The sequence below is a fragment of the Onychostoma macrolepis genome, chromosome 19 (genome assembly GCF_012432095.1).
Source record: "Onychostoma macrolepis isolate SWU-2019 chromosome 19, ASM1243209v1, whole genome shotgun sequence".
Taxonomy (NCBI): Eukaryota; Metazoa; Chordata; class Actinopteri; order Cypriniformes; family Cyprinidae; genus Onychostoma; species Onychostoma macrolepis.
Window position 1 is genome coordinate 23,582,201 of NC_081173.1, and position 278,291 is coordinate 23,860,491.

Genomic DNA, 278,291 nt, shown 5'->3' on the forward strand with positions numbered 1-278,291 from the left:
ATACTTCACATTTGTCTGTTATGCAACGTGATACTTCTTCTGGTCTGTTATTGTTGGGAGAATGAACTGTATGTGCCTCATTTAGATTGAATACATGGTTCAAACTCAAACCAACAGTGACTCAAAAACGGATCTGGACACTCAAGAAGAGAAAGGTTTGAACGTTATTGTATTTGATCATAAAATGGTGTTTAATTTAATAAAAGATAAAAAATATACATTCATAAAGGAGTTTTAATGTAAATAAAATATATTAATAAATAAATTATAAGTAAATAGTATATACGTGTTTAAGTATTTGGGAGTATGTAAGTATTTTATATAAGTATTTTAGGACAATGGCTATGAAAAATAAAACAATGTCTAAATAGCTATTTGGCTATCAGTTAACATTTTCCAATAGCATGTACAGCCAAAGTTGTGTCAGGCAAAAAGGAAATTTGTGAGTTATTACATTTTGATTACAAAGATTACAAAGACAAACATTATTTTCCCTTTAGAATAACATGCACTGATGAATCATACACAATAAAACTAGGAATGTGTATCGATAATGTAAATAGCATCAATTCTGATTCTATGTCGACTTGAATTGACATTCAGTAAAACTTCAAGCACACCAAACGTCTGAATGGCCTAAAATGTCTAAAAATGTCTGAGTAGTGTGCTGCCAACATAAGAACAAAAAGAAATCCTATCTGGAGTGCCAGCTGCCAAACTTTCTCTAGAGCCTTGTTAAAATAAATACGAATGTAAAAAAGACAGAAAAATGAGTGGAAGTGTCGAGTAATGACTGAAATCTTTAGCTCCTCGGAAGGTATGTACGTCAGTGAATGTAAACCTTATTGTTTAAGCTAATTAGCTCACTGTTTCAGTAACACGTGCCAGCAAGGTGTGTTTGTCAAAGAGTCCAAGACCGTGGAACACTTCCAGATTTCTTTCCCCGTGACCCAGAAGTCAATATCCAAATATGCCTTTATTAGGACAGAAACCAGTAGAGACCATCTAAGAGTATGTAGAAGATAATACATCCTATAAAATGGATAAATTCAGTTTGTGTTCACCGCAAGAGTTTGTGTTACACGTTTGACCCAGTAGCTTATTGAACTGCCCGATCAAAATCTTGGTAGTGTTTATGGTTTTGGCTTGAGTGACTCATTTTCACCTCTTAATCTAAATCTTTGTTTTATTTTTTTCAAAATTGCATAATGAATGGTTGAACAGATGTCTGAAATCGGCAGCTCTGTAAGAAAATTGGCTCAGTAGTTTGGTCTGTGCTTTTAAAAGTTGTATCGTGGTTGATTTCTTCTGAAATTTATGGCAAGCATAGCTTGAAATTCGATCACATTTCATTGTCTGAACAAGAATTTATGTGCAATCCATCAAACAGAGCTAAAATCTAGATGCAGCGGCCTCCGACTCCATCCTGAGAAGCTGCGTGACAGTCTTTGTTGTTTAAATGGCTTGATAATAATTACGGGGTTTATGTATTCATATTTCTGATATTTTTGGACTGGTATAGTATATCTCTGGGTTTGGCTTTGTGTCTTTGAAATAGGATAACCCATTCAGCAGTGAAAATGGAGCTTTTTTTATATATATTTTTTTATAAATATATCGATATATTTGCTTGCTCTCAATCCCCAGTGAATTAAAAAACCCTAAGAAATCCAGGTTTTGCTCAGTACTCACAAAGACAGATTACACATGAGGCCATCATAACGTTATTTTCTTTGTTTTAGGAACCACATCTTGCTGGAAGTGTACCATGTTTACTCAGGGTTCACTGAGCCGTCTGCTTTTAAGGCCAAATGTGGTCAAAAAGCTGATTTCCCAATTTCTCAAGCTATCTCGACTTGATCTAAAATCAAGGTCAAGTGACATTTAGTTGCTACATTAGGCTTTAACACTGAGGAACTAAAATAATTCTTGTCGCACAAAGTTTTAAGCTGATTTCAATTGATTATTCAAATGGCAATTCATGCAGCAAAAATGATTCAGAAATGGTGGTAAAGTCTTAACATTATACATTTTTAATAATGTTTTATCATACATGGATTTGTTATATGCTTAAAAATACATATATGAATCATATATGGATAATATCCATATATGATTCATATATGTATTTTTAAGCATATATATCCATTGGATATATATGCTTAAAAATACATATAAATACATACCTTCATAATGAGCTCTTTTTCGCTGCCTCCACATTAATGTCATCATTCTTTTCTGTACAGAGTTTCTCCAACCCCTGTTCATGTTGGATAACAGTATGAGACATATGCTGTCTGAAGAAGACTTGTGTCATATTTCTCTCCACATGATGCCCATGCTGCGTCCAGACAAGTAGCTGCTGTTCTCCAACCTGCTTCCTCCACCGATGACTGAATATGAGAATAAGCAAATGTGATATTAGACAAAACACGTACATGAACAGACTATATTGATTTCAACATATACTTCATGTTATATTATGTGGCTTTCATCCAAGCTTCCTGTTGTGATTGTATAGCCATTAAAATCATTATAAATGAAGTGTGTTATCATCTAATGAATGCTCAGCTTTTACAGCACATTTTATCAGATGAGTAACAGAAATGGGATACAAAGCCACAGTATTTGCCCCAACTTGCGCAAGTATAAAACATACTAAGCATATTTCAAAGTCGCGTGTGTGTAAATGCAGACCCTCTCACAACGTGTATTTGTAGCTCAAGGACAAAAGCTTAACTAACATATTTATCATAAGCACAGAAACAGATGTACAGGACCAACTTAATGCATTATCTTGAAAATAGAAAAATGCCGAAGTAACATTCTCAATCTTCAGGACACTTTAAAAAGCTGATAAGAGAGGACCGACATTTTTTCCAGATGTGAGATGAATAATATGCAGGAAGGAGGGAGAGATCTTGAACTCTTGTTTTTTTAGTCTCTTTGACACTGCAGTTAAAGTTCATTCAATTCAAGTGCAGCTCATTTTTAAAATTAAAAAAAATTGTGGAATTACATTCCGCCCGTTAGCACAGAAAACTATTTTGACTCGTCCGTTCAGTTTGTAAAGTCAAAATTGCATTTGCAGTAATACAATTTAAAATGAGAAATTAGTTATAAATTATATTAATATAATTAAAATTTACAAAAATTATATTAGTTATTATTTAGTCAATAGTCATATAATCAAATTTTTCCTACCTTTTTATTTATTTATTTTTACAAACTTTTCTGCTATCTGTATCTAAACAGAGGTCCTTTTTCCGTATCATACTGAGCTCTTTGTCTCCAGACATAATTTTTCATACGGCTCCTGTTGTTGTTCTTTTGTCGCTCATTTGACTGACTCTTTGTGGTTTCTCTTTAGCAATAATGACTATTTAAAGCAAAAGTCCTCTAGTGAAGTGCCACTTATTCCCTTTAAACTCCCTAAACTCTTGAGAGGAGGTCAAACGGTTAAGAGAGGGGCTGATTTACAGTCGGAGGGTCAAAGCTCTGAAAACACACGGTCAGGGTGTGAGCTGCGAAACCAGTCTGCAGTGTGACAGCTGCTTTTACGGTCACAGCCATAAAAAGAGGAAAAAAAGAAAAGAAAAGAAAGGCCTCTGGAGATGAGCAGGAGGAAGGGAGGAACAATAGTGTGTAGGAGACAGAGACAGACACAGAGAGACGGAGAGAGAGAAAAAAGAGAGAGCTTTAGGGAAGGTAAACGAAGAACTGAGGCTGAAAGAAACGAAGAGAGAGAGCGAGAGAATGAGATGCTGCCATACAGAAAGAGATGGAGACAATGATAGGTAAATAAAACGAAAGAAGGTGTGAAAGAAAAGGTCATGCTGGAATATACTGTACATGAGGAGGGTATAAAATACAACCTGAAAAAAGTTTATTTTTTCCTTTACTTAACTATTGGACCTAACTATTGGTCCACAAAAAAGAGGTGCTTAACTCTCAGAATGTGTTGAGATAAACCATTTTTTCTTTTTATCCTATTCATTTTCTGTGACATTTGCAAATGTTGCAACTCAAAGTCAGTTTTTTTGTGAATTTGTCATTTTCTACACCTAAAAAAAGAAAAACTTCTAAATAAATAAATAAATAAAACAAAACTAATAAAATTGAAATGAAAGATACAAAATTCATATTCATATATATATATATATATATATATATATATATATATATATATATATATATATATATATATGAATATATATGAACGCAAAAAGTAAAAAATTAACTTATTTCAAAAAGTGAAACTTTCATATATTCTAGATTCATTACATGTAAAAAAATGTTTGTTTTAAATTTGAAGATTAGAGCTTACAGCTCATGGAAGTCAAAAATCAGTATCTCAAAATATTAGAATATTTACATTTTAGTTTCATTAAATGACCATCCCTACAGTATAAATTCCGGGTATCTCTTGTTCTTTGAAACCACAATAATGGGGAAGACTGCTGACTTGGCAATGGTCCAGAAGACAATCATTGACACCCTCCACAAAGAGGGTAAGTCACAGAAGGTCATTACTAAAAGGGGTGGCTGTTCACAGAGTGCTGTATCAAAGCATATTAAATGCAAAGTTGACTGGAAGGAAGAATTTGGGTAGGAAAAGGTGCACAAGCAACAGGGATGACCGCAAGCTTGAGAATACAGTCAAGCAAAGCTGATTCAAACACTTGTGAGAGCTTCACAAGGAGAGAACTGAAGCTGGAGTCAGTGCATCAAGAGTCACCACGCTCAGACGTCTTCAGGAAAAGGGCTACCATGCCACTTTTGAAACAGAAACAACGTCAAACGCATCCTAAGTGGCCTAAGGAGAAAAAGAACTGGACTGTTGCTCAGTGGTCCAAAGTCCTCTTTTCAGATAAAAGTAAATTTTGCATTTCATTTGGAAATCAAGGTCTGGAGTCTGGAGGAAGACTGGAGAGGCACAGAATCCAAGCTGCTTAAAGTCCAGTGTGAAGTTTCCGAAGTCAGTGATGATTTGGGGTGCCGTGACGTCTGCTGGTGTTGGTCCATTGAGTTTTATCAAGTCCAAAGTCGATGCAGCCGTCTACCAGGAGATTTTGGAGCACTTTATGCTTCCATCTGCTGACAAGCTTTATGGAGATGTTGATTTCCTTTTCCAGCAGGACTTCAGCACCTGCCCACACTGCCAAAAGCACTTCCAAGTGGTTTGCTGACTGTGATACTACTGTGCTTGATTGGCCAGCCAACATGCCTGACCTGAACCCCATATGGAATCTATGTGATATTTTCAAGAGAAAGATGAGAAACAGTCGATGCAACAATACAGACGAGCTGAAGACTCAATAGTGCCTCAGCAGTGCCACAGGCTGAACGCTTCTATGCCACACCTCACTGATGCTGGAGTTTGTGCTAAACGAGCCCCGACCAAGTATTGAGTGCATACAGGGCTGGATTTACACATAGGCATTCTAGGCATGTGCTCTGTGCTTGCACGTCCTGGGGGGGCCCAAACACAATGAAGAGATATATAATATTTTTGTTATACTAGTATGGGCTATCTACAACAATAAAAGAGCCCTGCTAAAAAAAACAATAGAAGCCCAATAGAAACCATCACAGAAATTCCAATGGTTTCCATTAAAATACCATTATAAACCATTAGCTTTTTCCAGTAAAACCATTACAAAATTCCTTTTTGTAGTGTGTTTTGGGCATTTTTCCAATAGGATTTAACATCCCACAAAATAGAATCCATCACATACCAGTAGACACCATTATAGTTTCCATTAAAACCAATACAATTTCCATTATAACCATTAAAACCATTACATGTTCTGTTGTGTTTTGGGCAGGGTTCTATTGTTTTTATTTTCAGCAGGGAGCCAAAACCGCAGAAGACACTGAGCAAAATATAACAAACAATAGGGTAAAACATGACAAACTATTTCCATGTTTTCCACTTTTTTTATGTATGGAAATCACGATTTCTCCCGTTCTCTGTCACAGACTTACACAGTAAAGACACGCACTCGCGCACACACTCGGAGACGCGAACAGAGGCTTGTTGCCAGAGCTGCCCCGCGAATTTATCAGTAAAATAGTCTCGCAGCTGAAAAGATACATGACATTTCTCAGTAGCGAGGTTCTTGAAGCAGTTTAACTTAAAGATTTGCGATCACCGGTAGTAGAGACACTGCTGAACACTGCCGAGAGACTCACAGACTCAGGTATTCACACACGCTTAATCTCTCTCTCTCTTTCTCTCTGTCTCTCTAATAACTGCGTTAAACTGCATATCACTGGCTCAAGACCCTGTTATTAGCTCTAAAATAACGTTTTGGAAATTGCAATGGAAGGTTTATGAAGTGCGCAAGAAATTAGTTCAACACACACGAGATTTCAGGACGGAAACATGACAAATGTCTTTAAATAAAAATAATCTGAACAATGTCTTGATGCGTGGTTGTGACTCCAGGTCATTAAAATTATTAGAAAAATAACGCACTCCCGAAGTGGTAATGTGGCCACGATGCTGGAGCCTTTATGGAACGTCTTTCTCCATTCTCAAACAAATTAAGACATTCGATTTTTATTGACCGACGATAGAAAACACTGTAATGGTTTCCACTGATTACAAAATATTTTTGTTTGCTGGAGTGGTATTATTATATAGCCTAGTCCTATTAATAAGGAAAGGGGACCCAAAATATTGTTTTGCCTATGTCACCATAAGAGGTAAATCCGGCCCTGAGTGCATAAATGAACATACTTTAAAGAACTTGAACTTTTCTGTTTTGCAAATACTTTTTTTTTTTTTTTTGATAGATCTTAGGAAATATTCTAAATATTTTGAGAGACTGGATTTTTGACTTTCATGAACTGTAAGCTCTAATCATCAAAATAAAAATTAAAAAACATTTAAAATGAATCTAGAATATATGAAAGTTTCACTTTTTGAAATGTTACGAAAAAAAAAAAACTTTTTCACAATATTCAATTTTTTTGAGATGCACCTATATATATATATATATACAGTGGGGCAAAAAAGTATTTAGTCAGCCACCAATTGTACAAGTTCTCCCGCTTAAAAAGATGAGAGAGGCCTGTAATTTTCATCATAGGTATACCTCAACTATGAGAGACAAAATGAGAAAAAAATCCAGAAAATCACATTGTAGCATTTTTAAAGAATTTATTTGCAAATTATGGTGGAAAATAAGTATTTGGTCAATAACAAAATTTCATCTCAATACTTTGTTATATACCCTTTGTTGGCAAAGACAGAGGTCAAATGTTTTCTGTAAGTCTTCACAAGGTTTTCACACACTGTTGCTGGTATTTTGGCCCATTCCTCCATGCAGATCTCCTCTAGAGCAGTAATGTTTTGCCACTCCAGGACCTTGAAATGCTTCTTACGAAGCCACTCCTTCGTTGCCCGGGCGGTGTGTTTGGGATCATTGTCATGCTGAAAGACCCAGCCACGTTTCATCTTCAATGCCCTTGCTGATGGAAGGAGGTTTTCACTCAAAATCTCATGATACATGGCCCCCTTCATTCTTTCGTTTACACGGATCAGTCGTCCTGGTCCCTTTGCAGAAAAACAGCCCCAAAGCATGATGTTTCCACCCCCATGCTTCACAGTAGGTATGGTGTTATTTGGATGCAACTCAGCATTCTTTCTCCTCCAAACACGACAAGTTGAGTTTTTACCAAAAAGTTCTATTTTGGTTTCATCTGACCATATGACATTCTCCCAATCCTCTTCTGGATCATCCAAATGCTCTCTAGCAAACTTCAGACGGGCCGGACATGTACTGGCTTAAGCAGGGGACACGCCTGGCACTGCAGGATTTGAGGCCTTTGTTACTTTGGTCCCAGCTCTCTGCAGGTCATTCACTAGGTCCCCCCGTGTGGTTCTGGGATTTTTGCTCACAGTTCTTGTGATCATTTTGACCCCACGGTGTGAGATCTTGCGTGGAGCCCCAGATCGAGGGAGATTATCAGTGGTCTTGTATGTCTTCCATTTTCTAATAATTGCTCCCACAGTTGATTTCTTCACACCAAGCTGCTTACCTATTGCAGATTCAGTCTTCCCAGCCTGGTGCAGGTCTACAATTTTGTTTCTGGTGTCCTTTGACAGCTCTTTGGTCTTGGCCATAGTGGAGTTTGGAGTTGGACTGTTTGAGGTTGTGGACAGGTGTCTTTGGTAACACTTTACAATAAGGTGTCATTTGTTAACATTAGTTAATGTATTAACTAACATGAACAAACAATGAACAATGCATTTATTACACTATTTATTCATCTTTGTTAATGTTAGTTAATGAAAATACAATTGTTCATTGTTTATTCATGTTAGTTCACAGTGCATTAACTAATGTTAACAAACACAACTTGTGATTTTAATTATGCATTAGTAAATGCTGAAATTAACATTAACTAAGATTAATAAATGCTGTAGAAGTATTGTTCATTCTTAGTTCATGTTTACTAATGTTGTTAACTAATGTTAACTAATGAACCTTATTGTAAAGTGTTACCGTGTCTTTTATACTGATAACGAGTTCAAACAGATGCCATTAATACAGGTAACGAGTGGAGGACAGAGGAGCCTCTTAAAGAAGAAGTTACAGGTCTGTGAGAGCCAGAAATCTTGCTTGTTTGTAGGTGACCAAATACTTATTTTACCGAGGAATTTACCAATTAATTCTTTAAAAATCCTACAATGTGATTTTCTGGATTTTTTTTCTCATTTTGTCTCTCATAGTTGAGGTATACCTATGATGAAAATTACAGGCCTCTCATCTTTTTAAGTGGGAGAACTTGCACAATTGGTGGCTGACTAAATACTTTTTTGCCCCACTGTATGTATGTGTGTGTGTGTATATTATATATATATATATATACTTTTGAGCTTGAAGCATACAGTCAACACAACTTTTTTTTTTTTAAAGACAGGAATGAAATGAATGAGATCTTTTAAAATGGAAGCTAATAACAGAAGAGGTGTGTGTATGTTTACTGAGCCGTCTGGCAAAAGCCCAAGTTTAGGCAGAATACAAAGGGAAGAGTCACACCTGTGCGTTATCCTCCTGAAACACACACACATGGTCAAACTGATGCCTCTGACCTCCGACCATTGTGATCTTTTCCTGTCACCGGTGAAACATAAACCCTGAGAGACAAAATACTTCATCCTATTGACACACAAACTGGACAATATGTGCTTTCGCTCGGCTTGGGAACGATCATCCCATTGTCCTAAATGAGCTCATATAGTTCTGGTCCATGATGCTGTGTAATCAAAAAATACAATATAGTAAGAATCACAGTTAGCAAAAGGAAGGAATATCAATACAACATTGTTTTGCATGCACTAAATAAATGCAAACAGGACAGCTGTGTGAATGTCACAAGAAATGACATCACACATCTCTGTAAAAAACACAAGGTTGGCGACAATCGCATTTTCCAAAAATATCATTTATTTTCACATAAGAATCTTCACATTAACTGTTTTGTTTTTGTTTTTTTATCAAAGGTCTCTTTTTATATAATCTTCTTTATATACATAATATACATTTTACACAATAAATGTACAAAATAAGAATATGAGAATGGAAAAAGGAAAACAAAAGTCAAAAAATGAATGGGAGTGATCTAACGTTAGTCATGTACAGCTGCATCAGTCGTACTAACAACTGCCCGGAATTGAGCTTAAACAGCTACATCATGTCAGAGTCAGTGTATGTGCTGTTTTGTTCATAGTGCTTTAGCGGATTAGTGTTATAAACGTGTGTCCTTCTCAAATTGTAAACCAGGTCCAGTTTCCCCACACAAACAGTTCTTGGTAGTATATAGTATATGTATATTAAAAACAAAAATAGCAGACTTATATTGTAGTAACAGACTGATATATCAGGCAGGTCAATTTATCAGCAGATATTTGGCCATTTTGAGATTCATCAGTCAATAACAGTGGCTTATTTTGAGATTTTTAATTAAATAGGTAAAAATAAGTGTTATAAATAAATCATTTGCTATTATTAAATTGCATTATATACTGTGCATATATATTGCAATTTAACGATTTTAAATGTCTTATTTTCTAGCATTAATTTGTGTGTTTTGTAAATTTTTTTATTTCATATTTGTTGGCTTCCAGTTGTCCATTTGTGATGTGTAAGTGGTGTGTGTGTGTGTGTGTCATTGATTGTGCTTGGCAGGTTAAATGCTGATGGTGCTCATCTGACCCACCGTCCCAGGACAGACCATCACGTCTCCTCTGTGAACACACACACACATTTGAGAGGCAGTGTGTGTTTCTGGACATACCAACATTTCCTTTTTTTGCCAGCATTTCTTCCTGTCTTTCATCTACATACACATGAATCCAACGAGTTTCTCCTCTCTCACGTCTCATTCCCTCTCTCTCTAGCACACAGTAAACATTTTTGCTCACTATATACAGTAATTTGTTCTGCAGCACACCTAATAATTTACTCTCTAAACAATGAATGTACAAAAACAACACAGCATTTGTGAATGGAAGTGTGTCAGTGGGTTTGGTAAACAGTATCGGATGCCCCCATTTTCCACTGACAGGGTGCCGGCGCTCAATCTGACATACACTATTCATTTCCTCAGACGTCCCGTCACAGGAACCAGCATCATTTCAGTGGAAAAGGGGTTTGTTTGTGTTCTGTGCTGCATTTCCAGGTACAGCACACAGTCTTGTAAAATCATGAGAAAATCGTGAGAATAAAACCCACTGAGCTGATGCTACATAAATTAATACGAAACTCAATTATTTCTCTGGATCAACAAAACATGAGAAAACAATAAAAGGTTTGATCGCTCTGCTCCTTCATGAGAAGCTTTGTGGTCTTTGGCTCATTCTTGGCTTGTGTCCCCTCATTATGACACTCGAATAAAGGGGTTGTCCATAATTGAAGTATGTGCTAATTCAAAATCTGCATTACTGTTTCAGTTTGTTCTTATCCAGGTTTTTTTAGTCCGGCGTTTATATGAGGAACAAAAAATGGAAAAGGGAAAAAAAAAAATTCCCTTTGCATGAACATTATTTCCAGAAAAATACTGACGTCTCGCGTTGTTTCTTTAGAAGTGTCCAAAGTTCAAAGCCCTCTTCATTCCAGTTACGCTTCTCCACCGGCACCAGCGGTGTGAGCGAGCTCCACTTCCTGTACGCACCTCCCAATGGCCAGCACTGGGATGTAAAGAGCTACCCCTGTGTGCTTCCATCAACACAGGCTGCCGTCATTATAGTCTTTTGTAAGTGTAATTTAGTCCAATGTTCATCTCACTGTAAGACCAGCAATAATAAAATGGGGAGTAGAGTTGTGAGAACAGTCCAGGATGCTATTGAAATGGCGGAGTTTGTCCGCATGCTTTTCTGTACTTCAGGAAGAGCCACAACAGGATCATCTGTAACAGGGAACCAATAAATATTTAGTTTTTTAGTAGTTGTAGATGGTATACCAATATAAGGCCAGAGACTCTATGCATTTATCATGCATACTAACAGTGTTTAGTTTTTCATTTTACCGAAATATATATATATATATATTATATATTTATGATGTTACAAACATTTATATTTTAAATGAATGCTGTTCTTTTAAATTATATATAGTTTAATAATTTTATAAAACTGTGTATACATTAACACGCCACTATTTAAAAGTTTGGAATAATTAATTTTTTTAAAATATTTTTGAAAGAGGTCTCTTATGCCGACCAAGGCTGCATTTATTTAATCAAAAATACAGTAAAAACTCAATTGGTGTGACCGTACCTGCTGGTAACCGATTAGACGGTGTGTGAGCTCCTCCCCCTGCGCCCACCTTGGCTCCGCCTCCTGTGCTGACCCTGGCTTCTTGAGAACCTGAATGGAAACAAACACCAGTGAATGCACGGATCAATTGAAATGTGCAGTTTTAAGATCTGCTAATTCAGCTACACACCACCAGGGCAGCGATTACTTACCATCATTGGCAACTACGTCCACTCTGAGTCTCAGACACTCCTGTCCGTGGTGGTGTAGTGGTTTGGCTGTGAGGCAAAAAAAGAAAACCATCAGGTTTGAGGGAGATAAAAGGATAACGGAGAGAGGTAAATGAGTAAATGAGTAGCAGTCACGTTAATTAGAAAGAAGGTTAATAGTGTTTGACGTGTAGTGGCTAATCCACTTCTCTTTAGCAGCCATCTGGACCTGTGACCTGTGTCTGATCTTTTTTATTACAGTGGTGGAACTGTACTCGAATTCTTAAGGCGCTCACTACCACTAGAGTTCACAGTGTGTCACCGACTACGACAGTGAAAATTGGATTTAGTTCTGCTGTATTTGCATTTGACTAACTGTCATTGATCTTTCCACACTGTCAAAACAGACCTAATGCATTTTTATCCATGAAACACTCCACCTTTGACTGCACAATGTTTGCACAATTAGCTTTTTTAGCAGCACGCTTTCCTAGAAGGGTCTAAATTGGGTTGTCGAATTTCGCCATTGTTAATTCTAGACCTCCATATTCCAGTCCACATGCTGGCTGAATTGCGCTCCTTGTGTTTCCGACTCCCCAAGGATAGCCTATGGGGATGCCAGAAAGACACGTAGCGGTTTTGCTGCCAGTTTAGCAGTCCACAACATGAATTGAAATGTATTCATTACTGTGGTGCTAAAGGAGGGCTCAAATATGACTCACAGACTTAGCATTCAGCGCATGGTTTGTGGGGCAATAAATCTATAATGGGTTTTCGGATGTTCAAAAGCATTTCCACCCCTAACCATTCTTCAAAACGATCCACCATAAATGTTACATTCATAGCTTAAGTGCAAGCTGACTTTTGTAAGGCCTGTACTCACAGATGTAGTAGTAGCTCTCGCCCTGTCGGAACTCTTTCCCCAGAGTGAATGGTGTGAAGCGCTGGAACTTCTCGGAGAACTTCTCGGGTGCGTGTGGGGCGAAAGGGTGGCCGCATTCCCAGCGCATCTGGTCGTAGGATTGTGGGCGGCAGGAGTCGTAGTCTTCACGTTCTACCATGTAGAGCACATAGCGCTCGGCATCCTGTGATGGCACTTCGCCCAGTGGGTAGTGAGGGCAAACGATGTCCAGGTAGTCGTTCAGGCGTACCTCAACTGCATAGTTGTCCCATCTGAACCTGAAAGAATGAGTGAATACTTTGTATAAAAATACAGATAATGCAAAATAACCCATAAAAAACAAAAATTTTTGAGATAAGACTATCTAGCACTAGAGATCTGCAGAAAACGAGAAAAACTTCACCGATGTCTGTCCCATCGGTGACAAGAATTCTTAATTTAGAGTACTTTCACGGAACGTCTGACTTGAATGCCAAGCCTGATGCAATCACATTTTCAATTGCCCTCGCATTGATCTACAATACCATCTCAAAGACGACCAGACGGCAAATCACAATGGGACGGCGGCGGGGAAGAAAAGACAAAAAAATTCGAACAATGGAAAGACAGATGAGTATGTTGATTTCTTTGTAGAAGAAGAGCCCAGACAGATGCATGAATATAGATTATTCTGAACAGCGGTCCACTGATCGAACCACACGCTGTCCGAAGTCAGAGAATAGGTCAGAGTTGACAGGAACATGGACGTGTTGGCTTGAATGTGCGCGACGTATTGATCTCGCTTGCCTCGTGAGAGCAGAGTCTTATTTACGCAAAGACATTAGCAATCTGTCAGGTTGCATCACCAGTTGATGACTATTGACTATCTGCAGAAACACGCTCACACTCACAAACACAAATGGAGAAATAAATCTGCGTTTCGTCAACACTCCCTTACTCATTACAGATAAACACACGCACTCCGGTTGACGGAGTCATACACACCCTGTCTACGCCACACTTCTCCCTTTCATTTGACACACGGAGGGAGGCGACGGAGACAGTCTGCCTGTCTGCTCCTCTCCACGCCCTCCCTCTCTCCAGCATTTGCTTCATTCTTGGTTCTGCTCCTGTAGCTCTTCTGGCAGTATGCTATCTCTGTTTATGTGCTACCCACTGATAGAAGAATGCCAGAGGTAGAAAGAATGCCCTCGCTTATTTATTCATCCATCCATCATCGGATGCCACTTTAGCTTCCATATGTTCATTTCTGAGCTCGGCTCAGGTTCAGACTTTTTCATTATAAGCTCAATATCAGGCAAGTCTAAAATCAGCTATAAAAACTTTTTGGGCTCCCCGGGTGTAACTTTTTGGATGGTGATCAGGTTTGTGCTGTAAAAATGTTTTTCTTTTTTGAAATTTGCTATTAAAGGTCAAGTTTTATTAGTGATCCTTGTTAATGCTTGCTAGCCCTTAAAGTTGCGATTAAACGGATGTAGTGAGCGATAATTTTTTTCATTTTGCGATACTTGGTTCAATTCTTTGGGTGTTGTCACAAGCTTGCATTCGATTAAAAAAAAAAAATGGGTTTAAGAATTCTGGCATATGTCATCAGTGAGGAGTCTGACGTTTCACCAGTTGAGATGTTTCGATTCAAGATTGTAACATGCATTGTTGAATTGTTCACAATAAGATCAATAACATGCATTTACAAAAATAATTGTGATTGATACCTCAAATTGTGTGGCTTCTAAACGTAAAACATCTAGAGTTTCAATTTCTACCTGGAAACGTTGCAATTACTTATAATAAAGGAGTAAACCAAGGAGCCATATCTAGAATATCATAAAGACTTGTGGATGGACTCTCTTCACTTGGAGTAGTAAGTAAACATTAACAAATGCCATTGTAGCCGTCTAGAAGACCCTAGCAACCACTTAGCAACAGTCTGGCACCCACCCAGAACACCCTAGCTTTATGGTAGTGGGTCTTGCTCAAGCAATCACCACTCAGATTTTCTTTAGAAAGTGTAATACTCTTGCTAATTGAGTAAAGTATCAGTTGACCCTGAAATATTGGAACACAAACCTCTCAAGGGCCTAAATGAGCGTCATAGACACTAACTGGGATCCTCATAACTTCTGGAGAATTTCAGCTTTCCTCCCTGTCTGCTGGAAACAGCAGTAGAGTTATTTCCCAGAGTGGGTGTTTCTGTCGGTGTGTGACAACATCCACACGTCTGTTCGATGATCAAAGTCTCCAAAGTCTGTCTCGCTCTCTCTTTTTCTTGTTTGTTGATGGGGGGGGACCCCTTGGTCTTAGGACAGACGATCTGGCTCCAGACCTCTTCTAGTCTTACACACACAGCCCTTTTAATTGGCCTGCTGCTTTCACTCACTGCTGATCCAAACACACACACAGAGCTACATATAAAGCCAAACTTAGCACTCCCAGTCACACACTTCAATTCTCTGGAGGCCGTGAACGGGAGTCACACACTGATGCATCTTTGTTTGATGAATGAAGCAAATATACCTCACCACCAATAATAATTTACATGTCTCACATTCTTTAACTGCTGTCACCAGATGCTTGGGAGCAGTCATCTGGCACACCAGCACACACACACCCCGTTAAAGCCCTGATTAAAATCTGTTTGTGGTATGGCCCCAATGTGTTCATCAAAAGGGGGTCGGGAGGGGGGGCAATTAAAACACAAAGACTGGAATTAAAGTGGTCCCAGAGGGGGGCAATTATGCTGCTCCCCCCTCAGCCCCTGGGGGCTGGGAGTCAGTGGGGAGGGTGGGAGAAAGCAGTGGGGGATGGACCCCGTCTCAATACAGGGGTCAGCGGGTGCTCACCGCGCCAGTGTCCTTTCAAATGCTACAGTTACTTTATCAATGCCTTTATTCATACAGTATGCCAATTGCTCATTCTTGCATCATTCATCACACATACTGGGCCAAACTTCATCTTGAGCATCCATAGATGAACCTAAATCATTTATGCTTTGTGTTTTGTCCTCTGATTTTTAGTTCCAGGCTTCAGACGAGGCTCCATAATGGTGTTAAGGTTTAACAAAGGGACAGCTGAAATATTAAAAATGTTCTCTTCGTTTTAGTTTTAATCTCGCAGATGACTATGCTTTATTATTATTATTATCTATGCTTTATTATTATTATCTATGCTTTATTATTATTATATTTTTTAGTATTAGTATTATAATTTTAGTAGTATTACTATATTGTCAAAGCAGTGATAAATTGATAAAATAAGAGATAATACTGAAAATGGAATAAACAAGCAGTAGGCTAATAACAAACAAAATAATCCCCCCAATATAAAAAAAAGAAAAAAAGAAAAAGAAAAGAAAAAAAGAAATAAGTAGTCATGCAGTATATAATATCAAAATAAACATAAGACTAAATTACACCTCAGTTCCATCCTTATCTTTTTCATTTGAGTAAAGAAAAACGAGTATGACTGATCTCTGTGCTTGATTTATGAACTTTGAAACCTGGCATGAAGATGAAGAATACGGGTGCTTGTGAGTCACGTCCGCGCTTACTGTAAAATCTGAATAGCTGAAGTTTTTTTCACGCTGAACTCTTCCTGTAAATATCAGTGGAATGCTCAGTAGGAAGAATTGACTTAATGCCAAATGGGCGACTGGGTTAATCTCAGGTCTCTTAATCTTTAATTCAAAGTTTTGCTTCTGTTGTTCTTTTTTAGCCCCTCTAAGTCTGTCTATCAATTGGTCTCTCCTCCCTCTCCCTCTCTCATTTCAACACTCTATCGCTTGCTGGAATGTCGGAGCTCAGAGAAAGGGGGGATGATCAGTGGGGGGTGAGGAAATACTCGGAGTCAGCAGCGCAGACACACACTTACACACAGATGCAGGGAAGTTGGTTAATACTCTAGAAAAAGTTTACATTCTTCTCACATTCACCTGTTTAAAAGGGAAGGTCTGAGGTATTTAAACGCCCGCCCACCCACCCACAAACACACACACACACACACACACACACACACACACACACGCTCACACCAACAATAGGTCCGCCAACATCCCTGTCATTCGATCTGTGATCTTTTGTAGCTTTCAGCACCTGATACTACAGTCTAAACGGTAATTAATGAAATTCTGACCCCGGATCTGTTCAAATATCCATCCTTCACTCTCGTCCGCACACCTGCGTTCGCTGGTTAAAACGACTATGTCATTAGCCCCTGTCGTTTTAATTCAGAGCTAATGTAGGCGGCGTTGTTCCGGGTGACTGGTTCGGAATGCAGTGTGGCAGGATCATTGGGTGCTCTGTGCTCCGGGATTACCCGGCCTAGGTTGCTGAGGGGCCAGGGGCCTCATTCAGTTTAATACAAGCAGAAAGAGAGAGAGATGAGGGGCCCATAGCAAGCTCTTTTATTGTTCTGAAACACAGTTGGAGCGTTACAGTGGAGTGGTTCGGTTGGAAATGCAACAAAGGCTGGCGGGAGACAGAAAGAGAGCGATAGAAGGAAAAAGGGAAAGGAACCGGTGAGGTGGTTCAGTTTGGAAAGGAAGATTTTGCCTATATTTTCACACACACACAAAAAAACTTTTGTACTGTGCAGGTGTAAGAGAGATAAAGAATGCGAAGAATGGAAAAAAGCGAGGAATCCTTTGATAAACCAGAACGGGCCGCTCTTGCGCTTGTCCTCGCCCTGACTCGGACCAGACCCGCTCTTTCATCTTTTCTTCAATCCATCCATCTCTGTCCACTCGCTCGGTTCGTCTCTCAGCACTCAATAAGCCTGTTTGATCCCCCATTCATTCTCCCAGTAGCCCCACCCCCAGGCATTCTCAACCAATCAGAGAGCAGTTCGCTGGAATTCGAGGCATGTTGGTTAGTGACCTATGCTTGTGGACACTAACTCTGGCCCTTGCGACTGCCATGACAACCAAATCTGACCGGTTCCCCCATTTGTGACAATATTCCACACCAGGGTTTTTCAATCTATCTTGCTTACATACATCTTATGCCCATCAATCTTTTTCTTTCCCTTCAAATCGCTCAATCTTTTGTCTCTCAGCACCATTGATCAAGTTGTCAGATTTGCTTTCTCAAATGACTGAACTCTTTCCTCTTTTGTGAAGAAATGGTAGTGTGTGATAAAGATCTACTCAGAAATGCAATGTTTGTGTCCCTTAAATTTTCGTTAAACCAAGACCATCTAAGCTGTGTATAATATCAAGAGCTACATTTTTAAACTCATAATTCGTACAGCGTCTTAAAAGCTGACTTAGGAATTAATTCAGCCATCTAATTCCTTATTTGTCCAATCTGTCAAACTAATTACAGACCCGACCGGTCAACTGCACCAGGTGAAAAACAAGTGCACTTCCATAATGTAGCCTACTTAAAGTGCTCTATTTTCGCGCACTACTTTTGTACTTATTATACTAAAAATGATCTTTTAGTACTTCTTAAGACAAACTTAAGATCATCTAAGTGTACTCAACTGTGCTATTTTGAGACACCATGAATATGAACTAAAATGCGCATTTAACATACTATCTTTGTATTTAAAAAATGTATTTAGTTACCACTTTTAGTACACTAGAACCCATCTTTCATTCACTAGTACAACTCAAGTGTACTACAAGTGGTAGCTAAATATAACAATTAATTTGAAATAATCCAATAAATTTATTAAATAATTCTTACTGTTTGGGATTTAAGACAAGTCTGGGGCTGTCCTAAATTTAAGAAGTTATTTACGACGATTTTTAAGAAGATTCTTTTCAAGAATTTGAATTCTTCTTAAGTTTTGTATTTTGTAAGTTTTGAAAATATTCTTAACTTTTTTCTTCAGTTAAAAAATAAGAAGAAAATGGCAGTTAAGAAGAAATTTCTTCTTAAGAATGTTTTGTGAATCCGGCCCTAGTCCATTCAAGAACAGTACAAACAACGAGAGTGCGGAGACAAAACCACATGGGGTTGAGACTGTGACAACAAGATCCTAAGACAACAAATACACTCACACAAACTTAACAGCACATCCCTGACAAATACTTAGCGTGTGATTGTAAAGCGCTGTTAAATACCTGTTAAAAGATTGATCTGTGTTGTCAAATATAAGAGGAACTGATTAAACATCACAGATGTTAAAAATGAGGTGAAAGGGGGGAAAAGGAATGAAGGAACAATTCTGGGAATTCTGATGGAGTTGAAGACAGCGATATGATAAAAAAGAAATACAGATAAAACAGAAACTGGATTACTGAAGGTGTAATGAACAAATCATGTTTGAAACAAGGTGCGTGAGAAAGCAACGAGTGACAAATGCGAGACGGGTGCATAGGTACGTGTTTATTCCCCTATAACTGTAGACAAAACGATCGCTTTCTCAAGCCCTTTAACTCGTGTGAATAATAATTTACAGAGCATGTGTGCGTACGAGGAAGTGTGTGTATCTGAGACTTGTGTAAGAAGTGGGCCGCTTGCGTGCGCAAGTGTGTGAGAAAGGTATTGTTTATTGTACGCGCAGGATGTGCCGTTTTCCCGGGAAAACACTTGGCCAGGAAACTCACGCTTGACGAGGGAAAAGGCCGTCTCCTCAACCTTTGGCCAGAGTTCACTTTCTCACTCATGTCTGGAAATCGCAATATAGTAAATCTCTCAGGATTCAAATAATATCACACATTTCACACATTATATAAAGAAAACACTTCTGGCCGATAGGGACTGCATGTAGGAGCTTAAATGAATGAGGACTGCTGGAGAAGATTATCTTGGGTCAGCAATCGGCGAAAAAGAGCCAAATTCAATTCACAAGACGAAAGATTAAGAGTTGATTACAATCTGGAAAAGGGATGGAGGCAATGAAGAAGTCAATTCTGTGGAATAGGTTTATATATCTTAAAAATGTCTTAAAGAGATAGTCGTTTCCAAAAACATACGACTTCCGCTCATCTTCGAAACACAAATGAAGATATTTTTAATGGAATACGAGAGATTTCTGTCCTTCCATTTAGGAAGTCAAATTACTGAACATTTTAAAGGCTTCAAAAAGTTCATAAGAACTAAACAATTACTCAAGCTGTTTATTTTGAGTGCTTTATGTGATGAACAGATTTAATTTAGGCTTTTATTCACACATAAACATTGATTGACGAACATACATAGAGTTCATCAAATATGGCACTTGCTTGATCTTCATTTCTGTTTCAAAGATGAATGGAAGTCTTATGAATTCAGAACGACATGAGGCCAATTTTCATATTTGGGTGAACTAACCCTTTAAATGGAAATGTGTACTAAACCAGCTGAAAAACAAACTCTCAATGGGCGGGAATCTGTAGAGCTTTGTGAATGACGGCCATTTGAATTATGCAGATATCACCAGAATTCAGATTCAGGGAATGGACGGAATAGGTATGGAGAAGGTGAAAGGGAGGAGAAAAGGGGAGCAAGACAAGCTCTGGTGATAATGGCTGCCAAACCTGATAAAGAAAAGCAAGAAAGAAAATTCAACACCTCTTTTTCTTCCTTCTTTCACAGAGGGAAAGGAAATAAGGACAGGAACTGAATAAAAGGATGAAAAGCGCTGGCGTGTATGGCTGAGATAAAAGGTAGAGGGAACGAGGGAGAAGCCAGACGGGAGACCGGGAGAGAGGTGGGCTCGAGTGGCGGCCTCCCTATTTGAAGACCACTAGAGAGAGTGACAGACTACAGAGAGTGAATGGCACTTCATCACTCACTCTCTCACTGTCAGCGAACACGCACACACACAGATCTGATGAGTTTAATGCTAAGTGACATGTAGACAAAAGCAAAATGGCACTTTATCACCGGTTTCTATCTCCACTTCTCCTCTCCGCTCACATTTACAGACACGCACAGTGACAGACACACCGCATGAATGCCACTTCATTTCGGCTGTGAACTCTGGCCTGCAATTGGTCACACTAGCCCCTGGTTTTGTTCCACTGCAGATCTGCTGTGGGAGCGTGCTAATTTGGCTGGAACGTATAACAAAAAAGCACTTAGCTGGCAAAACCCCACAAGCAAAAAAAGCCCTGTTCCATGGAAGAAAAAAAAAAAAAGAAATTCACCAGTGAATGGGACATTTTGGGTAGAAAACCAAGAAAGCCCCATTTCTGGCTGAATTAAACCATGTAAAAGGCCTTTTTGCAGGGTGAAACAGTAACACAATGGGGTGATCGCGGACAAGCGGAGAAGAAACAAAAATGTGAGGAGGTCGGAGAGTTTTGGGGTACTGATGGGATAGGGGCAGAGCAACACGATTGAGGGAAAGAGTTAAAGAAAAAGGAGCAGAGGAGAGGTTGAACTTTGTGCCAGTTAACCATGCAGTACGGGGCACACAGCCAGAGGAAAGGGAGGAGGTTTGGGAAGGACAGGTAGGAGAGAGAAGCCAAAGAAAGAGAAGAAAGATACAGAAAGAGAAGAAATCTCTATAAGCCTTTGAGTGCTGATAAAATAACAACAGCAACAATTACAGAAAAGATTTAGAATCCATAAGTGATATTAAAAGATTAGTTCACCCAAGTTCAGTCATCATTTACTCACTCTCATGTTGTTCCAAAACCAAAACACTTTTTTTTCCCTTATGTGGAACATAAAAGGAGAAATAGTACATGCTGCTCTTTGCTGTATAATTATAATAAATGTTGGCTTTCGAAAAGCATAAATAAAAGATAATAAAACTGATTCATATGTGCTATATTCCAAATTTCCTGACTTTCATGCAGTGGCTCGAGCGACAAACCAGATCATAGAGTCGGTAAGTATGAGATTTATGAACAAATCAGTCAGACCAGTTTTCTGAACTGGATTAAACAATACATTGAAAAAGTTCCACTTGAATTATTCGTTCATGAATTGGACTTTGTGTGTGTCTCATGAACTTTCATGAAAAGAAAGCTAGGGAGGATGTCAACATTTTCAGTGAATAATGACTCAGTCTGTTCCTCACACAAAACTATCGTGTGAATTCAGAAATCCTGGAATATAGTTGTTTGGAGCTCTTTTATGATATGTTAATGGTGCACTGCTTTTTTTCGCTTTCTAGTTTCAACAACATGAGAGTGAATAAATAATTTACTTTTTAATTTTAGGTAAACTGTTACTAGTGGTACTTCCAAATGGTTAAACATGAGAAAAACACTCTCTATGGGAGTGAATAGAGAATTTTAGTTAATAAATATACGAGTGAGTCAGTAAATCATAAACAAGGGTTGGATTACAACTGCTCACCAGGACACTCCTTAATGAGCTCACACCTTCCAGTTGATCAACTATTGACTGAGTAACACTACAACACATGTGTTTCAGCAAGCAGCTGCAAGCACAACAAGAACACGCACCAACAAATTCAAACACGCACACTTACACGACCTGACTCAGAATCATCTCTCATGCTGAAAAAAAAACAAAAAAAACAAGCTCAGCTGCAGTGGTCTGTCGACCCTGAAGTCAACCTTCCCTCAAGACTTATACACACCTACACACACACACACACAGTCGACCATGTGTCTCAGAGAGATCAATGCATAAATGGAACCTCATTATTACACTTCATGGACTATATTTCATTTGTGAAAATAATTAAAAGAAAGAAATGCAGACAGAACTGCAGAAAGAAAGAACGAAAGACGTGCAGGAAAATGCAAAACTAAATGAAAAAAATGCAGAAAGAAAGAAGTGCAAAAAGTATTGTGCAAAGAAAGAAAGAAGTGCAGGAAAATACAGAAATAAATGCAGAAATGCAGAAAGAAAGAAGTGCAGGAAAAAATCGTCTCCCCAGCCCCTCTAGTATTTCTATGAAAACAGGATTAGATCACACACAGAGAGAGAAAGAGAGAGAGAGAGAGAGATAGATAGAAAGTGGGAAAGATTAAGATATGGAATAAAAATAGCAAGTATGTGGATTACACAGGCGATAAAATGATCGCTGTTGTTTGGACTTTGACGTAATCATTACATCTGCTGGAGCAAACACTTTTTGTTTTAAGAAGAGTTGATGCATTAAATGTGTGTGTGCTCTATTTCAGCAGTTTTCATTTTGTTGTCAGTGTTTCTCTGCTAATTCAGTCTCACTGCCTTTGGGGTCTTGTAAATTTTAACACCAATTGTTCAGAGATGACAAAATTACTGCTGTAACTTAGTATGATCCTATCTTGTATTTGTCAGGTTTAGCTTTCATACATTTGATTCATTTGAACGAATCAGTTCATTTCAGTGAACCGGTTCAAATATGTTTTTTTTTTTTTCATTATTTTATTAAAATAGGCCTATTTATTGTATTATCACTCAAAACTATTCTCAGAAGTCCACACACAGAACTTTTTTTTTTTTTCAGTTAAATACTCCTATATTTAGTTAGCTACATGCCCTACAGTTTATGTTTTGCTATATAACATTTCCCACATGCTCGAAAAAATAATTGTACTTTGTACCACCTTACATAGCAACCCTGAAACAAAGTTCCTCCTTTCAGTCAATCGCAAGCGCTCGGTGAGTCGGTTCAACAGAATCATTATAAAGATCCAGAATTAATTCATTCGCGTCTGCTCTGCGCGTTTCAGTCGGAAAAGTCACTCAACACCTATTTCAACACCTCACTGACTCATAGGCTAAACGTCAAAAGAGCAAAACGGCCCTGTCAATTTCCACGTATTTTTCTGTTCAGCCCTTGTTTTCCCAGCATGAATTAAAAGCACCATATGGCAGGACCGCTGTTGAGCTTACATTATATTAATATGCTCATAGCTATAACTACTACTATTACTGTTTAGATAGGTACGAGAACGAGCATGGTCAACACACACCCAGAGAGCATCATTCTTCTTAAGAGGCAGATTTGCGCATCACATGTACAAATACAGGTAAACAAACATTCAGTGATGGGTAGTGGACAGATTATGACGCAATAAGAGTGTCTGAATTATGCAATCTGTTACAGGTAAAGATGTAACTACATCACAACGTCAAAACGCATCCCCAATTTAAACTAGCACGCATCTCCAACTCCGACCATAAAATAACACCCGCATAAGATGCAAAGAAACATTCACACAAAGAGAAAAAAGTAGCAATAATTTACTACTTCAACCATGAAAAAAGTTATATGACGCTTGAATTCGCAAAAAAAAAAAAAAAGAGGAAAAAAAAGAAAAAAAAAGTTATTAATAACTAGCAGCGTTTCAGCGTAAAGTAAATTCTATTATAATCATTATCACAATATTAAATTTAAAGGACAAGAAAAGAATGGTAAAATGTAATAAATAATTGACTTACTTAGGGTTGGTATTATTCCAGAAAACAGTGTGTCTCTCAGCAGAGGCGAGCAAAGCGCAGATACTCGCTGCGATGTGTAAAAGCCACATCAGATCCATTATAGAGTCTCTGTGATTCAATCCAAATGAAGAAATTAACCAGCTATAGGTGAAGTTTCTTCTAAAGCCCTGTTTCCGTACAGCCGTGTAGCTCTAAGCTGTTTTGAGTAGGTAATATGCTGTTAGTACTAAGCGCTACAAAGATTGACAATAAATCAAGAGATCCGTGTCTGTTATCTTTCTGGTCAGTACTGAATGAAACTTTCTTCGCGTCGCATTTTGGTTTTGTTGAAAGACCTCCGCACAAGCCACGCCCCAACGCTCCTTCAGCCAATCAGCACACAGGCGTCCTTCCCCACAGCGGAGAAGCAGTCGATCGCCCTCTACAGATGTATTGCAGTTCATACTGAGGTTGGGGAATTGATTGTTATCATATTTTCCGAATAAACTGCGAATAGCAACTATTCTTAGAAATCCGACATGGTTATGGAACATCATATGATTAAAAATAAACGTTTTGTATCGATTCCCTCCCGGCCAGTTAAAGGACATCGCGTTGTGATTGGATTATACGAGCGAACTGAAGTGTTAAAGGTTTCGTAAAAGGCCCCCTTTAACACTAAGGGTATAAATGCTTTCATCTTCTCCAATCAACAACGTTTTTTAAAAAATAAAGAACAAAGCCATTGACACTTTCACACAGACTTGAAATGCAAGTTAGACTTTGGTCAATCCAATTTGGTCTATCTTCATTTGTTCTCTGTAGTTTATAAAACTGATAGGCTATTTGATGAATCAGCTTAATAGGCTACACACAATTGATTAACCTCCCACAGAGAAAAGTCAAAATGACATGCTGATCTAGCATATCTAGTGATTAGCATATAGCCTACTTTCAGAATACTGAATTTGATGAAGAAGTTCTTCTTAAACGTGGAAGTACATTTTTACATACATGCAGGTCATCTTGGTGTTAAAAACAATGAGTATTCAAATATCCAAGACATGCTGCTTTTTGCATACTATAGCTATAAGTATGCATAATCTGATTCAGAGATAATGTAATGTAATAAAACCCTGCTGTTTGCTGTCCGTGCTTATTTAGGAAATCATTTTTATTCTAGTAAATGTCTAGTGTGCATCTCACATCTTCAATCTAGTCCCACTTGCTCACTATCACACATACACACTCTTGACTGTGTATTGCACAATACACGCTGTCTGTTGACAGATTCAAGAAGAGCCAGCAGGCATTTTAGCACTCTTGTCAAAACAGCAGTTACTTCTGCTGAATGCTAATGCATAATTCAAGCACCTCTCATGGAGCAAATTGTGGGGCTCAAGTCTCCTCCATCTCTCCTTTTAATAATGAGACAAACCCAACATATACTCAACCCACCAACAAATAGAAATATTTCAAAAGATCATTGGTAACTTTATTAAACTTAGGCAACATCTTTAATCTTTTAATTTCGATACTGGTAAGCTTTTCTAAAACCTTTAGATTTTTTTTCAGGTTCAGTTTGTAATACTGTGTCAATACGTCAAAGGTATAGTTCAAATGTACAATTTTTACATCTTGCTCTTATAACCTAACCAATAAACTTGTGTAAACCCCTTCAGTCACGTGTCAGTGTTTCTTTCACTGCTCCTTCTTTCTTTACTTTTTAATGTGTACTCTTAAATCGTGATTTATGGTGTCAGCTCCTTTTCAAGCCTCCTCTTTAGTTTTATAAAACTTTGCCTCTAATCGGACTTGATTTGACAGTGTTGTAGATCTGTATAATTTATTTAAAAATTAAAAAAAAAAATGGTAAAACAAATACATAAACCTAGAAACAAATGGTCATTGTTCATATTCACAATATTTTAGTTTTGCATGCAATCTTAAATTTTATTTTGACATCTATAATTTCTATTTGTTTTACTTTATGATATAATAAAAATTCCAGAATCATAGACTCATTTGTGTATTGCATAAACACATTCTAGCTTTCCTCACCGCTCGGAAACAGCTGCATGATGCATATCCATCAGGATCTCGTTGGATTGTCGTACCACCTTTAGCCTTCTAGTTCAATCCGGTTTGGTCCTGAAAGTAAGGTATGGGATGTCTGCAACAGCTGTATGTCCTAACAGGTAAGCCAGACAGGACAGGTAAGGAAGCAATAACTATCTATTCATCAAAACAGACAGCGACTTCCTCATGAGCATTCAATATTGCACAACATAAAGCAAATGAATCAGGTTCCTGATGTCAACCCAATAATTATTCAGTGTTTGTTTATGGGAATCTATCAAGGCCTGGGCTTTGGTTTATGGTGTACAGCAAATGTATTTGCTCTGTTTCAAAGCCTAGTGAGCAGCGTGCAGGATGTACTTTAAGGCTTAATACTTTGTATAATTAACTAACTTGATATATATAGTATATATATCAATATATTAATATATATCAACCCTTATAAAGGCAGTTATTAAAAACAATAGTTTCTGTGTTCTTTGCTAGAGGAGTGCTTTTTGTGAGACATTTGTCCTGCTCTTTGTCCTGTAAGGCATTCCAGATCGGTCATTTATGAGGTTAAGATGCTGGCTCTATAAGCATTTCACTAGGTTTTGGAACGGAGCCACTGTAAGCTTGCTGTAACGTGTTTATTTCTTGGGTCTTGTCCTGGTCTTGGCATCATAAAGTTGAACTTTTCTGAAAATGTTACAGGGAACTGATTTTCCTTTCCTTTTCTTCATCTTCCTTCTTTTTGTTATACACACTGCTCACATTTATCAAAGACAGACAGAGGGGATAGACTGCTGAAACAATGCTGTGGCAGTCGTACCACAAATGATATAGTTGGATGCTGGCACAATTTTTTTTTTTAAGCATGGATGACATCAGAGTCTATATTGCATATTTACATTGTTACATGAAGATGATGTGAATAGATATTCACTCCATATACACCCTGTGTGTACATATAAAACTGTAATATACATATATAACTGTAATATAGACATATACAGAAAGGAAATATACTCTAGGGAGAAATGTTATAGAACCTTATTCTTGATACCAAGGTTTTGTTTCCAAGAGACAGATTCCTGGACTATAAAAGGTATTCAGAGGAGAATCGATGTCAACAGTGACCTTTAGCCATGGGCAAAGTTTAATCTGTGAATGGAGAACTTTTATAAGTTGTCACAATGTACTATATCTTTTTCCAAGCTGACAAAGTTACTTGTACAGAAATACCTGTATAAAAGTTTCCTTAAACAAAATCTTTTTTTTTGGCATTAAAGTGAGCACCTTTTTCTCTCCCCCACAAAAAGCAGAAGAGACCACTGAAGCTTGACCTCTTTTCAGAACAGCTAAATAAAAATACAAATAGACAGGTTTCGCCCACATTAAGTTAAACACAGTGAGTGCCTAGACAGCTTCTGCTGGAATCGTCTTTTGTCTGACATATGTGATATAAGAGTCTTAAGCCGAGGCGGCCAGATATCCGGAGGCATGGGCATTGGTTGGACAGTGTAGCATTAAATCCAGGAATGGATACTAATGAGGCTAATTTAAACCTTGCCCATAGATGAACTTCTGTGGCATGATCTGTAGCTGTAATCCTCCAAAACAGATATACTTTACACGTTTTAAAGAGACAGTTCACCCAAAAATAAAAATCATTTACTTCTCGTTTCTTTTGTTGAACACAAAAGCCACCCTGGTTTGCAGTGACATGAAAGTGATGACACAAATAATGGCAGAATTGTCATTCTGTTAAAGAGAACTCGAGCCTTATTTTGTGCCAGTGGACAGCATTACACAATCTTTTCTTTGGCTATTCTTTTGTTTCTTGCAATCCTGATAATCCATGCCAGGTACTTTCAGATATCTCATGCATGTTTAGCTCTGGCCAGAAGAGTTGCTATTTGCTGGACAGTTTTGTCATTTCTCAAAAGACCATTGTTTTATTCTGATTTTGTATGGTTTTATTTCATGCAAACGACACCCAGATTGTATCTCTTTTAGTCATAGACTTTAACATTTCCCAACATCCTCTTCTCCCTATAAGGAAACAAATGACTTATGCTCTTATAAGCTGCCATGATTGACTGCTGTAGTATTTCTAATATGTTGTAATACATAATAATATTGCAATATTTCTAAAATATTCTAATATATAATAATCTAATATTTCAACAAGCAAAAAAGCAAAATTGTATCAAAATACATCAATCCAACCAAATATCATCCTTTTAAATGTACATATAGATTACTGTAATTTTAGTATTATTTACATAATAGTATTTAATATTTTGAATGATATCTAAGTATATATCTAAGCTTTATATATCTAAGTTTTAATTATGTTTTATAAGTTTTAATATCCATCCATCCATCCATCCATTATTTTAATTGCTTAAATTTTAAAAATTAAAAGACGGACGGACAGAGATAGATAGATAGATAGATAGATAGACAGACAGACAGACAGACGGATAGATGGACGGACGGACATACATACAGATAGATAGACAGACAGATAGATAGACTGATAACCCTGATGATGGCATGTCTGCTAAAACACATTAGTTAAAATTCTCCAATCCACGAATGTTCATGGTTTTACCTTCTATTTGTTGCATTAATGTAACCAAGTATTTTTTTCTTCAATCTCAAAAATCAAAACAAAAAAACAACCCAATAGCCTGCAGTGCACAGGATGACATTCTCAAGAAGAGAAGTCATCTAAACGCATTGATTCAACCCACAAAATGTGACCACAAGAGCTCATGGCTTTTAACTAAACCCATGTGCAATTAGTCTCTTACATAGTGACATTTTTTTTTTTTCATTGAACTGTGAATGTAATTTTGGTCAAATGTAATTCAGAAAAAATATCACACAACCACAGCTAATTTCTGTTGCTTCTGGAAAAAAACAGTCAATACTTCAGCGATCTTGCTGATAACAGCATTAAAGTAAAACACAGAGGAAGCGGCCGAGGAAGCGGTGTATTATGCAGTGGTCTTTGTGGACACATAAAGAACCCACGCTCGTTGTGTTTCACAGACAAATTAAACAGAGGCCAGACCACCCGGACAGATACACAGCAAGCTAGCTTCCCAATACCAGCAGCCTGTCTAAAATTATAGCAGCTCCTGAGCCCCGCTGCAGCATGTGCGCACACACACACACACACACACACACACGGTCTTACATGTCTCCCAGCACCAGGGGCCAGATGTCAGAGATAAGTGGGTATGTTCCTCACTGTACGCTCCACATATGCCTAAACTTGGTGTCCTCATTAACCCAAACACACCATCCACACTCTCTGTACAACCACGCAGGGCTGTCTAAACCTGTCAGAACCTTCATCCTCACACAGAGGCAAGAAACTGTCACTATTTTCAGGGCAGCATGAGCTGCATCATTATGAAATACAAACCTTTACTGACATGAATTTCATATAGTGTGATTGTAAAAAACTTCCCTGTTCAAACTACTATATTAAATATATGTGAAATTTTGTTTCAAATTATTAATGATGAATTAATACTAATATAAATTAAGAAATTAATGCTATTCAGAAAGGATGGATTAAATTGATCAGTGTCGGTAAAGATTCATGTTTTAAGTGCTGTTCATCTGAACTTTCTGTTCATCAAAACACACACACGCGCACACGCACACGCACACACAGAGAATGTGTTTTTCTAGTTATATCTCAAACAATCTCTGATAAAGTGTCACTTTAACGGGTTCTTGTGACAGTTTTATTGTTTCGCAGACTTATGTTATTGGACAGAGGCAATACTCTGAGACAGCTTTGGGTGTTTTTTAAGCTCTAAAAAGTGATTTCATTTCTCCATGGATGTACAAACAAGCTGTTTGTAAGCAAGAACTTAAGTCATTTAGAGCAATTCGAGGTAGTTTGGGGACAGAACCACAAACTTCCACCACTGACACAGGATCTGTACTGTAATTAGGTGTAAGACAAATCGCATTTGACAGCACTTCCCTCAAAAATTGTAAGAATGATGTCATGATGGAATCATGAGGCATGTTTCTGTTGTGAGGACAACCAAACTGTACTGATGTTACCATATTGAAAACCATATGTTACCATATGTTACCTTATTTAAAAGTGAAAAAAAAAAAAAACCATGAAATTTCATGCTTGTATAGGCCTCATGTAGTATGAATACTTCTATAATATACAACCTGGATAGGTGGATGGATGCATAGATGGATGGATGGATGAATGGATGGATGCATGGATCGATGAATGGATAGATGTATGGATGAATAGATGCATGGATGGACGAATGGATAGATGTATGGATGAATGGATGGATGCATGGATGGATGAATGGATGAATGGATGAATGGATGGATGGTTGGATGGATGGATGGATGGATGGATGGATGAATGGATGGATTGATGGATGGATGGATGAATGGATGCACGGTGGATAGATAGATGGATGGATGCATGGATGAATGGATGGACAGATGGATGGAAGAATGGCTGGACAGTTGGATGCATGGATGGATGGATGGATGGATGAATGAATCGATGGATGAATGGATGAACATATGGATGGATGGATGGACAGATGGGTGGATAAGCAGATAGAAAGACAGACGGACAGACAGACAAATGCACAGATAAATAGATAGATAGATGGATAGATAGATAGATGGACAGACAGAACAAGGATGAAACAGCAGATACCTAAAAAAAAAAAAAAAAAACAAGAACAATAGAGGCACCTCAGGAACCTAATACTCTGGGCTCTTTGTTGATCCTAAGGTGGAGCAAAGTTTGAAGAACCTTTCTGTTTAGGAGAGGACACACAAGAGAATTCCTCAACAAAGGCACTTGACTCGCATTGCCAGCCAGGTCAAATAAAGCGGGTAAATATACACTTGAGAGGTCAGTCCAGTTGTTGTTTTACAGTGTGTGTGTGGTCTAGCCTCCATTATGTCGTGATAAACTGATGGCTGTTGCTCTGCTGGGTTCTAGTGTGTGCTAATAAAAAGCACTTTAATGGACATCACCCCTCCTTTCCACCTCTGCGTCCATTCATTTCCCATCCATACTGGCACACTTCTGCATTCACTGCTCCTTACTACTCAAGAGAATGAGAGAATACATTTTACTGCCTCAATCCATCACACACCCGGTCAACCCCCCCATCTGCCACACTTCTGCTGATCACAAAATGAACCATACTGTCCTCTCCTCCTACTACTTTCTAATATCACACAGCATTAACCTCTGATAAAGTATAACAAGATAGAAATGGCTAGATGGACACAGAGGGGCTTCTGACAACTGAAATTCCCTTTAATAAAATCTTTCAAAAAGTGTAGATTAGCAGAAAATTTTATAAGTGTTCAGCACCATGGCAAGGGATGATAGATAGATAGATAGATAGATATATAGATAGATAGACAGATCGATAGATAGATAGATAGATAGACAATGTAATTTCAGATTTTGTGATTTATTATTTTAGTTTGAGCATTTCTTCATTAACTAAAAGTAGGTGAACACTTCAAGACAGAATGTAAAAATCAATTTTACAGCCTTCCTCTTGTATATGCAAATTTTTACTTTGGACCGGAAAAAGGGAAAGATAATTGCACCAGCATCTCCAGCGGCACACTCCACACTTTCTCCATCTTTCTTATTACTTAAGAGGAAACGTTTGCATATTACTGCTCTTCAGAGCCCCTGCTGTGGCACTTCTGCAATTACCTCTGTCTACTTTTCTTTTGATTAATAAAAACGGTACAAATTATGTTCTAACAAATGGAATAGTTTTACAATGAGATTTTACATAAAATAGCTCAAATTAGAAGAATAACAGATTTTTAAAGAAACATAAATATTAGCATGTGGAAATTGAAGTGAAAACTCAGAACTTCTACAAAGACATGGTTTTCAAAAGTGTACCTGATCCTCTTTGTTTGCAGTTTTTCTTGTCTCTTCCATGGAATACAGATGTTCACATTTCCTAAGCAAGAAAACAAAAATGTATTATTAATGCATACTATTGCATTTTTAAAATATACAATTATGTTTAAAAATGACCAACGAGCAATGCATTATTACAATTCTTTGAGGTATGAAGATATGACAACATTCATTTTCTCAATTTTATGTAAAAAAAAAAAAAAAAAGAAAATCTGTGAACAACAGCATGTAATTAACCTAATAAATATAGAGCAAAAGTCAAATTACAATGAGATTTTACATCAATAGCTCAAGCTTTCTTTTTTTTTATTATCATATGGCAATTTTACCATAGTAAATATATAGTTCGATATAGTTAAAAAGTTAAATTACAAAGAAATTTGACATAAAATAGCTCAAATAACTAGAATAACAACATATAACAAAAGTAGCATTGTATTAGAAGAGTGCAATTTGATGAGAAAATCTAATGTGGGTTATGTGGGTTAAAAATAGCATATTATTGATTTCTTCAGCAAATGCCTTTTTAATTCCAACAATTTGTTATAGTCTTTTCTGAAATCCTAAAAAGCAAAGGGGAATATTATGTTGCCATATGGCTGCACCGTACCATATAGTGGGTTAAAGAAAAGAAACAGAGGAAAGGGAGTTTTATTGCTTCTTTTCTTCCTTGACAGCCCAAACCCATGTTGCAATAGCTTTTACCTCTCGGTCTATTTCTCTCATCTCTCCTCTATCTGTATTTTTCTTCTTCTCTAGCTGTCAGCAATGATACGGATTTAAAAAATAACAAAAAATTGCCAGACCCATCCCCCCAAAATTCAACACTTCCTTACATTTCTAAACCTCAAGCATTAAGTCCATCTACACTGGAAAATGAATCCTATCAGGATCATTACAAACTCCGATCCGCCGCCGTTTTTCACAATGACACCCATTGAAATGACCTTATAAAGAATGGCACATTCTATTTTCCACCTTCAACACATCACTTAAAAGTTGGAGATCAATTTTACAGCTTCCTTCTTTCCATCTGCCCCTTCATACCCTTTCACTCATCTACTCTTTGTAAAGAGGCAGAAAATCCATTTTAAAGGTCTTCCCTAAAATGACCGTCCCTTTCACAGAGCCTTTAAAGAGGGAAGAGAATCGATTTAGAAACTCCACCTCTCCTCCAACCATGGCACATGTCAAACTTCTGCCCTTCTCTGGTCTAGATTTTTTTTTTTTTTTTTACACTTTAACTTTACAATCCCACTTCAACCAAGAAACAAGAGGCACAAGCCCAACATCCATCACTATTGTTTCATCCCTCCACCTCAAGAAAAGCTTCAGAGAGATCAATAAAATCCTCTCAATGGTCATTCACAGACACAGACACAGACTCCCACACACCATTGCAATCTGCTGTGGTACAAGACCATCAGTAAAACACCCGCACAACATTACCATACAGGTGCTCTGTGCACACTTTCCTCTGATCTGTTCAGTGTTTTGGAGAATTGGGGTCATTGTTTTAAAGAAGAGCTTTTGAAGGTTGCTAAGACAATTCAACACCTTGTTCATTCGGTATTTCAGCAGCACCTGTCACACCACTGTGGAAGAGAATTTGCCATTCATCCTGTATGTTTATACAGTCACCTTCTGCATTTCAAACGTTTTTTTGCAGATAATACAATGGTAAATATTTCAGGGCTACCTGAGACAAAAAATAAAATTAAAAATTAAACCATGATTAGAAAAATCTAGTCAACTTGCAACAAAAAATGAATACATCTGACAATAAAAATCTAGTCACCATTAGCAAAAGTTGGTAATACCTGATGTGCATCTGTAATCGGTTGCATGCTGTTAGAGCGCAGAAAACAAACACAGTATGAGTGAGCTGTTTCCAGAATATCCAATTCTTTTGAATGAGTCAGTCAAAAAGATTTGGGAAACCCGCTCCTGAATTAGTTGTTTAAATCAGACACACTTTAGGAGTGAATTTAGTGTGATTCAGTGTGAGTCCAGTGAGTCCCTCTTTAGTGTGAATCGAACCAGAAAATATAAGAAAAATCCCTTAAGTCATGGTGCTTGATAAAACACACGTGAAAAAACAAAAAAACATGATCTGACCTGAAAGAAACTTGCAATGTTGTTATAAGTAATTAAAAATCTTAAAACAAAACTGAAATTAAAAAAAGAACATTTGTAACAAACAAACAAAAAACTGAAAACAAAAAACAAAACAAAACAAATTAAGTATTGAAATAAATACGTTTAATTATTAAAACAAAATAAACAAACTGAAAAAAGAGAAAATTTGCAACAAATAAATAAATAAACAAAAACAAATCTGAAAACAAAACAAAACCTAAACAAATTAAGTACCGAAATAAATAAGTATTAAAATTACTAAAAAGCAAAAACTAATTAAAATGACAAAAGCACATACTAAATTACTAAAACTTAAACTAAAATTGAAAAAATAATTCAAAATAATAACAAATACTATAAAATACTAAAAAAAGGGATATTTGGGTTCATTACATAATTTTTTTTAAATAATTCATTATTATTATTATTATTATTTTAAATCTGTCCTTTGGCACTGTTTGCATGTCTATGTATGTATATTGTTTCATATGTAAAACAATGCCAAAAAAGTGCTTCAAAACTGATTGACAGTTGATTGACAAAACTGCTTCTTCTAATGACAGTTGTGGCTAATAGTCAGTTACCTCTTTATTTACAGTGGTAACAATATCTGTACTACCTATAATATTTTTATGGTTACCATGGAAAATTTTTTAGGGTTGGATAGCTAACAAAAATACTATATGATATGATTTCAAGGCACCTTTCAGCTAAGTATGCCTCACAGCACTGCAAAACATATGAAGTTTCATAAGCCATACACAGTTGCACCTTAATTATCAGAGTGAGACCCGATGCACAGATCCCATCTATCCATCTTTATCTCTGGCCTGGAGGAACTCAAGTCTAGATATGTCTACCAGCGAACGCAAACAGTTAAGATTTCACGTGCAATATAGACTCACGTCAACCATATAAACCTGCTGAATGTATGGTCTGTGTGCAAAATTTTTCTTGAGGTTTGTTGGTTTACTGCCTGAACTGGTAGCTTCAGAATACTGGGGAACGGTGGAGAAAGGGATTGTGTGTGTGTGGCTGTTTCTCAGAGATGGAGGCAGATTCTCAGAGACCACAAGCCCTAAACATATCTGCAGGCCAGATGCTAACCACTCCATCTTTCCCTCCTCTCTTTCTCTCTATTGAGGCATTTCTGTGAATGCTGTTCATTAACTGCATCATAGTACTCCCACATACTAAGGCAACTGTAATGTAAAAGGCTGGCGTGAGTGTTATATACATCCGCCGTGATGATTAATTTTTCATCCCATGCGTAAAGCTCTTCAGTATCGCGATGTTGGATGGCTTGTCTGAATAGCTAGTGAATATGATTAAGTGTGTGGTTTGACTGTGTGCATTCAGGAAATGACACAGTCGGTTTCTAATTAGCATTGTGCACAGAAGAGCTGTGATGCTGCACATTTCCACTCCATCCACAACCCTTTTGCTGAATTAGGATGTCACTGGTTTGGAAAGGAAAGTCTCCCAGCATCCCTCATCCAAAGGTACAGTATGTGTGGATATAAGTGAATTTATGAGTCCATACCACCCACACACAATACAGTGGAATAGAATTTCCTGCGACTGGGGAATGGAGAGTGTTGGAGAGAACAGAGAGAAGGAATCTGTGAAGATATAGTTTCAGGCTAACTGCTCTCCATGCCAGCAGAGCCCACTGCCTGCTGTTTCCATGGTGCACAGAATATCATCAACCTTTTATTGATATGAACCTGCACACAATAAAACACCTTCCACCTCACAGATGTACAAAAACACATTTTTTTTTAATATTGCCAAGACAGTTTGGCATATATTAGAGTACTTATGATTCAGTCATCCTTGCATAATACAAAAACATTAAAGCTGTCAATGACATAAAATAAGACCAGTTCCTAAAGAAATTATAAGTAATATAACTATTACTATTACTATATAATAACTATATATATATAAAGTTGATATTACTGATTAAGTAATTGATATTGATATTATTAATTAAGTTGATATTACTGTTTATTAAGAAAAAGGATTTGGTGCATTTTCACTCCAAAATTTGTAAAAAAACAAAACAAACAAAAAAAATTTGCTAGTTAATTTCATAAATAATTACAAAGAAACAGCAAGTAACACATTGAAACGGAACATGAAATTGTGAAGCAGAAAGACTGAAATACTGAAATTCTTGTAAAATGTACTCCAATCTGTTTTATTTACTTATTTAATTAATTAAAAAAATATTTATTATTTGATTTTTTTATAATATTGAAATATTTTTTTACAGTTTAGTGTGCATATTCATACACAATAAAATATGATAAAATTATAATATATGTGTGCATGTATGTATGTATACACACACACGTTTGTTTGTGTGAAAAGTGTGGACATCCCATAGGCGTAATGGTTTTTATACTGTACAAACTGTATGTGCTATTGCCCTAAACCAACCTTACACCTAACCCTACCCCTTACAGAAAACATTCTGCTATTTCAGATTTTCAATACACTCCATTCTGTGTGATTTATAAGCATTTTGAAAAGTGGGGACATGGAGCAATGTCCTGAAAAGTCACCTTCACCTTGTAATACCTATGTCATACCTTTGTCATTATACAAATCTATGTCCTGACTTTTCATAAAAACGCACACACACACACACACACACACACACACACACACACATTCAGTCACTTTTGCATAAGAAAAACATTACATAATAACATAAACCATATTTCATTGATGCAGTCTACTGTTGGCCTTCTCATTAAAATATTGTCAACTGCGTTTCACTGTTTACAATAAATACCCCTATTCTAAAAGTACTCCTTAGTAACAAGTACCTTTATTAGGATAGGACAGTTTACATATATTGACAGGAAGTATGAGAGAGACAGAGGGAATAGGATTAGGAAAGGAACGCGACCAGGACTCGAACACGAGTCGCCAAAATCGCAATGACGCTATATGTTGACGCACTGTCCACAAAGCTATCAGCGCTAACACAAGTACTTTATTTTTGTTAAAAGTCTATTGTGGGCTTGAATTTAAAATAAATTTGTCATTAAAGGGGTCATTGGATGCCCATTTTCCACAAGTTGATATGATTCTTTATGGTCTTAATGAAAAGTCTATAACATACTTTGGTTAAAATTTCTCAATGGTAGTGTAAAAAACACCTTCTTTACCCTGTCAAAATCAGCTCTGTTTTCAGCAAGCTGTTTTTTAGTTCATGTTGCTTTAAATGCTAATGAGCTCTGCTCGCCCCGCCCCTCTCTTCCGTGGGGTGACGAGCAGTACTGTTTACTTTAGCCGTGAAACTGGCTAACTAGCACGTTATTAGGAAAGGCAATTTGCAAAGATTCATAAAAACCCGATATATTCGCTTGAATGATTCGCGAGACCATAGACGCATTTAGGAAGATCGGGATCGGCACATTCCCATCAAAAACTAAAGTAACGTTAATCCTCTGCGTCTTCAGCGGCTCAGATATCGGGAGTAAATGACAACTGCTTTATTCATTATTACATCCAACAACAAAACACTTCAATCGCTCAATTTATGTTCAAACAACTTGAAAAGTGAATTTTGCATCCGATGACCCCTTTAAGAAAGCCTTTTCAGTCGTTTAATGATAAATCTGATTCTGGGTTATGGGATTGTGTGTCATAACTTGTGTCACACATTAACATCAGTCATCCTAAACAGCTCTGATTTCTTTGCTGCATACAAAGTAGTATGTTCCTCAAAATAATCCAGGCCTACACATATGCAAGCACACACTCAAATACTGCTGCGTCGGAGGGAACTTTCCCGCGACTCCACCATTTTGGCTTTCCTGCTCTGCGTTTTTGTAGAAAGCCCAGCGGACCTCTGCATTTAAAGTACTGCCCACAGAGTCAGTCAGCAGACGGCCAACCGCACAGCCAACACACAGGCCTGCTTCTGCACGCACAACCGTTCACCACCTGCACTCCATACTTGCAGTACCTATGAGTATTACACAGAACAGGAAAATCCAGCCACCTTCATCCACACCTGCACAGTACAGAACAATCATCTAGTGTGTCTGAAAACAACATAACCCAGAGGAAGATTTATTGCTCACAATTAGTACATACGGACTTCATTTCATTATCAACACTGTCTCAGATGTTTCCCCTGACATTAGTAGATCTGCACTTCCTGAAAGAATTTGCAGTATTTGCAAGACAGAATGCATGAATGAATGAATAAATAAATAAATAAATAAATTCACTCTAATATTAATACTTATATTCAGCAAGGATGCATGAAATTATGAAAGCCTGTTTCCACCACTGAATAAAACAAAATAAAAATAAAATAAAGAAGGTAATTGCAACATTTTATCTCACAATTCAGACTTTTATTTTACAATTCCAAATTTACATCTCACAATTCTGAGTTTGTACTGCAATTCTGTTTTGCCACATAATAAATACTAAAAAAGGTTGTGACATATTATCTTACAATTTAGACCTTTACTCTCAGAATTGCAATTGTGCAATTGTGTGTTATAAATAATTGTGTTTTTTTTTAAATCTTTCAATTGTAAATTTTTAATCTCACAATTATGATTTTAGATATTGCAATTCTAAGAAAAAAGTCTGAATCATGAGAATAAAAGTTGCAATTGAAAACAGGCTTCCACGTTAAACTGGTCAAAAAAGGATTCTGAAAAAAAAAATTACCTTAATAAGCAGCACAAATGTTTTAAATATAGTTTTTTTTTTTTTTTTATTCTATTGCTCAGAGGTTGATTTTGCAAACTTTGTGTCAGATGTTTCTCCTTAAATGCTTTTGGAGGAATGAGACATTTGTTTAGATTATTTGGCCATGGAAGAATTTGATGAGAAATCTTCGAGATCTCTGATGTTTGATTACAGACTTTTGTGTCTTAGCAAATCTGAGCACAGTTTGAGATCTTTTCTGAAACTCGAGTGGAAACACATGAGAATACTGAAGCCTTCATCTCATGAGAAATATCAGAGAAGCAGGAGACTTTGGCAAAACATTTGCTTTCCTTTCAGTCTCATTGCAAAAGTTAACTCGTTTGTGATTTTCTCTCTTAAAACAAAACCATCACACTTTAAATATAATAAAGAATGATGTTTTCTACATTATTAGTACATCGTTCTCTCTAGAAATCAGTGAAACATAACAAGGCATCAGACCACGCTGAAAGAAATATCGCCTGCCTACAGGGAGAAATTCTGCCTGGAAGCAGGACCAGAGCAAGTTTGGCCTTGTGACATGATAACTGCAGTCAGGAATGAAGGTGAGACATCTGATTCCAGATCAGGCCTTTGGGACACCCTTAGGGTCAGTTGTAGTCAAGCTGAACAGACTCGGGGGTCTCAGTGGGGATTCGAGGCCTCACTCTTACACCTTAGAACACTTAGTTTTAATTACTGCTGCTAAACACTCTCAGCTGTCACACACACTCAAACACAGACGTATACTTCAACACAAAAGACGCACATTTTTGCAGTAAGACGAGTCTAAAACAGCAGCGATCTGACATGAAAGTAAGCAGCACTGGAATCTTGTCGCATAAACATGAAACTTTTTATCTGCAATTCTGACTTTTTGTCTTGTAATTGACAGAAAAAAGACAGTATACAAAATAGTACCTTGCAAATCTAAGAACAAGTCTAAATTGGAAGATATAAACTCACAATTATGAGGAAAAGGAGAGAATTGTGAGATACAGAATGTATAATTCTGAGAACAAAATAAATAAAAATTAAGAGATAAACCCAGAATTCAGATTTTTTTCCCCTCGCAATTCTGAGTTTACATCTCGTAAATATGATTTTTTGTTTCCATTATGGAATAATATCTCGCAATTCTAAAAATATAACAAATATATTTTGCAAATTTGCAAGAAAAAAGTCAGAATTGTGAGATACAAACCCTGCAAGAAAAAAAAACTTTCAAGATACAAACTTATAACTGTCAGTCCTCTGTCGTGTGTGTCATGTGTTCCTGCCTCTTGTGTCCTTATTTGGTTTGTTTCCTGTCCTTGTTTAAGGTGATCATTAGTTAAGTCTTGTCCAGCCGTGTTTGATTATGTCTATGATTAACCTGTGTATTTAGTTCCTGACTGTTCAGTTAGTTTTCGTGTGGTCTACTCGTTATTCCCGGTGTTCCTGTCTGTGTGTCAGCCTTGCCTTGTCTTGCCCTGCCTTGTTTGGATTTATTAAAGACTATTATTTTGAGTTCTCCTCGTTCCTCCCTGCTGTGTGCACCGTGACAATAACTTATCTGAGATATAAACTTAGAATATATGAATAAACCTCAAAATAAAATTGAGTTTATAACCCTCAATTGTAACTTCTAATATTGCTTTTCTGAAAAAATCTCAGATTTGTGAGAAATAAAGTCATAATTGTGGGAAATAAACTCATAATTGTGAGGAAAAAAGTCAGAATTGCAAGATTTAAACCCAGAATCTCGTGGAAAAAAAATTGTGAAATATAAACCCAGAATGGCAAAAAACTGAATTGTGAAATTAAAAGTCACTATTACCTTTATTATTATTTGTTATATCCCACAGTGGAAACAATCTATCATATGGATGTAAATTATCACTGAGCAAAGCAAATCTGAAAAACATTTGAACTGGATAAAGAGATGGAAACATTCATTCTTACTGGAAAATTGAATTTCTGATGTGCAAACAAAAGCGAACACAATGGATACATGCACACACACACACACACACACACACACATGGGCCAAGTATGTCCTCATCCCATTTCAGCAAACACAAGAATATGTGTGTGAGTTTGTCCTCTCAGACGAGACCACAGTCTTGCACAGTTTCCAAGCTCAGTGTCTCCATAGTGTCAGCACGGTCAAATCTCTCTCTCACCATAGCCTTTTTTCTCTTACTCCATGTCTCTTTCATTTTTCAATCTCTCTTTTTTTGGCTCTGTCTATTTCCAATCTGTCTTTTCTCTTCATAATTTATTCCAGCTCTGCCGTTTCTACTGATTAGCCAAAGACCATATTAAATCAGAAATGGAGGGGAACATAACTGGTCTTCATTCAGAAAATTCCTCGAACTATCAAGTCTATACCCCACAGGTTTAAGGTCAGATTGTGGAAAACTAAATTCTGTGTTGTCAAGATAATTTTATTGCATAATTATCAATGAAATTTCCAGTAAATTGGTCAATAATGTGATACACACTATATATATATATATATATATATATATATATATATATATATATATACAGTATATATATATATTTATTTATTTATATGTTTAAAGTTGAACACAACTCTTCTGGTGGTAATAACTTGATGTAAAATATTTCTATCTAATAATAATATTAGCTCTAATTTAAAAACGGAAATTCTTTAAAAAAGTGGTTTGGAATTTAATTACTATTATTATAATTTTTTAAAAACCACAGAAGCAGTTTTTTTTTTTTTTTTAAATAATAGTAATTCAATATAACATTTCAATATAGTTATTTCAAAATGTATTTATAACTTAAACTATTTTAACACTTAAGCCCCGTTCACACCGCCAGCGACACACAGCGACAGAGCGACATGATCCCATTCATTTTTAATGGAGAGCTGGCGACTTCCGGCGACAAGAGCGATAATGACCGTTGGCGACGGAATGTGGGCGTGTCAAGCGACGTGGGTCAAGCACAAAAGAATTCTTCAACTTTATGCAAATAAGCAGCGAATTTCGCGAGCGACAACCAATGTTATATAATTTTTTATTAGGCTCCTATGTTTATGTTCAGTGAATGCAGTTTTTTTCGCCCTTTTTATTTTTTTTTACAAACTGTATAAAACCAGCATGAATATAAATCATCTTGATTCAACAACCTTGTCATTGATTCATACACAGGTTTTATGGTTACATCTACATGTGTGTTCATCAAAACCAGCACACTCTAGTTTTGTCATGTCACATCTTATCTTATCACTCACTTACAGTTTAGACAAGGTCTAAGCTTACAGTCTGAACTTCTGGCAGATGTTCCTTGAATCATGGACCCTGCAAAAATGCTGCCCATTATAAAGGCAAAAATAACATTAGCGTGAGTCTGCCAGCTCGTCATTGAACTGAGATGATGCACTCTCCATTTCCACAAGCCATTAACCACATACCATTTTCAAACCACATCAGACTTTATTGATATTACAGAGAATCCTCGAAAAGAGATGACCTGGCTAAATGCATTTTATGGGCTGGACGGGGCTGAGTGGAAACCCAGGAAACCGATTGATTGCTAACACTTTGTTTAGGGGCAGCGCTTGATGTTTTTCCGGATTCACTATGACTCGGTCCAGTGCTGTTTTAGAGGCATTTCCACAGGACTGACCTCATAGCGGGGAACACAGACAGGGCAAAGAGGAGCACGAGGCACTGAACCACAAAACCACGACCATCAACTGCTATCAGAAAACTGAGGGCAAAATCAGGCCAATCTTCTCTTTTCTATGATGTGCTGAAATGAGACTTTAATGCACTGCATTTACACTACCAGTCAAACAGTCTGGCCAAACATACTTAGTTTTGTATTTTTGCACTATTAGTATAATAGTAACGGCATGAAATAGCACAAATACAATACAAACTTTATTTCTATAGCACATAAAACCAACATGAATTGCTTGAAAAAAGCACTTTAGCCTTAGCCTTAGCAATCAAACCACTGAACTTAACAGCGCTTTTACAGTCTATGCAAAAGGATTTGGATCGTTATTAAATGACAAGCAGTAGCATTAAATGACAATTCTGTGTAAAACACCTTAATCCTGCTTCAGCATAACAGTCAATAGAGGGTCTTTGTGGCATATTTCCAACAGGTATCAACATGTCAGCAGGTTTAATCCTCTGAATCAACAGTCCTGAGACAGTGTTGTTTAAAAAAGAATTACGAACGAATAATAGTTTGGGGAATGAAAATCCTTGTGCAAACACAAACCAGAGTTGAGAGTGAGGAAATGCATGAAAGAAAGAGAGGCAAGAATGAAGAACATGTTACATAATTCATTATTCATACACAATTTGAACACTCAATCATTCAAAGCTGGAGAAAGTTCTGTGTGCTCACAGTATGAATAGTACAGCGGCCTCAAATAATATTTGGATACTTAAGCTACACTTGAAAATGTCTGAGTGCCACTGCATCAAAGAATACAATGTCAAACAAAGTGCAATTTAATTCATATATAGCACAAGCACACTTTTCAAGCAAAATTATGAGTATGACAGAAGTAATTGCACACCTTCTGGTTGACGCATTAAGGTGCGCTCACACTTTTGTCACTCAAACAAATGCAAGCACAAGGTTTTTATCTTCTGCTGCATACCAAAGTTCAAGTTTGGTGACCTAAGAATTTGTACAGTGAGAAGCAGTTTGACCAACAGATAATCTAAACATCACAAACTGAGCTCCTGAAATGTATGATTTTTAAAAAACAGACATCATGTTGCCAATATTTATTGCAGGGTCCAAACTAATTCTCTATGCTCAAAGGCAACTGGTGTAATATTTTGTTATTTAATACAGTGACAGCCACACATTTACAAGTGCCCAGATACTTTTGGGGCCAATTTATGTATTAAAGGTCTGGCCACATAAGAATTATTTCATTTATTTTTACCTTTAATATAATAACTTTTATTTAGGTACTTGTTTTATTGGAGCATGAGATTACAAAAAGACACATTCCTTTCCCAAATGTTATAAAGAATATACTACCATTCAAAAGTTTGGGGTCAGTAAGATTTTTTTTTTCTTTTTTTTCAAAGAATTTGATAATTATTCAGCTAAGCTGCTTTATAAAATCTATTTCAAATAAATGCTGCTTTTTAAACTTTCCGTTTCCTCCAAAATATTAAGCAGCGCTGTTTTAATAATAATAAGAAATGTTTCTTAAACAGCAAATCAGAATGATTTCTGAAGGATCATGTGACACTGAAAATACAGTTTTGACATCACAGAAATAAATTACATTTTAAAACATTATAAAATGTAAAATATGTATTTTAACTGCAATATTATTTGAATAATATTTCAGAGTTTTACTATTTTTGATAAAATGCATCTTTAGTGAGCATTTTCCTTATATATTTATATGGAAATATTATACAAATAGTATCAAAATACGAATACTAAATCCTGCCTATACTAAAACAACCACATCAGTGTGTTTTAGTAGTGTTTATTCTGCTTGTAACCTCTGCTTTATATACAGCGGTAAGAAGCACAATAATGAAGGAGATAATGTGGTTTTCTGAGCTGGGGAGTTGAAACCTGAGCTATAATAAAAGAAAAGAACAAAACAACCTCTGTCAAAATATTGACAAAGCAGAGAATGGCAAAGTGATGAAATGCTGTAATCTTGCTGTCACTCAAGTAAGTAGAAAACATCCTGAGATGTAGAAAAACACATTGTATCTCTGTCAATCTTTGTCTTACCCGTTTGTGAAGGCAGAGCACAATGGCATCAGATGAAAGTGTGGAGCTGGTCTTGACAGGTTGGGCTGGTGTTCAGAGAACCGGAGGCCTTTAGGCCCCGAACACATGCTGGAAAACACTTCAACACGAATCATATCAAACCCAGGCTGCTGTGCACATTCAGACCCACAGCGGTCACACCGATTTTCTTGTTTGGCTTGCTCAGGTTGTCAGGAGAAATCTTGAGACAACAGAGGTCAAGAGAGATGCTGGAAAGGAAAGAGTCAACAAAGGGATTTGGAAAAACTAGATCAAATGAAATGTACAAGCAATATTACTATGTAAAACAAAGAAAAACAAACTGTTTCTTAAATAGGAAAGAGATTTTTAAGGGAGAAAAAAAAGTTATTAAAAGTACATGAGTTAAATTTTGTGATATAAAACTGAATGAAACACTGAATATTTTATTCCAGCTTTTACAGTGTTAAAATAGACTATTTTCTACCAAAGAAAAAAGCCTGTAGCCTGTACCCATCCCCACTTCTTGCTGTATTTGAAAATCTGCACATTTTATACACAAATAATGTTTATTAACACATAAATCCACTTTATCAAACAGGAAAAAGCACTCATTAGAACAGAATATGTATATTTTTAATAAATAAATAGAATATTTTATATAACATTTAAGATGATTTGAAATGGTTAAAAGTGGAATTACCTTCAATTTTAAAAATGATCAAAAATACAGCATCACGTCAGTGACTTGTATAATCTAATCTTTGCATGAACCCATCATTCATGTTGAGACTGTAGCAGTACAGGGCCTCAGTTCCTCATGAGAATGACCCGAGGGTAGTTAATCAAGCACTAGTTCATATTGCAAACAGCTGACCCCTGATTTCTACTTGACCCATTTTCTTCATGGCCTGATTCCTGAAGAGGCCAAAGGCATTTGCCCAGCGGACACTCACAAAGCTTCATTTCACAGAATCTGTCAGTTTTAATGTCCAAAAGAGCATTCAAATAAACAGAGTATGTGTTTAATTTGTTGCTCGGGCTTTTGGGGGTTGTTTAACAAAATAAGAAACTATCTATGAGCACATTTGTTTCAGATTTAGGTGCACCGAGAAAATTATATATATGAAAAGACGAGGTCTTGTGGGTTCAGATTCTTAAAATCTATTTGATTCAACCTTACATATTGCAACATTGCATTTTAAGCCTCGCCTATTATATTGGAATATATTGCAGTACAGTATAGTACAACATTAATGTATTTCTATCATGACAACTCTCAGAAGATTTCAGCATGGTAATGTACATGAAAACGTTAATGTATTTGGTCTTGGCGGAATAGATCTGCTATGCTGCTACTGTTGGATATTGCTGTGGTTGTAGATTATTGCTGCTGCTGCAATGCAAGTACAGGAACTTGCTACTGCCAATGCATAAGGTGATACAATACTGTGAGTATTTAAGACATACTGCTGCTGCACAAATAGCATATAAAATAACTCATAGCAGAGCTATACAGGTGGAGCTGGGGAAGGTGGAGGGTTTCAGAGGAACTGCAAAATGCTCAAGTAGATGCTAACCAGCCATTTAAATGTAAAGCAGTAAGCTCATTGGCTGCATATGCAATGTGAACCAATCAGCTTGTGCCAAGTCATTTAACGCTGTGAATATCATCAGTAACGTTAAGAACCTATCAGCCTGCGCAATCTAGAGTTTCATGAAAGAACTTAGCATTTATATAATTTATGCATTGCAATGCCATGAAAATAATCATTATTGATGTAAAATAATTGATTTGAATTTGCCTTGGGTTGAAGTTAACTAAATATTGTATTTTTGTATATTTTCTCAAAAATAAAATATTTATACATGATCTTTAGGCTAAACTATTTCAATTCCAAGTAAAATCAGGAAAAGCATGTTGATGTAATCCAGCCAATCATAGGGATAAGCAAAGGTAAACAGCCTTCCCCTTTGTCCCCATAGTAACGTCCAAGTCTGAATATGAGCTATATGAGCTTTAATTCATGCAGAAAGCCAAGCAGTCCACAGACAGTCTACCGCAGTTGTCATACATTTTGCGAACACATGATGTTATGAGAGGAAAAGCAAATGCAATCAGACTGCATGGTTTTCAGGAATCCCCTCGCAAATAACAGCCGTCTCGGATGAATTGCTGCTATACGTTTGTTAGTTATCCCATTATTTTCACATCGGTCATTCTCCGGCTCTCTGGAATTTGCATGGGATTTTTGGAAAAGTACATCTCTATTAAAAAAGACCGTTTGTTTGCGTGCTCAGGCTTAGCAATAGACACAGCAGAGATCATAGTGGGTGTCAGTGGTTTTCTTGAATGCGATTCAAACATTACAGAGGAACCAGAGAGTCCAGCGGTGGTTTTACATGCACGTATAGGTCTGAACGAGATTTAGACTTGAACGAAGCATCTGTTTTCCTTTCACATAGACGGAGAGGTCATGCGAATGAATCCTGACTGCAATCTTCAAGCATTTCTAAAGTGTCAGGAGAAGTTAGCTGGTTCGACCTGAACGCCATCTGGATATGGAAATTTCTTTTTTGAGTGTGTAATTCAGTAACCTAATACAAAAAGACTGTTTTGCTCTGGACCCGGTTCCCACTGTTTTGGACTGGCACACAAGCTGATCTTCTGAAATCCACCTCCATGAGAGACGGAGGTCGGATCTCTTAGACATTGCCTTGCCTTTGGTTATGGTGTGAACCAAACAGGGTGAGTGCTGTGAAAACGCAACTTAACAGAGCAATGAATTTATAAAATCATCACCTTCCTTACCTATAAGCGTGATGTTTTTGCACCATGCCAGCTTTAATCTACATCATCATACTGGACTCTGGATATGAGAAGTGGCACTGCGAGTAGAAAGAGATTAAGATTGCTTAGAAAGTGAAATGCAACCAGATGGAACAAGTTTCAGTCCAAAAGGAGTGAATTTAGGTGAGAAATGATTGCCAGACTGGTGCAAAGTATAAATTCACACCCGAGCTGTTGAGGAGGTTCTTTTAACAGTGAATTCATTGTATTCCATGCATGCAAAGAATAATGTAACATGTCACATCAAAGACTATTTTAGCTCAGGTCAAATATCATAAATCAAGCATGAAAGCAAACACGAAAGGGTTTGTGCAAGTGTTGCAATAACTAAATGGAATTGAAATTGGATGGTATTTTTGAGAAGTGAGGCGCAGAGATTGTTATATACAAAAATAAACTATATGAGACACCTGGTATATCAATTCTGTTTAAATGAATATTTATGCTTCATCACTTTTCTAAATGAATAAGCTATAAAAATATCTCATGATATTGCTGTTTAATAATGCTTGATAATCTTAAAGAAGAAAACAAATCTGAAATCATTCATCAGAAAAAAGACAAATAAATAAATAAATAAAAGAATAGCCCTATGGCTTTCAGCAAGGCTTGCCATTTAATTCTGGAAATAGGAGTCAGAAGTATATGTTTTTGTAGCGCTCCAGTAGTACTCCGTCAATGTTTAATGGCGAGGGTGGTTATGTACTGTACGCACTACAGTTGGTTGTATGGTTGTATAAGAGTTGACTGACAGGCAACATGTCCCAGACCACATTCCTGAACACATCTGAGAACTCACAAACATGCCTAAGAAAATCTTGATATTCTTGACAGCAGAATTCCAGGTAGAACATTAGTAGCTTTGTGCTCTTCCCGGGAGTTTCCTAGAAACTCATATCTAGATGATGACATACTAAACAACCCAAGATGCATTACTGACTACAAAGATGTTCAACCATCTCAGAGAAAGTAAAAGCTACTAATGCTGCCAAAAAGCTGAATAAAACGTTTCTTTTGTGTCTTGCATATATATAACTGTGTGAATGTCGGGAAAAACAATAATTAAGTCAAAGAAACATGTCTGTTCACCTAAACTGTGAGAAACTGGTCTTCTTCAAAAGCACTGAAACAGTCCTGATGCTTCAGGACTGTGATATTTACCCATGACATGAAATATAGATCAAATCCAGGGTTTATTTCAAACACCCGCTAACACAGCGTGAGTTTTATATGGCCTCTCAAGTCTAAATAGTTTTGCTTTTAATTCAAATGTCACTTATACTAACATTAACAGCGGGTAGAACAAATATTTTAGTAGTAGAAATATTTTACTGATCAATATTTTCATATATAAATAATTTGCTTCAGCTCTAGAACAATGTCAATAAAATATAGTACCATTCTGGTAACATAATATTTGTGTTCTTTATTTGTGTTATAAGAAAATCTTTATAAACTTTATAAAGTATTTATTGCTTTATTTATGTCAATTATTTTGATAAATAATATATACAATTATATATAATAAATTAGGGTTTATAATTTGCACACACACACACACACATATTTGTATATATCATCAATATAATATATATATATATACATAGACAGTATATAAATTAATTATATATTTATATTTTAAAATGTTAATCATATTAATGTTTTATAACATTAATTAATAAATTATTAAAATACGTATTATACATATAAATAAAATATAAATGTAAATACATTAAGCATAATTTATAAAGATAATAGAAAAACACATAAATAAAGATGATGTATCCAAAATAGCATAACCCTATCTTTAAAATCTGACTGATTGACAGGAACATGTCCTTAAGGAAAAGTTGTACGTGCTAAAACACTGAAAGTCTTCCTTTATTACGAACATAATGTCAAAACACAAACATTATTTAACCTCTACATCTCAAGCTACAATAGAAATCACACTTTTAAAACGCAGGTTTGTCAGAATGTCATTAGATGTCCCGCTCATCTTATCAGGGTCAATTTCTGTGTTTTTCCCGTGACCCGTGATCTTGCATGTGTGTGTGTGTGACTTGCGTGCTGATGAAGAGTTTATGTTATAGCGTGTCTCCTCCCCTCTCGTTTACCGGCTATTCTGGGGAGTTCCAAATTACAGTCTGTCAGTGTGTGGTTGGGATGTGTGGTTCTCAATCACTGTTTTTCTCCTCCATACAGTTTTCCCCTTTTTTCCTTCGTTCTCCTCTCCCCCAGTCTCACAGGGGTTTCCTCCAACCTTTACCCCACTCATCTGCACATCCAAACCACTCTTATTTCCTTTTTCCATATCACACTTTACATTCTAAAATGTTTTGTCTTCCACTTCCACTCTGTATCCAGATTCATTAAATGTTCCAAACTTTCCTTAATTACTATCTTAACTCTACGAGTTCCGCAGTCCATTCACAAACACGACCACAAGGGCATGTGTTTGTGTTCGAACATCATGTTTTGAGGAACAGTGTATATACATGCACATAACTAAAAACAATTATTTCACTCACAATATTACATGCAAATGGCACTTTTATGACCTGTGTTTTGGTCATCAGTTCACACACATTTTTGTACTATGGTGTGAATGCCATTCTTGGACACAGGAAGTGCTCACGGTTCCCTCAGTGTTCCCACATGATCCATAACTATAGTGCGTGCACTGCAAACTGGCAGGATGGAAGTACAACTTAAAGTCACTCAGAGTGAGCCAGCCCATTTCCTGTTGACATGTTATGGAAAGAAATACGCAAGTGAGTAGTACAGTGCGGCCCAGTCTGTTAGGCTACGTTAACACTGTCAGTTCTTGGGATTGACAACCGCATTTATTTACAGGTGTGAAGGCACATTCACACGGCAATTTATAGTAGCGTCTCGAATACTGTCTGTATGAATGCGCAACAATAGTCAAGCCCACATGCAAGAGCGATATCCAAAATATTGATGTTCATAAAAAGTCTTATCATTGTTTGACTCAACAAGAGTCCAATCGAGCCACGTGTTCATTCGTCAAATCTTCATTTAAGAGCGGAGCATTTGAGAAGCGCATAGAACACAAAACTGAAAGGAGCAGCTCTGGAGGGGAACATTGACAGGATCTAAAACCTTCAAATGACACACGGCTCATAACTGCATCTATTTAAGTTACGGAAACCACACGTGAAAACCCTTAAAACAGACAGTGTGTGAATGCAACCGTATTAAGGACTCAAATACAGCACTGAAAACCATATTCTGCTGTTGTGGGAATGTGGCCTAAGCATTTTAAATACTAATATATATTTAGGTTGTGAGAAAGGGGCGAGGGTCTTGTGATATCATGATTACTGTACTTGCAGTAACATATTCAGACTTGTGTTTTGTGGTGTTTATAGTCTCTATAGCTTGCACTTCCTGTCACTGTATGCATATTTTTCTGTCAAATTGTCACGGTGCAATATTACAATGTCTGGAGGTGAGTTCTTTAAAATCGGCCATCAAGCAATTAAAGACAGTAGACTAGCAACCTCTTAGCAATGCCTTCGCAACCATTCAGGACTCTCTAATAACCACAGAGCAAAACCCTGGCAACAAAATGTAACACTGTAGCACTGTGGTGAGTTTTAAACAGGCAGCACTCATTTTCTTTTTCTAAAAAAAATCTTGCTTCGAGATTATAATTAAAATATGTTGGCGAGTTCGATGCCTTTTCTCCACTATCTGGTCAAATTCATCATTTTTATAATAAATTCAAATAACCAAATAAAAATACCTTCTGCCTGCGCACATGCTTCTGTTTTAATGCTGTGCAGCAGATCTTGTGTTTTTGGCAATGCTTTGTATTAAATTATGCCTCAGCCAGGAGTTTTAACATGGTTTTAAAATTTGTGGCCATGCACAGACTAAAACCTCGTCTTAGCTCTCAGAGCGTCCAAGTGTACATGCACCCACACACACACACACACACACTTGAGTTGTGCTGTATGGATGGGCGAGCAGTTGAGAGAATGGAGCTCGAGGGCCAAACCCAGAGGAAGTGGCAGAGCTAAACTCTGTGTATTCAACACACATCCAAACATACATACGTAGTGTCTCTTTTCGGGATGTAGTTGGCCTGCCAGTGCTCCCTCGCACCACACAGAGACATGTTTGCTCCAGTGCCATGGTTACTGGCACAAATAAATAATCTGTATGCAGTGCAAGTGTCATCTGAAGAGGTCGACATGGAGAGCGGTTACTCAGTGGTGCCAAAATACTCATTAAAAATCTCCCACAATCCAAACTATTTCTTTTGACTTTGGAAGGTCTTTGGCTTTTGACTTCTCTTGGTCATCTCTGATGAATTAAAAAAAAAAAAAACCTTTTAAATTAGAGAGTAACATAAATCTGGAAGTAAAATGACTAATTGCTAGAATATGATTATAAGGTAAAATGTTTCACGTTTCTCATGCATGAATATCACGTTGTGTCCTCTGCCTTGAGGGTATTTTTGATAAAATGTTGAGTACTCCCAAACTGCTGAGGTCATGGCCTGTTCTCTGAGTATAATCACAAAAGAAGCGCACACATACACTGAATAAAATGTAACTACTTTAACTAAGACACAGGAAAAAGTTTCATGCAAGAGCAATCAACTGAAAACCACTGGCAAATGTTCCATATTAATCTCCCAAGATCTTAAACTCAACGGAGAACATTCCATTTTATTTCATCAATAGGCAATTAAAAGTAACTAATAAGTAGCTTATTATTTTAAATAGAAAAAGGGGTAGAATACGTTTAAACTTCCGCTCAGCAATTAATCAGCATAGAGGCCATAATATAAAACTCCTTGTACATTTGAAATAAAAGAGTTCATTTTAATATTGCTAATGATCACAAAGCTCCTTCAAAAGTCCAATCAAACCATTTATGGAAACTAACATGCCAAAATGATTCATTCAGATGCTGTAAAAACAATGACATCACAATTACAATGAACCTGGAGTTCAATTGTTCTAATATGCAGAGCTTAGCAGTTATACAGGAAATGTATATATATATATATATATATACACTGTATATCAAAATGCAATTTATTCCTGTGATGCAAAGTTGAATATTCAGCATCTCTCTTCAGTGTCAAATGATCCTCCAAAAATCATTCTAATATGCTTATTTGCATACATTATTATTGTTGAAAACAGTTGTGCTGCTTAATATTTTTTGTGGAAACCATCAAATCATTTTTCAGGATTCTTTGCTGAATAGAAAGAACAGCATTTATTTGAAATATAATTATTTTGCTTTTGGACAACTTAATGCATGCTTTCTGAATAAAAGTATTAAAAAAATACTCCAGATGTATAATGCTGCAGTGTATCTATGCACTACAAGTACCTGGAAGACACTTTTGTTGCACTCAGCAGTCATAGAGAAGATTTTAAATCCCTCAATTGGAAAACAACGTTCACAACCTGTAATTAAAAATGAACATTAGTGTTTCGTTAGAGATGACATTACCCATCTAAAATGTATTAGTGCATAGTGTATTAGTACATCATTTGGGACACAACTGCTATTTTGTCTGTTTATTTTAACATCCTGGACATTTGGCAGGCTAAATTAGCAATTAGCACATTGTGTGTGTCAGCAGCTAAAATATGAACAATACTTTGTTAGAAGAGGGCTGAACGGTCACAGCGGAAGAGGAGTTGTGAGGCTGGATGATGGGTTTGTTTGGTGCTTTGGCTCTTTCATTGAAAGCAGTAGGCGGGTCACATGGGTGGCCAAAGGACAAACAGCTGGAGAGAGAGACACACAGGAAGACTGATAGAGAAAAAGAGATGTGAATTTTTTCATTTCTATACAAATATCAATGTTTTATTATACTATTTAGTATTTATTTAATTTATCCCTTAACAGTCCAGTTATATATATATATATATATATATATACATTTAACAGTGTCTCACATCCTCTCTCTCTTTCTTTGTTTTCCTCTGTGAATAGAGTCTCTATGAATGTAGCAGAATAAAGGGGGTCCAGTGTGAACAATACAACCCAGAGCAGCCTCACCATCTTAGGTCCAGAAACAGCACAATAAGAACAAAAGGCTACAGAGTACAGGCCTTACAGAGAGCCACTTCCCCTGCTCTCTTTCTCTTGTTTCATATATGTGTGTGTGAGTGAATCAGTGGTCCTGTGCTAGACTCTCCACTGCTATTATGTCCTTCCTGGAGGATTGTCAGATGTGACATTTATTCAGTTCCTTTGCACCATTGAAACTAAAAGTTTCTTTTGTGCTGAAACCTCTAGATAATTCCTGTTAATGCCGACTGTCATAAGCGTTCCATTGAAGAAACCTCTTTCAAAGCTCAGGAGACTTAATGGAGTTCTCAGTTGTGTCATTTATCCCTCATATTTGGTTGATGATGACTTTACTGTGTTTATATAAATAATAATAATAGCAGTTTTAGCAAAATTAATCTTTCCCCCCCTCTTATTTTTGTAACATGTTCCTCATAACTAGTAAAATATTTATCCACCCGTACATCTATCCGTAAATCCATCCATCCATCCATCCATCCGTACATCCACCCATACTCCATCCATACATCCACCCGTACATCTATCCATACATCCACCCGTAAATCCATCCATCCTTACATCCATCCGTACATTATTCTGACTGGATCTTATCCCAGAATGTCCCTCCATAACATTTTAGTCCTGTTTTTATTTAATTGATGAAAATGTCAATAGATTTTCATCATTAAAAACAATCGTTTTCTCGTTTTCAACTGTGAAAAAAATGTTGTTGATGAAAATTATGACAAAGATTATTTGTCAACGAAATTAACACTGCCATCCATCCATCCATCCATCCATCATTGATCCAGATGTCCATCCATCCATCCATTCATCACTGATCCAGATGTCCATCCATCCATCCATCCATCCATCCATCATTGATCCAGATGTCCATCCATCCATCCATCCATTCATCACTGATCCAGATGTCCATCCATCCATCCATCCATCCATCATTGATCCAGATGTCCATCCATCCATCCATCCATCCTGATGTCCATTCATCCATCCTGATACGTCCATATTAAACATGTTCTTTGAAAGGGCAAACAAAAACATGATGTTCTCAGATTTTTCTCCTAAAATTCCTACGTTTAAAACATATATTCCTAAAATTTAAAATAGACACAAATGAGACAATTGTTGTCATACAGTAAGAATATAATGCTATAAAATTAAAGTGGGCATTCAGATCATTTGGTCTTTTCAAAGTTCATGTTGAAATCTCTGACTTTTGGTTGCAGACTTTGGTTATCTTGGTAAATCTTAGCACTGTTTGAGACATTTTAGATCTTTCACACCATTCATATCTTGTGCAACTTAGACTGCAGATATCTGCATAATTACAGTAAAAGTTTTTTTCAAAAGACAAACGTTCCTGTGATTTACATCAAAAAACTTAAAATGCTTGTTTTAATATTAAGCATCTGCTGAACACTATAAATTTGGAATTGTTTTCAAGTCTGAGCTGAGAAATGTTGATTTTGTCACTCCAGACTTATAACCGTTATGGGGCCTGAGTAGAAAATGGACAGCTTCCCATAATGCCATGGTTCAGTCTCAGTGTGCTAACATCCTCCTTCTGGGATGTTGAGAAACACCACTGTGTCCTTGACAAAAGATCTCAATCCCGCAGGGATGATGAAAAATGACTGAATCTGTTGGTCCAACTCTGTATACTTATCCTAAAAAAAAAAAAAAACACTCAAGTGTTTGACGTAGACGGATCATCAGCATTTACCAGACTCATTCCCAAAATGCAATTGCATCAGCGCAGCATAATTGTGATTAAACTCAGTTACTATTTCCTGCTCCTCCCGAGATTTTCCATAGAACACCCTAGAGAGGATATAAACAATCAGCGTCAGATCCACCCTCATAAAATCATTAATTCAAGTGCTAGGCTGGATGCTAATCCTCATCCAGTGTGGTTTAAACATCTGGTGTGATGAGCTAACTGCTAAATCTCCCTCCAGAGGGCCTTTGGACTTAAGAAAGGTTTAAGAGCTGGATGCTAGCCTTGACTTTCACTACCTCGAGTTTGTCTAGAAACTGTCTCGGTAGATCTTTTAGATCAAGAAAATCCAGATGCTAACGGTGCTATAAAATATTTTAAGAGACATCAAGGAAAACAGAGCAGAATGCAACTGTATCTTATTGCCTTGAAGGTCATGCAGCACAGTACGAATGCAGGATTTCTGGGAAAGATCAACACATGTATACTTGCTTATTAGGTTTTGATCTATCTCAGGAGTGAGATCAAACGCCTCAGATATACTGCACATACCTTCAAGAGTGGCCAACGTGCTAACATAACGGTACATTTGACAATTGCTAGCAAAGAAATAGACCCCCAAGCCGTTTGGGTAAAAATAATGGCTAACAAAGCTTGATACTTCAAAAGTAAAAGCAGGGTTTTACCACTGCCAAATGTCTGACTCACTCAAACAACCAAGAAATGCCTCTTTTGGCCTCAACTTCTATGGCAACCTCTTTTTTAATATGCTTCAAAATTTTTGGACTGCACTTTTATATCCCAGGGGTTGATGTTTTTTTATTTTTATCATGCTTCATAATTTATTTATTATATTTTCTAATTCCTTTTTAATTATTTTAATACTTTCCCTTTTAAAATATAAAAGATAATATATTTAATATAACACACATACATATATATATATATATATATATATATATATATATATATATATATATATATATATACACACACACACACACACACACACACACAGAGTCATACATTTTATTGTTAAATGTCATTTCCATCAAAGAATGTAGAATATAAAGAATTCCAATTATGGCATTAACAGGACAAAGGAGTCAGCAATTTTAGTGTTTAATGCCATTTTCTAATGTGAAAAAACAATAATCATTTGATATGGAAATAACAGTTATGACTTTCAGAAAAAAATGTTTTAAAAAAGTGTGTAAGAGCATTTATTTTTCTAAAAGGCCATACAGTATAGCCATACAGTTGAAAAGACCTATATATAATATAATCAAATTGTACATCAATATAATTCTTCTGCAAATCTGCTTTTATAACATCATTGCTCTTTTTATCATTTCATATCTATTTTAGAGCATATTTATGGCACAGATTCATGGGAATTAATACTTTGTTCCCTTTGCTGAATCTCAGTGCTTAGTGTTTCGTAATAGGTGCGCATGTGTGGGTGTGCGCATGTGCGTCTGTGAAAAATTATGCCATCGTATTCTCTCACAATATGAGTGTTTCATAACCAGTGTGTATTATAGAGCTCCTCCGGTTGCTCATTACACTGTCGAACAGTGCCAGGGTTAATGATCTGGGGAAGGACAATCACTTATGGCAGAGAGAGCCAAACGAGGTCTGCTAATCGCACCGCTCCAAACTAATCTCCTATTTTTAAAGCACCATATTTCCGTCCCCGCAGGCAGAACTTTGAGCATAAAAGGCAGGGAATGAGATTGCCAAAGAGCCGATGCCATTATCAGTAATCATTGCCTCAGGTAGACGAGAAAGGTGGGTGACAAGGTACGGCCTGTGTTTGAAAAACTCAAGTGATCACATATTGTGTTCAATTAGAGAGGCTAACTGAAGACATCTGCAGGACTTTGCGAAATCTCCTGGTAATGACCCTGAATTTAAAGGATCAGATATACAAAAGAAAATGAGTAGCTAGGAATCTGTGTCTGGAGAGATGTCAGTTCTGTAAATGGATGCTGAATTTCCAGTCCTTACTTGCGATATCTCTCTCTTTTCAGGTAAAAAAATAAGCATAACAGAATTATATACTATTTAACAACAACAAAAATGTATTATAACAAACTGAATATATATATATGTATGTATGTACATATAAGTACATATGTATATATATATATATATATATATATATACAGTTGTGCTCAAAATTATTCATACCCTTGGTAAATATGATCAAAGAAGGCTGTGAAAATAAGTCTGCATTGTTTATCCATTTGATCTTTCATTTAAAAATTAAAAAAAAGTCTAACCTTTAATTGAAGTAAAAAAGTGAAAGTGGGGGAAAATCACATTAGGAAATAAATATTTTTTTCTCTAGTACACAATGGCCTCAATTATTGGTACCTCTAGAAATTCTTATGATTGAAATATCTCTGAAGTATATTCCCATTCATAATTGCATTTTTTATCACACCAGGGTGACTAGGAACATGAAATTATCCAGCCATGGCTTCCTGTTTCACAGGATTATGAATATGAGGGAAAACAAAGCCCAAATTCCCTTAATCATTGATCACAATTAGTAAAATCAAAGAATGCATTTCTGTTGTGCAGCAAAAGATTGTTAAGTTTCACAAATTAGAAAGTGGCTGTAAGAAAAGAGCTAAAGCATTAAAAATTCCCATTTCCACCATCAGGGCAATAATTAAAAATTTCAACTGCCTGGAAGAGGACGTGAGTCTATTTTGTCTTAAAGCAAGGTGAGGAGGATAGTTTGAGTGGCCAAAGATGCTCCAATGATCACAGCTGAAGAATTGCAGAAAACAGTTGAGTCTTGGGGTCAGAAAGCCTCAAAAAAAATGTTTTTATCAAACAGCACATACATCACCACATGCTGTTCAGGAGGGTTTCAAGAAAAATTAAAAGTCATTTAAAACTGACTGTCCATGCTAGAAATCTTACAATGGGCCGTGGTTGGATCTTCCAACAGGACAATGATCCACAAACAAACATCAAAATCAAAACAAAAATGGGTCACTGAGCACAAAACCAAGCTTCTGCTGGCCATTCCAGTCCTCTGACCTGAACCCTGTAGAAAATGAGTGGTGAACTGAAGAGAAGAAGCACCAACATGGAGCTGGGAATCTAAAGGGTCTGGAGTGATTCTGGATGAAGGAATGGTCTCTGATCTCTTGTCAGATGTTCTCCAAACTTGTCAAGAATTATAGGTGAAGACTCAGAGCTGATATCTTGGAAAAAGGAGGTTGCAAAAAGTATTGGATAAAAGGGTATGATTAATTGTGGCCAATGTGTATTAGAGAAAAAAAATATTTCATAATGAGATTTCTCTCCCATTTTAAATTCTTATTTTCCAATGAAAGGCTACATTTTTGTAAAAAACAAAAAGAAAAAAAAAATCAAAAGGATTAATGATACAGATTTATTTTCACAGCCTTCTTTGATCATATTTACCAAGGGTATGAATAATTTTGAGCACAACTGTATAAATAAATAAATAAATAAATAAATATATATATATATATATATATATCAGTGCATGCTAGGCCATCTTTAGTGTCACGACAAAAGAAATCATAATTGTGAGTTTGCAGTCAGAATGTGATGAGATGAGATGTGAAGGCTGCATGAATACCAGCATACAGCACAATTAGTGTAGTCTGATTCATCAACAAATGACCTAAGATTCACAAGCTACCTGATTACATCAGTTTGATGAATCCTATATTGAATGAACTCACAGAGCGTCAAAACGATTACAAAAACCACCCAGAACACCTTAAAAAACAGTTTAATTAAAATTAAACTGAAATAAAATATAAATCGAAATAATTGCACTAAATGAAAATAACAGATATTGCTAAAAATACTGAAATAATATAAGTTTAATTTAAAGTACTAATATTACTAAAACTGAATTAAAATAAATTAAAAATACGAAATATGAAAAAAATACATATACAGTATATAAATATATACAGCTCATCTTGATTTAGTTTTGTAATTCTTCTAATATGTATGTATGTACGTACAGTATATACAGTGGGTACGGAAAGTATTCAGACCCCCTTAAATTTTTCACTCTTTGTTATATTGCAGCCATTTGCTAAAATCATTTAAGTTACTTAGGATCATGTGATATTTCAGTTTTTCTTTTTTAATAAATCTGCAAAAATGTCAACAGTTCTGTGTTTTTCTGTCAATATGGGGTGCTGTGTGTACATTGAGGAAAAAAAATGAACTTAAATGATTTTAGCAAATGGCTGCAATATAACAAAGAGTGAAAAATTTAAGGGGGTCTGAATACTTTCCGTACCCACTGTATGTATATATATATATATATATATATATATATATATATTAGTGGTGGCATAGATTAATTTTTTAATCTAGATTAATCTCACTGTAATCTTGGAATTAATCTAGATTAATCTAGATTAAAATGGCTCATTTGAATTCTGCCAAGTAGATAAGTAAACAACTAGCAGTCATCAAGAATTTAATATTGATAATAACATTGAAGACATTGTATGATTATTCCTTAAAGATAAGGTTTTAATAGTTTTAGTAGTAGTAGTCTATTACGTTCTGCCCAATGTCTTCAAGTGAAACCGAACTTTTATTTTGACGGGTTGCCGTGAGGATAGTTTTTCTCAAATGAAACGCTCGAATGCTCATGAAGTGACTCTCAGAGCAGTTCTGGAGATGTTGTTCATGTATTTATGTCCTCATTTAGTGAGACGACAGACGTTAATATCGCCGCAAGCGTCACGCGGTCTTCTGTACGAGTAGTGAACAAACCCGTGCGTCTGCGCCATACATTAACACAGAGACACGCAGAAGTCATATTTAAATAGACGTTTTGCTGCTTAATATTTACAAATAGGTGTGGGAGTGTGTTCACTTGTGTGTGCGCTTACGTTTGTTTGTGTGTGTGTGTGTGTGTGTGTGTGCGTGTGTGTGCGAACCGAGGCGGAACTCCGCTGTGCGCGCGATACAGAGAGCGCGACCATGTAAGGTAGAGACAAATGACTTGCCGATTTCCATTGGGAAGCTTCTTAAAAATAAATTTTCCCTGAAGCAAACCCGGCGGCTTCATAGCTGCATCCATGTTAGCACGCATACACACAGGTTCGAAGACTAGTTCTCGCCCCCTACAGTGCAATTAAGTTTTAATGTAGTTTTAATTTAGTGATTTTAACTTTTAGTTTAGTGATTGTTAATGCTTTAAAGAGCCAATGTTAGATTGTAAAGTTCTAATGCTATCTGTTCTAACTATTAAAGGCACAGCTGTTATAAAACCAGAGAGAAAGGCTGCATGGCTATCAGGCCCGGATTAACACAGTGTAGTGCCCTAGGGTGAGCACATTTGAAGTGAATGAAGTTGAATGACTACTATCACATAGAATTTAGGATGGATAGTATGCACATTGGGACGCAGGCACTGTCTTTATGAATGGATAATTGAATCACTGACTCTAGATTCATTTAAAAACGCAGGTTCATTCATAAACGAAACAACGCTGTATTTGAATGGAGATGCGCAGCGGCTCAGCTGTGACTGTTTGAAACTATTTTCCTTTACGAAATAGAGCAAAATCGGGAAATATTGTTAAATTCATACAATGTACATCACTTTATATAACTTATTGTTTGTTGAACTGTTGTATTAATTTGATATCACATTTGCAAACTCCCCTATAATCTTTAAAAGCTGTCACAGTTCATCGCAATCTCACAAAGCTCCATAATAATCAATGAAGCGCTCTACACTGCACAACGAATCTCTTATTTACACCCTGTCTACACTTTGTTTGTTATAACGAGAGGATTTGTGAGCTTGCATAACTCAGCAATGAACAAAAGTATTTTGAGCAGTGAGTGGATTCTGATTAACATTGCATTCAAGAAATTAATGTCTGCGACACATTACTCACTGCTGCACAAACACGCAAGTAGAAATCTTTGAAGCTCCCCTGAGCGCAAACACAAATGCTGATCGGGTATGTTTTGATAGTTGCACGCAGTACTTTTCAGTCGCATTGTAGAGCCCTGGCCATGTGCCCTGATATTTTCTCATTTTTTAATTTACATTTAGCCCAACTGCTACGCTGATGCTGCCTATCCATTATGAATTGAATATTATAAATTGGCGGGCTCGACTCTGACTGGGGGAGGGCGCAATTACACTGTGGCCTGACCCAATCGCAGTTCTATATGCATGCATATATTTTATATTCTCTCTGTATACATTGGATCATTAACTGTTTATTTTCTATGCATCTGCAACTCTTCCAGCAAAATAATATATACAAAACATTAAAAATATTTTAAAGGTCTAGTTATTTTCTTAATCACTTGGTGCCCCCTTATTGGCTGGTGCCCCAGGGCACTCGCCCAATCCCGTCTATGGATAACTCGGCCCTGATGGCTATGATAGTAAGTGAGAGAGTCAGTGGTAATATCAGTGCATTCCTATCGGTCAGTGTTAGAGGAGCTCAGCTTAGCCTGACAGTTAGCCTGCCCTGAACCAGGTTAGCTTTCCAGCATAAGTAGCCACAGTGACTGAGGTTGATCTTTGTTAAATTTGCTTTATGGAACTAAATCATTTGTCAATGAGTCAGACTAAGTGAAACTAAGCGACTAAGCGTTAGAAGTCTGAAGACACAAGTTAATTTATGATTTGCTGTCTGTCTGAACCATAGAAATAAAACAATCATATTTTTTCCATTGCATCGTCTTGCATCAAATCACATTGTGTTGAATCAAATCGAAATCGAATCGCACTGCATCGTAACAGGGGTGAATCGTATCGTATCGCATCGCATCGCATCGCTAGCTGCTTCATATGTATCTTCAGTGTATCGTATCGTTGGCTATGCATGGAGATGCATATTGCATCGGCCTCAGTTATGGAGATGCACATCCCTAATACACACACACTTGAAAAATTAAAATAAATTGAAATGAAAACTGAAAACAATAACAAAAAATAAAAAAATAGATAAACTGAAAGTTTTGCATGGATAAGTATTACTCTCATTTTCTTAAATAAATAAAAAACTACTTTTATTATTTAGTCTTAAATGTCATTTGAAAATTTTAGTGCACAAAAATATCAAGATTGTAACTGTATATTCTGTATTCATGTATATATACTGCACATATTGTCACTGAATATTCACTGTTGCATTCTGGATTTCGAATCCTTCAGCGGTGATGTTGTGCTTTACTGTGTGGTTAGATGTACAATCTGTAATTGTCTGTGTATGTGTAACAGTTCATTAGTGGAACTCTGCCCATAAAATGTGTTTGCACTAACAACACTCCTATGGTGACTTCAAATGTACATTTAAACCATATTAAAACAAAGCCTTTTCTGATCAAGATAAAGCAACCATAGAGTATATCATCTTAATTCTCCTCTCATGGGAGGAAGTGATGCTATTAACATGAGGACATTTATGGATTACCATGTTCTAATAGCATATTTTATAACAGCGACTCAAACCAAAAATAATGCCAGTGACCTCAGCCAACAATCACATTAGAATGAACACTGACTGCAATAGTCGATTGGGACTAACTCGTGTGGCAGGGAACAAAAAGACAACCAGAAGAAAACATAAACAGACTGTGATGATCCTCTTTGGACAACCTTAAACGTCCTCAATCTAAATCCTTGACTCTATTTATGCTTATATGTTCAGACAATGGCATTATGATAATCCATAAAAAAGCATTTTGTTATACAAAAGGACCAAGCCACACTGTTTACTAATACCTCTTTGGTTCAGATACCTCAAATAAACTTGGTTTGTGAACATTCACACTTTCAGTCATTAGGATCGAATGGTAAATATCTCATAAGTGTTTATTTGCCATTTAAGAGACTTCATTATACTTGCAATAAAGAAATGGCAGGGACAGTCAGCAGTTTGGACTGAGTACTATCAGCACTCTCTGTGTTTGCCAGGAATTAGGAGTCTCGTTCTAGTGTTCTTGGTCCTTAGATCTCTCAAGACCACATAAATGTGGCTTTGGTCTGGATCTGGGTCTTGGATAATGGTTTTACACAAGACCGCAGTGTATTTCAGGCATTTTGGTGCAGTATCTTATCACAGGGGAAAGAGCCAAGTTGATTTTATATGCTTCAATGCTTTAAATGTAATTGAAAATTAAGTTTCACAAAATTAACCACAATGTCTATAGTCAAACTAATAAGTACAACAGTGGCAAAAATCACAGATTTTTTTTCGGTCTGTTCAGAGATGATGCTAATAATATTATTAATTAGGGCATATATGTGCATTTATTTATTGATTTGTTTGTTTGTTCAAAAGATGATAGATTTGTGCAATAGTTTGTGAATTGTGTACCTTTTTTTAAAATATGAAACAGTCGAGTAGTAAAATGATTTTTTTTTTTTTTTTTGGTATAATTAAACTTTTTTTTTTTGGGATAATTTTGAGTTCAGTTGCAAGTTTGGTTGGTTTATTTAAAAACAAAAAAGAATAAAATAATAATAACACTTCATCTCTGATGTGGCATGGAACAATTATATATAAAAAAAATAAAATAATATACGACAAATTCAGGTAGACACTGCAGATTCAGGGTAACACAGACAAAAAGACAGCAATGTGCCTAAAATCCCAGAGTACAGATTAAGTCTAGTTTGAGACTATGATTTTCATCCAGACCAAAGATGATTACAATTAATAAACAAAGTCAAAAATGTCCTGCCAGATCGGAATTGCCAGACCTACAGAGCTAGTTGGGTTGTCTGCAACAATAGGTGCAAATTAAATGTGAGCAACTAAACAACCCATTACACTTACACTACTTACATTGACACGTTACTAAAACTCATCACACATCACCTAAAAAAAAAAAACAGTCAAAACATATTTGTGAAATACTGATACTTGATCTGCACAGTATGTTTGCTTTTCAATCTGACTGGAATTTATGGCAGATAACTTTCCACACTTTTGACGTAAAGTACTTTAATTTGGCTTGCCCTGAAGGGGATAATTTTACAAATCACTGACATTCTTTTTCTTTTTTCCCCCTTCATTTCCAAGTGCTTTTCTTTCTTTCTGACCTGTCCCATTCACAGTCTGTAACATTTTTTTTTTTTGTCACAACCCTACATAAGTAGTTTGTTTTAGTTGACAAAAGCTGCTAAAGTATGCCTTCCAATATTTTTCTTAAACTATCCTGATAACACTGATTGCATTTAAAATTTTCACTTATTTGTTTCTATAAAAACAAAATATAACTTATTTTTTAATATAAATATTTATTGAAATCAAAAATTTGATTATATGTGTTACCTACAAAATGAACTGAAGGGACCACCAGGCAATGAGACATAAGGTAATTTCAGGAGATGTTTACATTATGAGAATATATGAGCATATGAATGTATGAGCTCTCAGCCTCTTATTCAATCAGTGCCAAACATTCCTCTTTAATAGTCCTGTGCTGTGCTTTCCCTTTTTCTGTCTGTCATTCTGGATTATGTGTAAAGCATTATTCTCAAAAGCATTACCCTGATCAGAAATTCTACATCAGTTTGTCTTTATTGACAGATGGAATGGCCTGCATCTATTGGTTTACCTATATATTCCATATTCAATGGCACACAGACCTCCGTTTCATAACCGAGGTCATATATAACTCTACTTTCCATATTTGATGGCACTTACTATTCTGCTGTGCTTCAAACCATTATGTGTCCTCCTGGGTTGATCCGTAAATGAGAGTTCATGGATTAAATGAGGCCTTTAACGAATATTAAACCTTTACAATATGCATATTTCTAAAGTGGATTAGCTTTGTTGAGATTATGACGTAGTGCATGTTGTAAAGTCCAGAACTGCTCTTCAGAGGGCAGATGGTTTGCTGTTAGTGGCCACAGTACAGTTTATATTGGGTAAACGGTTTATCCCTATCTGACCTTTTAGAATAATTTGTTGAAATAATAATTGAGCGGCTTGTGAAACATTCTGCTCTTAAAATCATTCTTTGTATCCTGACAGCATTGGTTTCTGTGTTTTTAGTCTAGTGTGACACAAAGGGCCTTATACAACATTTGAACAATGCTGGCGTTTTTGACTTGATCCTATGCAGTGCGGATGTCAATCTGTTTGTGTTAGCTTAGTCAATAATCCTGAAAGCTTTTTGCCGATACATTTTTAGTATTTCTCCTGGCATAACCGCTAGATTACTATTAAGTACACGACTTTGCATTTGATTTGTGCTGGATGTTCACCATATTATTGGGGATTTTCCAGGTAACCCAAATCAACTCAGGGTCAGTTAAGTTCTGATCTATAAAGGCAGTTAGGGACATTCGGTTAGTTTCTGCGGGTTTTGCTAGGTGGATTTAAGACTATTTTAAATACCTTTTTAAGACCAATTAAAGAAAACGTAACAAATAAATTAAAAATTAAATCGAGATGCAAAAGTGACATGTCATGTGTCTTGTATTCTGAGAATTTTTTTTCAAATGAAGTGAATTTATGATTAAAAATGTTAAATATAAACAGATACTTGTTCTTCAAATATAAACTCACTTAATTTTGTTCAAATTCTCCAAAAAAATTTTTTTTTTTGGATTTAAGGATGCATTTGCACTGGAAAAAAGACAATAATATTGACAGATATTATTATTATTTTATTTTTATTTTTTTTTGCAGTGCATGCCACATTTAATGACTTTATTGATTCAAGAATTTCTACTCCGATTTAAGACTTTTTAAGGTTTTAATTCGAGGAATGGAAAACAAAGACTTTGAAGACTGCTGCGATGATAAAATAAAAAAAAACAAAAAAAACATGTTACACAAAATGTGGCATTTGAACATATTTGTTGAGAGTTGACAAAGATTGTATACATTTTACACTTCATACAGTGGGGTCTAAAATGTCTGACCACAATGAAACCTGGAAATAAAAAAGTTTTGACTTTGAAAAAGATCAAATTAAAATCTCCAGAGCTCACATCTCTTTATTAGTTTGTCCATTATAGCCAAACATTGTTTTCGTGTCAAATATGCCCTACACTAGGGCTGGACAATTAATCGAAAAATAATCAAAAACCAAAATTAAGAACCTCTAATGTAATTTTCCCATGTCGGTTTCCCAGGTTCGTTTTTTAATCCTGTTAACACTTTCCCCCGGGTTGCCAGGTCCGCAGCAGGTTTTGCAGCAGCAGCCCTTTAAAAACATGTCATGTGACTCCGTCCAGTCAGTGGCATTGGAAGCAATATAGGAAAACTCAAACACAGAGTCATCTAAGCAACAGGAGCAGCATAAAAATATGCTTTTTACATATTTGTAATGTGAAAAACTGAACGTTTTCATTACCAGAAATGTGTGCTTTGATTCCAGTTGTCATAGGTCATATCATCCAGCCAACACCATTTGAAAAGGAGTTATCAGTACACAAGCTACTGTCACCAGTGACAACGGTAAACAATCAAACATAACAAGCAGGTTGAGGTGATTTGAATCATGTCAACCATAACGGCAGTTCAGCATAAAAGGAGCGCTAATGTTCCAGTAAGGAATCTTTACTGACTGCCAGACAACCAGCACAGACTAGTATTTCCCACCTGAACACCACCAACCCTGGACTGTACCTCAACTTGCCAACACCATTTGCTCACCATGTGCACAAGAAATGTCCCTCAGGACTAATTTAATCAGCTATTTTGTCTACATCTGTTTTTTCTCACCACCACAGCCATCAAAGGATGTCCTTCACACAGCAGAAAGTCAGAAGAAACAATTCCTTCACACACACACAAGCAACTGGTTTTGTTTGCCTCTTCAAAGTTACAGTCATTTTCCCTCCCTTCATTTGGAGCAGTAATGAGAGTGCTAAATCGGGATGAATTCGTTTGAGCTTCTTCCACAGAATAGGCTGTGATGCCGTTGTCCAGTGCACACACGGCAGGGCGTCTCTCCGGGATGCAAACTAATGACTGTCTTTTTGCGATCAATTAAACCACTGCTTTACCTAAAAGCTCCAGGGGTGCCGGCCCGATTGTAGTTAGCCGGAAAATCTGCTGAACATCTCCAGTCCTCAAGGATAAGGATTACACTGCCTGTGGCTCTTTGTGTGTGTGCTAGAATGAGTGCTGGGGAGTAACCAACCTAAAGCAACAACGTTACCAACTTGATGGGATAGTCAACACCAAAATTAATATTCTGCTGTCATTTATTTACCCTCATGCCATTCTAAACTTGTATGCCTTTCTTGATAACCAGAATGTTTGTAACCAAACATATTTTCTTCCTATTGAATTCAACAAAATACAACAAAAATACAATTTAAGTCAATGGGAACCAAAACTGTGCAATTTCAAAATATCTTCTTTTGTGATAGAAAAAACAAAGTCATACAGGTCTACAACAACATGAGGTTGAGCAAATGATGACAATTTTCATTTTTGGGTGGACTATCCCTTTAACTTCATTCATAAGTAATATAAAGGTGCATTAGCGAAATTTCAGCCAAAAAAATATCTATTGTCATTAATACAGCGATGTATGAAGCACAGCTCACACAGAAGTAGCTCTCAAAACGAGCAGCTTGAAGAAAAAATGTCACCTACATCTTGGATGGTCTAGGGGCGAGTAAATTATCACCAAATTATATATTTTTTTCAGGTAAACTATTCCTTTAGGTAAGAGCGTAGAACAAAAAACTGCTAATTGCTACAATTCTTTTTTTATTTATTTTTTTTAACAAGCAACTTTTTATTAGTAGCTTATGCACTTTATTTAAGAGTGCCCTCTTAAATAAAGTGCATAAGCTACTAATAAAAAGCCATTTGTATCTTAAATGTGAGAGTCTTCTGGTGTCATTCACTTCCAGTTATTTTAGATGTACAAAAACAGACCATTATGCTGCTAGATATTGCAAACTGTTATTTATGATCATATTATTTTAATTTCTTATCACAACAAAAAACATACTGGTTTGCAGCACAAAGATTTTTGCCGTTTACTGCACTTTGTTATTAGTACCTAATGAACTGTAAGTCTCACACATTCACAAAAAATAGCATGCTTCCACGTTGCAAAATAAGGTGGGTATTTTTGCTGGTTTTTCTAAATGTCAGTGTTACTACTTTAAATTATAACTATATTTTAGCTTGACAAGCTGTAGTTTTGAAGTAGCTCCCCAACACTGGTTAGCCTGTGTGCTTAGAGAGCAAAATGTGGACACATGTTTACAGGGGTATGTGGGTTTCCAGAGGCTTGTGTGTGTGTGTGTGTTTACTGGGGTGTGTACATGTTTGTGTGTTTATAGCGGTGTGTGTGAGCATGTGGGTGTGGATCGTTTTGTGTAAATTCAGCCCCAGCTGTTGAGCGCAGTGCAGATGCGGAAACAAAAATAGGGGATTACAACTAAATATAGGGTAAAAGATGGAGAGAGAAGGAGAGCAGGGTGAAAACAGAAGAGAAGAGGGATGGAGAGAGAAGAAGGGATGACTAAAAAAGAACAAGACACTGAAGGATGGTAACATTAGGAAAACCAAAGGGATGAAAAGGATTAACAGCAGAACGAGGATTAACAGACGTTTAAGGGATAGAGAATGAAGAAGAATGACAAGATGAAATGAGACAGAAAGGGTAAAAGGAATTCTTAAGCACTAAGCAAACAAAATGGATATTAACATTTACTGAGAAGGACCGTCAGATTAAGAGAGCGATGACAAGCACTAAAAAAAGATCAAAGTTTACAAGAGGCAGTGCAGTGCAAGAACGTCCTTTTGATGGATTATTTTCCGTGATTACGCAAGAGATGCTACTCTACAGTTTTTCGTGAAACAAGGCTTTGCAGAAGCCCAGATATAATGTTGTAGCATCTTATTCTTCACAAATATATGCTTTGTAGAGGAAATGGAGGCGTTTAGCAGACTGGTGTAGAGCTTCTCTCTAATTTATGGCCAAATGAAAATGTAGAGTGCAAAGATGGTCTGTATAATGTATAGTATAGTATAGTAACCACAGCCATTTTTTTTTTTTTGAAAAACTCGTATACTTGTGTATTTTGGGATCAAGGAAACCAGACCCTATTTGAAGCTTTTGTAAACAGAACTGCAAAAAATTCATTTTTTACATTTTCTGGAGAAAATCTAAACTTACAACAGTTTTCAAGGAAACCTGAGAAGGTTCTGTCCCTCCTTAAACAATCCAAGTAATCAAAACTTTAAAGGCCATCAAGATGCTGTAAAATGAAACCATATGAATCAATCAGTTTAAGTAGGGTAAACACACAAGCTCAAATGTGCGTAACATATATTATGTGCTCTATATGTATGCATGCCAATCATCATTTATAAATGAATAAAATTCTAAATGAAATCTGTTCATCATATAAAGTCTTTCTGCACAAGACACCACAATGATGCATTGTGGAAACGTTTTTCCTTTGCATTTTTTAAAAAGTTTTGCGTATAGACGGCAACATTGTCAAAACGACTCATGTTCTCAAGGACAGCAAAAACCACTAAAACACCGTATTTTTCATGCCAGGCCAGAAGTTGGTGATGTCACTTTGTATAGAAACTCGCGCATACCTTTACATTAAAGCGAATAACGTCTACCAAATTTCTACCAAATTCGCATTTTTGTAGTTTACATGTAGACAATACTGATACTGTTCTCATTCGCATTCCTATTACTGTTTTCTTTTTTCTCGCTCCGTTTCATTTCTCTCTCGCTCCGTTTTTCACGAGTTCATTAAACAACAGAGGTAAGTGAATCATTCTTCACGGTGAGTAATGGTTTCTTCTCCTGCTATTGTTGTTTGCACCGCTTGCCACATGTATAGTTTCTCTCTCTCTGTCGGCGATGAGGGATTCACATGTGATAAATGCAGGGAAATAGTTAGGCTGACAGAGAAGATTTTAGAACTAGAGACACGCATCCAAACTTTAGTTGAGGATAGTAAGAATGTGAGGGCTGTAGATACTGCTTTGGATGCAACTAGCTCAGGGAGTCCTGTGGCACCACCCACCCTCCTCCTATATATTACAGAGAAACAAATGATAAAGCTTGGCTTACTGAATATCAGGTCCCTACGAAAGCGCTTTTTATAAATGATGTGATCACTGTTCATAACCTAGATTTGCTCTGTTTGACAGAAACCTGGCTAAAACCAGATGAATATATTATTTTAAACGAGTCTACCCCCAAGATTACTGTTATAAAAATGAACCGCATCCAAAAGGTAAAGGGGGAGGTCTTGCTACAATTTATAACAATATTCTCAGTATTTCTCAGAGGGCAGGCTTTAAGTATATCTCCTTTGAAGTAATGCTGCTTCATATAACATTATCTAGAGAAACAAGTGTTAATGATAAATCCCCTGTGATGTTTGTATTGGCTACTGTATACAGGCCACCAGGGCACCATTCAGACTTTATTAAAGAATTTGCAGATTTTTTATCAGAGTGTTAATGCTGGCTGCAGATAAAGTCTTAATCATTGGTTATTATCCACGTTGATAATGAAAAAGATGCATTAGGATCAGCATTCATAGACATTCTGAACTCTATTGGGGTTAGACAACATGTCTCAGGATCTACTCATTGTCGAAATCATACTCTAGATTTAATATTGTCGCATGGAATTTATGTTAATGGTATTGGAATTCTGCAGCAAAGTGATGATATCTCAGATCATTATCTAGTCTTGTGTAAACTCCATATAGCTAAAACTGTAAATTCTGAGTAGTATGGTAGAACAGTATGGTAGAACCATCACTTCTACCACAAAAGACTGCTTTGTAATTAATCTTCCTGATTTATCTCAATTCCTCAGCATATCCAACAGCACAAAAAACTTGATGATGTAACAGAAACTATGGACTCTCTCTTTTCTAGCACTTTAGATACGGTTGCTCCTTTACATTTAAGGAAGATTAAGGAAAAGAGTCCAACACTGTGGTATAATGAGCACACTCGCGCCCTAAAGAGAGCAGCCCGGAAAATGGAGCGCAGCTGGAGGAAAACAAAACTAGAGGTATTTCGTATTGCTTGGTGGGAAAGTACTACTACTGTCCTACAGAAAAGCATTAAAAACGGCTAGATCTGATTACTTTTCGTCTCTTTTAGAAGAAAACAAACATAACCCCAGGTATTTATTCAATACAGTGGCTAAATTAACAAAAAATAAAGCATCAGCAGGTGTTGACATTTCCCAACAGCACAGCATTAATTACTTTATGAACTATTTTACTTCCAAGATCGATACTATTAGAGATAAAATTGTAACCATGCAGCCGTCAGCTACAGTATTGCATCAGATAGTGCACTATAGATCCCCTGAGGAACAATTCCACTCATTCTCTACTATAGGATAGGAAGAATTGTATAAACTTGTTAAATCATCTAAACCAACAACATGTATGTTAGATCCTTTTCCAGCTAAACTACTAAAAGAGGTGCTTCCAGAAGTCATAGATCCTCCACTAATTTGTCATTGTCATTAGGATATGTCCCCAAAACCTTCAAATTGGCTGTTATTAAGCCTCTCATTAAAAAACCACAACTTGACCCCAAAGATCTAGTTAAATTACAGACCGATCTCGAATCTCCCTTTTCTGTCAAAGATACTAGAAAAGGTAGTATCCTCACAATTATACTCCTTCTTAGAGAAAAAGGGTATCTGTGAGGATTTCCAGTCAAGATTTAGACCGTTTCATAGTACTGAGACTGCTCTCATTAGAGTTACAAATGACCTGCTCTTATCATCTGATCGTGGCTGTATCTCTATTAGTGCTACTGGATCTTAGCGCTGCATTCGACACTATCAACCACAACATTCTTTTGAAGAGACTAGAAAACTTTGTTGGCATTAGTGGAAGTATATTAGCATTGTTCAAATCGTATTTATCTGACCATCAATTTGCAGCAGTGAATGAAGAGGTATCTTATCGATCACAAGTACAGTATGGAGTACCTCAAGGCTCAGTACTAGGGCCATTACTTTTCACGCTTTACATGTTACCCTTAGGAAATATCATCAGGAAACACGGTGTTAGCTATCACTGTTATGCGGATGATACTCAGCTCTATATTTCTTCGCGGCTCGGCAAAACACATCAAATTGAGAAACTAACGGAATGCATAGTCTATATAAAAAACTGGATGACGAGTAATTTCTTACTGCTAAATTCTGAAAAAACAGAGGTGTTAATTATCGGACCTAAAACCCCAACATGTAATAACTTAGAACACTGTCTAACACTTGATGGCTGCTCTGTAAATTCTTGGTCATCAGTTAGGAACCTAGGTGTGCTATTTGATAGCAATCTTTCCTTTGACAGCCACGTTTCTAGCATTTGTAAAACTGCATTTTTTCATCTTAAAAATATATCTAAATTGAGTCCTATGCTCTCAAAGTCAAATGCAGAAATGTTAATTCATGCATTTATGACCTCAAGGTTAGATTATGGTAATGCTTTATTGGGTGGTTCTTCTGCACGCTTAATAAACAAACTCCAGATGGTCCAAAATGCAGCAGCTAGAGTTCTTACTAGAACCAGGAAGTATGACCACATTAGCCCAGTTCTGTCAACACTGCACTGGCTCCCTGTTAAACATCGTATAGATTTTAAAATCTTGTTAATTACTTATAAAGCCCTGAATGGTTTAGCTCCTCAGTACTTGAGCGAGCTCTTATCGCATTATAGTCCTCAAGTCCCCTAGGTCAACCAGAACCCGGGAACACTTCCCATAACACCCGATGTACTTGTTACATCATAAGAAGAATGGCATCTACGCTAATATTAGTCTGTTTCTTTCTTATTCCGAGATCACCGTAGCCATACGATCCAGACTGTATCCAGATCAGATGGTTACTGCAGTCACCCAGATTCAGTCCGTATCCAGATCAAATGGTGGATCAGCACCTAGACATGACCTCTACAGCCCTGAACGTCAGCAGAGATCAGGACACCTAGATGAGCCCCAGAGACAGATCCCCAGTGAAGACCTTGTCACCTAGATGGCCAACGGGACAAGACCTCGGGAACCAGATGAGTCCTTTACAAAATCTGACTTTGCTGCAGTTGGAATTGAACTGCTAGTTCGTCTGGTCAGAGGAGAACTGGCCCCCCGACTGAGCCTGGTTTCTCCCATAGTTTTTTTCTCCATTCTGTCACCGATGGAGTTTTGGTTCCTTGCCGCTGTCGCCTCTGGCTTGCTTAGTTGGGGACACTTAATTTCCAGCAATATCGTCGACTTGATCATTTTACATTATTGACACTATTTTCCTATTTTGATATTGGAAAGTTGCTTTGACACAATCTGTATTGTTAAAAGCGCTATATAAATAAAGGTGACTTGACTTGACTTCAAAAACATACACTTAGAAACACGTTTTCAAAGTTTTAAGCCCCCCAAAACCATTGTCATGTAAATGAATGGCCAAAACGCACAAAGTTTTCATTTTAGTTGAAAATGGTGTTGTGTAAATGGCACACAACACCATTAGTTTTACAATGACTTTATGACCTTTTTGGATCTTCACAGTTTTGATTACCTGGACTTTCAATAGATGGACAGAAAACTCTCAGATTTCTTTAAAAAATATTTAATTTTTTGTTTTGAAGATGAACAAAAGTTTTAGAGAGTTTGGAGTGACATGAAGATGAGTAACTGATGTCAGAATTGTGTGGGTTTCTGGGTAAACTAACCTTTAAAGAACAATAAGCCATAAGAAAATAATGAAAAATGTGACACACACCCAAAGTAAAATTAGCAAAATTATGGACAAAATCAGTTATTTTGATCACAAAGGTATCGCTCATGTTCATAGCACAAACATATCAAAGTTTAATACTAAGTTGTAAAAAGGTAGACTGTTTCCTCTCTGCACTCTCTGTCTTTTCTTGCAGTAAATTTAGCTCAGTCTCTCATCATAGAAGTTCATTTCTTTTGTTTCTCATGCTTGTCAGCTTGCTGGGCCATGCGAATCACAGAGGCCTGGCTGGGCCCCAAATTAGCGCTTGCTGAAAAACCCTTGAGGAACCAGGAGCTTCACGCTGCTCCCGCTCATGCACGCTGACACTTTCCCCACCTCCAGCCGTGCTGCTTTTCAAAAACAAAGACTCTAATTGCGGGATGTGTTTCGACCGGTCTGCGCGCCAGCAGCGACTCAACCTCATAGCGGCCAGCAGCAATTTTGGACTTTGCGACTTGAATTGAAGTAGTTTGTGGTGTGGCCAAGTAACTGAGAAGTAAATTAGTCAGAACCGAGCTAGTTCCACCTCAGATAAATTTGGATCACCCGTGTTTAACCTGTTTAGTTTATGAGAACGATGTGCACGAACAGTCCAAGAAATAAATACATACGCACAGCATCCAAAAGTCTGAGACCACCGATAAACATCTGTCTTTTGCAAAACCTGATGATCATGTTTTCCTGCATCCAAGAAAAAGCATCCAAGTGTGCTAATTTCTTATTGTCACATTTTTCTTTGTTTAAAAAAATTCTTCAAAATCCTAATACACAATCACAATTTAAAATTTAAAAATCCCAGATTTTTAATGTGGTCTCAGACTTTTGAACCCCACTAAGTAACATACTAAGTGCTTGAAAGTGAAATATTAAATGCACAAACATTATTCCCCTGAGAAAGTTCCAGTAAGATTATCTCATACTGACATGCTCAATGTTATCAGTCCTTTTACACGTTTTGTTATACGTCTTTATTATCCAACACCCTGTCTGACTGATCTTGCAACACAGGCCCAAACCTGCTGGCCTGAAACAATTCTCTGAGTGTGTGTTCAGTTCAGTTTTAACTGCACTGTGAAACTTTCATGATAAGCCTTTGTGTTTCCATCCTGCCAGTCGGCTCTGGTTTGGCATTTCTTCTCTTTTGTTAACTTACTTTACAAGAATTGCCAAGTAGCTCATGCTATTGAATAGGGGATATTTCACCTTCCAGTATAGAGACATCTTAATCCCTTTCTCAGTTTCACTCTGGTCACATAATCGTGATTGAAAGAAAGCTTCCCATGAGCCATCTGAAATATGACAACAACAACAAACAAAGAATAAGGTTCTTCTTTACTTAAAATATTCATGGATCTGCATCTCTCACCTCTGAGCTGTGGGGGAAGGTGAAGATGCAAAAATAGATGAATATAAATCACAGATTTCATCTCTAGAACAAATGTTCACTCCACATATAGGAACAGTATGTGATATTCAGTGTCCACCGGTTTCAAACAATACTTGTTCAAAAAATGCATACTAAAAATGTTGCTTGCTCACTTTAAAAATACTAAGTGACACATAGTCACAATATACGGTTTGATCAAAATATCTGAGACCAATTTTTTATTCAATAAAATTTTAATTATTTTAAAAAGGCTTACAGTAGTTGTCCCACTTTTGCTTTATTGACAGCAAGCGGTTTCTTTGTTTTCATTTTTTTTTCAATCCCTAAAACTCTAGGATTAAATCAGATGTTCAGTGTGGTCTCAGACCTTTGGACGCCACTGTATATCTGGCATTTCATGTCTATGAGTGCTTACCAAGTATGAGATATATGTCAAGCAACTTAAATAAATGTAAAGAAGATTTTTTGCGGTGGGTCATGCGGTCATCCACTATCTACGGCAAATAAATACATGGAAATTAAATCACAAGCAGCTGATGCGTTTCGAGTTGGTTTGTACTCTTAAGCTTATTGCATAATACACATCGTTGAAAAGCATTTGGACAGCGGTTTATATAACAGCCGTTGCCGAGGGCTTTTGAGTGGGAGACTGTGTATGATATGGCGCCCCCTGTGGGCAAAAGGACTGACCTGAATTTAATCAGTAAACACACACTGGAAACATATAATGTGGAATAAGATAGCAGCTCCATATTACATGTGTTAAAACATTTTACTTTTTTTGTTCAATAGATTATCGTACAGAAACTCATACATTAACCTATGGAAAAGTTCAATTTCAAATCTGCAAGCTGGAAACTTCAATATCCTGTGCGAAATAGATTTTTTTTCAATAATATAAGCCTAATAAAGAATTCCTCTGCATGAATTATTCGGGAGGAATTTCATGACCGACACTCTCAAGAACAGCTTTAAACATCAATATTTGTACTGTGTAATAGATCTATTCTATCACACATATACAGTAGCCTTTCTGATGACGTTAAATAGTAGATTGCACCAGAAAAGAAATCTAAAAATCTAGTCAAAAATCTTTTAACTCTAGAAATAAATTAATCAGAGCTGACTGTGAATAGAGCATTTCTATGATGGCATTAGCAGCAGAAAACTATTTCGCTGCATAGAGTAGACGTACAAGACTATAATGGCCTTTGCTAGAGTGCTGGCTGTTGAATGGCCTTACATACAGGCTAAGACATGTATTCTGATACAATCCTCCTTCAGTGTAAGACTGAGGGTTTTTCGTTTCTTTTATCGTCTAGCAGAAGCAAATCAGAGTGTCAGATTAAGTCAGATTTCTTGGACAAGTAATAGCACACATCTTCAATATGCTGCTCAGTTTAAAAAAACCTAATACTTTAGGTCATTTAAAAAAAAAAAAAACCCTAACGCTAAGAGCAAGCTTTTAAAAACATTTTAACAAACAGCAAGACTTTTATATAATCAATTTATGATCGGGTTGTTGCTCAAATGATTGCTTATTAAACTGGAAAATGTTAAACTCACATCGGATTTTGGGAATAGAGTATATTGAATTAATGCATCCAATCATATTTCTTTTTAATACTTTTTGATAACTGCTTACTCATTTAAAACCACATCTGGTGAAAATGACAGAAACTATTTCTGTTTCATCTTAACTATAATTACATTAAACACTCAGATGTCTGTCTGAGCAGCACTGGTATATTTGCTAAACAAAATAAATGCAATATAGCTAGATCTGAATGAATGGGATCATCTATGCCATCGTTATATATACATATCACCAAAACCTACTGTAAAACAGCTCTATGTTAAAGCATTTAGGCACTATAGACGTGACATAAAGCTGCTTTGAAACGATTTGTATAATGAAAAGTGCTATACAAATGCATTTGACTTGACTTGTGTTTCCAGATTTCCAGATTTTAAGGGCTGGTAGCTCATAAAGAGCACAATAACTTTGCTTTGACACAATTCACATTCTAATCTCATAATAGAAATTTTCTTTAAAAGCCAAAAACAACTTACAAGACTCGTTCCACATAATTGTTGTAACTAAGGCTCATTCCCAAAATCACCCATCAACACACTTCCATTAAAAAAAAAAAGAAAAAAGAAAACGGATTGTTTTTACAAGGAAACATCTGAGTGTAATTTGATGACCTGAATACATTTCTGTGAAGTTCTGAGGAAACGAGAGAGAGAGAATGAAAGTAACAGCAGGAGAGTGATAAAAAAAGATTTAGAGTTGATGAGAAAAAGAAGACAAACAGATCAGGATGCAACAGAGGGAGGGAAAGAGACAGAGAGAAAAAGAGAAATAAAGAGACAGATCATGAGATCTGGCAAGCTTCTGGGCTGCATCTGTATCTGTGACGAGTCCAGACGGTGTAGCTAGACTGGGGAATCACCCGACCACACACACACACACACACACACACACACACAGATGGTTTATCTCTGCACTAATGATGCTGAAAATGTCAAATGAACCCAAAGTGACTGCTAAACAAAACGTCCCACTTCCAATTGATGACTTTGTCTTCTTTCAATCAAACTAACTGTTCAGCGGTGATATGAGAACACTAAACAATCATGCAGTAGTACATTAAGGGTGTATTCACATCAGGACAGTCCGCTAGTTCACTTGCTTTGGTCCGGACCAAATACAATGTTGATTTTTTGGTTTTGTTTGGTGCGGTTCGCTTTCACACTGCCCTTTTTGCAAGTGAACCAGAAACTGTAAACAAAACCACACGTGTGCTTAAGGTCATCCATTCATTGGTTTATCCATTCAACATTAAGATCAATTCAAAAAATCTTTCCCTCCGCTGAAACTTTTTGGGTGACCTGTTGCTTTAAGGATGATTTGATTTACAATGCGATCAAAACTTCTACCAGACCACAAATCAGACCACATACCGTAATTCTAGAAGTGATTCATATTGTGTTCCTGAAGTGGCGCTCTCAGGCATTGATCTGGGAGGGGTGTCATCTTTAAGCTTATAATGAGTGGGGCAGGGAGGAGTGCTGGAACACCTGATCCTGGACTGCAGTTTGGAGCCAAGTGTCAGCCAGAGGGAATTTAATACTGACACTTTCAGACGGAGTGATCTAGGAGAGACAGAATGGGGTTTATCTTCACCTTAGGAACATGCCAGCAGCCACATTCAAACAGATTTACACCGTACAGCTTCAATAAGTGATTTATATTCTCACAGAGAACTGCTTAAGATTGGATTTGGATTTTCAGAAAATGTGTTCACTCTAAATCCATTCTGTAGGTTGTTTCGGTGAAGTCAAATTCCACAAGACGTCTTCATGAGGACACTAGTCAATTAGCATGCAATATGAACACTTTGAAACTTGTCGTGACCCCTCGCTGCCAAAAATCAGGCCACACAAATGATTAGCTAAGACTCTGAGTCAGGCTTAGCTCTTTCTGAATACAACAATAGGACAATAATGGAGGGAATTAGCAAGTTAGCATTAAGCTCTGAAAAAATACCTAACAGGTTGCCTTTAAAAACAACAATAAAGTTCAACTCTTTGTTCCCTAAACCTTGTCTTAATGAAAATGGTTGGCAAAGCAAATCTAGCATTATGGTTTTATCTTAGCTCACTACACAATAGTGCCAATATTGCCAACAATCATTGTGGTACCATGTCATTAGCATTTAACATGAACTGACAAACAAAGCATTGCCAAAGTCCATATGGGCAAAATATGGCAGCCATCTTGGTGTAATTAGGGCTGCTGCTCCAAACTGGACCTTGCTCCATATCTAAATGAACAACAGGATCCCTGTTATTGGCCATTGGTAGTTGCACCATCTGTCCAAGTGATACAGTCTGCAGCAAGCGATACAATGGTGACATTGTACCATTTAATGTCAGACATAATTAGTATTATTGTTGTTAATGGTACAAGATAATTGGGAGTTGGAGGCCACAGATGAACCTGACACCCTCTGGTGGTGCACCACAGGCTAATGAAGCTCTCCGTGCCCGGGACCGATGCCAGGCCAAAGACTGAGATCATCAGCTCATTCATGGCTGCTGATTGCACAACCAGACTTTTAGTTTGAGGAGTGAAGTTTTGAAGGGTATTGCAATGCACTACTGAAAATTAATGGTAAACTAAATTGAATGGGTGAAAAAAATGACAATTCTGTCATTATTGACTCACCCTCTTGTTGTTCCAAACCCATTTGCTGTTTTGTTTTTTTTCCCCCAGTGGACCACAAAATGAGAATCTTCACACAGTTCTTTTCTAAACATGAAAAAAGGTGTGTTGACAAAAATCAATGCCAAATGCCTCACTTCTCTCATATTTCCATGTGCACCTGATATTTGATTCGACAGCTACAGTAGATGGATTTCGACTTAAATTCTGATCTATTCCTAACAAATAGCTATCACGTGACTTTGAATGAGTTGCGTGGAATATTTTTATAATGGTGCATTTTAGAGTTTCACATTTCCATATTCACATTCATTTGATGGAAACTGGCCAGGATATGCTGCAAAAATTCATTTTGTGCTCCACAAAAACATAATTACAGCATACGCAGAGGATGAGTACCGGCAAATAATGTCAGAATTTCACTATTCCTTTAACACTTTATGCACTCTTTACAGTAGAATTGATTGATGGTGTAAATGGTAATGTATTAAACTGTTTAATCATTATACCTGTATTCTACATTTTATTTATAATTTACAAATTACATAAAAAGCAACATTTTCTTTCATATAGCTTGAAACTAAAATATTAAAAATTTATATTTATGAAATTTATTAAATCTGAATATAAAAATACGAATATATATATATATATATATATAAATTATAAAATTGAACAAACATTTAATATTAAAAATATTAATTTCAAGTGTTTAGTCAGTGAAAATCGTTCCCTCTGCAACTTATCCTTTCATATATTTCGACTTTTTATTCTTACCATTTAATGAATTCCTGCTAACTCTTCAAGACAAAGCACTCACAATGACGAGAAGCCACCACAATCTGGGAGGTCGAGGAGCAGCATATGTGTCGCCTGAAGGAAGTTAGCTGTGAGCTCCTTTACACAAGTTGCTTAAAGGCAGATCCACACTAATTGCAAATACTCAACATTCAACACCCTTGTGTGTTAGTATATTACTTAGAAGTTACTTTTATCTATCGACAATAATGTAGTGCTCCTCGCTTAACGCATTTCACCATGATTTTCCCTCAACATCAGCGCTAAGAAATGCTATTACACAGATTCTGTCTGGTCATGCTTACAGGCCTCAGAACAGGCATCTCATCAATATTACAACTATTAGCGTGATGGACAAATTGGATTATCTACACAAATGCACTGCCAATAATGGCTTCTATGAAATGTGCAACCATGTTATTAGTTAGAATGGTTAATTGCACAATTACTATGTGCAGCCGAGTTGGATCAAAACGGGCATGTTTGATGTGAGATTTAATCTTGCTTACCCTTGAATCTCGAGGGTCTTGATTATCTTCGCTTGTATGTGGAGTGTCCTTGGAACTGAACAACACTTAACAGAAGAGACAGAGAGCGACATAAAAAAAAAGAGAATAAAAGACAGATGTGCACAAACATGTTTTGCTCCGAGGCATTTTCTCCTTAGATGGAAGGGCCGAAATTGAGAAGAACAACTGCATCTTCCCAGGATTGTCAGTGAAGTGTTTTATGTTGTGTTTGTGACTATGTGTGTGTTCTCTAATGATGGGCACCTTGAAGGTTTTTATTTGTGTGTCGTAAGAAAAGTAGCATTCGTAGGTGCAGGAGTTTCTGAGGTCAGATTCTCATCAGGAACCTTTTACCTGAGGAGACAGACGAGTGTTTGGTCTAGCTGAATGTGAATGAGTACGTCTGGGTGTGAAACAAGAGCAGATTAAATAACAGACAGAGACAGAAAGTGCAGAACACAGATGGAGAGATAAAAACGAGACAGATGTACCTTCTAGAAACAGACTCAGTTGTGAGGACTAAATTCTAATTAAAGTAAAAGCTTGCACAAGAAACATCTTACATAATTGCCATTCTACCAATAAAAGTAACTAATTATGCTAAAAAATTACTTTGAACAACAAGCACCGTTACCTTTTCCTCTTTTAGAAGAATTTTTTTTTTTTTATTGGAAATAGAAAAATTTTATATTTATGTTACCTTATTTTATATCTCAGTATATACAATTTTATATTATTTGAAAATTGTATAGCCGTCACTACAGATCAGATTCAGTCCAAGTTGTCACTCAGGTAGCAAATGTGGATTGACAACCAGCGTACCGGTAAAAAAGGAGTGGCTACAAATATTAATGAAACAAAACTCTAAAAGCGCAAACAAAATATTTGGACGAGTCAGTCAGTGCATACTCATTTACACAAAACATCATGTCAGAATCATGTCATGCCGATTACAATTCAGAAATTCTCTGCAGGCAACCTGCAGACAATAAGAAAAACAGTACGACTCTTAAAATAAGAATGGTTTATTAAGTTTCATTCTGGTAATTGTCATTCATGATTCGTTTACATGTTTGTAATCATTCTAAGGTAAACACGATTGGAATTGTTGTTTCCAACAATGATAAATGCCTTCGTTCTCGCCTGCCCCATTCTCACCAGCCGAAACTCTCAGGCAAGCTTGAGTATTTAAATCCTACAAATGTGTATCTAAATGCATATGAAAATGCCAAAACGCGCACGCTTTCATACGATCCCCTGTAAAGTGCACACTCATAAGACACATACGCAGACACATTTACATAGACATTCACTCTTGACATTGTCTGCAGCGGTCTGAGGAATGCTTATTCATTCCATTACTGCACTGAAGCCCCGCCCCTTTCGAGAACCCCCTCCCTAAACACCCTCCCAGCCCCGCCCACCAATATAGACTACAACAATCTCACACTGTCCTACAATAATAACTCTCCTTATGAAGATAATGCACCTATTTCAACTGAGAGGATTTTTTTTTTTTTTTGTAACTACTCTATGAGTTGTGACTCAATTTGCTGGCACATGAACAGAAATAAAGGCAATGAAACGAAGAAAAACAAACTAAATAATTTGGCATTAGCAAAGATGAGGAAAGATCCCTCAAGAAAGCAGACAAAAACTCACAAAGTTTCAAAAAAGGATCAAATGATCAATAAATAACTCAATAAATTAAGTATATAAAGTAACATACTCAAAGAGCAGTTAAATATGTATCGTACGGTAAAAACTAATTCTGCATCGCAATTCTTTGATATAAAACAGTGAATTGCAGTTTACGACTCGACCGCTCTTACAAAAATGGCCACTATGCTAATCAGTGGCAATCCAGTACCTTCCCATGATGACACGTACGTACTATAGCAAATAGATATCTATCTATCATCTACCGTTCATTCGGTCCGATTCTCTTTCGTTATGCGCGCTGCTTGATGACCAAACTTTTTCGGTCACACAATGTACAAAAGTGATGGTCTCTGACCGATAATGTGCCTCTAGTTTCCAAGTTCAGCAATGGAACTAGAAAACTAGATGGAAAGCGTTCGCATTACAGCTCGCAGACGAGTCTCCAGCCTGGCAACTAGCAGAAACAGCAGCTGTGCCTTTCTGTGATCGATTCATAAGCCTAACACCTGAACTTAGTGACTGGCAAATGAGTTTTATTGATCTCTGCTGCAGCACTATCAATGACTGACACATATCGCAGTCACATAGGTATGGGTTGTGACAGAATGTTAAGACAGGATCAAAGGTCTCCAATACTCCTCGAGTCCCTCAGCTGAGATCCAGCGGTCAAAGCACTGGCCACTGTGATGCTCTTCATATCCATTTGAGCTCGTGTCAATCCCAAAATGTCCACCTCAAGAGCTGTCCCAGTCTGGATAGGTTCATTGAAGATGAGAACAGACATAGCTAGAGGTAGAGACCTCACTGTCTAACCGGATTCGCTTATTTTTTGTTTGAGAAGAGTGGACGTTCCATCACAAAGGCAAATTCTGAAATCGATGCATGTCATCCTTATTCGTAAGGTCCAAAATTGTGGAGACAAAGGCCACTATTTGGGTGCGGTAGATCTACAATTAGCTCCCACGTTTAGGGCTCGACTAGTGGTTAATCTGTTCTGATTGGATAATCTCCCGCCCAGGATGAACGAAAGGCGATCTTTTTCTCGGAGCGCTCGGGACTGCTGGCTCAGAAATGTCAGAGAGAGGGAGAGACGGTTGCTAGGACACGAGGAGAGCAGCGAGGAGAAGCGTCGCCACAGTGATTAACAGTCGGTCTCCAGACGGACTGCTGCCGCTGACGCTCTTCTCCAGTTTAGGGATCTCAGGGTTAAACTCATCTGAGAGAGAGAAAGAGAGATCAAAGAAAGGAAGGAAGAAAGAAGGAAAGAAGTTAGTGAGCATCTAAATCCAATATTATACTGATAAAAAGTCTATAAATCTATATAAGTTGCCTCAGAGTAAAAAAAGTTAATACATTAACTGCAGCTGTTTATTTATATTTCCATCATGTTAGGCTAATCATATCAGCATGTTATTCAAGAGAAAGGTTGGAAGTTATTGAAAAAAAAGAGTGAGGGAATGAGAATGTGATGGGAACATCACTCTAGGCTGGAATCAAACCTGCATACCTCACATGAGCACCATGGCTCAGTGTCAAGAACACATGCATTTACCATTAAGCAACAGCAACCAAAGGAAAAAAAGTTGTACCTTAAAGTTAGACATTGACATAGATGCTAAATTATTACCTACTAAACATCAGCAAACGACAAAAGGGAGCAGGGGAAATAATGATTCCTCTTTGAGTAATGTCATTACGTACAGCCTTCTCCAAATATAAGAAAGATAAAACTCATCCATTCATTTTCTGTATTATTACTGGCCCCAAAGCTCTATAACATTCTACAAGGGTTATTGATGATGAAAATAATCATTTAGAAAGAGAGAGACAGAGAAAGGAGGAAATAAAAGCAGCAGCGAGGAGGAGAGATAGCCAGAGAGAAATCTTATCTATTAAAACAGGAGATATAATTGTAGAGAGAAGACTGGGAAGGATATCAGACAGAAATAAACAAAGAATGGGTGACATTTCTTATCTGCAGCAGCCATGCTGGATGTTGATAAAGGACGCTTGAGCAGTTAGAGGTTAAACAGCCTGCTGTGATAGCAGACGTGAGTGAACATAGACACACAGCTCAATGGACGTATCAGTGGAGCCGTGTCAACACATCATGGAAATGTCTGCAATTTATTATTGTTGATGCTCGCAGGTAAAAATCTGACTGGACTGGTTCTGCTCTCTGTGTGACAATGTAGGACGTGTTCCTGGATCAACATCTTTTGGTGGGCCTGGAACAACATTCCTGTCAAACCAATATAGTCTTATACCACTAGTTTTGCTTAAGGACACAGATTTACTGTCCTACTTTTATCGGGATAGGACAGGTTATGTTAATTCAGCAGACAATGGCTGATGGATTGACTAGTTTAAATGTTCTGTAAAAAGGTTTACATTTTTACTGTATTTTTAATGAATTATTCTGCCAACCCCAGCTGCCAGTTTTATTTTGTAAAAGCAACAGTATTTATTTAAGTATATGAATTTCATGTGAAAAACTGCAATATTGCTAAATAAAATAAAACAGCACGTTCTAAGCATTTGAAAGAACTGTCACTACATAAAATACATCAAATAAAATAAATATATTTCAGTAGCCAGTTTTCCTCATTTTTGTGCAAATCTTATGATATTGCATACAAAAATGCTGGATGGACACCAATATGCTTTTTTCCCATTGTTTTTTTAAACTTCCATGACCACACAACAATATGCATAATCAATAATGTGGCATGGGCTGTATAAGAAAATGTGCTATTTTATCAATAAAATAGCAGAATTGGGCTCACAACAAAATAGACTAAAACCTCTACTGGATCCATGGTCTGATTCCACACACTAGGGCATCTTCTTTTTCTTGGACATGTCCTGGCAAGGATTTCTAAATTGTCTAAAATGTCTGGGTTTTGCCTTTGTTTTGCTATTGTTTTCATACTTGCTGAAGGTAATGACTGAAAAGTCGTTTGAGAAATAGCGTGCAGACATTGTACATAATTGACCAATGGAGGTGTGCAAGAAGGTGTGATCTACAAAGAACGACCAAAGCAATGCAAATTCATGCACATATAATGTATGAGGACTGTAGAGAGCATATCAATAAAAAAACAAAGCCAAAACCCATACATTTTCGGCAATTTAGAAATCCCAATCAGGACATGTCTGGGAAAAAGAAGCTGTATGGTCACCTAACCACTCGCCAATCATTTATAGATATGTCTACAGTAGCCTTTTAACCAAATAAAGAGGAAAAAGCAAAAACATTCTTTAACTTTTAGTTGTTTCACCTTTTTGGCTGAAACTAGCACAGAACTTCTTTCCCTGTGACTTGACAAGCTGAAATAAGAAACATCAGGTCTCCTGGGTCTAAGGCTGTGTTAAACTTTGGAAGTCTTTTCAGAATAGTGATTAGCCATTGCTTTTTTGACATCCTTAAACCTATCTTATCATATCTGTTTCATCAAGGATAATCCCTGACTGGAACGCACTATATAATGTGCGCTACGCACAGACTTAAGCAGAATGAATGTTTTAATGCTGCGTCAGCACATTATGGAGCTGTTGACAGAAAACAAAGTAAAACTTACTCTCAAGACTGCTACACATGCCATTTTTTATTTTATTTTTTATAATAGGGTGGTTGACCTGTCAGCAATGTATTTTTTTATTATACGGTTTGGGAAAGCTAACAGGATGTTGACAGCTTTAGAAGTACAGTAGGAGGGTCTGCGTACAAACAGAGGGTCATTTGTTCATGTGGTTTATGTGTTTCATAAATGGATACAAGAGTAAGTTTCCATTTGAATGGCCTGTGCATTACACGCTCACACACACACGCACATTTGTTTTTGTGAAAAGTGTGGACATCCCATAGGCATAATGGTTTTTATACTGTACAAACTGTATGTGCTATTGCCCTAAACCAACCTTACACCTAACCCTACCCCTTACAGGAAACATTCTGCTATTTCAGATTTTCAATACACTCCATTCTGTGTGATTTATAAGTGTTTTGAAAGTGGGGACATGGGGCAATGTCCTGAAAAGTCACCTTCTCCTTGTAATACCTATGTCATACCTTTGTCATTATACAAATTTATGTCCTCATTTGTCACAAAAACACACGCGCACACACACACACACACACACACACACACACACACACACACACACACACACACACACACACACACACACACACACACACAGACAGACCTACTGCTAGAGTGCTTTTGGATGCCTAGGGCGGTGTAAAGTGCCAGCTATTTGTTTTGTTATGTGTTTTAGCAAGGGCATGTGGGCGTTGAGCCAAGCTGTGCATCCCGCACTGTGTCCGGATGATCGTTCCTGTGAACCTGATGTGAACTTGGGTTTCTGGGTATTCGCTGGACGTACATTTCAGATGCATTCATAATGCGTCTCACTGCACATTTACAGCTCGATTTCTCAGAATAAAAATAATATTTGAGTGAGCATGAGGAAGCAAAAATTGAGCGAATGAATAAATGCATTCATTTGTTATTGGCCATCCCCTAGTCACAGGACGTTATCTGGCCTAATGGTCATCCTGGTTTTTATGGGGAATTTCAGATTATCACGAGGCAGATTAAAATGGGAAACAGCCATATATCTGAGAGCAAATTAACATTTGTGTTACATACTTTTATAAAGCCAATGTGTGTGCAGGCTTCACGTGTTTGTGTGTGTTCACTTACCAATGTCATGCAGTTTGGGTCTGACAGTGTAGTCAGGTGGACTCTGGTTTGAGTCGTCATCTGCATTAGAGACTGGAGCAGAGAAAACACATGATCTGAGTGTTGACAGTGGCCCCAAAGACTATTTGGACACTTAAGGTATTTTTCACCCCAAAATGAAAATTTGCTTAACATTTACTCAACCTCGTAGCCTGGTAATACCAAACTCTGCTACTTCGCTTTGCTTCATAGACAGAGTCTGGAAGGGCATAATTGACAAGCGTTTACTTTCTCGTGGGCGGGCGCTTGTCTGAAGTTTAAAATCATTGGTGTACCCGTAAGCCAATCACATAACGGTTGGTTATGACGTATGTTATTCGCCGGCTCAGCCGCCTCGAACTTCCGCTGTAAACACAGGTATGCGGCGAAAACAAAACCATCGAGCAAAATACCGGAGTGAAGATGGCTGTGAACGACTTTTGCAGATTATGTGAAGTAAATCTACGCATCCACAATTATCGCCTTGCCGAACTTTGGCCTCCCCAGTTTCTTGCTGACGATCGGTAACAGTTGATAAATTAAACTTTTCCCAAAACCTGTTGGGAGTAGGGCCACAACATCACCTCCATTGAAAATGTGAACCAAACACTCTTCTTGTTCGGGCTTCAGTTGGCAAATGCCTGGAATATTCTCCACAACAGAGCAAATAGCATCTCGTGTCTCCATGTCTGCTGTCGTTTTAGATTTCCCTCACCTAAACTACAATCTTAAATTCGGCGCTTAGCGTCTATGTCACGGCTCTCAGCCCGCCCTCTGTTCGTTGACTGGCCCGGCTGCTGCGGAGCCGGAGATAAACTGGGAGATGGTCTGCTATATCAAACTGAGTACAGAAGCGAAATGAAATTGAGCAGAAGTATGAAGTCTGATGTAGTCAGGCTATCAACCTCGGGCCATTCAAGATATACATGAGTTTGTTTCTTCATCAGAACAGATTTGGATAAATGTATCATTACATCAATTTTCGCTATTAATTAACTATTAACTGCGACTTTTGCCTCAATAAATTCCTAATTACTGCTTAGTAAGGCAGTTGTTAAGTTTTGGTATTGGGATGTAGAATATGGTCATGCAGAATATGTGCTTTATAAGTACTTATAAATAGCCAATATGCATGCTAATAAGCAACTAGTTAGTGTGAATTGGTCCCTATAATAAAGTGTTACCAATTTAAATTTTTGGATGAACAATTCTTTTAAAAATGAATGAATGTCCTCGTATTAAATAACAAAACAACAACAATAAAATCATGGTAAATTGCAGAAGCTCGAACAAGTGACGCGTAAACTCTGTATTAAGATAATAAATTAGATGCACTTTGCATTAAAAAAGCATGTCTAAGAATTTTTCTTAGTATTATAAATAAATAAATACATTTATGAATATTTGTGAAACTCATATAGAGGGAATTAGGGTAAATATTTTTTTTGAACTTTCAGTCTATGCATTATTTGCATTTTTCCATGTATAGTGTTGTTATAATACTACTCCCCCTACATAGCATGCTTTTGTTTATTGCAAAATGCATATATTTAGTGCCTTATTATCGAGTTTACATTTTTAAATTGAATTTACATTTTCTTGCTATCCCTTATTTATACACTCACTCATTCAAACTTGAAATGATAATTATGTACAGTATGTAAACACAAAGCATTTACAAACACACACACGCACATAACTGAGAATTATCAGTGATTAATATAAATAAACTTGTGTTGAAGAGATGAATGAGTTATGATATCAAAGAAAAAGAGAGCAAAGAGTGAGAAAAGAAACTGAAAGAGAGAGCAGGGGATGAGAGGAGCTCTCCACACATGGCTGTGATCAAAGAAGCCACAGAACGCGTTCAAGCATTAAGTTCTGAAAATAGTTTGCTCACACACAAACACACATTAAACCCATCATCATGACCTTCACTTGTGGTTTGCATGCTTTTTGTTTCTATGTGTGTGTGTGATGTTGCTCACCTGTAGAACAGCAGACAAACACCCGCAGTCTTAAACAGCTGTGTCCGTGGTGATGGATTGGTGTAGCTGCAACAACACACGACAGCACAAACATTAACCTGCTGCCACCTACTGGACAATGACATGCACTGACATCACTTTTAGGATCTGGATGTAACACTAACTTACTACATACTACCTCAAGTTGTTCCAACCTGTACGAGTTTTGTTCTTTTGTTGAACCCAAAAGAAGATATTTTAAAGAATGTTGTTAACCAATCCATTGACTTCAATAGTATTTTTCCCTACTATAGAAGTCGATGGCTACCAGATAAAAAAGTTAGGCACAACTTCAGTGTAAATGATGACAAAATGATGGCAAATTGAGGGTAAATGATGACAGAAATATTTTGTGACCATTTCCGTCCCTACTCTGACCATTAGAATTAAATAAGTTGTTTTTGCTACTATAACTTTAAATCTTCCTTACATAAATGAGCACAGAATAACTAACTTTGCATATGAAACGAGTAGCAACCTGGTTTAAAGTGTCTCAACGCTTCATTTCAAAAGAGCAAAGCAAATGATATAGTCCCTTTAAGGTATCCAAGGCAAAGCTCCTTCTGCTGAGATGATAAAAAAAAAAAAAAAAACACTAAATAAATAACATTGATCTAAACAGATACGGTGTACGTTTATTAAATTATCCATTTCCACAAGCTTCAGATACCATCTGTGATTGATGAATTGGCCCCAAACGAACTCCCCTGAGCTCAGACAAAGATAACGTTTCCTGTTTTCAGGTTGATAAACATATGGGCCATGTTATCATAGAAATGTTTGAGTGCGATACCATTTTTCAGTACCAAATAGTTGTCATGCTATCGCTAATAACCTGCCTACGGATCACACTAATGAAGACGACTATTAGCATTAGGTGGGACATGCATCAGAAAATCATCATTAGCAATGCTCTATTAACACTCGGTTTATAGCCTGCATTAAAAAAGTTTTCAATCAAAACGGGGTGCGCTCTAATTGGTAGCAATTGACCCAAATGCCAGAAAGACTGATGATCGGCGGCCGCCCATAACGTCCGTATCCCGATAACAAGCTCCTCTGAATGACGAAGCCGTTCCTTTTTCACCAACAAGGCAGTTTTGAGTGCAAATGGACTGCTGGGAGAGATGCATTTGAGCCTGTCCTCAGGAGCTTTCTTTTATTCTCAGTTGTGATTTGGTAAAATTAATGAAACATGGTTGTGTTTGAAATAACTCGCCGCCTTGCTTCAGACCACCGCTTCGTAACAATAAAGCCTTTTAAAGACGATCACCAGGGTCGCAAATTGTTTTCTTCACAAGTTTCTTTTGTTAACCGCATCTGTATGACTTATCTGTAACCCTGCACATAATGATGCTCACGCGGAAAGTTCTCACTTCTTTTATTCCAAACTCAAAAAAACTCCACGACAGGAAGGGCCATGATTGGCTCGGCGCTACAATCGCCACATCATGAAAGGGAGGATCCTGCCAAGGCACTTCTGCTAACAATGTCCCCTTGAACAAAGCACTAAACCTCCATCTGCTCAGCAGAATGCCTTTCCCTGTGTAATAACCTTTTCTGTCAGTGGAGTTTAGATAAAGTAAGCTTACTGCAACCTAGAACTTGCCGGCTAAAGAACACTTTAAAGGATTATTATGTTAAATACAAGTTAAGCTCTATGGACAGCATCTGTGGCATGCTGTCAATAACCACAGAAATAATTTCGACTTGCACCTGTTTGTTGACAGAAATCCATTTGTAATTGTGCAACGTTTGCCCTAGATACTTCCATTGTTAGCTTGTTTTTACAAACTCAGGAGCAAGTCTGAAGTATTTTCTGTGGTAGCGTGCCACCAGCTTTTCATCCTACATACTCTTATGCAAATATTGGGATGCTGCATAAACAATTGTGAATGGAGACATTAAGATTATCTCCTCTTTTCTTCTATTTGCAGAATGTGCACACAAATGTACACAGACTTGCTCGAGTATAAACTTTTATTTAATTCGAAAACAATCCTCATAAACTTAATAAATAAATAAATTCCCCAATAAATTCCCCAATGTGTGTCAAAAATAAAAATGAGACTGAGTCATGTGACTGATTAATTTACTCATATTTGGCTAGTTTCACCTTCCAGAATGTTCTAGCATGCTGCTGTTTAAGGCATGAAGCATCTGCCGAAGATTGCTAGCAAAAATATAATTCTTCAATGTGTGATTTATTACGTTTAATAAAAATGGCTTCCCCACTGGCTCTAATTTACATTTCTATTTTGAGCAAATTTCCCCAAAATGGATGATTTTTCTTCTTTTGAAGGCAATGGAAAAGTTTAACTTAGTTGTAATCAAAAGTTGAACTTAGTTATTTTAGTATTTGACTGGTCATGTGAACATACTAGCAGGATTATTATTATAATTATTAACTGAAATAAAATAAACGTTAACTGAAATGAAATAAAATGTTAAAAACAAACTTATTTTACTTCAGCTAGTTGTCAAAGCAACATTAAGTTGATGCACTAAAATAACAGTAACTGAAATAAAAATGAATAAAAACAATAACTAAAAAAAGACAAAAACACACTAAAACAAAAATTTTAATATAAATGGAAAATATAAAAAATAAAAACATTCTAAATACTAAAAAATAATAAAACGGCTTATATCAGGCAACTGATAAGACTTGTGAGCGTACATGATTTTAAACTTTTTTTTTTTTTTATTATTATTCCTTTTCTTAATAAATAGAACCTTAATACACAAGTGAACTTTTTGAGGTTTGTGACTCCTAAAAACTAAACAGACAAAATAACAAAACTGTAAAAAATAATGTAAGAAAGTGACAAATACTCACATATATAGTAGTACTCATGACCCACGTTGAATTCATAGCCTAGTGAGAAGGCGCTATAACGCTGGAATTTCTCCGAGAACTTAATTGGCGCGTGGGGGGCGTGCGGCCGGTTGCACTCCCAGCGTTTGAAGCCCATCTGCGGGTCGCAGGTGCGATAGCCTCGGTAACTGACCATGTAGAGAACGTACTGCTCAGCCACGCCGCGCTCTAGCGCCCCCCGCTGACTCTGGTTGTAGTGTGGGCAGTAGATGTCCAGGTAGTCGTTAACACTGACCTGTACGGTGTAGCCCTCTCTCCGCAAGCTGAAAGAAAGAGAGAGGAAGGAAGGGGAAAAGAGAAAAACACAAAATTTTGTTATAAGACTACAGTGTCTTTGCTATTCGAGTGGCATCAGTGTCATATTCTTTGGATTTTCTTATGGACAGATAGGAAAATGGAAGAATAGGGAAGATTTATCTCAGTGACCTTTTTAAAACATATAAGTCCTGCTTGAACGGAAAAGCAGTTATATTTCAATGCTTTGCCACAGCACATTAAACCGGATCATTTTTCATGCTTAATGCGTGCGAGGCACTGATCAAACAACAGGGGGCAGTGTTTCATTTCACAGCGGCCCTTCTCATTTGACTCTTTTTGTCTCGCACAAGCTCACACAGAAAAAAACGTGCTAATACACACACTCGCGCGCTTCTAGGTCAGGTCCCGCAGGAGATTATTATTCAATTACAAAACGAGGATCAGAAATGTCACCCACTCCTTCTCCGTTCCTCTTCCGCTAACCCCTTTCTCCTCGGTTTCTGTGTCTTTCTTCACACTTCCTTTCTCTCTTTTTTTTTTTTTTTTTTACACACTTTCTGTACTACTACACATGCGAGCTGTTTTTTTGCTTTCTAAAATGCGCATTATTCACGTGTCCTCTTTATAGCTCCGCTCCTCCTCTTTTACTCACCATATCTGCTTTCTTTTTTCCTACAGCTTTTTCCCCTCTTTTTTTAATCAGTGTCTTTCTTAGCCTTTTATCAATACACAACAGATGGCAATCACATCCTTGATTAGGGCTTTCTCTCTCTCGATCTCACACACGCAGACTGAATGAAAGATTTTTGTCATGCAGTGTGTTTTGGGGAGGGATGCTTCAAAGCTGCTATATTTAGGGAGAGGGAGCAGGCAAGGAGTGGAAAAGAGAAAGATAAAGGGAGAAGATGAAAGAGTGAGGAAAGATGAAATGAGAGTGCAGAAAAACAAAGGATGAGATGGGTACAGAGAGGCACAGAATTGGGACGCTGATGTACTTGACACCCCTGAAGATGATGTTGTTGGGAGAGGGTGTGTGTGTGTGTGTGTTGGTTAGATTTTATCTACACTGCAGGGACCAAATGTCCCCAAAAGGGGAATAAAGACTAAAATGTCAGTGTGAGCACCAGCCAATAGCTCCCATGAGGAAAATCGCTTAATAAAGATTCTAAAATAACGTCCCAGGATGCATCTCATAGGGTTGGTGGACTGAATGTCTAGACAAAGACACTCACATTTAGAAAAATACCTTTGATTTGTTGAACATGACATAATTCCAAACCTTCATTTGTTATTTCATAGCTGCAATTACTTTATTATGATTCTAAAATGTGAAAAATTGCCATGATAAAGATTAAAAATGAATGAGCAGATGTGTCTACACTTCTGACTGGTAGGTTTGACCGAAGTTGAGGCTATTTTGCTAGCTTCCACTGAATTGCACTTCTCTCCAAATATCTGCCGTCTAATGACATGTCATCAAACTCAAAAACATAAAAGGCAGCAAGTGTTTCTGATTGGCCAAAAACGTTTGGTTATTCACTTGACTCGTTATTTTGCCAAGTCTAGAGCTGTTACAGAAATAAGTGCGATTTCTTAGGACATCTATATCAGTAATATTTGTCAGGTTATAATACAATTACTTGTGGTACATAAAAAAAAGCAAATAAAAACATCTTTTAAACATACATACATAAATACACATACATATATACACTAGGGCTGTGCAATTAATCGAAATCGTCATAAAATCACGATTTGAGCTTGCGTGATTTCTAAATCGCTTTATAGCACGATTTTATAGCGTCCCCGACCACCGAACCAATCAGAATGTAACGCGAGAACAGTATGGAGTCAATTTAATGCCGCATATATATGCAAAAGAAAATAAAGTTTTGCAAAAGAAAATAAGTTTTGCAAAGAAAAATAAAGAATTGCAAAAGAAAATGAAGTATTGCAAAAAGAAAATAAGTTTTGCAAATAAAAATAAAGAATTGCAAAATAGATAAATAAAACAGAGCAAAAGCAATGATTTTGCAATACATATTTTCCATGGCCATATCTACTAATTTATTTGCAATGCAGCTTTTATTTTGCGTTTCAGTCAAGTTTGAGCTTTTGCGCTTCACGTTTCTGCGCGTCTCACTTTGTGGCGCTGTTTTGACATGGGGTGGAGTCAGGGACGGGGCGTGTCCAACAGGCCTGGGCATGCCTCCCTGGAAGTGACGTCATCGGCCCGAGACGCAGATCACAGCTGATCCAGGCACCGTCATTGAGCAGAGGCATGCGCGCGGATCGTTTCCTTTTATTCACTAGCTTTAAAACATGCATGCTTTCGTTTTATTAACAAATGTATATGTGTATTAGCAGCGTTTGCTCAAGTTAAAGAAGTTGTTAATATGAACATCTGCTGTTTATTTCTCTCAATGTGTGCACACTTTTATAGCATTAAAATGTGTATTGTTTCATTTGGTTAACTAAATGTGCATTAATAGTGCTTGTTTAAAATCTCTTAATCTGTGCACAGCGCTCTTTGTTTACATTAGTTCAGAGTTACTGCTAGTTTTAATGTAAAAGAATGCAATTAACTTCACAAACTATACATCATTAAAAAGGGTCTAAGACTCGAGCTTCATATCCATCTCGACTTCGTTTTTCATTTACATAACTCCTGGCATAAATTAAGAAATGACCAGCACTGGAAGTTTAAAAAAAGATTAAAAAGTCTTTTTGGTTTAGTTTTGTCGTGGCCACGAGATATTAAGTCGTGGGAACGTGATAATACTGTATGTCGTGGCCATGAGTTTAATCATGCATAAACAAACCCGCATGACCATAGCAACCTGGGATTATCAGAGACTGATCAAATATATTTATCCATCCCACAGTCCGTTGATCGTGTCTTTTTATGTAATATATGTGTATATTAGGCTATTATTATTATTATTATTATTATACAGCCCTGAACGTTAAGAGATCGAAATGAAGGGAAAATAAATCAAATACATAACAACGAATATAAAAATATTACCAATACTAATAAAATACATGGACTTACAAGACTTGTGGGATGGATAAAAATGTTTTCTTGTCGGCCTATTTTATTATACTTTATGTAACATTTATTCATAATAAACTTAATTCGAATGTTGTCTACAACAACTTCTTTAACTTGAGCAAACGCTGCTAATACACATATACATTTGTTAATAAAACGAAAGCATGCATGTTTTAAAGCTAGTGAATAAAAGGAAACGATCCGCGCGCATGCCTCTGCTCAATGACGTGCCTGGATCAGCTGTGATCTGCGTCTCGGGCCGATGACGTCACTTCCAGGGAGGCATGCCCAGGCCTGTTGGACACGCCCCCGTCCCCTGACTCCACCCCCATGTCAAAACAGCGCCACAAAGTGAGACGCGCAGAAACGTGAAGCGCAAAAGCTCAAACTTGACTGAAACGCAAAATAAAAGCTGCATTGCAAATAAATTAGTAGATATGGCCATGGAAAATATGTATTGCAAAATCATTGCTTTTGCTCTGTTTTATTTATCTATTTTGCAATTCTTTATTTTTCTTTGCAAAACTTATTTTCTTTTGCATATATATGCGGCATTAAATTGACTCCATAGAACAGAACAGACCGGGCATACAGACACACGTAATGCCATACTCAGTCTGTGGTGTGTATGCGGTGTGTATTTTTTCGGCGCCCATGTTAACGGTTGAAAGCGTTCACTCTGTACACTGTTGCGGTCCGACAGTGCACTCTAGGAGCGGTGCGTCTGCAGCAGTGCAAAGATCATTTCCGCACAGAGTCTACTTTTGCTGTGCTGCACGCGCTGAATTAAAGTGACAGCGATTGTTCGCGGTAAAAATGAACATGGATTGATATGAAAATGTAGTAATTACACCATAAATGCATATAATTAAAGTCTACTGTTTCACAGTAAACACATGGCTTTTTGGCTAGATTTAAAACAAGCAAAAGTGCACTTTTAGATAAACGAGGCAATAATAGATGCCACTCCTGGAGGTAGGAAAACAAAGTTATATTTATTGAGTTTAAACGTGAATAAGTCTGAAAGATTGTATTATTGTACTGTGATAAAAGAGAATTACAATGCTGAAAAGCATTTTCAGTTGAAACGTTTGCATGTGAAATCAAAATAATGGATAAATGTTTGCCATATGTCTGTTCTAAAGACATTTTGTTACACCTTTACTTAGTGATTATTTTCCCTTATGTCTGTTCTAGATACGTTACAGCTTTTTGATGAAGTTCTAATTGGTTTTCTTTTGGAAATGTTTCAAATTCACACTGAATGCATTTATGACTGTAAACATGTCTGTGTGTGTCAAAATCGTGATTAAATTCCAAATCGCAAAATTCATCAAAGAAATCGCGATAGGTTTTTTGTCCATATCGCACAACCCTAATATACACACACACACACACACACACACATACACACACATACTGTATATATATATATATATATATATATATCAGTGGGGATTTCTTTAAGACTGCAAGGGAAGCTCGGCTTCCCCTATAATGTCAAAAAATTAATGGTCAAATATGTACTATTGTGTTAACATTTTATTGACTAAAAATGTTTTAGAACACGTTCATCTCGAAGACAAGTTCGTTCAGAATCAGCTACATATAGCAGGTCGGCTGACTCGATTTCCTTCTCATACACTCCCGTAGCGTCAGTGCATTTCTCTGTTGAAGCCGAGCGTCCATTGACTTCAATGGGGCTGATTTGAACAGTTTTTTTCAGTGCTTCCAAACTAGACGGTCATTGGATAAATGCTGCGATTATGTCCCGCCCCCGGACGCTCAGCGTCTCTGGGGGTGAATGGAGGAGTGGGCTGGCCTGGACTCCGGGCTTCTGCGTGATGATTGGAGGGTCTGCATCTCCTTTTGATTGACAGCGATTTTGTACTATAAAAAGTCGCTGACACTGAAGCCATTGGAGCTCAGTCCCATCGCGGCTTTGCACTTGGTTCTTATCAATCATTATATATATTTTTTTATTCATTTATAATGTTATGTTTTAATATACATGCTGCTAACTCGGAAATTTCAAGATATGCGAGCAAAAAATGCTCCTGATACTTTGGCAATACGACACGAGCAAGAGTGCTGTTTTTGTTTCGTGTCTGTGTTCGAATCCAAATCCGCGTTGATTTGGGCGAATCACTGATTCACTGAGCCATTCATAAAAACAGTCATTTGATTCGCTCCTGAAGGATTCAGCCGTTTTGAAAGAATCATTTGAATGACTCAGTGATTCAGTCACGAACTTCTGCCACCTGCTGGCCGTTTTTATGTTTCCCGTCTAAAAGTAGGCATATTACATTATTTTCCAACATATTTCTATATTCAGAATTTATTATTTAAAACATTAATCTCATAACATTATTTATGCAATTATAAATACAGTCTAAATGAATAAATGCCACATCTAAATGTCACTTCATGCAGCTTCTGTGCAGTGCTAAGATGAGTTTGGTTTAGATCATTTCATGGATAACAATAGCTAGTCATTCATTCACATTAAGTATTCAGAGAATAATATTGTCTGTTTTCACTTACAACTATTTATTTATTAAATTTTGATTCATTTTGTAGAATTGAATTATAAATTAAGCTGGTATAGTATCGTAAGACATTTTTATGGTATCATGACAACCCTATTATAGGCTTACACCACATTCCCTGTTTCAGTTTAACCTAATTCCCACACTTCCTCCGTCAAGTTTTTTTTTTAGATTGTTTGTTCATTCATTCATACAATAGTCTAGGCTAGCGTCACTGGAAAAGACGCCTAGTTGGTACGAAAGGGTCACAGTGCATTTTCTTGAAAAGGAACGTAGGGCAGGATTTACATATAAATAAATGGACGATTTTTATGATGTAGGCCGAAAATGAGCTTCCCCTCTTTGAAAGACCAGCAGCCGCCACTAGGGGTGTAACTGTCACGAATCTGGTCTGCATCATTCACCACCAGAGGTCACTCACTCACCACATTGACTTTCACACCACACATCACAATGGACTACGTTTCCCATCAGCCATCTCACCAATCACACGCTCACCTGATCACATGCACACAGCTGTAACAATCACACTCTCTACTTAAACCCTGGACTTTCCTTCCGTCACTGCCGAGTATTGTATGCGTTATCGCTGCCCTACAGAGCCCCGCTAGTTTTCCTAGTCTTGCCTTGCCTTGCCTAGCCTTTGTTGGATTGTGTTTTCCCCTGCCTGGACTATCGCTGACGTTTTGGACTACCTCTCCTGTCTCGCCCCTTTGGATACTGTTCGCCGATCATGGACCCACGCTTGTCTTAGTTTACTCTTTGTCTCGCCCATGTTATACCTGTCTGCCATTGTTCGACCCTGCCTGTTATGACCACGCCTCTCTTCAATAAAAGTCTGCATATGGATCCGCACATCTCTCGTCTCGTCAGCTCCGTAACAGTAACGGTACATGTAGCCTAAATTTTCAGTTTGGTATGACTTATTTGGGTCTTTTGGTTCGGTATGCATGTGTACCGAACAAATCGTTCCATTTTTTCAGGAAATTCAGACCATAAAGTAGACCGCGAGTAGGCTACAGGATGGGAGGAAAAAAAAACCTGAAAAAAAAAAAAAAAATTGCAAATTTTTTTTTATCACTAAACTACTGTCATAAAAAGTTATAGTTTTGTATATACATAACTCCTGAATAAAAATTAAAATGTGTTTGGACTGATTTTTAAAAAAAAAGAGTTTTGAACAAATTTTATTGGTTTGTCGATAGTGAGCGCAAATGCAGGTGATAAGCGGTTTTATTAAGCGAGTCATTGAGTCATTCATTCAAACGATTCGTTCAAACGGCCGATTCATCAAGAATGAGACAGATGTTTGTGCATGGGTCATTGAATCTTTGACTCAACTGATTCGTTAAAAACAATGAATCATTCAAAACACGATTGAGTGTTGCTGTGAGATGCGCTATGCTGTGATCTTTGTTTGGATTTATCGGATCTATTTTCGCTGTTAAAATAGACAAAAACAGTCATTATTTCGTCTAAAATGTAAGTGACTTAATATTATTAACTTGTTTGTTGAACTGTCATATGAAATCAGTGTCACATTTTCAATCGTGAGGTGATGGTAAATTTAGTGATGGTCAATTGTCAGCTCTCTTGGTCGTCAGGTCGTGTGATGTATGTTGCTGAACTGTATTCAAATGTTATAAATATAAAAACACCACATTTTGAAATTTAACTGCAGTATGTCAATTTAGTTTATTTGTGTGTGCTGGGCTCATAGACTTTAGAAAACGGCGCTCATTTGTTTGATTTCTCCTCGAGAAGCTGCGCAAGCCTATTCGTATTCGTTTTTTCATATTCGTCATTTGGTGGCTCTCAATTGTCAAAAACACCCCTCAAAATATTTGCTACGGATGCGAAAAATCCTGTAAATTTAGCAGTGTTAATAACAGAAAACGGAATGAAAATAAGTAAAAAACAAACAAAAATTACAGTGGCATTCACTATAAAACTGAAACTAGCAGCGTGGTAGTTACAGTGCCCGTGAGCAGGAGGCAACACTGGCATTTCTTCTCCTGGAAAGTGGGTTGTTGTCCCCCTCCGTACAGATCACGTTCCGGTAGAATCCCCCTCGGTCGCGATCGCGTTATACTGTTTCAGCTATTAAAATAGTTCAGTTTTGTATTTAATGGCGAATTTTCGAAATTTCTTTTCGTTTTTTTTATTAAGTTAATTTAGAAAAACGTTTGGAGCATTTTTTTGTTCGTTAGATAAGTTTATTCTTTCTTAAAATAACGACCAAGTAGCCAGCGGCAGACCGGCAGGCTGATCATAGCCATGTTTGATCAATTTAGCCTTCTCAAATCATCACGACTTGCCTAAAATACGATCTATAGATATACTAAAACAGTTCAAGCATATAACAATGTTTAAACGTTAAACCTAGATAAATGTGCGCTGCATCCAGTAGTTTGTGCGGAGAGTCGAAGCTAAAGCGCAGGACGTGGAGGCGCCAGCGCAATCAATTGCATTTTTTTCAATGAAAACAACTTACGCCATAATTTTTGCTCATAAAGGTAAGAGTAATACATCATTCGGAATTGTAAAGGGTCTACTTTTATTTGTGTGCACTCACAATATTAAAAAAACCTTTTATAAAATAAATAAAACAATGATGCGCCGTCTCGTCTTGAACAGGAGCGCTTCACAAAAATGAACTGAAAGTCAGCGAATACATGCCTCACAGACACGATAAATATATCTATAGAAAGCTTTAAATTACAACTTAACGAAATAAATCAAATCGATAACAAAAACTCTTTCATTATAATCAGTGAAGATGCACTTCTCTCTAAAGGCGCGTCTAATGAGGAGATGTCGAGTCAGGATCATCATCTTCATCTTTGCGACACTGACACAGAAAACACTAGTTTATTAGTAAATAATTCAAATATCTCCTTACTATTTCCCCCTGACACATTCATGGTAATTACGTTTGCTGGGGCTTTGTAGCAAGCTTCAGCGTATTGCATGTATTTGAACGCAGAACTCTTCATCTGCGCTGACGGCGCTCTCTGCTGCTTCGGGACTCTAAACACCGTCGAGCCGCTCTTCACGGTCACTGCACAGTCTCGTGTTGTTTCCACCAGCGCGGCAATTTTTTTCATCACTAATTGATGGATGTCTAAAATATAAAAATAAAGAGAAGCCTAAAACAGGCCCGGCCCGCGTCTGAACTATGCCGTGAAAATTGGCCCGATCGAAGCCCAGGGAATGCAGGGCTCTAGCGTTCCCCTCGGTAGAAATCACGTTTCCCCCTGACATTGCATCAAATTAACTATTTTGGACCAACTGCCTCACGGGCCGGATGAAATCTCCCGGCGGGCCGGATGTGGCCTGCGGGCTGTAGTTTGCCCACCTCTGCTTGAGCTCCTGCCCTCTTTCGTCATTCTGGGCAGCATTGATGCAGGAATATCCTGAACTCTGTGACGTCGCCTTGAAGATTCTCCTTCCTTTCGCGTCGACATATTTATGTGAGGCAGGATTCTCAATAATGACTGCACTCAAAAGGAAATACCGCAATCGTGCACAAATCGAGGATGATTTGAGGCTATGTTTATCTAACATTGAGCCAAGAATTGAGGATCTTTGCAAGGCAAAGCAGGCTCAGGTCTCACATTAACATTAACATCACCTACCTGCAAGCTTTACTTTACCTTGCAGTGATGTCTTAATTTTTTAATTTATGTTTAAATAAATCTTTTATAAAACATATATGACAGCCACTCTGTAAATTATTATATTTCAACAACAAATAGAAATTGTTTAATTTAGAAGTTAATTTAAAAACATGTTTGCATACATTATTATTTTTTTTAATTTGAGTGTTGATTATTATAGTTAAAAATAAATAGTAATTGAACTTAAGTTTGGGCTCTGTTGTTAATTGTAACCTTATAGTAATTGTAAAAGTGCTCCCCCTATAGTTTAGGGCAGAAGCTGAGATAGATTTTTATCCCTCAGAAAATTGTAATTATAATTGAATTTATTTAAAGAAAGAGCAGTTTGTTCAGCAAAGCATTGTTTAATAAAAATTAATTTCCTCCTGCTGTACTGAAACCATATCGAACTGTGACGTCAAAACCATATAAAAATACTGTATAAAAACAAAAGCCTATAAGATGTCTGCAAAATCTGTATACTGGTCATTTTTCTTAAAACACGATTATTCTCTATGAAAACTGAAGCATTAAAAATGACAAAAAGCACCATAAAACTATCATCATAAAGGTTCATATGAGTCTAGTGCGTTGTTAACAGCAGTGACTGGATGAGCGAGAACTCAAGAACCGGATCAGCCGATTCATTGAAAATAATAAATTTGAGTCACCACTTCTTTCAAAAACTCACATGAACACTTACAGGAGAGCCAAGAAAGATGTCAAGATTTCAATACAACAATTTAAATTTGCCTGTTCCTCACACAAAGCTGTTCTAAAACTACAGAACACTTGTACAAGTCCACTTTTATGTTACTTTCCTATCCATTTTGAAGCTTGAAAGCTTCAGTTCCCTGTAATTACATGAAAGAGCGACCAGCACAATTCTTTAAAATTGTTGAATCTTCTTCTTTTGTTGTATGGAAGAAAAAGAAGTGTTCCAAATAGGTTTGGAACAACATGAAGGTGAGCAAATGACAGAATTTTCATCTTTGGGTGAACTATCCATTTACATATGTGTGTGTTGTGCAGTTCCTGCAATAAAATTAACCTCATGTGCATGTGTTCCTGAAGAAGTACAATACATTACAGTATCATTGTGTCTCACATCAGTGTGTGTTTATGCTCTTCAGTGTAGGCTACATGCACTACAGGTGAAGTTTTACGCAACTATATGTCTGCTCCATGACACCCACACAAGAGAGAGAGAGAGAGAGAGAGAGAGAGAGAGAGAGAGAGAGAGAGAGAGAGAAAGAGAGAGATGGAGCGCTCTCCAGGGATGTGCACATGTATTGAAGTGTGAAAACGGAGTAATGGTTTTCCCTCTTCCTCTCTTTTCTCACTTTCCCATTCTGCTGTCTCATCATCATTCTCTTTTCAGTGGGAAGGAAAACCTTGTTAGTTAGAAGGCAAAGCGTGAGGGAGGGAAAGATAGAGAGAGGCGGTAGATGAGGAATAAAAGTGATAGATAGAAGCAACGTATCCAGCTAATAATCGTCTGAGGATACAATAAACAGCCGTCAGCATAATATGCTCCAGGGCCAAAATCTTCACACTAACCACTAAAGTAAATCTTCAATTTACACACTTTATTCACTGAGAAACGTAACAGATATATTCAAGTGGCATGACTTTTTTTTTTCTTTTTTAATTGTTGGACTTTTTTTGTTCCTCTTTTATCCTTTCTTTTCTTTTCTTTTTTTTTTTTTTACTTTTCATTGTTTTCTAACACGATAAAATAAAATAAAATAAAATAAAATAAAGTAAAATAAAATAAAATAAAATAAAATAAAATAAAATAAAATAAAATAAAATAAAATAAAATAAAATAAAATAAAATAAAATAAAATAAAATAAAATAAAATAAAATAAAATAAAATAAAATAGTACAATTCCTGGTCATATTATTTTATGTCTTTTTTATTTTATTTTTTAAAGATACAGTACAATGACATAAGTAGAATAACAGAAAACTATTAGGAAGAATTGGAAAAATATATATTGCTGGCTTAACTCAAAACTGCATTAGCATCAATGGTTCAATGTACCCTGCTGTATGTCTGTTAAATTACACTGCGGTTCACTTGCCTGACAAACAAGTATACCACATACTATTACATGCTATACAACTACCAATTACAGTACATACATGCTTCATACAGCTGAATGATTAGCACCTTGCCAACATTTAAAACTGCATTAACCACATCTAACAGCCTTTTAACAGCTCTATAAAAGTTGATAACGCTCAGATATCCATCCCGAACTATTTCGTTTAGCCCATGCCAAGCTCCACACATCATTATATGTTTTTATCACACGACTGCAGCTCTGTGCACAGTTTGCTTCTGAGCTTTAAACATTGCAAAAATGGTATCTGACGCAGTCTTGGCTGGCTATTACTGTGATGGATTCCCTGTAAAAGGTTAAAGCTATAACACAGAAAATTCACTCCCGGGGGCAATCCGCGAATGATTCACATGGGTGGATAGAGAGACAGCGTGAAAGAGACAGTGAGATACAGAGAGAGAGAGAGATATTCTCAAGTATCTACCGTACATAATCTAAAGAATCCAAAAAAAGACTTACATCTTCAGTGATAATGGCTGAAACTTGAGAACCGCCTCTTTCTGCTAAAACACTTTGGGTATAAAGCCAAACACTCTGTTCAAATTTGCTTTTAACTGTACCTAAATGTGTTTCTAAGTGTCGGCGTTCACACTTACAACGATCTGTAGCAACAAAGTGGCCCTAAGTCTGGTGATCTGAGTGATAACAGCATTGTCAATTCAGTGTCGTTGATTTGAACTGTGTTTAACTATATGCAAATGAGTAGTGATGCAATGCAGTTACTACCAATGGTAGAAAAAAAAAAACAACAACTTGTGACTACCAATGAGAAATTAAAAGTAATTACAAGCAATTAGACACTGATAATTGGTTCAACAAATATTTGTACCGATACTTTCAACTGTATTCAACTAAATCAGTTCTTTAATATCAGGTCTACCAATATATAGCAGTGTCTCTAAAGAACAGTGCCTAATAATGCCATAAAACAGCAATGCATTCAACAAAAAACAATGTTTATTGTTTGCTAAATTACTTATTTTTACAGCCTTTCATTTTCAAGTGAGAATTCCATTGCAATTCAAGATTAATAGTTTAATAAAGCCAAATAAATAAATAAATTAATAAATACATTTGTTCCCATTTAGATCACAAAGCTTATAATAGTGAATAATATAATAGTATAAACATAATAGTGATAATAGTAAACAAATAAAGAGTATTACACAACAAACTTTTTCATGAATGTTTTAAATAATAGTAAACATAATCATGGTTATTATTACTATTATTATTACTTTAAAAAACTATTTTTCTTTTATCTGTATTAGAAATTTCCTTGTTCTGTCTTTACCAGTATAACAATGCCTAGAAGATGCCTAGAAGCATATAACTTGGGTTTGATTCATATTCATTTGGTTTATGAAACAATATCATTATGCACTGCTGCAAATGTATAAATGGCATAAACATGTTTTCCCTCCGGAATGTTAAGTTTTGGAAGCATTTGTTGTTCAAATGGAAAAAACATCTTCACATCTGCTAAAATAAAAACAATAAATCAAATATTTATAGAAATACATCCTATTTGTGAGGACAACCAACAATACTGCGACCTCACGATAAAGTCACTGTCATTGTGATTGGCCCTTTCTTTCAAATGAACCCAATGCTTTTCCTCAGAACATTGTCAGATGATTGGAATATCAAGGATGTTCTTTTGTTCTGCATTAACAATGCTCCTCTTCAGCAGGTTAAAGATTGTCTGTTGACACTCTATCTAGACTGCATTCACACATTATTCAGAAGACCGGGCTTGAGAGAACTGAAATAGAGGCTCATACTAGTGCTCACATTGGCCACTTAAATAAGTGAATAAGTATAGTTTCCCGATAATACCACCCACACTCAACAGACTGAGAGTGTATGTGACCTTTTCATGTTTGTTTGTGTGGACGATGGCTCGGGTTTCTAATCTCGACACGTTTCGTTCTAAAGAAACGGATGTAAAGCTTTTCATAGAGGCCATGGAAATAAACATCTCCCACCCTCAACCGCTTCACTTTTTTTCCTCTTAGAGAGACTGAAAAGATCTGTGTGCTCAGAGACGGCTTTTCAATAGGATGCATTTCGCTTCATATTCAGCTGATATTGTATCTTGTATTTATTTTTAAAAAGGACGTAAAGCATCTTATGCTGAGCGGTGGATTTGTATGAAGAATGGGAAAAGAAATCTTGTATAAGCATATACTGTATAAACAAGTAACAAACATCTTATGCACACATAAATCAATATAATACCAATTCTTGTAGACTAGAGATGTCATTATGAGAACAATTACATGCTAATCAATTGTATCAAACATTTATAAGTTTGTAAATTATTCATGCTTGAGAGACGTCTCATACCCAGCTGAGCTCTTACAGTAGCGCACATACACGCGTCGCTCTCCAAGAGCTTTATTTGGCAGACAAATTACAGTAGACCCACTTGTGTCTGTTCAAAGAGCATAGAGTGAGCAGCGCTGTCTTTGAAGTGAACAATGCGATGGGGAGCCGCCACTCTCTTCAGGAAGTCTGACACACGGAGGTGTTAGCTCTCACTCTCCTCTCCTCTTCTAGAGTGAGAGAGGAGGGGATAGAGAGACTGCCTGATTCAGATGTTAAAGACAAAGCATTATGATGATGCTAACGTCTGCACCCTGACGTTATGTGATGTGATTAAGGATACACTAATGTTAAAATGTTATTTTCATACTATGGCTGATAACTGCTGATATGACTGATTGTATGCTAAAATTCTATACTATTTTGGAACTTTATATCGAACGTTATCGGAATCAGCCGATAAAGGCTTGAAAATTTTTTTTTGTCGATATGCCTTGCCGATATGACGAATAACTCACATGTGCTCAGAGTGTGCTAGAAATAAGATCACATCAGCAGTGTGGTCATTCTGGAAGCTAACTTTTTCCGGAATGATGATTAGATTTACTGTTTTGGATCACCGCATTTAATTTTAGAACGTACAGAATGACGCGTCCAGTGTGCAAGAGAGTCAACAGTTACTACTGTGTGCAGCAGCAGAAGCGGCAGCCTGCCCCAGGTAAGAATGCCCATCCCTTTAAGGCGTTATATTTACTTAGGGGGCACTATTGGCCTACTTGTAATAAAATAAAAGTAAAGTACACAAATAACATTAAGATACTTTTGTTTCTGAATAAATAAAGCAGCAACTGATATAAAAAAAGAAAATAAAAATCAGGAGTCTGTTTTGATTTACAGGTCGGAAGCTATAAAGTATATGAATAAAATCACAAACATGACACTTGTAAATTAAATAATTTAATGTATACTGATTAAAAATTAAATTTAATAATGTTTATTAGTTCTAACAAGCACGTTTTTGCACAAAACTAACCAAAATATATATATATTTTTATAATATTACAGAATATAATAATATATAATATAATATAATAATATAATTTTAATTATTTATTTATTTCTGCACAGGAGAGACTTAGTGTTGTTTTAAAAGAAAAGGACAGAAATATCGGGATCGGTTATCGGCAAAATTAAAATATTGGCATATCGGATATTGGCAAAAATCTAATATTGTGCATCTCTATTAAAAATAAAACACTAAAAACAAAAATCAATCATTTTAAATGCTACAAGGCATCACAGCATTATAATGTAAAGTATGAAAATCAGATATTAATTTTGAAATTTGCTGAAATTACATTAAATTAAATTGCTACTATTTTTTTTTATGTACATATTTATAGATTTAAAGACTACATAAGCATTCGATGCAGGGAAAATTAGCAAGCATAATTAAATGTCCAATATTGACAGATATTTCCAATATAGACAATAAATCAAAAACAAAACCTCTAATATTAGCTAATAACCATTATCATATCAATATATTGTGCATCCATAGTGAATGTCAAAGTCACATAGGAAATTGTTAGTCATATTTTACCCCAAAAGAAAAAGAATTCCCATATAAATAAATGAATAAACAAATAAATGAATGAATTAAACAGGGAAATGAGGAAAATTACAAAAGACAATATAATCTCTTATTTTTTTCTTCTGATTATGTGACCTGGATTTGTTTTTGTGAGATTCCACAGTAAAATTAATAGTTGAATTTCATACTCATTTCATAGTGAGCGGCATGTCCTCATGAAATATTAGGCCTTGGTGGTCACGTGGGAGAAGAAGATTTGAATCTGACCTGCGTTGTGATCTGACTCTATTCCCCCCTAATTTTTTTTCCTATATCTGCACCTCTTTAAGTCAATAAGTGGGAAAAACCCAAAAACCTGTTTAAAAATTCAGCTTAATGATGCTAGCGGCACAGAAATTACACACTTGACCTTTTAGAAAGTGTTTAAAACTACAGATTAACATGATTTAAATTAATGCAAAGTAATTCACACATATCTAATGTGCTTATCCGTGGTAAATGTCTTTGTTCATGCACACACACACAAACCCGCTCTTCCACGAATGGGTGCATCATTGTAAGGCCTCTATCCCCCATGAATATTTGATTGTATCATAAAAATAACCAACCTTTTAAAATAACTGTTCAAACACCCCTGAGCTAGAGCAACCAACCAGAAAGCTCGTGTAATTATTTACACTTTGTACACAATAACAAAGGCGCATGCGTACGCACACACACATGGATCTGATGATGCTGTGGTGCGAGTCAGACGGAGCCGGAGCGCGAGTGCATGAGGGCAGGACACAGCAGCTGCCGCTGCACCAAATAAATTAAAAATTTACAACCATCTCCGACTCTCTCTCTCTCTGTCTGTCGTCACCTCCCTCTCTCTCAGCTCTGGAGAGAATGTACATCTAACTTATATAACTCCCATTACATCAAACTGTCTCCCAAAGGCATTCTGGGAATAGAGGTGGGATCTGTCTGCTGGAAAGATGGTGCTATCAGGTTCACATCAAATAAGGCCCCCATCAGAAGGTCAGTGTCCTTCATCAAGTGAGCGGAGAGGGGGAGAAGCTATTTGTCTTAATGGCTCTTCAGAGGTAAGAAATGTCAGAGGGTGCAACTGTTCCTCTTAGTTTCCAGCTAAACTGGTAATGGCACTGTAAATTAGCCAGGGTTTGAAAGCTAGACACCTACAACTTTGAAATTACGGGGTGTTTTTGGCTAGTTTGTAACTAGGACGGCTTGAGATGCGAGGCTTCTGAAGACCCTGTGAAATCAAGTGAGAGCTTCGTAGCTTGATTGCAATGTTGGGAGTTAAATGCGAATCCTGTCCTATTATTGCAGATTCCTTTGGACGTATTGGGACCCCATCCAGGGATGCTTTGTTTTACATATCCCTGAGGATTCATTGGCTCTCTCTGTATGCTAACGAAGCTGTGGCATAACTAGGTTTCAAGTGTGTGTTAGAAAAGACCATGGAGAGACAAATGCGGTTAAGTATGTGCGCTTTAGATTTAAAGGATTAAGTTTAGATTTAGGAAAGTTTAGAAATTTATTTCTAACATTATTTCTTGCAATTGCAACAGTATCTCTCATAAATGCAATTTTATTTCCCAAAATTATGACATTCCCATAGTTTCAACACAGTAATTATTAATTATTAAAATTAATAATTTATACACTACAATTCAATTGTTTGAAGTCATTTTCTTGATGTTTTTGAAAGAAGTCTCTTATGCTCATCAAGGCTGCATTTATTTGATCAAAAATATTGTAAAAACAGAAACATTGTGAAATATTACAATTCTAAAACATTTACAAATGGCTGTGCTGGTTAATATTTTTACGGAAAAAGTGATTCTTTTTTTCAGGATTCTTTGATGAATAGAAAGTTACCAAGAACAGAATTTATTTGAAATAGATTTTGTTTTGCAACAATGTACTCATCACTGTGATTTTGATCAATTTAATGCTTGCTTAGTGAATTAAAATATACATTTTCTAAAAAGTAGTGTATATACATAATATTTATACCTCACAATTGCAATTTTATTTCTTTTAAATTTCATCAATATATATATATATCTTACACAATGTGACTTTATTTTATATTTTAAACTCTCACAATCACTATTATTCTATTTATTTTCCTCTCTACATTCAAAAAAGTGACAAGATTTTAGAATAAAACCCTTCTGCAAGAATTTGCATTTGACATGCAAGCCTCATTTCTGTGAGAACAAAACTGAAGAAACAAAAGCAAACAGAAGACTGGCAGAATCCCTTCGAATCACATTTGTGATGATTAATGTAACATACTGCTTTCCTGTGTCGATGTGTGTGAGTGGGAGCCGACAGTGAATCCTTGTCTGGTGTGCTGTCATCCACCCACATCCTAAGGGGAACCTCAGGGGCCGGAGCGTTACTTGCCAGGAGCATTAGTGCTAGGATTTTGCAATGAATCAAGCTACTAAACCATAAATGGCCCATAAATTCAGCGACTACTGAAAGTAAACCTTGTCGCTCGCATGGGTCGTTATATACGAGCAGCTGCTGCAATGCGCAATATGTTTGTTTGCTCGTGGCAAATGACTGCCGCCCCCTGAGCGCATACGTTCACATCAAACAGCAGCCTCTGTGCACGCTGGGCGTTTGGGATATATTTGGATGACAATTACAGTTTGAGAAAGCACACGTGCACCTGTGTGTATAGACATTTATATATACACGCACACCCTAGGATTCAACAAATGGGTTATTAGTTCAGGAGCCAATAGAAACCCCAAAGCAATTCGAGTTCAGTGTCTGCCCAAGGGCTAATCAGCGAGTAACTCCTTGCTTGAGACCCTTGAGAAGCTCACGAGCGTTTGAGTGAAGAACTGCGAGCCACAGGGTTATAATCACACGGGTGACACTCCACACAGAAACACATGTAATCCGGGTGCTTTGTGTTTGTATGGCTACTTCTGAAGCACTGTATCAGGCAGGAAGACATAAATCAAGGCGCTAGTGGGTTGTTGAGTTAGTGTTGTGCTGGGTTTGGTGTCTTCATAAAAAAAAACCCTCATCTGTCTGCTTAGCTCCACTGTCGGGATCTTGCTTTGGGTGTCTGTGTAAGTATAAGATCATCTGCTTGAATTGAAACAAATAGTTCAACTCAAAAATTTTGAGTCGTGTCATCATTTACTCACCCTCATGTGGTTCCAAACCTGTATGACTTTTGTTCTTTTGTGGAAGGTCAAAGACAGCAGACGAGGGAAAACATATTTGCGTACCAAGAAGTGAAGTCATAAAGGTTTGGAACCACATGAGAGGGAGTATGTGATTACAGTGTTCATTTTTGGGTGAACTGTCCCTTTAAGAAATACATGTACATTAGATGTGTTTGTTACTTAGTGCCACAGTATAAACTATAAATACATAAAGAAATTAAAAGAAGAATGTTGCAGATTTTTAGATGCGTTGCACAAATACACTTTCTGCGAGTTTCTTTGTTTTGCCTACCACAGCTGTTTCTTCCCCCTTTTCACTTTTGCACAAAAGAAAAAATGATAATTCTCACATGTGCTACACACACACACAATGTGTGAAAGCATCGTTAGCTCATCTAATCAGTGTTAATTACTCTACTTACCGACAGTCCCACCTGTCAAACAATAGTCTTGTTCAAAAACCTAATGAGCTGCCTACCTAGACAACATCATAGTGCTCACGACGTAAAGGCTGTTCCAAATGCCTTTTAAATGGCACCATCTAAGACAGTGGTGCTCAACTGCTTTTGACATCCAAAATAGTTAAACTATGGCTTTTGGGTTTCGGGTTCAATTCCTTTCCTCATTTGGTTACTTTCACTTTGTCTCTACTGTACTGTCAAAAGGCAAAAATGCAGAAATATTTATAAAACGCAAAAGAAAAAAAATTATATGTTCTTCAGGCTTTAGAATATTTTATAGTTTACATTGGTTCCACTAATATACCTGTTGCTGTTTTGACTGACCATAACCCACTTACTGTTTTGTCCTGTATGTACAACATGAACCAGTGTCTCATGCATTGGTCGCTGATTGTGCACAATTATAACCTAGAGATGATTCATAAGGAAGGTGCAGAAAGCATTGTGGCTAATGGGGCCCTGATGCCCCCTTTTTTTGGGCCAGAATGCAAGGCAGCATCATGTCCATATCCATTCTTGATAGATGAAACAACCCCAAAATGCACTGCAAGTTTAATGGAAAATTTGTGAATTTGAAAAGTGAATGTAAAATACTACTACTACTACTACTAAATTAATGAATTAAGTAAATATCAAAACTATGACAAAAAAATGGATTTTCACTTCACATTTATGTTTATAAGAGTATCATGTTGTTAGCTACAGCTACTGCACAGCAGTATTTAACCAATATAAAACAAATGGAATAAATAGTGAGTCGAGTCTCCATTGTGCTTTATGCGAGGAGCGCTATTTGTGTGCTGACTTGCTGCCTATGTAGAGCGTTCCAATTCAGTCACTTATGAGCATGCCCTTATGGAATCTAAACACACAGAACCCAGCAGAAATAGAACAGCCATCATTTACGCAATGGAATATTTAGTATAATTATGCTATACCTTCGTCTGCTGATAAGAATGAAGTGCAACTGGCTTCATTTAACATTCTAATATGATAAAATCCCATTTTCCCAAGAAAAAAAAAACAAAACAGAAAATACAGCAGATACTTATGAGATATCATTTTAGGTGGATGCTTCCCTAAAAGACAGCTACTTATGTACTAGATAGCAGACAGCAAGGTAGCTCACTAGGATTTGGAACAGAGCTAATGAAACCAAGTTAAAGAAAGACTCCTTCTGTGAGAGGTGTGTTGTGTTTGCCTCTGGCTACACTGATATATACATAGGTGTTCGTTCCAGCCACAGGAAGCTGTTTTTTTTTTTTTTTCTTGAGCGTTTGTATATTTCTGTGAGTTGGCATGCAGGTTAACCTTTCCAGTTCTCTCACTTTATGTGTGTGTGTGAGCCTGCAGTCGACACTCAATCTGTGGGACCTGCAGAATGTGAAATAGTCATCTAAAAATACCCAGACTGCCCAGTGTGCACTGAGGCTACTATGGTTTGATGTGCCTAATCTCCCTTTCCTAACTCCGCTATACTGTTTCTCAAAGAGAGAGAGATAGAGAGAGGCGCTGACCCGGCCCAACACAGCCATCTCATTACACCGGGGAATACGGGACACAGCGGAGGGACAGGGTGAGAGAGAGAAAGTGACAAAGAGAGATACAGGAACACAGGGAAACTGCAACTGGGAAAAGACAGAAGGGGGAAGATGAAGGGATTCAGGGATAAGCCCAGGGATGGATGGAAATGAGGAAGTCAGAGGTAAAAAAATAAAAATAAATAAATAAATAAAAAAACAGCTGTGTGTGTCCAGATATGTGAAAGGTGAAGAAAGAGAAAAAGGAGGAAAGTGAAAGATAATGGTCCTATTTAGACATGAATACTGTTTAAACACAGCAGAGCTGCAGGAACAGGAAAGGGAATTTCAGAAAAGATTCATTTTATTAAACATATAATGCAAAAATGTATAAATATATTACTAGTTTCAGATACTACAAATTTTCTTTCTAAAGAACACTTTGAATTTGATGAAACAATAATAAAAAAAGAAAAACAAGAAAATTTTTAATAATATATAATTAAAAAAATTAATAATAACAAATTGTGTCATTTCCACAAAAATAAAATAATAATAATAATAAATAAATAAATAAATATAAATATAAATATATATATATATATATATATATATATATATTTTTTTTTTTTTTTTTATTATTTTATTTATTTTATTTTTTTTTTTTCAGTGGAAATTACTTATTTTTCTTTTCTCCATTATTCATTGCAGAATAGAGAGTTTGGTAACACTTAAAGCCTTTACATGAAAAGGATTTTAATTATTATTAATTATGCCTTATAATGCATTGTATAATCTCATGATAATGGTTATAATACAGTACTTATCTATTCATTGGCATACCTTTAGAAAGCATAATGCATTATTAAAACACAAGACAAACCTTCAAATATTATAATGCATTTTAACTTTGGTTACAATAATTTATGGAAAGAACAGCATCACAATGCACATTATGAATACCTTCATAATGCACTATACATAAAGGCTTTAAGTAAAATGTTACTAAACCAGGGGTACACATAAGTTTTTCAGCCTGGTTCTCATATGAGTACCTGGAGATTTGGTTTGGTCCTCACACGGGCTATGGCATGTAGTGTGACCCATAAAATATAACTCTAAAAAAGTGTATTAATAATAGTGATAAAAATATTATTGCACTTTATTTCGTTTTTTTTTTTAAACTAAAAATAATAAACTAAATCAAGTGTGATAATACTATTTTATTTTATTTTTAAAAAAAGGGAGTATTACATACAAATGCAATTATTTTATAGTAAACTTAAAAATAAAATGCTAATATTTTTATTATTATCATTATTTTAATTTTAATTTCATCATTTTCAAACGTAAAATCAGCGAGCTTTTATTTTGGCAGGTTGCTGGCAGGTAAGTATTATCAAAGACAATAGAATACCCTATTATGCGCTTCCGGGTTTAGCGCTGCTGATGGAAGAGTGTCAGTGAATGAAATGTCACAGTTTTGCTTTGAAAACGGCAGCGGGTAGCCTAGATTATGCTTTCAGTTTGAATAGAAATCTTATACAGTACAGTTTGTCGATCTAAAATGGTAATTGTGCATTAACAGCTGTCAACCATGTCGGTACGCAAATGCGCTGTCAGAACTTATTTACACAGCGCATTTTTAATTTTGGTCGCGCATGCGGACCTGCGGACCACTTATGTACACCCCTGTACTAAACAGTATTTCTTTAAAATAGTATCAATTTAAGGCATCCTTCCTCAATAAGCGTATTGAAGTACTGAACTGTAACCAGGAAAAGTGTCACATAAGAGAAGGCAATGCTTCTTTCAAAGGGTCAGTGTTCAATGATGTTCAGAAATGGTCCACAAAGTAGCTTAGTCATACAGGTGGAAACGGTCGGACTCAACATTTTAAGATCCGAGAACTCATTCACTCAGACGTCAGCGCTTTCGCCCACGATTCAATATAAACCAAAAGCCTGTCAGAGAGCTGGTTTTGAGGGTGAACACACTTCTTGTAAATAAAAGCTGCACCTCTCCTGTCAGGGAGCAGCTTTACAACGACCACTTTGCTTGTATAAATGCCGCATTGGCACATCAATGGTCTGTTGGACATGGAGACATGGCAGAAAGAGGAAAAGTGAGGGTGAGGGTGGTTTTAACTTAGCAGAGACAACAAAAGAGACAAAACTCTGCAGAAGAGTGAAGCGAGCAAGGATGAGAAGAAGAAAACACAAAAACGATGAAGACCAAGAGAGCGAGGGTGACGAGGTGAATGTTAATAATGAACATGTGTGCCATGTCATGGCCATGACCTTCACCAAGAGAGATCCTACCAGCATGGTGAGATCTTCACTGCTGGTGTATGGAGCGATTAGTATTGCAGAGAGGGATAAAGAAAGAAGATGAAAGGAGCGAGAGGCAAAGAAACCAGATCTACTCCTGTATGCAGTAAGGTGTATGAAGTCTAAAGGAGACTGTCTGGGCACTGATGCGTGCAGAGTCACCCCCTGTTTGAGGTTACGTGTCTTACGTTAGATAACACCCATCCATTTTAATGCATGTGAGGGAGGGAAGGAGAGCTCTGAGCCTGTAAATTGAAACATTAAAACTGAAACGCAGTGAAATGTAACACACTAAATGCTGCGAGCTGTACAGCATGTAATTTCTCTCCAGTGCCACGCTGCTTTCTTGCTCACAGACTTAATTGGTCAAGATCAGCCTTATGACACTTCATGTTTCAAACTGTTTATGGTCCAAAAGTCACACTCGATGAGCACCATACGTGAATGGAAATTGACTGGGGAATAAATAAAGCAATTTCCAGCCAGATGGAATATAAAAATAATGGCTTAAATATATATATATATATATATTTTAAATCTGACATTAACTTTGACAAATCACAACAAATATACAAATGCAAACGAAGGTGATTGACATCCATCTTAAAACTAATTTTATCATAGTTTAGCCAAGTACAGAAAAAGTAATCAGAGCATGTTGTCACAAAAAGTCAATGTGTGCTTAATGAACTGCATATTTTCCAAGGAAAAAATTATAAAACATATAGGTGGAAATGAAGCCCATTTTTACCTCAAAATGCAAACAATAAATGCCCATATTTCAAGTTCTCTCATAACTCTAACATATTGTATTTGTGTGTGTGTAATTAGTAATTTATGTATGGCTGCCAACTGCAACTTTTTTTAGTTTACATATATACAGTATATCAGAGATGCCTGTTAGTAACCTCAGGGTCTTCACAGCAACCCGTCAAAATAAAAGTTTGGTTTAACTTAAAGAATCTGTGACAGAAATATTACTTATTGTAATGATACTAATATTATACAATTATTATCAAAACATTATTTTTAAAGGAATATTTACCAGAAAAGTATTCACCAGAATTTATTTAGCAGAAAAATGTAAATACACAACACAGAATTTCTGGAAAGAAATAAATAATAATAAAGTACTATTTTTTTTTTTTCTAAAATCAATTAATTAGAGATGCTTTTGATTAGTAATATTTAATGAAACCATTAAAATGGAACACAGAAAATTAATGGAAACAGAATTTGGTAACATTAAAACTGAATTTGAGAAAAAAAAAAAACATTTATTTTTTTTCATCTCAACTTTTAATAAATTGCTGTATGTACGTTTCATGATTTCAATTAATTAGACAGGCCATTTGATGAATAACATTTCATTTAACCATTAAAACAGAGAAATTAAAATGGAAAAAATGGAATCCAGAAAAAATTTAAACAGAAAAAAAGGAATTTGGAAAAAGTAAAGCTGAATTTTAGAAAAAATAAAAAAGATTTCATAGGGCCCTATAAATATATTGTATATATATTATAATACAGCATTAATTTATACCTGACAATTGCAACACTTTTGAATGGCAACTATTTATTTTTAACACTGAGACAAAAATAGGCTTCTATACTGTAATATCTGATTTTTGTAACCAAAAATTTGCGCTATGTTATATATCTGTCCTGAAAAACATTCATTGGAAAAAAGGGGGGCAACTTGCCCCAGTCTCCCCAATAAAGGACAATTTGAGGTTAAATCATTCAAAAACACTTTGGTATAATCAGAAAAGGCGTGATTTGGATGGATATGGTGGCGATCTGGAGTCCATGCTGAACTGTACTCGGTCTTGGCCGACCTTGCTCAAACCTAGTTCTCACTTCCAAGTCAGTCTGAGGATTAAAAAAAGGACTGAATCCATGAAGGGAGGTGATGGCAATTTGCATTTTCCAGGTGTGCAGAGACGATTGGAAATGATTGTTTGCTAATTTAGATGAGGAAAGCAGTGGTTCAGCGTCTGGGGTTGCTTGTGATGAGCTGAGTGAATGGGAGCAGCTGCCCAGGCGAGCGGACGTCATCTGTGCCAGCGGACGCGCTAACGCCAGGTTTTTACAGAGCTTCATGACCGAGTGATTGTGAGGACAGAACATTGACTCAAAGTCGCTACAGTTTTTAGAAACCCGATTTTCAAGTGCTTCTATCCATTTATGTCCCAAACTGGCATTCCAGATATAAAACATCTGTTATGAATAGTCACAAAAACTTGCGATTTGTCGATAGGCCTTAGCAGTACCTCTTCTTCCAAGCAGTGGAATAGTGCACTAAAACTGAAATATGCTTTGCATTCCCTAATGTACCATAATACATGTCACAGAGGGTGTATGTTTGTTATTGTTTTCATCAACTGTGAATGGCTTTTTAATGCAACAATTTTTTCTTGCACTCCAAGCCTTATTACTGAGTATTACCTCAACAGAAAAGCAGGCATCATGTAATTTATTAAGGTGAGTGCCCCTCTTTTCTGAAACAAATTGAGAGTAATGTAAACCAGCGCTTTATTTAATTGCTTTGTGCTGGGTGCCGGTATCTGTATTTGAGCTCCATCGACTGCAGGAAAATTACTAGAACGTTTCTATATTATTATATTTAAAGCAATAGTTCATCTTAAAATGAAAATTCAACCATTATTTACTCACCCTCATGTTATTCCAAAACTGTAAGACTTTCCTCTGCAGAATGAAAATGAGATAATTTGAACAACCTTCACGCAGGTCTTTTCAATATAACAACAATTCATAGCTATCATGGCTGTTAATTTCTAAAAACTATTAGAAATACTATATTCCTTTATGCCCCTTTGAAGTCATGATGAAAAGACTTTAGTTGAAGTAATTATTCCAGTGAGGTCAACAGGTTCATCATGAAAAGAACCAGTTCAAAATAATGATTCACTCACTGATCCAGTTCTTGAGTTCGACTCATTGACTCAATTACAGTGGTATTTAGTTAATTAGTCACAATTTTGGTCTGTCCCTCACACAAAGACTTATATTTTAGAGCATGAGTCTCACTTTGGTGTCTTGTCATTGCTATTCTTAAAAAAATGATCCTGTAGTGATACACAGAAAGAACAACAACATACAGGTTTGGAACTACAAGTGAGTAAATAATCACTGAATCTTCTACTTCTTTTTGGTAAACTATTCCTTTACACGTGACACTTGAAAGACACCCACACTCTCTCTCAGCACCTAATTCATGGGTCATTGCTGGCTCAGTGTTTGACAGCTGTCACCCTTCCCTTCAGGTGCATCATAACGCTCCAGTGGACGAGAGAGAGAGAGAGAGAGAGAGAGAGAGAGAGAGAGAGAATGACAGGGATATGGCAAAAAGAAGGATGCAGAGAGGTGTGCATGTGCAGCTGGAGGGATGAAGATAGAGGAGGAGGAGGTGGAGAGAGAGGAGAGATCCCGGGCCTCTCTGTCACTCTGTGCGGTCATCTTTCCACCCTCTTGTTTTCTTCATCCTTCCATCCTGTGCCAGTAACCTTCACCGGGAGGCCACAGCAGAGATGATGAATGGAATCAGAGACAGGAGAGAGGACAAAGATTAGGGTGAGAGAGACAGATGAAAAATGACAAACTCATGGGGAGGAAAACAGAAAGAGAGAGAGAACAAGAAAGAGCAGGATAAAGCTAAACATAGGGTTCAAAATAAACACTTTTTTGCAAACAAAATGAATTTAAAAAGTATTTAAACTATCTATCTATCTATTCAGAATTTGCTTTTATATATATTGTTATACATAGAATATTTCAAGTCGTTTCTCATTTCAAAACACATATGTTGTATTTTCAGTCTCTTTTCATGTTGTATTAATAAATTTCATTCCCAATTTATTTATTTCATACATTTCATTAGGCTTGTATTTATTGAATGCAACATTTCATTATGTATTCAATTATTTTGTGTAATACTGAATTGTTTTATATTGTGTGCTTTATTTTATTTCACAGTGCATTTCATTTAATATTTTAAATATTAAAATATTTAAGTCTCATTATATATTTATTTTAGTCTGCTAAATCACTATGTGTCTGTGTGTGTGTGTGTGTGTGTGTATATATATGTGACCCTGGACCACAAAACCAGTCTTAAGTCGCTGGGGTATATTTGTAACAATAGCCAAAAATACACTGTATGGGTCAAAATTATAGATTTTTCTTTTATACCAAAAATCATTAGGATATTAAGTAAAGATCATATTCCATGAAGATATTTTGTAAATTTACTACTGTAAATATATCAAAACGTCGTTTTTGATTAGTAATATGAATTGCTAAGAGTTCATTTGGACAACTTTAAAGGCGATTTTCTCAATATTTAGATTTTTTTGCACCCTCAGATTTTCTGTATTTCGGCCAATTCAATAACAATTGAAAGCTTATTTATTCAGCTTTCAGATGATGTATAAATCTCAATTTTGAAAAATGTACCCTGGATCAATTTTGTGATCCAGGGTCACATATACTCATATATATATATATATATATATATACACAGTGGGTACGGAAAGTATTCAGACCCCCTTAAATTTTTCACTCTTTGTTATATTGCAGCCATTTGCTAAAATCATTCAAGTTCATTTTTTTCCCTCAATGTACACACAGCACCCCATATTGACAGAAAAACACAGAATTGTTGACATTTTTGCAGATTTATTAAAAAAGAAAAACTGAAATATCACATGGTCCTAAGTATTCAGACCCTTTGCTGTGACACTCATATATTTAACTCAGGTGCTGTCCATTTCTTCTGATCATCCTTGAGATGGTTCTACACCTTCATTTGAGTCCAGCTGTGTTTGATTATACTGATTGGACTTGATTAGGAAAGCCACACACCTGTCTATATAAGACCTTACAGCTCACAGTGCATGTCAGAGCAAATGAGAATCATGAGGTCAAAGGAACTGCCTGAAGAGCTCAGAGACAGAATTGTGGCAAGGCACAGATCTGGCCAAGGTTACAAAAAAATTTCTGCTGCACTTAAGGTTCCTAAGAGCACAGTGGCCTCCATAATCCTTAAATGGAAGACGTTTGGGACGACCAGAACCCTTCCTAGAGCTGGCCGTCCGGCCAAACTGAGCTATCGGGGGAGAAGAGCCTTGGTGAGAGAGGTAAAGAAAAACCCAAAGATCACTGTGGCTGAGCTCCAGAGATGCAGTCGGGAGATGGGAGAAAGTTGTAGAAAGTCAACCATCACTGCAGCCCTCCACCAGTTGGGGCTTTATGGCAGAGTGGCACGACGGAAGCCTCTCCTCAGTGCAAGACAAATGAAAGCCCGCATGGAGTTTGCTAAAAAACACCTGAATAAGATTCTCTGGTCTGATGAGACCAAGATATACATTTTTGGCCTTAATTCTAAGCGGTATATGTGGAGAAAACCAGGCACTGCTCATCACCTGTCCAATACAGTCCCAACAGTGAAGCATGGTGGTGGCAGCATCATGCTGTGGGGGTGTTTTTCAGCTGCAGGGACAGGACGACTGGTTGCAATCGAGGGAAAGATGAATGCGGCCAAGTACAGGGATATCCTGGACGAAAACCTTCTCCAGAGTGCTCAGGACCTCAGACTGGGCCGAGGGTTTACCTTCCAACAAGACAATGACCCTAAGCACACAGCTAAAATAACGAAGGAGTGGCTTCACAACAACTCTGTGACTGTTCTTGAATGGCCCAGCCAGAGCCCTGACTTAAACCCAATTGAGCATCTCTGGAGAGACCTAAAAATGGCTGTCCAACAACGTTTACCATCCAACCTGACAGAACTGGAGAGGATCTGCAGGAGGAATGGCAGAGGATCCCCAAATCCAGGTGTGAAAAACTTGTTGCATCTTTCCCAAAAAGACTCATGGCTGTATTAGATCAAAAGGGTGCTTCTACTAAATACTGAGCAAAGGGTTTGAATACTTAGGACCATGTGATATTTCAGTTTTTCTTTTTAATAAATCTGCAAAAATGTCAACAATTCTGTGTTTTTCTGTCAATATGGGGTGCTGTGTGTACATTAATGATGAAAATAAAAATGAACTTAAATGATTTTAGCAAATGGCTGCAATATAATAAAGAGTGAAAAATTTAAGGGGGTCTAAATACTTTCCGTACCCACTGTATATATTAGTGCTGTCAATCGATTAAAAAATTTAATTGCGTTAATCACAGTCACGGGTTGTGATTAATCATGATTAATCGCAAATTTATAATGTGTTGAAAAAGAAATGCATGACAAACTAGTTTAAGGAAACAGAACCTTTCACACTTCCGCCAGGTATGAGACATAATCCTTATTATTCTTTTATCATTATTCTTTTGTTTTTATTCAGCCATTATACTGGCAATAAAACGTTTACCAAGCCACATCGCTTCAATCCCAGTATACATTTACCCAACTATTATCAAAAGTATTTCTAAATAAATACAAAAAACATTTTCTTGCGACCTTATGAAATATTATGACAAAATGCATTAGGAAGAAGGGTTACACTTTATATTAGGTGGCCTTAACTACTATGTACTTACATAAAAAAATAAGTACAATGTACTTATTGTGTTCATATTGTATTGCAAAACACATTTGCTGCTATTGAGGTGGGATATGGGTAAGGTTAGGGAAAGGTTTGGTGGTATGGGTAGATTTAAGTGTGGGTTAAGGTGTAAGGGATGGGTTGACAGTGTAATTATAAATGTAATTACAGAAATTAATTACAGATGTAAGTACATATAGGTATTTTAAAAAATATAAGTACAATGTAAAAACATGCACGTACACAATATGTGCATTGTATCAAATGATTAATTTAAATGTAAGTACATAGTAGTTAAGGCCACCTAATATAAAGTGGGACCGGAAGAAGAATTGGACCTGTTCTGCAGCTGCATTAGAGCTAATATTAGCATCATGCTTCATAAAACAATTTATGAGATTAAGGGTGAATCCCATTTCTCTGTCTTACCCCTTCCCCTTAGTTTTGCGCATTCACGTGAGAGTAAGGGCTATCCCAATTCTCGTTTTGATCGAGGTGTAGGGCTAAGGGGAAGTGGTAGATACCCCTTAAAACCAAGCATTTTTGCGAGCTTACTTGAAACCAAGGGGTACCCAGAACACACTGCGCAACCGGCAACAATGGCGGCCAGATCATCAAGTATTGAAGTATTTTCGGCTTAAATAATTTATTTAAAAATTACGACAGTCTTGTTTTGTGCTCTAGACAGTCCTGTACATATATATTTGCAACCATGTTCTTAATTGAAACGTTTAAAAAAAAAAAAAAATCGCTAGTTTGCTACGCTATCGTTACATTGCTGATTTGCACAACAGTCCTGCAGACTAGCCTTGAATGGACTCCATGCATGTCTACAGTTTTAACAAGTTTGTAAAATGATCCAAAGTTTGTGATCAACACTTGTCGGCTCTGGTGACGTAGCAGCCAGCTAGCGACGGTGTATGATGACATATTTCGAGGGACAAGGGCTAAGACAGAGAAATGGGATTCACCCTAATAGTACACTTTTACTCAGAACTCACTTCAAACCACCATCGAGTGTTTGTAATAACTTCCTTTTGCGATCAAATGTGGAATTTGGTTGTTTACTGTCGTTAAAATATGCTATTTATAGCCTTTTATATCGCTGCACAAATTAGCATTTCAGATGTACACATTCAATCTCAAGAAAATCACATACAGACCATATCCTATCGTAATCATGTGTTTATTATCTTATATAATCTATAGTGGCTGTTGTCATGTTTATTTCTGCTGTGTAAAAGCCTTAACGTGCTCTGCTGAAACTCACGTTGTTTGATGTTACAACCGCCTCTCCGTTCTTAAGTTGCCATGGATACATTTCAAGTATAATACACATTAGTAAAATGATCTATTTTCATTTTTATTTGTCTATATACACTTTGAGCGGCCGCGGTACATTAAAAAAGTAGCCCAAAAAACTGCAGCCCATGGCTCTGTAATTTTTTCCCGCTGTACCCTCATCACACAATGATAGATAACCTTCCGCGCTGCGATGACGGGAAGAAGTTGGGGTCAAACCTTATCAAACGATTAATCTGTGTTAAAAAAATATTGTTTTGATTAATCGCATGCGTTAACGTTGACACCCCTAATATATATATATATTACATAAAAAAGTATTTAGTAGCAAAAAAGTATTTAGTCAGCCACCAATTGTGCAAGTTCTGCCACTTAAAAATATGAGAGAGGCCTGTAATTTTCATCATAGGTATACCTCAACTATGAGAGACAAAATGAGAAAAAAAAAATCCAGAAAATCACATTGTAGGATTTTTAAAGAATTTATTTGCAAATTATGGTGGAAAATAAGTATTTGGTCAATAACAAAATTTCATCTCAATACTTTGTTATATACCCTTTGTTGGCAATGACAGAGGTCAAACGTTTTCTGTAAGTCTTGACAAGGTTTTCACACACTGTTGCTGGTATTTTGGCCCATTCCTCCATGCAGATCTCCTCTAGAGCAGTAATGTTTTGGGGCTGTCGCTGGGCAACACGGACTTTCAACTCCTCCAAAGATTTTCGATGGGGTTGAGATCTGAGACTGGCTAGGCCACTCCAGGACCTTGAAATGCTTCTTACGAAGCCACTCCTTCGTTGCCGGGCGGTGTGTTTGGGATCATTGTCATGCTGAAAGACCCAGCCACGTTTCATCTTCAATGCCCTTGCTGATGGAAGGAGGTTTTCACTCAAAATCTCACGATACATGGCCCCATTCATTCTTTTTCGTTTACACGGATCAGTCGTCCTGGTCCCTTTGCAGAAAAACAGCCCCAAAGCATGATGTTTCCACCCCCATGCTTCACAGTAGGTATGGTGTTCTTTGGATGCAACTCAGCATTCTTTCTCCTCCAAACACGACAATTTGAGTTTTTACCAAAAAGTTCTATTTTGGTTTCATCTGACCATATGACATTCTCCCAATCCTCTTCTGGATCATCCAAATGCTCTCTAGCAAACTTCAGACGGGCCCGGACATGTACTGGCTTAAGCAGGGGGACACGTCTGGCACTGCAGGATTTGAGGCCTTTGTTACTTTGGTCCCAGCTCTCTGCAGGTCATTCACTAGGTCCCCCCGTGTGGTTCTGGGATTTTTGCTCACAGTTCTTGTGATCAGTTTGACCCCACGGGGTGAGATCTTGCGTGGAGCCCCAGATTGAGGGAGCTTATCAGTGGTCTTGTATGACTTCCATTTTCTAATAATTGCTCCCACAGTTGATTTCTTCACACCAAGCTGCTTACCTATTGCAGATTCAGTCTTCCCAGCCTGGTGCAGGTGTCCTTTGTTTCTGGTGTCCTTTGACAACTCTTTGGTCTTGGCCATGGTGGAGTTTGGAGTTGGACTGTTTGAGGTTGTGGACAGGTGTCTTTTATACTGATAACGAGTTCAAACAGATGCCATTAATACAGGTAACGAGTGGAGGACAGAGGAGCCTCTTAAAGAAGAAGTTACAGGTTTGTGAGAGACAGAAATTTTGCTTGTTTGTAGGTGACCAAATACTTATTTTACCGAGGAATTTACCAATTAATTCTTTAAAAATCCTACAATGTGATTTTCTGGATTTTTTTTTCTCATTTTGTCTCTCATAGTTGAGGTACACCTATGATGAAAATTACAGGCCTCTCTCATCTTTTTAAGTGGGAGAACTTGCACAATTGGTGGCTGACTAAATACTTTTTTGCCCCACTGTATATAAATAATTTTATTATATATGAATGTGTATATATATTCATTGTAATGAAGACAAAATAAAAATGTATGTAAAATATAATTTTTATATTTATGTGATTATTATTATTTTTATTTCAACTCTCTATAGGCCAGGGGTGGGGAACGTTGATCCTGGAGGGCCACTCTCCTGCAGAGTTTAGCTCCAACCCTTGGGGACAACAGCCCTCCAGGATCAACGTTCCCCACCCCTGCTATAGGCCAAGGTGGAAAAAAGCCAATTTTGGAGCCCAACTGAACAAGACGAGAGCAGGTAAAGTTGAAAAAAGAGCATCAGATATAGAGAGAGAGACAAGATAAATATGGGAAAAGAGTATAAGGTGTAATGAGATGGGAAGAGCGGGTGAGAGGGCAGAGGGTGAAAGAGAAGATATAGAGGGAGAGAGAGTGAAGGTGACTGTGAGACACTGAAGGGTGATTCTCCATGAGCCTGGTGGACGTTTGATGATGACCAACACCCAGATAATAACACTCACACACACAGCATGCCCTCTGTATTTCTGCTTCCTCACACAGAGAACAATTTTGGTTTTAAAGGAATAGTTCACCTCAAAATGAAATCTCTGTCGATCCTAACCCACACGACTTTCTGCTGTAGAGCACAAAAGATGATGTTAGGCAGAATATTCATGCAGCTTTCTTTTCATACAATGAAAAGTGAGCCAAGTCAGGCACTGTCAAGTGACAAAAAAGCACTATACCATTTTCCACACTCTATCCAATGGCTCTAATTATTGGCTCACCTTTAATGCGTTCTCCCTTTTCTTTTAAGGGTTATATTTCACCCCTTAAAAAAAACATGAAACATTTTTTAGGACCATTCAGATTTTATCTTCATTAAAAATTTGCAAGTAAATGCAATAAAATTCACAAAAAAAGAATGATCTGATTAAAACAAAACTTACATTTAAATATTAGTAAAAATATTTAAAAAAAAAAAAAAAGTACTACACATTGTGGTTCCCTTAATATTAGACTTCAGATGTAGATTTTCATGACTATTTTCCACATTCTATTCTATTTAATCATAAATCTGTCTTTCCAACTCTCTCTTTACTTCTGCATGTAAATGAATCCTGTTATGACTGGCTAAACTCCATGTCCTGGCATAGCTCTTATTGTTGTTCATCAGGGTCAGCCAAGTGGTGGAATACTGAATAAGTGTCGATGTGTAAATGTGGGCAGTATGATAATGTGTTTACAGTTCTGATGCCAATACCTTGCCAATTTCTGAATGAGTTGTTTCTTTAGTCATTCATCAAGCTCACGTACAAACCCTACACACAAAGGGCACACATTAAAGTGCTGTTGTTTTGCCAGCTTTAGTTCATTATAAAAACCTTTATGCATGAGTTCTTCACAGCGCTGTCAACTTTAATCTCGCACTTCACACATTTAAATTTCGTATAGTTCTTATATAGTCAAACTCTTGCAATTAGCCAGAGACTGCATGCCAAAAAGTAGTAAACTGCATATTCCCAACAGAAATGGGCAAAACGGTTGCCAAATTCACTCCAGCACTCCCAGAAAACCACACATCGAAATAATTCTCAAAGCAAGGGCCTGTGCCTTCAGTCTTCCGTCCCCCTCTCTCGCTCTGCACAGACGAGTGGAATGACAGACAGAGAAAGGCAGCAGGCCTCCTCCCCAGAGAGAGGGAACGCATTCATCCGTACTGATCTTAAAACAACAGCCTCCTCCTCTTCTCCCTCTCCTTTTCACCCTTCGCTCTCTTCCTCCTTCCCTTGACAACACACCCTCTCCCTCTCTCTTACATGATTGGTTCGCCCTCCATGCGTTTCCCTTTTTCTCCCCACCAGCCCGTGTATCGCCCGTGTCTTTCACCTCATGTTCCGCTCCTCGTTTCATTCTTTCTCTTCATCCATGCTGACTTGTATTCTGTGCCATTTCCTCCCTCCACCAATCCTTTCCAGCTGCTTCTCTGGATTTCTGCTAAGCTCTTCCTGCTGTCCTCTCACCTTGAATCAATTGTTGCTTTTCTAAATCATTTAATTGGATTGCATGAACTGTATTAAATCATACTGTATAAATCACAAAGGGCTCATACATAACTACGCATCCATATATTACAAACAATGTCAAACTAACTTCTTGTCATAATTCCTGTCAAATGCTAGTGAACTGGTCATAAATATTTAATGCTGTCTATTTTGCAACATTTCATTAAAACATTTTTGTATCAGTGACAATGACATTGTTTAGCTGCTTTTCCCAGTGAATCTTAGAAAACATGTCAAGAACTTTTTCTGACACAAAAATTGCTTAAAGAAGCCCATTTTTAGGGCCATTCAGATTTTGTTTTCATGAAAAAAGTTATTGCAATGTATTAAAATAAAATACAACATGATATATGTTGCACTTTAATATATGATTAATTAAAAATGAGCAATTTGATTGTTCTACAGTATAATTAGAATAATTGTTGAGAAACAGACAATTTAAGACCATTTATGCAATATATAATTTCTTGTTTCTTGGAGGGTGGAGGGACAGGGCTTTCAATATAACCCTCAAATATGACCACGACATTTTCTTGACCAGTTTCGTGAGATTTACCCAGCAAACAGTGCATGTCATTGTCATTCAAGGCAGCATGCATTAGCCAGTCTCTCACCACCTGTTATAAAACATTGAAAATGATTGTCATTTTGTTCCTCATGTGTTCATTATGTTGGAAATGTGTCTCCAAATGGATTTCTGCAGTTATGACATTTAAAAATGCATTTCCTAGTTACATTTATGATGGGTAAATTTTCAACTGAAGTGAAAGTCACTGAGCTTTAGTTTTTTTTGCATTGGGATTTAAAGCCTACATTATGCTGGAACCTTGTATCGCTGCTAGTTCCTGCCTCTATTTAATTACTTTTAGTAGTAAAAATGTTTAACATTCAACAAGTAAAAACTAGCTTTAGTAAGTGTTATTTTCAGACCCTTTTTGAAAAAGAATGTGAACGAACAGCAGGAAGCGAGAGTTTCATGAAAGTACGTTTTGGTGTACATGAAACAGTGTGGATGTGTGTTTGATACAGTATGTTCATGCACGGCAAGAAATAATTTTTAAGTCTGCCAAGTCTAAATATTATTAAAAGTTTATAATAAACTTCCCTTTTCTGCTAAGTCCCCTCTGCGGATTGTCTTAGAGCGCTCTCGTCTTATCTGTCTCCATAATTCATATGGGAAATTTTCAAAAATCATGCCTATTTTTAACTTACGAAACAAGGAGGAACTAAATCAAGTGGGGCTTTTAGTAGCTTTTAAGTCCAAGGCCAGAATTAACTAGAAAAGGTAGTGGAAAAAACAATTATAACAGAAATTCTGACAGAAATTTACACATTAAAACATGCCCATGGGCTGATATGGTGGACAGTGGCATCCATGCTGAAGGCTACAAAAATGAGCCTAGATAAACTCTACAAAAAGCAATCAGAAGATAAAGAGATTGAACCGGAGGTGGCGATGGAGGAAGCGCACATCTGCGTGCTCCGGGTCTGCCGAAAATGAACAAAAGATTAGCTAATTTACATGAGCAACCCCATGGCTTTAGAGACCATGGCGTTTGAGGTTTTCAGAACAAGTGTGCAAATTGAGCAGCTGTGAGGTTTTGCAGCAACTGTCTACGTGAGAATCTGGGGGTGACACAGGCAAGATATGATTGATGTGAAAGCAGGCAGGGTTTTTGCCGCTGCTCTCTCTGAATATTTAATTAAAACCCCACATACAAAAGCAAGATGATGTCAAAGGTGTGCTTCTGTTTTCTGCTTCCTTTGAACCCCGCTTGGTTTGCCAGTTCTCTCTTTTTCCTCCTTCACTCCATAGCCCTCCCTCCCCTGTCTTTTGCTTTTTTCTCTACCGATTTCTCTCCGATCAAACTCAATCAGCGGCCTGCATGCTCCACGCCGGCTGTTATTGTAGCTTGCAGGTGCGATGGAACCCCCGCTCAGTGGGCCTGACCTCCTCTGCGTTCTCCTCCACTCTTCTAGAGCCAAATAAAGACATTTTCTTTCCTTCTCTCCTCGTCTGCTCTCATGCTTTCATTCTATCCGGCCCTTCCAACACCAGACAACCATGTCACGTCGCTAACATGCTGCGGACAAGACCCCGAAATGATTTTGTGCCGCACCGCAAGTGTGCTATATACAAGTGGAAAGTAAACTCCATCAAAAAACATCCTGTAATGAATAGATGCCTCCAGCTGGGGTAAAAACCAGAGATGTGAAAACCAAAAAGAATACAGCATGCAGGTGTAGCTTTTGTTCAACACAGCAAATATAAAAATGCAGTGAGGAGACAAAAATTAAATACATTAACAACAATAATATTTTCTTCACTACACTGTGGCAATATTCTCATCACACAATCTGCTGTTTTTATATTTATTTACTTTTCACCTGAATATTTTGGGAAAAACATGACTTAAATTTAGGCATAACATACTATTATGTCAATGCACATTATTTCTATAAAAAAAAACAAAAAAAAACAAAAAAAAAAAAAAAAAAAAAAAACTATATATAATAATTGCACGAACCAACTTCCATATATACAGCAGAGAATTCATGTTTTCAAATTCATGTTTATTATTGTCATACTGTACATCTTGGATAACTCCAAAATGGGACAAATGGCACATAAAAACAAAACCATCTGTAGTTGGTCACTTTAAATGTCTGTTCCTGTCTAAGTGGCTTGTTCCTGGCCACAATAAGCTGTAATGAAAACCAAATTGTATGCCATTTGGTCAAATGTCTAATTCTCATCGATAGTAAGATCACTTCAAAGGGTTGCTCCTAAGGCATTTCCAACCTTTTCCCTCTGTACAGATTCATGATTTGTAAAATCTCTGCCTTATCCCTTCCAATTTCTCTACTAACAAATTCAGTGTTATTCTTTGGTGTAATACTAATATTCTCCCTCGCACACACTCTTCCCTGAAGACACCTCTTCTCCAGATGCACATTGACCCTGCTGCTCTGGGGCTGGTAGGAGGGCTTGTTCCTCAGAGTCGCTCCACTGAACATGACTGACATAAACCACAAAGACTGTAGGAAGGAGACGAGCGGGAGAGAGAGAGAGAGAGAGAGAGAGAGAGAGAGACAGAACAAGCGAGACCTGAGATATTAAATGCTGTAGTTGTGAGAGAGAGCTAGAGCAGAGTGGGTGTAATTTATGATCAATAGCATTCCTCAAATTCCATTCTAATTAGAGCTCTATTTACAGTGCTGCTGATTCTTACAGCGGTACGAGTGAAATATGCCATAAACAACACACAGGTCATTACAACTGCACACAAACACATACACACCTCATTGACAGAGATATTAGATACCCATATAAACACTATAGACACTTAGCAAGACAAATATAAAGTGAGAAAGAGATAGATGGAATGATAGAAAGAATGATACACAGAACAATACAACAACGGATAGACAGACAAGATAGAACAATTTATAGAATGAGACAAATAGATGGAACTAGAGAACGACAAATGGATAGACAAAATGATACACAGAATGAGAGAACAACAAAGAAGGACAGTGATCGATAGAAAGAACAATAGATAGACAGAAAGAATGAATGAATGAAAGAACAACAAAAACAGACAGAATGACTGATAGAACAATGATAATATGACAGACAGAACAATAGATAGATAGAATGAGAGAATGACAAATAGAATGATGGATTCATAGAAGGATAGACAGAAGGATAGATAGGATGAGAAAACGATAAAGGAAAGAACAATAATACAATAGAACAAAAGATAGACAGCCAGAATGACAGAACAATAGATAGATAGAACGATAGATAGATATAGAATAAGAAAACAACAAATAGAGAGAGAATGAATGATAGGATAGACAGAATGAGAGAATGACAGAAGGAAAGAACAATAATATGACAAAATGATCAATAAATAGAACGATAGAATGACAGATAGACAGATAGAACAAGAAAACAAAAAATAGAGAGAGAATGATTAGAAGGATAGATAGAACAAGAGAATGACAGAAGGATAGAACAATGATATGACAACGATCAATAAATAGAACGATAGATAGAATGAAAGATAGATGTTCTCAATTAATGCACCCTTAATGGGGACAAAAAATTTATTGGCTGAACCTAATGCCGAGTTCACACTGCACGATTTTCAAACTCGTCGGATCGCTGTTGTTTTCACACTGCGTGACTATCTGGGGAAGCATTCAGTCGCTGCTGTGTTCACATTGCACGATGGATCGGCGACAGGGGCTTTCACATTGCACGATTTCACAATAGGAAGAATTGCCGACAACTCTGTCTGATCCGCAAACTACGTTTCACAACAAAACACACGCAAGGAGTGATACGCGAGAACCTGCGTGCGTCAGCCCGTTGTTCTCGAGCTAGACTGGAAGTAGCTATTAAAACAATATAGCCCGCAAATGGTCTGTGCACTGATTTCCAGCTACAAAAACAAAAACATTTTTGTCGGCGATTCTCTCTGATCGCGTCTTTGGTAATTCACACTGCGCGATTGTCACTCGCGTGAACGAGCTCTGATTTGCCTCCGATGTGGGGCATTTGTCGGCGATTTATCAAAACCTGTCGGCGAGTGAAAAATCGGGCTAAAATCGTGCAGTGTGAACTCGGCATAACAGACATGACAATGTATGAATTAAACTGACAATGTCGTGTGTGTGTGTGTGTGTGTGTGTGTGTGAGTGAGAGAGAGAGAGAGAGAGAGGTGGAGAGATGGTGAAATCCACCTTGTCAATGCTGCAGTGTAAGTTTATTACAGTAAGATTAAAGGCGGTTCAGGAGGCTAATGCCTGCTAATACATCAGCGCTGTTTTAGCACAACCCAACACTCTCCCAGTCAATACAGAGCCTGAGAAATGGAGAGAGGGCAGCCAACCACAACCACAGACGCAGGCAAAGGAGAAAGAAAGGTGTGAGAGCACTTGGAAAAAAATAGGTAGAGCACTGCGTAGTATGGCACAGTACAGTAGTGTATAGGAGCTGACTGTCAAGCTCCAAAAAACACAAGAAATATCATAAAAATATGACATGCGCTATACTATTTCTACAGCCATGTGATAGCTTTATGCGAGGAGCAGACAACAGTCGACCACATTATATCTTCCGCTCCGCCATTCAAATCTAGCACATTAATTATAAATGCCAGAGCGTCTTTGTTTACATAAGCGAAGCACATTGATCGTTCTAGACACTATATCAGGAGAAGAAGAGACAGTACAAAGTACTTGTAAGTTTGAATATGAAAAACTGAAAGAGATTTAAAAGTGAATCGGACATTTATAGACATACCCCAATTTCTTATGAACATATCTGCTAAATGATTGTGTAGTATACTATAGTATAGCATAGAAAAGTGCATAGTATCTACTGAATATAGTCAACTTCATTCATTCCTGTCAAGAACCAAATTGTACTCATAAAATGACTACAAATACAACTCTTAAGGCTCAGTTTTAAACACGGCCGAGAATCAAGTACACATTGTTGCATACTAATAAGACATTAATGGAGTTTGTTCATTTCCACAGTGCAAAGCCCGTAGAGCCCGAGCGGTGTATTGAATCCGGATAGGAAATGGGAGCCAGTTCCAGCTGGCTGGACACAGTTGAGTTCTGTATTGATTTTCAGGGGGAGTTTGAAGCCCTCAGACACCCCGCACAGTAATCCTGGCTCAGGAAAGCATCTACCATCAGTGGGCCACTGAAGTGTGTGTGCGCGCACGGGGCCCGTGGGATCTCTGACCGCAAACATGGGGAGCTCACTCACCATCTGCATGGGTTGCTGGGAAGATTTCTCCGCTTTCTGTCAAAAATGTTCCGCACAAATTGAATAGTCCAGTTACAATGTTTCCCGCTCTGCTCCCTGGATACTGGGAAGCAAGCACTAAGAATCATTCAGCCAAAAGCCCTATTTGGATGGGATTAGTTTTCAGAACTCATGTCTGTAAAGCAATAGTTACTGCTGACATATGTTTAATGTCAATTCATACAGGACAAGCAATGCGTGTAGAAAATCAAAACTACTGCACACAAAATGTATTTAGCTGTGGCAATTAGTTATGCAGGAAATATCAAATCAATACTGTATCTAGGGAGATTGATTTGAAATTGATTAGAACTTCAAGCAAAAAGTAACAGAATTATTGATATTAGTAATATTATATGTCACTTAAATGACGAACAATCGGTTTAGGAGCTTTGCCAGTTTTTCTAGTATGCAATTACAAACATTTCCATTGTTTTTAGTCTCTTTTTATTTTCCGGAAAAACTGTTCTGAATCACTTTAGTTTTTCCCCTTCACAATGAATGTTTGTGTGACATTTATTTAGCTAAATCTAACAAAAATGCCACTAATAATGCCCAAGTCTTTTCTAAATCTGTGTCACTCTTTGATATGCTATTGGTCATATCAAAGCACTATTTTTTTCATGTTTTTTTCTAGTTCAGCAACTTTTAAATCAACTGAGGTTCAAAGTCATACACTGTGCACCATCTTTTCAATAATAATAAAAAAACACTTCACATCCAAGTATAAATCATTTAATGAAAATTCTGTCTTAATTTACTGACTCTTATGTTGTTTAACCTATATGACTGACTTTATTGTGTTTAGCACAAAGGCCCGGTTTCATAGACAGGGCTTAGCCTAAACCAGGATTAGGCCATAGTTCAATTAAGACATTTGAGTAATTTTTATAAACATGCTTTAGAAAAAAGCATTACTGGTGTGCATCTTAAGACAAAACAAAGGCACTGACATGTTTTAAGATCAGTTAGTGCAAGTTTATTTCAGTTGAAACTGCTCAGATTTAAATTTTAGTCTAAAACTAGTCTTAAACCTTAAGCTTAAGCCGGGGGAAAAAGTTTTAATTGTTTACCGAACAACACTGGACCACACCGACTTCCATTCTATAGACAAAAATGATTGAGACATTTTTCAAAATATCGTCTTTTGTGTCCTGATGTTTTGGAATGACATAAGGGAAATTTAATTTTTGGGTGTACTATCCCTTTTAAGTCCAAACGTGAAACGCATTCTCTCATCTTTCCATTTTCTGGCGTCAATTCAGATATGATTACTATTATCTTTTCAGGTCATTTTATAGGAGGACAAAACATCTTGAAAATCACTGACATGGTCAATTTGACCAGAAAAGCTCTGATAATTATTGCATTACCCCGTGTTCTATAAAACTAATCCGGTCCGAATAAGACTGAAGATCATTTTCAGCTTAATTTGAGCTTTTAGCTAAAGCTTTAAAGTGATGAAGAGCTGCCTGAGATGATGACAGACGTGACCTGTGAAAGGATTGACAAGAAATAAAAGAACAAACCGCAGACTTTTCTTAGCCACGATCATCACTGCATCACTGAGTTAGCAAACAGACAGAAATGGGTCATTGTAATGTACTTTATCAAGAGACTCTGCTGCTCCAGGCGGCTCCTTCTTTCCCTCTCTATTTTCTGCAGCTGATTTTAGTACATTTGTTTTCATTTGAAAGCACAACCACTTAATATCAATGATCATTAAGGTAAAGCTAAGAACACATCTTTGAGTGTTGCTAATATGAAGCAGTGTGAACAGAAAAGGCCTTTTTCTTAGACAGAGGGCGGCCTAATACAATCTTGGTTTTATCTTGATGTAAAGATACGCAGTAGACCCAAAGAGCACCAAATATAATTCTTCCAAGAAGAGCCCTGCGGGGATACTTTCTCAGCATATAGTTCAAACCCATGCTTTCTGCCGAGGTTTTTTCACCCTCTCAGTGTCATAACTGCACTGCACTATTCCTGCACTGGTTTGGCTTCACTTCCCACACAGAACATGCTCTCACACTTAATTTGTTTTGCAATAATTTAGGCTTGTATATGAATGCTCCAAACAAACTTGGAGTTTGTGCCCTTCTTGATAAAATAAAATAAAAAACGTATAGTTTTATCTAATGGTATGATTCAGAGAACAAGGAGTCCTGTGATCAAAACCCAGGTATTTTTTAATTTATTTTTTTAAGGACATAAAATAGATTAAATACATAAAAATAAAAAAATAAAGTAAAATAGGTCAAAAGGTCAAAATGTGCTGCATCTGCTGCATGGTGCAATTAACATTACCGTATATTTTTCCTTTTGGCTTCAAGCTGGTGAGGAGAAAGCAATGAAGACAGAAGATCTAGCACAGGGTTGCACAGAAAAAGGACACATTTCATGTTCAGCAATTCACCTCTACTTTAAAAAATAAATAAATACAAATAAAAAAATACTACTACTACTAATAGTAAAATCATATGGATGATAACATCCTGTGAAAAACATAATGCATCGATTAAATATCCCATTCACAAAAGTCTTGCTGACTGAATAAAGCATACTGATTTTGTCATTATCTTCAGTACTATAAAAAATATTTGGGGACACCACAAGTCTATTATTTTTTATGGACGCCCCTCCAGGGATCTTTTTGAATTCTTTAAAATGATACATGTAGACTAAGATTCAGATTCACAGCACTTAGGTGTTTGTTATTCCTTTGTACTCTATCTGTCTTCGTTCACCCGTTGTTTCAATTTTCCGCCTCTTTAGTTTAAGATCACCCCCTACACTCTAAATTAAATCTATTTCATTTGAATCCAAATTGTTTCATTCGGCATGACAATGAATTTCTTTCTTTTCGTTGGCAAGCCGTGAACACAAACAAACAAATTGAGCAAGGAAACAACGAGTGAGAACAATAAGTGGTAATTATGAGGAATAATTACGCAGCTAATCCGATGAATAAGTGTATGACAATTAGCGTGGGGAGATGAATGGCTGCGTTGAGTTAGCGTCGTGCGGCCCCGCTGTGAGGTAGGTCATGACAGGTGGCTGGTGAAACAGGCCTGTCATTACAGCACACCTCCGTACCTCTCTCGGGAGGGGGCAGATTACCGGTGGAATCACACGACATTTGTTCGCAGTGTGAAAACAGCTAGCAGCGAACAGGTTAGCGGCGCTTCGGTCTGGGAACGTGTGACTGAGCACGGAAAAAAGCAGGTTTTCGTGCATGTTAATGATGAGGGTATCCACTTCCAGCCAAGAGAGATCCACATCAATATGGATGATCCATATGGTTCCAACTATATCAACAACAACATGAACTTAATTTGTGAAAATAACTACTGACAACGAGGCATATTTCATTAAACTATCAGTGTCAATGCCTGTTTTTTACTTTACAACCAAGCCACAAAAACAAACAATCAGGGTGTGAGGCTCAGGGAAATATCAACGTAGCTACGCCACCAAAGACATAAAATCTCACCGAACGCCCACTGTGTCCTGTAAACAAATGAGTGAATTTATTGCACACTCTGCCAAAGACAAATTATACGAAAACAAAGCTTGCCATGGGAAAAGACAGTTAACTTTATCAGACCGCTAAAATAAGCAAAACATCACCACACAAAGGTGGTGAGCAGATGGGTGGTTTGAGTGCTACGTAATACATCAAGCTACTTCACAGAGCAGCACTAAAATGCACAATAAAGCCACTTTGGCAATGTTCTTACCCTCGACAAGCCAGCGAACTCTAGCTATCTTACTAGTCTCAAGGGCCTCTGGTGCAGTTTAACCACTGTTAACCATGCTAGCGCAAACACAAGTCTCAAATGAATCTTAGAAATTTATTTTTGTTGTTAACGTTAAGACTTTATTCTTCCTCTTGTGTCTTGTATAGATGTAGGGCAACTGCAAGCAGGAAGATAAAATGTTGCCGGCTCCCCTGCCATCCTGAGCACAAATGGCTCTATGCTTCCTTTAGTGCCTCTAAAAAGACAAGAGGCAGCGCTCCAGTAGGTTGGCAGACCTTTGTGTTGTGTCAGCCAATGAGGGTGAGATGCAAAATGCTATAGGTGACAAAATTTTTGCCAAAGCTAGGGGTTGCCAATTGCATGCAATGATTATGCCAACAGGGAAAACCCTGTGTCCCCTGTAGTCAGATCAATGTCAGAAATGCAGAGGAAAGGATATCCAGTTGGCGTTAGATTAATGTTGCCTTCTTGGAAGTTGCTGCTTAGAGTTCAAAAATTGTTTGCAATGTTCAAGAGACTAGTAACTACTGCCAATATGGCTTATTAAACTACACTGCCAGTGTCTACATACTTCTTTATGTAGCTAAATGAGTAGTATCTTCATTTTAGAAATGAAAAATGAAACAGCGAAAAGCTTGTGAAGTGACTCTCAGAGTTCAATGTGGACTAACCTCATATATCGATATACAGGTGCATCTCAATAAATTAGAATGTCGTGGAAAAGTTCATTTATTTCAGTAATTCAACTCGAATTGTGAAACTCATGTATTAAATAAATTCAGTGCACACAGACTGAAGTAGTTTAAGTCTTTGGTTCTTTTAATTGTGATGATTTTGGCTCACATTTAACAAAAACCCACCAATTCACTATCTCAACAAATTAGAATATGGTGACATGCCAATCAGCTAATCAACTCAAAACACCTGCAAAGGTTTCCTGAGCCTTCAAAATGGTCTCTCAGTTTGGTTCATTAGGCTACACAATCATTAGGAAGACTGCTGATCTGACAGTTGTTCAGAAGACAATCATTGACACCCTTCACAAGGAGGGTAAGCCACAAACATTCATTGCCAAAGAAGCTGGCTGTTCACAGAGTGCTGTATCCAAGTATGTTAACAGAAAGTTGAGTGGAAGGGAAAAAGTGTGGAAGAAAAAGATGCACAACCAACCGAGAGAACTGTAGCCTTATGAGGATTGTCAAGCAAAATCCATTCAAGAATTTGGGTGAATTTCACAAGGAATGGACTGAGGCTGGGGTCAAGGCATGAAGTGCCACCACACACAGACGTGTCAAGGAATTTGGCTACAGTTGTCGTATTCCTCTTGTTAAGCCACTCCTGAACCACAGACAACGTCAGAGGCGCCTTACCTGGGCTAAAGAGAAGAAGAACTGGACTGTTTCCCAGTGGTCCAAAGTCCAGGTCAGCTTTTTAAAGATGCTGATTTCATTTTCCAGCAGGATTTGGCACCTGCCCACACTGCCAAAAGCACCAAAAGTTGGTTAAATGACCATGGTGTTGGTGTGCTTGACTGGCCAGCAAACTCACCAGACCTGAACCCCATAGAGAATCAGTGGGGTATTGTCAAGAGGAAAATGAGAAACAAGAGACCAAAAAATGCAGATGAGCTGAAGGCCACTGTCAAAGAAACCTGGGCTTCCATACCACCTCAGCAGTGCCACAAACTGATCACCTCCATGCCACGCCGAATTGAGGCAGTAATTAAAGCAAAAGGAGCCCCTACCAAGTATTGACTACATATACAGTAAATGAACATACTTTCCAAAAGGCCAACAATTCGCTAAAAATGTTTTTTTTATTGGTCTTATGAAGTATTATAATTTGTTGAGATAGTGAATTGGTGGGTTTTTGTTAAATGTGAGCCAAAATAATCACAATTAAAAGTACCAAAGACTTAAACTACTTCAGTCTGTGTGCATTGAATTTATTTAATACACGAGTTTCACAATTTGAGTTGAATTACTGAAATAAATGAACTTTTCCACGACATTCTAATTTATTGAGATGCACCTGTATATCGAGACAGAAACTGCATTCATTCACAGACACACAGACTTATTAGTGACATGTACTGACTGGCTGTTGTCATGTTTATTTCCACTGAGTGATAGACTGATTCATTCATACAGAGCAAAAATGCCCAGAGCTCATCAACATTCATTTTATTTTGATCTTAATGTGATATAAATTTATTGGCCAACCCTAGTGCAAGTACCAGTGGTAGTAAGTTTCCATTTCTCAAGTGGGAAATGGGACTAAACTTTGAAAGTTTCTGTTGGCATTCAGATTTTCGTAAGATTAACCCTTACCACGCCATTTATGGAATTTTCCAGCTTTCCGTGCTTTCACTGGTGTATAGTAGGAGGTACTATTATGCATCTTCTGAAAGAGTATTGAACTTCTGGATCAAAACACGGCGAAGCAGCAGCAGAAACAGGCGATCACGTATGTAAGCAGATGCATATGTAGAATAACATTATCATCAAGCATTAAACAGCATATAAATCAAAACGGATTTATATGAAACTGATCTGGTGTTGATGGAAGTGATAGACTCCATCTATGTTTTGATCATCGTTCTGAATCTGATCGAGATGTAGTCTTTTACAAATACATGCTTTTCTCAGATTTTGTTCAAAATGTTCTATTTTACATGAAACTTACCTACATTTTTTTGTTTAAAAGCAGAGGCCATGTTCTTTGTTTTGACATATTGCATGTTCAGATATTCATACAACAAAATATTCTGGGTATCATTAAACTTTTGTGAAAATGATCAAAAATGCTGATGGTGGCTGCCAACTTAAAAAAATAAATAAATTAAAAAAAAAAAAAAAGACACGCTGGTGGGGAAAGAGTTAATTATTCAAAGTGTTTGACCGGTGCCAATAGCCTTGTGGGCAGCACGCTGACATACAGTGCCGCTGCGCTACGGGTGCAAGTTCGAATCCCAACTTGAGGACCTTTCCCGATCCCGCCCTCCTCTCTCTCTCTCCCACTTCACCTCCTATCAGCTCTCATCTGTCCTATCATAATAAAGGAAAGTGCAGAAAATGCCAAAAATAAATCTTAAAAAAAAAAAAAAAAAAAACCTCATCATTGTAAAACAAAAGATATCATGATGAAATGTGCTGAGCACGCTTTTCCATGCACTTGCACTGAAAGAGGACCGGATATTTCAAGCTATAAAAGGAGCTAAAAGCATCAGATAAGTATCATAAAAGTGGACCATACAATTTGCAGACTACATTCAAAGTCTTTTGAAGTCAATAGGTCCAAATTTAAGTACATGTACATTGACTATTTTGAAAAAGAATGTCAATCAAATGGGTTTAGAACATAATGAGGGATATATTATATATGTTGATTGTTAGCTGCCAACATTGTCCTGCTATCTTGAATATCAAGGTTAACAGGGTTAATTGGTTCTACTGAATCCTACAAATTTGGTCACACTGTGTTAGATTGAAGTGTTGGGTCCACTGGGTCATTGTTTTTTTGGCACTGACTAGCTACTTTCATGGCCGTCAATTAGATACCGTTAAAGATGCAGAGATTGTATGGACTATTACCAGTCCATGCCTCTCAAATGTGCTATGCTATGCTCTACCAGAGTGTGTAATTAGAGGAAGCGCTCCAGTCCACAGATTTTTCTTTCCTAGACGCACAGCCAGCCGCTCAGCATGTTGTCGGTTTATTCATACAGGAATTAAGCAAGGCTGTTTTTTTTACTACTCCTCAGCTTGCCTTGTACTCTGCATGGACATGCATTACAATTCTTGCTTCTAACCACCTCTTTCCTCTGCCGCTATAGCCATGATTCTTTGATCACTGAATAGCCCCGTGATGGGTACATTTCACAGCTGGCTCGATTCTTAATTCTGCCATAATTCTTTCAGTAATGTTGTTGTTTTGGTTGATCAACCCTCTCTGGAGTTTCTCTAATAAGCAGTCAATATTCTGCCTTAAAATACAGATTATCTCAAACTAGCATGAAAAAGAAACTGCCTGCTTAATACAAATATCCTCATGGGCCAATGGCACACATTAGGTCTCATTCACTAACCGTGTGAATGCACATACTTGGAAGCATAATCTGTGTGCACAAATTTTTACAGTTTAACTGAAATATTTTGTTCAAAATTCTGGATAAAATTTAAAGACAACTCAAACCACATGTATGCAAAAAGGTCTAAAAGGTCTAAAGGTCTTGTATACAGATTCAGTTATATGCTGTATTATTATTATTATTATTTTATAAATACACACATGCATACACACATAATATAAATCCAGACTCATCAACATTAGACAAATTTTTTTGCACAAAGAAATTTATCTACACCACTTGCAAATGTGTCAATTTATGTGAGAATGTTTCTGAGAACAAAAGTAAGAGCACATGCATACACTAATTAGTGAATGAAACCCAATGGCTTTAGGATTTCTTAATTTCCACTTGCAAACAGGGGAAGGTGCTAATCAGAAGGCTGACAGTCTGATTCCCCAGCAACCCTTGACCATTTTGCCCTTGAACACCCCAGGACGCACCAAAAGGACCGCAATAAGTATATGGTAAGCCACTTTGGATAAAATCCATCTATCAGACACAGTCTACTTAACTCTGTATGCTATAAAGAAAGTCGACTACAGTTCTTATTAAGGATGTCACAAGAACCGGCACTTAAGTACCAAGTGGGTTTTTTCAGTGGTATCAAGACTCATATAGAACCTTGTGCATTTTTCAGTTATTGGTATCAAATAGTATAAAAAAAACCCATAAGACAGTTTAAAAAAAAAAAAAAAAAATCAGTCTGTATAAGTGCTTTCACACCGTGTAGCTCTAGGAACTTAATTCTAGGAACTAGCCAGCAGGGTAGTTACTAGATAACCAATTTCTCCCTCAGGCCATTTTCCTGGTTGCATTCGCACCGGCAGCAGGAACTCTGAAGTGGCAGTCTGTGACATCTTTATTCGCGGCATTTACAAACATCAACAACCGGTGAATGGAGGAAGCAGTGATTGGAGCTGTTTTTGTTGTATGTCGTGGGTTTCATGATAATGGAGATGGATTGAAACGCGATCGAAAGAGCATGAAAATCTGACTAAATCTCCTATGACAACTTGCAGTGTTACATATCAATGGAGGCTGAGAAAAGAACACTGCAGACAACTGGTAAATGCCGTTATCACTGTTTTCCATGTTCATGGAGTAAATATTTTTACATGGCTTTTTAAAAATGCCGGGTAGCTGGTGTTTCGTATGAGTTTGGCCAATCAGCGTACACTCACATCACTAGTAGTTCCTATAGAACTGTTTTAGACCCTACTCTGAAGTAGCAGCTAATTTAGTTCCCCCAAACAGAGTTCCTAGAACTAAATACGTTCCTATTGTAGTTCCTGTGGTGCAAACAGGGCAAAAAGTGGGAACTTCCGCCGATAGTTCTAGGACCTATGAAAAGATTCCTCCGCCTGCCTTATGTGAATAGCCTTAATCCACTTAATCTATGAATCAAATATTAAAATCTTGAATGCTGCTGAAAAATAGGTTCTATACATGCAATATGTTTGCCTTACATTATGATCATTCACTTAATCATCGTCAGCCAATATAGACATATTTATTCAAATCAACTGAATCAATAGCCAGCGCAGTACCAACATGTACAAACCTAATAGCCTATAATAAACAGATTTCCTCAAATAAAAGTTGGTTAACATAAGCCAGCATGTCAAGGTATTACTGTTTTTTATCATGGCAACTGCTTACACATCTGGTTCTCAATGCACTTATCGTGTTTGAAAACTCAATGCACACATGACAGATGGAAAACAATCGCAAGAAAAACCCACAATTATATATCATTTAAGGTTATGCCATGGTTTGTCTGAATACTCGATTCTGATTGGCTGGCAGGTGTTGATTAAATTCGTTGAACTGCACAGGTAGTTCCAGGTCAGTTTAATCACGCTCTATATTAATGCGCTTCCTATAAACATTGGTAACCATAGTAACATACAGTTACAGTTGAATAGTAATACAGACAAAAATAACCGCCATTTTTATCGTTCCGGTCAAATATTGCAGCGCAAATATTATTAACATCTTTAATATGTGAATGCTGGCAAATGACCATGGCATAAACGGGATAATCAACAGCTAGCTGTGCATTAAACGATTTGAATGCACTCCGCTACGCGTCGGGCGGTTCTTCGCCTCCACGTCGTGCATTGAAATAGTTTAATGCACAGCTAGCCGTTGATTATCCCTTACGTATTCTATTCATTAGGTTATTTATATAGGATGTGTCACTGTCATTCATAACATTTCTATTTAAAACCAGTATAAAATTGAATACGTTTTCACACACAAGCAAGCTTAATTGTTATATGCCAGTTTGACACTCTGCCCACACTCACCTCGCTTGCCTTTTGACACCAGATACACACTTTTCAAAATAATGTACACAGCTTTATGAAGCAAAACAAACTTGCAAAAATAGAAAATGTGATGTAGGCTAAACATCTATTATTTCCCATCATTTAGTGGAGTAGTTTTGCAAATCCCTAGTATCAACTACTGTAATATTCATACTGTGAGAACCCCAGCTACAATTAAGCATTTGACAGCAGCTTTCATGCAAAATGACTTCCTGTGCATTTGGGAGAAACATTTTGTAAGCGAATTGAACCCATGACCTTGTCGTCCTACGCATAGGAGTCAACTTCTTCAACGTGAACTTGTAACAAAGTTATAATAGTGAATATGGATGATGATACGTTCAGCAAATAGTTTGGATCCCCTTGGTGCACATTTCCTTACTTTGAGAGCAGTCTTGGCATATTGCGGGAGCTAGAATAGGGAAAATGAATGTAATTACAGTTAAACTGCGGCGCCCCACTATTCCAAAAGCGCCGTGAGCAGCTAAAATTATTCTAGGCGGCCCGAAGCATCGCGGACGCTGTGGCGTGAGTTATTGTTGCAGTGTCACTCAGGCCCGCGGAACGCCGATGGGATCGCAGGGGTGAGCGTTCTTATTCAAGCGAGCTCCGTCTGCTCTCTGCTCATGTCCGCCTTTGAGTCATGAAGAAAGCCCCCCACCCCCACCTGACGTCCTCCCATCAGCAATTCCGGCCACTTTTCCTCACACAGTAAGAGCCTGGGCTTTATTAGCATGGCGATGGTGCCCCTGGGCCCTGGCGCTTTTAGAGAAACGGTGGGCAGCGCTAATTCAATTCCGCTCCATTCAGCACTAATAGCTGCCACTGTTTGGAAGGAGTTGAAGAGAAAGAGAGGGATATGAGGGAGGGAGAGAGGTTATTATAGCATGCCAGATAATGCATCTTGTACTTTCACAGCCACGATCTCACCTTTCGTTCTCCCTGCTTGACTGTGTCACTATCGGAGACTTTCAGCCTTCATCCGTGAAACTGTAATTGTCCTTCATTTGCTACATTTTTTTGCCTATATATATATATATGACTTAACACAGCAAAAAAAGAAGAAGAAGAAGAAAAAAAAAAAAAAATCGGAACACCAAAATAACTTACCTAACAAATCAGGCAGTGAATAAACCAATTATGGAAGCAAACCAAGAAAATGGCCTTCCAGACTTATTTTAGCATCTCACCTATCGCAAGTTTGCTTTATGATGCTTTCAGTGAGCTGCTTGGTTTAGAGATAATGATAAATTTTAATAAAACCAGTCATTATCAAGTTTTAAGTGCAAAGTCCCATCTACAGAGTATTTTCTGGAGGTGGATTCAGTTTTATTGTGCAAAGGCGGTGAGGCATATTACAATGCATAATATAGTGCATTTGTTATGCTAGATGCAATGTTCTTCCCTTTGTTATGAGAGAGCTCTCAAATGGCTTTCTTGTGGGCAGGGAGGCTTTTAAAACATTAATCAAAAAGCATCAAGCATAAGGTTAGGATAAAGTCACTGGAAGGCAGAGCGGAGCATTTCAAGTGTTACGATTAGCTTTGCAAATGTCTCGTCTGTTCAATTGAGTCTTTTAGCTCTCCATCTCTTCCACAATCATAAATGAGTCTGGAATAGTCAATCATCAAAATGTTCCAACTCTCAAACACTAACTCTTCACCTCTCTTTCCTGACTTTTTCCTTCTTTTATTGTGTCTAAATATTCTTAATTCTGAAAAGTATGAAATACAAAACTGTTTTTTTTTTAAATGGAACAGTTTATAGAAACTTTAGACGATACACACACACACACACACACACATATACAGGTGCATCTCAATAAATTAGAATGTCGTGGAAAAGTCAACTCAATTCAACTCAAATTGTGAAACTTGTGTATTAAATAAATTCAATGTACACAGACTGAAATAGTTTAAGTCTTTGGTTCTTTTAATTGTGATGATTTTGGCTCACATTTAACAAAAACCCACCAATTCACTATCTCAACAAATTAGAATATGGTGACATGCCAATCAGCTAATCAACTCAAAACACCTGCAAAGGTTTCCTGAGCCTTCAAAATGGTCTCTCAGTTTGGTTCACTAGGCTACACAATCATGGGGAAGACTGCTGATCTGACAGTTGTTCAGAAGAAGGGTAAGCCACAAACATTCATTGCCAAAGAAGCTGGCTGTTCACAGAGTGCTGTATCCAAGCATGTTAACAGAAAGTTGAGTGAAAGGAAAAAGTGTGGAAGAAAAAGATGCACAACCAACCGAGAGAACCGCAGCCTTATGAGGATTGTCAAGTAAAATCGATTCAAGAATTTGGGTGAATTTCACAAGGAATGGACTGAGGCTGGGGTCAAGGCATGAAGTGCCACCACACACAGACGTGTCAAGGAATTTGGCTACAGTTGTCATATTCCTCTTGTTAAGCCACTCCTGAACCACAGACAACGTCAGAGGCGCCTTACCTGGGCTAAGGAGAAGAAGAACTGGACTGTTGCCCAGTGGTCCAAAGTCCAGGTCAGCTTTTTAAAGATGCTGATTTCATTTTCCAGCAGGATTTGGCACCTGCCCACACTGCCAAAAGCACCAAAAGTTGGTTAAATGACCATGGTGTTGGTGTGCTTGACTGGCCAGCAAACTCACCAGACCTGAACCCCATAGAGAATCAGTGGGGTATTGTCAAGAGGAAAATGAGAAACAAGAGACCAAAAAATGCAGATGAGCTGAAGGCCATTGTCAAAGAAACCTGGGCTTCCATACCACCTCAGCAGTGCCACAAACTGATCACCTCCATGCCACGCCGAATTGAGGCAGTAATTAAAGCAAAAGGAGCCCCTACCAAGTATTGAGTACATACACAGTAAATGAACATACTTTCCAGAAGGCCAACAATTCACTAAAAATGTGTTTTTTTATTGGTCTTATGAAGTATTCTAATTTATTGAGATAGTGAATTGGTGGGTTTTTGTTAAATGTGAGCCAAAATCATCACAATTAAAAGAACCAAAGGCTTAAACTACTTCAGTCTGTGTGCATTGAATTTATTTAATACACGAGTTTCACAATTTGACTAATTCACTAATTTACTGAGATGCACCTGTGTGTGTGTGTGTGTGTGTGTGTGTGTGTGTGTGTGATATATATATATATATATATATACACACATACATACATACATACATATACACACACACAAAAATCTAAAACAAAGTTTGCATATGTGCTTTTTGGTCATGCTTTTATGGTTCATATAGTATAATATAGTGAGAATATGGAGCTCACACTCAAGAAGGAAAAAAATACCTACATTTTATTCAGATGCCAAACTCAACAAAAATATGCAATTTGGTGCAGTTGCTGATATTTTATGGCCAAAAAGTAAGAAAGTAAAGTTCTTTCTAATGGTACAGAAGACTACTAAAATGCATATAAATATAATGTTGTCACTCTATAGGGCTTTTACACTGCACTTAACGCTGCACTGTAAAAAAAGAAAAAATAACATAAAAAATGGCCAAATGACTCCCAAACAAAAACTGTAAAATTTAAGTAAAATATCGTAATTGAAACAAGGAAAAAATCAGTTTTTTTTTCCCCCTGTAAAACCTTTAATGAAAATTTCTGTAAAATGATCCCTTTAGCACTTTATTTCAGTTAAGGTATTTTACTGTCATTTTACGGTTTTTGTTTGGCAGCCATAGCTGCCAATCATTTGACCTTTTTTTTTTTACAATTAATTTTTTTTTTACAGTGTGGGTTATTGTCGTTCTAAGACTACTTTTAACCCCAGCTAAAAAGGAACATTTCACACTTGTAATTTAGAAGCAGGTTAGCGCCACTTTTTACCGTTATGGTTTTGGGATCAAAGGATGCTTTTAGAATGATGCTAAAAGGCCTTTTACTTAATAAAAAAAAAAAAAAAAAAGTATAAACCATCAATCAGATTACAGAAGGTGTACAAAAGATTTTTCAAGATTTGATCTCGTTTATAATTCAGAGGCCTTGCAAATCAAATGTGATAAAGTAGGCTTTACAGGGTTAATTTTTACCTACAATAGTTCAAGCATCGTAACATGTTGATTGTTTCTAAATGGTACATTCAATATTAGCCAAAATACTGAGATGAACATGATATTTGTGTCTGTCTGTATGAAAGCTGTATGACTTTCTTCTTGGGAAGAAAAATAATTTTTTTTTGTCACAAAAATAAAAATAAAGCCATACGGGTGTGGAATGACATGAAGGCGAGGAAATGATGACTGAATTTTCACATATGGGTGAACTGTTCCTTGGAAACCCTCAAATAATTTTCATGGTAGAAGAGCTACAAGTCTCTCTCTCTCTCATTACGAGATCTTGTCAAATCAGAAAGTTTTTATTTTTATTTTTTATCTGATTAGTGTCTGACTGTGGTCAGGCATGCGGTCATCTTGCTGTCTGTCTTCAGACTTGTGAAAGTGTCCTTGGTGGCAGCTCGCATGCTGTGTGGTTACAGCCTTCTCTTCCATCACTATGTCCCCATCAACCCTCATTACTACACTACCTGGATTTCTAGGACAGATGCCATGTTTACTGAAGGTTGCCAGGTGTACTCTAGGTGTCATCTTCCTTATCCACTTCAACTTGGTGTTGCACCTTTTTATGCTTCCTCTTTTTTGACATCTCTCAAATGTTATGAGTATAGATTACGGTTTGGATTAGTTTCTTAGCAGTTTAACTCTTTTTAAGCTTGTTAAATACTACAAAAGTATCAACCTATTTATGTTTCTGCAGTTAAGAAGCTTTTATTCAAGGAAGCTTACGACCCATATACAGAATAAATGAATTATGCAATCATGCTGTTAGGATTATTTTTACCTCTCAATTCCAGCTGAAAAGCACTGCAACTCTATAGACCGGAGAAGAAAAGTTTAGAAATACAAGTAAACAAAGAGTAGCATTCTGCACATGACCTGTGCTGTGGCAAACAGCAAATGTCTAATCCAATCAATTAATTAACTAATCCTCTTAATCTTATTATTCTTATTTATGCTCTCACAGCCCATTGACTTTCAGGGAGATAAATAAATGCAGCTTAATTCAACCGGGATTTCATTTTCCTATTCTTCCGTTTATCAAGGAAAGTCGATCTGGCTAGTCTACAGTAGCCTATAATATAGAGCAAATCTCACCCCAAATAAATAAATAAATAAATAAATAAATAAATACAAATAAAAAAAATACACTGACATTATACAGTTTTTTTCTATTGATATTTACGCAGGGGCACAGTTTTCACATGTGCCTGTATTGGTGCAGATATAAAAATAAAGAGCTCATACATGCTCTACATATATGTTAATGAATCAATAATGTCAATGCACCCACAACGCACCCAAGATATTGAGCTTTGGCCTTCACCACTCTTTGTCTACTTAACAACCTGTCCATCAAATCTCCAGCAAGGTCTCAGCTCACCCGTCCTCGAGAATATTGAGGAATATCAATCACGCCAGATCAGCACATACTCCTCTCTGGATAGTTCACATGAAGACCAGGACAGAGCACAACCAATCAATCTGGGGACCACTGGATGGGGCCAAATTGTGACGTAATGTGCAGATGGCACACTAACACAACCCAGCCAGACGCGGCTGTTTTGGGATGAGGACCCTCCTTCGGTACTTATCCTCTCCGTCACAGCAAAGATGGCCGTCCGTGTCTGTGCCTGACTGTAATTTGGAATTAATGGGATGGTAAAACTTTTAATTCAAAAGCGCTGCCTTGGGGACAAAAGCATTTGCATACAAATGAACACAATTTCCTGTTTGTTCCGTATGCAAATGCAGGAAAGGAGATGCTTAACGAGTATGAGAGTGTGTTTATGTATGTGCGGGGGGCGGTGCTTGGCAGCTCAAGCTGAGCGGCATGCGAACACTGCACCAGACACCCAACTGAGCACTTCAAAAAACAAAAAGAAAGCGAGTCTGAGCTATCAGGCCAGGGCAGGAGGTGAGCCGAGCTCATCCCTGAAGAGATGCGGATCCTAGGGGAGAACTTTTTACCGGTGACCTTTCCCTCTGCTGCTCACACCTGAACACAACAGGAGGGAAGGCTGTTTGTGCTTCCATCCCATCTTGAATACAATTATAGACCGTGACTCTGGGGTGGCGCGGTGGAAGTCAATGGTGCCAACCCAAGGGTAGAGGACGCAGTGTCAAATCGCTCTATAAGAAATCAAAACATTAAGCGGCAGCATTAATATTCCTGTATCATTAGCGGTTTGGTGTTGAAGTTTGCCCTTCTCCAAGCATTTGTGGGTCTGTCCTCCTTCCAACAACCTCAGAAGACTGCAATGAAATCAATCACAACACAAGTGGCTCTTCCTTCAATTGAAGTTGTCTACAAAAACAACTAACAAAAAATAAATATATATATATATATATATATATATATATATATATATATATATATATATATACACACACACACACACACACACACACAGTGGGTACAGAAAGTATTCAGACCCCCTTAAATTTTTCACTCTTTGTTATATTGCAGCCATTTTTCTAAAATCATTTAAGTTCTTTTTTTCCCCTCAATGTACACACAGCACCCCATATTGACAGAAAAACACAGAATTGTTGACATTTTTGCAGATTTATTAAAAAAGAAAAACTTAAATATCACATGGTCCTAAGTATTCAGACCCTTTGCTCAGTATTTAGTAGAAGCACCCTTTTGATCTAATACAGCCATGAGTCTTTTTGGGAAAGATGCAACAAGTTTTTCACACCTGTATTTGGGGATCCTCTGCCATTCCTCCTGCAGATCCTCTCCAGTTCTGTCAGGTTGGATGGTAAACGTTGGTGGACAGAAATTTTTAGGTCTCTCCAGAGATGCTCAATTGGGTTTAAGTCAGGGCTCTGGCTGGGCCATTCAAGAACAGTCACAGAGTTGTTGTGAAGCCACTCCTTCGTTATTTTAGCTGTGTGCTCAGGGTCATTGTCTTGTTGGAAGGTAAACCTTCGGCCCAGTCTGAGGTCCTGAGCACTCTGGAGAAGGTTTTCGTCCAGGATATCCCTGTACTTGGCCGCATTCATCTTTCCCTCGATTGCAACCAGTCGTCCTGTCCCTGCAGCTGAAAAACACCCCACAGCATGATGCTGCCACCACCATGCTTCACTGTTGGGACTGTATTGGACAGGTGATGAGCAGTGCCTGGTTTTCCACACATACCGCTTAGAATTAAGGCCAAAAGTTCTATCTTGGTCTCATCAGACCAGAGAATCTTATTTCTCACCATCTTGGAGTCCTCCATGCGGGCTTTCATGTGTCTTGCACTGAGGAGAGGCTTCCGTCGTGCCACTCTGCCATAAAGCCCCGACTGGTGGAGGGCTGCAGTGATGGTTGACTTTCTACAACTTTCTCCCATCTCCCGACTGCATCTCTGGAGCTCAGCCACAGTGATCTTTGGGTTCTTCTTTACCTCTCTCACCAAGGCTCTTTTCCCCCGATAGCTCAGTTTGGCCGGACGGCCAGCTCTAGGAAGGGTTCTGGTCGTCCCAAACGTCTTCCATTTAAGGATTATGGAGGCCACTGTGCTCTTAGGAACCTTAAGTGCAGCAGAAATTTTTTTGTAACCTTGGCCAGATCTGTGCCTTGCCACAATTCTGTCTCTGAGCTCTTCAGGCAGTTCCTTTGACCTCATGATTCTCATTTGCTCTGACATGCACTGTGAGCTGTAAGGTCTTATATAGACAGGTGTGTGGCTTTCCTAATCAAGTCCAATCAGTATAATCAAACACAGCTGGACTCAAATGAAGGTGTAGAACCATCTCAAGGATGATCAGAAGAAATGGACAGCACCTGAGTTAAATATATGAGTGTCACAGCAAAGGGTCTGAATACTTAGGACCATGTGATATTTCAGTTTTTCGTTTTTAATAAATCTGCAAAAATGTCAACAATTCTGTGTTTTTCTGTCAATATGGGGTGCTGTGTGTACATTAATGAGGAAAAAAAATGAACAAATGATTTTAGCAAATGGCTGCAATATAACAAAGAGTGAAAAATGTAAGGGGGTCTGAATACTTTCTGTACCTACTGTATAGGCTTTAAAAGAATTGCTGCTCAAGAAACATTTCTTATTTTTATCAATGATGAAAACAGTCATGTTGCTTATTTTATTTATTTTTTGGCAACCAAGATACAAGATGCAATTAAGCACTCTGAATGTGCCGTGTGTCATTTTCTTCAAGAGAGAGGACCTGAGGGACCACGAGAACTGAACACTTTTAAAAGACTGAGCCCTTAACTTAATACACGGAAGGGAACTGACTCTGAATTTACAGTAAAATTTATGCTTGCTTTCCGACAGAAGGGCACAGACCCAATTAAGTATATACAGACACACAATGAACAAGAACTGAAGGGTTCACCAAACTATTGCCATTTTAAAAGAGTTTCCTCAAATTCCATACAAGTTGCAAGTTTATTACATATCGCTCTACAAATCATGTCATCTTTCCATTGTTTTGTGGTCTGGTTTAATCACCACAAGACTACATAAAGTCCATACTACATCCATAAATACAGATGGCACTAAAAGAAGAACTCTCTAAACTGCTTACACTCATATCGCAGATACTCTAATTAAGTCCAGTGTGGTTACATTGGTCTGTCATGATTGATGATCTCACAGAATTGAGGACGAGCCGAAATATGATCTCAACATTCAGCCATTTAAAGGAACAGTTCACCCAGAAATCATTTTCTCACCCTCACATTGCTTTAAACCCATACGAACCCTATGAATTTTATGGTCGACAGAAGGAAATTATACATTTAGAGAGTGAGTAAACGCAAACAACTTTTATTTTAGAGGGAAATGTCCCTTTAAATCACTCAACCTTCATTAATGAGACACCCTGTCCAGAAACCATAAAGGTGACGCTGCACTTTTAGTAGAGACAGAAAGCAAGGGAAAGATGTGCCACCAGGGAGCCATATTTCAAACAGCGATGCAGTTTCTCCTTTGAGAAGCTCACAGGCCCTCCGTAACTCGCCACAACCGTTAGCAATACCTCACACACAAACGTGTCTCTTCTTTCTGTGCTCAATTACAAAGGCTTGTATTCGCCGCCTGTAATGAAAGACGAGCCGCTCCTTTGTCTTCTCGCTGCCAGTTTGGCCGATAATTCAATCGTTTCATTATTTAAATAATCGAGTGTTTGTGTCAACATAGAAATCGTGCTCGTCTCTCTCTTTTTGCATAATCACCCGCTGTGTTTAGATGTGCTAACTCAGGCGAAGAGAGTCAGGCGATAACACGCTTTATCATTCCCATGCTCCTTCTCTCTACAAAATTAAAGGGTTAGCACAGACTTTTCTTTCTCTTTTTTTTTTTTTTTTTTGCTGGAATAGCCAAAGTGGGAGATTGGATATTGCTTGCTAAGTGAATTAGGCTAATTTTCACTCAGAACTAAAAAAAGAAAGACAATTACAGAGGTCATTTCCTGGCTGCTCCTGCCATTCATATTTCAATCATACAACTCACAATGCTTCTACGTCCTCCTCTCAAGCTCAGCTCTGTCCAACTACCTCATTCATTACATCTGAAAAAGATGCCTAAGTCTCAGAGTATTTCTTTGGTGCTTTGATTTCTTCAACAATAACGAAGAAAAGACAGAAAAGATCCATCAAGAAGATAAATCTCTCCAGGAAACCAATAATGCGCTAACAATATTTCTTGACAAAAAAAGTAAAACATTTTGATTCAATCCAGTTAAAGTATACTGGGACTGGCCTGACTGAGATAAACTGGACCATGTTTGATAAATGCATCAAATTTATCATACATGTCAAACATGACAGTTCAGTATGTACCTTGGTTTTGACTTATTCGTTATGGTTTCATATGGTCCGGTATGGTTTTTGGTAAAACTAAACATAAAATTGCTTTTTATTTTTATTAAATTGGTTTTCTGAAAAAATTGCTCTTTCGTTAAATGAATTCAATTATAATTAAATTTGTCCTAGGTATAAAAATCAACCTCAGCTTATGCTCTAAACTATAGGGATCCCTTTTACATTACTATAAAGTTACAATTAACCACAGAGCCCAAACTTAAATTTAGTTACTATTTATTTTTAAATATAATAAATCAACCCTCAACTTAAAAAAAAATTGTGTGCAAATATGTAAATTGCACATAATGCTAATTTTAAATTAGGCTAACTTCTAAATTCCAAATTTCTATTTGTTGAAACACTGATTGAGGGATTAAATGAGATATTCATTCTTGTTTATTTTGCGTTAAAACTAGTAGTAAAGAGATCAAGCTCATGCTCTGGGCTGCCGTTTGAATTGAGACGTTTATATTTATACATCCATCTGTCGCGCCACATCAAAGAGCACCAAAACGGCATTTATTATTTGAATTTCCTGAAAAAAAGGTCATAATTTGTAAGATGAGACTTTGTTTCTTATCAAAATAATATATAAAACTGGAAGTTTCCAATGAAGTTCCACTCATGCAGTGGTTAAAACAATGTTGTATTTATTCGGTACACATGCCGAAAGACCCGTACCAAAAATTTTTGGTATGAATACCTGTACCATTAAACCCCTATACTGTATATAGAATCTATTATAAATAATTGTACTTTTAATAGTTGTTTTTTAAGTACATTTGTCAAAAAATTGTCAAAAACTGTACCTAAAAAAAACAACCGTAAACGAACAGTGATAGAACCACACACCAATCCGTAATCTCAGCCAGTCCCCGTGGCAAACTGAACCAGAAAGCCCATGCGGAGGAGTCTGCGGTTACCGTGCGGATCACATTGCGTATTCACCTCCTGAAACACAAGGCCTGATTAAATCTATACTTAATTGGATCAAATCTAGTCGTGATGGAGCGTTCCCCCTTGCGTTTAACCTGCGGTCCTCTGTCAAGTGGGGAGTGGGAGGTTGAGTAAGACTGGGGAATTAAGAGCTGGAAATGAATACCAATGATAGCTAATGCTAATCACCCCACTTCATAGGTCAGGACCACACGTGCCAGATCTAGGTAAGGAAGAGGTGCAAGGAGAAAGAACTGCAGAGGTCCTGCTGGATTTACACCTACTCATGCATTAGTATATTGCGAGGTACAATCTGCTTGCAATATGCTATCTGCAGGGGGAGATGAATGAGCTTGCAGGTTGATGAAATACTCAAGCTATGGGTTGTAATTCTTCACCTCTGTGCTCTGCTGCAGGTGCAGAAGCCTTATGTAAAAGTGGGTTTAGACTTGAGCTGTGGCCTAGAGGTTAGCGCACATGCTCACATACATTGGCAGGACAGGTTTGAATGCGACTTGGACTTTTCCTGTTTTCCTGTTCTGTCCTCACTCTACTGTCCACAGTATGTTTCCATCACCTTGTTTTTATGTGCATTTTGAAGCATTGCATCAGAAATGAGTGATGGCAATGCCAAATTTTGAAAAGAAAAAAAAAAATTGCAACAAAGTTTATATACCTGCTTGAGGTAGTTTTTGACTTGTGCAAAGAGTTAATGCAAATAATAGGGGATGGAAGGGCATTTGCAGAATAAATTCGGATGTAGTGAATATTAAACCCACGTGACTAAACAGCTGTTTCCACTGATGGTGTCTTCCAGGATTCTCCCTAACTGTTGGTTAGTAGGTTATCAATACCATCCACTCAAACAACTTGATGGAAACATTAAATTCACTTTTTTTTTTTTTGTCTTTGTGATCTTTGAAAAGACTCACTTCATGTTTGGATGGAAACCTAAAGAGGGCAAAAAGGCCAACAAAGTAGTTCTAGATGTTACCTTAAAATCCCACTGAATATTTACCTAAAGTATATTCATAAATTATACTGTGACTTTAGTTGTATTTAATTAACTGTGCAGCCCCATTTCTTTATTTTAATTTTATATTCAATTTAATGAATTACTAGCTTTTCATCAACTCGTGAACCCCCATTTGGGAAACCTTGCTTTAAGGAAACAACCTAAAAATTCTTACTTATTAGTTGCCTTTGCATACTGTTTTATATTAAGTCAGGAAAAATATTTGATCATTTACCCAATAATTCACCCCAAAAATTTAATTGTAATCACTTAATTACTCTTATGTCATTCCAAACAAGCACTTTTTTAACCAGATGAAAATGTTTACATGATACATTTTAAAAAGAAAAATATTTCTTCAGTGCATCTGTAATTAACTTGTAAAAGTACAAGTTATTTTATTTAGTGGTTGTTAAGATTCGATTCAATTTCTGATTCGATTCAATTCAATATCGGTTATTCTGGATGTATATGAGGTACAGTACATGCCAATCTTTCAAGGAAAAAAAAATACCTCAACTAATGCTGTAAAATATATATGAAATATATACATCAGTTTGTACTACATTACTATAAGATGGAAGAAGAGTACAAGCGGTTACACTGACATCTTTCTGAAGTTGAAACTATACTCTGTACAGTAAGCTGTACTCTTTCTTTTAACATGCCTTTGGATATTTATTCATGTTTATTATTAAAGCAGAGGAGATGATCAGTTAACGTGCAATAATCAGTTCACTCCACATTAAACAGTGCCAAAACGGCATTTATTGTTTGAATACTGTAATAAAATGGTAAGAATTTGAAATCTGAGACTATTTAAAAAGTAACAAAGCACAAAGCTTATTGCGACCTTTTGGAAGCGATGTTCATTAACTGAAACTGATCGATATTGTTTCATAAAAATGAGAATCAATTAAAATCGAGAAATCTCTCTCTCTCTCTCTCTCTATATATATATATATTTTTTTTTTTTTTTTTTTTTAAACCAAGCGCCTTTTGTGTTCCACTGAATAAAGAAAGTCAGGTTTGAAACAACCTGAGGATGAATAAAAGATGACAAAATTGTAATTTCTTATTGAACTAAAACCTTAAATGCAAGGATTAGTGTACTTTCTTATCTGTAAAACCATTTCAGCACTGTTCACCTGACTGTCACAGAAAACCATCTCTGGTAGCGGCACTGTGTGGGGTGAGAGGTGCATTGTGGTTTGTTGGTATCAAGTCTCCTTTTCCCGACACTCATCCACTCAGCCAATCACCAGTCTATCCAGACACTCTCAACAGGAGTGCAATGATTAAAGGCGTGATTGTTAACAGGGTTACCCTGTGGGTCAGTGGAAAGCTGGATAAATCATTTAGTAACCCGGCGGCTTACCGAATCCTGCTAAAGGTTGTTTAGAAACGTGCATCTTGGAGCCATCAAGTGCCCGAGACTAAACCTCGTCGGTATCTGTTGGTATTGACTTTATTTTCTAAATGGCACTGTTGCTCTGGGCTGTAAAATCAGAGCAGACAATGAGCTAATGCTAACCTCCCCTGTGTGGCGCGAGAGCTAAAGAGCAAACCTGCGCTGCCTGCGAAATTAACCAAAACGCCGCACTCATAAATTATCCATGAGACGACTGACTGCTGATGAGATGTCTAATGAGGGGAGAGGGTGGGGCTGCTGACAACAGTTCATTTCGTGTTGGGTTTAAAAAGTGAGACTACGCAGGCAATCTGTGCAATGGGAATGCTAATATCTCTCCATCACTCATACTGCACTGTCATTATCCACATGCTAGAAATCAGTGGAAAATAATGCAATTCTGACACAAACAGGGATTTCTGCAAACTCCAGTCATTCAGAAGTAATTAGGAATTTGCCTACACAAAATACAGCCAAACGGGAGCCAATTAGTTAATAAAATCAGCCAATTAAAGCATAATGCCTCAGGTTATCACATTTTAAATGGATAATAGCTGCACCTTTGTGTAGTTAAGAGCTTTGGACAGTAATGTGGAGAAATGCAAAAATCATGTAGAGTTGACAAAAAGAAACTTTGGATTGCCTGGGAGAAAACGTCCAGAATTTTGTGGAACTGATTTAAATATGGTAAAATGTTTTCAGATGAACTGAGATTAGTTGACAGAGGGCAGCACTAAATTTCTCCATTCACAAACAAGATGGTGTGATGGCACGTCCACTGCAAATTCCTATTGTTCTCCTTCTGCTTGAGAACGAAATACAGAAGAGCAATCAAATCACTTCGCGAGAAAAGCATTTTGTGGATATCCAGTATTGTTCTTTCTTTAGCTGTCTAAGGTTTTAATGCCCTTAAATTAAATATTGTAGCTTTTTTTAAATCGCTAGGGTGTTGGCTCAAAATTGACATGAAGAACAATTGCTAATATTGTAGCTATCAGCAACCAAGTCAGAGGCATTTTAACTAGTTAAAAATACTGAATTGAATTCTTCTTTAAACATAAGCTATTGCTGACAGCTAAAAGAATTAGTACCATATAAAGGAGAAACGATTCCCATTTAAAGTAATAAAACATTAATTAAAAATAAAAACTGCCATAATGACAACATCATCCTTTCAAGAGCGCAATCAATCACTCTCAAAAAGGCTTCAAGAACAAATTAGTGTTCGTTTAACATGATGTTTTGTCATGTTTCTCAAAAGGGATTTAAAATGTCAACTCCATTAACATTACTTCTAATTGATAATATAAAAAAAGGTCTACGTGTGGAAATATCAGAATTAAATTCCCTAACAAGCACCTTGTAGTTTTACAACCTTGAGCACAAGGCTTGTAATGCCAAATAAAACCATCAACCCCGAAAGCTGTCTGAAGGCATAATTATTTCCCAACATAAATTGAAATTTATGAGATGTCACAATGCAATTTAGTAAAACATAAGTGTTAAACACATAGCATTTTATTCTTACAAAAACATCATTTATAAATCATCTTAACCATTGGGCTGTGCTGAAAATCCTTTACCTAATTTGGTGTTCCCGGTCAAAAAATGACTTAAAAATTGATTGTAAATCTGTCATTATGCTACATCACCACCACATCGTAGATTCAATCTTTTTTGTCAACTTGTTTTTTTTTTTTAAAAAGCACAGGTTTTGTATTTTGTTTTGAACTGACTGACTGCAGGCATCATTAACTATGTTTACATGCGCACAAATAATGTGATTATTTAAAATAATCAGAGTAAGGACTTAATCGCATTATGAAGTTTACATGTCAAGAGCAAAGCTCTTACTCCTGTTTACATGCAATTTCCATTATTCTTATTATTCGCTAAGAATTGTGGTTAATTTTTTTACTGCCATTATTCACATACCCCACTGCACAGCACAAATGATGGACTCAGAAAGAGCAGGTGTGTTACTGGCCGCTGTTTTAATTTATTTACATCTAATGCAAAACTTTTGTATGGTTGTATTCCACGTTTTGCAGCGCCATAGAAATGTGATGGCAATTTGTTTGCCTACGCTGCCGTCATGTTCTACTCCCCGTTTCTGGATTTCTGGATGAGGGTAAGGAACAGAGACTGGTGGCAGCGAGTGTTTTCCCCAGAAATGCGATGCTTTCTTCCCCTCCATCGTTTCTAACGTATTATTACAGGTGTGTGGCACACTTTGGTCAGAGCGGCAATACTGCGATTAAGGTGTTTACATGCCTGTATATTTCGATTAAAATCGGCATACACCACCTATGTTAATACGATTATGCTTGCTGTGATTATGAGCTTAAATCACATTATTTAGGTTACATGAGGTAAAGTTTAATCGCAATATTGCCAAAATCTCATAATAATCGCATTAAGAGGGTCCATGTAAACGCACTCAATGATCTGAACTTATGCTTCTTAGTTTTTAAGTGAAAAAAACATTATTTGTTGATAATTTTGGCAATGTTCACTCCAAAACTGAGGTGCATAAGCTCAGATCAATGAGGCCTATGATCAATCAGGTCTAAAGCCTTCTATAGACTGCACAATGTTAGCAATCCTATAAGATCATTGCAAATCACACACATGCAACATGGATCTAATAAACTTGGGTACGACATGCATGTAGACTGTACGATGATGACACCTATTTACTCGTACGCTATACGTTACTATAAAAAAATAAAACATCATCAGCATGCACTAGCAATAAACAAAAAGATCATGATGAATTGCACTTTCGCAGTTGTAGTTTTTATGTTTTGAAAAAAAGTGGAAGCGGTGAAAGAAGAAGGGATAAGAGCTTGAGGTAAGCAGTTTTATGTTTTAGTGTCTTGTCGCGTTGATTTCATGTCATTTTTATTGGCTGGTCAGTAAACGTGGGTTATAGCAGCAAGGACACTGTGCTATGATCATGCTGAATTTCTGACACTGTCAGAAAAGTATCGTAAGCTATCTTTGGTCACAAGACCATGACAACGGCCGTCTTTGAACCTCTCTCACTGTACAACACCGATTAGGAGTCACGTTCACAGAAATCGCCACGATTGATGCCAATCATTCGTCTGGGATAGCCGTTAATTGTGCAGTGTCTCTCGAGCTTGAAAATAAATACAAACCCTGTGCTAATTGAAAGAAAACAAGTTGATAAAGAGATTTAATTTAATGTTTGGTAATAATATAGCACAATATTTTTTTAGGACAGTCATTTTTGACCAGGAACACCACAAGTGTAATGAGGCGGCGGGGTGGTGGGATCCTAAAAAAGTACAATAACTAAATTTTGTTCAGTTGTTCAGTTGCAATAACACAACTAGGATTTTTGGGAAGAAAAAATTATGATAACAAAACTGTAAAATGCATTTTCTAGAATGCCCCAATGTTGAATTTCAGGAATACAATCCACGTAGGCCTACTGATGATTCATAGCTTGAGATAATATTGACGTTTTATTGTTGAGATCTCCTCAGTATTCTTTCCAACAGTCTTTTTTTTTTTTTTTTTTAAGTTTAGTATTCCCCATGATGTGATATCCACGTTCCCCTCCTGTTCCATTATTCTATATTTGCTTTATTCCCTCTCTCCTCTATGGATATAACCTTAGCTGTCATTGTCCATTCACACAGCTCTATATGAACAACGGGACACATTCTGTCTCTTCTTACAATCATGAACATCTAAAAATCTCCTTTTTCTAACCCCTCCTCTTTCTCTCTCCCTCGCCTCCTATTTCTCCTGCTTGTCTTCTTTATTCTGTCTGTAAGCTGAATGTGCCTGTGACAGGTCTTGTCAGAGATTTCACAATCCTGACATAGCGTTAACTTGGAAAGCACCTGTAAGAATAGATGTGTGCGTATGTCATAACAAAATTGCGTTTGAGCAGGTTTGCATGATGGAAGCGTAACAGGCTATAGACAACCATCAAGACTTGATTACAATGATCCACAATCAGCTAAGGGCACCTAGAGTTTTAGATGCTGATGAATTCAGATTGAAGACTACTGCAGTAGCGATGCAACTAAAATATTCCATAATTGTGCATTAGGCAGAGTACACTTTATCGTTAAATGTGTGTGTGTGTGTGCTCATGATTTATTCTACAATGTGAATCTGGCAGGTCTGTCTCTGAATGCATGAGGATAGGTGGCCCTTGTTGTCTGAGTACCTCTCAGTGTGTGTGTGTGTGTGTGTGTGTGTGTGTGTGTGTGTGTGTGTTGTGGATGTCTTGAGGGAGAAATGCTCGTGGCCTATGAAGAATCTCAACTGTCTGACACAACATTAATATTCTCAGTGCCTGCGTTGTCTCTTTCCCTCCCCGCTCTGTCTGTCTCTCCATCAATCTTTGTATCTCCCCTCTATCCCTCTTATCGGAAATCCTACCACCTCCTGCCTCTCATTATTTAAAAAAATGTGTTTATAGCTCCCTTTTGTATTCTTTCTCTCAATTTCTCTTTCTTCCCCTACTTTTATTTATATGTTATCCTGTCTCTCTCACTCACCCTCTCTCAGGAAGTTGGTCTGAATATGTAAGTTGCTGTAAAAGCAAATCTATGCATCATAACCATGCACCCCTGCATTTCTGAATTACATTTAAATGCATTGGGTTTGGAACGGCACACTGCCTACTATTTTTGAAAGCAGGTACTATGCAATATGCATACGGTGCATGGTATGTAAATGATCTTTAAGCATCTGTAAGTAATACCCTGATGAATTAGTACGTTCCCCAAAATGTTCAGTATTCAACCTGGGCACTCTGCATTGCATACTGAGATCTGCAACACCTAGAGAGAGCCATCTGTTAGCATTCCCATTGTCATCTCAATTTAAAAATTCACAATACATGTCGATTACAAAATTCTGACTTAAGCTACTACTTTTAAATGGTTATCAATGAAGAAAGATGCTATTTGCTCACTGGATGATGCATGGCAGTTGTGAATGGACCACGTTTACTAGCCTTGACCGCAAAAAGCTATTGCTAATTGAATAAATGTAACAAAATGTCACATTTAAAAAAATGCAAAATAATTATATTTAATTTAGAGAAGATATCAGCTGAATTTAACACGTAAAACCGTAAGGTCATGTGACAATGTAGCAATGTTTGAAATGTTTATCCTTGCATACTGTATGGTTTCACATATTGTAAGAAAAGTACACAGGAAAAAGTAGCGTGCAGTAAGCAGTATGCCTTTCTGCATGCATGGAAAAGCCAGATTACCTATTTGCTAAAACTTGCAGTGTACAAGCTAAGCAAACTATGTGGGATAGCGCATCCCACAATGCACTCAACTGGACTGTCCATTTCCAGTATGACAAATGAACTGGTAGTAACAGCAACTGTAAATTTTAAAATCTACTTGGATTATTTAATTGGACAGACAAAATTAAATGACACATTTCTGTATTAATTAACTAAAAAAATAATTTCCTGAATTAGACATGGAATGTGGATGCAACACTGTAGCATACAGTCTAAAATGTTTACTGTTACATATTTTCCAGAAATAGTACACAAGGACAATGATCAATCATTTCAAACAGTAGAGAGCCACACTTGTCACATTGCAACCACCTTGCATGTGAGTGGCATGCAGTAAGCAGTATGCTAATATTTCATTTCGAACATAGCCTTTTGTATAGGCCATAAAAGCCAATTCCCAACACACAAACACTCATAAAACACACACCTCCCACATCCATGCCCTTTCCTCTGGGACTTTCCATTGACGCAGGGCTTCAGCAGTACTATTCTAAAAGGCTGAATATAAACCACTTCCTGTCTCTCATACCCACACAGAATTGCTCATTAGGTGTCCAGTATCAAGTGTGTATTTTAACGGGAAACACTCACACATATTTATCTGTGGGCAGCGGACGACTACAAAGACCAAGAGCTAAATGACTCCCTGACATTGCGTACAAACTACCTCACCCACACAGGCTACTGTAAACACTCGACTCGGTGATGCATCCACCTACTCGCACACCAACACACATCCTGCCTGAGGTACCTACATGGTCTGCGCCTCAAAAACCCACAATAAGCAATAAAATAAACAATAAACCCATGTATGCTTAATAAACAAAGAGACTGCATATGCTACCTATGTGTGAGAATACACAAACACCAACGGACACGCACACTTTCCTCTCGTTCGCTTTCAGGGGAGGACGAGAAGAGAGCACAGCAGGACATTGATATTCAGAACACCCACACACAGTGTAGTTGGGATCTGAGATCTGGACTCTCCGAGAGTTTTCTAGTTAACACACACACACGCCGCAGTCCTCCGCAGTATCATCATTAGGCAGACTCGCTCGCAATGTACACAAATTTACTCAAGCGCACACGGCATTATTCCCAACCAAATTGCTCTGTGCATTGTAAACACAAACAGGTTTCGCTCCCCCCAGAAAAATATTGGGATAAACCCATGAACGATGCTCTATTATGAACAAACGACCAAATTTTCTGCCGTCCACATCGAGATGCACTGCATGCATGCCGGAAGGCATATAAGCTAAATGATTGGTCAGACACGTATGGCAAAGGCGGCATCAATGGAAATAGCAGAGATTCAAACTTGTGAATGTTAGTAAAGGGTAGCCAGATGATGCCTAAGCTCATGTATTAACCATAAAGAAATTTACACATCAAGGCGGCCAAATGGATTTCTGATGCAGGCCTACACGAGACAAGAGTAAATGATGAGGCTGAAACGTGCAGGGAGAATCGGCCGCAACAATCCCGAGCTGCCCATGTCAATGTCGGGAGGGGAGGGGGTTATCGATCCCCGCTTGTGCTTTCTGGTCCAAGTTTAGCCGTGAAATGGTGCAACACTGAGAGACTCAAGGCAGCTTGAGCTTAATCAATGGAGATGAAGGTTTCGTTTCCCGTTTCGCTCGCTCAAGGATGACACATTGAGGATAATTGCAGTCTTGTTTTTCAATCACCGAACAAATGTAGGGTGATAAGAGCGATGGAGGGAGCTCTGATGAAGGCTCCTTAGACCTAAGAAATGAAGTAGTCATTAGTTCCACCAACTTGTCTTTGAGACTTCCTACTTTGTTGCCCTTCAGTAGTAACGTTGTATGTAATTTCCTATGTAATGACGTCCCGTCCACACCACTTAATCTGAGCGTCTGGAGTCGAACTACGTCACGCCTCGCACTGTAATGAAATGGATTCGCTTCGCTTGGAAGTTTCCACTGATTTTAACTTTCCTGGACGTTTGAAGTAGTTGCATTTAACTTCTGCTCGCCCCCGACTGCCACTGAAGGGAAGTCGAATTACATTTTTGCATGAGTGAATGTGCAAAACACTGGAGAGAGATTTCAATTTCCCTCTGATGTTCTCATTACTGTGCTGATGGCAGCCAAAGGGTCTGAGATCTTATAATTACTGCATCAATAGGCAAATTCTCAATTATAACAGAATAACTAATTATTACGTCCAGATTCAAAATAGCCTTTTCTTGATGAATTGTCTGAAGTGCCTCATTTTAACTGCGCTCAAGGGAGAGTCAGAGGTGGTTGTCTCTTTATTAAAATCAAACGTTTTAGACTTCAGGAGAAAGAAAAATCTCAGACATGGCACCCAGTGGTATAGTCGTTGAAGTCAAGCTCTGACAATGCAAAAAGAGACTCAAGCAAACGGAAGCCCTATATTACTGATATGCCCTAAAAGTTGACGCCTCACACGGTCCTGATTGAATAGTGACAATATATTTGGAATGATTTTGCCGGTGATGGAAAATAAAGAAAAAAGGTAAATATGTGATTCTAAATATGCATTTTATTTACCCATCAGATTTCCTAAAGACATTTCAAATGTTAAATCAGAGCTCTATTAAATATTAAAATTCTGTCTGATGCCAATAAGTCAATTATTTTCATGTTACTTTCACGAAAAACTAAAATAAATTATTTTAAATGCAATGTGAATTAAGTTAAGTGAATTTCAGCATCACAACATTATAATGTACAGATTAAATAGATATTCTTTTTCAGATTAAAAGATTACACTAAAAATTAAAAGATTAAAAGATTAACTTTAAAAGCATATTAGATCAGATCAAAGGTAATCTACAAATGAAATGAAAACCTTTTAATACAACTGAAAGGGGCACGCACAATTAAATACTCAATATATTAAAAAAGCCTCTTGACTCATATGGTACTGATATATTGTGCATCCCTAACAAATGTGCATAATTTATATTCTGAAAGAGATTCTGCTACTTCCATGCTTACACAAACAAGGAATATAAGAAAATTAATATACATACAGAATATGTATTAAAATATTATATTGTTTTCCTCAAGTGAACCTAACCGATTAGACTCTACATACCGGTGACTTCCATCACATTACAATGTATGAACATTTGCATCTTGAGAACAAAAGCAATTTATCTAGCCAGTGAAAATAATAGGTGCCTCTTCAGTGTCACAGACATACTGTACAACAATGCAATGGGACTTGAAGTTGAGGTGGCTCTCCACTACAACATTTGCATTCAAATCATTGAGTCTGGAATTGGCTTTACCTGTCAGGAGTGGGAAACCCATCTCTACAGGATTTGGCGCTTCGGTTAAGTGAACACTCCATAACCTTGGAGCTGATGGAATACTAATGGCTTTTGATGGCGATTGAAGTCAAATGTGCACTCGTGTGCACTCTCACTCGCCTTGTTCTAGAGAGACGTTGCGTTGCTATTCTTCCACCATTAACGTCCCATGGCACTTCCGTGTCAGACTTTTTCAAGCATTCCGCTGCACTTATAGCTGAGTAGTGGAATACAGTGCCTTTACAGTTATCAGATGACTAAGACGACAAGTGCAAGGCACGTGTGGCTCTTTTGTTTTTTTGTGGTCACCATGGTAACTGCATACAGATCACCTGACCTTGTGACAAGTTCAGTGATTAGGTCAGAGTGCTGACAGTGACTCTCCAGGGAAGCAATCAGAAGTACTCAAGGGAGTGATGTCACACACGTGGGTGCCTTTCATACAACAAACAGAGCCCACTGGAACATGTTTTTCTCTTTCACATGACACACCTGTAGTGAAACAAAAGACAGGGTTCAAAACAATCCTTAAAAACACTTTGACTTTGACATAATTGAAATAGACCTTGGCAGGAAATCTGAAAGACAAATAAAAATTGTTTCTTTTAGTCCATTTCTGTTTGCTTTGAGGTCATTTACATTCTAGTGTACGTTTATAAGTTAATATGAATATATTTTAGCAAATATGTTTCTATAATAAGCAGTACTTCTCTTTAGGACCAGAAATACTGATGACTCATCCTGCACCCCTGTATCCAAATTTATGTCTAATAAAATGCTCTTTAAAATGAGAGTGTCCCTCCAGCCAGTTCTGACTAGCAATAGTAAGAAAGCTCGTACACAGCTGTGATGTAAATTAAAAACAAATACATATATTAATAAAAGCACTTTGATATATGTTACCCCAAATTTCTGTTTGAATAGGAAATTTGTCAACACAGGGCAGAAAATGAAGCTTGTCAAGCTAATTCAGAGTCTTTAACACTTTTAGATAAATTACTGTAAATGTTTAATTGAGCTAATTATCCCACAGCCAGGTAAATGACACATCAGCAAATGATGGAGAAATGCCTTCTTAATAATGACTCTAAATCCTCACAAACTGCCAAAACAAACACTTTGTTTTCTTGCCTTAAAATGGAAGTGAATGTGAAAAAGTCTAAAACTAAATTTTCACCATTAGTATTGACTTTGTTGTCGTTGTTGTTGATAAAAACGCATTTTCAATCATTTGTGGTCTGAAAGATCAACACTCAGGTACACAACATGATGCATTTCTATCCCTCGCAGATTAGATTTTGTTCACATAAAATTAAGTATCACTAAGGACCAAAACACAGTGTTTGTAAAGAGGTATACAGGTATTGGTGGACCTCATGGACCTCAGCATAAATACAGCAAAATATTGCAGACAACAAAATACTGGTTATGAGCTAAAAAAAGCCTAAACAAACTCCACTTGGCTTTTTTGTGTTTATAGCAACATGAAGTGGAAAGCAACAGTGATTATATTAAATGGACTTTTACAACTACCCGACAGAAGCACTTGAAGTGCTGTGAGGCCAATGCAAACAGTCCATTAAAGTGTTACATATATCCATAGGCACCATCTGAAGATCAGTCTCAGCCTCAGATGTAACGCCCACGGAGTGTTGGCTGAACGTCTGATGCATACGGCACACCAAATTGGAAACACTTAGGAGTTTTGAAGTCGTCGTTGGATTGGTTAAATTATACAGGACTTCTGGGAGACGGGTGTGTCGTGGTCTTTAACAAAGTTGCCATGACTCCAAATCCCCTTAACTTCAGCACAATATAAAAAAATAGTATACAAAATATAATATGTACTATAATATGTAGTATATATATAATAATATACAAAATAGTAAAAAATGATAAAATCAATGGGCCTCATTCATGAAACACGAGCAGAACGAATTTGTGTGTAAATCGTTCATAAAGCCATTCTGACGTAATGTTTCGAATTCATGAAAATGTTCATATTTTCAAAATGTTAGTTGGTACGAAAGAAATGTAGGCCTATACCTGCTCCGTACCACGTGTAAATGGTGCGTAAAACGTTCTGTGTTCTTTTTGGCAAACTGATGACACTGAATTTTGATGCACTGCCATTAAAATATTTTACAAGTTCATTTGCCCTTGCTCTCTTAGGAATTTTTTATTTATTTTTGCAGCTGAGTTGATAACTAAACGCAGCGCTTGTCACTGTTACTATTTACCCAGCCGTAAATAGAGGAGGACAAATAGCGACCAATCATCCTACTGCCTACAACAATGGAGAAGTTAATTACTGGTTACTGCTTTTTTATATTTAGTAAAATTCTTAAAAATGAGATACTAGTAATATGTTGCCGGCCGCCGTGGATATTCCAAATCATAAGCAACTAAAGCGTCTCAGCTGGAAAAACACTGTACCACCAAAGCGTTCTCAAGCGCCACCAGCTAGTCATTTTAAGAAGAGTGCCTGACATTTTTTCAGCTGGCTAAAAACTCTTTGGTGGACACACGTTATTGAATATTTATTGTTAGGCATATGGCCTATTAGTCTTTTTTGCATTTCTGCAATATACTGGAGCCAAACCTGAGAAAGTAGTCCAGAATATTCCACTACGTTCCTGGACACGCTGTAAGTCATAGGTGGGGATTATGCTAATTGTGAATGAGCGTGCATGAGCGCCCCATTTACGAATGATTGGAATTCATTAACATACACATGCTTAACTATCAAATCCGATGTTTACGAAGAGTTTGTGAATCTGGAGGAGAGTTTTTGGGAAAGTCTGTTTTACACGCAAATTACTCAGAATTTACTCATATATTTACGCAAGTTTCATGAATGAGGCCCAATGTCCATGACAACTCAAACTTAAACTTATCAAAATAAGCTGAGCAATTTCAACTTTTATAAGTTACAATGAGAGCCACCCCAGCAAATGAACTTAAAGTTTTTAAGTTGAAATAGGTAGAAATGTTTTACAGAGCATTTTTTTGAAAAAAAAAAAAAACAAGGATTATTTTTCACGCATAAGCAACTGGAAAAAGACAATAACAAACCAAACTAGTTTTTCACATTTAAGAAAACACGAGTGGTGCTTGCCTGTACAAAACCCACAAAACCAAACTCTCAGTGGTTGAGGCATTGCTATAATGTAGCCAAGTTCTCAACACATTTTATTGTCTGGCAGGCAAAAATTGTCAGATCACTTACGAAGGTAACAGCACACTTCTCAAGCTGCATTGTTTGAAATATCATTCATGTTCATAGCACAAACAGCGAAGGCTGAGTTACACACTGAATTTACTGTAATACTTAGGTTTAGAGATTTGTTCAAATCCTTAACCTAAAGTATGAGTAATAGTAATAGTGATGCTTGACTTGGCAAACACTCGTAAAAAATGTAAAAACTTTACACTTTCAATGCATCCACTCCGCCGATGACTTCCATTTGACCATCATTTCCAGCTTTCCATCTCTCATGCATTCTCACTTTCTGTTCCTTAAGGTGTCTGAAAGGGGTGACCTCAGGGTAGAGGGTTTGAGAGAGCCAAGCTTTACACCCTCTCCTCTCAAATTCAAATCAATTCCTCCCCTCTTCCCACTCCGCTCTCAATTCTAATTGGTATTTCTCACACTGTGTCACATTCAAGCAAAAATGAATTTGCGCATTGATTATCACAAGGCCTGAAATCGACCGTTCTTCAGGCACCAAAGGCCTCGTATTTAATAGTTATATATTTATTTGGGAGCTAGAGGCCATTCCTGCATTCAGTCCGGATCGATCACCTTCCCTTTCCTCAATCTGACTTTCCCAAGGGAACGCCAAGAAATTACGCAGTGAGCCATTGGTTTTACTTGGCAAAGGCTGTAGGCATGAGTCACACCGTGGCAGGGAATTCACCCAGGTCCTTACGGACTGTCATCCTCCATGCTGAAAATAAAGAGAAGGAACAGGTCGGACAGATACATCCACCGAAGCGCTCTGCGTACACTCTTTCAGACAGCAGAGGCAGTCTTTCTCTTTATGCATGCAGCAGGCACAGGACCAGGGGGATGTTAAGCACAGATGTGTCATTCCTACAGGAATGATACAGCCTCGTTGGGGGCAACGGGAAAACAGGTTATCATGCTTGCAGCTCATTAAAGCTTTACTCAAGTACATCACACATTGATTATCATTGCGATTGATTGGGCTTCTTAGGAATTTTGATAGTGAGCAAGAGAAAACCTCATTTGTACACATACACAAGTACAAATCATTTTAAAAATAGCATTTCCTACTTCCTCTGTATCCGTAGTAATTGACTGGCAATGAATGACTGAATACTGAATGCTGGAATAAGGTGCATTTGATATGCAGAATCACAGAGACTTTGCCATCATGCCAAGCCAGATGGACAGGCTTGCATGTAATCAGCTGGCAAATCCACTTGTCTTTTTCTTTTCTTGAGAGCGTAGCTGCCGAATAACGGCGACAGACTAGCACAGCACATGTTCGCTTGCCTCAGTGCATCAATCCACATGACTAAAACCATGTGGTTCAATAACCATCCTCAATTTAACCTTCTTTTCCAGGGGAAAAATACTTCTAAACGTCCCCTTCTATAGCCCCCATTTCCAATTAATTTTCTAATCTTCATTGTTGCTCCTAATTTCTCTGTGTTAATTAATTTGTCAGTCTCACTTTCTTTTAACACCTTTTGAATAATTCCTTGCTCCAGTAATATTTTTATTCCTTGTTCCATTCCATCAATAACTGACTTTCCTCTTGTTCTTGGGCAAATTGCTCAAAGACTGAAATAGATTTTATCTACCTGCACAAATTAAGTCCCTTGGCATGAGGACTGACTTGGGGAGCCAGGGTTTGAATTCATTATATTTTTTTTTACATCCAAGTAAGACATTCGAGGGCCTAAGAATACACATACATACTTTTTTTTTTTGACATTACATATGTTAAATCAAAGTTACATCATCCAAAGCAGCAAATCACAGTATTAAACAAGCAATCATATAATAAAAGCAAAAATGCCCATACACAATGATAAACCATGAAAACACAATAACATTTATTAATTTTGTGATTGATTATGGTGCTATTTTGTGTGGCCAGCAACAGTACATTGACACTCTACATGGTGACTTTCAGTCTGGGATGGTCACAGCACTAAAGACTCAATTTGGAGAGACATGTGACAACAGCTAAATAGTTAATGAAGTAAAACTGATTAAATGGAAGGCATGCAGGGGTCTTGAGACATGCTTTTAAAATTGAACCATTTTAACTCAACACAGTGTCTTCAATATGCAATACCCCTGGTGTTAGAACTAAGTGTGCATTTGATGCAAATCTACATTGACCAACAATATAAAAATAGCTCAGGCAGAACTTGCTCTTCTGCCCAACATCCCACTGCAGCTGATTTGTCTGTCCGAAAATCAGGCAGTCAAAATTACCAAAATACACATCCCTAAAATCACTTTTGTACTCTTTCCTGAACTATACTGAATGTACTCTTGACCTGTGTCCGAGGGTATTGTAAAGGAAAGCATTCAACCAAATTGACATCTTAAAGCAATTTGGTTAAAGTTAAAGCATTCAAATTATTCAGGAAACTTACTAAGCAAAGCTAGTCAGAATAACACAAGTGCTCATATGCATTGCTTACCAGAGCGGACATTTTTAGTTGTCAGCAACTGTACTCTGCATGTGACCTTGTTTTTCTGTGTGAGTTTTGTCTGTTTTTTTTCATTAATAGGATATATGTGACTGTAATGAGCTGCAAGAGGAAGCCTCCTGCTCGGCTGGTCATTGATCACTCCACCCAATGCCTCCATTTTCCAGGAAAGCCATTTGTCAAGATGATAATTTGCTCTGCCGCACAGAAGATTGTGCACTAAATATAAAAACTTTCCTAGTCTTTCCCACCCCCTAGTCCTGTTTAATCTAGTAGAAAAGAAGAATACATTTGGTCTGGTCTAATACAAAAAAAAACAATCCATAATGGTAGCATCATCGCAGTGTCACCTCTACAATTTGATTTTATGCTTTAAAAAAAGAAAATAAATCAAAGCTTCATGTCTGGAATCATACCACCATTACAGAAAAACATGAGAACACTGTGGTTGCTCAAATACATCAACTGCCAATAGAGTGGGAGTAATTTAACACTTCCAAGTTAACTACCTCAGTATGTGTGTGTCAATCATTTTCAAGTTAATAATAAAAAAAAAATAAAAGAAATAAAAAATGAAATTAGCACATTTATTTAGCACAATGGTGCTCAACAGTTATGGGTACTCCCAGCACCATATTTTGTATTTCCTATATTTACACAACTGATTTAAATAATCAGCTTGTTAGCAGAGAGCTGCATGATCTGAACTTGGCCTGTCAGATAAGGGAGATATACAAAATGGGAAAAACAACTGATTTAGCAGACGTTTTTATCCAAAGCGACTTACAAATGTGAAATACAACAAAGCGATTCATCTTAAGTAGGCAGTAATATGAGAAGTGCTGTAATAAAGTTACAAGGTTATTCAGAGGAGTACAGGTTAGAATATAGAATACCAGGCTAAAATATAGATCAAAGAAAGATGCAAGGAAATACAAGCTTGCCGCCATTTGTCTTGCGTCATTACATCACGTCTGTAAACAAAAGGAGGAGTCCCGGCTAGCAGGCTATATCGCATGTGAGAATGCTGCAGGTGGTGGATCATTTATTGCCTTTTCTCACAGCTGCTGGAATGATTAAACACATCATTTTGATGGCGGATTGTAATCCAGAAAGGTACAAATGACAATCATCAGTGACAACTGGAGAGTCACCCGTTGTCACCAGTAGTCTACAGGTAATGCTAATACACACTAAATACACAGTCACGATATGCTGATGTTGTTAACATTTATATTTTGTTCTCAAATTGTTATAACAATAATAATTTGCACGGTTCGATGCACTAGCGTAGCCAGAAATGTTTAAGTAGGTGGGCCTACGTAAAACTGGGTGGGCCAGGTGTCTAGCTTATGAAAACTGCATGTCAAATTGCCAACAAAAAATAGAGCACCAAGGTTCATTACACAGTACTTCTAAAGCACACATTAACATTAGTAATTTATGTTATGTTAATGTTCATTTCAAAATTTACTAATAGGACATTATTAAAATTAAAAGTTGTATCTGTTAACATTTGCCTGAGCTGGTTAACAAAGATGAATAAACATGGTAGCAAATGTATTGCTAATGTTAGTTAATGCATTAACTAACGTTAACTAAAGGAAGTTTATTAAAAAGCATTACCTCAGTGCAGGGGCGAGGCCAGAAATCTTTAAGTGGGTGGGCCACTGGGCCGACATAAAACCGGGTGGGCAAGGTGCGTGTAAGAAAACTGCATAATTGCCAACAGAAAATGCAGCACAAATGTTCAATGCACAACACTTCTAAAGCATTAATTAACATTAATTTCAACATTTTCTAATAATTATTTAAATTGAAATTTATCTGTTAACATTCGTACCTGAGCTAACAAAAAGTTGTAGCCTATTTTTATTAACTAACCTTAAAAATTAATTAATACTGTAACAAATGTATTTCTCATTGTTAATGTTAGTTAAATGCATTACCTAACCTAAGTTTATTGTAAAGCATTACCTTAGTCTGAGACGACGGAGCTTCGTAGATGATCTCATAATCAGTCTCTGTCAGTTTGCGTTCAAAGGAGAGTAAACGAATACCGCAGAAATGTTTGTTGTGGAGAAGAGTATGTAGCACAACGTTTATGTGTTTCTTTCTACAAAGGACGCATCTATTTAGCGGTTTAAACACTGTACCGTTGCTAATATGATGCTTTAAACACACTCATAAGTTTCCAATCTAAATCCATCACCCATCTGGTTTCATTTGTAGGCGGTCTGGATTCAGTGCTAAGACTTAAGTTTCATTTGGGATATCCAATATTTTTAAAGACTGATTGAGGTTTGTTTCACTATTTTCAAATTCAACATTATTTTAAAACGTGCGCATTTTACTATGTTCTTACGTCGTAAACATAAATGTGGGTGGGACTAACTGAATCGTCACTGACGAATCATCATTTTTGACAAGGGTATGCTATGCACCTATAGGAAGAAAACTCACGTTAAATATATTTTAAAGTAAATATATGAAGTTATAGGGAAACTATTCGTTTATTATTATTATCGTTTAATAAATATCATTCATTTGGAAAAGTACCAACTCCCACCCGTAGCTTCGCCACTGCCTCAGTGTCAAACAACGGGGCTTCGCTGATGATTTCATGATCAAACGTCTCTGTCAGTTCACGCACATCGAGGACCGCAGAAATGTGCGCAGCTGCAAAATATGCAGTTTGTTGTGCTGACCAGGATCTAGCACAATGTTTGCGTTTCTTTCCACAAAGGACGCATCTGTTTAGCGGATCAAACACTGTACCTGTGCTAATATGATGTTTCAAACACGCTTGGTTCAGAAGTTTCCGATCGATAAATCCAGCACCCTCAGGTGGTCTGTCAGGTTTCATTTGTAGACGGTCCGGATTTATTGCTAAGACTTTTACTTTTTAAAAGAATTGATCTGATTTATGTTTGCTTCACTAGGTTATTTTCAAATTTAAAGGTGCTGTATGTAGGATTGACACCTAGCGGTTGAACTAGGTATTGCAGTTCAAATTCAAAATATTGGAGACGGTTTTTTTCTCCCGGCCCCTCCTCCTCAGACTTGACGCACAGGCAGGTTGCCAGATTAACGACACCAACAGGAACGAGTGCACATGACGATGAATGAAATTAAATACGCTGTGTTTTCTGCCAACTGGCAACCCAGGGTGCCGAAATACAATTGGGTAAACTGGAAGTGGGCGGGTTTCACAAACCATAACAAACACAGACATTCCGGGCCGGAATGCACATTTTCAAAGGAGAATAACTGACTGTTGCATTGTTTTTCAGATAAACAAGTATGTTAACTTAGCATGTTTCTTAAATATCTGCAAACATATTATGGTATTTTTATGCTTTAGTAGAGTCAAAATCCTACATACAGCACCTTTAACTTCACAAACGCGCGCATTTTACTATTATATCTGCACATTGTAAACATAACATTGTGGGTGGGACTAACAGAAACGGACAAATCATCATTTTGACAAGCGTATGATGCACCTATAGGAAGAGGGAAAACGACCTGTAATTGACCATGAAAAAAAGCGTTTAATATTGTTAATAAAGTTACAGTGAAATAAGATGTTTATTAGTATCCTTTAATAAATTACATCCATTTGGAAAATTACAAACATCTCATTGGGTGGGCCACAGATGAAAGTGGGTGGGCCCGTAGCTACGCGACTGGTTCGATGTGATATGAGCTTAGCAATCGTTAGATTTAATCACCATTGGTAGCACAATGTATTATAATGCCTTTTTTTTGCTCAGTTGGTCAGAACAAAAGAGGCAGACATGTTACTTGTTCAGATGACATTTTCTGGTGAAAATTCATATTTGGGTTATACATCCAAGATGTAGAATCTGTGATTCCAAAGTATAGTATCCACACTGGTGCGGTGACTAAAAGTCACACATTCTCTTCTCAAGGTCACACAGGTGTAGTTTATCACTATAAACAAGTTTTGACAACCAGAAAGTAACTAAATATTTCAGTCTTCATTCGTTTTAACATTAACATGAACTATTTTAAAAAGTGTGCTACATATAAAAGATATTCATAAATTTTTAAGTGTGACTTAAGTGTTCAAAATTTCAGGGCAAATGGATTAAATTTCAGATTTTGTGTTAGAAAATAATTAGACTTTGCTTTTCTCTACTTGGACCTTTAGTAAATCAGGACAATAGCTGGTTTGGCTGAAACAATCAAGTCATCAAGTCTCACAGCAACTATTGAATTTAACAACACACCACAGGCGAGTATAAATTCACTACAAGCAAGTTTCAAATTCATTTGAACAAGCTCTTAAAGGTTGCAATGTGTTTTAGACTGCATGTTCATTCTTTCACAGTACATTTACATTTCATTTTGTCTTTCTTCTAAGGTAAATCTCCCATTACATAAGCCCTTCACTGTGGCCTAGAGATCTGAGAGCAGGGCTCTCTTTTGTTATCATCATGTTGACAGAGGCTGACCAATTAAAGGGCCCTGCTCTGATACTGGGCCGTGACACCAACCTGGTGCGGGGTGTAAGAGGCCACGGCGCCACAGGAAATGTACCCTACGGCCACCTTGCTCAGCTACACATGTTCCACATCAAACTTCGCTAATTAGCAGAGAATCTGGGAGCAGCAATGATGTGTGTGTGTGTGTATATGTGTAAAAAGGTTGGCTTTTTCCTGTCATATGTGTGCATGAATGTTCTTCTCATTCTGCTTACAAGTCAGTTGATCCGCATAAAGTACATTAGTATGCATACTTGTTTGCGAGGGACTTTGCGTGTGTGTTGGACAGAACGCAACTAAATGACTTTGTGTGTGAGTGTGTGTTCCATTAGCTGGGACAGCTGTAATGAGCTTGGGTTGCAGTGCCAGTGCCAGCAGAAGCTGAGAGCGTTGCCTCCTAATGGGGCCGTGCAGATGCAATCAAAGCCCAGCCGTGTGCTACTGACTCATCCTCGCCATCCGAATCAACACCCCATACGTGTTCGTTTTGGTTGTTTATACATATCTCAAGCACTCCATGCGAATTTCAGTCAGGAGTCGTGTTCTTTCTGGCTTCTTCAGATTTGGCATTTTCCCCAGACACATCATCTCACATGATTGATGATCCTCTATTCACTTGACTTTACAGTGAAATTTCAAACAGACTCCGTGAGCAAGGTTTTCTCGCAGCACCCATGAAAGCGCTTTTATCAGCCTGTGCTTTTATCTGTCTCGGCGATGTGAGGATCGGGGATGCGGCGTGAGAATGAGCCCGGTTCCGTTAGCCCACATAAAGCCCTCCACCGCTAACTCGTCTACCTCAGCTGGACCAAGTGTTCGGCTCCCGAATAGAGCAAAAGGAGGGTCTCACCTAGAACTGTGACAACCCACTGGGCCATAAACACTCTCATGCCCTTGAGGGGCTCATGGGAACCGGTTGGTTGGGAGATTGTTGCTCCAGTTTGTACCATGCCTACATGCGCTTCTGAGTAGTGTGTGGCCCGCAGCTTTAAGCCTCTCAGGACTGATCTGGGATCAGTATTCATGCCGTAAGGCCTCAGAGAGTTCCTCGGCTACCTGCAATCTGGGTCAGTTTACGCATTATTTTACAGATCTTCTCCCAGTGTGGGAGTAGAAATAGACTCTGTACTAACAGAGACATGCAGGTACAAACGCCCTGACACTGAGTTCTGAACAAGCACAACTCTTAGAAACATTCATACACAACAATAACAGCAAAAAAACACCACTAGTTCTCATAAGTATTACCATTTAAAAAAAAAAAAAGTGCACCTGCCAAGACTCAAAGGCCATGTATACACTGACGTTTCAAGAGTGACAACTGCATTTAAAAACCCCCTAAAATGAAAAGTGAATCCCCTAAAATATTGTTCCATGGAACACAACTCACTCCTGAAATTTCCAAATACTTACGTTCAGCAATTTTAACCAAATCACCATCTACAGGGGTGTTTTATTTCGTTTATTTTCAAAAATCTACTTAAAGCATGTTCTTGCAATTTTGCCACATCCACTTACCCACCATGCTTTTCAGTTACTGTTTTTTTGTATGTCTTTTGATATGGACCTTCAAGTCTGAAATAAAGTGTATCTTTAAATGTACATGTATAAGTGTCTTTGGCCTTGCCTCATAAAGCGATCTAGTTCATGGAGTTGTTAAAGTGGGCAGGTACAAGTCAATGTTTTAGTCTTATTTCCAAAATAAAGTATTTGGACTGATTTAGGTTTATTATAGGCTTGTTCTTGTTCTAGCAAGACCTGGCAACCCAAATGAGTCAAGCCTCGTACCTCGTAATTCAGCTGCAGTGTATGTGTAGTTAAAAAAAAAACAGACATCTCAAAAGTAGATTTTGCTATTTTTCTTTCATACATGCACAAACCTTTCACTCTTCTCCTCTTCACATTTCATGAACCATACATAATTATCACCGATGTAACAAAATGAATGTATTATTCCATACAGCCTACTTTTTATCTTGCTGTATAAATGCAGATATCTGTAGACATCTAACCAAAACTTGCTACCAGGTTGAAAACTTGCGTTCAAACACAAAGGATAATTAAAGGTAATAGATAACAGTATCAACAGAATGTGACACGCAGGGAAACGTGTGACTGCTGTGCACTTTGAAGATGCTGTGGTTAAGATAATGAGGACCTGGGTATAATGAGGCTCTCTTCTCATCTTTTCTACACACAAACACACACACACACAAAACCTCTCTTACACATTTAATTGCTGCTGCAGCTGGTGCTTGTTGGGCCCATAGCTTGCTCCAGAGGCGTTTGAGTAATGCTCAAGCCATGTTTGGAGTGCAATGCTCGCTGACATTCATGCCACATACTCTGACCCTCAGTTTGAATACGAGTAAGATTTCCATACCATTTCCATCACATATAGTGATGCATATCAATAGCAAGATGAAAGAGGGGAAACACAGCAAAAAGAACCACTGAAAGCGATAGGCTACAGAAAATGAGAGGAGAACGGGTAAGCAGAATATAGCCAGGAGATAAGTGGATGAGATGAATACAAATAGACATGAGGGGGGGAAAGGGAGGAGCTGCTCGCCCTCCTTTTTATCAGAGGAGAGATAAATGTGATTAATCTTAAGATAATAACACTAAAGGCACAAGACTTCTCATTCATCACCACTACAGTTCATGTAATTACAGACAAAAGAAATTAAACTGAAGAAAGCTACAGTACAGAAGCACTTCTAGACAAGAGAACAGGGCAGCAGAGGAGGAGAGAGAGAGAGAGAGAGAGAGAGAGAGAGAGAGAGAAAAAAAGGGATCTATGGCGAGATACACATATAAAAAAATTTTTTTTAAGAAGTGTGAAGAAAAGCACACTGATTTTTCTCAGATTATTTAGCTATCCAGTCTTCGGCTGTCAGGTAATGTGAATTATCACCTGTCAGGACACAATCAAGTCCTGTGACAGTAAAAGAAATAAATCAATCTGGAGGCTGAAGCAAACATGTCTCAATCAGGAGCCACTTCATCAACTTCTTCCTCAGCGGTCGAAATGTGCAGCACGTGACCAGACAATTGTCACTTAAATCAAAACTCTCAGGTGAATCTCATGCAACCTGTCAAGAACTTGTTCGGGTTATGCATCACCCCAAAATTAATATAAATTAACCATTTGTTTGATTCAAAATATATTTTTACATTTTGAAAAAAAGTGTGAAAACAGACAAATTTCGTTAGAATCAGGGAAGAAAATGTGCTTAATTTCCATTAAAATAATGTCATTTTACACAAAATCTCAATTGTGATTAAACAGCTTTAAGTAAAAAAAAAAAAAACAATTACTGGGTTTTCTTGTTATTTTCTGGTGAAGTATGACCCGGACATGTTATCAGCGAGATTCACCGGTCTTTTCTCCCTAGTTCTCTACGCGTTAACCGTTGCACGAGAGCTAAATCTCTCCATACCCGTTGTAGAAAACTTATGAACCCACTTACTGGATGTTTGAGCTGTTCCAGTAAACGGCGTGACGGTTGTTCCCGTGAACCGGGCGCAAGTTCGTCCAGGCGAGCGCGAGGAGGTAGAGGGAAACCGCCGCGAGAGCCATTATAATATTCCTGCGTTCACGTGCACCTGCTGTGGTCTCTTCGCCTTCTTCGACTCTCAGTCCCCCAGTCCCACGCAAAACCAGCGGTTTTTACAACATTTCTGCGACTCAGCAAGTGTACTGACAGTCGCAAAGCGTTTATTTCGCGAAGCCGTGCCGCAGTACGGCTAGTTTGTTCAGTCACAGAGCTTCGCGCTTTCCCGAATGCAACTCCATGGCAGAGAGGCAGACGCTCATCCAAGGCATCCTGAGCAGGTCTGTTGGAATTTACTGAAACAAGTTACTGAATAATTCCTTTCTGAGACAAAATCCTCCTCATGAGAAGAAAAATAGTAGGACAGACTGTCGATGGAGGGTCGAGATTACAAAAGGAGAGAGTAGCCTGCGTCGTCAGCGGCAGGTGTCTCTTTGGTTAGGTGACTGGCGTCGACTGGAGAGAGAGAGGGAGAAAAAAAACCTGACTCAATAAGTGTAAAAGCCGATTTTGTCAACTTACACTGCCATATTTTGCGGTGACTGAACTTCTGTGAGCTTTTGTGAGAACCGCTATGCGTTTCATCCAAACGCACACAGGATGTCAAACAGTAATGGGAAAAGTAAGGCAATCATAGGCGTCCTCACTGACACGCGTTTTCTGCTCCCGCCACAGTATATGATTGACAGGTTGCGGTTGCCTGAGTTGTGGCCACGCCCCCACCGCCCACTCACTTAATAAGATATGTATTTTTAATAAACCTTAATAATTCTGGTTTGTTTAACTGTCTGGTAGAGCTGTGTTTAATGTTGTGAATTAATGTTGCAATTTTTGAGCTTTTTTCTTTCTGTAGGGGACATGTCTAGTCAGAGTGTGAATTTGATATGTGGGTCAATGACAAATGATAGATCTTTGAAAAAAAATAAAGTGTGCCAATTTCTTAGAAGTGCAGTACTTGTATCCATTATAGTTTAATGCATTATTTACCATTTTCTACAAATACTTGATTTGGTTACATCACACATTTTCAAATAGTATTACTATTTTAAAAGAGAACTGGATCAGTGCTTTTTTCCTTCCTATTTGTAATCTCTGGAACAGTTACACCACCGAAATGTTGTTGTTGTTTTTTCGTTTTTTTTTTCCGCTAGAAAATATCAAAATGACATGTAATTTCATTGGTTATGCAATATTGTCCCAGTTAGGGAGGTCTTTCTTGGACTCATTGCAGACAATACATAAGTTAACAAACACAACCGTATGATAAAACATATACAAAAACAGCTTCATTTAAAATAAACACAAATTCAAAGGATCCAAAGGGTGAACTTATTCAAAAGTCTAACTGAGATTGGCACAAAAGAGTGGGATGCTGCTAAACCGTCAGCCTGAGAGTGAGAAGTTAAAATTCATCATTCAAAATATGAGTCTCATCGGCTACAATTTTTTGGGCTTCCCTTGATACAGATTATTCAAATTCTCTGAATAAATCAGTTTCCTCCAATCCTATTATATTCATGGACACATGTTCTGTGGCTGCTGTATTCATCATATAAGAGGTGTAATCAAGTCATTATTTGTATGATTTTACACAAAGGCATGGATGTGCGTTCAGATACAATGTTTGCTTGAAATTTTAGATGAAAGATACCTTAACCTGGGGTGTGTTTCCCAAAACCATCGTTAGCTGTATGGTCACAAGTTCCACTGAGCTCTATTGGTAGTGAAGCTTGTGACCATAGTTGCTTTTGGGAAACGCACCCCTGGTTGGTTTTTAAAGACAGATTGTACCTTTATTGCCTATGATACCATATAAGATTTCCAGAACTGATCTGTTGAGGTGACTGCAAGAAGAAAATTAGATTATATATAAATTTGATTCAGTTTCTACTGAAAAATGGGTATTGTGTTCTTTAAATATTTTCTTGGTTCTTTCTAATTATCGTTTGAATTTGTTGTTGGATCATTAGACATAATGGGCCAGTTGCATAAACTTAGCCACCCTGTTAAGACTGTGTCTTAAGAACTAATTTGACCAACCAGCAGTTGCCAAAGGGTAATCAGTCTTACTTTTCCAATACAAATAAGACCAATCTACCTTTTCATAACTGAATTTAAAAAGTTATGACCAGTCTGGAAGTCACACTGTACTTTGCACGCTGTATTTATCCAATCATGGTTGTTGATACCACAAATAAAATATACAGTGTGAAGCATCAGATTATGAATACCCAGAATTAATTGTTAACCCTGGGTTAAGTATGGACAGTATGCAATGTGAAACAAGATAACAAATATGTTAAAAGCCCTTCTGTTTTCTTTATGAGGTACCTTCAAACAAAAATGCTTGTTTGCCATATTGAAGTGTGTACTACTGTATGTACTCTACTGTACTCTAGTGTATGACATTTAGACTGGTAGTTTGCTATCCTGCATTGGAGCCTGTCCACCTCTGCTAAATGCGATCGTTAAGTTCATGAAGTGTCCCAACATTCCACACAATCTTTTTTTTTTTCAGGTAAATAACAGTACATCTTTCAAGTATTTGAAGTATACTTCTTATTGTTGGAATTTTCAGTGTAAGCTAATGCTATTTATACTACAAAATGGCATAAAATGGTGCATAAGTATGCAAATTGGGTTGCACCCACGCTACTGGTAAAAAAAATTGGAATAATTAAGTTTTTATGGAATAATTAACTCATTTATGCTCATTTAGGCTGCATTTATTTGATAATAAATGCAGTAAAAACAACACCATTGTGAAATATTATTACATTTTAAAATATCTGTTTTCTATTTAAATACATTTTAAAATATAACGAATTACTGTTACTGCAAAGCTCAATTTTTAGCATCATTACTCCAGTCTTCAGTGTCACATGATCCTTCAGAAATCATTTTAATTTTGCTGCTCAATAAACATTTCTTATTATTATCAATGCTGACAACAGTTGTGCTGCTTAATATTTTTAACTGTGATGCACGACCATTCAAAATTTTAGGGAGAATAAAAAAAAAATTAAAAAATTGAAATTAATACTTTAAATCAACAAGAACGCATATATTCATCAAATGTGATTGTAAAGGCATTTGTAATGCTACAACAGATTTCTATTTCAAATAAAAGATACAAAAATATTAAGCAGCAAAACTGTTTTTAACACAGAAATTAATAAGAGCCATTATTAATAATTGAGCACCAATAATTAACAACAATAACTGAGCACCAAATCAGCATGATGGAATGATTTCACAAAAATAAATTACATTTTAAAATGTATTCAAATAGAAAACAGTTCTTTTAAATGACAATAATATTTCTGTATTTTTTTAAATCAAATACATGCACCTTAGGTGAGCATAAGAGACTAACAAAAAACATTAAAATAAATTAATAAATAATAATAAAAAAAATCTTAACTATTCCAAACTTTGGTCTGGTAGTCTAAAGTCTTTTATTGACTAGGTAGCAAAGACATACATAAATGCTCATGTGTATACATTGTGTAGGCCTACTTTAATATATTATATATTTACACTTTACCAAAAGTTATTGCCATCATACAAAAATTGAATTTCTCTGCACTCTATGCAGTGTCTTTAAACCTCTAGGTTTATACATTTGAAAATGAACCAGCGATGTATGACTAATTGGACTATCCTCTTTCTCTCGTCTCGTATGTTGGCCTATTGTCATTCCCAGCATCACTCTTCCCCGCTCTGCCTTTCTTTCCTGTGTTCTCCCTCTTTCAATCCCTGCTCCTGTTCTCTGTTGTTTTTGTCAGGGATGCTGCCTCTCTTGTGTCCCCTCCAGGCATGTTGCTGTGGTGACAGCAGTAAAGGGGATGAGAGAGAGAGAGAACTATCACTTCTTTAACTCGCTGTATCTACCGTCCTTGCACTTGTCTGTGCATACTATGCCATGTCAATTGCCTCTGTTGTCAATCACATTCTTTTTTCTCCCTCCAGAGTCCATTTCTCATCCAGTATTAAACTGTTTCACTTGCTGTAGCCATATCTTTGAATCTCAAGACTCTCTCACTTTATCGTCTTGTCCCAAAATCAAAGTTTCTCTCAAACACGTGTGTCTGTTCTAAGTCTGACCCTTCAAATGGTTTTGTATCTACATTTACATTTAATCATTTAGCAGACGCTTTTATCCAAAGCGACGTACAAATGAGAACAATAGAAGCAGTCAGACCATCGAGAGTGCAGCAGTATACAAGTGCCATGACAAGTCTCAGTTAGTCCAGCACAGTAGACGTAGCTAGTTTAAAAAAAAAAAAAATTTTTTTTTTTTTTTTAAATAATAGATAGACATAATAGGTAAGTATTAGTATTAGTTGGTCAGGTGCAGGCGAAAAAGATGTGTCTTTAGATGATTTTTGAAAATGGCTAAAGACTCAGCTGTTCGAATTGAGATCGGGAGGTCATTCCACCAGATGGGCACAGTCCAGGAAAAGGTCCGTCGGAGAGATTTGGTACCTCTTTGTGATGGCACCACAAGGCGTCGTTCACTTGCAGAACGCAAGCTTCTGGAGGGTGCATAAGTTTGAACTAGTGAGTTTAGATATATTGGTGCAGCGCTTGTTGTTGTCTTATAGGCAAACATCTATTGATAAGATATCTATTGATAAGAAGTAAGCTGCCCTTTTATATGCCTCAGCATTATGTTTGTCATGCATGTTTACATGTCTTTTATATGTCTTCTGTAATCAGATACATTTGGCTGGGGTTTTGAGTGATGGCAAAGTGCTGATGTGCACATTGTGGCTGAGACGTTGCTAGGCAGCAGGAGACATTAGTAAAACTAGGCTGTTTCTGTTTGCTTTCACGTGTTGGTTGTGATTAATTCATGAGTAGCCCTGCTATGGGCACATTGATTATCCAGATAATCCATTATCATCAATGTGACTAGCTGCAGTCATGTATCCTTGTTTGGTGTTTAATTGCTTTTCCCAAGGTTTTTATTCACGGGGCATGTGAGATCACACAGAGACGGGTGCGTTCTGTTCTCTGTTCTCCTCCCCCTCTGTTACCCGTCCCTCATCCATCTCGTTTTCTATGTCAACTAATTCATTCTTTCTCCCATATTCTCCCCGTCTGCTGTCACACCATTTATCTGAACGTTTCAATCTTGGTCTTATTATAGCAATGATTTATTTATTGTTACAATCTTAAGTTTGTATATGCAACAGACTCGAATGCGAAAAAAGCAAAATGAGTTTCAGTCAGTGCAAGAGATGTTGCTTAAATAGCAGTTTATTCTTCTGTTTGCTGGTTATCAAACCTATTAAGAGCTGTTTATATTTGTACACATAATGCAAAGGACATCACCTTATGTCTTACATTTTCTAGACAGTAGGTTAAATATGAAAAGAATTCTGAAAAGAATTAAAAGAAATATTAAAAAAAAAAAAATTGTGACTTTCATGGTGACTTTTTGATAAGGGCCACAAAAATGATGAAAACATTTCATTCAAATAAATAAAAATGGAAAACTGAATGAGTTCAGAACATAGAAATACAGGTGCATCTCAATAAATTAGAATGTCGTGGAAAAGTTCATTTATTTCAGTAATTCATCTCAAATTATTAAATAAATTCAATGCACACAGACTGAAGTAGTTTAAGTCTTTGGTTCTTTTAATTGTGATGATTGTGGCTCACATTTAACAAAAACCCACCAATTCACTATCTCAACAAATTAGAATATGGTGACATGCCAATCAGCTAATCAACTCAAAACACCTGCAAAGGTTTCCTGAGCCTTCAAAATGGTCTCTCAGTTTGGTTCACTAGGCTACACAATCATGGGGAAGACTGCTGATCTGACAGTTGTTCAGAAGACAATCATTCAGTACGTTTACATGGACATCAATACTCCGATTTTAATACGATTAAGACAATACTCTGATTAAGAGTCTACCATGTAAACAGAGATTTTTGATTACCTTAATCCGGCTAAAGTCATAATCGAAGTAAACACAAATTGAATTAAGACATGTGGAGTACTCTTATTTTAGTCGCATTATTGAAGTGCAGTACAGACATGTAAACACCTTAATCAAACTATTACCTTTTTTTTTTTTTTTTTAAATCAAACTATTACCGTCTTGTAGGACTTTTCACCGCATTTTGCGACAGGATACACACACGGCAGTGATCAACCGTTTGACAGCAAATAAAAGAGCTTCAACACTGCCGTCGTCTGTATGCACGTACAAATAATTAACTGCATTTGAAGCTTTCATAAAATTAAAAATGAAACACCCAAAACTGTATATGGCATCATCACGAAGACGAACTATATGTTTATACTTGAAATTCTGGAGGAGACGTCGGATAGCGTCGCGTGGTGACGTAATGATGCATGCCATTAATCGATCTATGTACTATAACATGTAAAACAGGAACATGAAAGGATTATTCTAAAAGCAACTCATGTAAACACCTTAATCATAATATTGTCTTATTCAGAATAAGGTAAATAATTAGATTACTGATGTCCATGTAAACATAGTCAATGACACCCTTCACAAGGAGGGTAAGCCACAAACATTCATTGCCAAAGAAGCTGGCTGTTCACAGAGTGCTGTATCCAAGCATGTTAACAGAAAGTTGAGTGGAAGGAAAAAAAGATGCACAACCAACCGAGAGAACCGTAGCCTTATGAGGATTGTCAAGCAAAATCGATTCAAGAATTTGGGTGAACTTCACAAGGAATGGACTGAGGCTGGGGTCAAGGCATCAAGAGCCACCACACACAGACGTGTCAAGGAATTTGGCTACAGTTGTCCTCTCCTGAACCACAGACAATGGCAGAGGCGTCTTACCTGGGCTAAGGAGAAGAAGAACTGGACTGTTGCCCAGTGGTCCAAAGTCCTCTTTTCAGATGAGAGCAAGTTTTGTATTTCATTTGGAAACCAAGGTCCTAGAGTCTGGAGGAAGGGTGGAGAAGCTCATAGCCCAAGTTGCTTGAAGTCCAGTGTTAAGTTTCCACAGTCTGTGATGATTTGGGGTGCAATGTCATCTGCTGGTGTTGGTCCATTGTGTTTTTTGAAAACCAAAGTCACTGCACCCAATTTACGGATAAAAATGGATAAATGTACTGTAGCATCACATCACTTGCACACCAATGGATCCTCTGCAGTGAATGGGTTCCGTAAGAATTAGAATCCAAGCAGCTAATAAAAACATCACAATAACCCATAACTAGTTAGCAAAACTCATGTCCATCAATTAATGTCTTGTGAAGCGAAAAGATGTGTGTTTGTATGAAACAAATCCATCATTAAGTATTAACTGTTGTTTCTGGGTAAAATTCTGGGCAAAATACAAGCATAATAATGCTTCCTCCAGTAAAAAAAAAAAAATCAAGACGAGACAGTTAACAGAGATTTCATATTTTAGCTAGGAGCAACAGTTGTTTACTAGTTTCGTTTGTTTGTTTGGACTCTCATTCTGACGGCACACATTTACTGCAGAGGATCCACTGGTGCCCAAGTGATGTAATGCTAAATTTCTCCAAATTTGTTCCGATGAAGAAACAAACTCATCTACATCTTAGATGGCATGAGGGTGAGTACATTTTAAGCAAATTTCAACAATTCTTTTATTGTTGTAATCAAAATATAAGTGTATTCAAAAATAAATAATTAACACTGGTCTTCAGTGTAAGTTACTTTAATGCATTTATGCCAAATGATTAGTTGACCCAAATATTCTGTAATTTACTCAAAAATATCCATTTAATCTTTTCATTATCATCTCTTTAAGAAGGATACTGTATATGTGGATGTTGTCCAAAATTTCATTTTATCTAATGCATTTCCAAGTTTTTGGAAAAACTGTATGTTGAATTCTCAATCTGTGAATTGTGCATTCTAAACAGGCAACAAGACCGCAAGTGTGTCTTAATACAGGATTCATCCAGTTCATCTGCTCTGAGCTAGTTTAGAGAGCTGTCCGTGGTTCTGAAGTTTCCTCTATTTTCCATAGTGCTGAACTTTGTGTTGGCCTTTGAAGGATGCTTTTTAGAAGAAACTAACATAGCTATTCAGTGCAGCTGAAATGCTATAGACAAAGGAGTTTTTCTTTCTCTTCTTCACTCCATCATGTTCAGGGTTACATAAGTGTATTAAACTGAACTGACAGTGCCATCTCGGCAGCTACGTTTCATTTAGTCCACTCTTTCTCTCTTTTACTCTCCATTTTTTCAACTACTTTCTCACACAGGCAGTCTGATATGAATTAGCAAACGTCTGCGTGCATGAGTGTGCATATCTAAGCATGTAAATGCGCAAGTGTGTGAGTATGTGTACTTTTAAGTGAGTCAGGCAGGCCTGAACTCCAGGTGGGCCTCTACTGTTTGTACCCTTGAGCAGCTACTTAACCTGATTCGCTCCAGTGCCTACCCAGCTGTACTAATGGCTAATGTGATTGTGGAAACAGAAGCCTTGGATAAAGGCATCTGCCAGGCAAATCGCTGGCAATATTGTGCAGTGTCATGACTTAAAGACTGATTTAGAGCGTGGAGCGAAGGATGAAGAAAGGAGACGGTGAAAAAGAAATATGTAGCGGGACATTAAAAATTGAATCACAAAGATGGATGACAAAGGTGAGTAAAAGGAGAAGCTTAGGAATAGACCACGTCTGTAAAAGCAAATAAGATAAAGAAGAATAAGAAAAGAAACCAAAATGAAATTCAGTGTTTGACAGGTTGCTCAGATTATTCAGTATAAGATGACTGAGGCAGTTTTGCAAAAAGCTGACTCAAAGTGGATGATGATGCAGTGCAATGGCATATAATTTTTCAACGGTCAGAAGTGTCAGTGCATAAGATGGCAAGGCCAAGAATAAATGCTCTTTCAAAGACTTGACATTAAAGATTTTAGAGAGAGCAGAGAGGTATAAAGGTGTTTGGATTGGTGTATCCAAGGCTGTGAAGAGTTGTAAAGTGTGTTTTTATAGCTTTTCAGAGACTGAAGGGCAATGTTGACATGTGAATACGACATATTTTAAATGAAGAGTTTTTACGCACTTTTAATGAGGACTGCATCTGTATTAAGGTTGTATAATACTATTACCTCTACTAAATTTACCACAGTTAAACTTGTGTGCCATTTTTTTTATGTATGATCATGATTTTTTATGAGTATGATCATGAGTTGACTATGAAACAACCCGAATTCCGGAAATGTTGGGACGTTTTTTAAATTTGAATAAATTGAAAACTAAAAGAATTTCAAATCACATGAGCCAATATTTTATTCACAATAGAACATAAAGAACATAAATGTTTAAACTGAGAAATTGTAAAATTTTATGCACAAAATGAGCTCATTTCAAATGTGATGCCTGCTACAGGTCTCAAAATAGTTTGGATGGGGGCATGTTTACCATGGTGTAGCATCTCTACTTCTTTTCAAAAGAGTTTGAAGACATCTGGGCATTGAGGTTATGAGTTTCTGCAGTTTTGGTGTCGGAATTTGGTCCCATTCTTGCCTGATATAGGTTTCCAGCTGCTGAAGAGTTCGTGGTCATCTTTGACATTTTTCGTTTAATGATGCGCCAAATGTTCTCTATAGGTGAAAAATCTGGACTGCAGGCAGGCCAATTCAGCACCTGGACTCTTCTACTACTAAGCCATGCTGTTGTAGTAGCTGCAGTATGTGGTTTTGCATTGTCCTGCTGAAATACACAAGGCCTTCCCTGAAATAGACATCGTCTGGAGGGGAGCATATGTTGCTTTAAAACCTTTATATACCTTTCAGTATTCATAGTGCCTTCCAAAATATGCAAGCTGCCCATACCGTATGCACTTATGCACCCCCATATCATCAGAGATGCTGGCTTTTAAGCTGAACGCTGATAACACGCTGGAAGGTCTCCCTTCTCTTTAGCCCAGAGGACACAGTGTCCATGATTTCCAACAAGAATGTCAAATTTGGACTCGTCTGACCATAGAACACTTTTCCACTTTGAAACAGTCCATTTTAAATGAGCCTTGGCCCACAGGACACGACAGCGCTTCTGGACCATGTTCACATATGGCTTCCTTTTTGCATGATAGAGCTTTAGTTGGCATCTGCAGATGGCATGGTGGATTGTGTTTACCGACAGTGGTTTCTGGAAGTATTCCTGGGCCCATTTCGTAATGTCAATGACAGAATCATGCCGATGATGAGTGATGCAGTGTTGTCTGAGGGCCTGAAGACCACGGGCATCCAACAAATGTTTTCGGCCTTGTCCCTTACGCACAGAGATTTCTCCAGTTTATCTGAATCTTTTGATGATGTTATGCACTGTAGATGATGAGATTTGCAAAGCCTTTGCAATTTGATGTTGAGGAACGTTGTTTTAAAGTATTCCACAATCTTTTTACGCAGTCTTTCACAGATTGGAGAGCCTCTGCCCATCTTTATTTCTGAGAGACTCTGCCTCTCTAAGACATCCCTTTTATAGCTAATCATGTTACAGACCTGATGTAAATTAGCTTAATTAGTTGCTAGATGTTCTCCCAGCGATCTTGCTTTTTCAGCCCTTTGTTGCCCCCATGCCAACTTTTTGAAACCTGTAGCAGGCCTCAAATTTGAAATGAGCTCATTTAGTGGATAAAAGTGTCACATTTCTGTGTTTAAACGTGTTATGTTCTCTATGTTCTATTGTGAATAATGTATTGGCTCATGTGATTTGAAAGTCTTTTAGTTGTCATTTTTTTCAAATTTAAAAAAATGCCCCAACATTTCCGGAATTCGGGTTGTATAAAAACTGTCTAGATAACAATGTTAGAGATTGTATGCTTGTGTGTTTTGGAAGAGATCAACATTAAAGTCATCATGAAATTACAACAATGATCCAATCAGTTCCCGATTGATAAAATCAAATCCCATCTGACATTTTCTTTCTCATTTGAGGAGCCGTTTCACTTGGATATACATCACAATAGGGAAGAAAAGATCACAACTTCTGTTTCATGCTGACATTAAGAATTGCCCAAAGAGATTTTGAGACCAGTGCTGTGTTGCCCTGAAAATTTTAAATTTTATGCCTTGCAAACTTAATGATTGGTTTTCTGTGACGTATTTTACATTGTTGTTTCAAAGATTTATTTATTTTTTTGTTAAATTTACAAAACAATTACTGGTCTTGAAAGAATCATTGATATTATAAGAAACTACAAACCTTTCAGTAATGTTTTGCATTATATGCTATCAGTTTCCAGAAAAAGTTACATTACATCCCCAAACTCACCCCATTTGACATTTTCTGTGAATTTGCCTTTATTTACTGAATTTGATACATTGTAATTTTACCTTCAACATCACAATATGTTTGCACCTCTACTAAACTTACTAACTCTCACCTCACAAAGCTTTTTTTTAAATATAATTTTAAATGCTAGTGTGTATATTGCTAGTGTTTGCCCTTTTTTGATGGGTCTTGATAGTGTCACCTATAGCGTCTTGATTGTAGAACACTTGGTGGGTGTTAACTATGATCAGTGTGGAAGTAATTTTGTAACACTTTTGCTGTATTTCATAGAATTTTCAGACCCTTAAGTAAGCAACTCTTCAAATCCGCTGTGGCTGTTGAGTTTACATGGGGCCATGTCTTTTCCCCAGCTTCTCTTTTAAGCCACAAGGCTTCATTGTGTACAGCAAAGCAAATGCACAATCAACATGCAGGTCAATAAATGGCCACATACCAGCCATCTCTACTGACCAAGCAGCAACGAGCGCGATCGATTAAGGAAGTAATTAAGTAAGACTCCCAATGAATCCATGGGTGGTCATCCCTTGTTTTGTTGTTCCTGGTATGTCTTTGTCTTTCTCCTTACCTTTTTCATTATCTCTTACACTGAGTTTGCTCCTTTTGCCTGCTTTGGTAAGATAAGCAGAGTAGTCCTAGGATTTAAAGACATTTGAGTCTGGCCTCATCTCAGACACCAGCCTGGTATGACTTTGCTGAACTTGGTTCAGTGTTTAGTCTGAGATGTGTTTGAGGGTGACTGATGACTCGTGCTGATTGATAAGGTCACGCTATTGTGCTACAATGCACTAACGTTGATTTGTCTGCTCAGGAAGATGTGAATACTTGAAGGAAAATGCCCTCCGTTGATTTCAGACCAAAAATAGGTCTGCCAACTTGACTGAATCACTTATTTTCAAGTGATTTTTCCTTGATTTCTGAAAGAAAATTTTGAGAGTTTAAAGCTCAAAGCAGCACAATATGTGAACCTTAACTAAAGTTAACTGCTCTCTGTTTTGTATGTGTCCTTGGGCCCTCAAAATTATTGCTGTAGAAATAAAAGTAATATGATTTTAAAAATACTTTGTATGTACACTCTTAAAAATAAAGGTTCTTTGTTGGCATTGATGGTTTCATGAATAATCTTTAACATCCAACTTTTGCATTGCACTAAAGGTCTTGATAGTGGAAAAAATTCTTCATATTATTATATATATATATATTTTATCACATTAAGAAAAAAATAGTTATTTTCAAAGGAAGGTTTTTTGGAGAAACCAAAAATTCTTCTTCTATAGCATCACTGCAAAAACACAGCTTTATTTTTAAAAGTATCTGATTATTTTTGGCTGATTTTGGGCCATTTTAATCATTCTATAAAACCTGAACCAATCTTTTAACAAATTATGTAAAACTGTTATACTAATATTGAAAAAAGTATTGTACTATTCAATGTGACTCAACACTATTATGGCTTCTTTATTTTTAGTAATCCTTTTTTATGTTTGCTGGAACTATTTATATTTTCTAATAATGGAACTATTTTCATTACTGTTTTCTGTTTTGTTTTCTGTTTTCTTTACTAGAAGAAAAAGAACAAATTAGTAACTCCATAAATTCAAACACACTTTTACTGAAAAACAATGCAGAACATTACTGACTGATTTAAAGGTTTTTTTGTTTTTGTTTTTTTTTGTGCATTCTATTGTGCAATTTTTATTGTTTATTGCAAAATCTGCAGAATTTGCATATAAGAGTTCATTTGCAAAAACAGATAATTCCGTTTTTAACAATTTTCAAAAATCATGTTTTTTCATTGTGCATTCCAATTAATCTCAATCAAACTGCAGTTGGGTTATTTTGATTAAGTAAAAATAACTAAAAAATACAGCTATCTAACACAATAAATCACAATAAAAACATGATTTTTGAGTTTTTTCAAATAAACTCTTTATATCACATAAAGCCCAAACATTTATGTTTGCAAGGGATAAAATGAATGCACAAGATCAATGAATATACATTTTTCCAGTGCCAGTTCTCTTACACTGGGCCCAGGCCAGAAGACCACCCTTACCGAACACAGATTAGATGTTGTACTGACAAAATATAACTTTATAACCCTTTTTAGTGTTTTATTTTCAATAAAATGTAAAAAAAAAAAAAAAAAAAAAATTCAGACCTGATTTCCAATTATATTCAGTGTTTCAAAGCAATTGCCAGACAGCACGGTGAGCTTTTGAACTCTTTAGCTTCAGCTTCAAAGCTTCAGTTGGCCTTAACCAATAGTTCTCTCTTATTGTTTGCCCTCCCTTCATATTTCACTTTGGTGGATATTTTTTGCCTTCAGTATAAATGTTATGCCAAAAGTTCAGGATAAAATAATGGTGCGGTTGACCTTTTTTCCCTGGTATGGATAGATGAAGGCAGAAGTGGGGGAGAGAGAGACTCCTGCGTAAGAGGCAGAGGTAACAAAACGGATCAACAGAACCCTGAGGGAGAATAGATGAAATGTCACATGGAGCGATCACAGAGAGGGTTCACTTTATGTGGAAGACGTGTTCCCTACAATACTTTTTCTTTCTTTTTGTAAGTCTGAGAGATGAAATTAGTGTCTGAGTTTGGGTGAACTAGAAACCCCATTTGTTCACTTGGTGTGTGGTCATTTGGGGGTGTTTTCAAGAATTACATTCAGTTACGCCAACACATTGTGTGAAGGGCAACTCATCCGGCCTTCCTGAAAGGAGTAGGATAATTCAATAGGTGCTGATTGAGGTGGGCATGGCGGGTTGCCCCCTACTGACTCAATCAGTGTGTGGGTGTGTGTGTGTGCTTGTATTGTATGTGAATGCTGGTGCAGGGTCACTGGTCTCTTTTATCCCTTATACTTGTGTAACACCTCATTATCGAAGAGGTATGGCAGCCGTTTGGGCCTTTTGTGGTTTGAAGCCAATATGAAATGCCATCCACAATCTGTTTTACTTCTGTCAGTAAGTTAAAGCATGGACTGCTAATAAGTATCTTAGGGTTAAAAACCTACAAATTTATGAGTTCTCAAATATGTATTTCAAGATGCGCAGATTTTGGTAAACTTCAAATGTATAAATCAAGTAAAATCTACTACGCTTTACAATGCAGGTGCTCCCAGCATGCAGTGGGACATGAATTATTAATAAGGTTGCATATTTTCAATGTTTGCCAGGTTTATTTGCACTGTTGCTATTCTTGATGTTCTTATCAAGTTTGGTAAGTTGTTTTTCTATGCTGATTTAATTTTTATCCCCTCGATGATTTACATGACATTTACATTTATGCATTTGGCAGATTCCAAAGCAAGTTACACTGCATTCAAGGTATATATTTAATTGGTTCTTGCGTTGTTATTGTTAACATTATTGTGTTTTGTGCCCTAAGTGTATAGGTTTCCTAAATTTAGCATATAGAAAAAATATTATAAAAGTAATAATAAATATTACAAATTAAGGTAAATATTGATTTCATAAGCTCCTGAAATTTCTGAAAAATAACTGATTGATTTATCTAGCACATTCCAAATCAAATGTTTAACTGCAGAGTATGAGTATTAGATCTCATTCCACAGTTCCAGAAGCTTCCCGGTATTTATAGAGAACTCTAGAGACTGGCGACCACCTCAGGAGTTTTCTGCGGCTGGCACATCCACCGCTGAGGTAAGCACTGGACCAATCATGGATTCTGTTGTTGAGCTTTGGGCCAGGAGGGTCAGTGGGTCAGTCTGTAGCGTCTCATACCTCTGCACTGTCGGGGCCTAAAGGAGGCAAATGACCTAATTAGCTGTCTGAATAATTGCCTGAAAGTCTGCATGAGGTCTAGCAGGGTCAGTTATGTGTGCGTATGTGTGTGTGGCTAGTTAAAAGCCTGAAAGAAGTTTATCTCTCTTATCATCAGGTAGAGAGATCATAAAACCTTATATAATCACTTATACTTACACTACCGGTCAAAACTTTAGAATAATTATGTTTTTAATTTTTTTTTATGTTTTTGAAAGAAGTCTCTTATGCAGGGGCGGATTTGGGGGCCCTAAGCAAATTTCAGGTACGGGGCACCAACAAAATAACTATAATGCTCTTTTACGCGTAACCCTTATTTTGCTCGCTAGCACTCTCTCATTATAGCTATAGCTATCGTTTATTGCAACTATTACTCCTTCACAACTTAAGTAGCCTAAATAATTAGTCAACCTGATGCTGTTCTAAAGCCATATTAAGCTACCTTATTTTTTTCGGATAACAAAAGACATTATATAAAAAATAAAAATAAAAAAAAGCTTGTACTTTGAATTGTAAACTTCTTCAATCTTTTTCCAAAAAGGATTCAAATGTCATAAAAATTATACCATGCAACTCGTTCCATATTCCAAGTGTTCTTAGGGCATATGATAGGGTTTGCCGAGAAACAAATCGAAAATGTAATCTATTAAGTGGAAATCTCCAGTCATTGCATTCGTGCATTTATACGAGTTTTTAGTTTATAATTCATTTGCATTTATTGTCAGGAGAAGCACACGAGAGAGTCATTTTGAAACATCAAGACAAATAAAATTATGATTGAATTATGAATATAACTGTTCTGAGACAGTCATAACAGCGTAGAATGCGCGCAAAGAGCGCTCAGTCTATAATCACTAAAATCTATCACTCACTTCAGTTCATCGCGATCTCACGACGTTTCGTTAATAAGCTCTCTGCACAATGAATCTCTTATTTACATCTTATCTACATGTTGTTATAATGAGAGGATTCACAAGCTTGCAGAACTCCGCACCTGACAAAAACTCGCCGTTTTGAGTGGTGAGTGAACATTTGACGCTCTCCAGAACACAAATACATAGGCCTACTGGTGCATTTGCCAAATATGTTTCGCGAATATCAGACGGGGCCCCCTGATTCCCCGGGGCCCTAAGCGGCCGCTTACCTCGCCTATTGGTTAAATCCGCCCCTGCTCTTATGCTTAACAAGGCTGCATTTATTTAGTTTAGGTAAACATTTACTTTAATAAGCATAAAATGACATGCCATAAACAGATCTTGGGTAAAATGGTTAATTTGTAATTAAATTAAATTATTCTATCGGATTTGTTTTTGTTATTGATTCAGTTATATTCAAAATAAACAATTCTCTCATTTTACCCACCATCTTGGGTGGATTTCTGTTGTCTTCTCCATGAAGGATTCATGTCAGGCTGGCTTAGATTTTGACCAAAAGTGCAATGCTTAGTCTATGTCGGCAGCTCACTAGGTTTTGGTTTTGGAACGGAGCCATGATGTCCACCTCCATTTATATCTCTCTTTCAGCCAGACAGCTGTGTTTGAGAAAGCAGCAGGAGCTACCCAACCGTCCAGGCCTAAGGAAGCATGTCAGAGTAGTGAGGTGCTTCGCATAAGTCCATTTTTTAACCCGATTCTAGTGCAGAAACAAACATCAGCTTCAGGCTGTGTGGCTGATCCAATTCTGCCATTGTGGAACCGCACAGATTTTATGGTGTAATATCTCATGGCTTCATTCTTAAAACTGCTTCGCTATTGCATCAGAAAAGTAAGCCTACAGCCCACCTGTTGAGATTGTCCAGTTTCCCAAGCCGTGTCTCTCATGGGAGTTTAGTCGAGATTTTAAAATCAGATTGTGACTTTAGGCTGTTTTTCAAGACCTAGTGTGTACTGCTTACCTAAACACAATTTTTGAGCATTAGACATGCTTTTGAGATACCTTATTTTGGCCGAGGCAACGTTGCATATATATTCTTTGTGGATAAGGCAATCCCACAATGGATTGTGACAATCTCAGCAAAAAAGAATCCATCTATTATTCAATGCTAAACAGTATTGTTATGAAATCCAATGGCGTGTATAAGGTTTGAATCAATATATACATACTTCTGTGTTTTAAGTTTAGCTACTTGCTAACTCCAAAATTAGTTGTGTGCTAGTTAAGTATCTTGTCCTGCTCACAAAGATTTGAAATGAGTGACTGCTTACAAAGTTCTCAAATTGTCATTGGAATGTTTTATATCAAATACATATAATAATATACTTTTTAACAAATTAAGCTTTTAAACTTTTCAGTTGCAATACAATATGTATTAGAAATATATATAAATAAAAATGTGTGTATATATATATATATATATATATGTATGTATGTATGTGTGTGTATACATATATACTGTATATACATACATACACATATATTACATATACAAATATACATATATTTGACAAAAACCTCACTGTGCCTCAGAAAAATATTATAATGTATCATATTTGACAGTCAGTGAGCATCATGCATTTTCTTTGAATGGAAAAGAACAGTTTTGACATTTTGACAGAGAAAGGCATACAAGTTTGGAGCAACATGAGGGTGGGCAGATGATGACAGATTTTTCAGTTTAAAGCAAATGATCTGTGGAGAGTGCGCAGATGGGTCTGATCAGATTTAGACAAGTAAAAAGGTGATTTCCACCACAACATTTGAGAAAAGAAACATTTTGTAACTGTATTTTTGGAAGTTGCATTCAGAATCCACTTGGCTCATAAATCTGAGGGGGCGCGTTTGAATGGGCATGATGCTTCTGGTGGTGAGAAAAGCAGCAATTAGGTTTGTGTAATGTTTTGACATTAGACTAAATATCAGATTAATCGCATAGCAGAGCTTGTGTGTTTTCCTGGGTGAATTACTGACATTTACACACTTGTTAGTGCAGCAGGAAAGTTGCAGTGTAGTGAATTTGTGCTACCTCATGAGGGATTCATTCAGAAATACACATTTTGTAATGCATAGCTTCATTCAGTGATGTGTCATGTGATACAAGGGTGGTTAAAATATTTTTCACATACTAAGGGACCTAGCTGGTAAATTTAAAGAAGATGAGCCAAGATTTCTCCTTAACACATGATTTTAAGCAAGGGAGTCGATAGACCCTTTTTACAGACACAAGCCCCATGCAGTGAAATGCCACTGTGACTATCGTATACCAACATGAGAATCATTTTCTCATTTTAGCAATCAAGTCATGTGTGTTTTCTGTCAGCTGTTTGGTATCAGAACTAGCAATGCCAGATTCTCTTTTGATCTATGTCAAACAGATTTTCTAAAATTCTCACACATAAATATTGGGATGTTTTTTAAAGGTCCCATGGCATGAAAATTTCACTTTATGAGGTTTTTAAAATTAATATGAGTTCCCCTAGCCTGCCTATGGTCCCCCAGTGGCTAGAAATGGCGATAGGTGTAAACCGAGCCCTGGGTATCCTGCTTCGCCTTTGAGAAAATGAAAGCTCAGATGGCCCAATCTGGAATCTTCCCTTTATGTCGTCATTCGGGGAAAGGTTACCTCCTCTTTCTCTGCTTTGCCCACCCATGAGAAAATGAGCTACTACTGTGCGAGGCGAGCACAATATATTTTTTTTTTCCTTTAGAGACATCATGGCTTGCAAACGAGCGAAGCATGGCAGTTGCTCAGTGTTTGGATGTACAAATGAACACCGAAGTATTTTTTTAGTTCCTTCATCCGAGCATATGGCTAGCATTAGCTACATGATAATAATCGTAACAGCATACATAAACAAACCAACTAAAGTACCGTATCCAGACACAATATTTTAAACTAACCATTCGGAGACGTCCTGCTGTAGCCGCTGAGTTGCAACTTCTTCATCCGGTGCTTCTCCATCCGGATCAGATTCTGGGTCAAACTGAAAAGCTTGAAGGACTGAGAGTCTACGAGCCATTGCGATACATCCACTGTCAACATTAGCGCATGGTAGCGTAAGCTGGTTAAGGCCACACACCCACCCTCCACCTTGCCCCGCCTCTCTCCTCCTCATTAGCATTTAAAGCTACAGACACAGAAATGGCACGTCCTAAGAAAAGCTCATTGTGGGACTGGCTCGTAGTTGCTGAAATTCTGCACCAAGGCTGAATTTCGGGAAAGAGACATCAGATACAGTACTAGGGACCACTTAGGCCTATATAAAAGCATCCAAAAAGCAGCATGTCATGGGACCTTTAAGACAGAAAACAAAAAGAACACCGGGTGAGATCGATATTTACCTTCAGTCCATTGTAGGAAACAAAATTTGCAGAAGTCTTCTATCGTTTATCATTGACGAAGCAGCTTTTTTTTTTTGCATGAACAACTCTATGAAGGTAAAGATGATAAATTTCCATTTATATCCAAATAAAATATTTAAAAAATAGTTTCAAAATACAGGCTTTTTTGATGGGGGGCCTGTGCCCAAGTACTGATGAAAGTCTAAAAACCATCACCAGCATAAGCAGCATTCAAGACCAAATGTTGTTGTGATCCATCATATTGATCATGTTGAACTGAGGCTTGAGATCTGTCTCTCTGTAATTAGAAAGCCACATTCTGTATCCATCCTGTATTCGCAAACTGTCAATTCCCAGTTTTTTTTAAAACCTTCACATCACCAGCTTTAATGCTTCTTGTGCTGAGATTGTGTGGCTTTATCATTGCCTTCATTGCACTTCCTCAATTGCTTACGCTGCTTATTAGCAGAGCTCTGATCTGTAGGAGTGTCACTCTAGCCTTATGGGAAATCAATGGCTAATCGGAATGAGGGTCATTCAAATCTACCACAGTAATTCTGCCACGGTGGCTCTGGAGCCAAATGAAAACGCAAAGTAAAGACATAAGGGCTCGGACCTTAATCACATAAACAGGCAGGGATAAACAGTTCTGCTTAGCAAAGAAGTAATGTGAGAGAAACCGGCCCGGCAGAGAAACCCGTAACAATTCCGTCGAGAATTTGGTGTTTGTTTGGGTTTAATGAGTTTTTGAGTTTGGTGTGACACAGGGAAAGTGCTTCTGTTGAGATAGAGAGATGGAGAAAAAGCAGCAGAGAGGTGAAGAGTGGAGAGGTTCGCTCATGCACTTGGCAAATACGAAGCGGTTCGATCGCAAAACGTAACGGATACCTCAACACTCAACGTTGTCATAGTGACACACTGAGAAAACAAAATCTGTTTAATTTAACTGAGTGGGTTATGCAGCGATATCAAAAGCCTCACAACGGCTGCTTATTACTACAAGGAGCGCTCGATGACACAGAGGAGGACGATGTTTTCCAGTGCGCCGACTCATACCATGCTATTGATTGGCCTGTGAAGAGGTCCTTGTGCAACGAGAGCCGGTGCTCAGTCCTCCATTACGATAATTGCGTTGTGTATCACATCTGTCGCATCAGCTCTGGCATTGGCAATGAATAAACAGTGACAGTAATGTCTCTCCTTTGTTTAAAACCGTCTTCTGTCCTTTTTAAATGCTGATGATGGTGCATTGAAAAAATATCCAGCAGGCCTAATGGTGCCCTCGGGGCAAACATAAACAGAATTCATTACCGGATAAAAATGCAAATGTTTGATCAGAAACTCTTTTTAAAAAAAAAACAACGAAAGTCTGAGGTCCATATCTATGCACTGTTAATTTAATAGTTCTAGAAAATGAGATTTTGTCTGTATTTACTCGTTTTAAACCTAAATGCTGTTATTCTTTCAGAGGAACAAAAAAGGAGATATTTTACGCAGATTTTATCAAACAATTATGGTTCATTGTGACCAAGACTATCAAGTAAGAGGTTAAACAACAACACAAATAAAATCACCATACGAATACATTACATATGACTACATTCCATGTCTTCTAAAGTTGTACGATAGCTTTGTGTAATGAACAATCTGGTAATTAAGTCATTATTGCTCTCCTCAAAGGCTTCAAAAGTGTGGGGTTGGTAAGATTTTTAAATGTTTTTAAAACAAGTCTCATGCTCACCAATTTCTTATTGTTGTTGAAATATTGATATTTTTGTGGAAACATGATTTTTAATTTTTATTATTGTTTCATGATTATTTTGTTATTTTTGATGAACAGCATTTATTAATGAACAGGCAATTTTTTTTAACACAATATTTTAGCATTAAAATGGTATTGTAAGTTACAACATATGCCAGAACCAATGCTGTTTTGGTATCAGTTAGGTTGACATGCCATTTTTAAGTTGTGCCATTGCTAAGCAATTATGATAAATATTTTCATAGTAATATAATTTTAATTCCACTTTTGATCATTTTGATTATTTTAGTAGCAGTAAGCACATATTAAAAATAATTTTTGACCTTTTCACTGGCCTGTTTTGAAGATGAATAGCAATATTACGACTATTGAATTTAACCTTTTTGTTCTTTATTGCCAAATTTTCATCCTTTGAATCCAACCATTTTGCATTTGATTATAGCAAACTGTTTCTAACTAAAAGGTCAAACTCAAAAATTGCTGTAAATATCACTCTAGAAGCAAACATGTTAATAAGGCCAGAGGTACACAAACACAGTGTCAAATGCGTGCGATCGCACAGCACTTCACGCTGAGGACCAATCAGACAGCCGACCTCACTTGCCACTGGGGCTTTGCTCCTGCCTCTGTTTGACATGCTGGGCCTGTCCCAGAGGAACCTGCTTTTATAAGGCAAACGTTTGGAATTAGCATTTTCACAAAAGGGCAGCAAAGTCCTCTTGTCAGGAACGTGGAAAGGTCACCAGGTTTCCTGCTGCATCGAGACTCCCCGAATGGCGTGATATCACTCCTCTCTCTCAGTCAGCGAGGGCAGCAGAAATTGAGAGATGACTTGGGCTCTATCTCCGGTGACATTACGAGGGTCATTTAGCACTCGAGATTGAGAGCCATAATTGGTTATGAGGGTCCGACACTGAAATATGGCCAGTGTCGCCGAAACCATGAAGCATGGACTACATCCACCCAGACACAGTCAGGCAGTGACTTTGAGAGGAAAAGCCGAGAGGGCGGGCGCTGAGGCATGCAGACTCAACTTCACTGGGTCTGCTTGCCATCCTGCTAGGGCTGGTAGAGCGTGGCACGGATGTCTCTCTGAGAACCAGCCAGACGGGGTCTCCTCAGAGACCACCTCGGGTTGGGAGGTGTGCGTCTCTGTGTTTGTGTCGAGGAGGGAGGTGGGTGGTGTCTGATGGGCTACATGCTTACACGGATGAGTTAGCAAAGCCGAGAGATAACAGAGACATGGAGTGGCTTAAAGAACGAGGCGAGGGTTCAGTGGAGGAGATCTCCGGCTATTGTGAGTGTAATCATTGATAGAGAGGGCAAAGTCATACTTCAGAAAGGCTTCCAGGCTTAACTTAAATTCCAGCTTGCTTTTTTTTCTCCCCTGAATGGAGACATCGCCCTACTGCACAAGTTTTACTTCTGATAAGGAATATGGACCTGAAATTAATTATTTAGGGAAACATTTATTGTGAATGGTCATTTACACACCTTTGTGCCATCCCAAGTATGACTGTTTAATATTTAGTAAAACGCAAATTAAGATAGCAAAGCCAAGGTCATGAGTTCAATTCCCAGGAAACACATTCCAATAAAGTGCTTTAGATATCGAAATATATAAAAAAGATAATAATGTTCACTAATTAATAGGTAATACTAAGAAATATTACATATATGTATACAACCATTCAAAAGTATAATTTGGGTTGGTAAGAAGTCTCTTATGCTCACCAAGGCTGAATTTATTTGATTAAAAATTACAGTCAAACAGTTAAACTGTGAAATTTTAAAATTTATTATATATGCTTTTTACTAGAATATATTTTAAAATGTAATTTATTCCTGTGATGGCAAAGCTGAATTTTCAGCAGCCCTTTCTCTAGTTTTAAGTAGTAGGAAATCTAATTCTCTAGTAGGAAATCTAATATGCTGATTTTGTGCTCAGGAAACATTTTATTATTATTTATTGTTGAAAACTGGTGTTCCGTAATGCATTTTTTTCCATAATGATTTTTTTTTTTTTTCAGGATTCCTTGACAAAGATAATAGCTTCTAAATAAAGTTGTTGTTTTTTTCAGATTTATTGTACAAGCTCTTTCTTCACTGCTATTGTTTTTTCTTGAGCTCATACACTTAATATTTTGATGTTCACTACTGTCATTTCTTTTGGGAGTTTCATCTTGCAAAAATTACGAGTGGCTTGTGCTTTTGATTGATTTTACCAAACTGCTTTGTTTAAATAATAAATAATATACAGTTGTAACTGTAAAATAATAACAAGCTTATGATTTTATAAATATCTCTTGACACTGGGCAGTCAAACCGCACACGTTTTTAATAACTTATAAGCCAGTGGAATGCATCCTGATGTATTCCTACTCTATTATATACCTGCACATCTTATGTATCACTATGATGTAGATGTCTCACATCACTTGCAAATGCATGTCAAATCTCTAATTCCACAGTGTGAGGTACAAGCACAGCTCAGCATGGAGCTTCAACGCATTAAGTGTATTAGATTTCAATCTGACATCTGGTCATTATCATCTCCTCTCTCTCTCGCTCTTTCTCTCCCTCTCTCTGTCTTTCACATACTCCATCTCCATAAACAATTCCATTTGAAAAGCTCTGCTGCTGCTGTCAGCTTCTTACAGTTTCCAACATCTCCTCTCCTCTCACACCCTCCCCCCCTCGTTCGTCCTGTAGTTTGTGTGGCGTACATCGAAGCAGGTGAGTAAATCACAGAGATGCTGAGTGCGAGATAACGAGGCGATGGGGGATTCTTACTGCTGCAGATGCATCGCCCAAGGCTGAATGGAAGGGTGGAGCAAACCAGCACCAGCACAGATGTTCACATGATGCACCATGATAGGGGTCATGGATACCAATGAAGACCCTTGGCGTCTTGGACCTTTTTTAAAGGTAAAATGTGAAATTGCAAGATGTAATTGGAAGTAAAGTTGCTTGGTTTCCCAAACCCTTCCCATCACCTCCCCTGCCATTGGTCATCAAATAGATAGTCCCGCCCTAAACTCACACCACTGGTTGCAATGTTGATATTGCTGGTTGGGATGCTCAAACCTCAAAAAATGATATTCTCCCTTCAGCCAGCTGTGGTTACTGAACGAGCAGTGCCTTGTTGCTCCTTCAGAAGGCTTTCTAGAACCTATACTCTTTCTGCTCCTCTCTGGTCAAATAAGCCGCCAACATCCACCCGAACTGCAGAAACCATCGCAATTGTCAAAAAGCAACTGGAGACACATTTTCACTTAAAGGAATAGTTCACCCAAAAATGAAAATTCTGTCATTAATTACTCCTGTCGTTCCAAATGCTTAAGACCTTCGTTCATCTTCAGAACATAAATTAAGATATTTCTGATGAAACCCGAGAGCTTTGCGACCCTCCAGACACTGTAAAAAAAAAAAAAAAAAAGTCGAGCCAACTTAAAATTTTAAGGCAACCAGCTTCAGCAGATTTTTGAGTTTTCTCAACTGGTCATTTTAAGTTTATACAACGAAATTTGAGAATCTCCCACAAAAACAAGTTGAGCAAACTCAAAAATCTGCTGAAGTTGGTTGCCTTAAAATTTTAAGTTGGTTCAATTTTTTTTTTACAGTGTAGACAGCGACACAACTACCACATTCAAGGCCCAGAAAGGTAGTTAGGACATTGTTAAAATAGTCCTAGATATGTAACATCAGCCGGTTCAAACTTAATTTTATGAAGCTATCAGAATACTTTTGTACGCAAAGAAAACAAAAATAACAACTTCATTCAACAATTCTTCTCTTCCGGGTCATTTGAGTACCACGACTCACAACCCTAAACCAAAATTTTTCTGCTCTAGCTTGTTTCCTAATCCAGCAGTCGAATAAGTGTGGCACTGTATATTGCAAATATTGCTGGCTCTGTGATAAATTGCATTTGCTTCTCTATGCTTTCAATAAATGTATCTGCTAAATGCATAAATGTAAATCAAATGGTCAAGGTTTGCCTGATTAGCACAGACCATACCCATAATCTTTCTGCTATGAGAATTTGCAAATCATTTTTCATTTTGCACGGTTTTGTTATCTAAAGTTACTTACTGTTCATTGCAGGTGCATTTTTTATCAGAATGCGTTCAACCCATGACCTTGGTGTTGTTTGCGCTATTGCTCCTAGAGCTGATATACAGGAACCTGCCTGCATCACACCTGACCGAACTCAGGTGCTACATTAGTATTTTCAGATCAGGACCCAAATTTAAACATGCTTGTTTTTCATAATGTATATTCAGGAAAAATGCAAATCTTTGTTTCCTGAAATATTATGATGCTCATATGATACTTGCCCTTAAAGTCTTATGTTTGAAAAGACAAATGATAAGACAAGGAGAGCTAGAGAATCTGATGCCCTTGCATTGTCTCAGACTCCCAAGACACTTGCTCATTTCCCAGCAGGCCTAAAAGGAGAACAGGATAAAAACAGGATTTTATATAAGATTCAAACAGATTTCACAACTTTAATAAACATGAACCGACATGAAATCAACCTTTGAACTACATTGGTCCTTCTGGGAATGTAGATATGCAGCTATGTTTTATTTGGATTTTTATTGACCTTCAGCATTATTGAAGGTTCTTAAAGCAGGGTAGTTATACTTAACTTTAAAAAAAAAAAAAAAAAAAAAACCTTGAACATTTTTGTTCAGCCTGAAACACTGAAATAATTAAAAAATCAAAAAAAATTGTCATTTTCATTTAAAGTTTACTAAAATAATTACAACTAAAACTTTAATATAAATAAAAACTAAATAGACATAGCAAAAGTAAAATCTAAAATCCACAATCATTTAGGAGTCTATGAAAAGTGTGTGGCTGTAAAATATTTGGCCACATTTGTGTTCCTCAAACAGTCGAGCATGCCCCTAGCAATGGCAAGGAATGCATAAATTTAAGGTATATCTTGAATGCAATGAGTATCTGCCAGATGCATGAATGTAAATACATCAAAACAGTACACAGTCAATAAAGACATCCTATGATTATTTCCAAATGGCCAAAGCAGACATACAATGTAAATGTATTACACTTTTTAATGAAAGTGTGCAATACACATTTAAAATCTGAATGAAACATATACAGTAATGATGTGACTTATGCTCTGAATCCACCAGAAACTCCAGCAGTATCAGCAGATTTTGACAGACGTCACTGACTTCACCTCTCAATGACTGGCGACTGGTATTTATGACATTTTTGTCTCTTTAACTGCTGTCAATCTCACAATCCCACCGCTCAGTTTTCTAGAGAATGAATTGAAAATGAATTCTCATCTCCACTCGCTTTGCACCATGTATGGTTAAGCAAAGAGCGCGTTGGATAGAGCGGTAAAATCAAGTTTTAATAAAGGTTGTTTGAAGGATTGGATGTGGAGACCAAAGACACTGAAAGACACAGCTACACTTTGAACTTGTAATTACTCCACCATAGAAAGACAGATTAGAATCATCAACCAATAGAAAACGACTATTTCCCTGTAATTACAAAACAGACAGAGACAAAAAGAAACAAAGGACATAAAGCATCACAATACACATCCTGTCACCACAGACACTAATGGGAAACAGATAGAGAGAACGTGGGGACGGGAAAGATAAATGGGTAATGCTCAAGTCTGTTCATTTAGAAAAGCACCAAATGAAGAAAAAAATTATTATCAGCGTTCCTTTATAAAACTCACAGCTTTCGTGGATTGTATTATGTCTTCATAATTGGTGTCAGAGTCCAGTTTGGATTTGAAAAGAAATCCTAATTGACTAATGTGATGAGGGAATTTATGTGCAACAGGTGGGACAAAAGACTTTGTAGGGATGATATTTGTTGAAATATCAAAACACCACTTTGCACATCCAACGCAGATTGGCATAAACTGTGTTAATATTGTTTACTCAGGTGAAGTCAGAATCAGTGTATTAAGATTTGTTTTGTTGAATGCTTGAACATATTTATGTATGCCATGGCATACAAGTGAAGCTAATAGAAGCACAATTACAGAGAATACATTAGGAATAAAGCAGAAACAAGGCACATTTTCATTTTAATTAAATATGTTTATTATTTATTTCAGAAGATATGGCTCAGGGAGCGTGAGGGTTGAAGTAACCAGCTGATTTTAAAAGCGTGATGGGAATAGAAGAAGCAGAAATGAGATGCATAGATAGCGTCATGCTGGGCATTATTACAGTGTTTCACTGTTAATTGCATTTGAGCTTTTAAACTTGAAAAATAGTTTTCTATTGTGAAGTGCAATAGTGATTTTTGTGGAAATAATGTAGCTAAACACAAATAGGGCTATGAAAGAAATGAGAGTTGATTTGTTGGAGTGTTTTTTCTTTATTTGAGAGCGTTTACATGCACATCAAAATTAAAATTAAGCTAATTAGAACCTTATTATGCTAGAAATGTGTTTATACGAGATTACATGTTTTTCCCTCCAATGTTGATGCCAGTTTATTAAGCAAATCACTTGCTTTGGATAAAAAGTGTCTGTTAAATACATGTAAATGTTCATTTTTCAGTTTTGCTTTATTTGTTTATTTACTTGTTCACTGTAAAAAAAAAAAAAAAAAATCTGAATGTCATACAGTTATTTAAAAATGAAGTTGAAACTGGTTAAAGAAACAGACACTCACCAAGTTTTGCATTCTTACAAGAAACTTTGCAAAGGTTTTGTGAGCCAATGCAAAAGCACTGAAATATTATTTTTCCACCAACAGTAACTTCCATCATCACGTCCCTTTAGGGGCATTCGCTGGTTGGACACACAAACTATCCATGATACATGGCAAGATTAAAGATAACAACTCAAATGACACTTTTACGTTCAAATGACAAATGCAGTATGCTAATGCTAAGGCTGTTTTGTTTTTCAGGAAATTAAACTCACTTTCCAAGGTTTAATGCTATACTGTACTAAACAACAAAGATGTTTGCTCTGGAAGTAAGTGAACTTTTTTTTTTTTTTTTTTGCTTCACCCCTGGGAAAAAACAGAACTGTAGACAGCTCACAGAAAATGCAAACTTAAATTTTCCCACAAACCCTGGAAAAGGTAACTTTGACCATGTTTATTGTAGGTTCAGGCTTATGTTTATTCACACTATACCTAGATGTTTATTCTGGTAGATAAAATACATTTAAAAGACATATATACAGTATACAGCTGAAGGGTATTATTTTATTTTAGCTATTTTATTCCATATAGAACTTTTCTATTTCTGCCTTACTTTTTCTTTGTTTGCTCATTAATAAACATATAAATAAACTTTAAGGGAACCTTAAAGTAGTGTACTGAAGATTTTGAAATATTATATACCATAACTACATCTGGTATGCAGGGCAACTGAGTTCGCTTGAGCATTTTGTCTGCTCTCATTGAGTCAGCTTTTTACTGTACTCTATTAATAGGCACAATGACCCCTCAAACAAAAGGGTCAGTTTGTATTGGTGCCTACAACAAGCTCAAGCCAGAACAGTATACTCACTGAAAAAAGTACAAAAACAGCAGCAGGCTTTTCTGCTAACCTGACTAGTTGGTTCTTTGTGCATTGGCATCTCAGACCTCTTCTGGTTCACCGGCAAACCTGACTTACACGGTAAGAGATTACTTCTCATCTAATCGCATATAAAAGTTGTATTTACCAACACAAAGTATGTTAGAAGGGTTTTAGTTTTGCTATTTGCAGTGCAACAAGTCCAGCATAAATGTACTGTGAAGTCTGAAAATCTGGAATGCTTTTCAGTTTAAGCTGAAAAACCATTCAAATGAATAAATGACATAAAATGAATCACAGTGAAAACAACTTTCACTCAGAAATTGCTAGTAAATTTCACAATAACTAAGAAACAACAAGTAACACGTTGAATTCATGTTAATTTTTGAAGAATGAAATAGTATTTCCTTGTAAAATGTGAATTTTTACAGTGTAGAAAATTACAGACTCTGCACTAAATAACTAACTAAATAAACAAGTTTGTGACATTGATTATGTGAACATTTTTGTAGGCGGTCAGATATTTTTGTTCTTGGGAACATCTGAAATCATGCTGGAGAACATGATCATCAGATTTTGTTCATGCAGTTTGAAGCAAAAGGGTGACAAACCAAATACTGGAAATTCTGGAATTCATATAAATGTTCATCTTTTTTTTTAATTCAATTATATTTTCTGGATAATATAATTTGTATTGAAGAAAAATGATTACATTACAAAAGACTGCAAACAGAAGCAGACTTTTGGACCCCATAAAATAATTAGCAAATGTCTGGTTTTTATGTAGGATGATGTCATTCCACAAAAAAAACATATCACAAGTGTCAGTGAAATTCTAATTGAATTATTCTAATGATTATCTTTATAGTAAAGGATCAGTGGCCATTGAAAAGGCTCATTATGGAAGGCACCAGAGGACGCATTTTGCAGCTAATGGTAATGGGCGTTTTGCTGGGGTGAGATTCTTAATACCCATAATTCCAAAACCTCTTTCATAGTATCTTATATAACAAATTACAGTTCTTATTCCATTTATAGTAAAGCAAAATCCATTTCACTGAAAAGAAAAGTCCTCCATCTGTTATCCATTATTTTAAAAAGTGCTTTTATCTCAGACTGGCCAAATGGATCTGTCTCTTTGTCTACCTGGTATTATCGTGAGCAAATGAACCAATTATCTAATTTCATTATATCCATCCATTATAGATAAGCGCAAGTGTTTTCACAGTAATCTTGTATCTTTTTAGCAAGACAGATAAGGACGTATTTTTTTGTCTGATGATGATCTGACTTCTGTTTGACCTCAAAGCGCAACTGTCCCAGGACACAGGGCCATCCAGACCCCTGGCTATGATGACACCTCCACACCTGAGATCCTGAACCCTTCCTGGATGGCTACCATCCCTGACGTCTACTCCCTATCAGATGTGACGATGCCCGGGACACACAACACCATGGCCCTGTACGGCGGCACACTGGCCGAATGCAACTCCTGGTCCCTCGCCCTCCAGCTCCGTGCCGGAATCCGCTTTCTGGATATCCGTGTTCGCCACGCCAAAGGCAACCTGACCATCCACCACGGCATCTCCTATCAGTACGCTCACTTTGGGGACGTGTTAATGGATGTGGTGGCTTTCCTAAGGGAGTATCCTTCGGAAACGGTGTTGATGAGGCTGAGAGAGGAGTTGAGCAACACGCAGGATATTTACAATGCAGTGGTGCGCTATATTAATGAGTATGCACACTGGGACCTGCTGTGGCACAGTCGTGAGATGCCCAGCATGGTAGCAGCGCGAGGAAAGCTGATCGTACTACAAGACTTCACCGGCCCTGACCTGGGAATACGCTACAACTCACTGGACATCGCAGATGACTGGAAGGTAAGGACACACTGATGGTGATTTGTGAATATGGGAGGGACTTTTCAGCTGGTGGAGAAAATAAACTCTCTTAAAAGACACTTTCACACTTTTACTGATCCAACTAATGTTATTTTCAACATATTCAACCTTTGAAATTCAATAAACGATGATAATGGAAACACATTTTAAACACTTTTGGAATATAAATGCTGACAGTTGCTTTGTGCATTTTAGATTATTTAATATTTTTACACGTTTTTGCATAATTTGATAAAATTACAGTTTGATTGGAAATGACATGAAAAATTCTATTCACGAGTGATACTGACTACAAGTGATTTTTCATTATTTTCTTCACACATCATGTTTCATATCTTAATGTGTATAAAAATGTAAATAAATATATTACCATTCATTAATAATAATTAATTATCAATAATTCATAATTAAATCAATATAATAATAATAATAATGAATATTTTTAAATATATAATATTAATATTTTTTAATATTTTAAAAAAAAGTAGCACATCCGCATATAGAATGATTTCTGAAGGATCATTGAAGACTGGAGTAATGGTGGTTGAAAATTTTGCTTTTTCATCACAGGAATGAATTATATTTTAATATATATTCAAATAGAAAACCTTTATTTTAAATTGTAATAATATTTCACAACATTACTGTTTTTACTGTACTTTTAATCAAATAAATGCAGCCTTAGTGAGCATAAATGATTCATTTCAAAACCATAAAATCTTACTAATCCCAAACTATTTAACACAATAATGTTTATAATTTAAATAAAAACACTGAAATTTATTATTGTATTATTTCAGTATTTCTATTTGCCACAAAAGGTAGCTTCCATGCTTTCAAGACAGTTTTAATGTTTAGTGTTTTCATATTCATATAACCAAAATTAAAAATTATTATATTTTAAAAGTACATAAAACATAAAAGTACCCAAACCCAGGAAAACAAGCAATGGGGTGGGAGACAAAATATTAAATTAAACGTTTGAGTCATTTCAAAGGGTTCTGGAAGAAAGACTTACTGAGGTCCCTAGGAGACTCTTTATATTTAGTTTCCAGAGTGTAATCTTCATCTGTCAACTGTCTTTAAAAATCCATCAGAGCGAGTTTTTGCTCCCTCACCACATTTTTGAAATTGTACTGATAAAACTTTTTCTCGCCCCAGGTGTCCTCTCTGCAGCCGGAGGAAGTGGAGAAGAAATGGAGAAGTGTCTCCACTCATCTGGAGGCGGCTGCGGTTGGTAACAAAAACCGAATGTTCCTCACCTACAGCAGTGGTGCCAGTATCCTGGCACATCCCAATGCCCTGGCCCAGCTAATAAACCCCCGCCTGCATGAATATCTGACAGGCTATGTCGGTCAGAGGAAGCGTTTCGGTATTGTAGCAATGGACTTTCCTGGTGCCAAGTTAGTGCAAACTATTATAGGCTTCAATTATTGAGAGACAACGGCAGGACGTCAGGACCAATACACCTGCAACTCACCAAAATACTTCATTAATTGACACAAATCCCAGGTATAACTGTGACTCAAATTACCCATACCCTTGAAATTTCCATAACCATGACAGAAAAAGTTTGAGCTTGCCGGCAAATTTTGCAATATCTGACTTAATAAAGCACTTCGACAAATTTCTGTCATAACACCATGTCATGACAAAATTTGAAATAAAATGCTCTCCTGTCACTTCATAAGGACTTTAATAAGATAGTCTGCATTTTCATGGCACTCAAAATAGAACGCTCTGTCCTCTTTTCTGTGTACAACACAAAGGAAAGGTGTTAACTGACATCCTTCTCAGAACAGTCTTCAGCAAGCTGAGTTCACACAAAGTACAACAAAAGTTGTTTTTCAGTAGTATTACATAAGCCTCAGATGTTACAAATGGAAATTTTCTCAAATAATGCTATTTGTTTTATTTTCTGTTCTATTTCAAGAACAAGTTCAAGTTTAATTCAAGGTAAATCTCTATTATGATTCACTAACAAGAAAGGTCTCATAAGAGCCATTCGCTCAAAAATCAGACTTAACTAGTTGCGCGAACAAACTAAAAAGTATTATAAGGAACACTTTCACTTTCAGAGTTTTAGGATGATGTTCCGTCCATATCGGCGGACGAATGTGTAACAAAAAGAACGTCATAAATCATTTGGTTCTGGTATTTTGGTATTAGTCCATTCACACCAAGAATGACAACTTATAGAAGTCTGATTCCATAAAAAGGTGAACTGTGATTTATTTTATCTCATAATTCTCACATTTTTTCCCCCCAGAATTCTGAGCATTTATGAGGAAAAGTCAGAATTGCGAGATGTAAACTCAGAATCACAAGACATAAAATCAGAATTGTGAGATGTATACTCATGCTGCCTTCATGTGCTATCAGAATTATCGTAAATATGAGTGTCCTAGTCTGAAATTGGACATGAACAGATGTAGAGAGGCCTTATATGTCCAATTTCTGACTAGGAAACTTATATTTACTTATACTGTAAGATATAAAATGAGAATTGCGAGATGCAAACTCAGAATGGAATGATATAAACTTAGAATTTACTTTCTCACAGTTCCGAACAGATAGCAATTCTTTTTTCTTTCTTTCAGAATTCTGAGTTTATATCTTGCAAGAAAGAAAGAGATGTAAACTCAATTGAATTGCAAGAAAAAAAGTCTGAATTGTAAGATAAAGAGTTGCAATTAACTTTATTTTTTATCTTGTGGCAGAAACAAGCTTCCGTAATAAATAGCTAAAACAATAAATGTAAATTTTCAGTAGTCATTCCGATTCAATGAGAACAGGAAAGTCTACCCCTCAGCTATACCAATAACAACACAGAGGAAACTATATTGAAACGAATCACTTTCAGAATGATTATTTATATCTGATGAAAGATAATAACATTGTCAGCCCATAAGACTTTAAAGAGCTCTACCATTTAACTTGGCAGATAACATGACTGCAGCTCACGCTTATAATAAACAGACCATTTTTGTCCGTTGGTGCAACTGACATCCATCTAGCAAGCTGAGTTAACACAAAGTAGGAGAGAAGTTTGTTTTTCAGTAGTATTGCATAAGTCTCAGATGTTACAAATGGAAACTTTCTCACACTAACACTATTGGTTTTATTTTCTGTTCTATTTCAAGGACAAGTTCAGGTTTTAAATCACATCTCTGCCACAGCGGTGGAGCGCTGTTGTTTGCCCTCAATGCTTATCTCAATGACAGGGTCTGCAATGAGTCATCTGTGCAAAAGGAAATGTTTAATGCGTGCAACACTGAAATCTGCAGGTAATATATAATAATATAGCCTTCAAAAGACATATATTGAACTTAATCTGACCGAACCACTGAAATCTGTATTTGTTCAAGCATTTATGTCAGAGGTGATTCATTAGCTTTTATTTCATGTTACATGTAAGCATGTTTTATGAATTTATACCTGGTAAGCACTCATGCATCACCAAGAATTTTTAGAAGAGCATTTGACTGAAATTACTGTTATGTTAACCTAGAATGAAGGCCACACAAACAGATTCAAACTGTACATCTGCAGTGTGCTTGCATGAATTCTGCTCTCAGGTGAAGCTTTTACAGAAAGCCTCGGCTGTGTACGAGGCACTTGACAGTTAACCAGCGCTGGAATGCAGCAGGAGGTAACTAGCTTTACATCTTCAGTGTCACGCTTCTGCGTCCCATCATCTCTTTCCCCGTGTCTATGACATCACATGAGCGTTCCCGTCCCTGGCTCTGCACACCCGGGTAACAAGGCACGGAGAACAACACCCCATGAGAGGAACAGAAGGATGACAGAAGGTGTGTGAATGTGTTTAGCTCTGCGTCCAAATCGTTTTTCCTCCCTCTGCTGCATGCAGATTGGGACAATGAAAAAGTGGGCTGCGAAACTGATGCAAGACAGGCTGTGACTGAAGGCGGCAACAAGGCCGTCAAACATGCTTTGAGTGAAAGACACCAGTGTTGTTACTTTGGGTGGGAATTATAACAAGTTTAACGATCCTCTTAACGATTTTGGTTACTTAACAGTTCCATTAAACGAAACTTTATAAAGTAAGAACTGTTTGGGATACAGAAATGCAATTCTGTTGCCAAAAGCTGGGATTAATTAATAACAAATGTAAAACGACAAATTATGGTAAGATTTCATTCATCCCTTTATTAACAGTGTTGGGGGTAACGCATTACAAGTAACGCGAGTTATGTAATCAGATTACTTTTTTCAAGTAACTAGTAAAGTAACGCATTACTTTTTAATTTCCAAAAAAATATCTGAGTTACTTTTTCAAAAAAGTAACGCCAGTTACTTTGTTTTCCCATTTATTGACTGACAAGTCTCCTGTCCCCATATTGGGAGAAATGGGAAGTGCAGAGGAGTTGTGTGCGCTGTGTGAACATGATGTTACTGTAGTTCTAGACTAAATGTGAATGTGCATTAATTCATCCCACTCGCAATAAAAAAGATTTAGTATTCATCAAAATGAATTAAAACAGTGAAATGCAAACTCAGAATATGACGTAAACCTGCAGTAATTAAATAACACAAATGTATCTAATCTCATTTTATTAACCAATGTCTTTGCTGCTGAACTTTGATGATCCAGTTCAACCATACTAATAAGCAAAAATGACTTCAGATAAACTAACAATTGTGCTTCATTGTTTTTTATTGCTGAAAAGTGTTCACCTTCTTCTACTGTGTTCTACTGTACAGACGTGAATTTACTTTTCTTTCAGCCTGAGGTTTATTCATTACACTTTTTGGTGTGAAAGGGCTTTTACATTTGCTATAAATAGAACTTCTTATATTAAAAATAATCGAGCCCTGCTCATATTTAAAAAGTAACGTGAAAGTAACGCAAAAGTAACGTAATGCATTACTTTCCATAAAAAGTAACTAACGTAATTAGTTTCTTTTTTAGGGAGTAACGCAATATTGTAATGCATTGCTTTTAAAAGTAACTTTCCCCAACACTGTATATTTATATATGATGAAATTAATGACTTACTGTTGTTCATTAAGTGACTCAAGATGCTCTAACTGATTCATAAGTGTTTGTGATTCACTCAAAAGAACCGGTTCATGAGAGTCTTTCACTCGGGAATCAGACTTTACTGGTTGACCTATAGGTTTGATTCACTGATAAGAACCTGCTGTATGATTCTGATTCACTGAAAGAACTGACTCATAACCGTCTTTTGCTCATATTCACTGGTCTGGCTGTATGATTTACTAACAAAAAAGGCTCTTATGAATCATTTACCTGAGAATCGGACTTAACTGTTAGTAGAATAGTATTGCCAGAAACACTTTCAGAGTGTTTTAGTGTGATATTCTGTCCACATTAGTGGATGAATGCATGTGCAAGAATGAAAATAATGTTATGAAAATAATTTATTCTGGCTGTTTTATTTTAGTACTATATCACTGAGATACTGTTATTGTTTTTTTGTATAGTTTTTATTTTTGTATTTTCCTTTTCTTTTTAATTTCAGATTTAGTAATTTGTTTGTGTGTGTTTTTTTTTTTTTTGTAGTTATTTTAGTATTTTTGTGAACTAAATGAAAATAGCTAATCATTCTAATCACTTTCAGAATTATTATTATTATTATTTTACTATCTGATGAACATTAAAAACATTGACAGTCAATCAGACTTTAAAGTGCTCCAGCATTTAATGTGGCAGACAAAATTGTCTGTGGTGGATAATAAAATAGTTATCTTAATAGTAATCATTTTAGTGTGAACAGGCCTTTATTCAGAACTGATTCCCAGTTCCCAACACTAGTTCATACAATATTGTGGGACTATTCAATCAATGGCTGACATGTGCAGAGACCTGTTTGAAAATAATGTTTATTTTTGCAGTTCAGTAGCACATAAATGACCTTTTCTGTTACTTTTCTCTCCTCCAGAGTGGAAGTGCTATCTCCATTTCTCCTAATATGTAGAAGGGGAACATTTTCAACTGCATTGGTCAGAAAAAATAGAATTATTATATTATTATGTAAATTACTTTTTTAATTGTTTGGTATTACGGTATGCATTCAAAAAGTAACCTGATTGCATAGCATGCTAAAACAATTTTACTTGAATTTTAGATGCCCTGCTGCATGCAGTAAATAACACCAATTACAAACGTCTGAACACATTTCAGCAATAGAGTGCGTCATGGTGCTTAAATCAATCTGTCTTTTAGGCTGAATGGCCTTTAATGACAAGTCATTTGTGCAGTGCAACCCTTGCTAGTCTGAATACGTCGTGCTCAGTGTGCATTAGCTTGGTTGAATTGATTTTCCCATGTAACAAAATAATAATCTTAGAGGGTGTTAAGACTGGTGTGGTCATTTACCTGTTCCCTGCTTTGTCCTTGAGTATTTCTGGTCTGATTTGTACAAATTCATCATCGACTTTCTTTGCTTGAGTCATAAGACCTAATTGTAATGCACTTACAAAAAGTGCCTAGGCACTAAATTACACTGCCATTAGCACAAATTAAACTTCCATGCGTAATGAGGCAAAACTATTTCATCAGGTCCAGTGCTATAGGCTGTTGCTAAGGTACGTCGTTTCTAACAACACTTGAACTAATAACCTTACTGGCTAACATGTCCTTCTTTTACAAGAATCAAAGGCAATTATACTCTGTTCCTATCTAGTTAACTACAATTAGCAAACAGACAGAGTATATATCCTTGTGCTGTGCTGAAAATCCTTTACCTAATTTTGTGTTCCTAAGCAAAAATGGCTGGCCTTTAAACGTTGCTTATACAGTATCTCACAGAAGAGAGTACACCCCTCACATTTTTGTAAATATTTTATTGTATCTTTTCATGTGACAACACTGAAGAAATGACACTTTTCTACAATGTAAAGTAGTGAGTGTTCAGCTTGTATAACAGTGTAAATTTGCTGTCCCCTCAAAATAACTCAACACACAGCCATTAATGTCTAAACCGCTGGCCACAAAAGTGAGTACACCCCTAAGTGAAAATGTCCAAATTGGGCCCAAAGTGTCAATATTTTGTGTAGCTACTATTATTTTCCAGCACTGCCTTAACCCTCTTGGGCATGGAGTTCACCAGAGCTTCACAGGTTGCCACTGGAGTCCTCTTTCACTCCTCCATGAAGACATCACGGAGCTGGTGGATATTAGAGACCTTGCGCTCCTCCACCTTCCGTTTGAGGATGCCCCACAGATGCTCAATAGGATTTAAGTCTGGAGACATGCTTGGCCAGTCCATCACCTTTACCCTCAGCTTCTTTAGCAAGGCAGTGGTCGTCTTGGAGGTGTGTTTGGGGTTGTTATGTTGGAATACTGCCCTGCGGCCCAGTCTCTGAAGGGAGGGGATCATGCTCTGCTTCAGTATGTCACAGTACATGTTGGCATTCATGGTTCCCTCAATGAACTGTAGCTCCCCGGTGCTGGCAGCACTCATGCATCCCCAGAACATGACACTCCCACCACCATGCTTGACTGTAGGCAAGACACACTTGTCTTTGTACTCCTCACCTGGTTGCTGCCACACACGCTTGACACCATCGGAACCAAATAAGTTTATCTTGGTCTCATCAGACCACAGGACATGGTTCCAGTAATCCATGTCCTTAGTCTGCTTGTCTTCAAACTGTTTGCGGGCTTTATTGTGCATCATCTGTAGAAGAGGCTTCCTTCTGGGACGACAGCCATGCAGACCAATTTGATGCAGTGTGCGGCGTATGGTCTGAGCACTGACAGGCTGACCCCCCACCCCTTCAACCTCTGTAGCAATGCTGCAGAGCACTCATGCATCTATTTCTCATACACAACCTCTGGATATGACGCTGAGCACATGCACTCAACTTCTTTGGTCGACCATGGCGAGGCCTGTTCTGAGTGGAACCTGTCCTGTTAAACTACTGTATGGTCTTGGCCACCGTGCTGCAGCTCAGTTTCAGGGTCTTGGCAATCTTCTTATGGCCTACACCATCTTTATGTAGAGCAACAATTATTTATTTCAGATCCTCAGAGAGTTCTTTGCCATGAGGTGCCATGTTGAACTTCCAGTGACCAGTATGAGAGAGTGAGAGCAATAACACCAAATTTAACACACCTGCTCCCCATTCACACCTGAGACCTTGAAACACTAACGAGTTACATGACACCGGGGAAAGAAAATGGCTAATTGGGCCCAATTTGGACATTTTCACTTAGGGGTGTAATCACTTTTGTGGCCAGCGGTTTAGACATTAATGGCTGTGTGTTGAGTTATTTTGAGGGGACAGCAAATTTACACTGTTCTACAAGCTGTACACTCACTACTTTACATTGTAGCAAAGTGTCATTTCTTCAGTGTTGTCACATGCAAAGATATAGTAAAATATTTACAAAAATGTGAGGGGTGTACTCAATTCTGTGAGATACTGTAAATCTTCCATTATTGTATATTATCATCAAATCTTGGATTCAATCCTTTTTGTCAAATTGATTTCTTTCAATTAACACAGGTTTTGTATTTATTTATTCATTGTTATTTTTTGGAACGGATTGATCACAGGCTTCATTGATCTGAGTTTATGCACCTCAGTTCTTGAATGAAAAAAAAAACATTATTTTTGAATAATTTTGGCAAGTTTGAGATCAAGGCTCAGATCAATGAGGCCTACAATCAATCAGTCCCAAAAAGAAATACAACACCTGTGCTAATTGAGAGAAAACAAACTGACAAAAAGATTGAACCCAATATTTGTTAATAACAATAATGCATAATTAGAAATTTATAAGCAATTTTTTAAAAGGCAGTCATGGCCTAATGGATAGAGAGTCGGACTTGTAATCCAAAGGCCGTGGTTTCGAGTCTCAAGTCCAACAGGAATTGTCGGTGGGGGGAGTGAATAACCAGCGCTCTCTCTCCACCTTCAATACCACAACTGAAGTGAGAACCTTGAGCAAGGCACCGAACCCCCAACTGCTCCCTGGGCACAGCAACATTGGCTGCCCACTTCTCTGGGTGTGTGTTCACTACTGTGTGTGTGCACTTGGATGGGTTAAATACAGAGCACAAATATGTATGGGTCGCCACACGTCACTTTTATTTTATTATTTTATTTTTATTTTTTTTATTATTTTTTTTATTCAAATGGTTCCCACCAAAACTAAGTTGGTCACAACTTTTGCTAAAATCATTTTAATGCATTTATTCATAACCTAATGTATTTTAGTTATGAATCTTTAACCAGCTAGTTCAAATAATAATAATAAGAAGAAGAAATCACAATTTACTCAACTTTGTATTGTTTAAAAGTCATGTGATTTATTTGACTTTTTTTCTTTTTAAGATTTAAGTCATTGTTCACATAAAATCTTGCCATCTTCCACAGACCTCAGATGCCATTTATGGTCACCTATATTTAAATATGCTGCATAAAGATGTGTGTCGTGACAATCACAGTCTACTTACATTGTAAGGAAAAGCATATAGATGTCAAATTCCTCAAAATATTTTTTTTTATAAAGGTTTTGAACGACATGAGTGTGAATAAATACTGAATTTACAGCAGACTGTAGGCCTACTTGTCTCCTGTGACACTTTTACTTTTTGCTGTTTTAAATTGTTTTGACCTTTTGCTCTAAACATATTAAGCTGCATTTGAAATGCACATTCTAGATAAAATGTGACTGATGGATGCAGTATTTGGTATTTATCATTTTTATTTCCTTCTTCCTAACTTGATTAGTGAAAAGGTCCCCTCAGCGTAATTTGATAAGTGATATACAGTCCAATTTGTAATCTCCCTCTAACATCTTTAGCAAATACACAGTCCTCTTTTTTTTTCAAGAGACCTGTGTCAGTACAGAAAGTCAGCTTGCAAGGTAAATGTCTTAGATTATTAGTCATTTGATGCAGCTGTTTAATTGAGATGGGACCGAGGGCTTCACCGCAGTGAAAAACTGCAAGAGCTGCACAACAAATCAAAATGTGTCACAGAAGCCGATCGGTCTCTCCGGAAACTATGGGGGAGATTCGAGCGATGATGACAACTTATGAAAAACACGGTCCGAATAATGATAAAATGAACCGAGAGGGCAAAAAATAGAATGGAGATGGAAAAAAAGGATAATAAGACCCAAAAATGGAAAGCCGAAAGAGAACGCGAAGGAAAAAAGGGAAAGAATAGGCGCCTTGCAGGGCAGGAAATGCTGGCAGAGAAAAGCAGGAGGGGAGGTGGAGAGAGAAAAAGGGGAGATTGGGAATCATAAAAAGAGGAAAGCGCATTTATAAACACGTCTCTATAGTAACCAACTGGTAATTTGGCTGGTGGGAGAGGGAGAGAGCAAGGGAGGGCATGAGGGAGCAGCATTTACCATAGGCCTGTTATTATGGAGAGAGAGGGGGAAGAGAGACAGGAATAAAGGGATAAAACAAGGCTAGAGAGACGGTAATATGAAAACGAGGGATAGAGACAAGGGGCTGCATTAAGGAAAAGGGGAAGAGCGTAGAATACCAAATGAAGGTGAGTAATAGGACACAAACAGACGAGATTTAAGGGTGGAAAAAACAAGGAGGAAGAGATTATCAAACAAATTGCAATGGTCCTCAAGATCTGTCAGCGCTGAGCCCCAGAAAGCTCTTATCTGATTTTAAGTCACTCTGTAAAGGTTAGACCAATCAAATTTGTCAAATTTGACAATTTGAAGAAAGAAGAGCTATCAAGGGAGTGAAAAACACCGGTTTGGGTAAATAGTTTCTCTGCTGCTCTCATCTAAGGAAATTCAAATGTTTATCTCAATAAAAATCTGCTTGTATATAGGGTTGAGAATTCATTAAAAAAATAAAATAAAATTCTAACATGCAGTTCCATAATAAATAAATACAGTGCCACATCAGTTATGAGTTTCTAAATATTAGAGACAATAAAAAATCTTTACAATGATAAAAAAAAGTAATTTATTAAATTCTTTGCCCTTTTGCACAAATGAAATTAAGTAAAATACACTTAATTAAGTTAAGTAAAAATAACAAAGTGAACAAGTACATCACTGAAAAATGGTGTTAAAACTATTTTCACTCAGACATTTTTAGGAAATGTAATTACAAAGAAATGTTAAAGTGAATTAAACATTTTATTTTTTAAGTAGAAAGACTTAAATAGTATCTCTTGAAAACATTTTTTTTTATTTGTTTACAAAGAAATGTCTTATTAGGTATTATTAGGTTTTACACTGAAGAAAAACTGTTGTTTAACTCAGAAACTGCTATTAAATTTCACAAATAATAAAAAAGAAACAGCAATTATGTCTTTGAATTAAACATGACATTTTGAAGTAGAAAGACAGAAATAGTATTTTCTTGTAAAACATTTGAAAAATACAGTATATATGGTTTATACTGTACTCATTTTAAGGCAAGTATTTACAGAAAATTAATTTATCTTGATTTTAGACAAACATTTTTATTCATTTCTTGTCACCGTACTGACATTAGCACGTAAAACAAACATAAGGTGTCAACACTTTAGTTTGATTCATGAACAAGATGAGTTGTACTACAATGAGTTGTAGTTAAAGAGTTGTAGTCTGAATCAGCTCACTCAACACTATCATTACGTTTGGCAACTTAATATACTAAAAATAAACTAAGAACGATTACTGTGTTTCGTTGTGCTTGTGATACTTAAATTAGTGCAATTAATGTTCATTTGACAACATGTAGTTAAAAATAAACGCAGCCATGGTGCTTTTGATATATATGGTAAATACTGAACAAAAAAATAACAATTGTTTTATTCAACACTTTGGCATTAAAATTTAGAGGGTATAATATAGTTAAGATCAATTATTTTGGTGCTTCCCCAAGAATCATTAATGCATCATTTAAGGAATATAAGGAATCAGAAGCACAATGGTTACATTACATGATTCCCATCCCTGTCATTGGGAAGTTTTGCTGCGATCATGTCTCCGAGAGTGAAGTAAATGACACATTTCCTGTGCCCTCTCTGCCTCAGTGTGAACAATCACCAGCACTTATGACCAAGCTTTAGAGCGCCGATAATAGGGCCTGCTCAGCTGAGACACCACTGAGGAGGGTTAGTGTTTGTGTGTGTGTGGTAGATCCTTTACGTGATAAACATACTCAAGTGTTACAAGCAAGTTGCATTCTGTGGCAGTTCTGGTTTTAGAATAGCCTTCCAGCTGGAGACGGGGATGGAATTGAAATGGTCCGTAAATTGGACTGTCTTTTGCTTCAATTTCCAAGCCAATTGCCACCCCAAATTTCAAAATTGTATTGGAATTGACCTCTTCTGTGCCAAAGTGATTTTGTTCCAGACTTTTGTGCACCATCTTACACAGATACAAACACACACTTTGCTTTATTCCTGCATATTTCGTGTTTTGTGGGTTTGGATTTGATAACCAGTGGACTTAAAGGGTTAGTTCACCCAAAAATAAAAATTCTGTCATTAATTACTATCCCTCATGTCATTCCAAACCCGTAAGACCTTCGTTCATCTTCGGAACACAAATTAAGATATTTTTGATGGAATCTGAGAGCTCTCTGACCCTCCATAGACAGCAAGGGCATCGGTAAAATAGTCCATGTGACATCAGGGGTTCAACCGTAATTTTACGAAGCTATGAGAATACTTTTTGTGCGCAAAGAAAACAATAATAATCAACATAATCAGCTTTGTTTATGTTCAGCATGCACACGCTTTCTACTGAACGTAAACAACGCTGATTTCGTTGATTAAGTTCTGGGGTACTCTTCAAAATGGTGGAAGACTGTAACTTGGGGAGAATAATTGTGGAATAAATTGTTACTGTTTTTTTTTTTTTTTTGCGCACAAAAAGTATTCTCGTAGCTTCGTGAGGGTGAGTAATTAATGACAGAATTTTCATTTTTGGGTGAACTATCCCTTTAACAACAGGTGGATTTGAAACAGCGGTATTATGCAGCGGTATTAAACGGTACACTGTAGTCCTAACTGTGGCCAAGCATACTGAGGTAATAGCTGGATTTGTTCGACTAAAATATACATTCATTCCCTGATACAATATAATGGGCCAGTTCGTTTTAGTGAATCTGTTTGTTTGGACAGTTTGTTGAAATGATGTAATTCTCTGCGCAGATGTCTGTGGTTTATTATATTAATATACAAAGTAGTATAGCACAGTATTTTTGCTAAATTTATTTAGTATTTACTTGCTGTTCGTCAGTATTGGCAATGCCCGCTTTGTGAATTGGGTTAAATCTTTAATCTACTCTTCATAAACTGAATCAGTCCAAAGGATTCTCAAGTCAGCGACTCAAAGAACTAAGACGTAAAAGAATCCCCGAACCGGTTCTTTATACTGTTTGAATGAACTGATTCGCTTACTTGCAATACATCAGTATTATTATGACTTGTTTTCTAGTGTTTTGGTGGTATTTAGCATAAATTGATCTGCTAAAATTGAATAGATAAATATTACTCAGTTGGCAAGAAATTAAGAGAAAAAAAACAAAAACAAATACAAGTAGTTTTTAATAGTAGTTTCTTTAAATTATTAGTAGCTTGTAGCTTCCCAACCCTGGTGTCAACGTTCTATGGCAACCACACTGGGGTAATACACTGAGGGTGCTGTTTCTTCTTCTGGGTGTCTTACGTATGGGACACCTGAGAATAACAGTAGAGAACACAGTTTCACCTGCACCAGCTAGACCCCCAGAGACTGGTTCCCTTGATAGGGGGAAAATGAAAACTCCCAGTCTAGAATGCTACATTAATCACATATGCAGTCCCACAGGACTAGCCAGGTCGCACTGCTAGGGTTGAACCACAGTGAGTAGAGTATTAACAGCCGTGTACCACTGTCTCTCTGAGTGATGGTGGAACCCTCTAAAGGGAGTTTTCTCCTTAATTCATAAGCTGGAGAAGGTGGAATGGGACCCAATGTCACACTAATATCGCTAACAGCGAGCAAAACAAAACACAGCCCAGCCCAGCAGGGTACCATGGACCTATAAAGGCATGTTGTCAAGATTAATGGGCAGAACAAATCTACTTATATGCAGCCTGCATGTGCCCTGACCAGAGGTAGCCTTGAGGTACCACATTTCTTATATGTTTTGACTGTTGCATTGTAGGAAAGGCCCATAGGGAAATATATGGGAAACTAATAGTTGTCTGATATGACACTCATAGTGACTGCAACTGTTATATTTATGAAGCTGTCACGTAGAGCCAGTGTTTAAGTATAGGCTTGTTGTTCCTCCAAAGAAGACAGCACTAATGATACTAAAAGTGTGGAAAATGTTTTATCCCCGTATTTAAGGAACATATTCTCTGTATCACTTTACAATTGTTCAATTTGTTCAAAAAGTTCGATTTGTTAACTTTGGTTAATGCATTGGATATTATGAACTAACAATGAACAATACTTTTACAAACTAGGTTATGTTTCATTTGCATTTTTAACGTTGGATACACTGTTTATAGTTTTTATTTATTCAGTTAACTATATTTATTCTGTTAACTTCTTTATTTGTTTACATTTGGATACTGTGAGAGACATTTTTGTACAATTAAAATGTTTTTCTGTATTTTTTTTTTTTTTGTAGCACATGATGAAAATTAAAGGTTTTTTTAATAATATGAATCCATATAATTATTTTTACATATCTGCTAATATTGTAGCTTCTGTTTTTGCCACATTTGAACATATCGATTGATGTGGGAATTATACTTAACATTTTAAGTACAGTTTAAGTAAAGTAGTACAGTATATTTACAAATGAACATGATAAATTAACTAAATTACTAATTGATGTAGATGATTCTTCTGTTGAGTTTTGGTTCATGAAATCTAATGCATTTACTAGTGTTAATAAAGTGTTACAATATCTTTTTTCTTTCTCCTGTTTTTGTCTAATTTGTATGAGCTAAACTAACAAATGTAATTGATGTTGTTTTGTTTAATAAATTAACATTTACTTAGATTAATATATTTGTAAACTTTTTTGTTCATATTTACTTCATGAAATCTAACGCATTAACTAATGAATTGATTCTTAGTGTAAAGTGTTATTAAATTCTTTTTCCTGAGCAAGAGGTTAGCAGGTTTCAATTCAAAAACAATCAATAACACTTTATAGAGCAACGGCAGTAGTTTATGTAGGTAATCTGTTCGCTTTTGCAGCAGATGAAATGCCAACTCTTGTTCCTGCAGAACTAGGAGTGAACTTCCAGTCCAAATAGCTCCCAGTGATGCCAATCTTCGTGAAAGACAACACTTAAATGTGTCCAGATAATGCTTCTAGCCTTTTCTCTCAAAGCGTTTGTTGCCTCACAGAAATATCACCATTATCTAGCCATTATCATTTCTAAACGCCCTCGTAGACTTGTTACTCTATTCCTCGGGCAATTATGACTCGGTGGAATGGAAAAAATAAAGTGCCGTTTCACAGTTTTTATGTGCGTGAGTGTGTTTGTACATCGCTCTCATCCGTCTCAGCCAAATTTAAGAACCCCGTGATGGCTCGGATGGCTTAGCGGCCGTCTCTGGAACGAGAAGAACAAAAGTGGAGACAGACCAGAAATGCAACAAAGAAAGAAAAGCAATACAATCCTCTTTTCCCCAGAAGGAGGAAAAAAAATAAACCAAACATAAGCACCGGAGAGCTGAGATAAAGCAAGACTTATATTGTCCCCTGCCAAACCGTGCTGTTTCGAGATGAAATTCACAGAGAAGGTGGCCCTGGCCCTGGTTCCTCTGGCTCTCGGCTGGCCCCGGTGAGTTCAGGCTTCCCCGTTTGAGTCCTAAAGGAAGCGGTTCCCCAAGCAGTGGTGCGTTCCCACTTAATCCTGCTAATCCAGCATCTCTCCACATGCGGCTCTTGGAATCTCGTTACTTGGCTTTGATCTGCTGCCTGCAGAGAAGCTGTCCCAACGTGTTCCCTGCCACTGAAGCTCAGGCTGGGGCTCCAAAACCCCTCCAATGATCCACAAGGAGAGGCAGAAACTGGCAGACGGCGCCTTCCGGCTACAGAAGTATTTAAATCATGTTAGGAGAGCATTTGTTCGGGTCACATTCGCCATGACCTTGGAATATTTCTTTCTTGGCGGGGCCAAAAATAGTTATTTACTTCTAACTCTGGTGTGGAATTTTAGATTCAGCGTGCTCGTATCAGCAACTGTTGCATTCGCTCAAATATTCACTTTCCGTTTTGTTCTGATTGGCCTGATATCAAGCACTTGATTGGAAATCCCATTTGTTTTCAAATATGCAAATGCAGCCGCAAGTTGAGGTGAAGTATGTAAATGAAGACAAAACGCTTGCAGGCGTACTTCCAACACTCAATAATCCACCCACTCACACACCTACTCACACAGACACACACACACACACACACACACACCCACCCTTATATGCAAAAATATAAATGTCTGGACTTGCTGTTAAAGCTGTTTTCTGAGGTCAGTTAAGATGCTGAACTTCAACTTCAAATGATTTCATTTTTCAGAAACTTGGATACTGTCGTTCTTTGAATAGTTATTAATTAAACAACTCATTAATATTTCAGCGTAATGAAATAAGTTTTTTAAAATCTTTTTCATCTTCTTCATGGCCTATTTAAATATTCAAGTGAAATTAGTGTGTTTGGTTTATAATTTTCTCTTTTCAGCTCAGTCCACTAAATTTAGCCTCTGGTTCATTTGCCTAATAAGCAGACGTTATGTTTTTTAATTAGTGGCAAAGGCTACTGCATCTCAGGAGTGTAACTGCAAACCATTTTTTTGCTAAATGAACTTGTTTACAAGACTTGAGAGTATAAAGACATGGTTTGACCAAAAAGAAAGGCCCAGTTGGTGGTGGAGGCATGTGTGTTATTTTGCTTAGCTTTAGGCTTAAATTTGTCCCATCATTGCAATACAAAAAAAGTAATTTTCTTCAGTATTTGTGTCTTGTTATTGAGTAAAAATATGTAAACAAACCTAAAGCAAGATGCTTGATTGCATGAGATATTAAGACTTCAGAGAGATTTATTTTTCTTACGGAACAAAATTTAGTGGAGTTGTTTAAAAGAAAATAACAATTTGCCAATGGGGCAACAAAAAGTAAAATAATTCAAAATGTGTTCTCACATTCTCAACTAAATTGATCTTGATTCAAGGATGTTTTAAAGGAAAACAAGAAAAAAGTACAGATAAAACTGTTTTTTTGCAAGGCAGAAGTTTCACTTCCTTTGGGGACATCTGATTACGTCATCATTTGGAAAAACAAATAAAAGTAAAAAATGCTAAATATGGTAACATTTAATTTAACTGGTTGTATTCCAGTAAAAAATATGATCTAATAATGTGGAATCAACCTAAATACATTATTAATTTATATAAACAAAACTACATCTTATGGGTTCAATCGGGTAGAAATAGCTCTTTAAGGTAACAATTGCAGGTCATTGCTTTTTTAAGCGTATAAACAATATAGTCCCCATTTACAGTAGATGGCTAAGTAAACATATGTATGCAAGCTTGTTTAGGTGTTTTTGTGTCATTTTTCAAGTTGCATGAATATAGATTCTTGTTTCCATAGAAGTGAAAAGTTTGACACCAACTTTCTAGAGTGAAGAGATAGCTACTCTCTTCTGTTTTATTCTGCTCTCACTTTTTTTCTGTTTCTGTCCCTGTTCCAGGGGCGTTTTCTCTGAGGAGGCAAGTGAGACAGTGCTTTATCTCAAAATTCGGATGGGAAAATAGTCTACAGGACAAAAATAAAAAGAAGGGAGCAGTGGCGAAAAGTCAGGTGAGGTTTGGTTAGATAATTCCTGTCTTTCATTCCTGCAACAGGCTCACTGACTGGCCTGAATTCATCAAACTGGTGCAAATAGATGGACAAATGTACAATTAAACACAAAAATATTGTAATATTTGTTGCTTGTTAATAGTGTCAGTGGATATACAGTTCGAATATACGGATATGAATACATATTGACTAAAAAAACCTATCCCAGACCTTTAAGCTCAGATTTAGTGCCCATGTTTTTTCATTCCTGTAGTAAAATAGGTGTTAAAACAATAATTTTCCACAATGTAGGTTACTGAATTCTCTCCCCAGTCTGGTAATTGTGAATATGTGTACTTGTGTATGTGTGTGTCTGAGCTGTACTATCCGCTTCACTTAAAAACATGAGTATGTGACTGCATTAGCATATTGTAGTCATGAGTACTGCTGCTGAAGAAGCACTCCATGGACTTGTTGTTCCTCTAAATGAGCGCTCGAGACCTTAAGATCTGTCTGCTGAACAACTGAATGATCTACTCAGTTCTGACTCACTGGAATCTCATTAGTGACACAACTGCTCAGAGTCATTACCTAAATGGCTGCTGGTAATCATTCTTAAAGGGACAGGACACTATTTAAGACTGCTTTATGGATTCAGGTGTTAACAAATGTGTTGCTGGTGTTGATGTTGATGTTAATTTGGAGTTAATTAGTTTGTCTGCCTTTCTGCCATTTTTTTCTTTGCATTTTTCTAATATAGCCCTCTAGATTATATGAAATCCAGTTTATGCAAAACGTGATTTGAGCACACACAATTCACAATATTGAGCTTGATATATATTATACAATTTTAAACAACAACCATTACTCCAGTCTTCAGGGTCACATGATCCCTCAGAAATCATTCTAATATGCTTATTTGGTGTGTGTTTGTGTGTGTGTATAGATAAATATCTATAATAGATAGAAATTGGTTGGATAGAAAGTTGAAAATAACAGAATAGAACAAATAGAAATCTTTTGTAACATTTTAAATGTCTTTACTGTCACTTTTGATCAATTTAAATATATATATATATATATATATATATATTTAAAAAAAAAAAAAAAATATATATATATATATATATATATATATATATATTATTATTATTTTTTTAAAGGTTTTAGTAACTTTATAACTATTTTTTCACGTTTAAGCAGTCTTCCACAAAAATTACTGCCTTTGCGAATATTATTCTGTTTTTCTTTTCTTTTTTTAAAGAGGAACAGATGCACTACCTACAAAAAAAAGAGCTTTTAGGTGATTAAAAATTCTAATTAGCTGCCATACTAGCACACATTTGTAATATCAATAATTATAATAAATCAGCAGGAAGCAGAATCTCCTCCCACTAGAGTGAAGTTTATGTTTCTCTGTCGACTAACGGTACATCGAATCTCCAAATAATGGCTCCAATACTTTGTACAAAATAAACAAAGCTGGAATGTTAGGGTCTGCCACAGATTTTCATATTTTATCCATAAACCCAGAGACTGTGTGGTGACAGGGGGAACACCTGGGCCGCGCTGGTGCAGGTGTAGCAGTAATAAATACTGAGCGCTGCGGTGCAGGCTCTGACTGTTGGTTGTAATTGTGGGCGTCCTCCCTTAGTAATTCTGCGGATAATGAAGACACAGAGGAGCCACAGAAAACCATCTGTGCAGCTTTCAGAGGTAATGTCCACCAGGAGGGAGGGAGACATTGGCTAGATGCTGCTTTTTGGATGGGCTTTGAGATGTTATGGTGTTTTTTTGAGATGCACTCAACTGTTGGTTGGAAAAGTAACCAAACCCTCTGGCTGTTTGCAGGTTCCTGACTTTTTTCTTTTTTTTTAAATGCCTTGACATGGATCTGGGAATACTTTGGTGAAGCTGAGCTAGTGAGAGAAGGAAGAGAGAGTCCGCTCTGTGTTTGTGTATGTGTGTGTGTGTGTGTGTGCGTGTGTATTCGTAAGATCCCCCTCAGGTACGAGTGTGTGCCTTTGCAAAACATATTTCAGAAACGCAGATGGTCTCTGCATAATGGACTAAAGCCGTCCCTTATCGCCACGTCAAAGGAATAATTCAATTTGGAGGACAAACACAGGGCAGAGGAAACAACACTGGCATGAAAAGAAAGAGCGAGAGAGACTGGAGAAATGCTTTCATTAGTCTTTCTGTGTCTCCACATATATGTATTCCCTCAATTCATCCACATTTTGAACACGTTCTCAGCTCCACAAAAAGAACTGAAGGTGTGTGTTTGTGTTTGTGTGTGTGCATGTACGTGTGAAGCCTGCCTGTTGTAAAGATAAATAACAACTGAATAAATTACAAATGAGTCTCTTAGACATCAATATTGCTAAAGTCATTTCTCATCCAGCTCTTCCAAGAGAATTATATCTGACCTATACCTTCATTCCAAACCTTGTAAGAATAATATCTATTTATTTTTACCATTTTATGACCATGTTTTACTGTAAACCACACTAGTAGTGGAGCTTAACCCTATAAAGCTTGACATATTACTAATAGTCAGAAAAAAACTGTTTTCTCAATGGAATGCTTTATTGAACCTTCAGACAAAAGTTTGCAGATGTTTTTGTTGAGCATCGAATTTGATTCATCAGTGAGAAAAAGGAGCTTACACTCGCAGAGGAAAAAACAAACACTTCATTCAGAGGACAACACTGAGCAAAAATATGCAATGTGGTGCAGCTTTTGATAATAAAATGACCAAAAAGATTAAATGATGTGCTTGTAATGTAAATAAATTAGATTTTTTTTATAACAGTATAGCAGATTTCTTGTATAAAATGCATATAAATATCAGTCATCATTTTATATCTCCCAATAATATGTCTTAGTAAGATGATATTTAAATGCTTATGATCAAAGCTCTGCAGTTTTTATTATGGATGACAAAACATAAAACGCAATGTGATTCTGTAAAAAAAAATATGGATAAGTAAATTCAAATAAGCAAAGGAACTTGATGAACTAAGGTTTCTAAGTGTTCATCTTGAAATTTTACTAAAATACACAAGTTATTCTTATTTTGATTTTCTATAACTCAGTCAAGATTTCACTGCAAAAAGGCACATGCACATGTAGACATTTTTACAATTATACTAAAAAAAATGTAAAAACCATTAATCAGACTATATTTGATCATTTAGAAGCCTCGGAATTTTTAGTTTAAAATTAAAGTAGTTTTTAAAGTAAAGTTTTTCGTTTTTAAAATAAAATAGGCTTTATAGGGTTAATGAAGGATTAATTGTCTTAATTGTTTCTGTTTTTTAGGAGAAACATCTGAGACAAAGTCTATATTTATAAATCATAACTGGGAACTGTGTGTCTATGTGCATGTATATGTGCACCTGTGGGATCAACAGGGAAGACAACACATTAGAGATGAGATGAGAGAAGGTGGACAGGTTGAGGGCGAGTCATCAGACCAGAACTCTCGTAACACTAAGAAGGTCCTTTGGGAAATGGAGGGAATGAGAGAGGAAAATAGATGGAGAGAGAGAGAGAGCATGTACTTGACTTCACTGCTGTTGTTGTTGACTTACTATTTTAAAGGCAGAGTCTGTAGAAAGGCATGCTGGGAGACAGTATGGTGATGGCTGGATAGGAAGCCCAGTTTCCCCTACATCTCCATTAAAATAGGACAGTGTCTTTTATGTATTTGTATATTATGAATCACTCTTTTTGCATTTCAATATTTTAGCGATGAAAACAAGTCATTATTGGCACACTGTTTGTGATTCACTTTAATCTGTGTGAATATACATAGGATTTATGGGACACATGGCCTAGGGTCAGTGAATAGAGCAAATATTGATGTTCTTTGGGCACAATCTTGTTTACAATCTTGTCTATCTATCTGTAATTTCAGTCTTTTATTGTTTATTGTTGTTTGTAGATGCACAGGTGTGTGTGTGTGTATTGTGAAATGCAGAGCTTTTGGTTTATATGCATATTTAAAATTTGTTTAAAATCAAACATACCATTCGAAATATGATTTTCAAACATATTCTAACAGAGTGATTTGCAATTGTGAATTAGGCTATCTGTGCCATTTTGGGGTTTGATAATGGTTCATTCATTAAGTAAAGCACTATTCATTTAGTAATTATGGCAGGTAAAAACTGAATTGAATCATCTGCCGTCTAGAAAAGTCCTCTTTTCATTTAAACAACCGCGAGGCAGTGAAAGTGTAAGTGGTAGATTTTTTTTTCCTAGTTATATTTGGCTCACATTCAGCCTTAGATCTCAAAAGTGAGGAGAGGAGAGCCAGCGATGTCTGTGAAGCATGACAGAATTTCAGAGCTCTTTTTTCCGATGAGATGAGAGCAAGAAAAAGAAAAAGAGAGAGAGTGCAACCCACATTAAAGGTGTTGAGGGGATAAAAGAATGGGAAAACTGCATTAAAGACAACGGGAGTGGATGTACATTTAGTCAGAGAGGATTTCAAGATAGTTGAGAGGAGGTAAATAAGAGGAACAAAGGGACAGCGTGCAAATGCATGAGAAGAGCGTGTTTCTGAAACAGAACGAGAGAAAGGACGGCTCTGTCCTGTGAGAGGGAGCACAGTGCAGTGACCGTGAAAGTGCTTAAATAAACACTGCAAGAGAGGAGAAGAGCAGGAGGAGGAAGAGGAGGAGGAGGAGGAGAAGAAGAGAGTGCAGGCAAGATAAAGAGATGAACCAGCAAATTGAGCCAGAGGGTTGGAAAAGACAGAGCAATAGACTGTAAAGAGAGAGAAGAAAAAAAATACAAACACGACTGAAACACTAAGACTGATCATCAGATATCGGCCCGGAATGAATAACAGCGACGGCCTGGACAAATGAGGAGAGAGGAAATTAGATCAAGTGAAGGCAAATGTGTGGTGTTAATGGAACAACCGTTTTGAAAATGGTGACATCACCAATTCACTGGACTGCAATTAACTATTTAGCACTCTCGGGACTTCTGAAATCGCTACCATGGCTGCAAAATAGCTTTGTGAAACAGATAGTTACGGCTCTAGAATCTGACTGGATGAGGCACGGCCAGTGCTGTTGTACAATAGCCAATGTATAGGTTGATGTATGCAAGTGTGACGCATATCAGTTGAATTACGAATGATGAGAGACTACACTCAAAAAAACCAAAAACAAATATATATATATATATATATATATATATATACACTGTTAGACATTTCAAAGGGTTTTTACAGTAACTTACTGTAATTAAGATTTACAGTAGCAAACTGCATTTGATTTACAGTTGCAAACTGTACTGTTTTACAGTAAATTACTGTAAAGAAATCCAATTCATCAGTATACTACTGTAATTTATTCATTTTAATATAGATTTCATTAGATTTTATTATTTTTATATAGAATTCATTTTATTATTACTCTACATAGGTACTACTGGCATTCAGTTAAAACAGACACAATAATTACAAAATATCAAATTCTTTATTTAAAACATTGCATGTATAACACTTAAAAATACAGTCTTCCAATGCTGGAACAGTGCAACTTCACCATTTCTCCTGTCTTAGGACGTTTTGCAGGGCATTATGTTGTGTCCTCTGGATTCATCCTCACAAAGAATCTTTAGGCAACAGAAACATAATGGGGAAAAAAGACAAACATCTGAAAAACCCAGGTGCTGCTCCAAAACGTGGCCACCATCTTTGTTCACCATCCACTTTGTTAGTGACAGAAATGTCTTCTCTGAAAAACAAGAAGTAGAAATGGCAAACTCCATATAGAATACACAAACCTTTCAAAACCATAGTTGGCCAACATTAACTACTAACACTGAACAAAATTTCACATTCATTAACCTAATGTTAATATAAGATAAGCGTTGCTCCTTAAAAATAATTTTAATTCAGTAAATTAAGTCAATAAACTGACAAAAGTCGTTTGAAACAACAGCCGCAGTTTACCATAGTAAGTTTGTTACCGCCATGTTGACGGGTAAATGTTACTAAGGTTAGGTAAACTGGTGTGCAAAAATCTGACACAAACACACAGACAAACGTACATATATTTTTACCTTGCCTGCTGGTCTTATTCTCTCGTAAGGTGCATCGACACACAGCGCAGATGTTCTCCGGAGCTCTCCCACTCTCGCGGGTTCATCCTCGGGAAAAACCCGTGGCGCTGCCCCGCTGGATCCGTGTCTTCCTCGGACGCGAGTGGCGCGGCGCGACTCCATAAAAAACAACATAGAACCCATTATATAGTAATATTATATACTATCTACAGTGAATGCGGACAGTAAACTGATGCCCCGGTATATTTCTGACTTACAGATGCACTCCAAGCGCTCGCGCTGTTTCTGTCACGAAGTACAAACGGATTTTTCCAATCATTAGAAGCGATGAAACACATCCAGTAGTCAGTCCCAAACTGTTGCGGTATAATTTGCAGTATTATACTGGGTGATATACAGTAAGTAACTGCAGAAATTACAGAAATGTCTAACAGTGTGTGTGTGTGTGTGTCTATATATATATATATATATATATATATATATATATATATATATATATATATATATTATATGGCAGAAGACTTTGAAATATACTATGGTTCTTATTGATATGATTACTGTATTAATTTGCCATGTATTACCATGATAGATGTCCAAAAAAATTGTAATATTATTATGCTTTTTGTAAATGTTATTATTAATATTTATTGAGTATTGATATCTTTGAACATAATGTTGAGGCTGTCTTTTTGCAAAAACAGTGAGTCATGAGAAACAGTTTTTCTTTATGTTTTAGTTGGTCTATGGGGTCCATAAATCGTCCTTAATCATACTAAAATGCATTGTAACACACAGCTTACCAAGGTATTTTTATTTAAAATGCAAAAATTCCATGAACATACAAGAAGGTTAAACATAAAATATTGTTCAAAAGTTTGGGGGTCAATATTTTTATTTTTATTTTTTTTAAAGAAGTCTCAATAAAACATTTATTTGATCCAAAACTTATGTAAAAAACAGTAATATTATGAAATACTGAACATTCAGTTCAGTGTCACATGATTCTTCTGAAATCATTCTAATATGCTGATTTGATGCTCAAAGCATACATTTTCAGGATTATTTGAAGATTAGAAAGTTCAAATGAACTGCATTTATTTGAAATGTTCTTTTAATGTCACTTTTGATTAATTTTATGCATCCTTGCCTCTTAAAATCAATCAATCAATCAATCAATCAATCAATCAACCTTAGTGATTCCAGACATTTAAAAACTGCTAAAATGGTCCTGAAAAAACTATAATAGTCTGTTTAATTATTGGTTCCAATGTAACAACTTCGGTATAGATTAGCTTGTGTTCAGTGAACTGTATCTTAATTCATGAACTAAAATGACTTAAATTTTCATTAGCTTTTTTTGTAGCCAAGACATTGAGGTGCGTGTCTACACAAACTCACTCAAACACAAACCGACCCTGAGAAATATAAGTTTGTGTCATTTTTGTGGTCACTGAATTGTGTTCATGAAATTAGATTCATGAAATGAAAAGAAATGTGCAGTGAAATGTCAGCCTAGGCTGAGAGAGCGATACAGTCAGACAAAGAAATGATGAAAAGCTGTTCACCCGTCGCTGCGCGCACAAACACGCATAGCGATACACTGAGAAGTGTTTATGATAATTAACTTATAAGCTCCAGCTGGTGTCTGGCTGCGCACATCAGAATGTGTGGCGATGTTGCAGTTCATGAACATCTCATAGGTCAAGGGTCAAAGCCACAACTGTCACACACAGCTGGTGTTGCGTTTGCGGCCGGGCAGGTCTTCGGTGTAAATGCATCAGAGCAGAGCGAAAAAGACTGACAGACAACGACAAAGAGGTTGGGGGGAGATGGAGAGGGCCGGAGAGAGCGTCATTTACGGAGCGAGGAACATGGATTGGAGTATGTATGAAGCTGGGGAATGGGATTTTGCCTGGAGCGAGAAGTCAAAGCATTGGTGATTTCTCCCACTCCATGATACTGCTGCATTGAGAACACATTAACAGCCCACGTGTGTTAATAAATTATCAGCAGTCGGAATGTAAGAAATGTGGAACTTGGGAAGACACTGGTCAAAAATATGCATCTATATGATAATATAATAATTAGGGCTCTATGAGTTTAACCATGTGCAAAATGCTGACAGAATAGCAAATTCATAAAATGAAATTTGCTGTGTAACTTGGAATGTCATGGAATTTGGCAAAATTAATCAAGTCACAACATGGACTAGTGCTTATGAATATTAAATGACAAATTGTTTAATATTCATACTTACATGTCAAGTCTGCATGTTCTTCGTGTCTCTGCATGTATGAATGAGTCACTTTCACTAGCATTTCACCATTTAATTTACAAAAAAAATATCTGCAAACACAGACAAACTCAAAGCTCTTCAAACTCTAAAGTAAAGTTTAGTAAAAAAAAAAAAAAATTATGACAGAAATATATTATTAAAGTATTATAGTAATTTTTCATCAATGTTTTAATTTAAACTGCAAATCTCTGTGGTATACTCTGTTTACCAAAAATTAAATGTATTATTCAAATGATATTTTAACACTTTCAATTGACTACCACTGTTTTGATAATACATTTATATAAGCTCTATAATATATGTATATAAGCTTTGAAAAGCACAAAGACTTTCCTCTCAACTTTACTGTAAACCGGTTCGTTTTTTTAACACAATGTATGTTGTTGTGGTCAAAACGATCTGGTGGACAAAATGATGAATAGCACTTATCAGTCTGCTCTATCCCATTACAAATGCTGGTTTGACATGGTTTTACAACTGATTATTTAATTTTATTTTAAGTAATTGTCAAAGTGAATTTGTGTCAGTATATTCACTAAAGTAAAATAAACGAAACACATAAAACCTGCCATCTGTGTTTTTTACACATAGTTCATATGCTTTTGGCTAAAACAAACCAAGCTCCGATGCAGTGCCTCCTGTGAAATTTGTTGTATTTTTTGACATAAGCCTCTGGGCTTCAGCATGGAATGTAACATAACACCATTTTGAACTTTATAGATCTTCGCAGTGGAGCTGTGACGGTGCAAATGTTGTTATAGAGTGAACTCGGGGCAGGAAAATCCGGAGTGGATTCTGAGCGGAGGGATTACAGGGCATTTTGAGTGGGAAGGGGAAATTGCTGGCGCTCCGTTTCACTCACATACTTTGACACGGATGCAGTGAGCGAGAGTGTGGAGGAGAGTGACCCCTCTGGCCCCAGCCCAAGGTCACGTGTAATCACTCTTGTGCTTGTTCTCGTTTGCAGTTATTCTATATCCCTCTGCCGGCCTGCTATTTTTTCTTGTTCCCTCGTTCTGCCACTGTCTTTTATTCCTGTCTGTGTTTCTCTTTCGCTCCACTGCTCGGCTGGCTTTAGGCAGTTCTGTCTATTCCACTCTTTGACATGGTGATGGAGAGAAGGCCCATGGAAAGGGGGAGCAATGACGTGAAATGGCCTCTTGAAGGTGTGACACACATTAGCTCTGTTTTGAAATCAACTGCCTTGCTGTCTACATAGGCAGCTACCTTTAAAGTCAGAATCCTTACATAAATGATGGATTTTAAACATTCTACATAGGCATCTATACTGTATATATAATAGTACTTAATTTGGTTCATGATTATGTTCACTAAACTAAAATTACAAAACTCAAATAGCCATAAAATTACTATTGTCAGTTTAACTTAAAGCTAATGACAATAATTGTTGAAAATCTATTTTAAAAATCAAGAATTAATGGAAAAATAAAAATAAAATCAAGCCACAGACCCATATTTAATATAAGTTGATTAATTTTGCAAAATATTGTAATGTTTTCAATATTGAATGAAACACATATATATATATATATATATATATATATATATATATATATATATATATATATATATATATATATATATATTATTAAATAATATTTAATAGTTAATATTTTTATATTATTTATATAATTGTATTATTTTTATGTGTTTATTATTATTATTATAACAAATGATAAATATCGTGACATTTTTATTGTAACATATTTAAAATGAACATTTTATAGATTATTTATATTTATATCATTATATTATATTATATTATATTATATTATATTATATTATATTATATTATATTATATTATATTATATTATATTATATTATATTATATTATATTATATTATATTATATTATATTATATTATATTATTTTCTTCCTCTCTCCACTGGCATCTTTTCATTTGGCCTTCACCGGGACAAATCATAAATCTATAAAATGCTCCAGTCTTCCTTAGTGAGATAAAACAGAGCTACTACTAAGGCTGTTGGTTCAGACCAATATATTTTATGCAGGCATGACGCTTTTTTTTTTTTAAAGATCTAGTCTTAAAATCGTTATGTCCACCTTTGCATGTATTTAAACACTGGTCTATTGATTTATAATGCATCTCTCATCAGTTCTTTACAGGGGTGAGATGAATCTAACGGTGGAATCTGCACCTGAATGCAACATGAGTGTAATATCACTGTTCAGCTACAGCGCCTACAAATTATGTATGACTGCTCAAATATTTAACACACACTGCCCCTCACTTTACTCAAACATTTTTGTAATATATTACATATTCGAATAAGAAAGGTTTCTGAATTATTGTGCTTGCAAACTGCATATCATGTGAACAAGCATATCTACATCATAATCTTATTGTTTTCAATTAGCGCCATTCATCGTGAGTGCTGTGAAAAGAGCTATTTTACAAACACACACACACAAATGAATCTCAAGTGATATTAAAACAAGAGATGAATCACTTGATTTTGATGATGATCCAAGAATAATTGCTCATAGTGATTACAACAAACCTCTAATACTTCACATTTAACTTTACTACACACAGAACCACTAAGAACACCCTAGCAACTGCATAGCAACACCTTGGCAACCAATCACAACACCCTAGTGTTATTTTGTGGCAGGTTTTGCCAGACACAGAAAATGTGAATATCTTGATTGTTTTATATTACCTAACTATAGATTTTTTTTTTTTTTGGTAACAAGTACTAAATTTATATATATGTATTTGTTAAGTTACTATAATTATAATTAAACCCACACCTCCATAATGTTTTGTCTTCCAGCAATTAAATCCCATGAGCCCGACTCCTTCATCATCATTTCGGTAAACATGATTACCACATGATTTCTGCCCTCGGCTACACTTTCATCAGCCTCGGCTCTAAACAAACGTCCTATCATTCTAATTGAATTTATTTAGCACCTTGATTTTTCTCCTCATTTGCAGAATCTTTTGCTTGCATTGATTTGAGCTAAATGTGCTGCTACATGGACAAATGGCGCTTCAGATAACAGTATTTAGAGCTGTCAGTCAAACACAGCGCTGGTGTTCAGGCCAACTGCAAGCGTTAGATAGCTCATGCAGACAAAACTGGGTCACATCCAAACATTGTTGCAGAGCTCATGTTAACTAAAAGTTGATATTCTCTCAACGTAGTTAGTGGCACTAATAACTGTGGCAGAGGTATTACTGAGGGACAAACATAGAAAATATCAAAATAATACACTTGATCAAACCAACAAACACTGCTTTCAATGAAACACTGATACATATATATATATATATATATATAATTTTCATCATCTCAGACATCTCTTCTTCCCATTAACCCATAACCAAGACAAATGAAAAGAAAGTCCACTGGAAGTGACAGCTGTTTAGTGCTGCCAGCTCTTTCTATCCGTCTCATTATCACCTCTTAGCATATTAACAGTACCTGCCCAAGCTTTCAGCTTCAAAAAGCAGCTGTTAGTAAGGAGACTTAGCTTCTGCTATCCTTCCCCTGTGAGTTTAACTGTTATTAGCGTCTGCTATTGTCCAGGGTTAAGAATTAATACCGTAATGGAGCTTTACTGGGCACATGTCCTCACCACAGTCCTCTAGGTCAAGGATAAATCTTTCTCGGCTTTATGAGAGCGGTGGCTTTTCAGCATTGACCACAAAGGGGCTAATAACTTTACTTTAATCAGAGCTAAAGCACTAGACAACCGGCTAGCACTTACTGAAATGAAAACATATGTTGCTCTCATCTTTCCATGTGTGTCCATTTGCAGTTCTTGCGTCAGGGGACTGAACCGATATAATTTGTGTTTTTATCATTCCCAGGTCAGGGCAGTTGGCGCTGAGAAACGATGAAGCTAATTACAGAATGGTTTCAAGGACAAAATGCACATCGCTTTGTATTCAAGCCTGCGCTTCAGTAAAAAAATAAAAAAAACACCTTTTCTTAATCGCATTTTTGTCTTTTTTCCTCAGTGGAAAATATTTTAGTATACTTAAAAAGATCATTTTAGTTGAGAAGCAAAACAACAACAGATAATGAGAATGTTTTAAAATTAAGTTTATTCTTTAAACACAATTTTGTGTTTTATGCTTAAAACAAGGGTTTCTAAATTCCTGAAAATAAGTCTCTCACAGTTTTTAAATATTGTATGGTAAAAATGTACAATTAGGCACAGCAAGTTGTTATTAAGTATTAACTAACAACACTATATTTTTACAGTATTAATCTTTGTTAATATTAGTTAATAAAAATGCAACTCTTAATTGTTAGTGCAGGTTAGCTTAGGTCCATTACATAATAATAACAGATACTGTACAACTTGAATTTTAGTAATGTACTGTATTAGTAAAAGTTGAAATTAAAATGAAATAAGATAAATACATAATTTGAAGTTTTTTCCATTGATAGTTCATGTTATTTTTCAAGTGTTAAGTAATGTTAATGAAGAGAACCTTATATATATATATATATATATATATATATATATGCCTATATATATATATATATACATTTATTTTGATCGATTATAAATAACCTTGTTTAATATATACATATATATATATCTGTAAATGAAAAATACATATATGTATATAAATGCATTTTCATTTACAGATATTTTGACTGGATAATAAGGTTAAGAAAATTTTGTTTGTTTGTTTACTTAATCTTGTTTTGTTTTCTTTTTCTTTTTTTTTTAATTTTGTAAATTTTAAGAAATATGCCAGACTTATATTTTGCTTTGTCCTTGATTCCTTGCAATTAGCAATTATATTAATCATGGGTGCTGTTAGACACACGTCCTGAATCAAAAGAAGTGCTTTGTGAGTGTCATTCTGAGAAATACTTCATAAAAGCTTTTTTTTTTTTTAACAGTCTGTGACTGTGCTGCACGGACTCATACTCTTAGTAATATCGTCCTGTTCCAGTCCTTTCAGAAGACAAATCAGCGATTGTCTCACCTTTTATAAAACAAACAAAAGTCCTGAGGTTAGTGAAGTAGCACTTTTTGTGATTGAAGTCAGGGTTTCTAACTGTTTCCAGCACTTTCTTCTTCTTTGTTCCTAAGTGCCATTTACTGCTGCTTGTTCTCATTGAGAGCACTATACTTTAATAAAACCAGGCTTTTAATAGTATTCACATTGAGAACATTGAGCCTCAGTTTAAATAAGATTAATGCTGTCTGTGTATGGGCAAACCCTACTAGTCAATCAATGTGATGGCTTTGGTTTCTATATCGAGGTAGTTTATATGTAGTAAATTGAATTTATTAGAGAGCAATCAGGATAATGAATAAATTAGATGGTTGATGTTAAGGGCATGATGTTGTTGTAGCTTGCATGTTGTTTGCTTGATTATGCTACTAATAAATGTTTCAAAAATACAACTTTTAGAGATTTTTTTAGAGAAGTTTTTTTATATTTTATATAATTGCACTCCAGCTGTTAGTTTCCGCTGAGGTCAGGCTTTGGATTTCTTCAATTGTACTGCCATCCACTGGCTCCAGATAACTTTACAACATCAAATTTATTGGCAGAGTTTTCAAATCTGGATTTTTGAATTCTGCATTAGGTTATTGCCTAAAGGACCCTGAAGATCGGCCAAAAAATAAAATTCTGTCATCAGTCCAAGCCTGTATTATTTGGAGAAATAATGTACTGATTGCTTACTTTCATATGCTATGAAGAATGGCTTTAGAGCATCATAAAGTAAAATTATATGCATTTTTTTCCTATTCAAAGGTTTAGGGTCCGTAAGATTTTCTTATGTTTTTGAAAAAAAACATAAGGTTGCATGCTCATACTCTCATACTCACTAAGGCTGCATGTATTTGATAAAAAGTAATACTGGAAAATATGATTACCATTTAAAATAAGTTTTCCATTTTAATGTATTTTCTATTTTATTTAATTTTTTTCTTGTGATGACAGCTGAATTGTCTTCAGTGTCACATGATCCTTCAGAAATCATTCTAATTGGCTTATTTAATTATTATCAATGTTGAAAACATAATATTAACTTAATGTTTTTGTGGAAAATGTGATCTATTTGTTTTCAGAATTGATAGCTATATAGATCAGTAAATGGTGAACGAATCAATCGGCTGATTCTTTGAAAAGAAGAGAAAATTATTCGTTTACATGCTACTTTTTAGGTCTCATAGGCCCTCCTACAAAAGAACCTTTTCAGTGAACAGTTCTTAAAAGAGTATGAAACACATTTTTAAAATCTAAAGAACCTTTTGTGCAATGATTCTTCATGAAACCATCAACGCCAATAAGGAACCTTTATTTTTAAGATTGTAGAGGAATGAAAGTGGACAAATATTCTTCAAATGATAGAAAAAAAAAAAAAAAAAACATACAGATATGTGAATAAAGACTAAATTTTGGGTTGAACAATCCTTTTTAAAAAAAATTGAATTCTTTCTCCTTATGTCCATACCACGGTGATCCCAAACAGGAGTTTACAGATAAAAGCACACTGTCACACAAAGCTTCAGTTTTAGAGCACAGTTAATGCAAGAACTTATTTGAGGGACCCAATGCCATTAGCTGAGATAATACTGCATCTCCTGCTATAGTGCCTTTCTCTTTCCGTGCCTTAGCTTTGATGAAGCCATGGAGCTGTTTATGAGTGGCTGTGGTCTGGCTGAAGGAGGTGAGCTGAGATATATGTTAATGTACACCATCAGATCAGAGTGCACCATTAGACACACATCAGTGCATTAGACCTTCAGCATATGTGTGCTGTACTTCAGTGTACTTGTTTGTGTTGATAGGATAGAAATAAATAAAGAGGAAGGGCGGGTGAAGATCAGCTCTTTTAACCGTTCCCATTGGAAAAATTGTTTCTTTAATACCTCAATTGTTTTTCCTTGACAGCAATGAGATTAAGCGGTGAGCATAAGGAGACTTTTTCTCACTTCTACTGCTTGTCAGATTTTTCTCCTGAGAAAAAGACACTAGTAATCTCAAGTTTTCAAGGGTTTCTGAAGTGATTTCAAACATTATCGCAAAATGTGCTCAGAAGAAAATGTGAATTTAAATGCATCAAACGTAATTTTGTCAAGTTTTAGGATAGAGTAGAGTTGGGGTACTTGGGCTCAAACTTGACATGGACTCTGACATTTTAGACTGTGATTACAGTTGAATCCGTGACAGGTGTAACATATCAGATAACAAACATAAATTTAAGATGAGCTGAAAAAGCAGAGCTGATAATGCCATATGGACATTCAACCCATTCTCACTCCCAAGGCGTCAAAAACTGAAGCATGGTCAAACGCCTTTCGTGTCACTATGAAGACGCCAAAAGTGCCCCTAGGCGTCAGTATATGATAAAATAGGAACTCCATTGCTTTCAATTGCTTGCTTTATGCGTCAGGTCAAGACGCTTATGGAAAATGACAACACGTTTTCCTCCGTTGTTTTCAGATGTTTGTCTTAGTTTAATGGTTTGCATGCTTTTGTAAAAAATAGAAATAATTTTATATACATTTATACTTTTACTGGAGCACCTAACCCACCCCTACCCTAAACCTACCCACTTCTGAACAACATAAAACAGGTAACACGCAAATATAAGTGCAGTCACAGGTATTTATTGCAAAAACTGACCATAAACAAGCAGTATAAAAGCATTGCAAACAAGTCGTGTTGCATTCCAAGTCTTCTGAAGCTATACGAAATCTTTATGAGAAGAATAGAGCAAAACATAAGGTTTTAATCGCTGAAAATGATCCCGCTCCGTTAACGCGCTCACATCTCATTCAAAAAGATACTCCAGTCCCATAGCATGACGCAATTGGTCATGAGACACACAAGAGCCAATAGCCTGTCAGAACAGCATAACGCAATCGGTCACGAGACACATAAGAGCCAATAGCATTTCACAACCAAGGCTGACATAAGGCTTCTTCTGGCGGCATTTTTTGAATTTGCGCACCACAGACTGCAGCACATAGGATGAGTTTAACGGCGGACGGAGACGGCGATCGCGTCTATTCCTCTCACAAATCAAATGTTTTGCCTCGGAAGACTTGGAATATTAATATTTTTTGAATAAATTATGACGGCAGTTGTATCTGCCTGTTATATCTTGTGTTGTATTGACAAATGGTAGGTTTAGGGGCAGGGATTGGGTTATGTGCTCATAAATGTGTAAATAATGTAATATAAATTAAACTGTTGTGGCTGTTTACATTGAAAAATCACACCCCAACATATATGCAATAAAGGCAATGTTATTACCCAATATATAATTATGACGATAAAATTCCCAGTATGGCGTCGGCATATTGACGCTAAGGGTTTCCTATTTAAAGCAACGGAGGACCCTGCAAGTCGAAAAATGACGCTATGGGGTACCTTGAGCGTCAAAAAGCGACGCCAAGTGGTCCTGACCAAGCTTCAATATGTGACGAGTTGGGAGTGAGAATGGGTTGCAACCGGACATTAGTATTGTGTGGTTGACTTATATCACCGTTGCAGCACTATCCACCAATCACACACACTCCCACTTCATCAGCTCTATGGAGCAGCATTTGAGTCAATTGTTCCTCCAGCTCTCGGGTCAAGATGAGAGGACCTCATTAGTGAGTGCCGTTCATAACCTAGAAATAATAAAGGGATTTCAGAGACTAGAAAGTGAAGATGAGACCACTATGGCTACAGTGCAATCATGAGTGTCACTTTGTTTTAAAAAGTGGAGGAGACATGGTGACGGCTTAGCTCATGAATAGAAATAGGTTATATGTGAATATGAATATATATATATATATATATATATATATACATGCATACATATAACCTAATTCATATTCACATACATTCATAATTCATATAAACATACATACACCCACACACTACCATTCAAAAGGTCAGTAACTTATCTAATTACCAACCTAAATTAACAAATCAAACTTAACTAATTATCAAATAATCCTGAAAAAATGCATCATGTTTTCCACAAAAATGTTAACAGCACAATTATTTCAAACATTGATAATAATGGGAAATCACGTGACACTGAAGACTGGAATAATGATGTTAAAAATGTCAGCTTTGCCATCACACCTATCAATTACATTTTAAAATATAATAAATCATAAAATCGTTATTTTAATTTTAAAATAAAATGTACAATTTTGTTTTAAATTGTAATAATATTTCACAATATTTTTATGTTTTTGGTGTTTTCGATCAAATAAATGCAGACTCTGTGAGCATAAGCGACATTAAAAAAAAAAAAAGAAATCCTATATACCAACCCCAAACTCCTTTTTTTTTTTTGGATAAGTATAATATATAAAATACATAAAATATATATTAATAGAAATATGTTTAAAAATAATTTGAAGAGATTCACTCCCCAATTAAAATCATGTAAAAAATATTCAAAAAATCATGTGAACACCAATTTCAATAACTCATTGAGTCACTATTTTTTGACATAAATGATGTTCTCATTACACAGCGATTTGAGGGATCAATCATGCTTGTCAGCTAATTCAAGTGCTCAAATGAACTTGTGACATACTTAATTTGATAACTTCATTCTGCTACTGTCAGTCTTTGGATTATGTAGGTCAGTGGATAAATTCCTCAGTAATTGATTGTCAAATGTGACGCGCTGGATTTATGAAACATTTTCACTTTGAATTTTAGAGGTTTAGGATTGTAATTGGCCCTAATATAAGTTTTTCATTTGTTTTCTTTTTCTTTTCTTTTGTATTACATCGATCCATGAGCTATTTCATAAAGTAGTCTGGACGTATACTAAAAATATGATGTTTATGACTCCTGAACTGACATAATTATAATAATAAAGCACCATTACCAACTACGACTTGAGCCAGAACACTGACTCATTTGTTTGCCACAACATTCATCAGGCTGTCTCGCCATCTTTCTGCCACTCTGTCTATCTCTCTCTCTTTCCGTTTGCTGCAATAAGCAACAAAAGATGATTGATCTGGCGGGCTCCCTGATGGCTGCCGGCACAGCGGCGGTATCACACGCTCAGTGGACGATGGCAGCGAGCTCTATTGTCTTACAGTGATGCGGCTAAATGAGTCTCTTTATCAAAGCGCACACGGTGGCTCAGAATTCGCTTAATTGAGACGCACAGCGATTGTCCGGAGCCGAACGCTGCGAAGTGCTATTGATCGCCGGCCTCTTGTTTATGTCACATTTGACTGAGCATGATCAATGCTGTCCCTGCACTGTAATTGATCACGATAGCCAGTCACCTGTATTGACTGAAGCTCATTCTGGCTGGAATAATAGCTGTCAGCCCCGGTGGGAGGAGGAATTCTGCCGAGCTCTCTTTATTCTTTCTCTTCATCCCCGTTACATTCTGTTGTTTTGCACACTAAAGGGGTAGTTCACCCAAAAATGAAAATTCTGTCATCATTTACTCACCCTCATGTTGTTCCAAACCTATATGACTTTCTTTCTTCTGTTGAAGGTATTTTGAAGAATGTTGTAGTTTCCCATTGGCTTCCGTTGTATGGACAAAAAAAAAAAAAAAAAAGTCAATGTAAGTCAATGGGAACCAAACATTTTTAGTTACCCTATCTTATAAGTATCTTTATACCTTCCACAGAAGATTTCAGAACAAATAAACGGGAAGGAAATTTTGACGCTGTTTTCATCTGGTGTTTGTGTTTGTGGAATATCATGGAAAATTAGATTCCTCATGATATAAGCCCTTTAATTTTTATCCTCTAAGCTCTTCTTGTTTTTTCTCTTGATTTTTCAGGACTCCAGCAGCTTTATTGAGTCCATCTGTGAAGTTCCCTCCCTTTGGTCACTCATTCATTCTGTGTGTGTGTGTGTGCGTGTGTGTGGACTAGTCCCCATCCATCCATCTTTGTCTCACTCTTTCCATTCTGTCCACCATCATCCATCTTTCTCTCCCCATGTGCTCCAGCTTTATTCTGCCAGTACCTCCTAATTCGTTCTCTTCGCATGTCTTTTTCAAGCCTGAACTCATTCGCATTTGTAGGTGTTTCTTCATAAAGTGTACATTTTTATTTTTATACGCTTAGATATTGAAACATACTGTACATCAACATATAACTGCATTAGGTCACATTATTAAAAAATACATGCTATTTGTACTTACTGTAGTATAAATAGTGGTAAATACAGTTTGCAAAAAGTATGAATAGCAACAAATAGCATCTTGTTTATACTAAGTGCAAATATTGATGCTATTCAAGTGTAAATAGAAGTAATATTTGTAGTAAATGTAAAATTTAATCTCATTTAAGTTATAAACTTATAAATTGAAATTTGTTCATATGTGAAGGTGTTTTCAGTATGATGTTGTCAGTATGCTAATATTGTAGTATTGTTCAGCTTTTATGCACATGTACAAAAGCATATGTGAGCTTGAAGCATACTTGAGGTAGGAATATCTGTGAATACTAATGAGATAACATTGTTTTTTTTTTTCTCTCTTTCTTTTTTCTCTATTCTCCCCTGCCATTTTAAAATGATGACAAACACCGGCGCTGCCTCTCGGCTGCTCTTGCTGTACAATCCTCCATCAAACCTTCCCCTCATTTGCGCTCATCCTTGTCTCTCTCCCCGCCCCCTTTATGTGCAGGGCCAATTAAAGTCCATCCAGTCTTCCTCTGTGCCTCTCAAGGGTCACTCAGTAAACACAGGCCATTTCATTTTTTTTTTCTTTTTCTTTTTCTTTTCCTCCTCCCCCTCCCCCATCTCCGTCTGTTTGGCTTCTAATTTTTTCCCCTCGGCATGACACTCTCTCCATCAGATTCACATTTGTGTGAATATATTACAATAAACAAGACATGCTGATCAGTTGTTTTGTAGGTTGTTTTGTATCATGTCAACCTGTCTTCTTCCTTTCCAGTGCTCCCAGTTAAAAGACAGGCAGGACGTTGCCATGGAAACACACAACAGACTCAGCTTTCCATCTAGTGAGGGAGTAATCTGGAAATCAAGATGAGGTGATTCATGGAGCCATAAATAACATCATAAAATGCATGAAAATAACGTGTAAAAACATAGCTAGTTAAGCTCTATTCGGATGGTAATTGTGTATCACAACATATCATAAGCTATTGTCAACATTTTTTTTTTTTTGGTATGTTAAATGTTGATGTTGTAATATCATGACATTTCAGTGGATCTTTTTCATCCCCAAAAAACTCACTTTATGGCTTTGCAGTGAATTGAAATAATTTTTAAATCTAATATCATTATCTAATATCATTATAATATCAATATTGATTAATAGTTCGCCTCTTCTGCGTGAATGATCAGTCCTCATTAAATGGCACATAAATAGGACAGAAAATACACTAGTATTTGAAAGTTTTTTGAAGGACATTAATACATTTTTTAACAAGGATACATTAAATTGATTATTATTATTGTCAAAAGTGACAGTAAAGACATAAAATATTTCTATTTAAACTATTTAAACTAAATCATGTTCATTGAAGTTTCTATTTATCAAAGGATTCTGAATAAAAAAACATCACAGTTTCCACTAAAACTTTAAGCAGCACAACTGATTTCAACACTGATAATAATAAGAGATGTTTCTTGATCACCAAATCAGCATATTGGAATGATTTCTGAAGCAATAAAAAATTATAAAAGTTATTTTAGAGTTTATTAATATTTCACAATGCTACTGTTTTTGCTGTATTTTTACTGCAGTCTTGGTGAGCAAAAGTGACTTCTTTCAATCTTCAATCTCACCGAACCCAAACTGTAGTGTATTCAAAATAGTTAAGTGGACAAACAAAATATATAATATATTTTTTACATGCCAATGATCTGCCATTTTATTTTATTTTTCTTATTCTTTAAATTTTAGTTTTTTGTTATAATTTATATGATTGTTTCTGTGAACCACTTTAACTGTTCACTCTAAACAAAAATGGTGCTAAATAACACTAAAAGTGGTTAATTGGCTCGTAATCATAAGGGAACCACTTCAAAGGGGTCATATGATGATGCTAAAAAGAACATTATTTTGTGTATGTGGTGGTGTTAAAGCAATGTATTTACACAGTTTAAGGTTCAAAAACACATTATTTTCCACATACCGTACGTTATCGTGGCTCCTCTCTGCCCCACCTTTCTGAAAAGCATCGATTTTTACAAAGCTCATCATTCTGAAAAACACGGTGTGCTCTAATTGGCCAACTATCCAGTGCATTGTGATTGGCCGAATACCTCAAGCGTATGAAGGAAATGTTACGCTCCTTTCCATATTTTGAAACACACAGCATCTCCACGACATGGTGGCGGCAGCAACAATACTAATACGAGTCTTAACTTTTATAAAGAAAATCTCTTTGGGTTTTTTGATTCTTTCCTCAACTAAACTAAGAGATAAGAGAGCGTTACAGAACATTTAAAGAACTATACAGGGGCTTAATGGGTTCTTTGTATGGCGGGGTGCTATATAGCACCTTAACCACCCCAAAGAACCACAGAAGAACCATACTGGGCTTAACAGGTTCATTATTATGGTAGCAGTGCTATATAGCACTTCAACCACCCCAAAGAACCGCAGAAGAACCAATTTTTTATTTTTATTTTTGTGTGTAAAACCTTCTACACACTGCATGATTTTAGCAATCCTATAAGATCATTACAAATCACACTGTGTGACATGGATCTAATAAACTTTGGTAAGACATGTATGCAGACTGTACAATGATAGCGACTCATAGGCTACGACGCAAGTTACTACTGAAGAATAAAACGTCATTAGCGTGCACTCATAGGCGTAAATCCCGGGGGGGACGGGGGGGGGGACAGGACCCCCCCTATCTGAGGCTTGTCCCCCCTAAAAATATAATTACAAGTGACTCTGTGTATTGAAAATAATATAATGGACATATACTTAAAATAATTGTGTGATTAGTAAAACAAAATAAACGCAAAAAAACGTTTTAAATTCAGAAATGTTTTGATTCCCCCCTCCCTTGCCTCACAGTGGTTTGGTCCACTGCCTGCTTTCCTTCTTTACCGATACACACACACGAGTCCGGTGAGAGAAAGCAAGTTAGTTATGTGTAAGTAGGCTGTCAAGGCTATTTTATTCTCTTTAAACATCCAGTGAAATGATTCTTTATCTTTAATACAGATGATGCTGGATCATTAATAAATTAGTCATGACAAAATAAATTATGACATCCCATGTATTTTCTATGAGCGATTATAAGTTTGACAAGCTTAATACCGTAGCTTGTCACCCACTACAACTAACATGGCGATAAGCCTGTGTGTGAACTGATATTAGGCTAATATTGTAGACCTATGTGTTGGGTTTGGTTCACTATGATGTTAAGTGGCAGATCAGTGGGTTTAATGCGGTTGAATTAATGCAAAAGAGACGAAACCTAAAATACTATGGATGACGCAAAATAATAATTATAATATGACCGCGTGGTGAACCATGAACTCATTTAAACACGGTCTCCATGCTATGTACACATGCTGTGTACACATATCTATCCTTGCAAGTACAATTTTGGCTGTATTATTTGTGTCCCCTTCAAAAATTGCTCTTGAGAAATTTTACGTTTATTGTCCCCCCCTACTGTCAGATGAAATTTACGCCCCTGCGTGCACTAGTGGTAAACAAAAAGAGCATGATGAAGCACAGATTGGTAGTTGTACTTTTCATGTTTACTGAAAAAAAAGAGGATCTGTGAAAGAGGAAGTTAAAAGAGTTTGAGGTAAGCAGTTTAGCGCCATGTCGCATTGATCAACACGCCATTTCATGTTGGATTTTTATTGGCTGGTCAGTAAACGTGGATCGTAACAGCACTGTGCGATTATCATGCTGAAGTTCCGACACTCCCTGCGTTCCATTCGGAAGGGCTCATCCCTATGCCCTATTCCCTTCAAAGGGCTTACCCTCCGGAGTGAGAGTTTTGAATGGTTGAAGGGTGTAGGGGACCAAATAACTGTTTCTTGAAGTGTCCTTCTGCGTCATCATCCCGTGCCCACACAGAGGCGTCGTCATCATGGAAAGAATCAGTGCAAAGGATCATGGGAGCCCGAAGTGTCCATCAGTCGTCCCCCTCGAATTCCTTCATTCTGAAGGGCAAATTGAAGTGGCCAGTTTTAAGCACTTCGGTTTGGAACGACTCTTCAATATGTCGGCCATGATTGTTTTCACTCTGAAGTGCCCTTCGGAGGGCGATATGTCCCGTTTTGAACGCCCCAACTGTCAGAAAATTATCGCAGGCTATCTTTGGTCGCAAGACCATGACAACAGGTGTCTTTGAACCTCTCTCCATGTACAGTACGACATAGGACCACAGTTAGGAGCCACAATCACAGAAATCGCCACAATTGTTTCCCAATGCCAATCTTTCATCTTTCATACAGCCGAAAATCGTGCAGTGTGTAGAAGGCTTTAAGCACTGTAAAAGGCTATAAATCAACCACTAAAACGAGACTTTACCACTGGCACCCACAAACAGAAAAACTCAATTCTGGATCCAGATGATCCATTTCACACAAGACAGTAAATCTCTAGTGTTTCTTTGTAAGGATGTGAACATTATCACCCTGCAGGTGGATGAAGAAAAACATATTGCAGTACCAGAAACATTGAGAAGAAGAGATCTCAGATCTCACAGGTACTAGGCTGCTTACAACTGCTTGAGCAAAACCAAACAATCTGTTGATTGATGTTCCACTTTTCTGGTACACATAAGAAACAGTAATCAATATCAGGTGCTTTGTAAGTGACCTGAAGTTTTTTTGTCTTACTCAAAAGGTTTTTTTTTTTCTTCAGTTGTACCTTCAGTATTGTGCCACCCTGAAAGTGTAAGAATTCACGGCTCTTCCGTGTATGATGCAAGCTGAGATCAAGAAATGTTCTCACATCCTCCTCTCAAGCTCTCACTCCTCAAGCAAGACTAATCCCCACTGAACTCCCAGAATTCCTCATATTCCAGGATCCCCCGACCCGGTAAAGCCCACATACACGCACACACATAGCATCCCTCAAGTGGCACTAATCCTCTTCTTCTCCTGGTTTCATCTCTCTTCTTGCCTCTCCTGTTTTTCTGATCTGTCACTACCGGAGCAAAACTAATCTTGCCCCCATCCACTTCCTGTGTTGCACATCGCTCTCTCTCTCTTCACCCTTATCTCTCAGTTTCCCTCATCCTCTCCTCTGCTCTCACAGTATGAATGATATTCCAGACACTGTGATAGTTTCAGAGACATTCACCTTTATTGAGCCATAAATTTACATTTCCAAAAAACTATTGATTATAGACCGCACTAGACCTTTTTTTATATGCTTAAAAGGTGTGGAAGTTCTTCAAATAAACTGAGGTTATGTATTAAAGCATTAGCTTTCATACTTATAGATGTATATTAATCCTCCCACATGTATGACACCGTTGACCTAAACAGCTTATGAACCTGTCATGCATTTGTCATCTTTGGTTAAACATCAAAGTAAATTCACCTCCATATTTTGGGCTTTTATAAAGCACCTCTCATCCTCAGAGCCTGTCGCCATCCAGCTGCTAATCAATTTGTGCCAGTCTATTGATGGCCATACCACCTGAAAAGCCTCTGCGATTGGTATATTGTAAGGGTGCTTAAAACTTTATACAAAACAGATGCTTTTGGTGGTCTTGTTACAGCCAAAGATGTATATCTGATACATGCAGAGAAAATTTAAAAAGCATAACCATATATAGATATTGAAAAAAAAAAAAAAAAAGATCATGTGACGTTGAAGACTGGAGTAGTGTTAGCTGAAAATTCAGTTTTGCATCACAGGAATAAGTAACATTTTAAAATATACTCTAATAGAAAACACATATTACACATATTAATATTGTCACATATTAATAATACACTGTTAGACATTTCAAAGGGTTTTTACAGTAATTTACTGTTACTGTAATTAAGGTTTACAGTAGCAAACTGTATTTGTTTTACAGTAAATTACTGAAAAAATCAAATTCATCAGTATACTACTGTAATTAATTCATTTTAATATATATTTCATTAGATTTTATACATTTTTATATAGAATTCATTTCAATTTTACTCTACATAGGTACTACTGGCATTCAATTAAAACAGACACAATAATTACAAAATATAAAATGCTTTATTTAAAACATTGCATGTATAACACTTAAAAATACAGTCTTCCAATGCTGGAACAGTGCAACTTCACCATTTCTCCTGTCTTAGGACGTTTTGCAGTGCATTATGTTGTGTCCTCTGGATTCATCCTCACAAAGGCAACAGAAACATAATGGGGAAAAGACAAACAGCCAAAGAATACATAGCCATCTGCAAAACTCAGGTGCTGCTCCAAAACGTGGCCACCATCTTTGCTCACCATCCACTTTGTTAGTGACAGAAATGTCTTCTCTGAAAAACAAGAAGTAGAAATGACACACCTTTAAAAGGCAAACCCCATACAGAATACACAAACCTCTCAAAACCATAGTTGTTCTCTTACCATGAATTAGCCTCAGGTTGGCTGGCCTGCTCATGTCTTTCTTGATGCTTCATTGCAGTTGCCTTTAAAACACAAATACAAAAAAATGCAGTAAATCTTAAATCCCATTAAAAACTATAACAAACTAATTCTTAAACTAGAAAAGGCAGCTAGCCATAAAACTAGTTTAACATTGCTAACATAGGATTTTATTTTCTCAGGCTACTGGCCAACATTAACTACTAACACCTGAACAAAATTTCACATTAGTTAACCTAATGTTAATATAAGATAAGTGGTAACTTAATTCAATAAGCTGACAAAAGTCGTTTGAAATGACAGCGCAGTTTACCATGGTAAAGTTTGTTACCGCCATGTTGACGAGTAAATGTTACTATGGGTTAAACTGGTTAAACAAGACACAAACACACAGACAAACGTAGATATATTTTTACCTTGCTTGCTGGTCTTATTCTCTCGTAAGGTGCATCGACACTCAGCGCAGATGTTCTCCAGAACTCTTCCACTCTCGCGGGTTCATCCCCGGAAAAAACCCGCGATATATATATATATTTTATATATTTGAAAATATAAAATATAGAACTCGTTATATATACTATCTACAGTGGATGCAGACAGTAAAGTGATGCACCGGTATATTTCTGACGTAGCTACAGATACACTCCAAGCGCTCGTGTTGTTTCTGACATGAAGTACAAACGGATTTTCCAGTCATTACAGGCGATGTAACACGTCCAGTGTAGTCAGTCCCAAGCTGTTGCGGCGTTGTAGACATGGTGCAGGGCAAATCGTGTCAATCCGAATGTAAGAAATGAGGAAAATAAAACAACCTCAATAGAATGGCGCCAAAGAGGCCATTACAGCAAATACAGTAGTATACAGCAATTTTAAAAAATACAGTAAGTCTCTGTATGTGGGGTCTGACGTCACAGAAAATTCCCATGATGCAAAGGGTATTACAGTTATTTACTGTAAAGGGAATTTGCAGTATTATACTGGGTGATATACAGTAAATAACTTCAGAAATTACAGAAATGTCTAACAGTGTATGTGTTTTAAAAACTGGACGGGGCACAATGGAATGGAACAAATACTTTTTTTTTTTTAATTGCTTTTTATTTATTTATTTATTAAACTTGGCACAGTATCTCAAATCATAGCACCTATATTGTGAAATGCTAAAAGATCCAATTCTCTAAACTCTAATAAGCATAATAATACCCAGCATCAGCAAAATAAGCTCTTTTCAATTATTACGTCGTTTGCAAATAATGAAAATATGTAATTTAAAAAAAAAATATTTCAACCACAAAGTGACCAGATAAAACCAAAATAATATTTTGAATATTAAATAATGATTTAAAACACACAAATATTGGGTAAAGTATTAATTATTTAATTATTAAATAAAAATTAAAAATTTATCATATTTTACAATTATAATTACATATATATATATATATATATATATATATATATATATACATACATACACACACACATATATTCTTTTCTAATAGGCTGATTTGCTGCTTAAGTAACATTTCATATTATTATCAATGTTGAAAATAGCTGCTTAAGAATTTTGTGGGAACCATAATACATTTTTAAGGTTTTGTTTTTAAATAGATAAATATAAAGCTCAAAAGAACTGCATTTATTTGAAATAGAAATATTTGGCAACATTACAAATGCCTTTACTGTCACTTTTGATCAATTTAATGCACTCTTTCAAAAAAAAAATTTTTTATTTTTTTTTTATAATATGGTTTAAGGTTTTTAGATAAATAATGTATTTAAGTAACTCTTTCCTTGTATAGCTTTATTGAGCTATAAATAACCAACCAAACGACTAAATAAATGCCCTAAAAATGACTTGAGCAGTGGTGCAATGCAGCAACCACCAATTGGATCGGCTAGCGTCCAGCAGGACAATGACTTAGTGACCTCCATCAATTTAACAGCTGTCAGGATAAAAGTACTTTTAGACTCTACTTTTTTTTTTTTCTTTTAAATGTCACTCTTTACTGTGCCTGCAGTCTTAATCAATCACAGCATGTTTTCAGACCATCTGATCCCTTGTAATAGCTCGTCTGACCATACGATCCCCCTGCCTTTTATGATCTCGGCTAATAGCATGTCTGTCCTCTCACTAATCACATGTGTTTTTATATGTCTGCGAAACCACATTTCTCCCTTTTTCCTCCTCCTTTTCTCTCTAATGTTCTCTGAAGCCTTTCTTCTCTCTCCCACTCATCTTCTTTTGTGTCTGGGGCTCTCTGACAGGCCGCGGCGAGCGACGCTGGACCTCGAGAGCCGCTTGTCAGCATCCTTCTCTAGCGAAAGTGGATATCGAAGCTGGCCACATAATTACAGTCTTATCTTGGCCATTCATGGCCCCTCATACGCTGACAGCAAATGAAAAGGCCCCAATTAAGCAATTATCTTTAAAGGTGCTGCCTAATGCAGTCATCTGAGAAGCAGAGAGAGAACTAGAAGAGTCGCTCGCCGCCGCCATGCCTGATAACTAACAGTAGCGGAGCTAAGATGGGACTTTTTAATGAACACAAAAAGGGGGTAGACAGGCAGCCCCCTAAACCTGACAAATCTGCCAGAAGAGATACTAAATAGAGGCTACTAATGATGAGAACACACACACACACACACACACACACGCTCTGGTACAAAACCTAGTGAGCTGCCCTACACCTTTAAAGGGTCGATCACACAGCATGCATATATGATATATATTTAAAAAAATAAATTATGGAGTACAATGGCATGGAATAAAATGCTCTTGTTTTGAGATGCTTTTTTTTTAAATGTTCCTTTATTTAAAATGCTTAACTTGTCACAGCATTAAAAATCATGACATCCATGAGGTCCTGAAAGACCTAATTCTATAAACTCTAATAAGCATAAAAATAGACAGCTCACACAAATATGGATAAAACAAGCAATTTTCAATTGATAATTTTGTAAATAATGAAAATAAGATTTTTAAAATAATATTTTAACTACACAGTAACCATAATACTACAAAAATATTACAGATTATATATACATACTTATTTTGAATCATAAATATTGGGTAAAATAATAAATTAAATTATTTAATTATTACAAATTAAAAATATAAGTTTTGGAATTATAATGGAATTAATATGTATTAATATTATTAACAATGATTAAATTAATAAAGATAATAATTAATTATTAATTTAAAAATATCAGTAATGCATTTTTAAATAATCTATTTTAATCTCAAATGTTGGGTAAAACAATCTATTTTGTAATTATTTACATTACCAAAATAATATTTTTATTAATTATTTAAATCACATAAATAATGGAGATGTATCATATAATAATATTATATATTATAGAATAATGGATTTAATTTTTTAATTATTAATTTAAAAATAACAGTAGTAATTGCAGTTTTAAATAATCTATTTTAATCTCAAATATTTGTCAAAAATTATAATAATATATATATTTTAAATATTTAACCACACCGTAATTAGACATTACCAAGATTATTTTTAAATAATTATTTGAATCACATAAATATTGGGTAAAATATTGAATTTTAATTATTTAATCATTGCGTTAAAAATTGTATAGTATAACTTAAAAAAAAAAAAAAAAAAAAAATTATATATATATATATATATATATTAATCACACTAAAAGATGTATTTACTACAGAAGTATTTTATATTTATATTTTTAGTTGAATCAGTTGAATGAAATATGTATTTATTTAGAATAAACATTTCTCTCACTTGTTGTTGCAGTGCAATTTGGGATTGCTGTTCTCTATGAACGATACATTCTTTGAATTTGACCAGAACAAATTTTAAAAGACAGCATAATTTCCTTTTTTGGAATATAAAGTAGGCGGCTCACTAGATTTTAAACAGACCTACAATTAGAGGCAAAAACTGTACCGTGATATTTGACAGACACATGTGATCAAAAGTATAGATGCACAGACAGTGAACTGAAAAGAAGCCATTAAGCGCACATTCAGACAAACAAAGACGTCTGTTCCTCTTGGCTCATGTCCCTGTATCTGACAGCAGAGAGAGACACTAAATAGTTCTGTTGTTTTTGTTGTTTTCTCTTTGGTCTTCCTCACCCGCATCTCATCTTCCTGCCTTCCTCCTGCTAGTCATTAGACATTTTCTCTCTAACTGATCCTCTCTTCTTTTTTATGTCTTTCTGTCTGCTGTGTGTAGCTTCTAATGGTCAACTGCCCCCAGTATCACGCAATCCTGCCAACTACAATATAGTCTTTCTCTCTTTTTTTCAAACATAAATGTATCCATCGTTTTTGTCACCATCCTACTCGCTTTCTATTTTCTTTTTAGTTTGCCACATAAATTGTCCCGTCACCCCAGCCTCCTCTGTGCTCTTTCATCACTGGGCTGAAGGCTGCTCTGCTGAGAGATGCATCTTTGATGTTAAGGGAGGTCTGGTATGTTCTTGGTTTTGTGTCTTTCACATTAACAGAACACAAAACACAGGACATTAACAAGACATAAACCTGGAGAAAACAGTGCAAAACTAGATGAAATCTCATAGCTATACACATCTTTCAAAACAACAACAACAACAAAAAGAAAGAAATAATAATATTAGTCATAATATTGATATTCATGTTTTAAGCTTCTTTTACTCTGTAACTTAATAATATTTTATATATTTAAATAATATTTTATATTGTGATATACATTGAAAAAAAAGTTTTCTTATGTTCATCAAGGCTGCATTTATTTGATCAAAAATACAGAAAAAACAGTAATATTGTGAAATATTATTGCAATTTAAAAGAAGGGTTTTCTATTTTCATGTATATTGAAATATAATTTATTTCTGTGATGCAAAGCTGAATTTTCATCACCCATTACACTTCAGTGTCAAATGATCCTTTATAAATCATTTTAATATGCTAATATGTTTAATCAATGTAGGAAATTGTTATGCTGTTTTTTTCTTCTTCTTTTATTTTTTTAAATCTGTGATACTTCTGTGAACAGAACAGCATTTATTTAAAATATAAATCTTTTGAAACAATATACACTACCGCTCAAAAGTTGGGGTCAGTATTCATTTATTTTAAAGTTATTAATATTTTTATTCAGCAAGGATATGTTAAATTGATCAAAAAATTAATTAATTAAAAAAAAGATAGTTAACAATTATATTGTTAGAAAACAATTCTATTTTTACTTTTTCACCAAAGGATCCTGTAAAAAGTACCACAGGTTAAAAAAAATATATTAAGAAGCACAACCGTTTTCAAGATTTGTAATAATAAAGAAACGTTGAAGAAATGCTTCTTGATCTCCAAATCAGCATATTAGACTGATTTCTGAAGGATCATGTGACACTGAAGACTGGCTGATGAATATTCAGAATTTCATCACAGGAATAAATTATATTTTAACGTATATCAAAATAGAAAACAGTTATTTTAAATTTGAATAATATTTCACAATATTACTGCCTTTTCTTTATTTTTGATCAAATAAATGCAGCCTTGATGTGCATAAGATCTTACTGATCCCAAACTTTTGAACGGCAGGATATATAGTTTATTATGATACTTTTTTTGGACATTTGACATTATTTTCAGGACAACATTGGCACATTTTACCCTTCTATTCTCATTACTGTAAAGTGATTTTTTTGTACTGTATTACAGTAAAATACTGTATTGAAATTAGGCCTGTTTCTTTAAGTCATTATTTTAATTAAAGGCAATACAGTAAATGCTACCATTTAAAACGTATACATAATTCTATGGTATAGTAATAAAAACAAAATTTGATTTGTTTATTAAAAAACAAACAAACAAAAAACAGATGAGCAGCTTTTTGAACCCATGACATTTCACACTTGCAAGAAGAAATGTCCACTCGTTTAACATTTTGGGGTTATTAAGATTTGTATTTATTTATTTATATTTAAAGGAATTCATACATTTATTCAGCATGGACACAAATGTGAAAATAAATACATTTATAAAAGAAAAGATTTATATTTAAAATAAATGCTGTTCATTTTACTCTTTTAAAAATGTTATTCTTCAAAGAATCATAAATTATATCATAAATATATCATTTTATAATCATAAAAATTAGAAACACAACTGTTTTGAACATCATTAATAATATTGTTAATAATATTTAAATATTAATAATAATATTTAACAAAATAGCAGCCTTGATGAGTATAAGACCCCAAACGTTTACACAGGAGTGTTGACCAATGGAGTCGTTTATAGATATCCAGATCTCTAAACTGTGTTTTTAGATTCTTCCTTAATTTAATTTTCAGTTTAATGAACCTAAAGTTTTAGCAACATATTACAGTTACATATTACATATTCAGTTTAGCAACATATTACAGTCATGCTGTGTACAGTCTCACCTCAGGTAGTTCATTAGCACTTTCTGGTTAATTATCCTCAGTGTGGCACCTGTCGAGTGACAGTCTGAAGAAGACGATTCAATATAACCACCAAGCACTGACTCAAGGCTAATCAATAGAATGGTCTCCAAGTCCTTCCCGGTGTCATAGCGAGGCCAGTGAAAGCTGTGCCGTCTCCCGGATCAATACAGACTCAGCTACATTTAAACACCTTTTTTAACCCGCCGTCACAGTGTGATGCAGCCATTTGTGGAAATGAAATGACTTCTAGCAAGAGGGGCACCTTGTTCGACATAAAGAATGGTCAAGCGCTTCGATCCATCCGAGTGAAATATTGTGTTGTAAGAAGGGCTTAATGACGAGCCCTTTGAAAGGAAATCTGAAGCTAAATGCAAAGTGCTAGTCAATAGATGTATTCACTGTCTAGAGAGAGACGTTTACTTTGGAGTATCCATTACTCTGACTTACAGGTCTTCACTGTGATTCTATCAGCCAATGCCTTTTAAAGCTAAAAGCGAAAGATCAGAGTATTTAGAGATCCATTTGCTCTACATTTACATTTTATCTTTATAATAAATATTAAATTAAGGGGGCTACTCTCAGAGTATTGAAGAGTGTTGTATTACAAAATCAAGGTGCAATACAATGTTGTGCGATATAATCTAATTTATATTTGGTTATAAAGTCAATGAAGTGTAGGTGTTTTGACAAATCAAGAGGCAAGTTAAGTATCAGAGCTCCAGTAAGATTAATTCAGACATCAACAGGTCACAGGCTTCAGGATCAACAGACAGCGGCCCATTTAGGAGACCTTATATGCAGCAGGGTCAGAAATGAACTCTGGGTGATATTTCCCCCCTTAAAATATTTTTTTTTTTTCATTTATAAATGTGAAAACCTACTGTCTCATTTATATACTTATAATAAAAGAAATCAAGTTATATTGTTTTGCCCTAACATAGTTTATAAAGAACATATATAATATATAATCCATTTTTTAATATAATTATTCAATTCATTATTAAATTGTTAATAAAAGCCTTAGAAAGACTAATATTATGTATGTGACCTATACAATACAGTGCACTACTCCCTCCAGTGGTAAACTGTGTTATAATGCACTGCTTACTGTGTGAGGTTAGGCTTCCCTCAAGTGGAAGAGACAAGGTAATATGCTTTAGAAACAATTGCATATTTTTAAACTTCGGCCTGAGTGAGATGAGATGAGCGAGTGAGACACATAAAGAGCATATGCATTAGGTCATTCGGTACAGTCCAGACTAGATCTGAACATTTTAATTATGAATGAAGTGTGAATATGACATTTAACAAGTCATAATGGGTTTAAATGCTACACCATAAATAAATATATATATTTACAAATATTCATCTGTATGCTTTATTCTGTAGTTAAACAGCACCATTGCTGAATCAAACCACAGTAATTGCCATTTTAATTATCTTTTGGATATTTGCAGTTCTGTGAGAAATTCAAACAAACCGATGAGTTCAGGCTAATGCATCACTATATTTCAACCAATGGCGTGAGTTTGGGGCATGGCTATGATTTTAGCATTACATGTATATGCGGGACGTCGGTCAATGGCAGACGGTTTACAAATAGTGAAAAACACTTTGCTAGATACTAGGACAATATTAGAAAGCTACCTTTGCGCTGCATCTCACGTCTTTTGCAGTGTCTTGAGCTGCATGACATGGTCTTCCAGAAACGCAGCGCTCAAAAATACGTTTAAATGTTTGAAAAATAGACCCTGTGTTTTTTTTTTTCTCAGTTCCATTGAAGCGTATTGTGAATGCCTTACAGTGGTCTCAAACTCAATTCCTGGAGGACCACAGCTCTGCAGAGTTTAGCTCCAACCAGCTCAAAATCACACCTGTTTGGAAGTTTCTAGTAATCCTGAAGACCTTGATTATCTGGATCAGGTGTGTTTGATTAGGGTTGGAGCAAAACTGTGCAGAGATGTGGCCCTCCAGGAATTGAGTTTGAGACCACTGCTTTAGAATCTCCTGCGATGGGGCCCCCATGCGCCGCAGGCCACTGCATATAGTGCATGTCCAGCACACCCACCTGCAAAATGGGCATCAGAGAGCGGTAAGGGTTGTCAGTAACTCATTTCTGTAATCTGTAATTGTCATTACATTTTCTTTTATCTAAAGTAGAAAAAAATACAAATACAATACTGTCCCTTTAGTAGTGATGGGCGCTTTTGAAACACTGCTTCAAGAAGCTTCGAAACTTTTACAAATCTTTTGTTTCGAATCAGTGGTTCAGAGCACGTATCAAATTGGGCAAGTCGTGATAGGTGGATGCGTTTTTGGAGGTGTCATCAGGAAATTTGAAATAGGTCGATTATATAACCGTGAAAACAGGTTATTTCTGTATATAAATGTTTACGTGATTTTTCTAGTTTTCTGGTTTATCTATGGGCAAAAAGGAAATTAGACAGACTTCAAGCGAGACAACAAAAGCGTCAACAATGAGCCTGGTAAAAGCACTGACGTGAACGTTAGCATTGTCTCCTCCGTGGATTTGAGTTCATCGGGAAACACTGAGGATCATAGCAACTGGTTTGACTCACGCCCAGAGATGAGTGATCTCCTTGCAATTCCTCTACTTGAAACTCCCTTAAAGCCTGCCTCAAAGAAAACGAAAAGAGATCTTATGGATAGTAGCGACACCTCAACGGAAATTCTGACGGCCATTCGTGAGCTCTCTGGAAAATATGATCAGGGGTCAGTTGCATAAACTTAGCCACCATGTTAAGACTGTGCCTTAAGAACTAGTTTGACCACCTAGCAGTTGCCAAGGAGTAATCAGTCTTACTCTTCCAATACAAATAAGACCAATCTACCTTTTCATAACTGAATTAAAAAAGTTATGACCAGTCTTGAAGAAAAAAAATTAGGTGACTAACTTTTTAAGACTAGTCTAAACAGTTTATGCAACCGGCCCCAGATGTTCCAGAAAATTTCAGCAATTGAAATAACAACTGGGTCAACGGCTAAGCAGATTGAGACTTTGTCCTCTTCTGTTACTCAGCTTGTTACCGAGGTAGCAACGCATAAGGAGTCTCTGAAAGTTGTGGCTAAGGAGATTCAGGAGCTCCAAAATGCTAATAAAACCCTGAAGGCTGAAATTGGAGAAAGCAAGCGTTACAGCTGGAAATGGACATTAAAATTACACAGCGTGAGAGAGAAGGATGGAGAGGATGTTTGGAAAGTTGTTATTGATGTCCTTAGCAACGTAGTGCCTGGCATCAGCGATGACCTTGAAGGGGCCGTTGATATTGCACATCGTCTTGGTCCGAAAAGAGGGGATGGTTCCCAAAGAAACCATTGTTTGCACTCCGTCATTTTAGTGACACCGTTTGGCAAGCTGCCAGAGGCTGTAAATCCAAGGATCCGTAGGATCCAAGATGGCGGCGCGATCAGACGCAGCGGCTGCTCCAGGTCCCAAAGACGGTGCTTTTTTGTCTTTTAATGTCGTCTGTTCGTCTCCAAATAGTGTAAATTTACCGCTAGTTCATAAGGAAATCACTCCTAAACTCAAATATGTTCGCCAAAGACTTTTGGATATCGGCAACGCATACAAAGACCAACTCTCGCCGGCGGCTACTGAGAAGCTACGAGGCCTCTGTTTACCGTCGCAAGCGGTGTGAGAGAGGACGGAAGCGCGGTAAGCGCGGAGGTATACGAGCTAGGCTGAGGGAAAACCCCACAAGACCGGCTCTTCCAACACTCATGCTCTCAAACGTTCGCTCTCTGGAAAACAAACTGGACTTAATTCAACTCAGTCGATCTACACAGCATGAGACAAGGGATTGTTGTGTGTTTGTTTTCACTGAAACATGGCTGAACGACAACATCCCGGACTCCGCCATTCAGCTGCGGACTAACTTGCTACCGCGGACAGAGATTCATCACTGTCTGGTAAGACTCGCGGCGGTGGCTTGTGTGTACGTCAACAAAGAATGGTGTAACAATGCTGGGGTAGTGACAAAACACTGTTCATCGCTGGTGGAGTTTATGTTTGTGAAGTGTCGACCGTTCTATCTGCCGCGGGAGTTCACGGCCATTGTTATTGTCGCGTATACATCCCACCGTGCGCAAAGCGCAAAGGACGCGCTTCATGAGCTGTACAGCGCCATCAGCGAACAACAAACAAATAACCCCGACGGCTTTTTCATCATAGCCGGTGACTTCAACCACGCAAACCTAAAGACAGTTTTGCCAAAGTTCTACCAACATGTGAACTTTGCAACAAGGGAAATAACACACTGGACTTTGTTTACACAACAGTTAAGAGCGCATACAAAGCTGAACCCCGCCCCCACCTCGGGTACTCAGACCACATCTCTGTTATGCTAATCCCAGCATACAGACCACTTCTGAAACTGGCCAAACCGGTTCACAAACAGATCAAGGTATGGCCAGACAATGCCACCTCAGCACTGCAGGACTGCTTCCAGGACACAGACTGGAACATGTTTAAAGAGGCGGCCACCTACAACAACCACACAGACCTGCAGGAGTACACTGAAACTGTGACTGCTTACATCCAAAAGTGCACTGATGATGTGACAGTCACCAAGACCATCACCACACGCGCCAACCAGAAGCCATGGATGACAGCAGAGGTTCGTGGGCTGCTAAAGACCAGAGATGAAGCATTCAGATCAGGAGATAAAGCAGCCCTCAAAACAGCAAGAGCCAATCTGTCCCGCAGCATCAAAAATGCAAAACGGTCATATGCTCAAAAAATCAACAATCACTTCACAGACAGCAGTGACACACGGAGCCTGTGGCAAGCTATTCAGACCATCACAGACTACAAGCCCCCGCCACAGGCCTGTGATGACGACACATCCCTCCCAGATACACTCAACCACTTTTACTCACGGTTTGAAATGCAGAATGACACACCTGCACAAAAACTGCCCACACCTCCCAACGACCAGGCGCTCTGTCTGTCTCCAGCCGACGTAAGGAAGTCCCTATCTAGGATCAACCCACGCAAGGCTGCGGGTCCCGACAACATACCTGGCCGTGTACTGAAAGACTGTGCTGCACAGCTGACAGATGTCCTAACAGATATCTTCAACACCTCGCTGAGCCAGGCAGTCGTCCCCACATGTCTCAAATCCACAACAATCATACCGGTACCAAAGAAATCACCTGTGTCCTGTCTAAATGACTACCGTCCCATAGCACTGACTCCAATCATAATGAAGTGCTTTGAGAGGTTAGTCATGCACAACATCAAAACCAGCCTCCCAACACACTCGATCCGCTCCAGTTTGCATACCGTCCGAACCGCTCACGGACGATGCAATTTCCTCCACTCTCCACCTGGCTCTTACCCACCTAGAAAATAAAGACTCCTACGTTAGAATGCTGTTCATTGACTTCAGCTCAGCATTCAACACAATAATCCCACAACAGCTCATAAATAAACTCAACCTGCTGGGCCTTAACAATTCCTCTGCAATTGGATCCTGGACTTTCTAACCGGAAGACCTCAGTCAGTCCGTGTCGGCCACAACACCTCGAGCACTACCACACTGAACACAGGTGCCCCAGAAGGCTGTGTGCTCAGCCCGCTGCTCTTCACGCTGCTGACCCACGACTGCACTGCCAAGTCCAGCTCCAACCACATCATCAAGTTCGCTGATGACACAACAGTGGTAGGTCTCATCAGCAACAACGATGAAACGCACTACAGAGAGGAAGTGGCACAGCTGGCTGAATGGTGTGGCACTAACAACCTGTCCCTCAATGTGAGTAAGACAAAGGAGGTTGTGATGGACTTCAGGAGAAACTCCGTCGATCACCCCCCACTGACCATCGACAGCTCGCCTGTGGAGAGAGTCAGCAGCACTAAATTCCTGGGGGTGCACATCACAGAGGATCTCACCTGGTCCACCAACACCATGTCACTCTCCAAGAAGGCACAACAGTGCCTACACTTCCTCCGCCGGCTGAAAAGAGCAAGTCTCCCTCCACCCATCCTCACCACTTTCTACAGGGGCACCATTGAGAGTGTGCTGACCAGCTGCATCACTGTCTGGTACGGAACTGTACTGCAGCAGACCGCAAGACCCTACAACGGACAGTGAACACCGCTGCAAGGATCATCGGTGCCCCTCTCCCTCCATCCTGGATATTTTCCTCACACGATGCTCCAGCAAAGCCAATAGTATCGTGAAGGACTCCACACACCCCTCCCACAGTCTCTTCCAGCTCCTACCATCAGGAAGACGGTACCGGAGCATCAGAGCCCGCTCTGCCAGACTGCTCAACAGCTTTTTCCCCCAGGCTGTGAGAGCCCTGAACTCAAATCACCCCGCCTCTCTGAACCCCCATACAATCCCCCTACCTCCTGTAACATGTAACGTGCAATTCGAAGTGTGCTACACACAGGTGAGTGGGCCTGTACAAACCACCTGTAGTAGCACACTCTCCTCCTCTATGCGCACTAGTCACTTTTCACACACACTGCTGTGTGTACACAAATCCCACAAAAAGAAGTCCGTAATATATGTATGTTTACATGCTCATGCACTACAAATCATCCTGCACTGTTCCCCAGCCAGCTGCTTGAACTCAATGTTTCTCCTTGCACATGTACAGTACTTATCTGAAGCATTCGTATAGTTTGTATAGTTTGTATTTTTTAGTTTGTATAGGTACTTTTTTATAGATAGTATATTTATATTTATAGTCAAAATCTATCAGTAGGATAGTTGTGTATAGGTTTATATTGTCTTACTCCATTGTTGTATGCCTGTATTTATGTAGCACCATGGTCCTGTGAGGCACGACATTTCGAAAAAAAAAGTAAGTAATTATGAATCGCTTTTGGTTCCTCCTGTTGAACTTACAAAGTTAACGTTACATACTGGAGTGTATTTGTCATGGTTAATAATGTTCTAAATTTAAACTGAAATTCAGTTCTTTTTGCATACTTGTAATAGAGTAACATGCAAGGTTGTGAAATATATATTATTTAGCTTTGTGCTCGAGGATTACGTTTGGTTATATATTGTTCCTATCTCAATTTAGAATTTCGTAGGTTCAGATTTAAGAGGTGTTAGATTTTTTTTTTTTTTTTTTTGGTGTTTAATGGAATTTAAGTTTAATTCTTTTTCTGTTGTATCTTTAAATGTAAGGGGTTTACGTGATGCTGTAAAGAAAAGCTGTTATTTGCTCTGTAAGAGCAATGAGTCTGATATAATCCTTCTTCAAGAAACGCACTCATGTGAAATGGATGTAATGTTTTGGAAAAATACTATTTATTGCAGCCACGGCTCTAACCATTCTGCCGGAGTTTTAATTCTTTTGCACAAATTTAAAGGGCAAATACTTGGGGTAAGGTCATCTGACGAAGGGAGATGGGTTATTTTATCGCTTAAACAGGATAACTCAAACTTTGTTATTTGTAATATTTATGGTTGTAATTCTCGTTCGGATAATAGGTCTCTTTTTTTCAGATAGCCTCTGAATTGAAAGAAACACTTTGGTAAATACCCTGACTCTTTTGTTATTCTAGGTGGTGATTTTAATGAGTGTGCTGACGGCACTTTGGACAGATTTCCTCCCAGATGCAATGATGGTCTTCATTTAAATACCGGTAGTAACATTTTAGCATTATGTACAGAATTTTCTCTTACTGATACATGGAGATTTTTTCACCCTGATTTATATGAATTCACTCAGTCTAATAGAAATACGCTCCCAATCAAGAATTGACCTCTTTTTGCTCTCTTCCTCAGCTCTTCAATTTGTAAAAGATATTTCTCACTCATTTGCTCCCCTGTCAGATCAAACAAATAAGTTTAAAATTGTGTAACAATACTGATAAAATTCCAAGGTTAAGTGGTTATTGGAAATGTAATGACTCACTCTTAAAAGATGCTTCCTTTTAATGATAACATTAAAAACTTAATGTCAAGTATATTCTTTATAACTGAGGACAGTTATAAAGTGAAATGGGAATTTTTTAAAGATAAGGCTACGCTAGATCGCTATTAGAAGAAGTAAAGATTTAAAAGCCTCTAAAAAAAAAAAATACATGAACTCTTAAATAAAAGAAATATTTTATTGCAAAAATAAAATAAAATAAAAACTAACTCAGAAAGAAGAACTGCATTTAAGGGAGTTAATCAAGCTTATTTGGACTTGGCTAGAGGGGTTTTTATTAGATCTAGAGCAAAATGGCTTGAGGAAGGAGAGACCAATTCCAGTTCTTCTTTGGCGTTAGAAATGAGGAATTGCAGGAAAAAATTTGTTCACAGCTCTTAATATTAATGGTGTCAGGTGCACAGATCCAAAATTAATTTCTACTTTTGTTACAACTTTTTATAATGACCTTTACACTTCTGAATTGAATATGGATAATTGTGAGATTTTTTTTGAAACAATTAAGAGTCATATTCCTGTCATTGATAATGATTTTAAAGATATTTGTGAGGCCACTTTGAGAATTGGGGAAATTAAATCTGCTCTATTTTCCATGAAAAGAAGGAAATTCCCTGGTGTTGATGGGCTTTTCGTTGAATTTTACATACATTTCTGGGATTTAATACAGTCCCCTCTGCTTTGTATGTATAGTGAATGCATTGCTCGGAGAGAAATGACTTCATCAATAAAACAGGCTATTATTTCCCTAATCCCAAAGCCTGAAATAGATTCTCTCTTAATAGATAATTGGAGACCAATTAAGCTTAACCACATTATTGCAGAAACACAGTCAGCTTTTGTTAAAGGTATAGGCACATTAGTAATAACATGAGACTTATTTTAGATTTACTGGATTATGCTGACTTTGTGAAATCTGAAGCTATTATACTTTTTCTAGACTTTTATAAGGCCTTTGACACCATTGAGCATGAATTTCTTCTGCAGTCTTTCAAATTGTTTGGTTGTGGGTCTTCGTTTGTCAATATAATTGAAATGTTTTATAAAGGAGTTACTAGCTCTGTCATAGTTAATATGTTCACCTCAAAAGATTTTCTATAAGACGTGGTGTCAGACAGGGTTGCCTAATTTCCCCCTTTTTATTTATTTTGGTTACTGAATTATTATCATTAAGTATTATGCACAATCAGAATCTGAAAGGTATTTCCATCTTTGATAGGAATATTAAAATCTCTCAGCTAGCTGATGACACTACTCACTATTTAATAGCCAGACAGCAACTTAAATTTTCTAGTAGAATAAAGAAGACTCAAAATATTTTTTAATCTTTGGCTACAAAGAGACCTCTCTCTTTATGGTAGGGTTCTCCTTTCAAAAGCGGAAGGTCTTTCTCGTTCGTCTATCCTTCACTTTCTTTATATGTCAATGACGGTACTATTAAAGGTGTTAATAAACTTTTTCCGAATTTATATGGAAAAACAGGTCTCATAAACTTAAAAAAGCTGTGATGTCTAATTGTAGAAATGATGGGGGACTTGAAGCTATAAACTTTAAATGTTTATGCATTTAAAATTAACTGGCTAAGAAGGTGTTTAATAAATCCAAATTCTTTATTCCTAATTATATCTTCAATAAAATCGGAGGCCTCCCCATTATCTTAAAATGTAATTATATGCATAATAAACTCCCAGTTAAATGAGCTAATTTTCATCAACAGGCTCTTCTTGCATGGAAGCTGAGTTACGTTCACAACTTCTCACCACATAAAACTCTCTTGTGGAATAATATAACTGTTACAAATCTCTTTTTTTCACTAAGTGGTTTAATAGAGGTATAATTTATATTTTCTCTTTATTTGATGATTTGGGTAATGTCTCGTCGTATGAAAGCTTCATGACTGTCCATGACTTTCCTATTCCTTTCAAAGAATATAATACTGTTTTTAGAGCTATTCCCACAGGTTTAAAGCATCTGGTCAAGGGCCATATATTATACACTGACAAAGATATAAAGAAGTCGGCATTGTTGCTGAGCGGTATTGGCATTTATGACAAGAAATGTAATAATAAACATGTTCGCCAGATATTTCAGAAGAGAGACCATCTTGTTCCTCGAGGTAGATCCCACTGGACTGCCTTAATTAATAATATAGATTGGAGAAGAGCGTGGTTGTTGCCTCATAAATATTTTCTTCCAAAGAAGTCCACTTTAAAATACTGCATACAATATATCCAGTTAACTCAACTGTTTCCAAATATGTTGATATTCCTAGTACCTGCACATTTTGTGGCAAAGAAGACGAAACCTTAATACATTTATTATTTTCTTGTGAATTTGTTCAGAAGTTTTGGTTGGACTTGTATTCCCATTTAAACAAAACCCCTGTCTTTGCAAAATGTTTTAGCTTGAAAGATACTATTTGTTATTACTCTGACTCTGCCAACAAATATAAAGAATACATTTTCAACTTTTTTTATTTTGTCTGGCAAATTTTTCATTCATAAACAAAAATGTATGGGTTCAATTCCTACTCTTTCACATTTTCTGATTGAGGTTGACCCACTGCTCACATCTTTTTATTTGACTAGCAATAAAAAATGTGTCAGGGTTTTGGAACTATATGAAAAATGTATTTCTATTGACTTTAAGTTTAGATAGCTTTCCTTCATTGCCCTTTTATTATTATTATAAATATTATTATTATTATTATTCCCCTTTATTGTGTTCTCCTCTTTTCTTACATCTATCTTCTTTTCTTTGTTAATGTTCTCCTGCAGGTGATTGTATATTTTCATCCAATTTCTTGAATAAAAAAAAAAAAAATAATTCAATGGTTCGCTGCTGGGGGGTGATCTCTGTAAACCCATGAATCATGCGAGTTCACTGAGTTCGCTCCCAGCGCTACTGTTTCCGGGGGGCGCTACTGTAAAAAAGAATGTGGGTAAAACTTCCGGTGAAGCGGCGAAAGTAGTATACCAATGGTATTTTGTGTGCTAATTAGCGAAGAGGCTAAGACCTAGTTCACACTGCAGGTCTTAATGCTCAGATCGGCTTTTTTGCTGAAATCCGATTTTTATTTTTTTGCGCTGTTGTTCACATTGTCATTTAAATGCGACTGCCATCAGTCTCATGTGTGAACCATATACGGCCCTGAAGTGACCCGCATGCGCAGAAGAAGACGTGACGTCAGACGCAGCGCACTGTGTTTGCGGAAATAAAAATGGATGCTGCTCGTGTTAGCGCGTTTAGCAATTTTTAAGTTAATGTGCAATCGGAGCCTAAATAACGAAGTGATAAGAAGAATATTAAGAAGGAGAGCACGATTTCCTCCAGTGCAGAATTGTGACGTCTGCCGCATTTCAGTGACGTAAAAATAGCATGAAATGCGACATGGCCGTTCAGACTGAAGTCGCATTGCCAAACATCGGATATGTATCCGATTTAGGACCACATATGAAAGTGGCCTGGACCTGATTTGAAAAAATCGGATTTGTGCTGTTCAGACTATCATAAGAAAATCCGATATGGGTCACATTTGGGCAAAAAGTCAGATTTGGGCCACTTTAGCCTGCAGTGTGAACTAAGTCTAAGTGTTTTTCGGGTCTTTTCCACTGTCGGGCCAGTGCGAGCCAGTAGGCCGGGAGGGCGGGGCTAATAGCCTCGGACCTGTAGCACCGAGCCCAAAATCACGATGTGTTTCCATCGTCAGGCCAGAAGCTCCGTAGCGCTTCACTAAAACCCGCCCTTTACACGCCTCTCAGGAACAACGACACGCAACCCCATCATTTCACCAACAAAGAGAAGGTATATAAGAAATAATTCACTGGAACTAGCTAAATCACAAAACGAACGTGATAAAAGCGGCCGTATGTTCGCATGTTTTGTTGTTTTCTTATATTTTTAAAACCAAAGCGATTTACCAGTTTTACAATAATAAGTGCTACACTGATTAATTAGTTTGTGTCAGGATTGATAATTAGTCACACACAAAAATAAAGTGGTATTTACCGTTATTTCACAAAAGACACTGTTATTCAGTCGCGTCTGTTCAGTTTATCTGTTACAGTTTAGGGCTACATCACATTTAGAAAGAATGATCATTCCTTATCATTTTCCATTAAAAATACCACCATGAGTAGCTTTAGCACTCTCTCCAGTCCCAATACATTGTTATATTTTCAGTCAGAAAAACAGGGAGCTCCCGAACAAAAACTATGTTAATGATTTATGACATTACCAGCTATCAGGTAACATTATAAAGAGAGGAGACGTATTGACGTATTGTAAATAAATAAATAAATGCATAACTTGTCTGATTTTTCAAGCGGTCGTATTTACTATGTTTACCATGGTAATGCGTGCATAGTATTTTGCATCGCATATTTCTGATTTGTTGATAATCTATATCGGTTAGTTATTTCAAACACTGGCTGCAGTCAGAAAGTGAGTTTTGAGCTAAAATTATTTTACAAGTATTTAATGTTTATGTTAGCTGGTAACTATATGAAATGATCCGCGGCGCTGACGCTCTCCAGACAGTCCCACTTGTTTACTTCGAACCGGAAGACACTCCCACTTTTGACGCAAGGCCTCATGGGGCGTAGGAAACTTCTGGATAGTTTTTACCTGATCTCAGATCAGTTTCATCAATTTGTAGACATTTTTACCGAGGTGTTTGTGTAATTAAAAGAATGAGAAGTAGGTAATAGTCTCTTACTGGCCATATAGAAGCTGTCCATAAAACAAAGCAAGCAAGCCAGCAAATTAAATGTAACATTTTAAAAACCACATCATACAGACACTTCATATTTAATGGTATTTTATTATTTTTATTGCATTTAACGTTGTACACTTTCAATAAAACATTTGCAATAGGCTTTAAAAGCTGTTTTTATGCATGTTTTAGCCTGAGTTTTTGTTGCATTTACACACATTTGACCAGCAGGCGTCACTATTATGTGGTGCTTCGAGCACTTCGAAACAATGAATCATTTTGCGAAGCAATTGGTTCAATTGATTCGAAGCTTTGAAAAGCTTTGTTTCTCCCATCACTACCGTTTAGGACTTTAGCTCTACAGCCTGAAATGTGTGGAAATCAGTCTCTGTAAAGGGGCCTTTTTCTTATTAGCAAGTTAAAATCTTGGTTGTAAGCATGTTTTTGACTGTCTAGATTTTTTATATATTATTTGCGGGGCAGTCGTGGCCTAATGGTGTGTGTGTGTGTTAAATGCAGAACACAAATTCCAAGTATGGGTCACCATACTTGGCCACATGTCACTTCACACTTTCACTTTTTATAATTGGCTTGTGCTTCTCACCTTGTGTAATACAAGCAAGTATATTATTTAACACATATGTTATTTGACCATTTTACTTGGAGAAGTATTGCATTTGTTGTTACTTAAAGTACAACAGTATATAATTAAGCTATAGATCCAGTATTGACATTCATTTATTTATTTATCTTTTTTTTAATTATATATATATATATATTAATTAATTGAATCCCTTTTGAATTAACTTCCAAGTAAATCCATATTTTCAAATTGGTATCAAATGATAAATGATCTTCAAAGCTTCCTGTCACTCCTCTGGACTATCTGTGTGTTTTTCTCCCCATGTGCTCCCCGTGACCCAGTTTCTCCCTTGTTGGATTGTGTTCCTTTGCAGAGGTGGGTAGTAACGAGTTACATTTACTTCGTTACATTTACTTGAGTAATTTTTTTGGGTAACTAATACTTTTAGAGTATATTTAAAAATGGGTACTTTTACTCTTACTCAAGTACATTTTTAGTGAAAAAACGGTACTTTTACTTCGTTACTGTGGGCGACGCTCCTCTCGTTACTTTATCTTAATGCAGTACAAGTTAAAAATCCTTCAATTTATTCCAAGCGCGCCATCTACTTTTTTTCCTGGGCAATGAGCGATGCCCGTTCGCGAATGATTCATTCTTTTGAGTCAATTCTGTTCGAAGGCTTGATCAAACCAGTTGGCAGACCAGTGAATCGGTTCGCGAATCAGTTTGAATGATTCGTTCAGTTCCCTGCAGCACGCGCTGAGTCGTCTGAAGCGGCTCTCACTCAGAGTTGTAGAAGAGCGTTGAAGACGTGGCTCTGGATCAACAGTCAGTTGAAAGCAAATCTGCAAAGGCTATGGTTTGCTAGCTATGAAGACCTTTATTAGATGAACACCGCGTGTGCTGACGGTTCCACAGGTATAGATTCGATTACAATACACGATACCACTATGACATTGCCAGTTTGTTGTACATGTACCTTACACATTAAATACAATGTATAATTTATTCATTAAATAAGCTGTCAGAGAGTATGAAATAAACACCCGATAACCCGCGTTAGTTCCAGGAGGAATGCCTTGCCTGGAAACAATTAATATTGATATTTTCACAATATTTACGCTTTCAGAAATAAAGGCTACATTTGTTTACATTTTGCAGAACAGACGGAAGAAGATCCGTCAATGTGCATTTTTTTCGTTATGTTCAGATGTTCTGTAGCGGTCATGTGAGGAGATTTCATTCTTCTCCGTGTCAGAGGTTATATACATATATACATTTATTATACATAATATACTTTAAAATAATTTTATTTAATTCAGTGATGCAAATCTGAATTTTTATCAGCTGTTACTCCAGTTTTGCTGCTTAATATTTTTTGGAACCTGTGACATTTTGTTCAGGATTCTTTTATGAATAGAAAGCTAAAAAGAACAGCATTGATAATAAATCAGGCTGATACTATTCTGATTTGCATCACTGAAATAAATTACATTAAAAAAAACATTAAAAGTATTTTGAACGGCTGTGTGTGTGTGTGAGAGTGTATATATATATATATATATATATATATATATATATATATATATATATATATATATATATATATATATATATATATGTATATATATGTATATGTGTGTGTATATGTATGTATGCATGTATGTATATAAAATTTTATCTAAATATCTATATATATAAATAAAAGTATACTATATGCAGTATATGATCCAAAGTAACTAGTAACTAACTACTTGAGTAGTTTTTATCCGATACTTTTTACTCTTACTCAAGTAACTATTCAGACTATTACTTTTACTTTTACTTGAGTAAATATTTCTTCAAGTACTTTTACTTTTACTTGAGTACAGTTTTTGGGTACTCTACCCACCTCTGTTCCTTTGGTTCAGGTGTGTCTCGTCAAATACTTTCGTTTAGTCTAGTATTGTGTTCGATTTCTGGGTACGATTTTGATGGAGCGAGTCAAATTGACCCTAATTGCCTTCAATGCAATTCCCTAAACATCTCATTATTAAAAACAAGAAAGAATCTGGTACAAACAGAAACATTTTAATATCAGTATTTGTCACACAGTGCAAACAATTAATATAAAAAAGTATGACTTTTATAAACATTTTTTAACCCCTTAACTGTTACCATCCCGCTGGTAGAAGTTTACTATACTGTACTACTATATTAGGCTACAGTCAATTTCTAATCTAATCATGACAGACTATATATCGTTGGAAAGGTCTAATGCTGCGTCCCAATTCGCATACTATCCGTCCTAAATAGTATTCGAAAATAGAATTGACCATATGCACGATTACTTCCTGGTTTTAGATAAGCCAGCTCAGTCATTTCCGGTCAACTGTACTGTGCCGAAAGGGGAACGTCCTTTGCTCGGTTTCTCTACATAATCCATTAACAATTTGGAGAAAATTTTTATCTGTCTAAGAGGACCAAATATCCACTTATACTGTTTCAGGAATGACAAAAGCGAATGTTAAATTTACGCGAGTGAATCCGTTAAATCATGCGGCGAATCATTGCTATGATTGACAGCAGCAATGGAATGAATCATCTGACGAGCCGATGTCAAAATAGAGCTGTGCATTAACTGATTCAGACTAACAAAACTACAGCAGCAAGTCTGTGTTGGATAAAACTTTAAAAATAGTTATTAAATTAAATCTAATCATTTCAAAATATTGAATGCATTATTGAACATTATACCAATTTATTTATTTTGTATTTAGGTATTTAAATAATTCGACATTATAGGCTGCCCTCTGGCCTTATTTATTTATTTCTTTAAATGACAAGTGACTTTGTGACTTCCTGCACTTGCTATACTTTATACTTCAGTGCGATAAAGTACTAAATTTGTTGTAATATTTATTTTATAATAAATCAGACGTGAAAAAAACTAGGCAGGCAGCTGCAGCCAATGAGTGATCTTATACTGCCATCACCTGGTTATAACGGTAATTTCATTTTCTTCTTAAAAAGTCTTTATTTTTCGCCGAGACACGTTATTGGCACATTTCTTCATGTCGGCTTCATGAATGAAAAGTGAACCTTTAATAATGGGAATTTTACCACACAGAGTTGAGAAATAATAAAGGCTTTAAAATTTCATAAGATTTTAAAAATGTGTTCTATGAAGGTAAGATATTGATTATCAAGAATACCATTAAGAAGTCGTTGAAGAGATTAGCCTAACTGCCTAACAGTTAGGATAGTGTTTATTTGTCAGCATTTAAATGTACAGTTACGCATCTGGGTACTTTCCTGGGATTACAAGACTCTGCATATAAAATTATATGTTCTTTAATAACATGAAACTGTATGTTAATGCCGCCGTCATTATTTACGGTGTTGCAATTATTTTTTTCTCAGATTCTGATAAGAATGAGGCACGAGAGGTTTCTGTGAGAGTCTCTACCTATATATAGCACATAAAATGAGCTTCACGGAAGATTACGAGCTGGCTTATCGTTATCCGGAAGTTCTAAAAAGCGCTCCGTGCATATGGTCAATTAGTATGTCCCAAATCATAGTATGTTTAAAAAAGTATGCCAAAGATTCCCGGATGGTCTACTACTTCCGGTTAGAATTCGAAGTGCAGATCGATGCACACATCGATCGTTTCTCAAATGGAAGGCTGCATCCTCCGGAGGTCGCATTTGTAGGCATACGTCACAAAGAAGATCTTATTTTAGTATATTAACAGTTATAAATTTGACCATTATTCTTAGTTAAGCGTAAATTGTTGTAATATGCTTTTGACTCGCAAATGTAATGCTCAGTTAACTGAAATAAACCAGGCTTGAACTCTAACGGCTAATATTGCCCACAACACATTGCGCTGTGGATGAGGATTCGATCAGAACTACAAACACGCATAAAAAGTGTTAAAAAACTACAAACAGATATGCGCGACCGACTGACAGGTAGAGAAATGGATTTATATTTATTTATTTAAATATTTATTTAATGTTATCCACCTTATATTTCATCTGCAGCAACACTGTGAACTTTTATAATGATACATTTGGTCATTAACTTTCAAATGCATCATTAGGCAAACACATGAGCAGAGTTCTCGACATGAAAGACCCGCAATGTGCTTCTTAATTTCTCTCCAATACGGTAGGAAATCAAATTAAACGAAATGTGGATGATGTTAACTGTGACAAGATGATTGACAGGGCAGTTTAAACAGTTACAGGATGCACGTAACTAAGCAAAAGAGCATCCGTTAAAGACGCAGCTATGACGGAGTAGTATGTCCCAAAGCTTGCCTACTATTCTGCTACATACTTGAAAGTATGTACTTTTTCTTCACAAAAAGAGTACATACTTTTAGGGCATAGTATAAGTAGGCAAATTGGGACGCAGCATATGTCTCCTAAATAGATATTTTATCACTGTTGTTTGTTACAAATTATGTAGGAACAGTAATAGATTAATTTAGAATGCACCTATTCTACATCATAACAGGAGTTTTGACCTTTGTCACAAAAATTATTTTTTAGTTTCATTTTTCCCTATAACATGTTTTAGTAATCATCATAAATCACTTGAAAACTTAAAACCGCAAAATTCATCCTGTGAAAACAATTTTGAAATCGGACATTGCGTTAACATGGAAATGGTACTTTAAATATCTTTTAGATATAAATAAGAAAAAGTTACAAAATTTCTGGAAGAAAAAGATAATTTAAATAGACATCATATACATTGAAAATAGAAATGATAGCTCACTTTTACCATCTGAGTCTTTTTCAGCACTGAAAATAATGAGAAAAAGCTATTTTTTTCCCTTTCAAGGGTAGTAAAACACCAACATGACAACATATATCCAAGAAATATATTGAATTTGGGTCTGTACAGTTGCCTTGAAACAAACAAAAAAGTGGGTCAAATTGACCCGCGAACATCAAAATCGTCAGAAAATGACGATTAGTGTGCACTTCAAAACTCATCAGTGTATCCTCACTTTGCATGCATGTTCATGGCCCTAAATGAGAAAAAGTCACAAAATATCAAGAATGAAATCACAGATTAACTGGTCTTTCCGATAGCTCGAAAATCAAAATGGGTCAAATTGACCCGGAACATAATACAAGGGTTAAGGTGTAGTCTGTCCTTTGTTCCGGTGTTGTCCATACTATATGCTACGTGTGTGTTCCTGCCTGCCCTGTGTTACCCCTGCTTTTGGATTATTAAAGACTGTTATTCGATGAGATCAACATAATCTCTTTCCTCACTAATGCTGTCAGACACTTGTGGTTTATTTTAGAAGGGCAACACCTCTGGCTTTTTAGCTGAAGTATGTCTGAA

At 36.9% G+C, this 278,291-nt stretch overlaps 3 protein-coding genes across 8 annotated transcripts; 1 reads left to right on the plus strand and 2 right to left on the minus strand.

Moving 5' to 3' along the window:
* Positions 1-9,440: 9,440 nt before the first annotated feature.
* efna1a (ephrin-A1a) lies at positions 9,441-24,446 on the minus strand. The gene is made up of 5 exons (XM_058753040.1): positions 24,160-24,446; positions 12,863-13,158; positions 11,983-12,048; positions 11,792-11,881; positions 9,441-11,421 (listed from the first exon to the last, which is right to left on the minus strand). Exons 1-5 carry the CDS (start codon positions 24,255-24,257, stop codon positions 11,297-11,299), a joined length of 675 nt encoding a protein of 224 aa, XP_058609023.1. The 5' UTR covers positions 24,258-24,446; the 3' UTR covers positions 9,441-11,296.
* A 1,759-nt stretch (positions 24,447-26,205) lies between these two features.
* Positions 26,206-179,907, minus strand: efna3a (ephrin-A3a). 5 transcript variants are annotated; one of them, XR_009267210.1, is made up of 8 exons: positions 178,944-179,907; positions 92,398-92,699; positions 89,520-89,585; positions 87,514-87,585; positions 78,572-78,763; positions 53,296-53,450; positions 53,022-53,098; positions 38,198-38,300 (listed from the first exon to the last, which is right to left on the minus strand). XR_009267210.1 is itself a non-coding variant. In XM_058753044.1 (5 exons), exons 1-5 carry the CDS (start codon positions 179,555-179,557, stop codon positions 83,902-83,904), a joined length of 567 nt encoding a protein of 188 aa, XP_058609027.1. In that variant the 5' UTR covers positions 179,558-179,907; the 3' UTR covers positions 82,584-83,901. The 5 variants fall into 5 exon arrangements, 3 of the variants coding, with proteins under 3 accessions (XP_058609027.1, XP_058609024.1, XP_058609026.1); XR_009267209.1 differs by lacking the exons at positions 38,198-38,300; positions 53,022-53,098; positions 53,296-53,450 and adding exons at positions 26,206-26,329; positions 32,156-32,216; XM_058753044.1 differs by lacking the exons at positions 38,198-38,300; positions 53,022-53,098; positions 53,296-53,450; positions 78,572-78,763 and adding an exon at positions 82,584-84,020 and having other exon boundaries at positions 179,550-179,907.
* si:dkey-266f7.9 (uncharacterized protein LOC100006223 homolog) lies at positions 179,169-211,123 on the plus strand. 2 transcript variants are annotated; one of them, XM_058753039.1, is made up of 8 exons: positions 179,169-179,308; positions 202,845-203,060; positions 205,298-205,364; positions 206,900-207,123; positions 207,741-207,776; positions 208,543-208,630; positions 208,984-209,554; positions 210,737-211,123. In XM_058753039.1, the coding sequence occupies exons 6-8, from the start codon at positions 208,575-208,577 to the stop codon at positions 211,010-211,012; spliced, it is 903 nt and encodes a 300-aa protein (XP_058609022.1). In that variant the 5' UTR covers positions 179,169-179,308; positions 202,845-203,060; positions 205,298-205,364; positions 206,900-207,123; positions 207,741-207,776; positions 208,543-208,574; the 3' UTR covers positions 211,013-211,123. The 2 variants fall into 2 exon arrangements, with proteins under 2 accessions (XP_058609022.1, XP_058609021.1); XM_058753038.1 differs by lacking the exons at positions 179,169-179,308; positions 202,845-203,060; positions 205,298-205,364; positions 206,900-207,123; positions 207,741-207,776 and having other exon boundaries at positions 208,047-208,630.
* The last annotated feature ends 67,168 nt before the right edge of the window (positions 211,124-278,291 follow it).

Bases quoted from the DNA above. Each gene is read 5' to 3' on its own strand.
- efna1a (XM_058753040.1), bottom strand. From the start codon at position 24,257: ATGGATCTGATGTGGCTTTTACACATCGCAGCGAGTATCTGCGCTTTG. The intron at 13,159-24,159 runs GTAAGTCAATTA...TCATTCTTTCAG, and splicing joins TGGAATAATACCAACCCTAA to GTTCAGATGGGACAACTATG. The intron at 11,882-11,982 runs GTAAGTAATCGC...GTTTCCATTCAG, and splicing joins GGACGTAGTTGCCAATGATG to GTTCTCAAGAAGCCAGGGTC.
- efna3a (XM_058753041.1), bottom strand. From the start codon at position 179,053: ATGGCTCTCGCGGCGGTTTCCCTCTACCTCCTCGCGCTCGCCTGGACG. The intron at 92,700-178,943 runs GTAAGTGGGTTC...TCTTTCTTTCAG, and splicing joins TGGAACAGCTCAAACATCCA to CTTGCGGAGAGAGGGCTACA. The intron at 89,586-92,397 runs GTGAGTATTTGT...GTGTTGTTGCAG, and splicing joins TCATGAGTACTACTATATAT to CTACACCAATCCATCACCAC.
- si:dkey-266f7.9 (XM_058753038.1), top strand. From the start codon at position 208,527: ATGATTATCTTTATAGTAAAGGATCAGTGGCCATTGAAAAGGCTCATT. The intron at 208,631-208,983 runs GTGAGATTCTTA...TTGACCTCAAAG, and splicing joins GTAATGGGCGTTTTGCTGGG to CGCAACTGTCCCAGGACACA. The intron at 209,555-210,736 runs GTAAGGACACAC...TTCTCGCCCCAG, and splicing joins ACATCGCAGATGACTGGAAG to GTGTCCTCTCTGCAGCCGGA.